General features: G+C 36.2%; 4 protein-coding genes and 1 non-coding gene across 7 annotated transcripts; 4 read left to right on the top strand and 1 right to left on the bottom strand.

Annotated features, from left to right (window-relative positions):
- Nucleotides 1-5,252: 5,252 nt before the first annotated feature.
- On the top strand, nucleotides 5,253-65,986 carry NIPA1 (NIPA magnesium transporter 1). Of its 2 annotated transcripts, XM_074213713.1 has the most exons (5): nucleotides 5,253-5,418; nucleotides 26,378-26,425; nucleotides 28,106-28,196; nucleotides 53,631-53,791; nucleotides 59,633-65,986. In XM_074213713.1, the coding sequence occupies exons 1-5, from the start codon at nucleotides 5,265-5,267 to the stop codon at nucleotides 60,142-60,144; spliced, it is 966 nt and encodes a 321-aa protein (XP_074069814.1). In that variant the 5' UTR covers nucleotides 5,253-5,264; the 3' UTR covers nucleotides 60,145-65,986. The 2 variants fall into 2 exon arrangements, with proteins under 2 accessions (XP_074069814.1, XP_074069815.1); XM_074213714.1 differs by lacking the exon at nucleotides 26,378-26,425.
- Nucleotides 65,987-88,070: 22,084 nt separating this feature from the next.
- Nucleotides 88,071-117,380, top strand: NIPA2 (NIPA magnesium transporter 2). Its single transcript, XM_074213711.1, has 6 exons — nucleotides 88,071-88,318; nucleotides 107,933-108,163; nucleotides 110,282-110,338; nucleotides 115,169-115,259; nucleotides 115,801-115,961; nucleotides 116,649-117,380. The coding sequence occupies exons 2-6, from the start codon at nucleotides 108,025-108,027 to the stop codon at nucleotides 117,281-117,283; spliced, it is 1,083 nt and encodes a 360-aa protein (XP_074069812.1). The 5' UTR covers nucleotides 88,071-88,318; nucleotides 107,933-108,024; the 3' UTR covers nucleotides 117,284-117,380.
- Nucleotides 117,381-122,265: 4,885 nt separating this feature from the next.
- On the bottom strand, nucleotides 122,266-286,541 carry CYFIP1 (cytoplasmic FMR1 interacting protein 1). Of its 2 annotated transcripts, none has more exons than XM_074213710.1 (31): nucleotides 286,441-286,541; nucleotides 229,573-229,696; nucleotides 229,204-229,293; nucleotides 227,800-227,877; nucleotides 225,996-226,097; nucleotides 224,338-224,519; nucleotides 216,176-216,272; nucleotides 215,917-216,045; nucleotides 209,486-209,590; nucleotides 209,056-209,147; nucleotides 206,577-206,694; nucleotides 203,766-203,888; nucleotides 200,056-200,181; nucleotides 196,668-196,834; nucleotides 195,347-195,494; nucleotides 194,168-194,315; nucleotides 191,951-192,107; nucleotides 190,047-190,143; nucleotides 188,102-188,178; nucleotides 187,881-187,989; nucleotides 184,133-184,252; nucleotides 180,344-180,543; nucleotides 169,903-169,990; nucleotides 144,631-144,774; nucleotides 137,539-137,629; nucleotides 128,866-128,996; nucleotides 126,395-126,467; nucleotides 126,043-126,137; nucleotides 124,735-124,973; nucleotides 123,522-123,669; nucleotides 122,266-123,049 (listed from the first exon to the last, which is right to left on the bottom strand). In XM_074213710.1, exons 2-31 carry the CDS (start codon nucleotides 229,687-229,689, stop codon nucleotides 122,885-122,887), a joined length of 3,756 nt encoding a protein of 1,251 aa, XP_074069811.1. In that variant the 5' UTR covers nucleotides 229,690-229,696; nucleotides 286,441-286,541; the 3' UTR covers nucleotides 122,266-122,884. The 2 variants fall into 2 exon arrangements, with proteins under 2 accessions (XP_074069811.1, XP_074069810.1); XM_074213709.1 differs by lacking the exon at nucleotides 194,168-194,315 and adding an exon at nucleotides 193,657-193,810.
- Nucleotides 157,419-158,183, top strand: LOC141506711 (fibronectin type III domain-containing protein 9-like). Its single transcript, XM_074213712.1, has one exon. It carries the CDS (start codon nucleotides 157,436-157,438, stop codon nucleotides 158,129-158,131), a length of 696 nt encoding a protein of 231 aa, XP_074069813.1. The 5' UTR covers nucleotides 157,419-157,435; the 3' UTR covers nucleotides 158,132-158,183.
- Nucleotides 279,546-279,647, top strand: LOC141510644 (U6 spliceosomal RNA). Its single transcript, XR_012475076.1, has one exon. It is a non-coding gene; the product is annotated as a U6 spliceosomal RNA (small nuclear RNA).
- Nucleotides 286,542-288,358: the final 1,817 nt, after the last annotated feature.

Genomic DNA, 288,358 nt, shown 5'->3' with positions numbered 1-288,358 from the left:
AAGGACTTTAAAGGGAGCAAGAGCTTTCTAATCTGGGTCTTTAGTAGTTGTAGTTGCTGATGCAGTTGCTCTTCTTTTGAGTTCAGCATTCTTGACCTCTATCAATCTAAGGGGAGCTGGTAGTCAAGATATAGGTTGTGGTTTGCTTACGGGAAACATGCTGCTTCCTGTCTCCCTGTCATGACACCTTTACAAATATGTAAATGTATATCAAACATATATATTTATGTACATAAATATGTGTGTATGTACAGACATGAATATATTTATGCATGTACATACATGACTACCAATTCCCAGAGATACCCAAGGACCTTGAACTTCAAAGTTTTAGGAGTCAAAACTCTGGACTACTATCTAGAATAGGTATCCTGAAGGGCTTTGAAGTATCTCTCTTCTAATGCCATTTGGCTCAATCCCTACTGATTTTGTTCCTATAGTTTTATGTACCAGTGATTAGCAATCCAATTCCATTTAACTGCTCAACATCATTTAGATTTTGTAAAGAAATATTTCATTCAAGATCCAGCAATTAAAATAAAAATAAATCGTACCCTAGATCCTTAGAGGACACACTTTACATTTCACACTTTGGTCTCTGGAAGAGAATAGACACAAATTTAACTCCATTTCTATTTAACATTGATTCTAAGTTTCTGTTCAAAGTGAGAACTGTTGCTTTGCTTGAAACAAAACCAAAGTGGATCTTAAAGATCACTCTTTCTTCATGGGGAATCAATGTATCTGAATTGGCTACATCACATGGATATTATGATGCTGGGATAATAAAGTCTCAATCTCATAACCATTTGAAACCTATATATAGGTTCAGTCTTTAAACTTCTTAGAATGAAAAAAAAACATTGGGCCCTATTTCACAGGGCCAATTTTTGACCTCCTTGGGGCCCAAGCATTGTCTCTCAACCTATGCCATCAGTAAAGGTATCCAAGGATCCACCAAGAGGACAGTTGAAAAGAAAATGATCAAGACCTCTATTATTGGTCCTTTTTGAATGCTTCTTTAGCTAATCAGTGTCTCCAATTAATCATATAGCTAACTGGAATCAGTTATAGATTGTTTATACTTACCTTAACATCCTTCAGAAGCAGTTAGGTGGTGCAGTGGACAGAGCACCATCCCTGGAGTCAGGAGTGCCTGAATTCAAATTCTGCCTCAGACACTTAATAATTACCTATGTGACATTGGGCAAGTCACTTGACCCCAGTGCTTTGCAAAACAAAAGAAAACAAAACAAAAAAACCAAAAACATCCTTCTAAGACACGTCTATCACAATCATCATAACTCCCCTAAAAGTTAGCTCACAGCTCTTACATGTGAGGTATGTCCTCTGAATATGTGCTAGTCCTGATCACACATACATACACAAACATATAAATAAATGTGGATAATATATATATATATATATATATATTAACCTTTTCAAAGTTATTATGCTACCTGAAATGACAAGATTAGGTTCCTAGGAGGACAATTCTTAAAAGAATAGCTCAAGAGCCCCTACTGGTGTGCTTTCTCCCATATATCTACTACCCACAATATCAGTGGGGAAAAATGACTAAACACATAAAATCCTCTAACAGAGAAGTATTTACATTGGGAATCCATGGCTTAAGTAATTCATACCTCTGGCACTGCAAAGCCTCAAAGTCCTTTCCTTTCAGTGGGACCCTCATGCTGCTTGTTCTGGGCATACCAGCTCTGCTGGTTCCTCTGGGCTTGTTCCTTTCTGAATTTCAGCTCTGGATGTTCAGAGATTATTCAGTTCTCCACAATTACAGTTCAAATTCATCAGAATTATCTCCTGCCCTAGATAATTCACAGGGATTCTTAATTTAGAGTCTGTGAATTTTTTTTTAATTTTCATGATTATATTTCACTATAATGGAATTCCTTTGTATGTATTTTATTTGATGCATTTTAAACTTTCTGAGAAGATATTTATGGAATTCACCAGACTGCCAAGGGGATATAGGAGACATTGAAAAACAAAGAAAAAAACTGAAAATCATTGCAAGAGAGTGCAAGGTGGTATCAAATTGACCAATATGAATAGAAAGGAAAATGATCAGTGTTGGAGAAGATATGGGAAAACTGGGACACCAATGCAATGTTGGTGAAGTTGTGGACCGATCCAACCTTTTTGGAATGCAATTTCGAACTGTGCCCAAAGGGCAATAAAACTGTACATTCCCTTTGATCCTGCAATGCCACCATTGAGTTTATATTCTAAAGAGATTATGAAAAAGGGTAAAAATTCCACAAATACAAAAATATTCATAACAGCTCTATTTGTAGTGGCAAAGAACTGGAAACTGAGGGGGATGTCCATCAACTGGGGAATGGTTGAACAAATTGTGGTATATGAATGTGATGGAACACTGTTGTTCTATAAGAAATCATGATGGATGGAATTTCAGAAAAGCCTAGAAAGACTTGCAAGAACTGATGCAAAGTGAAATGAGCAGAACTGGAAGAACATTATACATACTAACAACAACATGGGGTGATGATCAACCATGATGGACTTGTTCACTTAAGCAGTACAATAATCAATTTTAAAAGTCTTATAATGGAAAATACTATCCATATCCAGAGAAGTAATTGTGGAGTTTAAATGAAGATCAAAGCCTATTATCTTCAATTTCTAAAAGTTATCCTATGTATTGTGTAATTTTATTATCTCTAATTGTTTTCTTTTTCTGGTTGGATTTGATTCTTCTCTCACAACATGATCAGTACGGGTCTATTGATTAGTATGGTTATAAATGTAGAACCCATATTAGATTGCTTTCTGTTGGGGGAGGGGAGAAGTAAGGGAAGGGAGGGAGACAGAAAAATGTAGAACTCAAAATCTTGCAAGAAAAAATGATTGGTTAAAACTACCATGGCATGTAGTTAGAAAAACAAATAAAATATTTTTAAAAGAACTTTTACATATTTGAAAAAAAAGAGAAAGTAAGTGGCAAGAGCTCTGAATTTATGGCTACATTATTGGATTCTGATTCCAACTTCCTAACTGTATAATCATTGCAAAGTCACTGAGTCTCAGTTGATTCAACTGTAAAACAGTAAATATTAAAATAATAATCACTTCACAACCTATCACACAATATTTAAGGACCACCAGGACTGTGATCAATGGCTAATCTCTCTCAAATTCCACCAAAATCGTTCATTTCTTACAAAGTATAGACACAAATTGAATATGACTGAAAATTACTAATTAATAGCAACAAACAATTTTAAATCTTCTTCACCTCACAGCAGATAAAACCTCTCCAGATAGTTAAGTAGTCATTCATTTATTAACTACCATACAAAAATAAGCCCTTTTATTTACATATGTCAACTCTGAGTTTCCAATAGTTGAATTTCAGTCTAACATATCATTCCTTATTCAAAGAATTCTAATGACTCCCTGTAGGCTTCCTCAACAAATATAAAATTCTCTTAAAAACTACTTCAAAAACCTGGCCTCTTTCTGTCCTTTTAGCTCTTCCAATTTACACCTTATTCCCTTTAACTTTTTTGACTCATTGACATTGGCCTTCTTATAATTCCTCAGATAAGACACTCCATCTCTAAACTCCCAGGTATTCTCATTGACAGTCCTTGATACTTGAAATGCCCTCCCTTCTTGTTTCTGCTTCCTGGCTCCCTTGGCTTCCTTCAAGTCTCAGTTAAAATCCCATTTCTGCAACAAGCCTTTGCAAGTTCCCCTTAAAAGCAGTACATCCTGTCTGTGCTTATCCCTAGTGTATCCTGTATATATTTCTTGCTTGTACATAGTTGTTTGTATATGGTCTTTCCCCATTAGACTGTAAGCTCCTTGAAAGTAGGACTGTCTTTTACCTTATCCTCAATTCTTAGTACAAGGACTTAAAAAATGCTTATGAAATGCTTGTTGATTTGGACATCAGAATTATTGGGACCTAACCTATCCTTTCTACTGATTCAATCATTTGATTTCTGATACTTAAAAATAGAAACAGAAAGATACTTTAATTAGGAATAGCATAGCTTTGGCTAATTGGTCATTCTTCATGGTCTCCCAATCAATTGAAAATATCATCACCAAAATTATCTTTCTTAAGAAATTAAGTCCTATTACTTTTGAAAATTACCTCATGGCTTCTCATTATCTTCAACCCATTTTAAAACTCTTTATTCTAACCTTTAGAAATTGTTCCTGTCACTTTTCCACTTAATCTCTTACTTTTCTACCCCAAACTCCAAATTTCAGTGCTTCCACATCTAATCTTCTATGTCCTATCATTCATAATAATCCAGCCTCTGAAGTGTAGGTGGGAAAAGCTCTGAATTTATGGCTACACTACTAGATTTTGATTCCAACTTCAACACATCCTGACTGGATGACCATAGCAAAGTCACTGTCTGTTTTTTCATCTGTAAATTAGGCATAATAATCATTTCATTACCTATCTCACAAAATTTTTTTAACAGCAAAACATAAAAGTACTATGCTAAAAAAGTTCTTCTGTCTGGGTAAGCCAAGTGACAAGTCCCTCATTCTCCAAAAATTATCTTAATTTTCACATTTTTCTCTGAACATTTCCCTAAAGCTTGACTTCAATCTAAGTTCTATGAGAGGAAACTCTCTGTTAGTCTTATTTTTGACACTGGTCCTCGTTTATCTGTCTTTTTCCTCCCCTCTAGATTTTCAACTAGAGGTGAAGGGTGCTGGACTTGAAGTCAGGAAGATCTAAATTGTTTCTGTCACTTATTAGCTGTGTAACTAACACTGGACATCACTTAGCCTCAGTTTCCTCATCTGTAAAATGATGATAATAATAACACCTATCTGCCAGGGTTATTATGAGGTCCAAAAGAAATAATTTATGTAGAGCACTTTGCAAATCTATAAGAATTATAAAAAATGCTATCATCATCATCATTATCATTATTGTTATTGTTACACTCCATAAATAATTAGTGGACATTATTTGCATTCTGGAAAAAATACAAAACGGATGCTAGAGCGACTTTATCTCTTTGCTGCCCGCATCCTCCTCCCTTTTCTACCCTTGCTTTTGAACCCAAAGTTTCGCTTTCTTCCTGCTTAATTCCCTCCCCTCTCAGTCCCTGCTAAAACCCGGAGCAGCAGGAAAATTTCCCTAGCCAGGCTTCTTACGTGATCCCAGCGGTGTGCGCAGGCGCGGGCACCCGGGCAGCTCTGGGGAGCAAGTGGGGAGGAAGCCTGGGCTCTTCTGGGGGAGGAGGATGATGCCTGCGACCGCAGCGGCCGGGGAAGGGGCGCACAGCCCCAGCCCCGCCGCGGTGTCTCTCGGCTTGAGCGTGGCTGTGGTCTCCAGCCTGGTGAACGGATCCACCTTTGTGCTTCAAAAGAAAGGCATCGTGAGGGCAAAGAGGCGAGGTAGGACCCGGCAGCGCGGTGGTTCCCCGGCACCCCTCCTCCCCGACGGCTTTCGGGAGGGTGGGGTGGGGTGGTCAGGGATCACCGCTCCACCGTTGGTTTGGGTCGGCCTGGGGTACCCTGGGATGCTTCCCTCTCTCATCCCCTCGCCGCACCTCCCTGCCTCTCCCCCCCCACCCAGGCTCTTCTGTAGCTGATGCTTCCCGGGGTGATGCTGTCACCCTTTCCCCAGTAGCCCGAGTGGTCCACAGCGCCCACCCCTGCGGAAGATGGGCCAGGTGCAGCGTGAGCAGAGACAGGATGGAGCTGCAGCGCCCATCCGCACTTGGGAGCGCAGCCGACCCACCCCTGCTGCAGAGCAGCCGGGCTTGGGTCCCCTCCGCTCCCCTCCGCTCCCCAGCTGTGTGTCCTGCTCAAGTGAAATAGGCTTTTCTGTAATCTCTGTTTCTTGCTTTGGCTGCAGTCCCTTCCCCCTGCTCCGCCCCAACCTGCTCAACCTTATTCTAATCTAATGTTGGGGTAGGCTGTCTGTTTCGGTTGAGTTTTTATTTTTTTGAATGTTGTAGACATTGGTCTACGATGTCTGGCCATAGGTTAAAATATATTTATATATTTTCACCTAAAGCATCAGTGAAAGACTTTCGATTCCCTCTGGGTATTTAGGTATGTGATCTGTTCAGGGGAGACTCGGAAATTACACTGGCAACCGGATAATGGAGAATCAAACCAATGAAGAAACCTCCAAAGGTCATGTCCATTCTAGAGAACCTTCTATTCAAACAAACTTAAAAAGAAGTTATTCTTACATTTGCCCGAATACCTGATTTCCTCTCCTCGCTCCCACCTCCACAAATGTAAAATGAAAGTGCATTCAACAGTATTTCTATTCGTTTTCTTTTGGATAATCTATCCTCATTTGGGAGGTATTTAACCTTTATCTGAGAATTAAATTCTCTTAAGTGCTTCGACCACAGTTTATCCTGTATCAGCTTTCAAAGCATCAGAGTGGAAAATAGTAGCTTTCCATTCAAGAGCTGGAAGAGGAGTAGCATTAAGAGAGAATGATATACAGTAACCTCCATTTAAGGAAGTGATTTTGGTGATCCAGATCTATTTTTCTGCTGTCCTCTGTCTCTCTGTCCTCCTTAAAAGTTTGATCTCCTCCAAAGTAAATAACCATTTCACTTTCAAAGTTTTAGTCACATTATAGATATGTTATTGACTTTGAAACTTTGCCGTAAAGTTTAATTGTGCAAAATTACCAGAGCTGTTAGCAGACTTTTAAATTTAACAATTTTTTCCTCACATAGTCAACCTCCAAACTATTAATTAATTAGATAAAATGATTAGCAAGATCTTGGTATTACTTAGATACTAAGTAACACAAAGTTCATTGTAAAAACATCAAAGAATATGGCCATTTAACTCTAAGGCTGGTGGAATACTAAGTTTTGTCAGCTCAGTCCCCCTCTCTCCTGGTAATCAACTCTTGACATCTGGACAAATGACACTAACATTGCCACTGCTTTCCATCCTTGAGTTTGAAGTTATAGTTCAGGACATTAGGTTAACCTTGGGAGTTGCAGATCAAGCTCTCCTTTCCACTATACCTGGTCCCCATTAATTTTGTAGAACAGCAATTTGAACCTCTCCACTCAGAGCTTAGCTCTTGGTCAGTCTTCTGTTGATACCAATTCCACTCCACTATTACCAATGGAAATACTGTTTATAAATGTAGATAGATGGTGCAGTGACATAGAGTGTTGAACTTGGGAAATTTTAAGTTTGAATCTTGCCTCAGATGATTACTTCCCATTAGAGCTGGTGTTTCTTGGTTTTAATTTCTTCATGTGTAAAATGGAAATAGTAATAATAGCACCTTATTCACAGGGTTGCTATAAGGATAAAAGACAATATATGTAAAAGACTTTCTTTGCAAACTTTGAAGAACTTTATAAATGTTAACTATTAAAATTATCATAGTCTTAGATCTACTTTAAAGGAAACCTGGGCTTAGTTCAGTCCTAAGTTAATGAAATTCACCTGCTTTAATATTTTATACTTTGAGGATCAGCTGTTTCATTGGTATGCTATTTCTTACATGGATGTAGATTGTAATCTATCACTGCCTTATTAGGCTGCTTTGGCCAGTAAAATCCATCATCTGTTCAAACTTCTGATGATGAATCTCTTACCTAGTCTGGTTCTGAAACAGCAACGATATTGTCTATTGCTTGATCTGGATTCTCTGTGCTGACAATGCTTTGAGATCTCTGAAGCACCTTCAAATCCCAATATGACATTAGAAAAGTATTTTAATGTAGTTTATCAAAACTGAAGCAAGTGATTGACAAGCTGTTCAAGGGCCAGACTATTGAATAGGCCCTAGGAAAATTTCGTAAAAATAAAAATCTTTTTTCCTGACATTTTTCTATCTCTACATTAGTGGGAAGCCCAAGAAAAAACTATGGGAAAGAGATTAAAATTTGCCTGAGAGCAAATCACATAATGCACATTTCTTTTGTAAGAGTAATGGGAATGGGAAGAAAGAACAGACTGTATTTGAAGAGAAGGTATTTACTTATCTTTATATCATTAAGAATCATCACAAGACTTGAAAGTTGTGATACAGGATGGGCTTCTTGCTGCATTATTGTCATCTTTTCCAAAACCCACAAGAACATGTTTCTCTCACTCAGTATTCACCATTTTTTAGCTCTAAGTCTACTGCAATTTTTATCAGTGACTTGAATCAAGGCATAGATGGTATGCTTATTAAATTTGCTGATGATGTATAACTGAGAGAGATAGTTATTTCATTAAATGAGTCAGACTCTAAAAACGTTCTTGATAGGGTGAAACATTAGGAAAAACTGAATAATATAAAATTCAGTAGGGATAAACATAGTCTTTATCCTCCAAAAACCCCATTTTAAAAGTACCCTATGGGGCAAACTAAGCAGTTTATTTGAAAAAGATCTGAGGGTTTTAGTTGTCTGAAACTTCAATATGAATCACCATTGTGATATTAACAGTCCAAAAATGGGCAGCTAGGTGGATGAAGTGGATTGAGTAACAGACCTGAAGATAGGAAGACAGGAAGAATCATCTTCATGAGCTAAAATTAGCCTCAGACACTTCCTAGCTGTGTGACCCTGAGTAAGTCACTTAAACCTATTTGCCTAAGTTTCCTCATCTGTAAAATGAACTGGAGAAGGAAATGGCAAACCACTTCAGTATCTGCCAAGAAAACTCCAAATGGGGTCATAAAGAGTAAGACATTACTGAACAACAAACAACAACAAACCAAAAAAAAAAAAAAAGAATGCATTGAGAAGCATGTTTCTGAGAATGAAGAATTGAGGCTCTACAGTACTCTGTTCAAGCTACACATCCAGAGTATTGGATTCAGTTCTAAGCATCTGAAGGACCTTGAGGCTATGCTATATGGAGATTATTTGAAGGAACGGAAGATATATAAAAACATGTTAGTTGTCTTTAGGTATTTGAAGCACTGTCCTGAGACAGAGGGATATTAGACTTGCTCTGTTTTACCCCAGAAAGTAGAACCAGGAGGGATGAGTAGAACAGACTTGATGTCAAAAAAAACTTCCTTACTATTAGGGGAGGCCAAAAGTAGATTAGGTTGCCTCAAGAAGTATAGAATCCCCAGTGGCCAAAGAGCAATTACATTGTGCATGCCCTTCAATTCACTGCTAAGTCTGTATCCCAAAGAGATAAAGGGTAAAGACTCATAGCAGCTCTTTTTGTAGTGGCAAAGAATTAGAAATTGAGGGGATACCTATCAAGTGAGGAATGGCTAATAAACCATGGTATGTGAATGTAATGGAATGCTATTGTTCTATAAGGAATCATGAATGGTCAGAAAATTTCAGAAAATCCTGAAAAGACTTGCATGAATTGATGCATAAATAAAGTGAGCAGAACCAGAAGAACATTGTACACACTAACTGCAACACTGTGTGATGATCAACTATGGTGGACTTAACTCCTCTCAACAATTCAGTGATGAAGGATAAATCTAAAAGACTTGGGTTGGAAAATGTCATCCACATCTGGAGAAAAAACTATGGAGGCTGAATGCAGACCAAAGCATACTATTTTCACTTTTTAAAAACTTGTTTTATGTTTTATTTCTTTTTCATGGCTTCCCCCCCCCCCTTAGTGCTGATTCTTCTTTCACAATATGACTAATATGGAAATATGCTAAACATGATTGTATGTGAACACCTATTTTAGATTGTTTGCTGCCAAGGGGGTGGGGGAGGGATGGGAGGGAGGTAGAACAATGTGGAACTCAAATGCTTTTTAAAAAGATGAATGTTAAAAATTATTTTTGCATATAATTGGAAAAAATAAAATAAATTACAGTTTAAAAAAAAGTAGAGTTCCCTTGGGTTAAGAGTCTTCCAGCAGAGACTTGACAATCATTTGTTGGGATATTATTCCCTCTGCTAATTACTTCCTATTTATTTTGTGTGTAGCTTGATTTGTATATACTTGTTCTCATGTTGTCTACTCTGCTCTTTGAGGGCAGAGATTGTCTTTTCCCTCTTTTTGTATCTCTAGTGCTTAGCATAGTGCCTATCACATAGTGTTCATTAATTTATTATTATAGTGGAAAATCTTTTAGGTATAGATTGAGATCGCCTTTAATGCCTCTTCTAATTAAAATTCTGTGATTCTTATTGATTTGTTCATAATTTTTAAAAAAGCCCAGCTCCCAAATTCACTGCATTTTCTTCTGGGATAAACCAAAATAACAACACTAAAACCGTGATCAAATCCTAAAACAAAGGACTCAGAGTACTTTGCCAACATCACTCAAAAAACTAAAGAGAGACATAAATGACATCACTTATAAAAGAAATTCCTTACAGAAGTTAACCAAGAGTTGAGTTGGGTTTTTTTTTTCCTTTGTGCCTTTGGTAGTTCATGGGATTAGTAACAATATTTTTTCAGATTTTATAAAATGCCTAGGGAAGACAATTATCTTGAAGCTATGAGTTGCAAAATAATTAAATGTTTGATTAGTCAAATTACCATGATTGTCCCCTTTAAGGTCTTTTACATAAATATGTTTGACAGTAGTACAAATAACAGGTAGGAGATAGGCTATCCTTACTTCAAGTGAACAGTTTTGTATAAAGTGTAAAGGATTTCATTTTGTATGCAAAACAGGGGTAGAAAAAGCTAAATGTGGAACCTAGTAATGTAGCAGTAGCTCACAGCCATGTATCAGCAGTATGGTGCAATGGAAACAATGCTGAATTTCACAACTATCATTGTGAACCTGCACAAGTTGTTTAATACCTAAATTTCATTTTTTCACATTAGTAAAATTGGGGGGGGGGGTGGATTAGGAGACCCTAAGGTAAAGTTCTTTTAACTTCAAATCTGTGATTCTATGATTGCCTGTCTCATTATTTCATTCTTTCTCTATCCATCATGTTTTCTTTGCATGATATCTCTCTTAATTTTATTTTATTAATTTTGGTTGTTAGTGATGGCAGGGGTATTAGATATGTCTTGGAATTGATCAGTTGCATTGTTGTTGGGGTACATCTCTCAGAATTTAAAAACACAACCACATAAACATTTACTAATTTCAAGATAACATGTGTTAGACAATGAGTATACTGACTTTTATATTACTACCCTATTCAGGCACATATGCAGCACCTAAAAGTAATTAGTTTAAAGCAACTTTGACATTTGTACTAATAGAGAAAAAAGAACATAAGATTTAATGGGTGATAATTCAAATAACACCTCTTATCATGTATCAGGATATGCTCTTTCAAATTTTTTAACAGTTCTGAGAATGAGTAAAGTTGGCTGGTAATTTTATTTGTTTTCAATTTACTACCTATAAAATTATGTTTAAGCTAATGAGTAATGAGATTACTAAAAAGAAAAAAGTATGAGTAAGTAATTATCCCTGAATAATCAGATATTGACTTTTCATATATCCTCCTTTGAAGAAAAAATTACCACTTTGCAACAGAGTTAGAGGTCCTTACCTTTATGGAAAGCAAATTCTAGGGCAGCTGGGTGATGCAGTGGGTGGATAGAGCACTGACCCTGGAGTCAGGAGTACCTGAGTTCAAATCCGGCCTCAGACACTTAACGATTACCTATCTGTGTGGCCTTGGGCAAGCCACTTAACCCCATTGCCTCACAAAAAAACAGAAGAAGGTCTAGAATTGAGGCCTCTCCATTGTAAATGTTAGAATACTCCAGTTGTACATGGCCTCAACTATAATCATGATGGTTATTATGACTTTAAAACTTTTACCTGAAACATGCATGTTAAGAATTTAAGACTTTTCACTTAGCATAATATAATATTAGCACCAGGAGGTTAGGTGATGCCATAGGTCAAAGAGTCACACTCAAACTGGGCCTGGCATTCAAATCTGATCTCAGATTCTTCCTAGATATGTGACTCTGGCTGTGTCACTTAACCCTGTTTGCCTCAGTTTTCTCATCTGTAAGATGAGTAGGAAAAGAAAATGGCAAACCACTGCAGTATCTTTGTTATGAAATAGGATCATGAAGAAGGATGAAGAGTCAATGAAATTGAATAGCAATAATAGCATCAGAAACATATACATGTTCATTTAATATGGAAAGGACAATTGAATCTTTTTGGTGGCTGTTTTGAGTGATGAAGTTGAGATAAATGATAGGAATAAAGATGGCTGTAAATGTATGTGAACTTGGTATTGGGTCTATTTTTAGATCCTATAAAATAAATAAGAGGCAGCCTGGTCTAGGTAGACATCTGATTTTGGAGTTAAAAAGGTCTTGGTTCAAATAATACCTTGGAGTTTACTATTTTTTGTTGTTGTCATGTATAATATTACTTAGTTGTTTCAGTAAATTTTGACTCTTCATGACCCCATTTGGCTATATGACCCAATGCAAATAGCTTAACCTCTCAATATTACCGAGCAGTTCTCTAAGACCATATTTTACAATTGCCTTGGTAAGAAGATGCTTCCTTCACCAGTGAAATCATGAGTCTTATTTTTTAGAAAACTCATGAAGTTGGAACAGCTAGGTGGCGCAGTGGATAGAGAACGAGACCTGGAGTCAGGAGGACCTGAGTTCAAATTCTACTTCAGACACCTTACTTAGCTGTGTGACCTTTGACAAGTCACTTAACCCTATTGCCTTGCAAAAAAATAAGCAAAAAATGTTATGAAGTAAGAAGAATAATATATTTCTGGATATTATATGATAAAGCCTCATGTAATTAATACTTTTTACTTAGAGGAAAAACTGGAATCTCAGAAATGGAATTTATTTGTCCCTGTTAGAAATTTCCAACCTATTAGTAACTAATTGACTAGTAATAGTATCCAGGGCTGCTACTAGATCTAAAACCATCTGATCTTTAGTCAATACTAAGAGATCTCTGTATCAGTTTTTCTTTGTCAAGGTTTTAGAGGATGTCACAGGTTTCCAAATGCTTTGCGATGCCCTGATGGATCATCTTTCCATAAAGAGACAAAAGTATGTGGAAAAAAAGAGCTTCTGCTATAGATAGTGACACTGAAAAAACAAATAAATGGTTTAAATAAAACTGTGTATAGTAGAACATTTATTTTTTAAAATAAATTTTATTGTTTCTAATTACAGGCAAAGATAGTTTTCAACATTAATTTTTTTATAAGATTTTATGTTCCACATTTTTCTAACCATCTTCCTCCCCTTGACAGCAGGTAATCTGATATATTTTATACATATACAATCGTGTTAAATGTATTTCCATATTAGTCATGTTTATGAAAGAAGAATCAAAACAAAAGGGGGAAAGAGCCATGAAAAAGAAAAAAATATAAGTCCAGTTTTAAAAAAGGGAAAATAGTATGCTTTGGTCTGCATTTGGATTCCATGGATCTTAGAACTTATACTTTATAGACAAATAGCAGCTTATCCTTATTTCTATATGATAGAATTGAAAAAAGATTGCAAACTTCAATTTTATATACCAGCAGTTCTCAGTATGGTCCATAGACCCCTGGGGTGTCAACAATATCAAAACTATTTTCACAATAATACCAAGGTGTTATACTAATCCTTTCCCAATTATATATCCTTGTGCAGTACAGTTTTTTCATATACTTTAACCAAAACAACATCTCAACATATTGAATATAGAAGAAAATTTGAGAATCAAACTGTTTTCCAATAAACTAGAAGTTAAAAAGATTTGCAAACATGTAAAATAATGTCTCTTCAGTTTTTTTATTTAGGAAAATAAAATTATTTTTTCATAAAATTATATTTGTATTATGTAATGTTACTATTTATGTTACCATCTTATGTTACTATGTTACTATTTTAGATGAATGATAAATATTTGTAATAGATGTTACACCTATAGACAATAATTTTTAAGAATGTAAAAGAGTCTTCAGACCAAAAAATTTTGGGAATTACTATTCTAGCAGTTTTTATGAATTTAATTTAATTTTTATTTTATTAAATTCATTTTTCTATTTCATAGTATCATAGACTTTGAGCTAGAAAAGTGCTTTGGAAGTCATCTAATCCAACCACCTAATTTTATAAATAAACCACTAGGGCCTAGGGAGGGTAAATTTCTTTAAATCATGCCGGTTTAAGTCTTAGAAGAAGGAATTGAATCCAAGTCCTCTGATCCCTGTACTATCCATATTTCCTTGTCTAGTCAGTTATTACTCAAAATAAATGTTGCTCAACAATATTGTAAAGACATCAAACTTTTAAAATCTTAACCGTAATTCCAGAGGTCTCATGATGAAGCAGACTACTCCTTCTTGATAGAGAAGTGAAGGACTCAGAATAGAGATTGAAGCATAAATTTTTTGGACATAACTAATATATGATCCTGGACAGTCACTTAATCCTGTTTGCCTCAGTTTCCTCATCTGTAAATGTATTGGAGAAGGAAATAGCAAACTATTTCAGTATCTTGTCACAAAAACTAAAAAATAAAGTCACAAAGAGTTGGACATGACTGAAACAACTGAACAACCAAAAAAAGTGGTAATTTGGTTTCTTTGACTTCATGTGTTTGTAACAGAGTATTTTGTTTTTCTTTTCTTCTAAATTTGGGAGGTGTGCAAATGTGTGAGGAAGAGATGGATCTTTGTTTTTAAAAAGTTAAATGTAATTTTATTTTTGGGGTTATTTTTTTTGGGGGGGGGTTAAGTGGCTTGCCCAAGGCCACACAGCTAGGTAATTATTAAAGTGTCTGAGGTCGGATTTGAACTCAGGTACTCCTGACTCCAGGGCTGGTGCTGTATCCACTGCACCACCGAGCCGCCCCATTATATGTAATTTTTAAAAAAAAATCAAATCATACTATTGAATCTTTAATATTTCTCAATTCTTCAACTAAGACTTATAAATTGGATCTCCATTTTACATTCATTTTGAGGGTCTAGAAATTCTTCCTTTTAAATCAAAGCACTTAATTTTTTTTTACACCTCTGATAACAGATTTTGTGACTCCAGTGGTTGAGAAAATATTCCCTAAGGAGCTTTGCATACTCATGAAATGATAGGTCTGGTTAAAAGATTTTTTTTTAAATTTCAATAGTTTAAAGTAGGATTTTGTGAATTGGCCTAGGCTCCTAATTACCATTTAGGATTGATGCTGGGGATGGGGGTAGAGTTAGATGAGTTACTGAGTGCCTTCTATTGTTCAGTAGTATTTGAGTCACATTTGCTTCCTTAGGACCCCATTTGAGGTTTTCTTGGCAGATATACTGGAGTGATTTGCCTTTTCCTTCTCCAGTTCATTTTACAGATAAGGAAACTGAGGCAGAGTCCAGTGACTTGCCAAAGTTCTCACAGTTATTATTTGTCTGAGACCACATTAAAATTCAGAAAAATAAGTCTTCCTGACTCCAAGCCTAGTACTCTATCTACTGTGCCACCTAGCTTTCCCTGAATTTCATACAACTTAGTAGGAAATGGACTTTCAAAATCCATTCATTAATTGTGGAATACTTATATCTATAAATTAGTATATATTTAGCCATATTAATATCAGGGCACAAATTCTTTTTAACTTTGTATTAAGAGTTCAGCTAAGATTATGTAAATTATTTATAAAACCTTTTTTGAAGGAAAGGCATTAATTCATGAAGGACAGACTCTCTCATTCTCTACTCTTTGTTATAAGCAGACACGTCTTTTGTTACTGGTCACACCATGTTCAAGTGAGGGATCTTTTTTTTTAATTCTGTGATCTTTGGGATTAATATAAATCCCAAATATATTTGCATATATACAGAATAGAAAATGCTTATTCCAAAAAAAATTTTCACATAGGTTTACAAGTAAATATTAGATCTTTAGTCATAAAATTTATGTGTGCCAACATTACTGGCAATTGGTATCATGATATCTACAAATCTCTTTTGTGTTTTCTACAAACACTTCTTTGTCTGATAGTTCAAACTGCTATGCTCATTTTAGCTTAGTTTTCCAAGGTCTCTCCACAAAGGAGAAAAACAGAATCATGGACTAGCATTTCAGTTGGGGAACTAGGATAAGAGATAATATGGCAAAATCACAACATTGTAGCATCAATTTAACACTGCCAATGTTTACAGATGGTATTTCTATTAGAAATTAAAAAAACAAACATCTCATCCCAAATATTAATAAAATACATAGATTTGTGAATATATCCAGTTTGAGGAAAACTTCTATGAATTGATACAAAGTATCAGATTTGGGAGAACAATTTACATAATAACAACAAAGGTGCAGAGGAAAACAACACTGAAAGACATTAGAACTCTGATCAATGCAAAAATGAACCACAAGGCCATAAGACTAAAGATGAAACATGCTACTCTCCTCCTGCCAGAGAGATGATGAATTTAAAATGCAGAGACACATGTATTTTTAGGTATGACCACCATGAATATTTGTTTTACTGGACTAGGCATGTTTCTGAGGATTTTGTTTGTTTTTTGATTCCATAAAGAGTGCAACTATGGAAGGGACAGACTATAAAGGCATGAAAATAAATATTTTTTCAAAATGACAAAATACATATATGTACACATCTCCAATCAGACTGAAGCCAGAGGTACTAAATTTAATTATAACTGCATTTGATGGAAACAACTTGATACAACTATCTCTAGTCTAAAGACTGCCTGTGCTGTTTACCAGTTATGTGACATTGGGCAAGCCACTTAAACTCAATTTACCTATCAGTAAAGTAAGGGGTATCACCATCTACTAATCAAGCAATAAGCTTTTAGCATCTATTATATAACAAAGACTGGTGTATTTTTAAAAGCATCCTATTTGCTGCTATACTTGTAGTTAGTAGGATATGTGAGAAGTGAAAGTTAAAGGCAGTGGTGTTCAAGTGGCTTTGCCTTTAGAGTAAAAATCCCTTTTGAATCTATATTTGGTTAACAATTCCTAAGAATGATGAATAGTAGAACATTACCCTAGTCACAGAACTACAGTTTCAGTATCAGAATGGACCTCAAGAGATCCTATTGACTAGCCTTTCCTGAACAATAATCTCCTTTCTTGGATTGAGTTAAAATTAACCTTTTTGTACTGCCCTTCTCCCTCTCCCTCCACCACTCATTATTCCTCTCACTTGTGATGACAAGTTCCCTCTGAATGGCATGTTTTCCTATTTATGATGTTTGAGATGACATGTTCTCTGGCAGATTATGGTTCTCATGAAGATCAGCTCCATGCTTCTCATCATACATCAATGGGTATGCCATTATATAGAACTGTATGAAACTTACATTGTACATGCCATCACATGCACATTGTATGAACTCATGGGGGTTGCTTGATTCTCTCCCAAAGTGCCAGGATTCCTCATTGCAGTGAACAATATTGCATGATGGGCAAAAATCATTTGATAATAACTGATCTAGAACAGAGTTATAGATGGTATAGAAATGAAAACACTCAGAATCTTACAACTGGCAATCATCTCTAAAGTATGAGAAGAGGCAATCTGGCGTTTTGGAAAAGAGTGAAGGACTTTTCAGAGACAAATGAAAGAAGACAAAAATGTGAAATGATGTCAAAGAATTCTAAGTTAGGAAAGAGAATAGGCTCCAGCCTCTCTTTACTCAATAAATTATGAAGCTAGGTCTTCTGCTAAGGACAGTGGAATGGTACTGGAGGCATCTCTACCACCAATATTCTTTTAGTTTAGATTCTATGTTGGGACAAAATGAGGCTCTTGAAAGTCATCAAACAGTTCAGTCAGTCAATATACATTTTCTAAGCATCTACTCTGTGCCAGACACTGCATTAAGTTCTGGGGATACAAAAAATAAAAGATAAAAGACAGTCCCTGAACAATAAGAAAACAAGTATGTACAAATAAGCTTTGTATTGGATAAATCAGAAATAAGTAAGAGAGGGAAGACACTAGAATTCCCGGGGGTTGGGAAAGGTTTCTTAAAGAAGATGGGACTTGAAGAAACCAGTAAAGTCAGTAGGAGAAGATGAGGAGGCAGCACATTCCAGCCCTGGAGGACAGTCAGAGACAATGCTCATAGTCAAGAGACAGAGTATCTTATTTGTAGACTAGCCAGTAGGATGATTGAATTGAAGAGTACATGGAGTGGGGTAAGGTGTAAGAAGAGTTGTGAGGCAGAAGAGGTTATGAAAGCCTTTGAAGGCCAACCAGAAGTTTGTATTTGATTCAAGAAATGATAGTCACTGGACTTTATTTAATAAGGGAGTGGTATGATTGGACCTACCCTTTAGGAAAATCACTTTTGTGACTAAAAAGAGGATGGATAGGTGTGGGAGCCTTGAGGCAAGAGATTCACCATGCATAAAATGATAAGCACCTGTATTAAGAGGAGACACATTTGAAAGATGTGAATGTAATGAAGAGAATGTATTGGATATGGGGTATAAGAGATAGTAAGAGTCAAGGATGACACCTAGATTGTGACCTCAAGAGACTGGGAAGATGATGTTATTCAAAACAACAGGGAAAGGATTTAAAGAGAAAAATGAGCTTGGCTTTGAACATGTTTTCTTTAAGATATCTATTAGGACATGTAGTTTGAGATGTCTGAAAGGCAATTTGAGATGTGAGATTGGAGATCAGCAGAAATGTTAGGGCAGAATAGGTAGATTTGAGAAATGGTCATTAAATCTATGGAGGTTGATGTAAAGTATCACCAAGTATAGTAGTAAAGAGAGAAAAAGAGAAGAGACCCCTTGATAGAACCTTGTGGGCAACCTACAGTTAGAAGGTATGATCTGGATAAGGATTCAGTAAAGGAGAGAGAAAAGAAACAATCAGGTAAAACAATAACTAGAAGAGAGTAGTATCCTAAAAACATGTAAGAGAGTCTCCTGGAGAAGATGGTGATCCATGGTATCAAAGACTGCAGAGAAATCTAGAGAATGGTGATTGAGAAAAAGACATTGAATTTGACAACTAAATAATCATTGGTAACTTTGGAGAAAGAGGTGAAATTAGAAGGCTGGAAGTTAGTTTAAAAGGTTACAAAGAGAGTGAGAGGAGAGAATTGGAGACTTTTATAGATGACTTTTGTAAGGAATTTAGAAAAGAAAAATATAGGATGATAGCAAAGATGGAAGAATTGCATGAAAATTTTTTCAGAATGTGGGTGACATGAGCATGTTTGTAGGTGGGTGGGAAATGATCTAGTAAACAGGGAGAGATTGAAAATAAGTGATAAACAAACTGATTAATGTGAAAATATGTTTTTCATGATTGTTAATATAGAATTTATATCAAATAGTCCTGGGGGAAAAGGAGGGAGAAAGGTTGGAACTCAAAATTTTATTTAAAAATGAATGTTACCCATAGAGCAATAAAACCTATCATACCCTTTGACCTAGTAATGCATATATGTGTGTATGTCGGTGTGTATATAATAGATAACAAATATATCCCAAAGAAATCATTAAAAAATGGAAAAAAGTCATATTTTCAAAAATATTTACAGCACTCTTTTTCTAGTGGCAAAGAATTGGAAATTGAAGGAATACCTATCAATTGGGGAATGACTGAACAAGGTATGGTATGTGAATGTTATGAAGTACTATTGTTCTATAAGAAATCATGAGTGGTTGGACTTTAAAGAAGCATAGAAAGAATTTTATGAAATGATGCTGAGTAAAGTGAATAGAACTAAGAGAACATTGTATATATTAACAAGGTTGTGAGATGGTCAACTATGATGGATGCAGCTCCTCTCGGGAGTTCAAAGATCAAGGACAACTCTGAGAGATCTGACAAGGACAATGCCTTCTACATCCAGAAGGAAAAAAACATGGAGTCTGAATTTATACTATGTATTTTTAAAAACTTCTTTTATGTTTTTTATTTCTTTCCCTTAGTTTTTTCCTTTCCCTTTAGTTCTAAATTCTCTTTCACAAAATTGCTAATATGAAACTATATTAAACATGATTATACATGTACAATCATCACCATGGGAAGGGGGAAAGAATGGTAGAAAGATGTGGAGCTTATAAATTTGCAAATGGATAAATGAATGTTAAAAATTGTCTTTACATGTGATTGGAAAAAATAAAACAAATTTAAAAGGAAAAAGGGAAGCAAATAAGTGATAGAGTGAGAATTATAGAGAAGTCAGTCTATTGAAGGAGGCTAGATGGAATGGAATCTCTTGAACAGGTAAAGGAGTTAGAATCAGTAGCAAATAAAGCCACTTCATCTTGTGAGACAAGGGTCAAGGAGGAAATAGTGGCAAAAGGCAAAAGAAGGAGCTTATGTGAATAGCCTCAATTTTTTTCCTATAAAATATTAGGAAAATTCCTCAGCTGAGAGAGCGGGGGAAGGATAACCATGGTAGATTTGAGGATGGTTGATGAAAAAGTTTGAGAGAGCTTCAGTGGAGCTGAATTTACCAAATCACATGAGCCACAGCTTCATGTGGGTGAAACTTTTTAAGCCTTTGGGTGACCAGGAAGATGTATCAGTGGAGAAAAAGACACACACACCCAAGTCTCAGAGAAAGTTTTGTTGTCTTTTAGAAAACACTGATCCCTACTGCAGGCATAGTAGGATTGTCTAACACCAGAGGGTCCATATATTTGTAATGGATTCATTGAAGAGTGACATGATTTTTCTCTACTTTCATTGAGCAGCACTGGTATAGGAGCAGGAGCAATGGATAATGAATAGGATTCAAGGCTGATATTTATCAGGAAACAATTATTAAAGTGGTAAGAGGGCCAGGGACTTGAGAAAAGAGTTGAATTGATTCACAAAGGTGTTGAGATGAGGAAAAGAGGAGAATGGGGTTTTGATGATGGCCTACAAGAATTTAAAATTACTGGGATATGTAAGATATAGTTAAGTGAAAATGTTCATCGCTGAGTAAAAGGCATCTATCCTATCTCAAGGGAAAGGATCAAATCCAGTCTCAGACACTTAGTAATTACCTAGCTGTGTGACCTTGGGCAAGTCACTTAATCCCATTGCCTTTCTAAGACCAAAAAAACAGGGAAAGGAACCTACAGTCTGGTAACTTTCATCTTCCTCTTCCCTCAAAGGATGGGCATGACTGGAGATGGAAAATTTGAGTCAAAAGAAAGTTTGTTCTTCTTTGAACCATATTGCATATGGGAGATCAAGCTGGCAGCAGGTTTATTTTGCCCTAAAACAGCAAGGATAGAGTGACACTTAGCTTTTTGATACACAAACATCTTCATCTCTATATGGAAATTAGTCTGGTCATTAGGAAAGGATAGAGGCAGCTAAACGGTTCATAGAATAGAGAACCAGGCCTAGAGTCAGGAAGACTTAAGCTCAAATCTGATTTTAGACACTTAGTAATTGTGTGGATCATATCTCACTTAGCCTGTGTTTGCTTTAACCCACTGGAGAAGGAAATGGCAAACTACTCCAGCATCTTTGCTAAGAAAAACCCATGGATAGTATGGTCTTTAGGGTCTGGAAGAGTTAGATATGATTGAATGACTCAGCAACTACATGGTAAAGGACATAATGTCATGTCCCCCTTTTTGAGAAATTTACCAAATCCTAGGAACCATAGCTTCATGGGGGCAAAACTTTTTAAGCCTTTACATGACCAGGAAGCAGTATCAGTGGAGAAAAAGACCCACTCAAGTCTCAGAGAAAATTTTGTTGTCTTTTAGGGGAAACATCCCTATTGTAGGAAATAGAGGAATCCTTGTCCTACACCAAGTAAGATGTGAGGCTTCGAAAAGAGATCAAGAGTAATAGTTGAGGGGAGTATGATAAAAAAAAATCAGTTAGGTATAGAAAAAGTAACATCTTGTTTGTTTGTTTTTTGTTTGTTATTGCAAGGCAATGGGATTAAGTGACCTTAAGTGACACAGCTAGGTAATTATTAAGTGTCTGATACCAGATATGAACTCAGATACTCCTGACTCCAGGGCCAGTGCTCTATCCACTGCACCACCTAGCTGTCCCCATAATATCTTTTATAGTGCAAAACTTATTGAGATTTGATAATATAAATTTGTAGAGGTTCCATATGTAGAGCACTATTGGGTAGGTGACTTCCTGCAGTACCCTCCAACAGCATATGATAAGAAGAGGAGGCAGTTGAGTAACTCAGGGTTTGATTAGACATGAGCAACTATAGAAAGTGGTTTCATAGTTCTTGGTACTGGGAGCTGAATATTTGTAGGTAATGTCAAAATCAAAGGCATGACCCTACGTTTGTGTGCCTTATATAGAATGAAGACATATGGGAATAAAGGACTTTGAAAAAGTAAAAGATCAAAGTGTTTGATGAAAAATCAACATGTATGATAAATAGTTTGGTAACAGAGCAGAGGTTAGGGTGAAGGGGAAGACTGAGGGCCAAGAAATAAACTCTTTGAGCAAAGTAGAGATATGGTGGGTCTTTAGATAATTGCCAGGAAGAGAGGTTGCCAAGTGATGAGCAGGAACAAGTATTCTGACACTTCTTTCCAAGATCAATATATTGAAGATGGGGGAGGGGGAGAAGATGTAAACTATATGAGAGGATGGCTATCTTATGACTGAAAGTGGGTACCCATTCTCTTATAGTGTTGGAGAAAAAGAGAGCTTGAGCTTGATGTTCATCAACTCCTTTAGAAGAGATCAGGTTCCTGAGTCTTGCATTCTGGGGCGGGGGGGGGGGGGGTTGTGATTAGAGATAGTTGGTTGTTGGAGGCTCTGATTCTAGAGGTAAAGGAGCTGATGCCTGGGGTTGTGATCCTAAAGTTGAGATGCAATGTTGTGTTGTAAATGAAGACTACATTTAAGTATCTAAACTTACCTTCAGTGCAATGATCAGAAAAATATATTGCTCCCTTCCCTCAATGGTTTTATTTGTAATAAGAATGGGTTTGGACTAGGGATCAGGAAGAATATATTGGGAAAAAATGGTGGCATAATATTTTCCTACATATGTGAGACTTTCCAAAGGAGCTGGAATGAAATTCAGGGATTCTCTGTAGGACCTAAAGAGGAAGTGTCAAAAACCCTTGCCAAGGGGTTGACTCTGAGTCTCCTAGTTGCCTAGTTCATGGAAGTTCATCTTTGTGCCCCCAGTTCCTAACATAAAATAGATATTTATTAAATAATTTGTTGAATTCAATTGAGTGCTTTGCAAGAGTGGTGGTGTCCTTGGCAGAAATAGAACAATGGCAAAAAGGAGATGATTTTGTGGGGAAAGTGACTGATTTGTTCACTAGTTGCAACAGAGATACAAGGTTATGTCTAGAGCGGTTGTGTTTGGATGGAGAATCCAGTACAGCATTCACCACTTCATCTGGGTTTTGTAGTTTTGGATGGGCAATAAAGTGAGACAGTGCTGCTACTCAGTTTTAGCTCTAGGTTTTTGTGTCAGTAAATTAGGAATTAGGCAGGAAAATAGCACCTTAGGCTTCCCTGCCTGAAACTGAAAAGACTGTTCAAACAAAGAATCTTCCATTGCCTTCCAGTGATAAGTGGTTTTTGTGGTATTGTTTCAAATAACATTGTTATACTTCATTTAATTTGTGAAATTCCTGAGAGTTAGTAATGTAAAACCTTCAATTTGGGAATACAAGGAAGTTAAGATAAGCACTGTAAAATTAAATTTTCCACTTATTCTTCTGTTTCATATCTAAACCTCTCACTGAAGATGCCTGCTTAGGGACTATGGACCGGGTTCAAAATTGAACAGGAAAAAAGAAGAGAGTGAAGAAAATTACATGATTCTTTTTTTTTTTTTAGATTTTTCAAGGCAATGGGGTTAAGTGGCTTGCCCAAGGCCACACAGCTAGGTAATTACTAAGTGTCTGAGGTCAGATTTGAACCCAGGTACTCCTGACTCCAAGGCCAGTGCTCTATCCACTGCACCACCTAGCTGCCCCTGCATGATTCTTTTAATGACCCTCAAAAAGGGAAACAATTTAGGAGTGCATAGTGAATGAACAGAATAATAATATTATTATTAATGTGCAAAATAAATATATGGAAGAAGTGGGCACAGGGTTTGGACCTATGATTTCAGTGGTTCCTACCAATACAAGTAAGACACTTTCTGAGCAACTAATACTTAGAGTACTATCGAGTCACTTGGAGCACTGGGGATGATTTGTCCAAGGTCACACAACTAGTATATGTCAAAGATAGAACTTGAACCTGCGTCTTCATGCTTCAAAGTCTGCTCTTTATCTGCTACTCTCTGATAGCCATCCTTTAAGGAAAAGGGGAGCTACAGTTGTGGGAAAGAGCAGAGAGGGATCACTAGTCGGGGGAAATGGTATAGTAATAGGGATAAATAGTCCCTTTTAGGAGGACATGGTTGGACTAGGGTTGAGACAAATGAGGACCAGAGAACAAGAGAAGGGAGTTGAGCCTAATTTACTCCTAGATAGTTGGTGATTGAATAATCCAGGAATAGGGAGAGAACAGTCAGAGGGAACTGGTCATGCATAGGGGTAGTAATGAATGGTGCAGTGAATAGAACACCGACCCTGAAGTTAGGAGGATCTGAGTTTGAATATGAGATCAGACACTTACTAGCTGTGTGATCTTGGACAAAGTCACTTAACCCTGATTGTTTCACATTCAGAGTCATCTCCAGACATCCTAATTCATTTCTGACCACTGGACCCAGATGATTCTGGAGGAGAAAGTGAGGCTGGAGACTTAGCACAACTCCCCTTCACTCAAATCCAGTTCATATGCTTGTGATGGCATCACCTCCTTGATGTTATGATCTTTGAAAATGGACAAACATTATTAAAAATTGGCAGATGGATAATAATGCTTGAAGCCTCCAGGGCATGTTGTACTAGGCAAGGACAAGGGCCAGGGAGCTCAGTGAGTAGACCACCAGACTTGAGATAAGAGAATTCTGGGTTTGAATTCAACTTCAGACACTTATTGGATGTACGATCCTAGGCAAGTCATTTCACCTTCATCTGCTATCATTGTCATCATTGTCATCGTGTAACTTAATAGATACAGCGTGCTTCTTAGAATCCCTATTTGGATTGAAAGCATAAATATCTCACCAGAAGCAAGAAAATCATTTTTACACAAATCACAAATTAAAAAAATGTATAATTTTGAAACTTAAGAATTTTGATCAGTGCAGTAAACAATTGTGATTCCTAAGGCCAATGATAAAGAATACTTTCTCCCCCTCACTTCCTGTCAAAGGTGATGGGAGAGACTATAGGATTTGTTTTGTTTGACTGTAGATATATGTTGCAAGAGCTTTGTTTCTTTTTTTCTTTTTCTTTTCCCATGGGGGGGGGGGAAGCGGAAAGGGGAAAAAAATAAATGCTTGATCATTGGAAAAGAAAAACAATGATTCAGGTGCTACCTCCTATAAGAGACCTTTCCTGACATTCCCTTATCCCCAGTTAGATTTTCTCATTCTCTCTCTCTCTCTCTCTCTCTCTCTCTCTCTCTCTCTCTCTCTCTCTCTCTCTTTCTCCCTTTCCCTCTTCCTCCCTTCCTCTCTTTCTATTCCTTCATCTTTCCCTCCTCTTCCTTCCTTTCCCTCTCTGTTATAATTTGCATGGACTTTGTATTACTTTATTCTTTATATGATGAAGATAAACTTTTTGAGATCAAGAACTATTTCATTTTTGTCTTTATATCTTCAGTATCTAATCTCCAGTAACATTACACATAGTCAGTGCTTAATAAATCCAACTTTAATTGAATCGAGTGGAGATTGAAAACAAGATGAATAAGGCAATTACAATAATCCAGCCAAGATCTATCTATCTAAATAAGGGCTTAAATAAGAGTTGTATTAACATGGGGGAAGTGAATGAAGCGGATAAAAAAAAATTGCCAGAGAGAGAGAGAGAGAGAGAGAGAGAGAGAGAGAGAGAGAGAGACAGGTTATGGCAACTGATTCAATATGAGAGAGAAGGAACAATCAATGATTGCAGGGTTTCAATCCTGTTGGTCTGGGATGATATCATCAATAAATATGGGAGATGGGAGGACTGCATATATGTATTTATATATGAGTATATGTTTGAATATTTGATACAAAACTTAAAACATTTTAACGGTTAGATCAGTTTTCAGATATGCATCTGTAGTTTCATATATAGAGAAATAAGAATCAATATGTAGCTTATAGTGTGTATATAGTAAATATATGATAGTTATATCTACTATATATATATATATATATATACAGAGAGAGAGAGAGAGAGAGAGAGAGAGAGAGAGAGAGAGAGAGAGAGAGAGAGAGAGAGAGAGAGAGAGAAACTGTTACTCTAGAGGAGAGAAATACCCATTCAGGTGCAGGGCTGAACTAAATGACCTCTGAGATCCCTTCCAACACTATTTTGTGATTAAAAACTTCTTGATTTTTTTTCATTACCTGTTGTGTTAATTTTAAAGACATACACCTTTATATTTTCTTCTCCTCTTGATCCTTCACAGGTACTTCTTATTTAACAGACATAGTTTGGTGGTCTGGTACAATTGCAAGTAAGTATGTCTTAAAATGACTTTTTTTAAAAGCTAATCATTCATTACAAGCAAAGCTATGGATATGGAGGAATGACACACACTGCTTTCTGTATGGCTTTAATTTCACTTTAACTCTTTCTGGGTACCTGAATTACCTTTCAGAGTTCATGTCCTCTTCACTATTCTCTTCCTTTTTTTGGAATAAGTAAGGATAGAAATGACAGGGATGCAGAGAATGAGGACAGATGGAGAGAACTGGTGGTGGGAATGGGGAGGAAGGAATAGAGAAAAAAATTATTCTATTATCTTTTTCTTCTACCTCAAACCTTGCCTCTGAGTCAGCTTTTCCCAGTGCACAATATGTGCCTGTAGTTTTAGACCACTTATATCCTAAATATTCTATTTTTTCAAATTACCAAGGAAACATTTAGGTGCCACATGAATTAAATGGAATTACATATATTGAAATATGCACCTTTGTTCATCAAAATGATAGCTTGTAGAGGTAAATAAGAATTTTAATTCTGTACCTTAAATCCCTCAGAGAAGAGACATGTTTAAAACCAAGCAAAGTCTACGAGGTTTATTTTGTTTGTTTGTTTGTTTTGTTTTTTAGGGGTTTTTTTGCAAGGCAAATGGGGTTAAGTGGCTTGCCCAAGGCCACACAGCTATGTAATTATTAAGTGTCTGAGACCGGAATTGAACCCAGGTACTCCTGACTCCAAGGCTGGTGCTTTATCCACTACGCCACCTAGCCACCCCTATGAGGTTTATTTTTAAAATCAGTTTTTTTAAATGGTAAAAAATGTGAAATGTCTGTTTTTATTGAAATTCTTTCCTTTAAGGATGATTTTAAATTTTCAGTTAATATTGAAATGTTTATGGTATCAATACCAACTTGGGCTCCAACTAGTTTTTCTTTTTCTCTTTTTTGGTTTTTGGTTTTTGCAAGGCAATGGGGTTAAGTGACTTAACTAAGGTCACACAACTAGGTAATTATTAAGTATCTTAGGCCGGATTTGAATTCCAGGGCCAGTGCTGTATCCACTGCATCACATAGCTGCCCCAAATTTTTCTTTATGAATACTTTTTTTTAGGTTTGTTTTTTTTTTGCAAGGCAAATGGGGTTAAGTGGCTTGCCCAAGGACACACAGCTAGGCAATTGTTAAGTGTCTGAGATTAGATTTGAACCCAGGTACTCCTGATTCCAGGGCTGGTGCTTTATCCACTGTACCACCTAGCCACCCCTTTATGAATACTTCTAAGACATTTAGAAAGCATTGATTTCCAGATCTATCTCATAGACCTAAGGAATACATATATTATTATCCATCCTAATTATATTAATTCAAGAGAGAGATTCTATAAAAGTCATTTCTCACATTCTAATGTTATATGCTTTGTTTGTTTTTGGATTGCCAATACTAATAGGTGACTGAAAACTATCTATTTCAATAGTTTATTGCTCTAATATTGGTATAAAGTTAAAATATTTTTAATCATTTTAATGGCTTGAAAGTAATTCTCCAGAGTTTTGTGGTATTTTATAGCACATACATAAGTAGTTTTTTCAAACTAATAGTTAAAAATTTAGGTTCTATCACTATGCCCTCTCTCTTGGTTGAAATATTAATTCTTTTGTGATAAAGGTTAACAATGTAATGATTACAAAATATATTTTTATGATTCTCTTAACAGTGGCTCTTGGTCAGATTGGAAATTTCTTGGCTTATACAGCAGTTCCTACTGTGCTGGTCACTCCCCTTGGTGCTCTCGGTGTTCCATTTGGGTGAGCATTGGAATTTTGCACTGTAATATTTCATGGATTGGTAGGCTATAAAGGGGGTTTTGCTTTAAACTTGAGTTTTTCAAATGAAAGAATAAAAATAGTAAGTTACATATTTTTGCTTTTTTCGACCTTAAGCCAGAATTTCTCACATTTAATTCAATCCTGCTTTTTTAGATAACTTTTCTTCCAAAAATTTGGTTTAGCATATTTTAGAATGTGTTAATATGACTTAATTAGGACATCTATAATTTCTGGTTATGATATGAATATAGTCTTTTTCTAAAAACTCTAGCAATTCTTCTCTGACTTCATGACAAGTCTTCTAAAGCTAGTTATGAATCCAATTAAACTAAACAATGTACTTTTAAAAAAATCATAGTACTTATTTGTATAGAACATTTATTATAGCTTTTTTTAGAATTTTTTATTTTTAATAAATTTAATAAATTCATAAAGAAAAATTTTTAATTTTTAATTGATAATAGTATATAATATATAGAATACACATGATATATAATATAATATTTATTAAAATTTATTTTAAAAATAGTATCCTATTTGTCTTTTGCAGAAACTGGATTACAGAGAAAAATAGGAGAGAATAGAGAAAAAAATCCAAGTTTTAAAAATTCATTGATTCAATGGCTTTTAAACTAAACTTTTGAGTTAAAAATTCCAGAGACCTTTTGAAAATATAGACATAGTAAGCACTCTTAATTTTTGTGTCTTCACTGTCACTTTGCACAAAGAGTGCAGATGTTACATAATTTCAAAATGTTTGAGATTGAATTGGAATCTAGTGCTTTATGTATAGCTATATCCTATCTGCAGAAGACATAGATATAAAGGTCACAAATATATAAAGCCTCTTTGAAAGCCTTTATTTAGTAGTCAGCATTAGAATTCCTATTTCAATATTCAAGTTGATATACTTTTTAGAGTTAATATTTTTAAAGTAAGTTTATATGTATTTTCTCTCCTATCTCCCTCTACCCTGGAAAAAACCAGGGAGGGAGGATCAAAATCCTTGTGTCAAATGTATAGTTGACTGAAACAAATTCCCACCTTAACTCATTTTAAAAGTTCACATTTAAAAGTTGATATCACTTTTGCTTTCAAACTTCTCTGACAGTTTTATTAACTAAAATGTGTTTAATCGCATTTTCCCTCTAATTTCAATTTAATGGAAGATTTATTCCATTGGAAAAAAATACTTAGATCTCCATAAACAAATGTGCATAGGACAAACAGCACCCCTGAATTCTCTAGGACCTTCCTTCATCAATTATCCCCCCCTTTCTTTTTTGATTCTTCCATTTGTCCCTTTTTCACAAGTTCCTTAAATAGGGTTCAGTCCTTCACTTGGTCTGTGATATCATCAGTTTGAGTACTCCTTTTTCTAGTACAGATTACTTCATATTGTACAGTTCTTGTGTTCTTCAGTAACTCCACCTGAAATATCTATCCAATAGAAACCTTCATTTAGATTAGGAAATCTTAATTTGAGATCCATGAATTTGTTTTATTTAATAGTTTGATAAGTGCATTTCAATGTAATTGATTTCCTTTGAAATTCTACTTAATTTTATGCATTTAAAAATAAGCAATATTTAGTTGAAGTTGTTCAATTGTTCAGCTATGTCTAATTCCTCATTATCCCATACATCATACATAGCATGACAGGCCCTTCTATCCTCCACTATCTCAACTTATTTACAGTCATATATTATTACTGGAAAAAATCATAGCTTTGACTATATAGACCTTTATTAGCAAGGTAATGTCTCTAATTTTTAGTATGCTGCTGTTCAGATTTGCCACATATTTCCTTCCAAGGTGCAAATATCTTTTAATTTCATGGCTATAGCTGCCATTTGCAGTGATCTTTGAACCCAAGAATATAAAATATGACACTTCTATTTCTTCTTCCTCTATTTGCCAGGAAATGATGGGCCCAGTTGTCATGATAGTAATTTGTTACTTTTTAATGTTAAGTTTCAGGCCAACTTTTATACTCTCCTCTTTCACCCTCATCAAGAGTCTTCTTAAAGGGTGGCTAGGTGGTGTGGTGGATAGAGCACCGGCCCTGGAGTCAGGAGTACCTGAGTTGAAATCCAGCCTCAGACACTTAATAATTACCTAGCTGTGTGGCCTTGGTCAAGCCACTTAACCCCATTTGCCTTGCCTAAAAAAAAAAAAAAAAAAAAAAAAAGTCTTCTTAAATCTAGCATTTTCTGTCATCAGAGTGTTATCATCTGCATATCTGAGATTGTTGATATTTTCCCAAGAAATCTTAATTCTGACTTTTGATTCATTTGACCTGACATTTCATATGATATAATCTTCATTTAAGTTAAATAAATAAAGTGGCAATATATAATCTTGTTGTACTCCTTTTCCAATCGTGAACCAATGACTTGTTCCATGTTCATTTCTAACTTGTTTCTTGATCTGCATACAGTTCCTCAGGAGACAAATAAGATAAGGGGGTACTCCTATTTCTTTAAGGACTTGCCACATTTTGTTGTTGTCCACACTAAGACTAGTATAATCAATGACACAGAAGTAGATGGTTTTATGGAACATCCTTGCTTTCTCCATAATCCAAGGAATGTTGGCAATTTGGTCTCTAGTTTCTCTGCCTCCTTGAAAGACTTTATTTAGTATTCATCATCAGATTTCCAAAGGTATCTGTGACACACAAAAACATTAGTAACCTCTGATCTAGGCATTTTTATATTTCCTAGGAATGAGGGAAGCATTTTTCACTGTCTCACTTGTTTTCTGGTCATTTCCTTGATGATAGCCCTTATATCACCTTTTGCATGTAAGCTATCTTTAGTTAACATTCTGTATCCTATTTATACTCACTAAATCTCTCAAAAAATTTTTAAGGATTTTTTTGACCTTAAAAAAAGTTTTCCCCAGACCATGATATCTTTTGAGGTTCTATTTATTTCTTTCCCTTCTATGCCAGATTTATAATAGAACACATCTATCACATCATTTTGTTCAACATCCACTCATTCTTTAATCCACTCATGATCTTTTATTCCTATCAACTTTGTGCCAAAATTATTCTTGGATGTCATTATTGATCTCATAATCTTCAAATCCTGTGGCCTTTTTCTTTGTCTGTTTTCTACTTCTCTTTTCTGCTCTATTTAAAAATTTTAAATTGTCTTCCATGACATAACCTCCTTCTAGTTCTTCCACCTCTCTGGTTGATACTTCTTCCTAATTAACTAGTTCCTCTTCCTATCATATTCTTCTTTCTCTACTCCGTCCTCTCCAAAAGTTGATATTTATCATAGTCTTGCCTTTTGCATTCTTTTTTCTTGATGGTCTTTCCTTCAGTTATTTTACCTGTATTATTTCATATGACTTTAACCCTCTCGAACTTTCGATTCAGAGTTCTAGCTTCTGAATATCTTTATTTTAATATGCTTCCAGTTTTTTTAAATTTTCAGTTCTCCAAAGAATCAGTGATCTTGATGGTTAGTGCAGCAATGAAGCTTAAAACTCATCAGTCCTATGTGATATTTGTCTTTGCATTCCTGCAGATCCTCCATTATATTAAAGGTCTTCCTGGAATTCTCTCTCTCTCTCTCTCTCTCTCTCTCTCTCTCTCTCTCTCTCTCTCACACACACACACACACACACACAAACACGCACACGCACACGCGCATGCGCGCACACACACACACTCCTAGTCTTGCTCTCTCTCTTTTGCAAGGTAATGGGGTTAAGTGACTTGCCCAATGTCACATAGCTAGGTAATTATTAAGTGTCTGAGACCGGACTGTGTCACCTAACTGCCCCTCTGAGACTGGACTGTGTCACCTAACTGCCCCTTGGAATTCTCTTGACATGGAGCGGATACCATTGAAACATGCCAACTCTTCCTCAATTATCTCTTATTCTTCCCATGTGGTTGGCACATAATTCGTGTAGTTTTATGTGGCTACTTTTGTGTATTTTTTCTTTATAAATCATGTGCCTCTCCACTGTTCTTTGGATGACTCGACTTTAATTCTTTGAAGATTGTAGTATTCTATTAATGTCAGACATATAATATCAAAGATGACACTCCAAAAAAAGGAGCAATTACTTCTTGTTCCCTTTTCTGTCTCTTGGTCACTGCCACTGCAGAAAGAGAGGAGGACTAAATAGGAATTTTTAAAATTTTAAATTTGTTTCATTGGTTGCCATGGCCAAGTGATAATACGGAAAGAGGGTATCAAGTATGACTTCATGGAGGACTTTAAACTCAACATGTCCAAAACCAAACTTTTTATCTTTCTTATCAACCCATGCTCCTTTTTTGTGGTTGTTGCTTTTGCTAGGCAATGGGTTAAGTGATCTGTCCAAGGTCACACAGCTAGGTAATTATTAAGTGTCTGAATTCAAATTTGAACTCGGGTCCTCCTGACTCCAGGGCTGGTGCTCTATTCACTGAGCCACCTAGCTGACCCCTCAACCCATGCTTCTTTTTGACTTCCATCTCTATGTTAGCAGAACTATCATCAATCAATCAGCAAGCAATTATTAAGTGCCTACAGTGTGGTACACGGGCATACCAAGGCAAAAAAAATGAAACAGCCCTTGCCCTCAAGGAATTTAGATTATATTAGGGGAGACAGGGGCATATCATATAAATATATATATATATATATACATATATATATATATATATTATGTTTTTACACACACATACACACACAAATAGTTCAAGGTGATTTTTCTGGGGAAATACGATTAGCTTAGAGGGATGGGAAAAGACCTCTTTAGAAAATGGTACCTGAGCAGAATTTAAAAGGAAATTATTAATTTTTAAGAGGTTGAAGTGAAAAGGGAACATACTCCAAATATGGGGAACAACTTGAACAAAGGTGTAGAGAAAGGAGATGGAATGGCATGAGGAACATCAAGAAGGCCACTTTAGTAGAGTGGTCTCCAGAAAGAGTTGCTATGAATATTTTTGTATTTGTGAGTCCTTTTCCCTTTTTTAATGATCTCTTTGGGATACTAATCTAGTAGTGATATTGCTGGATCAAAAGATATGCAGAATTTGATTATTCTTTGGGTTTAGTTCCAGATTACTCTCCAGAATGGTTGGATCAGTTCAATGTGATATAGTTTCAATCCACAGATGAGCAGACTTTATATAGCTTGTGAGTTAAAAAATGCTATTTATATTTTAAAATAAAATAAAACTTTATAATTATAAAAACAATTCTTAACATAAAAAACAGGCAAGTTGTTCCCTGGACTATTGTTCTAATCTAGTTTTTTTCTCTCTAGTACTTCTGCCTTCTTAGCTTTAACCCCTTTACTTTCCTTTTGGATCGTTGTAATTATTTTTAATATGACCTCTCTGCCTTCTAATTCATTTTACATGCTGTTGCTTGATTAATTTTCCTAAAGCAGAACTCTCAGAACAGTATCAACAACAACAACTTGGATTCATATAAATCTTTAAGGATTGCAAAACTATTCTCTCTCTCTCTCTTTTTTTTTACAATAGCCCTGGCAGATAGGTGTTATTATTATTATGCCTGTTTTATAGAGAAGGAAACTGAGTCAGACAAAAAGTTAAATGATTTGCCCAGGATCACACAACCAAAGTAAGAATCTAAGTTCACATATGAACTCAGATCTTCAAGAATCCAGGGCTCTACCACATAAGCAAATATCCTGCTCAAAAACTATTACTTTTCCATTGCTTACTAATGTTCAGATTCTTTAGACTTTTACTAAAAGGTTGTTTGCTAACCTACTTTTCTAGGCTTATCTTCCTTTTCTCCCTTTTAAAAAAATTTTTACATGCCAGCCAGATTCTGCTATCTGTTTTTCTAAAGACAACTGAACTCTCCTACCTTTGCACCCTTGATCAGATTGTTCCCTTGGTCGTCACAATAACTTTGGGTTCTCAAAGGCTATGCTAATAGACTGCAAGCTTTGGCAGTTCCTACCAAAGTGAAAAGGTCTTGGCTGTAGTCCTGGTGAAGCACTGAGTGTCCTTTGTTGGAGGGTCAGCCTAGCTAAGGTTGGAAAGGCTCATCACCAGTTTGGCTGAGGTGTGATGAAATTTTGGCTGTAACAAGTTCAAATTGATCTTCTTAAAACACAGGTCTGATATCACCCCCTATTTAATAAGCTCCATTGATTCCCTATTGGTCCCAGGATCAAATATAAAATCCTTTGTTTGACTTTTAAAGCCTTTCCTAATATGGTCCCTTCCTACCCTTCCAGTTTTCCTTACCTCTATGTACTCTGCAATCCAATGATGCTGGTTCCTTGCTACTCCCTTTTCAAGATACTTAATATTCTAAGTCTAAAACATTTTTCCTTCTAATCTCTGCTTCTTTTTGGCTTCCCTGGCTTCCTTCAAGTCCCTACTAAACCGATCTTCTGCAAGAAACCTTTCTCAGTCTTTAATCTAGGAACCTTCTCTCTGAGGTTGCCCCCAATTTATCCAATATACATCTTAGATGCTCAGAGTTATTTACATGTTGTCTCCCCTACTAGTCTGTGAGAAACTTGACTGCAAGGACTGTTTTTTGCCTTTATGTTCCTAGCACTTAGTACAGTGCTTGGCACATTGGTTGTTGTTATTGTTTAGTTGTTCAGTCCTGTTTGACTCTTTGTGAGCCCTCAGGGGTTTCCTTGGCAAAGATATTGGAGTGGTTTGCCATTTCCTTCTTCAATGAATTAAAGCAAACAGAAGCTAAGTGATTTGCCCAGGCATCTCATACCTAGTGAGTTTCTGAGGCTAGATTTGAACTCAGGTCTTCCTAACTCCAGGTCCAATGCTCTATGCACTTATTCATCTTGCCTCAAGGCAAATGGAGCTTAAGTGACTTGCCCAGAATCACATAACTAGTAAGTGCATGAATGAGCCTGAATTGGAAATGAGATCTTCCTGACTGCAGGTACAGCACTCTATAAACTGAACCATCTAACTGCTTCATTTGTTGGCACATGGTAGGCAAGGTTTAATAAAGCTAGTTGACTTAATAAAGCATAAGAGATGCATGTGGAAGGAATACTTGAATCAGTGAAATCATAGCTATTGATATGTATTTACATATACTTAGCCCAGTGTATAGTACATTAGTCAGCACTTAATAAGTTTGTTTTCATTTATGCATTATGTATTTATTTCTCATTGAAGTACTCTCATTACCATTTGGTTGACCATTTAGTTTTACTCACTGGAAATGTAACTGTTCCAAGTATTTTGTAAAACTCACTTGTTTCAAGCCTTTTGGAACCATTATTTCAGACAGAAATACTACATAAGTTCACTAATTCCATTCTTCACTCATATTTTATAAAAAGACTGATAAATTTCTCTTTTGTGTGTATATTATATATATATATGAATATATGTTTACATACACACTTTTATAAAGTGAGTGATTTTCTTGTGTGGTTTATAGAAACAATATGAATATACTTTTAAAAAATATTTTATTTGCTTAAATCAACCAAAATCTCTTCTTACATTTTCCTACCCCTATTTCTCCCCTAGTTGAGAATATAAGAAAAATAAAATCAATTTCAAATATGTTTAGTTAATCAAAAAAAATTCAAAACAAATTTCTACATTGGTCATACTAAAAAAAATTGTCTTATTCTGCATTCTGAATCTTCACTCTTGTTAGGGATTTGGGTAGCATGTTTCATTATTGGTCTTCTGGAATTGTGGTTGGACATTTTGCTTATAAGAGATCAGCACAAGTATTCCATTACATCTATATTACCATAACTTGTTCATTCATCTCCCAATTTCAGGGCACTCCCTCACTTCTCATTCTTTACTGCCTCAAAGAGCTATAAATATTTTTGTACATCATCAGTTTGTTTTGCTCGGTACTAATCCTCCCTTAATCTGCCCTTCTTCAAATTCTCCTCTGCTCCTTCTCCCTTTTCCCCCCATTTCACTGTCGAGTGAAATATTTCTGTACCAAACACACATGTACATATATATACACATATGTGTACGTGTACATGCATATGCATGCACATATGTGCGTGTGTGCATGGATGGGTGCATGGGTGGGTGCATGGGTGTGTTGTAGGGGGATGCTCTTCTCTGACCAGTTCAGATGGAAATGAGGATCAAGTGTTAAGTATTACTCCACTCCTTCTTTGTATAAACATCTTCTTGTGTGACAATTTTCCCAAACTTTCCTTTTCCTTCTTCCTCAACTCCCCCCCCCCCCAGTTCCTTCATTGTATTCTTCTTCCCTTTCCAGAACTACTCCCAAATCTTGTATAATTTGGCTGCTTCTATGACCCCTGATAATAACAGGGATGAGAGGGGATATTTGTAGCATTTTCCTATATCTGAATGTAAGAAGTTTATTCATACATATTTTCATGTTGTTCTTCATAAAACAGGCATAATAATAACACCTATCTCCCAGGGCTATTATAAAACTCACCTCAAAGTTTCTTGCAACTCTGATCTTTTCATGAGGAATGGTTTTTGTTTTTGTTTTGTTTTTTAGGATTTTGCAAGGCAAATGGAGTTAAGTGGCTTGCCCAAGGCCATGCAGCTAGGTAATTATGAAGTGTCTGAGGCTGGATTTGAACTCAGGTACTCCTGACTCCAGGGCCGGTGCTCTATGCACTGCACCACCTAGTTGCCCTAATGGATGTTTTAAAAATATAAAGGAAACAAGATGACCAATGTCAAAAGTAAAAAAAGCAGAATTTACAAATGAAGATAAAAAGGAATTATTTTGCCCAAAGGGCAACAAAAATGTTTTAAAGTCCTTATATTTCTTTTCTTTTTTTTTTTTTACTTTTTGCAAGGCAATGGGGTTAAGAGATTTGCCCAAGGTCATACAGCTAGGTAATTAGTAAGTGTTTGAGGGTGGATTTGAATTCAGGTCCTCCTGACTCCAGAGCTGCTGCTTCATCCTCTGTGCCAACTGCCCCAAAATACTAATATTTCATTAAAGCTCTGTCTTACTATATCATTTTACTCATTGTTGCTGGGTAAGTTATTCTTAGCTGTAAGATCATATTCTTTGTTTGCAGAATATTGTATTACAGATTCTTAGCTCCCTTATGTGTGGCTGCTAAATCATAAGTGATTCTGACTTGTACTTGGTCATATTAAAAAAATTATTTTTGGGTGACTGACCCAAAACTGGTTATTATGAAATAGAACTTAGCATTCACACTTGTCCTTATTGTGATTTGAATTATTTCTGCCTACTTGTAGTATTTTTTCTTTGATCTAGAAATTCTAAACTTTGGTAACATGTTCCTGGGAGTTTATATTTTAGGGTTTCTTTCTGGAGATGGATTCTTTCTATTTCCAGTTAACCCTGTGCTTCCAAGAGATCTGGACAATTTTGTTTGTTTAGTTTTTCAATATTTCTTAAAAATAGGATGCCAAAATCTCTCTCTTTTTTGGTCATAGTATTCATATAGTGCAATGACTCTTAAAATTTTATCTCCTCAATTTGTTTTCCAGGTCAATTGTTTTTGCTTTGAGGTACCTTACATTTATTTCTTATTTTTTTCCCAGTCTTTTGATTTTGCTTTAATATTTCCTTGTTTCTTCATAGAGGCATTGGCTTCTTCTCAGACCATTCTAATTTTTAAGAAGTTTGTTGCTTAGGCAAGGTCTTGTATTCTTGTGACAAGCTGTTAATTCCCTTTCCAATTCTTTCTATCTTAGCTCTCAAATCTTTTCTAATTTTCTCCTAAAGCATTCTTGTTTAATTTATAAAAACATTCTGAACCCTATTTTTAACTCTTACTTCATCTCTTCCTGGAATTTAAGTTGAATTTTTGCCCAGATTCTGGTTTTCCCTTGAGGCTTTGTTTCTAAACATTTTAAAGTCATACTCTTCTAGGTTTATGTCTTGAACTTCTCTGCCACCATGTTACTTTTAGATAGATCTCTTTTTTGTTTATTCATTCTTCTAGCCTCTCCTGCCTTTAGACTTGATATTAGGGCTGGATACTGTTATTTCTGAAAGGAAGGGCTGCTCCCATTGCCACTTTCTATAAGTATTTAGTTATTCTAGGATCTCAGGGACAGTCTAGGGATCTGCAAGCATCCAGTGCTCCCAGAGTGACTTGATCTATGGAAAAGATGATTGTTTCCTGCTTGGTCTGAGCTCTACAAATTTCTAATCTGACTTTGGGTCTGGGCAAGAGTAGACTGCAGTTGAAGTCAGCCCCTGTTAGCCTAGTAAGCTACAATTGTTCTGAGTGGTGAAATTGTAGACTCTGCTTTGGTCTGGGATTCTTGTCTTGGTTCTTCTGCACACTGAGCAAGATGTTGGGAATGGGACCCTGCTCTGCTCTGGGGATCGGAGCTACCTCAGTGTTGTTGCCTATACAGCTGGATTTTAAACTTCCTTCTTTCTCATCCTACCTCTCAGGGTCTCCTTACACAAGAATGACATCTTACTGCAGAAGTCTGTCTATCTCTCTCTCTTTGCCATTGGGTGACTGACCCAAAACTGGTTAATATGAAATAAAACTTAGCATTCACACTTGTCCCTGTTGCGATGCCCTGGAGTATTCCATGGCAGACATGTTCCTGGATCAATTCCATTCTCCAGTGTCTGTAGACCTCCCTGTTTCACTTCATATGCCAAGCTAGGCTGAAAAAAAATGACTCATTGTGACTATTTCTGGATTTCCCCATCAGAATTATATCTGGCACATAGTCTAGATCTGTTTAGAGTCATTTTAGGGAAGGGATCTAGACTGTAGTTTCCTTCTATTCTTCCATCTTGGCTTTAACATTTCAACAAATATCAAACCTTTTGCCAAACATCTTAAGGTGCAGCATTTTGATTTTTTTTTTTGTCTCATTTGCTTACATGGAGCAGCATTTACCTAATCAAACACCTTGTTTTAAGAATTTCAGAGATTTCACAAAATCCAAACTTGTAACCTTATGGAGTATTTTAGGTAACTATCAAGTAGCTATTACATTTTTCACATCGTTATATTCTTTTCTTCATCAGGAGGTATTAACCTTTTTTGGGGGGTCATGGATTCCCTCGGCTGTCTGGTGAAGCCTATGGATCACCTCTTAGGAAAAAAAATGCTTAAATATTTAAATGCCAAATTTCAATTAGAGATAAAAAGAAAATAAAGATGTAATTTTTACCTAACCATTATCAAGGGCCCCCATGAAATCTGTGGGGACCCATGGATCATAAGTTAAGAACTCCAGTATCTTATTTATAAATGAATCCCAATAGAGATGGAAAATAACTATTATCATAGGTCATAAATTACTTGTCATATACTTACAGTATCTGTCTATCTCAGCTTTTGTTTTGCCATAAGCAAAGGCACAGATGAACTTCAAGTTATAGAATCATAGGATTGAAAGGAAACTTAAAGAACACTTCAATCGGTCCATTCATTTTTACAGAAGAAAAAAAAAACAGAGACCCAGGGATGTTGGAAAGAGTTATCAAGGTCATAGATAGTTGATGACAGAACTGAGGGAAGAGTATAGGCTTACTTTTTTTTTTTTAGGTTTTTGCAAGGCAAATGGGGTTAAGTGGCTTGCCCAAGGCCACACAACTAGATAATTATTAAGTGTCTGAGATTAGATTTGAACCCAGGTCCTCCTGACTCCAGGGTCACTGCGCTAGCTGCCCCCTTAGGCTTCCTTTTCTTCAGGCCAGTTCCTTTTCTTTTCTACTTCATTGACTTACAGATGAGGCTTCAAGTTATTTTTCTCCTTTAAAAAAAACCAGTTAAAAAGTGATAGGCTTGTTCACTAGGGCATTTATTTTTCCCAGATATCTCATTTTATCCTCACAATAACCCTGTGAAGTAGATGTTATTATTGTCCATATTTTTTGGATAAGGAAACTGAGAGACAAAGAGTTTAAATGATATGCTCAGGGTCACACTGCTAGTAAGTGTCCAAGACTGAATTTAAATTCACATCATCCTCACTCCAATTTCAGCACCTTACCCAGTGTACCACCCAACTTTCTAGAACACAACATTCCCCAGCTATTCCCATATCTGTTTCATTGTTTTCCTTTAAATTAAAGTGTTACTTCATTTAGATGGTATTTGTAGTTTAATAGTTGAATTAGCATTCGAGTGTTTGTTATAAATCTAACATTTTGTTTGTTTTAAGGATTTTAGTACCTTTGTTTTTGCTAGTTGATGAGGAATGGTCAGAAATTTGCCCTCTACCTTTCTTGTTCTAAACTCAGGAATCTATAATAAACATCTTATAGTAAAGCAAAACAATTTGTGCTTCTTGGTATCAGCATTTCTCTGAAATGTCTAGCACATTTAAAACACTCCTTTTAGAAAAGGAGCTGAGGGAAAGGAGGAAAAACCCGGTGGGGGGGGCAGGACTCCCAACCTCTTGAATATAATTTTTGCCATTTAAGACTTGTCCTAATAAATATAGTTTTGGGCCTTCAGTATCAGCAATTTCTTCTTTATTTAAAAAAAATTACAACGTGAAAAAAAGTATTGTTTTTTTTTTTAATACCAGAGCTGCTTTCCAATAATACTTTTCTTAGGGTGCTTCCCTTGTAGTAAATCTAAAAGTTAGAGTGACTTTCTCTTTTTTTTTCTCTTTTTCTACCTCTCCAGTAAGGGGCCCATCTGCTCTAGATCCACATACCCATCAAGATTGGAATTAGTCATGGACTGAAGCCTAACCACCTTAAAAAAAGGATCATGTTGGAGTGGTTAGGTGGCACAGTGGATAGAGCACCAGCCCTGGAATCAGGAGTACATGAGTTCAAATCCAGCCTCAGACACTTAATGATTACCTACCTGTGTGGCCTTGGGCAAGTCACTTTTAACCCCATTACCTTGCAAAAACCTAAAAAAAAAATTTTTAAAAAAAGGATCATGTTCCTTTTTTTCCTCCTCTTGGCCTCTTTACTTTTCCACTTTATTACCCCAGGGAAAAATTATTTAAAGCTTAGATTTGCCTCATGTCTAGGATCTCCCTAAAAGGGGAAAAATCATAGGCTACATGGTCTGTAATCTATAGCAAGCATGAGGCAACTATTTATTTCCTGCACCCAAAGAAAATGTTTAACACAAATACAAGTGTTCATTGACAAGACTTCAGTAATCAGTAATTTATGACTTTTAACTACTATTTAAGACTTTTAACTTTTATTACTTTTAACTACTATTAACAAATTTATTCTCATTTTGTACAAATGTTTTTTTTTACATTAATAAAATATTCTTGTCTATGAGTAAACAAAATACCCCTCCCCTCCATGAATATAGACTTGCTTGGGCAAAAAAAGTAAAGGGGAGAGAGAAAAAAAATTAAAATTAAAAAATAATAGTAATAATTGTAGGTATGGCCAGGTGGCGCAATGGACGAAGCACGAGCCCTGGAGCCACGAGCACCCGAGCCCACATCCAGCCTCGTAAACCCAACAATCACCCAGCCCTGTGACATACAAGCCACCCGATCCCCATTGCCCTGCAAAAAACAAAAAGAAGGAAAAAAAAGACCCAAAATAAAATAAAATAGTAATAATAGTAGGGGTGGCTGGGTGGCAGACAGAGCATTGGCCCTTGAGCCAGGAGCACCCAGGTCCAAATCCGGCCTCAGATACACAAAGATCACGCTGCTATGTGGCCCCAGGCAGGCCACCCAGCCCCATTTGCCCTGCACCCTCCGCCAAATAATAATAACAAAAAATGTGCTTGAGTGTTTGTTCCAACACCAACAACTCTGTCATGGGTGGATCACATTTTTTATGATAAGTCCATTGCAAAAGTTACTTCCATATTTTTCCAACGTTGCCGTTGCTGATCGCAACTCCCTCCTTTCTTATTTCTCCACTACCAGGTACTATATTTTCTCTCTCCTTTCACTCTGACTCTGCTGTAGGGTAGCTGAATGGCACAACAGAAAGATCCCTGGTCCTGGGGCCAAGAAGCCCTGAGCCCCCATACCACCCCTTAGGCCCAGAATCCACCTGGCCCTATGGTCCTGGGCAGGCCTTCCAATCCCAGCCCCTTACAAGAAGTAAAAAAGAAAATGTGTTATATCTGACCACTCTCCCCCCATGGCTCATCCTCTCCTCCTTTATTCACATCCCCACCCCTTCCCCCTGCTCTCCCCTCCTTCTTGCTCCAGATGTCTATACCCCATTGAGTATATATGCTGTTTCCTCTCCTAGCCACCTCTGATGAGAGCAAAGGTTCCCTCATTCCCCCCTTGCCTCTCCCCTTCCATATCATTGCAATAGCTCATTGTAATAAAGAAAAATCTTATTATATGAAATATCTTGACCTATTCCCCCTCTCCTTTTTCTTTCTCCCATTATATTTCCCTTTTTTCTATAGACTCCATTTTTACACCATATTTTATCTTTGAATTCAGCTTTCTCCTGTGCTTCAACTATAAAAGCTCCCTCTACCTGCTCTATTAACTGAGAAGGTTCATATGAGTAATATCAGTGTCATTTTTCTATAGAAGAATACATGCAGTTCATCATCATTAAGTCCCTCATATTTCCCCCCTCTCCTCCAATCTCCATGCTTCACCTGAGTCCCGTATCTGAAGATCAAACTTTCTGTTCAGCTCTGGCCATTCCAAAAGGAATATTTCAAATTCCCCTGGTTCATTGAAAGTCCATCTTTTTCTGTGGAAGAGGACATTCAGCCTTGCTGGGTAGTTCATTCTTGGCTGCATTCTAAGCTCTTTTGCCTTCCCATATATTGTATTCCAAGCCTTACGAGCTTCCAATGTAGCTGCTGCTAAGTCCTGCGTGATCCTGACTGCAGCTCCACGATATTTGAACTGTGTCCTTCTGGCTGCTTGTAATATTTTCTCTTTGACTTGGGAATTCTGGAACTTGGCTACAATATTCCTAGGAGTTGGTTTTTTGGGAACTCTTTCTCAGGGGGATCAGTGGATTCTCTCCATTTCTATTTTGCCCTCTGCTTCTAGAATATCAGGGCAATTTTCCTGTAGTAATTCTTTGAAAATGATGTCAAGGCCCTTTTCCTGATCATGACTTTCAGGTATTACAATAATTTTTAAATTATCTTTCCTAAGTCTGTTTTTCATATCAGTTGTTTTTTCAATGAGATATTTCACATTTTCTTCTAATTTTTCATTTTTTTTGGTTTTGAAGTATTGATTCCTGATTTCTGGTAAATTCATCAATCTCCCTGAATTCTATTCTTTGTCTGAAGGATTTGTTCTCCTCAGAGAGTTGTCTTATCTCTTTTTCCATCTGGCCAATTTTGCTTTTTAAAGCATTCTTCTCCTCAATAACTTTTTGCACTGTTTTATCCATTTGACCTAAGCTGGTTTTTAGCATGCTATTTTCTTCAGCATTTTTTTGGATTGCCTTGACTAAGCTGCTGACTTCATTTTTTTTCCTTCCAACTCCCTCATTTGATTTTCAAAGTCTTTTTTGAGCTCTGTCATAGCCTGATCCCAGTTTCTGTTTTTCTTGGAGTCTTTAGATGCAGGAGCTTGTGTTTCCTCATCTTCAGACTGAGTATATTGATCCTTCTTGGGATCATAGATAATGTATTTCTTAATGGTGTTCCTCTTTATTCTCTGCTTGCTCATTTTCCCAGCCTAAGCCTGTTTTGGGGGTGCTTCCTGAGCTTTTGGGGCACTCCCACAAGGGTCTCAGTGTGTGAGGCTCTGTCCTCCCTCCTGGTCTGTGAATAACCATATGTGCCCCCCTCTGCCAGGGGCCTGAGGTGGAGGGGGCCGCTGTTGTTCTGGGTGGGGGCCTAGACTGGGATCAAGGTCTGAATGTGGTCAGAGCCCCAGAGTCCTGTTCCAGGGGCAGAGGATAGAGCTCTGCAGTCTCTCTCTCCACTCCCCTCCCTCAGCTCAATGGGCTCATGCCCTGGGGGCTTCTGCATCTGGGCTGCTGAAAGACCAAGCTGCTTCCTGTGTGCCCTGAGGGCTGGGCTCCACATGCTCACTCTGGCAGAGGTCCCCTGCTGTTCCCCCACTTTGTGCCCGGTGCTCCCCGAGGGTGTAGCTCAGGAGACTTCCCCGCTGCTGTGAGCTGGGGCTCCCAGTGCCCTGGGGCTGCCTCTGGGAGGCTGAAGTTCTTTCACTCTGGCTGCCGCCCCTACGACCCCAGGGAGCAGAGCCTTTCTGCTCTTTTCCAGGTTACCTTGAGTAGGAGAACTGCCTCATTGGATCCCTTTGTGGGTTCTGTCTCTTGAAAGTTTAGTTAGAGACCTTAGTTTAGAAGTTTTATCAGAGAGTGCCTAAGACTGGATCCTTTCTTGTCGCCATCTTGGCTCCGCCCCCCCATGAAAGTTTTAAAATGTGAATTACTCCTTTTATTCACTTGGGTTTGGGATCTAATTATTTAAAAGATTAATTTAAAATTAATAAGCAACAGGGGTAGCTAGGTGGCACTGACTAGAGCATGAGACCTGGAGTCAGGAGGAGTACTGGCTTCACATACTAGCTGTGTGATTTTGGGCTAGTTACTTAACCCCATTACCTAACAAAAACCAAAAAGAAAAAAGAAAAGAAAACAATAGCAGATTATCATCTAATTGATGATGTAATTTTTTTTAGGTTTTTTTTTCAAGGCATTGGGGTTTAGTGGCTTGACCAAGGCCACACAGCTAGGTAATTATTAAGTATCTGAGGCTGGATTTAAACTCAGGTACTCTTGACTCCAGGGCTGGTGGTCTATCCACTGCACAACCTAGCCACCCCTGTCATTATTTTTTTAAGATTTTAGAGCCTAGCTCTATGTTAGAACATTTTAATAATAAAGAGACTTGACTTCATCTCAAAACTGCAAAGATAGCTTTCCCTTTAGAAATCAGTTAGTAAATTGGGTTTAAACTTGGAGAAAGAGTTCAAGATAAATATTTCCTGGAAGATTTTTTAATTAAAGATTTTATTTATTTTGAGTTTTACAATTTTTCCCCCAATCTTACTTCCCTCCCCCAATGCCCCACCCACAGAAAGCAATATAGTATTGTTTCCATGCTGTACATTGATCCAAATTGAGTGTGAGAAATCATATCCTTAAGGAAGAAACATAAAGTATAAGAGATAACAATATCAGACGATAAGATATCAGTTTTTTTTTCTAAATTAAAGGGAATAGTCCTTGAACTTTGTTCAAACTCCACAGTTCTTTATCTGGATACAGATGGTATTCTCCATTGCAGACAGCCCAAAATTGTACCTGATTGCTACACTGATGGAAAGACCAAGTCCATCAAGGTTGATTATCAGCCCCATGTTACTGTTAGGGTGTACAGTGATTTTCTGGTTCTGCTCATCTCATTCAGCATCAGCTCATGCAAATCCCTCCAGGCTTTTCTGAATTCCCATCCCTCCTGGTTTCTGATAGAACAATAGTGTTCCGTGACATACATATACCACAGTTTGCTAAGCCATTCCCCAATTGAAGGACATTTACTTGATTTCCAATTCTTTGCCACCACAAACAGGGCTGCTATGAATATTTTTGTACAAGTGATGTTTTTTTACCCTTTTTCATCATCTCTTCAGGGTATAGACTCAGTAGTGGTATTGCTGGATCAAAGGGTATGCACATTTTTGTTGCCCTTTGGGAGTAGTTCCAAATAGCTCTGCAGAAAGGTTGGATGAGTTCACAGCTCCACCAACAGTGTAATAGCGTCCCAGATTTCCCACAACCCTTCCAACAATGATCCTTATCCTTTCTGGTCATATTGGCCAGTCTGAGAGGTGTGAGGTGGTACCTTAGAGAAGCTTTAATTTGCATTTCTCTAATAAGTACTGATTTCGAGCAATTTTTCATATGACTATGGGTTGCTTTGATCTCCTCATCTGTAAATTGCCTTTGCATACCCTTTGACCATTTGTCAACTGGGGAATGGCTTTTTTTAAAATATGACTTAGTTCTCTGTATATTTTAGAAATGAGTCCTTTTTCAGAAACATTAGTTTTAAAGATCATTTCCCAGTTTACTACATTTCTTTTTATCTTGGTTACAGTGGTTTCATCTGTGCAAAAGCTTTTTAATTTAATGTAATTGAAATCATCTAGTTTGTTTTTAGTGATGTTCTCCATCTCTTCCTTAGTCATAAACTGCTTCCCTTTCCGTAGATCTGACAGGTAACCTAGTCCTTGATCTTCTAATTTGCTTATAGTATTATTTTTTTAATGTCTAAATCCTGTATCCATTTGGATCTTATCTTGGTATAGGGTGTGAGGTGTTAGTCTAATCTACATTTCTTCCATACTAACTTCCAATTTTCCCAGCAGTTTTTATCAAAGAGAGAGTTTTTATCCCAATAGCTGGACTCTTTGGGTTTATCAAACAGCAGATTACTATAATTGTTTCCTGCTATTGCACCTAGTCTATTCCACTGGTCCACCACTCTATTTCTTAGCCAATACCAGACAGTTTTGATGACTGATGCTTTATAATATAATTTTAGATTGGGTAGGGCTAAGCCCCCTTCTTTTGTACTTTTTTCATTAAATTCCTGGAAATTCTTGACTTTTTATTTCTCCAAATGAATTTACTTACAACTTTTTCTAACTCAAAGTAATTGTTTGGAATTTTGATTGGTAGGGCACTAAACAGGTAATTTAGTTTTGTTAGAATTGTCATTTTTATTATATTAGCTCTACCTATCCATGAGCAGTTGATATTTGCCCAGTTATTTAAATCTGATTTAATTTGTGTGAGGAGTGTTTCATAATTGTTTTCAAAAAGTTTCTGAGTCTGCCTTGGCAAATAGACTCTCAGGTATTTTATATTGTCTGAGGTTACTTTGAATGGGATTTCCCTTTCTGGCTCTTCCTGCTGTATCTCGCTAGTCACATATATCTTGGTTTTATGAAAAGCTTTGTTTTCATTGTTGTCTTTTCTTTGTACAGCCCTCTGTAGATTTCAAAATAGTTTCACATATATAAATTCTCATTTGATCCCACTTAAATTCTTTTTAATAAAAAAAAATGCTTACCCTAGCCCAGAAAATAGTAAGAAGTTCATTTAAAACCATGCATGTAATTAGCTATCATCTTTCTGAAGGGAGACATAAGCCAAGCATATTTTTGGATGAGTTAAACCTGCCATAGACTGGTCTTTTGCATATCAGAGATGTTTCTCCATGGTGAAATGAGGAAAAGGGAAGAAATCTAAACAAAAAAGGATCTGAGAAGCTGGACTGCTTCTGAGATTCTCCTAAACCAGAACTATGTGTACTTTTGGCTCCGTTATTGTGAGATCCTTCCATTAGAATGTGAGCTTCCTGAGAGCAGACACTTTTTTGACTATCTGCCTTGTTCTATGACTGATCACAGTTCCTAAAACATGGTAGATACTCAGTAAATGCTTATTGACTTGTTATCTCCTTTAAAATATTGTGAAATCTCAGAACAGTAGAGAAATATCATTCCAAAACCAAAAATATGTTATATTTTTGAATAATTAGTACTGTTATTTTTCTTCATTTCCCCCTAATTTGGAATAGAGAGAATTAATTTAGTCGCACCTATTTAGCACCTATAGTATGTCAGATAAAGCAGAACAGAGTATACCTCTCTTTTTAGAGGAACTTCATATTTCAAATCACTTTTCAAATAACATCAGTACTTCTCCAAGTCTTCATAAGACCCTTCCTATTATAAGACTCTTCCTGTTAAAAGAAGGGAAATAGTTCTGACTGTTTGGTTCAACTAAATTTGTGTCTCGGTATCATTCGATTATAAAGGTGGAAATGTTTAAAAAAAGCAAAAACCTTTAGTCTTATAAAATGGCAACTAGGTGGCACAGTGGATAGCGTTCCAGTTCAGAAGTCAGGAAGACTCATCTTCCTGAGTTCAAATCTGGCCTCAGATAGGTCCTAGCTGGATGACCCTGGGCAAGTCACTTCACTCTGTTTGCCTCATTTTCCTTATCTCTAAAATGAGGTGGAGAAAGAAATGGCAAACTACTTCAGTATCTTTACCAAGAAAACCCCAAATGGGGTCATAAGAGTCAGGCACAACTTAAACTCATAAACATAACCACCTATGTTTCCTGCCTTAATGCCTTTGTTCACATTATTCCCCACACCCAAAAGACCTTTCTGCCTATCCACCTCCATTCTACCCTTCAAATCCTATTTCTTCAAAGAAATCTCTGCTGACTATTCCAGCCCCTGTTGGTCATCCCCTTTTCTCCAACAGTTGACATTACATGATTTAATGCTCTACTGCCATGTGCTTTTTACTCAGGGTTCTATTTATGCTAAGTGCTGGAAGTCAGAGATCTGTGTCCTCTACAATGCTTAATTTACCTATTTTACAATATTGTTGTGAGTAAAGCCTTTGCAGTGTAAAAGTGCTATATAAATGTAAGGGCTGTTATTAGCAAAGTACTAAGTACATCATAGCCAGACAATATAATGAGAAACTTATTAGTGGGTTTCAAAGTATCTTTAAGAAGCATATTAGCTTCTAGTGATCTATAAAATTATTTCAGGACAAAGGTTCTACTAGGACATATTACTACAATTAACCCCTTGCTGTTAGTCTTATCATAGAGAAATTAAGAATAAAATTGACAAGAAGATTACATTCATTATATTATAGAGTCATTATAACTTTTAGGAATGTGGGTAGTATTTTTTTTATAAACCTATGATGGCTTAACACAAATATTAATTTTCCTATCCTGATAAAAATGTCTTCTATTTTTACTCTGGCAACTTTGTTTTGTGGTTGTTGTTGATTTGTTTCAGTTATGTTTTATTCTTCCTGACCCCTTTTGGAATTTTCTTGGCAAAGATATTAGAGTGGTTTGCAGTTTCCTTCTTGAACTTATTTTACAGATGGGGAAACTGAGGAAAACAGGGTAAAGTGATTTACAAGAAGTTGAATTCAGATTTGAACTCAGGAAGATGAGTCTTTCTGATGTTGGGCCCAACACTTTATCTGCTGTGCCTCTTAGCTGCCCCTCTACTAACTATGGCAACTCCTAAGCTAGCAGGAAAAAAGAGAATTAAATGGTAAAATGACAATCTATTAATTATTTAAATGTTTGCTTTATTATAATTTGGGGGAGGGAGGATTCTACTATACCCCATCCCCTTTTTCTCTTCCCTTTCCTCTATTTTTCTCTAGGGTAAGGTAGATTTCTATACCCAATTGAGTGTGTATATTAGTCTTTCTCTGAGCCACTTCCAATGAGAGTGAATGCTCACTCACTCCCCTTCCATTCCATTGCAGAAGCTTTTTCTTGCCGTTTTTTATGTAAAATATCTTAGCCCATTCAATCGTTCCTTTGCCTTTCTCCCAGTCCATTCCTTTCTTGCCCTTTAACTGTATCTTTATAATATATTATGCTGTGCTGTCACCATAATATATATTATACCTTCATATTCATCTCCCTCACATGCCTTATCTATATATGCTTCTTCTAACTGCCCTAAAAAATGAGATGGTTCATATGAGTTAACAGTATTATCTTCCAATGCAGGATTACATGCAGTTCAACATCATTAAATACGTCATAATTTTCCCTTCCCATCAACCCTCTCTATGCTTCACCTAAGTCCTGAACTTGAAGATTAAACTTTCTGTTCAGCTCTAGTCATTTCAACAGAAAAGTTTGAAAGTCCCCCTATTTCTTTTCCCTTTCAAAATTATGTTCAGTTTTCCTGAGTGGTTTATTCTCATTTGTAATCCAAACTCTTTTACTTTGCAAAATGTCATATTCCAAACTTCATGAGTTCTTAATGTAGAAGCTGAAAAATCTTGTGTTATCTTAACTGTAGCTCCACAATATTTGAATTGTTTCTTTCTGGCTGCTTATAATATTTTCCCCTTGACTTGGGAGTTCTGAAATTTGGCTATAATATTCCTGGAAGTTTTTATTTTGGAATCTCTTTTAGGAGGTGATTGATTCCTGAAATTTCTATTTTACACTCTGTTTCTGGGATATCAGGGAAATTTTGCTGCATTATTTCTTGAAAAATGAAGTCTAGGGTCTTTTCCTGGTCATGACTCTCAGCTAGCACAATAATTTTTAAATTATCTCTTCTGGAAAACATTTTTCCAATGAGCTATTTCACATTTTCTCCTAGGTTTTTCACTCTTTTGGTTTTGTTTTATTATTTCTTGATTTCTCACAAAGTTCTCAGCTTTATTTCCATATTTGAAGGAACTATTTTCTTCAGAGAGAGCTTTTTTAATCTCCTTTTCCACCTAGTCAGTTCTGCTTTTTAAGGCATTCTTCTCCTCATTGGCATTTTGGACTGTTTTTTTCCATTTGACTTAAATTGATTTTTGAGATTTTTTTTTCAGTATTTTTTGGTATCTCCTTCACCAAGCTGCTGACTTGGTTTTCATTATTTTCCTGTATTGCTGTCTTTTCTCTTCCCAATTTTTCCTCTACCTCCCTAACTTGATTTTCAAAATCTTTTTTGAACTCTTCCAAAGCCTGAGACCAATTCATATTTTTCTTGGAGGCTTTGGATACAGAAGCTTTGACTTTGTTTTCTACTGTGTATATTTTGACCCTCCATAGGGCCCAAGTAATTGTCTATGATCATTTTTTTTTCCTTCTGTTGTTTGCTCATTTGCCTAACCTAGGACTTGATTTTAAGTCTTTGTTAAGGTAGGACTCTGCTTCCAGGGTAGAGAACACACTATCCCAAGCTTTTGAGGATTTTTGCAGATGTCTTTAGGAACCCCCTCCCAGGGATGTCAATTCTTTCAAGTTCTTATGAAAGGTTGACTGCTCTCCTGACCTGTGCTCTGAACTGTTCATGATCCCAAGCACTCCCCTCTACCCTAGAACTGTGAGGAGGGTCCCTGCTCCACTAATAGCAGTAAAGCTCTTTTTCCTGAGACTGAAGCCCCAGACTACAACCTGGATCTGAGCACCCTCAAAGGCATAGAATCCTGCCTCAGAGTTGGATAGCAGAGAAATCTCTGCAGTCTTCCCTGATCCCTTTACCATCTGTGGGCTGAGCACTCTGGAAGCAGCTGCTGGATCTGGTGGCTTCCAAAGTGTATTGGTTCCCAGGTTGAGTTTGTGCTTTGGCCTGTGTGGCAGAGTTTTCCTGTTGAGCTTCCAAGTTGTCCTTGGCAATCTTTGGGCAGAGAAGTCTGGAAACAGCTTGCATGGGCCCAGGCACCCTGCAGTGACCCAAGCCTAGATGGCTGGATCCATTTCCCTCCAGTGCAGCTGGGGCTGTGTTGAAGCTCTTTCTAACCCTGATGTTTCCTGCAGATCTTTCAAGTTGTCTTGGGCTGAGAAATTATTTCACTCAGTATTTCTGTGGGTTCCACTACTCTAGAATTTGTTTACAATCATTATTTAAAGGTATTTGGAGTGGTCTGGGAGAGAGCTTGTGAGAATTCCTACCTCCACTCTGCCATATTGGCCATGCCAATTTGCTATAATTACAAGGTGGCTAACTATCCAGCTAAAGCATCAGTCATATCTTTGACACCCTTTAAAGAATCATCCTTTCTATGAGCTAAAAAAACTCATTCTGTAGACGACATGTTCTCTAAGGATTCAGTCATCCTTTGAAGAGGAGAGAAATTTACTTGTGTAAGAGAAACTCATTTCTTTCCTAGACTTTCTCTTTTGTCCTTCTTCTGGAGTTTAGTGATAGAGAAGAGATTTTCTTTTCCTTTTTTCCTTCCTCCCCTCCCTGCCTCTTACCTATCCAGCAATGGCATCATTCAGTAGGGTTATTCACCCAATAGAAGACATTGAGAGAAGACCCAAGGATTCTAAATGCAGATTCTAGTAGAACTATGGAGGAGAACAGGCCCAGGGAGCCCAGTTGAACAATTGCTCAGTAAAAATGTTAGACCAGTGTAGGATAGCATGAGGACACCAGGAGCAAAGAAAAGACATCTGGGTCTTTCAACATTAAAGACATAAGTTGACTTGGCCATGTATTCGATAAGTATATGTTTCTCTCCTAGGGTATTCTACATGTATGCTCATTCTTCACACTCATATTGGTTGTATTTGTGGGACATTGTGATCTAGCTTTGTGGGGACAATGTTTTGTTACTACTTTTCATGTTATACCTTTGCTTTGAGGTAATTGTGTTAACTAAATGACTATTGAGGATAAAATGATTAAGGGAAACTCATAAGCTTTACTTTTATGAATTTAAACCTACAAAATAGTTTGAACCTAGGATAGTCATCCCCTTGGGGATGCAACCTATATGTATTGAGGAGGGAGGAGCCAAATAAAGACCACCGGAAAATGAATGGTCTTTCATACAGACTGCATTCAATTAAATGTGTCTGACTTTTCAGGATCCCATTTGAGGTTTTCTTGGCAAAGATACTGGATTAGTTTGCTATTTCTTTCTCTAAATCATTTTACATAAGATGGGGAAACTGATGCAAAAAGAATTAAGTGATTTGTCCAGGGCCACACAACTAATAAGTGTCTGGGACTGGATTTGAATTCAGAAAGATTAGTAGTTTCTGCTGAATTACTTAGTTACCCCAAAATATATAATTTAATTTTTGTCTCCTCATTTTTAACTCTTTGTGACCTCATTTAAGGTTATCTTAGCAAAAATATTGGATTGGTTTGCCATGTCCTTCTCTGATCATTTTACAGAGGAGGAAACTGAGGAAAACAAGCTAAATGACTTGCCAGGGTCACACAGTAAGCATTGGAGACCAGATTTGAACTCAGGAAGATGAATCTTCCTTCCATCAGTTTCAGTACTCTATCCTCTGCACCATCTAACTGCCTCATACTTTCCTATAATTCCACCAAATTGATGGAGTTTCTTCATGCCCCTTAAAGTGGCATCAAAGTATAAACTTTGTACTTCCTTTAAGATCAAAAACTCTTACTAGCCTTGTCATATACTCCTTAACTTAACCTGTAGACTATCATGTAGACCAGAGAAAAATGGTGTAGAACACAAATGATCAGGTCAAGCCCCATCATCACCACTCTATACTATAAATACAAAATTTTGTTTGTGTTAGCATACCTAAATTTGTTTTGCCATTCCTCTGAAACTTGCTTTTTCTTACTTTTAATTCTTTTAAGAGGCACAATGTAGCAGAGTGAGTAAAAACTTAGCCTCAAAGCCAAGAAAACCTGGGTTCAAGTCCTACCTCTTACATATACTGGCATTGTGACCTTAGATAAGTTTTTAACTTTTCAGGACTCTTGACAACTTTTTAAGGGTTCAAGTTGCAGAGAAAGTGTTGAACCACATTAGTAGAGGAAGTTTGTCATCAACCTATTTTCTATATCAATGAAATCACATATCCAGGCCCATACCTTTATCCAGGCCCAATCCCTTAAACCTAATTAAGAAATACTACAGAAAAATTTGAGTTCTTCTGTATCATACAAAATAGGACCTGAAGTAATATTCATTACTGTTATATCAAATAGTTTAATTTTAAAATTGTCATTTTCTTTTTGTTATGGAAGGTCTATTTTAGCTTCTTACCTTCTGAAAGAAAAACTGAACATCTTGGGCAAGTTGGGATGTTTGCTAAGTTGTGCTGGTTCTGTTGTTCTTATCATTCATTCCCCGAAATCTGAGAGCGTAACAACTCAGGCTGAGCTTGAAGAGAAACTTACAAATCCAGGTAACTCATTTCCTTGTTTAAACATTGCCTAGGGGAACGTGAGGAATTTTAAACTTTACTGAAAAATTTTCCTAATGTGATATTCTCTAGAAGAAATTTCAATGTGTTTAGTCCTCTAATTCCATAATATTCACATATATAGTGTGATTTTCTTATTAATCTATATTTTGAAGACTGATCATCTGTTCTTTGGCTTGCCTAAACTTATTATAGGACCAGTGCAGGGGAAAAAAACACTTTAAGACTGAATGAAATTTGTAATACAAAACAGTAATTGGAATCAAATATGGGATAGTACTTTTGTCACTGTGCATCCCTCAAGCAGACTTTATTTTTTAATGTGATTTTCCTTCTAAGTTGATCTTTTCTAGAATTTTTTCCCCATATTTTCAAGTGAGCAGTTTCAGATATCATGCCATAATGTACCTATACTCCAAAACCATGGATGCCTTTTATGCTACCAGGCCCAATTGTGTCAAAGAGAATAAATGCTAATCAAGGCAGATATAACTGAAGTAATCACAATTACACCTGAGATTTTTAAGAATGCCTCAGAGTGAAATTAGCATATGATGTCCCAATAACTCTACTTTTTATGTTTCTTTAATTTTCATACAGCTAGTTCCTTAGTATGATTACAAACTTGCCTGCTGTTTATTTCCTTCTAATAAAGGCAAGATGGAATAAATAACTGAGGGAAAAGAAAGATTCTGACAAAAAAGATAATTCTGAAAGTCCATGAAAATAGATGAAACCAAATTCTATTGTGTTTTTTCCCATAATAGACAGGAAAACAAATAGTGGTAGAAAAGACTTTGGGAAGGCTATTTTAGCTGTCCTTTATGAACAGACCTTTAAATCCCTTCTCTGATCATTGAAAGTAGCAAAAATATCCTTACCAATGAAGCTTTTTTACTTAATTGTCATTTTAGCTTATTAAGGACTTCAAACTGTCAACTTCAGAGTTGGAAGGGACCCTAAAACAATCATTAGATTTCTTGAAAGCTATGACCAAAGAAAGGGCCTAATCATCATATTTCGAGAAATCATGAAAGAAACTACCCAAATCTCTTAGCAACAGAAGGCAAAATGAAAATAAAAAGAATCCACCAGATATCTCTTGAAACTCCCAAATGAAAACTCGTATGAATGAAAGATGTAAGGAATACTGTAAATTACCAGAAAGAGAGAATTCAAGTACCAAAAACCATAATCAAGACAACCATTAAAGGAACAGAGAGTGAGAAATGCAATATTTTATAAATCAAAAGGATAGGCCTTTGCAAAGAAAAACTATTTATCCTTTAATAAGAAACAGAATTTCTAAACTTTCCTGATGCAAAGACCAGAGCTTAGTAAAAACTGAAAGGCAAGCATAGGAGACATGAGAAACATAAAAAATTACATTCAAGCAAGTAATTGGAAGGAACTAAACAGTGAAATGCTTATGTCCTAATGAGGGAGGTGAGATATAAATATATATATATATATATATGTATATATATATATATATGTCCCTTCTGAACTTCTTCACCCATAAAAGTTATAGAGGGAAAGAAATAAAGCTGAGGACCTATGGGTGTTTTTGTTATGTTTTTTATTATCTTAAAAGTAGAGGAGGGAAAAGAAATACACTAGGGTAAAAATTATCTCACATGATGTGGGCACACAAGTAGAAGTGTTTACAAACAGGGAGCACTGAGAGAAACAGTTATTGCTTGAATCATCTGAATTGATCAAAGGAGCATAGACTACAATCACCCAGAGAATTAGGTGTAGAAATAAAATACATTTCATTCAACAGGGAAACAGGAAGGATGGGAAAGAGGAGAGGAACAGGAAAGGATTAATCATAAACAAAACAAACTCTAACAATTGATGGTAAATGAGGGGTTAAAAAAAAAGATAAGAACATGTGATTAAGACCAAGTGAAGAAAGGAGAGTGGAAGCTACTTACATAAGTGCTTGTGCTTATTACATGCCTCCTTCTCCACTATCTTCATTGTTGAAAAGAGGAGGTAGGAAGCAAGGAAAGGAAAAAAGTTTAAAAGAATAAGATAGAGTGAAATGTACAATCAATAATCATAATGTGAATGTGAATAGGAAGAACCTACTCATAAAGCAGAAGAGGAAAGCAGAATAGATTGCAAAGCATGTTTTACATGCTTTATTTACCAAAAAAAGCACATTTTAAACACAAAAGATGCACACAGAGTTAAAATAAAGAGCTGAGGCAAAAAATTTCTACTGTCATTTAGGTTATATTTGTATAAAGGGTATTTCATAATTGCCTTCATATGGTTCCTACATTTTGGCCAGTAGGCAGTCCTGCATTTTATTCATTATGTTATTCTTTTTTGAATTTTATCATATTTTATTTTTTTCCCAATTTTTTAACAGTGTTATGTTTTGAGTCTAAGTCTCAAATTCTTTTTCTCTCACTACTATTTCTTTCCCAGGTGGTAAGCAATCAGATGTAGGTTATACATGTGCAATTATGTTAGACATTTCCATATTAGTCATTTCGTAAAGAAGACTCAAACAAAATAAAAAGAAATAAAAGTAAAAAAATAGTATGCTTCAGTCTGAATTCAATCAATATCAGTTCTTTCTTTGGAGATGAAGGGTTTGCTTCATCATTATCATAGATCGTTTCATTGCTGAGAATAGTTGTTATTTACAATTCATCGAATCATATTGCCATGTACAATGTTTTCCTGGTTCTGTTCACTTCAGTTTATATCAGTTCATGTAAATCTTTTCAGATTTTTCTGAAATCATCTTACTTGTCATTTCTTAGAGTATAATTATATTCCATTACAGTCATCTACCATAGCTTATTTAACCATTCCCCAGTTAATAGATATCTCTTTGATTTTCAATTCTTAGATACCACAAAAAGAGCTGCTTTAAAATATTTTTGTACAAATAGATCCTTTTGCATTTTTTGTGTCTTTGAGATATACACCTAGTAGTTGGATCAAAAGGGTATGCACTTTTATATACCTATACATACATACATACATGCATACATACAAATACATGTATATATACATACATATATATGGAAAGAGAGAGTTTTATATATACACATATATGTACACACACACACACACACACACACACACACACACACACACACACATATAGTTCCCAAATGCATGGTTGGATCAGTTCACAAATCCACCAACAATGCCTCAACATCCTGATTTTCCCACATACTCTCCAATACTGATCATTTCCCCTTTTTGTCATAATAGCCAATCTGATTAAGTATGAGGTGGTATCTCAGAGTTGTTTTAATGTGTATTTCTCTGATCAATAAAAATTTAGAGCATTTTTTTCCTTTAGATGATTCTATAGGAGATTTTCTATGGTTTTCCCTGACTTTTTGGACATAATGCTTCTTTAAGTGCATATAAGGAATATTGCCATCAGTTTTGGTTTTTGAGTCAGCTTCTTGTAGAAATCCAAATTCTAATTCTACTTTTCATCTTTTCCTTTTTCTTCTGGTCTCTCAATATTTATCATATTGCATTGACTTTTAGTATTTAAGAATCTACTTGGCAAGACTCATTTTTAATTCACTCCTTAGCATTTGTTATCTCATCTTCATTCTAAAAAACAGTCCATTTTGTCCCAGATTTAGGAAGTGATCTTAGCTTTAGCCCTAGTAGGTTCATCTCAGCCTTAGGTAATTCCCTTGCCAGGAAATTTGAAGCTCTAAGAGATTTTTTAATAACCCCCCAAATAACTGTAGAGGTTGTAGCCACTGGAATATTTAAAGAACTCAGACTATCCTAAAATTATCTGTAACTAGAAAAGACGATAAAACTAGACAATAGATCAATATTATTTTGTAATGATCTTATTTTACAGTGCTCCATTGTCAGTGGCAAGAAATACTGTAGCAGAATGAATAGAATAGTGACCTAAGAATCAGGTAGACCCTTGGACACAATTAATCAACTGTGTAACCCTGGATAAGTCACTTCACCTCTCAGTGATTTAAGCTCTGTATCAAATTACAGAGAATGTGTCGACTTGCTTGAATAAAGAGTTTCCTCATTTGGAAATTCCCTATACCATTGAACTTACAGGTCTTCTTCCTCTCCCGGTTTTATTCTCATTGGCCACAATATGGATCATCATCTTTGGTTGCCATCGCCTCTTGTAACAGATGCAATATCATAGGGAAAATAAAAGCAGTTGAACTTGATCAAGCACTTAATAGAAGAAATTTCTGCTGGAACCTGTGCAATGTTACAGGTATTCGGAGTTAGATTTTCTTGAACTCAAAGCTAAAGCTTACAAGATGATAGAAAATATCCCAGGTAGTACTTTTTTTTTAAAGTGACTGAGTAGACATAAGCCTGTGTTTAGAGAACTTTTCCCCTATCTATAAAATAAACCGTAATTTCATCAAAGATATTTTTGATAAAAAGAAGGGGGGAATAGGAATATATTTATAGACTGCATTTATAGAATCACACCAACTGACTAAGAAGGTAAGTAAAATATCTTATTTCCCTCAGTGTGTTATTTCAGGGTTGAAACAGAATGATGTATTCAGTATAGATATTCACTGGTATCAAGAAACTTGTCTTTCATTACATGCACACAAAAGGTTAAGTTGTTAATAGAGAAATTCTCCAATTATTTCTGTTCACATATAGCATTGCATTAGCTTATATTGACCTCTATACTATACAGTTTGCTCAGTGATCCATAATAATAAATAAGAAAAAGATTTTAACTTTCTATTTTGGAATTTTTAAAACTATATTATCCTTATTGATATGTAGCTAAATGGGTGGTCTACTAAATTAGGGCATCTATCAATATATGCCATAGATAGAAATTGAAAGGGAAGGGGAATACAGCTTCTCTGTGTTAGACACAATGTTATGGGTTTTGCTTTTTTGTTTTACAAATATTTCATTTGATCCTCACACCATGCCTAGATGAGATAGATGCTGTTATCATCTCCATTTTAATAGTTGATAAAACAGAGGCAAACAGAAGTTAAGTGACTTGTCCTGGATCCCACAGCTAGTAAGTGTCTGAAGCTACATTTGAATTCAGCTCTTCCTAACTCTGGATTTATCACAACACCAGATGCCTCTGTGCAGATGACTAATGAGGGAAGCCAAGATTTAAGAAGTGTGGTCTAGAGATCATTTGGGAAATTGCACAGTGCTTTCAGTGATCTCAGATTGCCTTGCTTTGGTGTTAAAAGACTCTAATCCTAGTATATTACTGACAAATGATTATGAATTACTGAATTCCATTATATTAAAGGTTACATGACAACTCCAAGGTCAATAGACAGAAATCTAGAGGGTATCATGCTGTAGCATAGTATCAAACACAGATCATGCATGAGCAGTACAAAAGATAATTACAGAGGATATGCATAATTAAAATAAGGAATCAGTCAAATATTGAGACTAAGAGATAACAGATGGTCAGCCTAAGTGAGACATCCATATATCATAGGGAAATATATTAAGAAAGAGATGGGGGGGGGAAGAGAGTTGGCTCTAGAATTCAGGTAGTTCCTCATTGAAGGTTTTTTGAGAAAACAAGAAAAATTTATGGAAAGAGAAGGCAAGGGTATGATGGTAGAGGAAATACTGATGGTATCATAGATATGGGAACAGAATGTAAACAGAAAGAGGGAAATTTAATTTTAAAAAGTTTGGATTATGCATACTACAATCTAATAAGAATAGATTAAGAGTAGTTATGCTTGTTTTTATCGGTTTAAAATGTACCACGTGATTCATTAACATATTATTTTCCCCCCTTAAATTAACAACATGCTATTTTTTTTTCAGTGTTTGTTGGCTACCTGTGCATAGTGCTCCTCATGCTGCTGCTTCTCATCTTTTGGATAGCACCAGCCCATGGACCTACCAATATTATGGTGTACATCAGTATTTGCTCATTGTTGGGGAGTTTCACTGTACCAAGCACTAAAGGAATCGGGCTAGCTGCTCAAGATATCTTTCATAATAATCCATCAAGTCAAAGAGCCCTATATCTTTGTCTAGTCCTTTTAGCTGTACTTGGCTGCAGTATCATCATTCAATTTAGATATATTAATAAGGCACTTGAGTGCTTTGATTCATCTGTATTTGGTGCCATCTATTATGTTGTATTCACCACTTTGGTCTTGTTGGCCTCAGCAATTCTTTTTCGAGAATGGAGTAATGTAGGACTAGTAGATTTCTTGGGAATGGCATGTGGATTCACTACTGTTTCCATTGGCATTGTCCTTATACAAGTCTTCAAAGAGTTCAATTTCAACCTTGGGGAGATGAATAAACCTAACATGAAAACGGATTAAAATATATTTATGGATATTGGGTGGCTCAGGGAACCAGTAGCGGGATATGGTTACTGGTCTGAATTTGACATAGGTTTGCAGAGACCCAAATATGTAAAATATGTCAGATGTTTGAGTTTTCGTAGAATTAGTAGGTGGCCTCTGTCAAATTCCTAGTGAACAAATGTCCATATCCCTAAAATCACCACTACATATGGCATTCATCAGCATTACAGTGGCTATCCTCAGTAGAAGGGCCAAGTGTTGAAATAGCATAGAGACTGATGCACTGCCTCCCTTGAAAATTAAACCCCTCCCCAAATGTCTGAGCTTCCTCATTCAGCATTGTGAAATGGCAGTTTAGGCATCACCCTTTTTTGTTGATCAGTCTTCTGTTTCTCATTATCATTAACCAGGAAGCTTTCAAGAATGTAATTTCCTTTTAAAAAATAGTTTTAAAGCCAATTTAAAAAGAAAAAAAAGAGATGGTGCTCCCTTTTCTTCCTACGATGCTGAATGTTCTCATTTATTAGATATTTACATTGGAAAAAGATATAAAATATTAATTGAACTATACACTTGAAATTCAGCAGTTTAGTGACCACTTCCATATTGTCTTTATGGATTATGTATGTGTCTCTGATATAAAATTCAGGTATTTATTCAAATAAATGATAACCACTAAAAATTAATTTAAATTTTTATTTTAAAAACGTAGGTCTCTAAGATCAGTTAATGGCAAACATAGGGGAGAGAAGAGGCAAAGAAGAGAAATAAAGAAATGATGTACTAGTTTGTTTGCAATAGATGACAAGAATTTAAATATTTCAGTGCCTTTGCCTTTAAAAATGCCCCTTAATTTGACCAAGCTAATGAAAAAATAACTTTTTAAAAAAATAATCTATTACATAAATTAAAGTAATATAGTTTCTTTGGATGTTCTCAAATTGTAAATGCATAAATCATCCAGAAAAAAGCAAAATGTTTCTGGGAAGGTAGTTAAGGCTAAGACTACTTCAAAGCTATTTCTTTAGTATTTCTTTAGTATGTAGCTATCATCAGACTAAGAAAACTGGACATCACCTTTTGCAGTTCAGCTTTTGTAATGGATATCAGATCCAAATTCCAGCCTCAAGTCCTTTGATTCTATAAGTTAATGATTTCTTTCAGGAAAAAATGTGTGACTGAGTGGCTTTTCAGAAATAACTCCTCATTTGCTGATTTCTAATGCTTTCAGAAAAGAGAGATAACTGCAAATCTTTGCAGAGATCCTTGAAACAAAGAACTCTAGGAGAAAAGCAAAAAGTAAACAAAATCTATAAAGTGGGAAGGAAGCTGGTTTATAAAAGAGTATTTGCCACATAAATTTCCTAAAGAGTTCATAGCAAGAACTGATGACCCAGTTGAGTGGGTTTGTTGTCCAATATAGTAGAACATTCTTACTCATCTAATGTGTCATTTGTTTGACTTTGCAAATTAATATATTGATCATGATTACTAATCTGTACTTAGGAATGCTAAATGAAATAAGACCAAAACATTAAGTGATATAAACCCAGAAAAATGTCACTTTTTAACAAAACAAACAAAATATGATAAATAGAGTTAGGATAAAGAAAAGTAGTCATTAACTTCTTACTGCAGGAATTCTTACTAAGGCAAAATTAGCAGTTCCTAGAAAGAGTCACAGTTACTTGTAAATGATAAAGAATATAAAGAAACTCAAAAATTTCAACTGAAAATCTTTAATTAATAGGGTTATGAAATTGTAGAGAAGTTGATGCAGACAAAATTAGACTACTATTTAATAAAAAGAAAAAAGAAAATAGGAGCTACATTTTATGGAAGTAATTTGTGAATAAGGACAGAAATATTGTTAAGGTTCTCTTAGAAAATTATAAACCTTATTTTGTTATTGTTAATAAATCTACCATAAATGCTTAATTTCTATTAAGGGATATTTTATTTAACTTTAGGAAGGGGGTAGTGATTTAGCACAAAATATTTAGCAATGCAAGCCCCTAATCAATGATTTCATTGTTCAATTTTCAGAACAGATCATATTGGCAATATCTTCACTTCTGTGAGGCACAGAATATTTTCCTATTATATTCTTCAACCATAAGTTAGGGAGCTTTTCATGTGTGGTATAGAAATCCTTTGCTCTTTGTCTAACCTGGTATCTGAGGAATGAAGAAGCTTTTAAAATTTATTGTTCAGTATCATATTTTACTCAAGAAATATAAATATCATGGCTATTCAGAAATGACAGTTTGAATATCATTTTGTGAGATTTTCTGCAAGACTGAAGTCAAAATAAAAATAGCATATTAGAATTTTCCCCCAGTTATCTATATTTAGGTACTAGACTAATGCTAAGCAGACTCCCCACATTCCCCAGAATACCCCTGATCCAGAGAGGGTTTAAATTCTAGTTTACACTAAAAGATTCTTATCAGCACAGACCTACTCCCACTTGACTGAATTATACAAAGTTAATGTGATTAGTCCTTTAGAAATATTATCAAGTTTAAAAAAATCAGGTGAGCTTGAAATGTAGCACAAAACAAATATATTTCAAGCAGCCTTCTATATAGATTGTTAATTTTAAATTAATTCAGAAATTGAATGGGGAAATAGATAAAATTTCAGTTTAATTAAAACTTGTGGAATAGATAGAAGAAAATAGGACACTTCTCAGAATCAAAACTTTCCAGAAGCAAACAGAAATGCCATCATTCCATTTTCTTCTCTTTTATTATCATTTGGGAAAAAAATTATAATTTTTTTAAAATGTTGCTTCAAAGTCAAATAAATTCAACAAGCATTTATTAAGCTCCTACTATGTGCCAGTCACTCTCCTATGGACTGAGGGCAGAAACAACTATTTACAAATAAGATATAGACGGCATAAATTGGAGATAATATTAAAGAGAAGACACTAGCAATAAGTGGAATAAGTTGTAGCACTATATGCTTTATCTTTTGTTCTTCCTTTTATAAAAATGAAAACCACAAAATTACAAGTGTGCCCTCACAAGGACTTCTTTAACCTGAGTATCTTCAAAGGTCTTGTTTGAAATTATAATTCTATTAGAATGTTTAGATTTCATATTGACATACATTTAAAGGGACACTTGTCCTCCTGCCTGGATGGTGCCTTGTTCCCTTAATTTTTTTGATTTTGACCTTTTTTTTTAAAGCCTGATTTTCTAAGAATCCTTCTTCAGACCCCAAGCTGATAGGCCACACCAAAAACAGTATTCCCTTTTTATAGAGAAAAGGCAGCCTGCTAACTGCCAGATATTCATCTAGACAACAATGGGAATGACAAAATCTAGAGCCTTCGGGAAGGAATCCATGATTTTCTAGTGGCCTTGTTCATCACTTGCACTGTAACCACAGCCTTTTCAGAGTAGAATGATAATGAAATATATGTTTTGTTATGGGTTCAGCAATAAGCAATATTCTTGTAGATCCCATTTATTAAGCCTATCTTTTCTTCTGTGTACTTGTGACTCACTTCCCTTTTTTCATCCAAGAAGTCTTATTCTTTTCTTTAACCTGTGTTCTTTGCATTCTGTGATCCTATATCTGTTTTCTGGTATAAGATGTCACTATTAAAATGTGCTGTCATTTTTCATATTCTTTATCCTACAACAGGTAAACACTTAATAAATAATGAATAGGTCATGCCAGATGGATAAATTACTTTCTGAATATTAGTTAAGTACTTTTGAGATATACTAGTCCCAAGGCAACTTTATTATCATTTAATAAGGTCAAACTCTAGGTTATGAAAATAGTCATATTGTTTTCCAAAGAAGGGGACCTGCTCACCAAGCATAAATATGTTTTGATGACTTCCTTTCTCAGTATTTAAAATGATTTTCAGAAAAGCAGAGAAAGAAGGAAGTGTATTTCTTTAGAGATCCAGACTTTTTGATGCCTCTGTTATCCTGATTTAGGCTTAAAAGGCTTTAATTATAGTGGCTTGCTATCCTGAAAGGAAGGACTGCACTTCCCAAAGTACCTGACACTCAGAAAGTAATTTACTCACCAAGCAGATTTTGATCTACTATTCATGTCCTGCCATCTCAGGGAGTAAAAGTATATTATTGACTCCTAACATTTAGTCTCTCTCCCTTTGGAAAAGTAATCTTTGATTGTTTTAGAGTTTATTTATATTCATATTTAAGGGCAAGAGTTGTATCAGCTCTGAATCCAAAAGAAAAAAAGATTCAGTATTTGTAAATGGAACATTGTCTCATGCTAAGAGAGTTGATGGTATAATATACCTCGACCTGTTTTATATTCCTTAGATGTATATTATGTTGCTTTTACTGTGAATTAGTCTTTAATATGTATTCTTTAGTTTAGCTGAGCTTTAAAACTACAACTAGATTATGATTCTTCCATTGTGTATATGAAAAGATAAAGACTAATATGAATAGGAATAAGAATCAGAGTAATAATATTTCAGGAGTTATTTTTTTCATATAAACCCCTGGAATATTGCTAAAAGCAACACAAACCCATATTTTAAACAAATTGAATTACTTGTGAAAAACTTATATTTCCATCTAACAATAAAAATTTCTACAGCAGATAATAGATCTTCCATAGAATATGGATCCTTTAATTGTTGTTACTGGTATGAGGAGTAGTATGACTGAGGGTTTAGAACAGAGAACTGAGAGTAAGGACTTATTTGTTCATTTATTCTATTTCATGCCAATAACTTGTGCAGCCCTACAAAAGTTAACAAACCTCTGTGCCTCAGGTATCCCATAAAATGGGGATAATTTTTCACTTAATTTGTTTTGAGGCTTGATTCACATTTTGGAGTATTTTGATAACTATAGGATAAAAACACTATATTAAAAGACAAAATCAAACTGTAACTTGACAAAGTGTCTCCTAAAATAGTTGATTTGTAATAGAGTAATTTTGAGCACTGAGAAAGGAAAAAAATTACTGAATTAAGTTTATATAAAAATAGGAAGATTTAATTTTTTCTTTTTTTCAAAAAAAGGAAGGGTTTTATATTATCCTGTTAAGAATCTCAAGGTAAAGAAGAAAAAACATGTCACTGAGAAGTCTGATTTTGTTTGCATGAAGAACCACTGCTCTAAGTTAAGCAGAGATCTTTATAGGCTTTTGAAATCTACCTAGATTTATGTTCTTTAGAGAATTTATAGCCTGTTAAAAAATGTTGAAATTTCCTGTTAGAACAAATTTGTAATTAATTATGATTAATGTCCTTCAAGGAGTTCAATCTTTATAATTAACTCTTTGATAACCTGGAGCATGGTGTTCACTGCTCCCACACATTTCTGATGTATTTTGCCTTCACTATAGTGTCAGAAGTTCCTAAATTATTAGTGCCAAAATACCATAATGAAAAGCAGAGATTATTGTATTTTGTAACTCAGAAATTACAGATCTCATGTTTTTTTCAAGTAGATGGTTTGCACTTTGTGGGGGGGAAATGCTATTTGTATGGTAACTTCTGAGTATTTTTTTTAAAATTAAAATGCTGTATTCCTGAAAATTGGAATGTAAAACATGAATGGGGGGTTGTAGTCTAGAATATAAAAAAGGCATAATTGCATTTGGTTATTTAAATATTATTTTAGTGTGGTTGCATTGAGGGAGATCAAAAAGACCTATTTTATTAGCCTCCAAATACTGTATATACATTTGTTAATGACTAAGAATTCTTGCTTAACTTTTACTTTTTAAAAATAGTCTTGGCATGTTGTAGTTGCCTTATGTAAATTATAAAAGGCTATTTACTATGTTTTCCAATAACATATTTATTATCCTGTAATGTGTTTTAAAATAAAATAACTTATTTCTAGCTGACACATTCCATTGTTGGTTTTTGCTTACTCTTACTATTTTTATGGGTACAAGTTTTAAATTACCTTAATTATTTGCTTGACATTCTAATTGTAAAGATCAGTATTCTGGTTTTTCAAGTTATGTGGAAGTTTCTGATTGAAATATACAGGAGATGACTGAACCACTAAAGTTTGGTTTCAGGACTATATAATGACAACTCCAATCTAGTACCAAAGACAATACTGTTTGTTTGATATTTTAGGACAATATTTTATATTGCCTATTTTTAAAAGCTAATGGCTTAGCTTTTTAAGTGTCTATCCTATCTTACACATCATTTTTTTTGGCAAGGCAATGGAGTTAAGTGACTTGCCTAAGGTCACACAGCTAGGTAATTATTAAATGTCTGAGGCTGAATTTGAACTCAGGTCCTCCTGACTCCAGGGCCGGTGCCTATCCACTGTACCCACTGTCCCTACATATCATTTTTTAAAATGTTTTTGCAAGGCAAATGGGGTTAAGTGGCTTGCCCAAGGCCACACAGCTAGGCAATTACTAAGTGTCTGAGACCGGATTTGAGCCCAGGTACTCCTGACTCCAGGACCGCTGCTTTATCTTCTGTGCCACCTAGCCGCCCCCTACATATCATTTTTATGAAAAAACATATACCATTGATTTTAAAGAATGAGATTGGAGCAAAGAAATTCATTTGTTCTTTGGCTAAACTTTGGTGGAACCACTAAATTAAATTTTAAAAAATCTTGACACCTGGGCTGTTCATAGGGGTGGTATGGTATGGTGAGAAAATTCCTGGTTCTAGAGTCAGAGGACCTGTGTTCAAATGTTCCTCCAATGAGGAACTATCTTTGTGAATTTGAACAAGCTTCTGAAGCTCCCTGGGCCCCAGTTTCTTTGCCTATAAGTGAGGAGTTGGCCTAGATAGCCTCTGAGATTCTATATGCTGACTTGTGTTCTCAAAAGCTGAATGAATGGATTGAAATTCAAGTCATGGCAGATCTTACCAAACTGGAAAGGCTTCAAGGACAGGCTAAGTGCCAGACTGTGCATCTGTTATAGATTCAGAAATGCTTAACCCCTAATTATCTCTTCCCTCTTTCCCACTGCTACCATAGCTGGGTGACTATAACACTTCCTTCTTACTAAAACATTACTGAAAACAAATGCTTAAATATTAATTTAATTAATTAATTAAAGAGAATGGATATAGCAGAAGCTAAGATAAAGCAGAGATGAGATTTTTTTTTCTTTACATAAGGAGAAAGCAGGAAATTCATCTTGGGAGCTGCTTTGAAAAGAGCAAGAGGTTGGACACAAATTTTGAGCACCCAGCCTCTGATCTCTAGTCTGGATAGAACAACTTTTAATAAATGTCTTTCAAAAACATAAGACTTAGGGGAGGCTAGGTGGAGCAGTGGATAAAGCACCGGCCCTGGAGTCAGGAGTACCTGGGTTCAAATCTGGTCTCAGACATTTAATAATTACCTAGCTGTGTGTCCTTGGGAAAGCCACTTAACCCCATTTGCCTTGCAAAAAACCTAAAAAAAAATAAGACTTATGCATGAGTTTTCCCTTTTTTCTCTTTTTTAGTGTGTATATTTACTCTAAGATCATTCATTTGGAGAGACTTTTGCTGCCAGATAATAGGAATGTAGATTTAAAGCCAGAAGGGACATTGGAGGTCATCTAATCTAAGTCCCATTTTGTAAGATGAAGAAACTGAATATGAGTTGGGATTTGAATTCAAAATCCCTGTCTCCAAATCCCATATCCTTTTCAACATGCTACTCTAAGTGAAATGAAAATGTAGAAATTAAAAATATATATTTTTAAAATAAATTTTATTGATATCTTTTTATATTATCTATATTTTTTGATTTAATCTTTCCCCCATCCCTTATGACAAAAAAATAAATGAAGGTGCAACTGGAGACACATTGTCTCATATTCTAACTCTTAAAACTCAAACCAGAATCCTCCATTCAAATTACTACTGCCCTTAATCAGTCACATAGGAATATATATAAACTAAATCTTAAACTAATCTTATACTAAATCTTAAAATTTTAGGGTTAAAATAGGAAAATATAGGGTGGACTTGAAGTTTATTCTCTAAGTATACCATAAACCTATAGATGGAGGCCATATATCCAAGAAGACCACCCCAGTGAGAGATAGGAAGTATTTAATCCATAAACAAAGGATAGGGAAAATCATTAGCCTCCTTGGAGACTTGTCTGTTAGGTTGCACAATTTCTTATACAATGCTATCTAGTCTAAACAAGAATGAATTTTTATCTCTTCCTAGACTTAAAGTATAAGGAGGGTAGGACAAGTTTTCAGGCTTCCTAATCATTTGTCTTTCGGAGTTTGTAGTTAATATATGGGGAGATAAAATTCTATTTCTTGCAACAAAAAGAAATCAGACTTTTTTAAAATCAAAAACATAGATTTGAAATACTTATTAAATTTTCTCATTTCCTCCATTTTGATCAAAGATGATGACACCTGTGGTTAACTATAGATCAACTAAATTGGCGTAGGAAAAAATAAGAGGCATATTGGAGGGAGAAGTAGCATCTCTTGGAGACCTAGGATTGCTAGAAGAATAGGAAGGCAAAATATAGTCTCTGAAGGGCATAAGGATCGATGACATTTACAGAGTCAAAGGGTCAAGTTACAAGATAAAAAGGAGGCAGTCCCTTTGATTAAATAATCTGTACAAATAAGAAGAGGAAAAGGGTTTATTCTGGTTTATTTCTTTTTCTTCTGGTGACATCTGATGTACTTCTCTATCTTCAAGTTCTACAAAGCTCAGGCTTTTCCACATAAAATTTAGGTTTCTTGTAGATATCTTCCTTTCTGGTAAAGGAAATAATGTAACCCAAATTTTATCAGGTCAAAACATATTTTCATTGTTAAAAGATGAAATTTGTTACTTCTAAAACATGGAAATTCCCATTCGATTTACTAATTGTCACAGAGAATTAAATTACAAATAAAAAATTTGATGATAAACCAGTTTTATAAAAACCAAAGTTAAAGTTTTATATGTGGCATTATTCATTTATTTCTCCCATATGGAATATGCTATTCAACTAACAAAATAACTTCCAAAATACTAAGGATTCTACTTTTAAAAATTTCTAGGGGCAGCTAGGTGGCGCAGTGGATAAAGCACTGGCCCTGGAGTCAGGAGTACCTGGGTTCCAATCTGGTCTCAGACAACTTAATAATTACCTAGCTGTGTGGCCTTGGGCAAGCCACTTAACCCCGTTTGCCTCGCAAAAAAAAAAAAAAAAAAAAAAAAAAACCCTTAAAAAAATTTCTAAATTAACTTGAGGTTATAACATATACATTTGAAAATCATTTTAGAACAGTGTATATCCAACAAGTGATTTATTAATGAAACAGTTTTAACCTTTTGCCCATGTTTAAAGGAATCAAATAATCTTAACTGAAAAGGGATTTTTCTTTTTAAAAAATTATTTTAAAAATAGACCACAGGCAATTTTTCTTTGGATATACTTAGTTGAATAACTAAGTACATCCTTATATACTAAGTATATCCTTATATACTTATATCCTTATAACTAAGTAGAACTTAAAGTAGAACTTGAGGTAGGTAAGATAGAGAATCATATATTGATGTCACAAAATCTTTATGGTGTTTGCTTAAATAACCTCTTACCATTTTGAAAAGCTAAAGGATCTTAATTCTCACAGGAATATGTGGCTGACAACAGATTCCAAGGAGATAAACTGGCCTATTAGAATTTAATTAGTTATAAGCAAAAGTGGCATAAATTAATATTATTTTTATACTGATAACCTGACAGGATTCCAGGAATTTATCGTAAGGACTAGGAATATAAGAAAGGAAAATTTTCCTTAGATGTCAATTTCCTTGGTAAGGTTATGTGGATGGCCAAACACTGGGAACCAGATTTTAAATCTACCAGGTGAGACATTTCCAAATGTCATATTTGGGAAACTTAATTAAGAAAATCCAGCTTTAGAGGTTGTTAAAAAGCCATTTTCCCCTAGTCTTTCCCAACAAGCCTGTCACCCAAAGTGTCTGACACCAATGGGTTGCCAGCCAATATAGTCCTACATAAATTTTCTTGATACTCAGACTCAAACTCAGATTCAGACTCAGATAGAAGGCGACTTTTCTGTCTCATGCCCATAATCAAGGGTGGATTCAGCTTTAAAGGATATGTCATTTGGTGTCTATAATCTTACAGTGGCAACAATAAAAAATTAGCCCACAGCTCCTATCAGTTGTTGCACATAAAGACTGCGCTTAAGAATGAATGTGATAAATGTAAAAAAAAAAATCACAATAATCCCAAATTGCATCTAGAATTATGTTTTATTAAAACAGGATTTATAGAAAAATGTGTACAGTGATTAACTTCGCTTAAAATAGAAAAAAACACAAACTGTTGCTTTTAGAATCCTTTTAAATATTAAGAACATCTTAAGGTGACTTTAAAATCATTTTTTGGTTTTTTTTTTAGGTTTTTGCAAGGCAAACGGGGTTAAGTGGCTTGCCCAAGGCCTGTACACAGCTAGGTAATTATTAAATATCTGAGACCAGATTTGAACCCAGGTACTCTTGACTCCAGGGCTGGTGCTTTATCCACTACGCCACCTAGCAGCCCCTAAAATCATTTTAAAAGGCATTTGTAATTCCAAATGAAACAAAACACTCAGAAAAAAATCAGATTTCTAAGTAGGGTGATATAGGAATTTTATTAAATACAATGTTTACATACTCAAATCTTATTTCTTAGAATAACAGCAAAAACAATATAGAAATTTTCTTAACTTTAACCTTATAAACAAAATGGATTTTATATTTTGTTTTATAAATTTATTTACTTCTATCCAAATACACTGATATCATTCTCAAAAAAGAAAATGAGATTCTTCAGGAATTGAATTTTATACATATGATAAGTTCAACACATTAATATAATTCTTACCTATGCCATAGAATGGTAAGAAATTCAAAATAACCCAGCAAAATTCTTTTTAGTGACAGTAATTTAGATGCTTTTTTATTTATCTTTTATTTTTAGATGTTTTTATCAAATGACAAAATGTTTTAATAATGTAAATCGTAAGCTTCCACATTTACTGTCTTGAAAAGGAGAAAATTTTTCTAAGAAAGCTAACAGCAGGGACATAGTTAATCAGGTGGACAAGACCCAGGAAAATGAAACTACAATAGAAATATTCTAAGTCTCACTTCATTATATTAGCTTAGATTGGAATTTCAAGATGTTGAGTCACATTCAATTCACTGAGAGCAAAAGGACCATTATCAACAATTAACTTCAGCAGCTGAGGTCCTTTCCCTACTGACTTAGGGTGTTTATCAGTTATGGTACAAGATCTCTACTAACATGGGGGTAGGTCTTCTCATTATGGTATTTAAATATATAGCTCTAGAACAAAAATATACAACAAAACAGCAAAATCTAACAATGGGAACTTCAGATATACAGGGTCCTCAAGAACTCATTCATTAAATAGACTGGATAAAATAGTATCAGATTACTGATTAGCTTACAGGCTGAAAAAATTAAATCACATACAAACTAGATAAATTAGTTGGGAAAAATATCTTGCTCTTCTTGAAGCTTAAAACAAAAACAAATTTTTAAAATTTAAACTAATCAAATCCAAACATAACTTTTGTCAAAAGTAAACATATGAAGTACATCCCACATTTGTACAAAAATTCAGCACAGAAAATTATTGATAAGAGATTTATAACCAGATGTTTCTAAAAATCCCTTTATGTGATTACAAGATTTTCTTTGCACTGCAGTTAATAATCTTAAGAACTTTATAAATTACAATCAAAATAACCTTAAATAGAAATATAGATGATAGGATATTGGCCATTTTTGTTTGTTTTTTTTCAAACCAGGTAATAATGTTCTTTTTAACAAATAGAAGAACCTGACATGTACAAGGATATATTTTATATGCACACATCTCTGACTGACATGATGCTCAGATTGTGGGGATTTATTATAAAGCATCAAACTAGTCCTTGTTGACTTAGTACACATACAGCAAGATAAAGTTAGTTACACTCTCAAAGATTATTTTAACATGCAAATGTTAATAATCACAACTTGAGAGCCTAATACAATTATTATTTTAGTTAGAATGGAGATACAGTAAGCAATAATATATAAGTACTACATAAGAGATTTATTTCAGTTAAATTTTCTAAATCAATTCATTCTGTCTGTTGACGACAGCACAATTTTAAATTCCCAAATATTTAGTTAATGAGAGAATATGTCCTTACTAATAATTCTAGATGTTACATTTACCAATATTTCTTAATATTAGAACATTTAAAACATTCAAAATTCCACGATCACAGTTAAGCATTTTTAAAACTTAAAAATTTCTTAATTTAATTTAATACATTTTTAGATTATCTTTAGATTACCAAGATTTTGTTTGTGTGTGTGTGTGTGTACATATATTTGTATCTAATTAAAAGAGAGACTGTATAGCTTAATACATTTCTGTTCCTTTTTCCCTTCAGGACTAAATTTTTTTGCTTAAATCAAACTCTGGCCTGATGAAATAGGAAATTGCTTTACTGTTAGCAAATGTGGTTAGCTTTAAAAGCTTCCAGGATGGGGCGGCTATGTGGCCCAGTTGATAAAGCACCGGCCCTGGAGTCAGGAGTACCTGGGTTCAAATCTAATCTCAGACACTTAATAATTAGCTAGCTGTGTGGCCTTGGGCAAGCCACTTAACCCCATTTGCCTTGCAAAAAAAAAAAACCTAAAAAAAAAAGCTTCCAGGAAGAGTTAAAAAAGAGAAAGAAAATTATAGACCTATCTCCCTGATGAATACAGATGCAAAAATCTTAAATAAAATCTTAGCAAAATGATACAACAAGTTATCACTAGGATAATAAATTATGATCAATTAGGATTCATTCCAGGAATGCAGGGTTGGTTCAATATTAGGTAAACTGTTAGTATAATCAATTATATCAACAACAAACCTATCAGAAATTATATGATCATATCAATAGATGGTGAAAAAGCTTTTGACAAAATACAGCACCCCTTCCTACTAGAAACACTAGAGAGTGTAGGAATAAATGGAATGTTCCTTAGAATAATTAGCAGTATCTACCTGAAACCATCAACAAGCATTATATTTAATGGGGAGAGGCTAGAGGCATTCCCAATAAAATCAGGGGTGAAACAAGGATGCCCATTGTCACCACTACTATTCAATATTGTATTAGAAATGTTAGCTTCAGCAATTAGAGAAGAAAAAGAAATTGAAGGAATTAAAATTGGGAAGGAAGAGACAAAACTCTCACTCTTTGCAGATGACATTATGGTCTACCGAGAGAATCCCAAGAAATCATCTAAAAAACTACTGGAAACAATTAGCAATTTTAGCAAAGTTGCAGGATATAAAATAAACCCTCATAAATCCTCAACTTTTATATATATATATATATATATATATATATATGTGTATATATATATATATGTATATGTACATATATATATATATATATATACACACACACACACACAGAGAGAGAGAGAGAGAGAGACCTCAGACAACATAAAATACCTGGGAGTCCATTTGCCAAGGCAGACTCAGAAACTTTTTGAAAACAATTACAAAACACTCCTCACACAAATTAAATCAGATTTAAATAACTGGGCAAACATTAACTGCTCATGGATAGGTAGAGCTAATATAATAAAAATGACAATTCTAACAAAACTAAATTACCTGTTTAGTGCCCTACCAATCAAAATTCCAAACAATTACTTTGAGTTAGAAAAAGTTGTAAGTAAATTCATTTGGAGAAATAAAAAGTCAAGAATTTCCAGGAATTTAATGAAAAAAGTACAAAAGAAGGGGGCTTAGCCCTACCCAATCTAAAATTATATTATAAAGCATCAGTCATCAAAACTGTCTGGTATTGGCTAAGAAATAGAGTGGTGGACCAGTGGAATAGACTAGGTGCAATAGCAGGAAACAATTATAGTAATCTGCTGTTTGATAAACCCAAAGAGTCCAGCTATTGGGATAAAAACTCTCTCTTTGATAAAAACTGCTGGGAAAATTGGAAGTTAGTATGGAAGAAATGTAGATTAGACCAACACCTCACACCCTATACCAAGATAAGATCCAAATGGATACAGGATTTAGACATTAAAAAAATAATACTATAAGCAAATTAGAAGATCAAGGACTAGTTTACCTGTCAGATCTACGGAAAGGGAAGCAGTTTATGACTAAGGAAGAGATGGAGAACATCACTAAAAACAAACTAGATGATTTCAATTACATTAAATTAAAAAGCTTTTGCACAGATGAAACCACTGTAACCAAGATAAAAAGAAATGTAGTAAACTGGGAAATGATCTTTAAAACTAATGTTTCTGAAAAAGGACTCATTTCTAAAATATACAGAGAACTAAGTCATATTTTAAAAAAAGCCATTCCCCAGTTGACAAATGGTCAAAGGGTATGCAAAGGCAATTTACAGATGAGGAGATCAAAGCAACCCATAGTCATATGAAAAATTGCTCGAAATCAGTACTTATTAGAGAAATGCAAATTAAAGCTTCTCTAAGGTACCACCTCACACCTCTCAGACTGGCCAATATGACCAGAAAGGATAAGGATCATTGTTAGAAGGGTTGTGGGAAATCTGGGACGCTATTACACTGTTGGTGGAGCTGTGAACTCATCCAACCTTTCTGCAGAGCTATTTGGAACTACTCCCAAAGGGCAACAAAAATGTGCATACCCTTTGATCCAGCAATACCACTACTGAGTCTATACCCTGAAGAGATGATGAAAAAGGGTAAAAAAAACATCACTTGTACAAAAATATTCATAGCAGCCCTGTTTGTGGTGGCAAAGAATTGGAAATCAAGTAAATGTCCTTCAATTGGGGAATGGCTTAGCAAACTGTGGTATATGTATGTCACGGAACACTATTGTTCTATCAGAAACCAGGAGGGATGGGAATTCAGAAAAGCCTGGAGGGATTTGCATGAGCTGATGCTGAATGAGATGAGCAGAACCAGAAAATCACTGTACACCCTAACAGTAACATGGGGATGATAATCAACCTTGATGGACTTGGTCTTTCCATCAGTGTAGCAATCAGGTACAATTTTGGGCTGTCTGCAATGGAGAATACCATCTGTATCCAGATAAAGAACTGTGGAGTTTGAACAAAGTTCAAGGACTATTCCCTTTAATTTAGAAAAAAAAACTGATATCTTATCGTCTGATATTGTTATCTCTTATACTTTATGTTTCTTCCTTAAGGATATGATTTCTCACACTCAATTTGGATCAATGTACAGCATGGAAACAATACTATATTGCTTTCTGTGGGTGGGGCATTGGGGGAGGGAAGTAAGATTGGGGGAAAAATTGTAAAACTCAAAATAAATAAAATCTTTAATTAAAAAATCTTCCAGGAAATATTTATCTTGAACTCTTTCTCCAAGTTTAAACCCAATTTACTAACTGATTTCTAAAGGGAAAGCTATCTTTGCAGTTTTGAGATGAAGTCAAGTCTCTTTATTATTAAAATGTTCTAACATAGAGCTAGGCTCTAAAATCTTAAAAAAATAATGACAGGGGTGACTAGGTTGTGCAGTGGATAGACCACCAGCCCTGGAGTCAAGAGTACCTGAGTTTAAATCCAGCCTCAGATACTTAATAATTACCTAGCTGTGTGGCCTTGGTCAAGCCACTAAACCCCAATGCCTTGGAAAAAAAACCTAAAAAAAATTACATCATCAATTAGATGATAATCTGCTATTGTTTTCTTTTCTTTTTTCTTTTTGGTTTTTGTTAGGTAATGGGGTTAAGTAACTAGCCCAAAATCACACAGCTAGTATGTGAAGCCAGTACTCCTCCTGACTCCAGGTCTCATGCTCTAGTCAGTGCCACCTAGCTACCCCTATTGCTTATTAATTTTAAATTAATCTTTTAAATAATTAGATCCCAAACCCAAGTGAATAAAAGGAGTAATTCACATTTTAAAACTTTCATGGGGGGGCGGAGCCAAGATGGCGACAAGAAAGGATCCAGTCTTAGGCACTCTCTGATAAAACTTCTAAACTAAGGTCTCTAACTAAACTTTCAAGAGACAGAACCCACAAAGGGATCCAATGAGGCAGTTCTCCTACTCAAGGTAACCTGGAAAAGAGCAGAAAGGCTCTGCTCCCTGGGGTCGTAGGGGCGGCAGCCAGAGTGAAAGAACTTCAGCCTCCCAGAGGCAGCCCCAGGGCACTGGGAGCCCCAGCTCACAGCAGCGGGGAAGTCTCCTGAGCTACACCCTCGGGGAGCACCGGGCACAAAGTGGGGGAACAGCAGGGGACCTCTGCCAGAGTGAGCATGTGGAGCCCAGCCCTCAGGGCACACAGGAAGCAGCTTGGTCTTTCAGCAGCCCAGATCTGGAAACAGAAGCAGGAGAAGCTGGTAAGCAGGAGCCCCCAGGGCATGAGCCCATTGAGCTGAGGGAGGGGAGTGAAGAGAGAGACTGCAGAGCTCTATCCTCTGCCCCTGGAACAGGACTCTGGGGCTCTGACCACATTCAGACCTTGATCCCAGTCTAGGCCCCCACCCAGAACAACAGCGGCCCCCTCCACCTCAGGCCCCTGGCAGAGGGGGGCACATATGGTTATTCACAGACCAGGAGGGAGGACAGAGCCTCACACACTGAGACCCTTGTGGGAGTGCCCCAAAAGCTCAGGAAGCACCCCCAAAACAGGCTTAGGCTGGGAAAATGAGCAAGCAGAGAAAAAAGAGGAACATCATTGAGAAATACATTATCTATGATCCCAAGAAGGATCAATATACTCAGTCTGAAGATGAGGAAACACAAGCTCCTGCATCTAAAGACTCCAAGAAAAACAGAAACTGGGATCAGGCTATGACAGAGCTCAAAAAAGACTTTGAAAATCAAATGATGGAGCTGGAAGAAAAACTGGGAAAAGAAAGGAGAGATGAAAGAAAAACATGAAAATGAAGTCAGCAGCTTAGTCAAGGAAATCCAAAAAAATGCTGAAGAAAATAGCATGCTAAAAAATTAGGTCAAATGGATAAAACAGTTCAAAAAAGTTATTGAGGAGAAGAATGCTTTAAAAAGCAAAATTGGCCAGATGGAAAAAGAGATAAGAAAACTCTCTGAGGAGAACAAATCCTTCAGACAAAGAACAGAATTCAGGGAGATTGATGAATTTACCAGAAATCAGGAATCAATACCTCAAAAACCAAAAAAATGAAAAATTAGAAGAAAATGTGAAATATCTCATTGAAAAAACAACTGATATGGAAAACAGACTTAGGAAAGATAATTTAAAAATGATTGGAATACCTGAAATTCATGATCAGGACAAGAGCCTTGACATCATTTTCAAAGAATTACTACAGGAAAATTGCCCTGATATTCTAGAAGCAAAAGGCAAAATAGAAATGGAGAGAATCCACCGATCCCCCAGAGAAAGAGATCCCAAAAAAACCAACCCCTAGGAATATTATAGCCAAGTTCCAGAACTCCCAAGTCAAAGAGAAAATATTACAAGCAGCCAGAAGGACACAGTTCAAAGCTGTGTGGAGCTGCCGTCAGGATCACACAGGACTTAGCAGTAGCTACATTGGAAGCTCGTAGGGTTTGGAATACAATATACCGGAAGGCAAAAGAGCTTAGAATGCAGCCAAGAATGAACTACCCAGCAAGGCTGAATGTCCTCTTCCATGGAAAAAGATGGACTTTCAATGAACCAGGGGAATTTCAAATGTTCCTTTTGGAATGGCCAGAGCTGAACAAAAGGTTTGATCTTCAGATATGGGACTCAGGTGAAGCATGGAGATTGGAGGAGAGGGGGGAAAATATGAGGGACTTAATGATGATGAACTGCATGTATTCCTGTATAGAAAAGTGACACTGACAATACTCATATGAACCTTCTCAGTTAATAGAGCAGGTAGAGGGAGCTTTTATAGTTGAAGCACAGGAGAAAGCTGAATTTGAAGATAAAATATGGTGTAAAAATGGAGTCAATAGAAAAAAAGGGAAATGTAATGGGAGAAAGAAAAAGGAGAGGGGGAATAGGCCAAGATATTTCATATAATAAGATTTTTCTTTATTACAATGAGCTATTGCAATGATATGGAAGGGGAGAGGCAAGGGGGGAATGAGGGAACCTTTGCTCTCATCAGAGGGTGGCTAGGAGAGGAAACAGCATATATACTCAATGGGGTATAGACATCTGGAGCAAGAAGGAGGGGAGAGCAGGGGGAAGGGGTGGGGATGTGAATAAAGGAGGAGAGGATGAGCCATGGGGGGAGAGTGGTCAGATATAACACATTTTCTTTTTTTATTTCTTGTAAGGGTCTGTGATTGGAAGGCCTGTTCAGGACCATGGGGCCAGGTGGATTCTCGGCCTAAGGGGTGGTAATGGGGGCTCAGGGCCTCTTGGCCCCAGGACCAGGGATCTGTCTGCTGTGCCACTCAGCTACCCTACAGCAGAATCAGAGTGAAAGGAGAGAGAATATATAGGACATGTTAGTGGAGAAATAAGAAAGGAGGGAGTTGCAATAAGCAATGGCAACGTTGGAAAAATATGGAAGTAACTTTTGCGATGGACTTACCAGAAAGAATGTGATCCACCCATGACAGAGTTGTTGGTGTTGGAACAAAGACTTAAGCACATTTATTATTATTATTATTATTATTATTATTATTATTATTATTATTATTATTATTTGGGGGAGGGTGCAGGGCAAATGGAGCTGGGTGGCCTACCTGGGGCCACAAAGCAGGGTGATCTTTGGGTGTCTGAGGCCGGATTTGGATCTGGGTGCTCCTGGCTCAAGGGCCAATGCTCTGTCTGCCACCCAGCCACCCCTACTATTATTACTATTTTATTTTATTTTGGGTCTTTTTTTTCCTTCTTTTTGTTTTTTGCAGGGCAGTGGGGATCGGGTGGCTTACATGTCACACAACTGGGTGATTTTTGGGTCTACGGGGCTGGATGTGGGCTCATGATTTTTTTAATTTTAATTTTTTTTCTCTCCCCTTTACTTTTTTCGCCCAAGCAAGTCTATATTCATGGGAGGAGGGGATATTTCGTTTACTCTTAAACAAGAATATTTTATTAATGTAAAAAAAAATTTGTACAAAATGAGAATAAAAAAAGAAAATAAAGGAAAAAAATAAAAAAACCAAAAAACTTTCATTTCATTTATATTGGAATTAGAAATGAACTCAGTTGCTCGTGGATTTTATTTTTTTTTCAGAATTTTAATGATTTTATTTATTTTGGGTTTTACAGTTTTCCCCCTAATCTTACTACCTCCCCCACCCCCCACAGAAGGCGATTTGCCAGTCTTTATTGTTTCCATGGTATACATTGATCCAAATTTTTTTTTTCTGCAAGGCAGATGGGGTTAAGTGGCTTGCCCAAGGCCACACAGCTAGGTACTTATTAAGTGTCTGAGCCCGGATTTGAACCCAGGTACTTCTGACTCCAGGGTCGGTGCTCTATCCACTGCGCCACCTAGCCGTCCCCATTGATCCAAATTTAATGTGATGAGAGAGAAATCGTATCCTTAAGGAAGAAACATAAAGTATAAGAGGCAGCAACATCAGACAATATCAGGGTTTTTTTTCTAAATTATAGGTAATAGTCCTTGGTCTTTGTTCAAACTCCACAGTTCTTTTTAAACACTAATATCAGGGGTGGCTAGGTGGTGCAGTGGATAGAGCACCAGCCCTGGAGTCAAGAGTACCTGGGTTCAAATCCGGCCTCAGACACTTAATAAGTACCTAGCTGTGTGGCCTTGGGCAAGCCACTTAACTCCATTTGCCTTGCAAAAGAACCCAAAAAAACCTAAACACTAATATCAGAACAGAATTTTCCAGTTTCCATTTTTTATTCTTAAATCAAAGGTTTGATTTCTCCTTGAGAATTCCTCAAATTATTGCTCTGTTTATTTTTATGATATTAAGATTTTAATTTACCCCAAATATGAGCATATCTTTAGCTATTTCAAGTCTTGGTTCACACTCCCAGAAAGATTTCATGACATCATTTGATTTACAGTTCAAATATATGTATACACACACACACACACACACACACACACACACACATATACGTATATATTAATTTACCTTAAAAGTCAAATTACAAAAAACCCATAATCTTTTCAAATTATTGTCAAATCAGATAAATTACTCACAGTAACAATACAACATTTTCAAGTTCTTTCCTGCTTTGTATGGTGAAGACAAAGATATGTTCCAAGATTCAAAATACTATTTTTAAAATGGATAGAAATCTCAAATATAATTCTCAGCAAAATTCCAATATAGCTTTCAATTTAAGAGTAATTTTACATTTATTTAACTTGTATAAACTTGAAAATACCCAATCAAAAATCCAAATAGCTATTATTTGTGGAATCATTTTCTTAAAAACAAACTGCATTTCAAAACAGCAGCTATCCTGTGTTAACTTCTTTTAGATTTATAGAGTTAGAAGTGAAGGACAGGGAGAATAGACTCCACAACGTGAAAAAGATAAAAGTTGTGTAGCAAAAGTTACCAGAGCAAAGGTTTTAGAAACCATTGAGCTATTGAGGTAATGCCCAAACTGGAGCTAGGAATAGGAAAAACAGACTTTCCTCCTTCAAAATTGCAAGTTCCGGATTAAAATGATCCATGGTGCCTGGATTTCAAATTTTGAAGGGAAGCTTCAAATTTCCCCACATTTTCTAGCTGAAAAATCATGAGAGAAATGTTTGGCCACCTCCTTGGCAGAGGAGGAGGAAAAAAAAGTAGAACAGATTTGGTTAAATGAGGATAGAGAAAATACAATGGACAACTAACACAATCAATCAAATCACTGAGAAAACAACCAAACAAAAAACAACCCAGGTAGAGACAGATTTTTTTTATGAGAACAAAGAATTTTTTAAATCATACCATTCATCAGTCAACAATATCTCCAAGGAAGAAAGGGCAGAGATTCTGTGAGCCTTCCTAGGAGTGCCCTGCTCCTTCAATTGGTACAAGTTAAAGATATTGTTTGCCTTATACAAAAGGAGGAGGGGAAGTAAGTGGCTGGAGTCCTTGTGAAGTGATTCTATCTCTACACTCTTATTCTAAACTCTAATACTAGTTAATGACAGAACCTGAACAAAATCTCACATATCAGGTGTCAGAAGCACAACCTCCAAAATAACAAAATATATATAGAGTGTACCAGAATGTGGTGCCCAGAGGCTAAAGAGAGAAAATTCCTACCCAGAAGAAACAAGAATTTCCATTAAAAACTCAGAAGTAAATTCCAAAGAATATTTAAACTTCAAGTAAAACTAAAGTTTGAAAATAAAACAAGTGAGTTGAAAAGTGGTAGACTCACTTTATTCCAAGACCATGCTACAATGGCTAGGCTCAAAATCTATCACAGCTTTTTACAGGGATCCCATTACAAGGGAGTCTATCCCTTTTCCAAGTCAAAATTGTCTAACCCCATATCTGTCACAGGTTCAAAAAGAGCAGGTATTTAAAAAGTTACAGACCTCTTTCCTTTCAAGGTTACAATTTTCTTCAGGCAACAATTTATCTGATTTGGACCCTTCCAGTGGTATGTTTGTCCCTCTTCAAATTCCCCTCCATATCCATATGTCATGGCACAAAAAATTGTTGTAAACCTTAATATTTTAGGGTTAAAATTAAATGACAGAAAATATAGAAATGAAATTGTATTCTCTAAGATTTACTGTAAACCTATAGGTAGAAGTCATCTATCTCAAAGGATAAGGGAAATCATTAATCCCTTTAGAGACTATTTATTAATCCCTTTAGAGACTATCCAATTCCTTATACAAAATTATCTGGTCTACAGGAGAATTATTTGTTATCTGTTTCTGGACTTAAAGTATATAAGGGCAGAACAAATTTTCAGGCTTCCTAATCATTTGTCTTCTTGAGTTTGTAATATTAATTAATATATGGGAACAGAAAGAAGTCAGACATTTTTAAACCAGGAATAGAGGTTTGAAATACTTATTAAATTTTCTCATTTCACACACACACACACACACACACACACACACACACACGCACACGCACACACACACAAATATAATAGGTGGGTATACACACAAAGTATTCGTAAATGTAAGCATAAATATAATTTTTTTCCATTTCAGGGGTTACCATGGCCTAAAAAAATGTTAATCACATCTGGTGATGAGCTTCTTAATGCTTTAGAGTTAGGTTAGTTCCAGTCAGCCTAATGCCAAGTCTATGATCTGGTACCTTTCTAAACAAAGAGACTATTAGAATTTATGTTAAGAAACCCTGGTCTGTAAGACTGGATCTCCAAATTTTTGAATTTAGGGTTATTCAAAGAAATCTCCAAGGCATTCACTGTCCAAGAAAAACTTCCTTTCTCTAGACAGCTACACTCTAAGATTATGTTACCTAAGGAATCATCCTCCCAACCCTCTACTAAATTAAAAAGGGCTCTTAAAAAGCAGACCTTTCCTTCCATAGCAGAAACATTTTTGAAATACCCAAGGTTATTTAGATATAGTCACAGATACAGTCTGTACAATGGTCTCTCTAATGACCTGTATTACTAGCAACTCCCTTAATCTGCTCTATATAATCTGCCAACCTGTGCTTTTCTTGAAGAAATATATTTATATCTCAGGCAGAAATTAACAACCTGGAAGCATTCTTAAACTGACCTCTTCATTAAATCCCAATTCAATTTCTAAGTTTGGAGAACCCCCCAAAACTCCCTTCTGTCAAGTAGCTTTATGTGCTAATTAATCTCACTTGGGTTTAGCATTTTTATAATAATAAGCATTTTTACTTCAAAGTAGTACTTAGAGAAAAATCCCTCCTCTGATTCCACCTCCAAATCTGATACATTCAACAATAATTGGGAAATGTTTGACCTTACCAGAGAAATTACTTTGCCCTATGATTCCATCAGGGGCAGCTAGGTGGCACAGTGGATAACATATTGACATGAAGTCAGGAAGATCTGTCTTCCTGGTTTGAAATCTTATCTTAAATGTGACCCTGGGCAAAACACTTAACCTTGTTTGCCTCAGTTACTCATTTGCAAAATGAAGTGGAAAATGAAATGGCAAACTACTCTAGTATATTTTCCAATAAAATCCCAAATAGGGGTCATAGAGTTAGGACTAAAAGACTGAACAGTATGATTCTATCATTAGAAAATTATATAAGGCATTTAATGATAAGAGATTTACTATAAAAAAGGAAATGGGGCATTTGCTTTGGAGGGAATAAACTTGTCAGGCAAGTATGGGTCTGAAAACTGCAGAGTAACCCCCTCACATTAGCAAGTTAAAACAAAATTTTCTTAACCTCATTTTGATGCTAGGTAAAGGTACAAAAAATAATTTGGAATAGTCAATTTATAACTCATAACTTCAAATTAGTCAAAAGATCTAAGCTTAGATCCTTACAAGTAGTAAGTTTTGTGTTTTAAAAAGAATCAGAACAATAGGGAAACAGTTTCAAGGATCTTGCCATTTGCTTCATGAAACCATTCTTTCAGACTTCTCAGAAATCTACATCACTTCTTGAAAGCAGTTTTCGAAATAATCCTTTACACATTGGATTATGGAGACACATACTTAGATTAAACTGAGATCAAGTGAAAATTAGAATCCCTAGAGACTTTATTTCATGTAGTAAATGTTACTGCTTATAATTTGGAGTGAGGTATAGTTATTTCTATTCATTAATCGATATCAATAATACAATACATTGGAACTCTTGGCTTCTTTCATAGTCGTAACACAATTCACAGTATTACAACAATGAAAACATCTTCAATATCTACTAAGTTCACATAAGGTGTTTTACTGTGGTGCTGTAACATTAGAAAATAATTTTAAGGCAAAATAGCTATTCAAATATTATCCAATGATTCAACAATAATCAAAACTCAATGGTCACAAATTCAAAAAGGTACATTTAAAGTTGATAACCCATACTAATAATTGACAACCATTAAAAATTCAATCAATAGTCAATAATTAACAAGATCAGACAATAAGATATCAGTTTTCTTTTTCTAAATTAAAGGTAATAGTCCTTGGTCTTTGCTGAAACTCCACAGTTCTTTCTCTGGATACAGATGGTATTCTTCATCACAGACAGGCCCAAATTTTCCCTGATCGTTGCACTGATGGAATGAGCAATTACATCAAGGTTGATCATCACCCCCATGTTGCTGTTAGGATGTACAGTGTTTCTCTGGTTCTGCTCATTTAGCTCAGCATCAGTTCATGCAATTGCCTCCAGGCTTCCCTGAATTCCCATCCTTCTTGGTTTCTAATAGAACAATAGTGTTCCATGACATACATATATCACAGTTTGTTAAGCCATTCTCCAGTTGAAGGACATTTACTTAATTTCCAATTCTTTGCCACCACAAACAGGGCTGCTATGAATATTTTTGATCAACCTTGATGTCTGATCTTGTTATCTCTTATACTTTATATTTCTTCCTTAAGGATATGATTTCTCTCTCATCACATTCAATTTAGATCAATGTATACCATGGAAACAATGTAAAGACTGACAAAATGCCTTCTGTGGGCGTGGGGGGAGGGAAGTAAGATTAGGGGGGGAAATTGTAAAACTCCAAAATAAATAAAATCTTTAAAAAAATGTATTTGTCTTTCCACAAATCCATTACCCTTTTCCATTTTTATTTTCTACTGACTTTGACAATTTGATGGATGTGAGAATTGCTTTAATTTGTATTGTATTGCTTTAATTTGTATCAGTGATTTGAGTTATATAATATTTCAAAGATCTCTAAATTCTTTCATTGGTAAATATAAAGATTACACTTTCAAATATTAGTACAGGTTCAAGTCAACTTAACATTAAGGCTTGTGTTTTCAAATACATTTAAAACAATACATTTCGGGCGGCTAGGTGGCACAGTGGATAAAGCACCGGCCTTGGAGTCAGGAATACCTGGGTTCAAATCCAGTCTCAGACACTTAATAATTACCTAGCTGTGTGGCCTTGGGCAAGCCACTTAACACTATTTGCCTTGCAAAAACCTAAAAAAACCAAAAACCTAAAAATACATTTTACAAAATTCACTGCAGTCTCTAGGGAAAGTTTAGTTTGAAGGAAAATATTCAAATCATTGCTTCAGTAAAATGGGGGGGGTGGAATGAGGGATATTAACTAGCTTCTCCAACTGAAGATTATTTTTCCTTTTTAAAAAAAATTTACACAATTAAAAAACACTAGTATTCTATTCTGAACAACAACAAAAATTATTCTCAGGAGAAATGCAAGAAATAAATAAATATATGAATCATCTGTGAGGTAAACAGAATGACTACTTTTTACATGGGTGTAAATATGTCAGAAAAGAATGTCAAGTTAAGTTCAGCTTCAACCTCCTCTTTATATTTATCAATCCATGGTAAAAATCATCATTAATACAAAACAAATAAAAATCTTTAAACATTGTACAATTTTTTCCAGCACTTTGGTACAGTGCCTAGCACAAAGTAGGCATTTCATAAATGTTTATTGGCTCCAACTACTTTAATTTTCTTAGGGTTATTTCCTGCTCATGGTAGAGATTTCATCTATGCAATAATTCCTACTTCTTTTTATTTTTCAAGGAAATAATATCACAGAAAAGGAAAGGAAGACACAATTCCCTCACTCTCCATTCTTTGTTTTATATACTTTCACCTTGTGGGAGAACAAGTTCAGAATGAAAAAGATTAAAATTTACTCAAATTGATTTTTTAAAAATCTTGATATTACTCTAAATTATCCCTAAAGTTAACTATAACTAAGCCAATTCTTTACATGGGGATAGAAAATTTATTCAAGGATTTGGTAGGTATTGTTGCCAATCATACTTATGAATATGCAGAAATGTAAATAAGTTAATTATATGCTCAGAATATAAACTCCTATAATACAAAAACCAGTGAGAACTAAGCATCTATTTCAGCAACCTTAAATAGTTTTTAGGTACATAGGCAGGACCAGTACAATGAAATTTTACAGAAGGCAGAAAGAGAAGGCAAATATTTACATATCAAAGCACAATGGTAGAATGGGAGGATCCTTAAATAAAAAAGTAGTCTCTAAACTGGGGTAATATAGCTAGAATTTGTAAATTGTTAACTACAGTCACAATTGGTTATATGAAATCATTTTTCTTAAGTAATTTATCTGTTTTTTATATCTTTATATATTTATTATATCTCTATATCTTTTATGTTTTATATCTATATTTTATATCTTTCTATATAAAACCCAGGCAGAATGTCTCTTTTTACTAATCAGTTCATCATTGGAGCTACAGTTTGATATTTCAGCTTGATTTTTTTTCAGATACTAGCTAGCAGACTTCCTGTCTTAAGCAAATAGCAGTAAAAAAGCTAAGTCAGAAAAGTCTCTTTTGATAATGAGGGACACATATAAAGAACTCGAGGTCATAATGCTGGACATTACAAGACAAAGTTTTGTTCTCCCTACTCCAAGGGGAAAGGCTCAGCTGAGAACAAAGCCCCAGGATGTGAGGAGGAAGAGGAATACACCAATTCCTTCAAAAAAGTCTGCAACAACTTCCAACAGCTCTCCAGCTCAGTTCATTCAAAAGATCAATCTCCCGCAAAAAAAAAAAAAAACTCTCGCTGATACAAAAAAAAGGATTATTAAAGACAACTGGACTTGGAATAGAAACAAGATAACAGCAATGGAAGGTAATGTCAAGTCTTTGAAGTCTACGGACTAGCCCTATGAAGATAGATCAAACGAGATATTTGCAAAAGTCCTTAACACAGTACCACCTAGTAGAGACTACTTAGTTCCTTCTCTTCTTTCTCCATTTAAAAGCAATCTCTCAGCTCAAATGTGATAGCAGGAAGGGGGGGAGCAAGGAAAAGAAGAAAATTCTCATTTTTTAGAATTTATGAAGTTCTGAAGCCAAACCATCAGAGCAAGAAAACTTAGAATACTTATGAGTAACACTGATCCTTTATATTATTACGAGGATAGGCGGGAGACTCCAAAAGGTACAGAATTACTCTTTTCCTAGATTTGCATTATAGTTGTCTAAGAGTGGGTTTTCTTGTCATTTCATTTATGGGAAACATCAACTAGGCTCGTTTTGCTGGAATCTAAGTGTCAAATTTGGTCTCAAACACACACACTAGCTGATCATTGAACCACCTTTGCCTCAATTTTCTCATCTATAAAACGGAAGAAACGACGAATCAGTCCAATTTTTTTTAACAAGAAAAGCTCAAATATAATCACGAAGTTTGGACACGACTGAAGAAAAAAGGTACAGAAGGAAGAGTAACGCGAAAGGCAGGTTCGGAAGGGTTTTAAAAGGCGGAGGAATCTGTGTTGCATTGTTAAGACAACGGGGGGGAGGGGCTTTTAAAAGCGCCTCCAACTTTTGTTGTTCGAGATTTAAATACTTCTTTTAACTTGCTGCTAGGCGCAGCTCATGGAGTCCGCATTTGAGATTTAGCTTTTTGTCCTTTTTGAGATAACAATAGTCGAAAGCTGCAAAAAAACGTTCGTCTGGTTTTAGCAAAAATCCTAAAAAACTTGCAGGAGGAGCCACACCTCCCACGAGCTCGGAGGTCACGTAGCTTCTCCCCGGAAGCGCGGTGGTCCTACGGAACCGGGAATCTCCGCTTCAGGCTTCCGGCCCCAAACCGGAAGTGGCGAAGGCTGGGCTGAAGCTGACAAGACCTGTAAAGGCTCTTCTTACCCTATTTTGACCTATCTTATCCTTCCCGCCTACCAGCCGGCGCGAATCCTGGTGTGAAAAGGAGGTGAAAAAAGGGTCGCAAGAAGTCCCAGGGACAGCTAGACGTGGACGGGACAGTCGCGCATGCGCGACCCACTACGCACGGCGTGTGGCCTGCGCGACGTGCTGCGTGCGCCGGAGGGGGGCCGGGCTGTGCTTACGTCACTCGGCCGGCGCCCGCCCGGAAGCCTTCTCTGTTTCCTCTCCCGCTTTCCACTTGCCCGGGGCGGTGGCGGCCTCGGTGGTTTGTCCTTCCCCGGGCTCTAATTGAGATTGGCGCACCCTAATGGAGGAGGCTGTGCGTGCGGCCGCTGCCCCGGACCCCAGCAGCTCCGGCTCTACGGTGAAGGGAGAGGGGGCAGCTGCGACGGCCCCGGCGGCCTCTATGGGAATGTGAGAAGTCTCAGGTGATTGGGGCCGGGGTCGGGGTGGGGGGCGGGATGGGGGTGGGCAGGGGTCGGTGGTGGTTTCTGCTTTTCTTGTCTCGGAACGGGCTGGCATTCGACCTGTAGCTCGTCCTGGGATTCCAGGGATGAATGCTGGGTCCTCTTGGGGCATCACCCTGCCTTCCTCAAAGCCCAGTGCGGGAAAAGAGAGGTTCTGCTTCATTATGGGAAAGAAAAGGGTTTGGGATATATCTACATATATACATGTATGTGTCTTTATATGTGATTTACGCACATGCGTGTAAGGCTTGGCTACAAACATACCTACATGTGTGTAAGCAAAGTTTTATAGCTAACGTATGTAAGCTTACATGTCCTACATGCTTGTATTATTTATCAAATTCTTTCCTAACATTAGTACGTTAGTTATCCATCTAAATATGTCTCATAGGACTATTATGTGTCTTACTTAAAACCATATACACTAAATATATATATATGTATATATATATATATATATATATATATAAAACTAACATTTGCAAAGCGATTTACTTAGTTCCTTGGATCTTCAACAACTTTGTGAGATAGCTGTAGTCATTAATTACCAAATTTCAAGTGAAATCAATTGATTTACAATGTTATTAAATATAACTATTAAATATTAAACTTAACTATGTCATGACATTGAGCAACGGGGATACAAATACAGAGATTAAAACCATTTGTACACACTAGGTGCTTACATTCTAATTTATGAGACAAGAATATGTGCATAGAGAATATAAAAATAACAAGTACAAACATATCTAAAGAAATGGACTTAAGGTAATTTGGGAGTGTGGTCATATAGTTAAGGGGATCAGAAAAGGTTTCTGGAGGAAATGTTTGACTGGATTTTTTTTTCTTTTAAACTTAAATACAAAATTAAAAAAAACATGGTACATGCCTGGCAAAATAGGAGAAGAGTAATAATATAATGCAATAAATTTCCATTTCAAGAAAACATATAAATACTTCACATTGTGTTCAAAATTGGCAGTTTTTGCTTACTTGTAGGCTTCTGTGCCCTTATTTATCAGATACATGTATACAAACTCTTATACACACACATTTATAAATACACATGCACAGATATAGTCATAGATAGCTATATATTTGGTTTGTGTGTATCTTTCATTTTTATAACATTTCCTGAACGCAACAATCCCTTCTCAATCTTCTACTTTACTTCTCCCTACTTCCTATCCCTTTAACCTACTGCCCTTCCAAGAAACCCTCCCATACCTAGATTTTTAATACCCCCCTCCACATTGATCTACACACCTTTCTCCATACTCCCCTTTAAATTATTCACTCACCCTCTTGAAACCCTTCGTATTCCCTCCTCTTATTTTTTTTTCTGAATTTAAAAGGCTTTTATATAGGTACACACACACACACACACTCTCTCTCTCTCTCTCTCTCTCTCTCTCTCTCTCTCTCTCTCTCCCTCTTTAATCCATTCCTGATGAGAGAATGTTTCCAGAATTACTAGTCTTCCTTTCCCATCTAATTCTTCTGTTCCAGTTCTTCCTCTCACATCTCATTTATATAACTACCTGAATCTTTTCTTCAAACTACCCCATTACTAATAGCAACCTTGGTTCTATGGTTTACATTTCCACATATAGCTAGTAAACAATTTGTCATTACTTAGTTCCTTGTAATTTATCTTTGGTTTTTAACCTTATATTTCTCTTGAATCTTATTGTCAAATTTTCTATTAAGTTTAGTTTTTCTTGAAGCAAAATTTTGGAAGTTGAAAATTCATTGAATGTTTATTCTTTTACAGGATTATGCTTAACTTTGTTGGGTATGATATTTTTTGCCCTCAATCCCAGCTCTTTTGCTCTTCAATATGTAGTGTTCCAAGACTTTTAAGGTCTTTTCCAAGGTCTTTTACTATAGCCACTGCTAGGTCTAGTTATGACTGCCATATTTGAATTTTTTTTTTTTTGTTGCTCTTAATATAGTCTTCTTAATCACTGGGTTTTTTGGAATATGGCTATGATGTTCCTGTCAGTTTTCCTCCTAGGATCCCTTTAGGTCATCAGTGAATTTTTTCTGTTTCTCCTTTCCTCTCTTCTAATACTTCAGGACAATTTTCTTTAATTATTTCTTATATCAAGATTCTTTTTTTTGATTGTAACTTTCAGGTAGTCTGATTATTATTATTTTCTTTTTTCGATCTATTCTCCAGATCAGTTATTTTTCTTATGAGGTGCTTTGCATTATCTCCTTATTTTTTCATTTTTTATATTTTATTTCATTATTTCTTGGGCTTCCTAAGTGGATCTTAAAGTGAAGAGAAGAACTCTGAGATGGAAGTAAAGAGGAAGTGTTTTCTATGGGACTGAAGTCTCCATAAGAGACTTTCTTAGGTCTTATACAGGTCTTCTTAACTCCAAGTCAACCACTGCATTCAGAAACATGGAGGGGAAAAGCTCCACCAGAGCTTCTGCAATTCATTTCAGTTTCTCATCCATGAAACACCGATCAAGTACAGAGCACTGGACTAGACTTAAAAAAAGCACAACCTTTGCTTTACATTCCCTACAGTCTCTTGTCTTTTCCCCTTTTTATGGGGAAAGGGAATTGGAAGTAGGAGTTGGGGATCTGCTCCTGTGATTTCATAAAACAAACTTAATGATTCCTTTGTGGTAGGAAAATACTATGCTTCTTGGGCAGAAAGAAGAAAGGATACAAGGCTAGGACAGGGAGCAGTTTGGAATGGAAAGATCATAGATTTGGAGCTGGAACTGATTTGAGTCTTTTGTGTTCAACACCATTATTTTGGGAATGTGAAAATTGAAATCTAGGGAAATTAAATGACTTGTGGAAGCATCTGAACTCATCTTTTGACTGCAGTCAGTGTTCTTTCCCATGTATCACTCAGCCTCCCTATGCAAAGAATGTAGAGGGGAATAATATGAAATAAGACTGGAGATAGGATGGTGCCACTTAAAGACTTTTGTGGGTAGCTTTGAAGGCCTGGAAATTTGAATTTTATTTAATAGACAGCAGGAAGCCATTAAAGATGTTTGAGCTGAAAGGACCTATGCAAAAAGAAAATTAAGTCTGGCATTGCTGAGAAGGACTGAGATTGGAAGAAAGGAGATAGAAATGGAGAGATAGATAAAATAACCAGTGGTGTCAAAACTCAAAAGCAGGGGTCACTGCAATAAACATAGGGATCTTTGTGTTTCGATTTGACTTAGAAAATCATGTATTGGCAATGTTCTGTTGTATATTGATTTATATTCTTTTTTTTTTTTTTTTTTTTTTTTTTTTAGGTTTTTGCTAGGCAATGGGGTTAAGTGGCTTGCCCAAAGCCACACAGTTAGGTAATTATTAAGTGTCTGAGACCAGATTTGAACCCAGGTACTCCTGACTCCAGGGCCGGTGCTTTATCGTGGCCCCCTGATTTATATTCTTAAATATTTGCATTTTAATTTGATTCTGACTAGGGAAAATTGCTGCCTATGCTTGACAGTTGTGTTGTAGACCAAGCAGGTGTCAATCAAGATGGAATTAATGGAAAGGGGAGGAGGCCAAGTGATGCCAATAAACTGAGGACTATGAAAGATGAGTTTGAGCCAAGATACCCTATCTAGTTCCCATCTTCATAACCATTGAGGAACTATAAACAAAATAGAAAAAAAAAGTTGGTTTTTAAAAGTAGGAGTGGCATCCTAGTAACATTTTACTAATCATGACACTTACTGTGTTCCAGACACTGTACTAAGCATTTATTTGAGAGAGTTTGAGGATTCAACTTTTGAGAAGCATAGGTTAGTGAGTAGAAACTTGGCCAACCTGAGTTCAAGGTCTGCCTCTGACCCATACTTGGCTGTATGACATTCCTACTTTTAAAAACTCTTGGAGCTCAGTATTTTCTAAAAAGTAATCCTTAAGGTTCCTTTTCCTGGCATTTTGGGCACTCCACTATTGTCAGTTAAACTACTTTGAAGGTAGGATTCATTTCATTCTTTTAATTTTATCCCATTGCTTTGCATGGTGCTTAGTACTCTTAGTACCTGGTACATAATAGTCATTGATTGGTACCTCTTCATCGCTTCACCTTTATTTCATCTTTCTTTCTAAATTCTGTAGGTTTTGGCCAAATAGTGTCTCACTCTTTATGTACGTTATTCTGTATGTATGTATATATAATATATATATTATATAATCATTACATATATTATCATGAATTTATAAGTGCAGTCTGGTTTATATGCTGCTTTTCTCACCATTGACTATCTTTTCAAATAGTATAGATTTTACAATTGAAATTGAACATCTGAGGGACAGTTAGGTGGCACAGTGGATAGAGCACCAGCCCTGAACTCAGGAGGACCTGAATTCAAATGTGACCTCAGACTCTTAATAATTGCCTAGCTTTCTGACCTTGGGCAAGTCACTTAATCCCATTGCCTTCAATAAATTAAAAAAGGAAAATAAAAAGAAATTGAACATTGAGAAATTCAGTGACATCCCTAAGGTCACACACTTATAGATAAATGAAAGGAACTGGTTTTTTTTGATTATAAGTCCCAGTGTTATTTTATTTAGTCATAGGTCATGTGATTGGGGAGATATAGAGCTAGTCTCAAGTCAGAAGGAAGTGAGAAGTTTATGAGATACTGGGCAAATCACTTTGTATTTGTTCAAATTCGGCCTCAGGCACTTAATAATTACCTAGCTGTGTGGCCTTGGGCAAGCCACTTAACCATTTCCCTTGAAAAAAAAACCTAAAAAAAAAAACCCAGCAAATTTTAAGAAAACCTCTAAAATTGAAACAATTCCCTTTCCTTTTTCCTGACTTTATTATTGTATGGATTAGTCTGCTAATAAATTGAGTTTTCTTATATAATCCAGCAACTTGTTTGTACAGAAATTTGAGAGAACAGTAAAAATATTTTAAAGCCAATTTTTTTAATTTACTGTTTGAACATTTTTTATTTAGGATACAGTACTGACAAATCATTGGTGGTAGGTAATCTATCCAAGGTACATTTTATGATCTTCCAAAGCAGTCCAGTGCCCATCCCCCCACCCCTTCTCATTTCCCCTCTGAGAAAGGAAATTGACAAAGCTCCTGATAAAAGATCTTAACCTGTAACTTGGACTTGCTTAAAGTGATACTTGACTATTTGGTTACCTGTCAGCTTGACCTGGTCTCTATTGAATCCCTTAAAATAAAAAGTAAATCTAATCTCTGTCATGTGCTTTGCCTTTTGAAGACAGGAAATGAGAGCAGAGCTGTTCTTAGGGGCATCAGAGAAATACATCACTTAGATAGCATTTGAGTTGAAATTCTATTTTCAAGCTGAATTATAATTAAAGTGTACATTAACTTTGTGCCCATAGACTTTATCACAATTGGAAACATGAAATTTCATTGTTGCTCTCCTCCTGTATCCCATTAACACAGTTTTACCAAATCTGCTTATGTTTTGTGCCGTATTTATCTGTAATAAAAAATATTTTTTGAGTATCAACTCTGTCAGGTGCTGAGAGGGACTTGAAGTATATGATGGAGACTCTGAGAGGCTTACAGTCAGACAAGACATTTACTCATCTAATATGAATCAAAATAACTAATTTCTACATTGTGAGGAATTAAATGCAGTAAGTTTCCCTTAAAGATCTGTGAGGGGGTGGAATTGTGGGAGGAGGTAGAACTTAGGTTGAGCCTTGAAGGATGAGGTGAATTTTTAAATCACTATTGATAGCTTTGGTTTTCATGTTATCTTTATTTCCAGCTATATCTTTCCCCTTACCCAGAGAGCCATCTCTTTGAATAAAGAGAGAAGCTTTATTAACAAATGGGAGGAGGGAGAGATGAGCCAGTAATTCTGTTGTCTTCCCTCTGATGATTGTTTCATACAATTTATCCTCCAGATCAGGGCTGACCAGCCTTACTTTTAAGTTTTATTGAAACAGTAGACAATATATTTGGATTTGTCATTTTAGTGAGAACTCTGTAGTAACTCAGCTTTGTTCACTAAAGCATTTAGTAAACTCACAGGGAGCTGTATAAAATTGCACTGAGGGCTGCATGCTGCTAATTTTGGACAACCCTGCTCTAGATCGATTGTTTTGCATGTTGTCTCTCCCATTAGATTATGAGCATCTTGACCCCATTTGTATTTCTTTGTATCTCTTGTGCTTAGCTTGGTACTTGGCACATACACTGTAGGCACTTAATAAATAGTTTTTGACTTACTAGCATGGAAAAGGCTAAGAGAACAAGCATTCATTTAACACCTACTGTGCACTAGACACTGTGCTCTGTGCTTTGCAAAAATTTCATTTTATCCTCACAACAGTCTTGTGAGATAGGTACTGTTATTATCATCCCTGTTTTATAAATGAGGAAACTGAGTCAGGTAGAGACCCATGTCCAGGGTCACACAGCTAGGAAGTGGCTAAGGCTGAATTTGGGCTTCGATTTTCCTGACTCCCAGCCAACTGCTCAATCTTTGTTATTGTCTAGTAAGAATAAAGGTGCTGAGTTAGAATGAATACAGTTTTAGGGTGCGTGTTAGAATGCCTCCTGACCCAAATAAAAATTAGATAGGAAAGCTGAACCTAGTTTTGGGAGGCATTGAAGAAAAAGAAGAGTTTGGGAAATTGAGATTTGAGAAGAGATGTAACATAACAAAAAGGATGTTTAGGAATATTATTGTTCTGGCAGCAGTATAAAAGATTATTTAGAGGTGAGAGACACTACAGGTAATAAAAAAAAATTCCTGATAGAATTTAGGCATCAGGAGTTAAAGGCCCAGATTAAGGTGGAGACATTGGAAAGGAAAAAAGTTAACCCAAAAGACATTTTGAAGGAAAAAAATAGGACTTTGGACAAATTATTTTAGAAGGAAGAATGAAAAGTGACAGCAGGTTTTCTAATCTGTAGGTGATAATGTTTTGTCCTTTATTCTCAAAGAAGACCATGACATCAGGGAGGGGATGCTATGACAAACACATAAACTGGATTTGAGTGAGGGAAGGCTGTGCTAAGTCAGTACCAGCCTCACTTTCTCCTCTGGAACCACCCGGGGCTAGTGGCCAGATATGAATCAGGACAGAGGAAATTGAGACTATAGAGGTTAAGTGACTTGCCCAAGGTCACATGACTAGTTAAGTGCCCTTTGAATTCAGGTTCTCCTGACTCCAGGGCTGGTGCTCTATCCACTGCACTACCCAGCTGCCATATACATAACATATACATATATATATATATATATGTATATATATATATATATATACATATATATATATTCATATACCCCCATTCCATTTAATATTTTTAGAGTTTAAACTTAATAATTTTTATTTGAATCTTACTCTTCTTTTTTTATTTAAGGCAATGGGGTTAATGACTTGCCCAAGGTCACACAGCTAGGCAATTATTTTGTGTCTAAGGCAGCATTTGAACTCAGGTTCTCCTGATTCCAGGCCCTGTGCTGTATCCACTGCAACACCTAGCTGCCCCCCCTAAACTTCATGATTTTTTTAAATTTTTTTTTAATTTTACACTTTTCCCCCAATCTCACTTCTCTTCCCTCACCCCCCACAGAAGGCAGTGTGATAGTCTTTACATTGTTTTCATGCTATATAGTGATCAAAATTGAATGTGTTGAGAGAGAAATCATATTTTTAAGGAAAAATATATATATATATGAGATAGCAAAATTACATAAGATTACTTTTTTTTAAAATTAAAGGTAATAGTCTTAGGTCTTAACTCCACAATTCTTTCTCTGGGTACAGATGGTATTCTCCATCGCAGATATCCCAAAATTGTGCCTGATTGTTTCACTGATGAAATGAGCAAATCCATTAAGATTGATTATCAACCCCATGTTGCTGTTAGGGTGTACAATGCTTCTGGCTCTGCTCATCTCACTCAGCATCATTTCATGCAAATCTTTCCAGGCTTCTCTGAATTCCCATCCTTCCTGGTTTCTAATAGAACAATAGTGTCCGTAACATACATATACCACAGTTTGCTAAGCCATTCCCCAATTGATGGACATTCACTCAATTTCCAATTCTTTGTCACTACAAACAGGGTGAAATTTTTGTACAGGCAATGTTTTTACCCGTTTTTTCATGATCTCAGGAAACAGACCCAGTAGTGGTATTGCTAGATCAACGGGCATGCACATTTTCATGATTCCAGATTGCACTCCAGAAAGATTGAATGAGTTCACAGCTTCACCAACAATGTATTAGTGTCCCAGATTTCCCACTATCTCTCCTGACGTTGATCATTGTCTTTTCTGGGCATATTGGTCAGTCTGAGAGGTGTGAGGTGGTACCTCAGAGATGCTTTAATTTGCATTTCTCTAATCAGTAAGGATTTAGAGCAATTGTTCACAGGACTATGGATCTATTTGATTTCCTCATCTGTAAATTGCCTCTGCATATCCTTTGACCATTTGTCAATTGAGGAATGGCCTTAAACTTCCTCATTTTTAAGAGAAATGTTATTTTATTTTGGGGTGGTTTTTTTTTGCAAGACAATGGGGTTAAGTGGCTTGCCCAAGGTCACACAGCTAGGTAATAATTATCCAGTCTGAGGCTGGATTTAAACTCTGGTCTTTCTGGCTCCAGGGCCCGTGTTCTGTAAGAAATAATTATGCAGTTTAAGTTTCTTTTTAAAAAAATCTCTTTACTGACTTCAGCTTCCAAATTGTTAGTCTATTTTTCCTTCCTCATATTTAGAGGTCTTTTAACAGAGAAATGGATCCAGTACCTTTAAAAGAGTACTAGTTGGGTTACTTAAATAATATCTGCTGGTAATATAGCTCATTCCACTTGAGAAGAAGCTTTTTTTTACTTCTTAGAAAATTGAGAGAAAGATTAGCACTTCCCCCGTAAATAAATTTATGGGAGTGGGAATTAAATAAAAAATAATCTGCATTTAATGAACACAAAAAAATAAAAATGACTAAATGGATTAACTAGGAAATTAATGAATTTCAGTAGACTAGGTTATATTTTGCCAGTCTCAGAAAAATAATGAATATTCTTAATCTCTAGAAAGAATTCAAACTAGTTAGAATAGCAGACTAAGAATCAACAAACTTAAATGAATCCTTAAGAATTTTATTTCACCCTTACACTAGAAATAGAAAGAAAAAAAATGTTTTAAACCTGGGTGCCTACTGAATTAATTCTAAGAATGTGTCAAAAGGAAACTACCAAGAAGCAGGAGGCAAGTAAGCATGTGACCTATCAAAGGAGATGAGCAAACACTTAACAGGAGTTAGTCATGGCTTCTTGCTGTTATCCAAAGCATATATCAGAGATTATAAAAATCCTATATAGAAAAGAAACACTTCTTTTTCTCCTACTCTACTTTTCTCCCATTTGTTCCCACTCTGGGGGGAAAAAAAGGATAAGGATACATAAAATTGTCAAAGGTGATAGAGAAGGAAAAATAGCAATAATTGAAACAGTTGGCACACAACAGGTACACCGTATTGTTGGTGACTGAGAATTGGTCCAGTTATTGTAGAAAGCAATTGATAAACTTTGTATATCCTTTGACCCAGCATGCCACTACTAGGTTAAGACCCCAATGAGAACAAAATAGAGGAAAAAGGACTATGTAACAACATAGTAAAATGAAACGACATTTCTTTATTATAATAAAAAACTGGAAGCAAAGCAGGTAGTTACCCATCAACTGGAGAATGACTAAAAAAAAATTCATGGCATATAGATGTAATAGGATATTATCGTATGTAAGAAATAGCTATTATGATAGATTTATAGAGCGCTAGGAAAACTTGTATAAATAAATATGGAATTAAAAAAACAGTGATATATACTTCTGTCCAAAGTAGAGGAAATGGGAGAAGTAACAAATTAGATTAACTTTTCTACTTACTCAGCATGTATTACTTGCTTTTATTTAGTTGCTGTTTGAAAATATACATAAAACACCTTCATACAAAAAGATAGTTAAATTTTATTTTTAGTTAATTTTCTAATCCATAATTACTGAAGAATCAATTAGCAAGCATTTATTAATCCTGAATGTCAGATGCAAAACCTATGAGGTAGGTACTGTGCTAGGCACTGGAGATACAAATAGAAAAAAAAAACCAGGCAGTCCCTGCTCTCGAGTTTTCATTCTATCCTGGGAGGCACAATTTGGACATAGAAATATATACAGACTAAATATAGGTTATTCCAAAAGTCTTAGTGCACTTTTAAGCTTGGGGCACCCTGCTCAGAGTAGTTGAGGCAGAAAGGGCATTAGCAGTCTGGGGGTGGATGGGAGGTGGGCAGGGATTAAATGGAAGGGCTTCAGTCTTAATGAAAGGGATTTTATAAGTCAGAGGTAAAAAGGGATTCAATTCCAAGAATAGAGAATGAAGGTATGGAGATAGAGTGCCCTCTTGTGTTACGGACAAGAAGATAAATCTAGCTAGATTTAGAGTGCAGGGAAGTAGTTGTGAAGCATTTCTCCTGGAGCTGAAGTTCCTAACCTGGAGTCTCTGCCTGTTTCATATATATTTTGATAATAGTATTTCAATATAATTTTTTGTTATAATGTATTTTATGTATTTACAGTCATAATAAGATCCATAGACTTCATCATAATACTAAAAATATTCATGAAATAAAAAAAAAGATTAAGAGCCCCTGCCTTGGAGGCATTTGAGAGCCATTGGAGTTTATTGAGTTGAGGAGACATTTGTACTTAAAGAACAACCCTCTTACAGTTGTGTGAAGCAAGGAGAATAATTAGGAGTTATTGTGGTGATTTAGGTGAAAGGGTACGAGGTGGCTCCTGAATGGGGATGGATGGATCTCAAAGAAGTTGTAGAGGAAGAAAGAGTAAAATTTGACAATAGATTAGAAATGTAGGACAAAGAGAGTGAGGAAGAATTGGGTTAAAGCCAGAGTTTTAAATCTGGCAGACAAGGAGATGACAATCTTGTCAACAGAAATATGTAGATTTAGAAGATATTTAGGGAGACCAAGAATGATTTCTGCTTTGAATATTTTAACTTGACATGACCATAAGAAACCTACTTCTATATACAGTTGGTGATGTAATTCTGAATCTCTGAAGAGTAACTGGAGTTGGATATCTCTAGATTTGGGAGTCATCTCTATGGAAGTGATTATACAGAGGCAACTGGGTGGCCTGGTAGATAGTGGACTATCTTAGAATCAGGAAGACCTGGGTTCAAATTCAACCTCTGACATTTATTTGCTGTGAGACCTTGAGCAAGTCTCTTAACCAGTTCGCCTCACTTTCTTCATCTGTAAAATAGGGATTTTATACCTACTCACAGGGTTGTTGTGAAAATCAAATGAGATAATTCTTATAAAGTACTATAGCATGTGCTGTGTAGTTACATATTGTATATATGGCTATTATTGTTATTAATGAAATCATGAGTGAATGAAAGGGGGGGGGGAAGCATTTAAATGCTATTTGCCAAGTACTTTGCAAAATGTTAGGTATAAGACTTCACCACCATGGAGAGAGGGGAGAGAAGAGAGAGTGGTAGAAAAATATGAAACTCAATAAATTGGCAAATGGATGAAGGTTGAAAAACTACCATACAAAGGGGGGCACCTAGATGGTGCAGTAGATAGAGCACTGGCCCTGGAGTCAGGAGAACCTGAGTTCAAATCCGGACTGGAACACTTACCTGTGTGACCTTGGGCAGGTCACTTAACCTCATTGCCTTACAAAACAAACAAAAACAAGAACAAAAAACTACCATTGCATATAACCAGAAAAATAAAAATAAAATTTTAATAGGAAAAAAATGTTAGGAATACAGATAAAGAAATTTGAGAAAGTCTGCCCTCAAAGCACTTTCAGTTACAGGTAAGATGGAAAGACCCAGAAATCCTAAGGGTACATCAATAGATGAAATTGTGCCAAGTGGTATGGAAGACAAGACATGACTGCAAAGCATTTGGAAAAGCCCTAAGACTTTAGGGTAGTGTGGTGGAGCATATGGTAAGGGTGATTCTCCATCCAAGTAGGAGACTTGAAGTCAGTCTCCATATCTCTTTATCACATGTGGCTGGTCACCTGGCATTCCTCTGAGGAAGGGTGCTTTGGACAGACTTAGAGATAAAAGACACTGTGCTCCAGAGGTAGAGAATAACAAAGATAAGAAATTAGGCCCCTAACAGCTTTAGGGTATACTCACGGTTAGATCTGATGCAGGTGAAAAACTGTAAAGGAGACTAATAGCTTAGATAGACAGGAGAGCCAGGTCACCAGTAATCAGAAGAGTTTATTTAGGAGGAAAGTGTCAAATGCTACAGAAAAACTAAGAAGTTCTCGGGAAAAGTTGACCATCTTAAAATGTGCAGTGTTACTATATTATGACATTCTTTTCTCAGTAGAACTCTTTTTCAGAATCCTGATTATAACTGATAGGTTATTATGTGAATTTAGTCATAATAAAGGAGATCATATTTTCTCAAGTAAGAATTCTTACCATTTTAGGGGTTTCGTGGTCCCCTTCGGTGTGCTAAAGTATGGAATAAAATTCATAAGATTACAAAAGAAACCAGTTATATTTACATAAAATGAACAGTTCCCATGTCAAAAACTCCAGATCTTGTCTTTGAAAGAATTTTGTAGGATAACATTTCCATAATGTTACTGTTTTAGTATATTGCCCCTTAAGGACTTAGTGTGGCATAAAAGCAAGGAAAGGAAAAAACCTGGGTTCAAATCCTAGCCTAGACAACTCTTAGCTATGTGACTATGAAAAGTCATCTTAACCTCACAAAATCTTTATTTTTCTCAGATGTGAAAGGGAGATAATACTTTAATTGCTTAACTGGCAGGGCTTTTTTAAGAGGATCAAATTAAATAAGACCAGTTCACACAGAATTGCATAAAATGTCAACTGTATATATATACTAAGCAGCTCGTTACCATCAACTAGTAAAAAAGTAAAAACTTTTTATTCTTACAGAATTATTAATATGTAAATTCATGTCTTGAATGATATTTTGAATATATGTTAATCTGATTGATAAATCATACCTGGTTTATAATTGAGTGATTCTAGATGATATAATGAACCTGTTAACCAAAAAAAAACCACAAGCTTAATCTAGCTTTTTTCCCCCTTGGTGTTTTATGGTTGTAAAATGATTAAAAGTTAGATACAAATGAAAGAAATATTTTATTTTTTAGATAGATTTGGTAGAATTCTGTAAGCAAAAAGAACCTAACTTCTCCATTTATACTCTTTTATCAGTACAATAATTCTCAAATCCTGGGTAACTCCTTCCTCCAAGACCTTGGTTAGAAATTCCTTTATCCCTGGCTTTATGGGGTACTCTGATCTCTTTTTTGGGGGGAAGGGGGTAGGAGGAAGTAAAATATTATGAAGTGCCATACTCTTCCATTGCTTCTTTTCAGGAACAACTTTCATGCATCTTTCATTTGGGCAAAGAGAACTCCAAATTCCCATTCAGTATTCATATTCTGGTCCAGGTAGATCTAGATTTACTGTTGTTTTCCCCATTTCTCTTTTTTCCATATATGAAAATGTATAAGGGGAAATGTAGGACAGTATTTGAGAAAGTTGTAAATATAGAATGCTATTATTCTCTCTCTGACTCTTAATTTAGTGTAAATGAATAATTCTTGAAGTTAGTGATTGGTGGTTATTCTGTTTTTAAAAGCTTGACATCAGACTGACTTGAATTAATTTCTTGTTTAGTTTTAAAAAGCAATGTTATCTGTGCTTTCTTGAAAATGCCTATCGCAAATGTGTCCAGAGGACACAATTTTTTATTCACTCATTTCTGATATACTTTATATATATATAAACTAAATTTTTTTTTTTTAGGGTGAGTGTTTTGTAAAATTAGTTATTTTAAGATGGGCAGGGCTAGCTCAGGATAAGCTAAAAAAAGCATCTTTGATAGGAAATAAGATAAATTCTAAAACATTTTGTTGTCAAGAACAACTGTTCTGCTCTAGTAAAACTAAGAAAATTTGTTTTATTTCTTAGGTTGGTTATGGTATAGAATATATAAAGGTTGGTTATGGTATAGAAATCATTTAGTATTAGGTAAGTAATGTTTAATATTCCAAAAAAGAGGAAGAATGTATCTGGAAGGCTAGAGACAGAGGGAATAACGTGTTAAGTATTTTTATCAAGGTGTCATCAGGCTGCCAACAAGTATCAATTATTTATATCAAGTCTGCTCCTGAGGGAAAGAAAATAAAATGCAAAGGCATTGTTTGCCAGAGAAGTTGGAGGTAAGAAAGGATACAGAAATTAAAGGCAGAGGATTCAGAAGAAAAATTTGAAGTTTTGCCAAGTATAGGCCTTGTTTGGGTAGTAGCAGACTTGAGGTGAGAGTGATTACTATTGACTATTGAATTGGAAGATTTAGGGAAAGCTTGGACAATTATCATTTGAACTGACTCTTTAAGCATGAGTAGCATTTCAAAGTGGGGAAAGGGGCATAGGTGTGTGGTTGTAGTCTGCAAATCATGATGGAATGGAAAGCCTGTGGAGTATTTCAAATACTTCCGTAACCTTGTTTGGCTTTACCACATTGGAGTTGCTAGGAAGAAAGTGAAAAAATAGATTAGTGGGACATAGGGATGCAAGGATTAAATCCAAATACATATAAAAGTTTATTTCATGCTTAAACTTGGTGAGATTAAATAATGGGAAAAGAACTGTCATATACTAAAAAATGCTTTCAGGAAAATTGAATTTTAGCCTAGAGAAAAATATATGTTGACCTTGTAAAATTTGTTGTACTGTAAATAACAGTAAACTGCTTACAAGTTAATTAGTTTCAAATTCTTTTGAAATGAGCTGTGAGGAAAGATCCAGACCTATGATTTCATTAATTTAGGGCAGTGGTTGTCAAACTCAGAAATGGGGGGGGGGTCATAAGGTGGGGGGAGAGAGAGAGAGAGAGACAGAGAGAGAGAGAATATAATGTTCTATATATTTTAATCAAGGTGTGCTCACAGCAAGTGTCATATAAGGATCCCTGCTAACTGCATATTCATTTTAAGAAGCAATTTTGCTGTGTTTTTTTTTTATAATATTTTTCAAATTGATCAGGCTGTTGTAGTGAATTGCATTTTTTGACACCTATGGTGTTGGGAACTAGTAAGGAAAGTCCCTTCACCAATGCAGTTCAGTAATTGGTGACTTTTAGTGTTAGGAAGTTGCCTAGGGAATGAGAGGTTTTAAATAGTTTTTAAAATCCATAAAACATAGGATAAAGTGTAATAGCATATTTTATCATAGATATACAAGGGACATCTTGATTATGAAAGTACAAATAATAATAATATTAACTAGTCTCAAAGAAACATGACATTAGGTGAGAGGAATATGGGGGCAGACAGTTCGACTGAGTAAAAGTGAAAATGAAGGGTATGATGTTAGGTTAGGAGAGTTAGTTCTCTTAAGAGATTTTTTATTATAATATCAACATTGAAAAATTGGTTTTTGTTTGGTCTCCATCCATGTAATAAAACAAATTATCTGAAACACAGTTTATCATTTTGATATTAAACATTTTAAATTGCACAGTGAATAACAATAAAATTAAAAGAAAGAAATGGGAAAAATATTGATATTTATTATAAAAGATTTCAAGATTTATAAGAGACAAATATCAAGTTTATATAGATAGTATTAGCTGGCTAGACAAATGGAATATATCAGAAAATTTTCAAATACTAAAATACTTTGGAAAAGGTTCAATTTCCCTACTATTTAAATAAACTTTAGGTAGCACAGTGGCTAGGGCACTGGCCTTGGAGTCAGGAGGACTTGATTCTTAACTAGCTGTGACCTTGGGCAAATCATTTAACTCTGCCTTGCATTCAGGGCCATCTCCAGTGGTTCTGACTTATATCTGGCCACTGGACCCAGGTGACTCTGGAGGAGATACTGAGGCTGGTAGCTTAGCACACAGTACTCCCTCATCAAATGTGCTTGTGATATCATGGTCTTGTTTGATGCTCTTTTTGGGGGGGGCAAGGCAGTGGGGTTAAGTGGCTTGCCCAAGGCCATACAGCTAGGTAATTATTAAGTGTCTGAGGCTGGATTTGAACTCAGGTACTCCTGACTCCAGGGTCAGTGCTCTATCCACTGCACCACCTAGCTGTCCCTGTAGTCTTCTTTGAGAATGAAAGACAAACATCATCTTCATCATCACATCCATTAAATTATCAAGTATAAATAAAAATAAGAAAACTTTGCAACTCTGGGGAAAGCAGGCACAGTTATACCTTGCTTGATGGCAGTACATTTTGGTGCCATTTTTCAATACATTAATTTGATAGTTCACCCATGAATTGGTCAGTAATCCCCCCTATGCCAAGTATTACGTATTAAAATAATTAGAGAGAGGGGGGAAAGGGCTTCTTTATTCAAAGAACTTTAAGACTGCCATATTTAAAAATTAGCAGCAATTCAGTAGCTAGGGAATAAGAAGCATGTGGTATGCTGATAGAAGTGTGCTTACTTTTATTTTAAAGATCTACAGAGGGGCAACTAAGTGGCACAGTAGATAAGAAAGAGCACTGGCCCTGGAGTCAGGAGAACCTGAGTTCAAATGCAGGTTCAGACAGTAATTGCCTAGCAATTGTGTTATCTCGGGCAAGTCACTTAACCATATTGCCTTAAATAAATAAAAAAAAAAAGATTGACAGATATGATGACTACTCAAAAATATGGAAAAGCTTATGTGGAGAATATTGCAGAGTAGAAAAATAGGATTTGGAGTACCATGTGATATGTAAAAATTATAAATTGTATTTATCGGTTTTTTTCATTGTAGTAGTACTATGAAGAAAAAAATGATAGAGTTCAAGAAGGTGAATAGGTTTATTAATTGTCACAGCCTGAAGGAAATAGTGGAAGAAATGGTCAATAAAGACTAGAGGAGATGTGTAATTAATGGAACAGGGACAGAAATATAAATTAGAACTAAAAAGGCTCAAGAATTATCAGAAAACTGGATGACAATTACAGTAAACTCCTATTTGCTCCATAAAGCAATTACAATTAAAATGAAGCTTTCCATATACAATTTTGTCTTCCTCTTGTATTTCTAGAGTAACTATAAATAACATGTAAACATGTTGAAGTCTTATCTTCTTACCTTCTACACCTTTCTTCCTTTTGGTACTCATTACTAGTACCCTCTGTTTTGCTGGAAGGGGACTTCAGAGGCCGTTTAGGTTAGTCTTCTCATATTATAGATGAGAAAGACTGAGGCCCAAAGAGGTTATGGGATTTGCTATGATCATTTGGCAGCAGATCTGGATTTTGAATAGCTCTTTCTAAAACCAGTGCTTTTCCCATTCTACCAAGCTATCTTGTCTTCCTTTTTGAGAATTAATTCAGTAGCAAAGCAGTTTCAATAAAGTAATTTATCCTGAAGTATGACTATAGATTTATTATTTCCATTTGGAAGAAGTTTGTTATTGCAATGCATCTTTAATTTTAGAATATTCCTGGGCCTTTTTGAATGCTTTCTCTTAGAATTGCCCACATGCTGGAACATGAGGAACTGCAGTTTGGCACCATTTCTGAAAAATCTTCCAGATCTGATGGTATCTTTGTCCCAGACTCAGAGATTCTATCAGATTTCTGTGACCTTGGACAAGTCACTTTTCCCCTTGGGCTTTCCTTTCCTCTTCTTTGTCCTTTATTGTCTTTGTACTTTGATTATGCTTCTCTGAGACCACTCTGCCACTTCACATTTCATTGGTATTTAGTCTCAATATTAATTAGTTGGCTTTTTACGAATTCTAGTTCCAGTAGTAATACTTTTATTTCCACTTCATTTTCCTTTTTAAAAAAATTTTTTTTCTAATTTTTATTTATTTAAGGCAATGGGGTTAAGTGACTTGCCTGAGGTCACACAGCTAGGTAATTATTATGTGTCTGAGTTCAGATTTGAACTCAGGTCCATCCTGACTTCAGAGCCAGTGCTCTATCCACTGTGCCACCTAGCTGCCCCTCTACTTTCATTTTCAATCATCACCCCTTCCCCAAGTTTGAAGAGCATTTATAATCAATATTTAACATAGTATTCATATATTACTGTATTCAACTTATATTCAACATATATTCAACAACTTACATTCAATATATATCACTGTATTTAACTATACCTGAAAAAGAATTTCCACTCCCCTATTTGTTTAAACCTATAAAATAGCTCACTTTACAGCACTTGAATTAATATTTATTCTTCATGTAATTTATTTCTTTATTCCACTTTATTGAATCAAGAATACTGTTATGTAACTATTCAGATCCATTACAATTTTCTCTTGCCATGAAGGCTTTTTTTTTAAACATTATCTACAAAAATTTAATTTGACTAATGCTGAAGATATTCATTAAATTCCTCTTTTGTAGGTGAAGTTTCCATTCCTCATTTTTCACAGTAAAAGCAGACATTTTAATATTATAAAAATGAAGAAAAGTGAGGCATGGTGGCTTTTAAAACTCAGGGGTTCTTAACTGCAATAGAGTAAAACTGATTGGTGTCCGTTGTAACTTTGGCACCAATATGGGTGAGCCCTTGGGAAAAGGGGACCATTAGACTGCCTTAGAAAAATGAGCATGAATACCACTGTATCCTGAAGAGATCATGAAAAAGGGTAAAAATCTCACATGGACAAAAGTATTCATAGGAGCTCTGTGTGTGGTGGCAAAGAATTGGAAATTGAGGGGATTTCCATCAACTGCTAACCCCTTCCTAGAATGGCTGGACAAATTGTGGTATATGTTTGTGATGGAACACATTATTCTGTAAGAAATCATGAGGGATGGGGATTTCAGAATACCTGGAAAGACTTACATGAACTGACGCAGAGGGAAGTGAGCAGAACCAGAAGAACACTGTATACACTAACAACAACTTGGGGTGATGATCAACCATGATGGACTTAGTCATTCCATCAGTGCAATAAGGGACAATTTTAGGGGATTTGTGATGGAGAATAATACCCTTTGTGCCCAGAGAAGGAACTGTGGAGTTTAAACAAAGACCAAAGCTTGTTATCTTCAATTTTTAAAAGTTTTTTTATGTATTATGTAATTTTGTTATCTCTAATGTTTTCTTTCTTTTGGATCTGATTCTTTTCTCACAATGTGTTTAATTTTGATCTATGCTTATCATTGATGCAAATTTAAAACCTCTATAAGATTGCCTTCTATTGGGTGGAGGAGGGGAGGGAAGGGAGGAACAGAAGAAATTGTAAAACTCAAAACCTTGCAAAAAAATGATTGGTAGAAACTCCCATTGTATATAATTGGAAAACAAATAAAATATTTATGTAATTAAAAAAGAAAGAAGAAACTGATCGTGGTCAACTGGGATAAGCCTGTCAGTGGCAATTTCAATTCCAAACTGGAAGATAGAGGAAGCTGTAGTCTCCAGAAAAAAGAAGAGGTCTTTTCTTAAGTGCAAAAGAGAGGGAGTAGAATTTCTATTGTTGAATACTTTTTAAATATCCTATTTGTGGTTTGACTTTGTAATTGTTTTAAATTTTTCCCCCCTTGTTTTTGCATTTAGAATTGAAGATTGTGTCACCTGGCCTCTAATACCAGTAGCTTCTCTGTTCTTTGATCAATGTGATTCACCTGAACACTTTAGTAGTTAACGAGATGAGCCAGGATCGTGGAAAATATGACTTTTATATTGGTCTGGGATTGGCTATGAGCTCCAGCATATTCATTGGAGGAAGCTTCATTTTAAAAAAGAAGGGTCTCTTAAGGCTAGCCAGAAAAGGCTCCATGAGAGCAGGTAGGTTTTATATATATATATATACATATATATCTTTTTTTTTTTTAAGGCTTTTGCAAGGCAAACAGGGTTAAGTGGCTTGCCCAAGGCCACACAGCTAGGTAATTATTAAGTGTCTGAGACCGAATTTGAACCCAGGTACTCCTGACTCCAAGGCCAGTGCTTTATCCACTTTGCCACCTAGCTGCCCATATATATATCTTTCAAACTTTCTCAGTAAAATTATCTTGTAGGTTCATAGGCTATTTACATTTAGTTTTCTATATTCCCCCCCCCAAGTTGGAATAAACTTCTATATTACTAACAACGAGAAGAATCAGCTTTGTAATGAAACAAATGCCTACAATTCCACCCCCAAAAGAAGTACACTGTCCTCAAGTACAAAATTGTTATCCATTCTTCCAGTTACTTGCTTTATTTCTTTCCCTTCTCTCTAAATTGTGATGTACCTAAATACATGAAACCAAGTGAAAAATACAAGAAAGGAATTGATGTCTTTATCGAAATTGTTATGCTAACCCCTTCCTAGTAGCATGATAGGCAGACACAAAATTTTCTTTGAATTTACAAAAGTATTGCATAGCTGGGATATATCAGGGAACTAAATCAGAAACTTTTATTTTAAAAAAAAATTATTTTTTTATTTTTAAGGCAATGGGGTTAAGTGACTTCAAGGTCACACAGCTAAGCAATTATTAACCATCTGAGGTAGGATTTGAACTCAGGTTCTCCTGATTCCAGGGCCAGTGCTCTATCCCCTGTGCCACCTAACTGCCTGAGAAACTTTCATTTTTAAGATACTTGATGACATACCATTCATTTGTATGCTTTGGGGAGGGTAGATAGATATAGCCAAATAACATGGAGTTTGTCTAAACTACTCCAAAAATTTGTTTGACTCTGCTAGTTAACGTTTTAATTTCAGTGACTTGAATAAAAACATAAATGATTTGTTTATCAAATTTCCAGATTATCTGGGAGGGTTAAGACACTGAATGACAGAATCCAATAAAAATTATTGAATTGGTTGAGTCTAATAAGATAAATGCAGTAGGAAAAATGTAGACTCTTATGTAAACATTAAATTTAATTTTATCAATACAATGTAAAGGAAGTAAAGTTAAGAAGTAGTTATTCAGGAAGGGCAGGGTGGGGAAAAAAGATGGGATTTTGCAAGATCAGTGAGTCAGCAATATAATGTAGTAGCCAAAAGAATGAATGCAAACTTGATTTGATTAAAAGAGGCATAGTTCCAAGAATAAAGAATTGATAACCCTCCTGATTTCTGCCCTCTGGAATGTTATATTTTGTTTTGGACTTGACTGTGGGAATGACATTGATAAATTGGAGAGCATGCAGTAGAACCCCTCTGGGATGTTGATGAGTTTTGAGAGTTGGTAGAAGTTGTAGAGGTTTTGATTTCAGAAAAATTTTCAAACAGGAGAACTGTTTGGAAATAGAATTGGTTGCCTCAAGAGTTACTGGGTTTTACTTTGTTCAGATAGACACTGGTATGTTATTATGGGGAATCCTTTTGGGTAAGTGTTGGTTGGATTAGATGACCAGTGATGTCCCTTCTCATTTAAATTGCTTTACAGACTTGCGTTGTACACAATTTGATCTATAATCATACTCTCTAAGTGGTAGCCAAAATGAGATCTTGTGGAACAATAGGAGAAGAGAATAAAAATTTCAAAGATGAAGAGAATTGTGATGATAAAAGTGAATAAATTGATTTTTGTTTTAGTTGAAATAAAAATTTTAGAAAGCTTTTTTGATGAATAAATTTAATACAGAGGTTTTTTTCAGTATATGTTTATTTTTCCCTTTTCTGGAAAATCTCATTTTAGAGATATATATTTGACATAATGTGATAAACATTATTATACACCCTCATTCTTTTTGAATATTTCATACTTATACATGTTTGCATTATAAATTTGACAATTTTTTGCATGTTTATGAAAGAATATTTTGAAGATATGATTCTCCTTAGTTATTGAACACCTTTTCCCATATTCCCCTTATATTTTTACATAACCTTATTGATTGTGGTCAGAATGTTTAGAGTCTGATGATCTTTCAAAGATCTGAAAAATACTTTTTCTTCATTTCCAGGTCAAGGTGGCCATGCATATCTTAAAGAGTGGTTATGGTGGGCTGGACTTCTATCAAGTATGTATTAAAATAAATGTCCGGGAAATTCTACAAGTTTGTATTCAAACTTTTTTTTGTTTTAAAGAAAGATTTTATTTATTTTGAGTTTTAACAATTTCCCCCTATTCTTGCTTCCTTCCCCCCCCACCTCTCACAGAAGGCAGTCTCAAACTTTTTTAATACAGCCTTAGACACAAATGTGAAGGCAGTTTTATGTAAAAAAATATTAATTTCTGTTATTTTAAAATTAAAAGTTTTAAGATAATTTAGATTGTTAATTATAAATTTTAAAACATTTTCTTTTAGCCATATGGACCTAGAAAATGATTGTTAACATTCTTCTCCATTTACATAACAACAGGTCTTCTTAGAGAATGATTTCTTTGCTTGATAGCACTGTTTGATAGATATTTATTGTTAAAATATTTGCTGCAGCAGCACTGGTTGATTCTGATAAGTATACTGCCATTTATTTTAAGTGGTAGTTTCCTGAAATACCAAATTATTATGTTCTGAAAATCAAAAATAATCTGAATTTCATTGGGATATTTTTACAGAGAAATTAAAAAGATAATTCTTTTCTCCAGTGACCTTTTATCCAAAATTGAAATTGGAAATTAGTAAAGTTTAAAGGAATAATTTAATATTTTTTTGGTTTATTTTATATTATTACAATAATCTTATTGTGAGAGTAAACATAAATCCCCCCCCCCCGAAAGATGAGAGAGAAACCTCAAAAATAGTGAGAGGGGAAAAAAAAGTTCACTTCAGTCTGTGTTCAGATCCCAATGGCTCTGTCTCTGGGATGAGTTGCCTTCTTTAGCATAGGTCCTCCAGAGAAGTTGCTTCAATATTTTTCCCACAGTTGCTATCACTAGCTATATTTCCATCCACTCTATTCTTTCCCACACTCATTTATTCCATTCTCTCTCACTCCTTGCATTTTCCATTTTACAGTTTTTCCCCTAATCTCACTTCCCTCCCCCCCACCCCCCACAGAAGACAGTCTGACATTCTTTACATTGTTTCCATGCTGTGCATTGATTTAAAATGAATGTGTTGAGAGAAATCATATCCTTAAGGGAAAAAAATAAAATATAAGAGATAGCAAAATTACCTAATAAGATAATGATTGTTTTTTAAATTAAAGGTAATGGTCTTTGTTCAAACTCCACAATTCTTTCTCTGGATACAGATCACATTCTCTATCGCAGATATCCCCAAAGTGTCGCACTGATGGAATGAGCAAGTCCATTAAGATTGATCATCAACCCCATGTTGCTATTATGTTGTACAGTGTTCTTCTGGTTCAGCTCATCTCGCTCAGCATCAGTTCATGCAAATCCTCCAGGCTTCCCTGAAATCCTGTCCCTCCTGGTTTCTAATAGAACAATAGTGTTTCATAACATACATACATATACCACAGTTTGTTCAGTCATTCCCCAATTGATGGACATTCACCCAATTTCCAATTCTTTGCCTCCACAAACAGGGTTGCTATGAATATTTTTGTACAAGTGATGTTTTTACCCTTTTTCATGATCTCTTCAGGATATAGACCCAATAAGTGGTATTGCTGGAACAAAGGATATGCACATTTTTATTGCCCTTTGGGTGTAATTACAAATTGCTCTTCCTAAAGGTTGGACTTGTTCTGAGCCATTCCTGATGAGAATGAAGGCTCACTCATTCCCCCTCACCTTCCCCCGCTCCACTCCATTGTAAAGGCTTTTTCTTGACTCTTGTGTGAAATATCTTAGCCCCTTCTTCCTTTTTTTTCTCTTCCTCCCAGTACTTTCCTTTATCACCCATTGACTCCATCTTTACTAGATTACACCATTATATTTGACTCCTTCCTGTGCCTTGTCTATTATATGCTCCTTCTAACTGCTCTTAAAAATGAGAAAATTCATATGAGTTATTATTATCTTCTTCCTATGGAGAAATTCAAACAGTTCAACATCATTAAGTTCCTCATAAGTAGTCTGTCTCGTTCACCTCCTCTGTGGTTCACCCGAGTCCTGTACACGGAGATCAAACTTTATTTTCAACTCTGGTTGTTTCAGTAGGAAAGTTTGAAAGTCCCTTGTTTCATCGAAAATCCATCTTTTCCCCTGAAAGAGGATATTCAGTTTTGCTGGCTAGTTGATTCTCAGTTGTAAACCAAGATCTTTTGCCTTCTGGAATATCATATTCTAAGCCCTATGAGCCCTTAATGTAGATGCTGCCAGATCCTGTGTAATCCTGACTAGAGAGCCACAGTAGTTGAATTGTTTGTTTCTGGCAAATTTTAGCATTTTCTCTTTGACTTTAGAGTTTGGGAATTTGGCTTTAATGTTCTGGACATTTTTCTTTTGGGATCTCTTTCAAGAGGTGATTGGTGAATTCCCTCAATTTCTCTTTTACCCTCTGCTTCTAGGATCTCAGGGCAATTGAAAAATGAAGTCTAGGTTCTTTTCCTGGTCGTGACTTTCAGATATCCCAATAATTTTAAAATTATCTCTCTTGGATTTGTTTTTGAGATCAGTTATTTTTCTAATGAGATATTTCACATTTTCTTCTAATTTTTGCATTTGGGGTACAGTTTTTTCTCACAAACTCATTGACTTCCTTTAGTTCCATTCTGCATTTGAAGGAGTTATTTTCTTCAGAGAGCTTTTTTTATCTCCTTTTATCTCCTTTTCCAACTGTCCAATTCTGCTTCTTAAGGCATTCTCCTTATTTGCCTTTTGGGGCTTTTTTTCCATTTGGCCTAAACTGGTTTTTAAAATATTTTCTTCAGTATTTTTTTTTTTATTTCTTTCATCAAACTGCTGACTTGGTTTTCATGATTTATCTGCATTGCTCTCATTTCTCCTCCCAATTTTTCATCTACCTCCTTAATTGCTTTTCAAAGTCTTTTTTTAACTCATCCATAGCCTGAGGCCATTTTCCATTTCTCTTGGAGGTTTTGGATACAGGAGCTTTAAACTTTGTCATCTTCTGAATATGAATTTGGGTCTTCCCTGGGACCAAAGTAATTTTCTGTGGTCAGATTCTTTTCTGTTGTTTGCTCATTTCCTCAGCCTATGACTAATTTGCTGCACTTCCAAGGCTTTGGGGGATTTGGAGGCCAATCTACAGGGATCTTAATTACTCCAAGGTCTTATGAGAGACTCTGACTGCTCTCTTGCCTGTCTGTGCTCTGGGATGTGGATGACCATAGGCCCTCCCCTCTGCCCTGGAGCTGTGAGGAGAGTCCCTGCTCAGCTATGGTGGCATGGGAGCCCAAACTGCAACCTGTATCTGAGTGTGGACTTAGAGCAGAGTCCTGCCTCAGGGAGAGCAGAGAAACCTCTGCAGTCTCCCCTGTCTCCCTTACCTCAGCCTCCTGGGTTGAGAGCTCTGGAAGTGCTGGGTGGCTCCCCTGATTCCCTCTGCAGGTTCTCACTGTAGGGCCACTCTCAGGCTGACACTCTGCTCTGGTGCAGCAGAGTTCTCTCACCCCTTCCAGCTGTCCCTGGTGATCCCTGGGCCAAGAGGTCTGGAAACCACCTCCTCTGCCTTGGACCCAGGCACTTGGCTTGGCTGTCCTGTGGCTACAGCTCTTTCCAACTGCCTGGTCCCAGTGAAACAGACCTTTCCTGTGGAACTTTCTAAGTTTCTTGGACTGGGAAATTATATCACTCAATCTTTCTGTGGGTTCTGCCCTTCTAAATTTTGGCTAGAGTCATAATTTGACAGATTTTGGAGTTTTTTGAGGAACAAGTTTCCGGGAATTCCTGCCTTCACATCGGCCATCTTGGTTCTGCCCCCAATTTAATAGTTTTTAAGGGACATTCAAAGAATGATGGTACTGAAGACATTGGCACCTATAATTGTTTGCATTCTGTTTTGTATTGCCCCAAGTTGGAACCAAAAGAAGCCTTGAAATATATCTTATTGGGGTGGCTAGATGGCACAGAGGATAGAGCAATGGCCCTGGAGTCAGGAGTACCAGAGTTCAAATCCAGCCTCAGATACTTTTATCTAGCTGTGTGGCCTTGGGCAAGCCACTTAACCCCATTTGCCTTGCAAAAAAAGTCAAATGAAATATATCTTATTAATGCCTTTTTATTTTTGCATCTATCATTTATGTGGTGGTAAGAGCTTTCAAAACAAAACGCCAAGATTATACCTTTTCTTTCAAATTCCCCCCATCCTCAAATATGTAATAAAAACACTTATTTCAGAGCATAGATGAATATATAAAATTTTGAAATTTAGTAGCTTTAAGCTTCTTGTTTTTAAAGAAAATTCCATTTGAGTATATTATACTATGTCACAAAGGTGACAAACTTACTGGCCTGAAACTTCTTGGGAAATATTTAACAAATAAAAATACAATAGAAATAATGTTAATTTGTATTTTTTTTCAAGTCAATATGTGGTCTATTTTATCCAGTTAAATTAGTTTGATACCAGTACTGTATACTATATTCTATCTGGTTATGACTACTAAGCTTTTCTTTCATTTCATTTTTTGTGCTTAAGAAAAAGTTGATTTTGTGCCTTAACTGATTTGCACTCACAAATATTTTTTGACCCTGAATTTAGGTGTCAACTTTACATGTTCTCTGTAATATTTTGATTAAACCTTTTGGTTTTATGTCATTTTCTCTGGTGACTTCATATATCCCTAAAAATTAAATCTGGAAAATATTCACAATACTTAAGCAGAAAAAGTAATCCATACATAATATTACATAAAACTTAAGAGATAACTTGTATTAGTATCACATATGAATATAGGATTTTTTAAAACTCACAATTTTTAACCATAATACTGAGATTGATGCTTAACTCTTTTTTTTTTAATTCAACCCACAGTGGGAGCTGGTGAGGTGGCCAACTTTGCTGCTTATGCATTTGCACCTGCCACATTAGTGACTCCGTTAGGAGCGCTTAGTGTTCTTGTAAGGTAAGGAAGATATGGAATTTCTGTTCTTGCCAAGAAAAAACATATAAAATTTGTTACTAGTAATTTCAGACTCATTTAATGTTATCTGATTTTGTTCATGAACCTTCTGTTTATTAAATAATAATTCGGCTTTGTTGCCATTGTTTGATCACTAATGTTGAAAGTTAGTCTTTGTGTAAGCAGAAACCATTGAAAGGTCCCAGGGGCAAGTAATCATTAGTGATTTTTAGTTTTACCCAGAACATTTATAGATGCTAGAATTGCAGAATTTTAAGACTTGCATCATATTATTCATTTAATTCAATTCAGCAAACATTTTAACCTTTCATAAAGTTAAATAATTTTCTGGCAATATTCTTGACAAGTAACATTTTCTTTGGAATAAGATTTAAAATTATGTGTTCATTTGTTATTTTTGTTATTAGTGCTCAGAATCCCCCCCCCCCTCATTTGGACGGGTTATTATTTCACATATACCATAAGGCTAGGAGTGGGAAAGATAAACTAATAATAATATCTGGAATGATTTTTTTCTTTTTAGTGCCATCCTTTCGTCATACTTTCTAAATGAAAGACTTAATCTTCATGGGAAAATTGGATGTTTATTAAGTATTTTAGGGTCTACTGTTATGGTAATTCATGCTCCAAAAGAGGAAGAGATAGAGACCTTAAATGAAATGCTTCATAAGCTAGGTGATCCAGGTAAGAAAAAGATCATCTCAGTCTTCTTTTTGCATTATTTTTCCAAATTATTCATTTCAAATTTTGACTTTTAACTTGTGAGCAAATTTCACACGATTTCTACCTTGTGCTATTCACTACAGCCTTTTGTGCTCCTAGTTAACTCAGGTATAGTATCTTTGAGCATAAAATTATTTATATTTTTGATGTCATTTTAAAGAAGCAGGTTATATTTAATCTTTGTGTATTAATTGCTCTCTTTACTCTTTTCTGTTTTCATTATTGTATTGGTATATATTTTATTAATATGGTGAATGTGTCAGAATAGATAAAAGAGGGCTCTGCCAGACTCAAAAGTAGATCATATTAGGAGATTTGAATATGCAAAGAACTTAAGCTTTGTAATGATTTCTTGTTTTAAAAATTAAGCCTTTTGAACAAATTGCTCTTAAAAAGACTGCATTGGCAGCACAACTAAAACATAAATTGAGTTATACCTTTTATTTGCTTTTTAACAAAAATGTAATAAATTTCCCCAAAAGTTCTGCAGTGTGATAACTTTGTGACCTAAGGCAGTCACTTTACCTTGGAGACCTTTAGTTTCCTCCTCTCTAAAATAAATCGAATTGCATTTCTGTGGTCTGAAATGCCAAAGGTTTCTCTTAGCATTTAACATTTTTAACTAAGTATTACTCTTTTCTCTTCTAGGTTTTATGGTCTTTGCAACATTGGTTCTCATTGTGTCCTTGATATTAATTTTTGTGGTAGGACCACGCCATGGACAGACAAACATACTTGTTTACATAACAATCTGCTCCGTGATTGGAGCATTTTCTGTCTCTTGTGTTAAAGGCCTGGGAATTGCTATTAAAGAACTTTTTGCTGGGAAGCCTGTGCTGAGGCACCCACTATCCTGGATTCTGCTGCTAAGCCTTATACTCTGTGTAAGTACACAGATCAATTATTTAAACAGGGCCCTGGATATATTTAATACATCCATTGTGACTCCAATATATTATGTATTCTTCACTACATCTGTTTTAACTTGTTCAGCTATTCTTTTTAAAGAATGGCAAAACATGCCTGTTGATGACATCATTGGCACTTTGAGTGGCTTCCTTACAATCATTGTGGGAATCTTTTTATTGCATGCCTTTAAAGATGTCAGTTTTGGTCTAGCAAGTCTTCCTGTATCTTTTAGAAAGGATGAAAAAGTAGTGAATGGCAATCTGTCTAACTTGTATGAAGTCTTAAATAATAATGAAGGAAGCTTAGCTTGTGGAAATGAGCAACAAACTGGTGAAAACATCTCTAGAAGAAATGGAAATCTGATGACTTTTTGAAAATAGATACAATTTTTAAAGACTTAAATCTGTAATTGTGGGGGTTTTTTTTGGCTGTAAAATGAGCTTGTCTGAAAATAGAAATTGTCATTTTAAATGCTGTCTAAAGACAATCTTTTTTTTTTTAATGGTTTCACTAATCTGGACAAGAACAATAACGACTTTACTTTTCTTATATATTAAGTATAAGACAATTCACAAAGATAGCCTAAATATGATTGGTTTGGTTTCCATTAACACCATATGATTCAGATTTTAAATTTCAAATCTTTCATCAAAATAACAGAACTTATTGCACTGACAGTTTTAATTATAAAAACAAAATGCTTTATTTCTTCATTGTCGATAACAACTGAAACGATCACTTGTCATTTACCAAATTTCCTTAATCTTTTTCCAGTATGTGGAAGAGCAAAATATTCCAATATAGTATCCTGTGAATTGCACAGTTGTGACTCAGGTTGAATGAGTCACAAATTAATTCATAATTGACATTAATAGATTATGGGAAATGAGAAAATGCATTTACTTTAATTTTGAAGTACTTTGAATGAATCTTAAGTTAGGCAGAATGGATAAGAAATAGAGTAATTTTGGGCTCAACTGTAAAGGGTGATTTTCTGTTATATAGTTTGCCTTGTCAATTGAATACAGTGCCCCTGTAAAATTTTAGGTATTTCTGAATGGTTCAGTTACCACATTGAAAATACTTAATATACAAATTTGAGGAATTTCTTTAAAATGCAGTTTAACAAATTTTCACAAAGTGTTTTCATTCCCTTGTGCCTTGCTGACCTCAAAGCATTATATGAATGTGAGTTATTATCAATAATTTTGCATTTTGTACTATTATTAATGTTCTATTTTAGTACAGTTATTTTACACTGGAAGGATTGCTGAAATTCCTAACCTATTAAGATTTTTCTGGCATTTTGAATTTCATAGTCAGTTAGAAACTTGAATGTTATTAAGGGTGATAGTTTGAGAGATGAGACTTCAGTTTATAGAAGGTGAAGAAAAATACATTTGTAAAGTTGCCTTTCCATGTAGCAGTTTGTATTCACTCATTTTATATTCACCACAATAGGGTGAGGGAGGCCAGATAGTATTATACCATAGGAGAGAAAAGAGTTAATGATTAAGTGAGGGGGCCCAAGATGTGTCCAATCTTCTTTTCACTAAGCTGTAAAATGTATTTTTGAAGTATTTTTTGAGAAATAAATTGAGAGAAATTACTTTTCCAAAAGCCAAAGGCCAGCAGGACTGATTTAACTACCATCTTTGTCCTAAGATTGTGGAATTTAGAGAGAACTTCTCAGTCTAGTTTTCCTGATAACCAAATATACGATCCTGGGATTTAATTCCCTATTTTCTAATGTAAAATGTAAAATTATCATCTATAACAGGTTTTTTAAAAAAAATAATTTGTTAGATAATTCTAAAAGTAGACAAAGGAAAAAAATTGATTTGAATCTTTTTTCCCCCAAAATAATAACTTCAGAAAATAAGTTCTAGAGCATCAAATGAATTATTGTTTGTCATTTAAATTTTGCAGGATTTCAATTCATAATTGTTTAATCAGAAGTATCTAGGAATAAATATTGCTATCACTTGAAAAGCCTTAATGAACACTCTTCACAAATGTTACCTATGACAATGTATCTTTTTTCGTTCCAGGTTAACAGCATAGTAAAAATAACTACTACATGATTTAATGAATGGATACCCATGTGAAATATTAAGTGACCCCCCCCAAATTTACACATTTGTTTAAAAATTGGGTTGATATCCTTTATTCTCAGACCAAAATAATATCACTGTGTTAGTGACAAGTTACAGTGTGTTTGGCTATGGCTGATCAGACCAATATCAGCTCAAAATGCTTTACCAAAGGTCAGACAAAAATAGTCCATATGAAAACTTAGGGTGGATTCTCTAAATTTGCACATCTCTTGATCAATTTCACAGTTCTTAAACAGAGACCTTTAGAGTGTCCTTGTATCACTTTTTTTTCATCTCCATGTAAGTGCTTATCCTGTGCGAGTTCTCCATAAAATAATTTTTTGGCAAGTGTACATTTGAACAATGTGACCAACCCATTGGTACTCTGCTCTCTGCGGTAGAATTTAAATATCTGATAATTTAGTTCAAGGGAAGATCTCAGTGTCTGATATCTTATCCTATGAGGTGATCTATAGAATCTTTCTAAAAAGTAAGAAAAATTAAAATTACAACCTGACAGAATTGCAGCATTAGAAGGGACCCCAGATACCATCCAATATAATCCGTGGTAAAGCTCAAAGAAATCTTAATTCCTTTTTTTAACATGGCAACATTTTAATTTAATCAGATTTAACTATGTTCTCCTGAGTCTCCTCCAGATTCAATATCCCTGATTCCTTCCACCACTTATCATTTGGCAGGAACAAGAGACTTCACCATTTTGGTCAACCTTCTCTAGACATTCCACCATTTACCAATGTCCTTCCTGAACTAAGGTGTCCACAGTGGAAAACAGTATTTCACAACAGGTTTCCCCAAGGGCAGAATATAGTGGGTTTTCCTTATGCTTGCAAATTATGCATCTCTTAATGGAGTCCTAGCATTTTCTGTATCATACTGTTGATTTGTGTTGTGCTTATTGTGGTCCAGTTAAATCCACAAACCTTTCTCAAACTGCTACCTAGCTATACCTCCTTGACCTTCTAATTATGAGGTGGATATTTTTTTGTACTCTAGTATGAGACTTTGCATTTATCTCTATTAAGTTTCAGTTGAGCTAAGTGTTCCTAGCCAGAATCTACTTATTTGTGCTATCAGCCCATAACTCCCCATATTTTCTGCAATAGCATGAGAATTTATTACACTTTTTTTAGAATCTAGGCAAATATGTAGCATTTTCCTGATACGATAATTTACAAATAGGAAATAAAGTTACTTATTCTTGAAGAAGTCATATGGGCTCTTTGATTTTAGAATTCTCAAGGATTCTAATAAAACTTGGTGACCTGTTGTTTTCAGCTATCTCTTTTCTTTTTGAAAATCAGGATGACATTGACCCTTCTGCAGCCCTGTCATATCCCTGTTTTCCACAGCCTTCTCAATATCAGTCAGTGATTCAGCAGTCATCTGCCAATTTTTTCATAGTACCTGAGGATGTAGTTCTTCTGAGCCAGGTGACATCAACTCATGAAGGACAGCTAGGTACTGCTTTCTTGCTATCTCCTTCCTTGAGCATTAACTCCCATTTATGTATATTAATTTATTCCCATTTAAGTGTATTAACTCCCTAAAGATCATGCTCTGTGCCAGAGAAAATAAGCATAATAAAAATCGATTATTTCTTGCCTTTTCTATACTGTCAATTCTTGAGTTCCTGTCACATTGGAGAGTTCGTTGTCCTAGCTCTCCTTTGATCCCTCTTTCTTTTCCATATAGCTAGTGATGCATTATCTTGACCTTTTTTCTTAATAGCTTCAGCTCATTCTGAGATTTAGCATTCCCAGTACTCTCAAAGGGTTGTGCTATGCTTATTTTATTAAATCCCTTTGCTTCTGTTCCCATCTTATCCCAACCACCCCCCCAAATAGAAGTTGGTAGTGAATGCTCAAACATTCTCCTTCAGCAAACGTTTCCTCATCAGAAATTTTTAATGTCTTCAGGATTACATTCTTTAGACCTCTCATCCCTCCATGATTATCTTATGACATTCAGCCTTTAGGCTACTTTAAACATGGGCCAAATGTCAGGTCATGTTTCTCACTTTTTTACAAACTTGTAATTGATTAAAATAAGAATCTTCTTGAGCAGTGGTGTCAAACTCAGAAACTGGGTTCCCTAATCTGTACATAAAGATTGCTGTGGGCTACATAGTAGTTATTTGTGTTTTATTTTTATTTTATTGACTATTTTCCAATTACTTTTAATTTTGACACCCATAGATGTGGCCATATGTTTTGACAATTCTGTTCTAGATAAGAGACTACTCTCCCAGGTAGTGTTCTTCCCTCTTTATGAGAATCAGATACAGAATAAATTTCATCCTGAAGGAAATTATCATTAAGGAATTATTAGTTTCTTTTCAATTCAGAGGGAGCTGTAGCTATGGCTAATCAAAAGTACTTTTGTATTGATCATAGCTTTTGTTATCTGTTTATTAAGTCCCAATCTACCTGCCTAGAGTATTTAGGAAATAGAAATTGCCTTTTTTTTTTTTTTGGTGCTATCATTTTTAACCCCAGTTATTCAACATTTTCCCTCTGATAGCTAATTTCTTCACTAGATTTCTTCACCTGAGAATATATATTTTAACCATAGAGTGAACAGTTATAGTCACCCTACTCCCATTCCAGGCATCATCTAACTCTGCCAAGTTTCAAAGATGACTATGAGGTCCAATTTCTTCATTGCAATTTAACTTAATCTGTTGTGAATCTCCATAGAAGGGGAAAAAAAGCAAACTTCAGAAATCATATAGTAGTCACTCCCAGTCTCTTCATAGCACAAATCAGTCCTTTGTAATGACCACATCAGCATGTGGCTTAAGTATCTTCTTACATAAAAAACAGATCTAGATTTCAGTTAATAATAGTTGGTACCAAAAGGATAAAGCATGGTGTTCATTAACATGGTAGTAGTGACATTTTTTCAATTTGTAAGATGCTTAAAAATGGATGAATTTGATCCTTCAAGTTTTTGAAGATTTAATTGTGTTTTCCAATTTCCAAAGGCATGAGAGAACTGCCTAGAAAGAATTGTGCTATTGACATTCTGTATTTTAACGTTTTATGCTCAAATTTGTTGTGAAGTTGCCTTGTAAGAAAACCAACTCTGCAGCCCTAAAATCCACATCTTTTCCATTAAACAGGCCTAAAAGTGAAAGTAAATGAGTCTTCCGCTTGTTCAGGCCTCAAAAAGGACTGAAATGCACCTCAGGCTTTGTTCAACTGGATGGTTTAGTAAATGGACTGTGAAACAAAATCATGATTCACTAGTTTTATTTCCATAACTTTAACTCATATCTCTCACATACTACATTTTGACAGTTCTACTGGGGAGGGGGAAATGAGGAATTAACACCCTTGGCAAGAAAAAGCAACAACTAAAGAAAGCATTCATGAACATCACCAGAAAACCTTAACACTAAAAATAATAGAGCATGTAGCTTTATTCTAATACATAAACAATTTTATTACAATTAGCTGGTATATAAAGTGTTTACCATCCAAGTCCACAATTCTTTCCACGTTCCTTGAACAGTGCCAACTGATAAATAAATTAACTCAGCAGCCTTCTCTGTATTAACTGCTGGTACTATCAGCTGAAGGACTTCCCAAGAATTATGGCAATAACAATAAGCAGCCACTTTTTCTCAGCCATCTTAATTTTTCAAAAGCATATAAAATTTTAGTCTAGAAAAATAAGTATAGATTGTATAAAATTAAGCTTTTAGATTGAAATCAAAAGAGCACCACCTTTTTTAACAAGCACAAAAAAATACTGAAAAATATTTCCTAAACTAGCTATTTTAAGGAGGGAAAAGAAAGCATGCTACTGTGATTTACTAGAATCACACTAAAGATTTGACAAGTTGTACATTCCTCAGGTGCTGGCCAGAGATTGGTGGATGGGGGGTTGGAAGCAGCGCACGTGTTCCACAGGAGTGCTTTCTCCATCACCAGATTTCAAGTACTTATCCAAGATAGTAATTATTTCATCATTTAAGATCTGGAACTTTCGGATTCTCTCGACCATCTTCTTCAAAGGCTGAAAAAAAGTGTTACAATTTAAAAGTTAAATTTAAACATTTATGCCTTTCATGGTGTCTCATGGCACAAGTGTGTAATGCATGTGTAAGTATGCTATTAGAATGAAAATCATTTGAAAAGATTATTTGCACAAGCAGTGATTGCATGGTGTGGGAGAGACTGATACATCATTTCTAACAGTTGATAACTAACAACGATGAGTCCAAACTTGTGTTCTCTTTTTGGATTGGAAGTAGATGATTCCTGTAGTTTAAAATTTACCATCTCCCTATTGTGTCTCCTTTCCTCTCATACCGAGTTTTGCTTGACCTTTCTTACCCACAGCTTTCACTTCTAATAAAAATGCAGTAAGAAAAATGTATGCCTTAAAAAATATCATCGATGGAGATATTAAGATTCCTGCTATACCAAAAACTATGCTTTCTGTGTAACTTCTGTAATAAGTGGGGGGGGAATCCTCTTCAACTTACCACATTCTTTATCACTTCATCTTTGCCATCATGTTTTTGTACTTTAAGCAAATGGTAGCAGAAGTCCAACACATCAAAACGGCGCTGCTGTCCTAGAAGCACAATAATCATGCATCCAGCCCAGTGGAGCCCATCTCCAAAGCACTGTCTGAAAAATACAAAATGGCAAAGTATAATTGAGCTTTTTTGAATGAAATTAGTACAATTACATGATGGGGGGGGTGGGGGTTGCAAGGCAGTGGGGTTAAAGTGATTTGTCCAAGGTTATACAGCTAGTATTAAATGCCTGAGGCCAGATTTTAAGTAAACTACCAGGGTTGGTATTCTTTCCACTGCCCCAATAATATGATTCTTTAAAAGAAAAAAAGGCAAACAATTAAACTACATAAAATGGAACAGAATTTAAAAATTACCTGTATAAAACCTTTTATCTTAAACATGTCAACTTCTCAGTTTCCTTTTTACATTATATATTATGCACTGAAAGGCATTGGCTCAGATGATTTCTAAAATCCCTGTCCACTAATTGTTCCCTTTAGAATGGAGGGCTTATGAAAACTTATGATATTATACCCCAAGAAAAATTGCAAGTCTCAAATACATCAATTCTCAGTTAAAAAGTAAACAAAACCAGTAAAGGAAACTTGCAAGAAAGGTAGGACAGGCAATTTTGCTAGCATTCTTCCAAACTCTTTAAACTTTAAAGATATGAAGATAGTTTTTAATCTTCATCTCCTTAAAATAGCTTTGAGTTGGGGAAATTGTACACGTCTTATTTGATTAGGGCTCTCTCCATTTCATTAGGGGGCTTTGATCTTAGTTGAAGTCCTGTGGACCTTAAAGGCTTGTTGGAGAGTAAATGTTAATTTTTTTTTTTTAGGTTTTTGCAAGGCAATGGGGTTAAATGGCTTGCCCAAGGCCACACAGCTAGTTAATTGTTAAGTGCCTGAGGCTGGATTTGAACTCAGGTATTCCTGACTCTAGGGCCAGCGCTCTCTATACACTGCATCACCTAACTACCCCTAGTAAGTGTTAAATTAAGTGAACCTAAATGAATATTCTAATCCTCGACTATGTAAACTTCTCAACCTTTATAGTTTCAGGTCATCCTGAAGTGGGAATGATAATCATCCCTTCGGACCTATCATCATGCTAGGTATCCTTACATCTGGCTTTTCAAAAATAGGGGCAGGCTAAAATTTACAACACTTACTCTACAGTAAATTCATGTGTTCCTACAGGAATACAGTACACAAATTGCATGGCGCTCCAAAGCCTGTGAAACTCCACACATTCATCCACATGCATGACCCCATTGCTTGGAAGAGGTCCACGCCAGATGGGATCATCTAGGAATGTCCGGATCCGGGTCAGGATCACTTCAAACATAGATAAACCACAGCAGAGACGTTCCTTGGTCAACAAATCTCCTTCTCTTGCAATTGCAATTTGCTAGTATTCAAAAGAAAAAATTACTTTTAGTCGAAAATCAATAGACTTTTTTAACTAAGCTTCTCCCTGCCCCCACTTAAACAGAGCGATGGAGAAAAAGTGGAACTTTAAAGGCATCCCAAGAAATGCAAGTTTAAAGGAGTTATCTATCTAGGTAGTCAACAAATCAGCTACTAAGAGAGAATTTTACTATGTGGTCTGCAACTAACTTCTCCCCTCAAAATTTTACAAGTAACATACATTAGATCTGTGTATTTGAAGATGCTACTATTGCTAGTGATTATTATTTTTATACATGCTTATAGATGAAAAGCCTTTTGTGTCAGTACCCCTACTCACTTTGGGTTTGAGTTAATCAATACAATTGTAATGTATAACTTTGAGACTGACTCAAAACCCTCTATCAGGTCAGAGCCTGTAAAAGTTACCCTATTTCCTATTGTTGCAGCCCAGGCATATGTGTGCATGCATGTGTGTATACATGCATGCCTTCTGCTGCTTCATGGTAGGCCATGGTTCTGTTCTAGACAAACATTAGTCCATCTTTAAAATGCTATCCTTTGAGCATTTTGTCTAATATATTTTTTTTCTGACACCATGTAAGAAGATAGTCTGCATACTGTTATCTTTGTATTTCTTTGCCTTTTCTAATTCTTGTATCGGTCAACTGGCAGCATGCTCAAAGGATAAATTCATTGTCCTGAAAAAGCATATTTTCCTGATTCTATTTTTTCTTTTTCTTTCTGTAATCTTGACAACAATAACATTTCAATAGACACCATAAAATACATCATGATCCTTTTAGAGATTGCACCAGTATTTCAGACTGACTATATACTTTTTGTTTTTAATATTTTTTTTTAAGGTTTTTGCAAGGCAAATGAGATTAAGTGGCTTGCCCAAGGCCACACAAGCTAGGTAATTATCAAGTGTCTGAGGCAGGATTTGAACTCAGGTACTACTGACTCCAGGGCCGGTGCTCTATCCATTGTGCCACCTAGCCATCCCACCCCATTCTTTTTAAATAGTTCATTTTCACATATAGCTATACCCCCCCAAAACTACATACCTGAGGTGTCCCCAGTCTCTCAATTAAAGGAACAAGATGCAATGGAGCATATTTTGACTCTAATCTTTTCATTTTTGCATCAAGTCTTTCACCTTCTGTAACAAATACACAATATATATTTATTTCACCCTATTTGTAAACAAAAAGTAATACCTCTAAGATAAACATCCCATTCAAGAACAAAGTTACTTTCATTCACAAACTACCTCATTGCCCCATATATTGAAAACCATCTAACCCAAAGGCCAACTTGTGGGTTTGAGCCTTCTACTTATACATAGAACTGACCTCATTTGGAAAAGAAAAAAATAAATACCAGGCAAAAAAGAACAAAGAAATGGTTCATTCTTACCTTTGACATGAACCCTTGGCAAGATATTCTGGAATGGAGCAGCATGCAATAAATCACACACCTCTTCTAAAGACTAAAACCAATGAGAACAAAAGAAGTTAGGAAGAAAATAGCTTCTTAGCAAGACAAAGATGGTTTTGAACAATCAGGGCCAGTAGCTGCTATTTACAGAAGTCACACCAGAGGGCACTGATCCCACTGTTAAACAAGATTGTCATGGCCTGAACTTTTCAAGCCTACCCTAGCCCAGGAACTTACTTTCCCAAGTTCAAAACAGCTAATCTAGGTCGAGTTCTGTTCACCTACAGTAGCAAAATAAGGTGACAAGTTTTAAAAATCTATGGAATGCCTACCTCCCAGGCTTTTTCCCAGAAGAAAACTAGGGTTTCTTAAAGTCTTACTCATATTTTAGTGAAAAAAGAAATGTACATCATGACCTGGAAGAGGCTGACGGATTAACAGCAATAACATTTCAATTTACTTTAGGGGTTATATAAAGCAATTTCTTCCAGACTACCTAAAGTGCAAATATCCTCAAAGGGGTTGAGGCTAAGAGGTTAAGTGACTTGCCCACAATTATACAACTTTTATGGGGGAGGTCTGAGTCAAATTCAGGGTTCCTGACTCCCAAGGTCTACATTTTAATACCCCACACCAAAAAGAAATAGTAAACATATCAAAATATTTATTATAGAAATTGTCAGTAAAATCATAAAGTAGCACCTCTGGAAGTTTTTTTTAGCATGGTGCTTGGCCTATTTGGATTTGCTCTGCATCTGTAACTTCAGTAGGGGTAAGGGGCTCCCTTCTAAGGAAATTCCTACATCAGTTTAGATCAGTCTGTAGTCTTGCAGAAGTTGTTGGGGACCTTGAAAGGTTAAAGGACTAGTCCAGGGTCACAGAGTCAATATGTGTTAGAGGCTGGACTTGAACCAAGTTCCACTATACCACATTGCCTAAAGTGAAAGGCAAAGAAATATTCACTGAATCATATTTAGTTTTGATCAGGTATGATCCATATCTGGACAGCAGATAACAGAGCAGGCTAAAATCTCAATTGGCAATCTAAGTGACATTTGAACAACAATCAGCTTTTCCACTAACTCCTCTGAGTTAGGCAAAAGCAGCAGTAAACTAAGCTATTTAAAATAACAAAAATTAACTTGCAAATAACGCTTTGAAGTTAGATGTGGGGGAGTGTTAATGTGTTTTATTTGTATGTTTTTGAAATAAATACATTCAGAAAGATGGAGATTCTTATCAAAAGGAATCTGTTTTGTAGAAAACAAAATCACAATTCTTGAAATAAAGTCTTAGCTAGCTGCTTTCCCTGCCACCTTGAACAGGGAAACCAGGATGGTATTGAAACTGCTTATAGTATTATGGAAAAACCTTGACTATAATACTGAATGCTCTTCTGAAAAAGTTATATTGCATACTTTTTTGAAAAAAACTCGTTAATGGAATATTCCTTTAGTGAAAAGGGGGCTCATATATGATCAGGTGACATTCTGATTTTGCCCCTCAAGACATCCAGTTATTAAAGAAATTCTGGCCTTTTCAGTTTTTAAGTGGTATGAATGAGGCATAAGAATAAGCTTTTTGCCAATGGAAACAGCAGATATAGTCTAAAGGCAAGGTTCCAATTCTGAGTACACATGATGAAAGTGCTCCATATTCCCACATAACAAAGGAATGTCACAGGCAAAAATCTGTCCTTTGGATGAAGTACAAGTTAGTAGGATAAGGAGGTCTATAAGTAATGATATGTATGGGAGACAGAGAAAAAATAGATAGTTAGAATAGTGTCAAATTGTAGATGGCTTTGACAATTCACATTGAATTCTGACAGATGTGCCTGAGCTGAGTCCTTCCTTCACTTAGCACTGAGGAAGTAGGAAGAATGAAGCCCTAATCTTAAGAACTGGAAAAGTCAATCAAATTCTTGATGTATCAGTTCCCCCCATGTCATTTATTTTCCATTGTTTGCTTAGAGAAAAATTTCACTATGGGCTTAAAAAAATAAATGAATGAAAAAACATTTATCAGATACTTTTTATATGCCAACAACTGCCGTTGTTGCAGATAAAAATAGAAAAAAAAAACCAATCTCTTCTCAAGGGGCTAATTCCTTAGAATACATAACATCCACATGAGATCAGCAGTAAGGCAGATGGCAAGACCTTGGTTGGGATGCACCAACAGAACAAGTGGTAAAGCTTCCTGGTTCTTAGGCTCTGGCAGCATTATGGTTGGTGATTCCCAGCTCATCCAAGTGCTATGGAGAATCATATGTCACTTCTCAAAGGGCAAAGAATCTTTAAGTTTTCAATTTTTTTAGGAGGGGAGGAGTTTGGAAGGATTTTTAAAAATTATTCCCTTAAAAATATGATTTCTAGTACTCTAAAACTATAATGAACATAATCAAAATTTTGTTAAGTCTAACTTGGATGACAATCCTGAGCACTTACCAAACTCTGCTCTATGAGGAGACAAAAGAGGACAGCATTTCCCACTTCCCTTAGGTTCTGGAAACAGACTGTCTTCAGTTCTGCATATTCAACAATGTCCTTCAGCTGATGGTGGAAAAACTCCAGGATTCCTGGGGTTTGCAAAAAGAGCCAGTCAACGCTGGGAGGAAGAAAATTAAAACCCCCAAAACACTGTCCCATGTATCCCATAGAATTGAAACATAAGCGCAGACACATGCACATTAGTCATTAGGATCCCATGCTTCTAGGGACAAATTTTTATTGGGGTGCAATAGGAATAACCCACAATTCAGTTTTCTAAATTTCTCTCCATAAATGATATTCCTGGATTAGCCCCCATTCTTATTCCCAGATAGGTTCGTTTTCATAAGTTCTGTAGAGTCACTGAATACCAAATCTTGAAAGTTCATGTTTATTTCAGAATTACATAACTGAGTCGTTACAATCACTTCCTTTCAGCAGAAGACCCCAAGTGCATGCAACCCAATAAAGGAAACAAAATCTTACCTCTTTCCTTTCTACTCTAATTTCAAAAAGTATATCTGCCTCTTTGTCAAGGCTAACCCTGCCCCCCACAACATTTCCCTCCTCCTTTGCCTTGCCTTTATACATCTTTAATTTTCCTCTTTGACTGCCTCTTCCCCTTATAGACATGCCCAAAGTTTTAATTATCCTAAAATTTTGTTTTTTGATTCTATTTAAAATTTTTTTTTTTTTTTAGTTTTTAGGTTTTGTTTTTTTTGCAAGGCAATGGAGTTAAGTGGCTTGCCCAAGGCCACACAGCTAGGTAATTATTAAGTGTCTGAGACCAGATTTGAACCCAGGTACTCCTGACTCCAGGGCCTGTGCTTTATCCATTGCACCACCTAGCTGCCCTGTAATTTTCATTTTTTAAAAATTTTACAATTCCCCCCCAAACTCACTTCCCTCTCCCCCGCCCCCCACAGAAGGCAGTCTGATAGTCTTTACATTGTTTCCATGCTATACATTCATCAAAATTTAATGTACTGAGAAAAATCATATCCTTAAGGAAAAATAAAATAGAAGAGATAGCAAAATTACATAATACATAAGATAACTTTTTTTTTTAAATTGAAGGTGATAGCCTTTGGGCTTTGTTTAAATGCCATAATTCTTTCTTTGGATACAGATGGCATTTTCCATCACAGATACCCTAAAATTGCCCGATTGCTGCACTGTTGAAATAAGCAAGTCCATCGAGGTTGATCATCACCCCATGTTGCTGTTAGGATGTACAATGTTCTTCTGGTTCTGCTCATCACTCAGTATCAGTTCATGCATGAGTCTGACAATTTCAATCCTATCCCCTTTCCAATTAATCTCAAACCACTGCCCATGTGGAACTCTGAAAGTATCATTCTTCTTAAATTACACTCTACTCAAAAACCTTAATCTGGTTCCCCATTCGTTGCTTTCTGAAACTAGTAAAAGTCCTGACCTGATATTTATACTTTCCATAAGCTGTCTTCAGCCTACATTTATAGCCTCATTTTATATCCTTTCCTTTCATAAATGTCATTGTACTATCCTCCCCCAGGCTCACCATGGACTACCTTCTTCAGGTCAATTCTTCTCTGTATCTTTCACTGAATTTTTATGTAATTCAACTCTCTACTTAAATTTCTCACAGTCTTGTTGATCTTAATGTTTTCATCAGATGTTTCCTTCTATCACATATGGTTTTATATTCTTCCCCTTTTTCCTCCATTTGAATATAGATCCTTCAGATAAAATTCTGCTTTGAAGCTATTTATTCTCCAGTCCTAGCATCATGTCATGTACATAACAGGTACGAACTAATTTAATTCTGGGCACCCACAACAATAGATGGGCACCACAAATAAATATGATATGTAGCCCTGGCTTAAGTTATTTCTCTCAGACTAGCTACTTTATAAGTACTTTCTCTTCAATGACTTTTTTAATAGTTATCTGCTTTAATAGTCATTTTTAAATCTGTAGATTTTTAAAATTCAATTCAAATCACCTCCAGGAGGCTGGGATAGGATTTTGCCCAAATTATTTCTCCTGATCAGGTTAAAACTAGAGTCCCCTAGGAAATGCCTGATAATTAATTTAATGTGGTTTTGTTTAACTTGAATTTAATCCATTCCCTGAAATGAAAGCTGAAAGATTAGGAACAGTGACCCTGTCTACTCCCTTTTACCCTTAAGGGGGGGGGGGGGCTTCTAGTTATAGAACAATCCATAACTAGAAGAATCATTGAATCAAGGTAAATTTAGTTGTAATGAAGACCATCTCTACTAAAGGATCCAACTTCTAAAATTCAAAGATAAAATAAACATTGGGGAATTGCCTTATTTCATATGAGGCTGAATAGATAAGGCACCTCATTCTTTTGGTATGAAAATCTTGGCATGTGTTCGAACTATTCTCAACTGAAAATAGCAAAAGGAATAGGCAACAGACACATTATTTTACAGTGTATTGTGTTTATGTAACAAAGTGGCACTTGTATTTTACAGAGCACACAAAAAATAAATCGTTACTTTGTTTTACATTACTTTCCCTTGTAAAACAGAAAAGTACTGAAGCAACACCAAAGCACAGTGATTATGTATATCAGAGAGAGTATAAAACATTTCACATCTCTAGCCCTCCAGACTCCCTATAAGAGAAGGGAGTGTTATTATTCAAGATGTTTACTGAAAGACTTGCATGAACTGATGCTGAGCGAGATGAGCAGAACCAGAAGAACACTGAACACCCTAACAGCAACATGGGGGGCGATGATCAGCCTTGATGAACTTGCTCATTCCATCAGTGCAACAATCAGGGTCAATTTTAGAGCGCCTACAATGAAAAATACTATCTGTACCCAGAGAAAGGCCTATGGAGTTTAAACAGACCAAATTCTATTACCTTTAATTTTTTTAAAGTATCTTATGTACTTCATAATTTTGCTATCTCTAATATTTTATTTTCTCCTCAAGGATATGATTTCTTTCCCAACACATTCAATTTCGAACAATGTACAGCATGGAAACAATGTAAAGATTATCTGCGCCTTCTGTGGGGGGATGGGGGAGGGAAGGGAGGGTGGAGGAAAGATTTTAAAATTCAAAACCTTACAGAAAATGATAGGTAGAAACTACTATTGTATATAACTGGAAAGCAAATAAAATATTAAAAATATGTTCATTCTGCTTCTCAGGGTCCATATTCATACATTAAGCATACATTAAACACCTACTCTAAGGAAGAAGCTGTGGGGAATACTAAGACAAAAACCAAACAGCCTTTGACCCCAGGAAATTTACATCCGAGTAGATATTTTTTTAAAAAGTTGGGGTTTATTTTTCAAATATTTATGAGGGGAAAATGTATTCCTCTATCTAGATATATGCATATATTATATATATGTATGTATGTATGTATGTATGTATGTATGTATGTAAAAATTTGTGAGCACTTGATTTCTTACCCCTTTTCTTGGCTTTTTGCTTTCCTATACCTGACAATCGGAATTTGTAGCATTCCACATGAATGAACACCTTTGGATTGCAAGGGTATGAGATAGAATTTGTCCAGTCCCTTTCCTCTCTCTGACCTTTGCACTTTCACTTTCAAGTATGATCAAGACTTGGAGGCCTCTTCCTTAACCCAATAAACATTTATACAGATTAAAAACTCCTTAAAGTGAATGCCAAGGCCCTCTACCCACTGTAGTTCTCCTTTTAGCCAAATTAATGGCTCTTCATGGTCCAACTGAGCATTGTTGAGCATCAGCTGTGTAATTACAGTATTATACTTCTTATGAGATAGTGTGTTTGGTGAATAGAGAGTGTCAGCCTGAGATTAAAGAAAATGTACTTTTCAAGAGCATATCTGAGATATATATAATACACACACACACACATATATAGGCTTACACATACATATATACATATAGATATATACAGATATACATACAGGCTTACACACATACATATATGTATATATGTATACACACACACAGGCTTACACACACACATATATACTGGCTCCTCTTTCCAATAGACCACTGTGCCCAACACAGTTAAGATGCAGAATTGCCCATCTGCCACTAATAGTGGTGTTGACTTACCAAGAGTTCTCTATGCTACAAAAATCATAGATCATTATTTTTGTAAAAGTGTAACTAAAAACAGTTCTTGCATTCGTATGTAAGTAAACACACACATGTGTACACATACACAAAACTGGGCTATTTGACTCTTCTTCACAAACTCTATGGTACAGCTAAATTTACCTTGTGTGGCACTGTCTCCTGCCTCTAACTTTGCCTTGGTTATCTTCCATGCCTCTGTCTGTCTCTGCCTCACCAAATTCCTTTCTTCCTTTGAAATGCAGCTCAAGAATACTTTATATATGAAGGCCTTCCTGAGACCCCTCAAATGCTCTGTCCTCCCTCCCAAATGACCCTATGATTAATACGTCTCATATTCTGATTATACTTTTCATGTATTTATTGTTTTGGTCTTTGTTAATTAATTAATATTGATGCTTCTTCATTCTTAAAGAAGATGAGGACATTAGGGAGGTGATGCCATGACAAGCACATGAATTGGATTTGGGCGGGTGCTGTACTAAGTCACCATCTCATTTTTTTCTCCTGAGCCATCTGAGTCCAGAGGCCAGATATGAATCAGGATGACTGGAGATGGCCCTGGATGTGAGATAATCATGGATAAGTGCCTTACCCAAGGTCACAAAGTTAGTAAGTGGCAAGTGTCTGAGGCTGGATTCAAACTCCCATCTTCCTGACTCCAAGGGAGTACTCCATCCACTTTGCCACCTAGCTGCCCCTCAGCACCTGGCATGGTGCCTGGCCCACAACAGCCCCTTAATAAATGCTTACTGATTTATATAAACACAGGTATGTGAACCAACACATTCAGCTCAATGGTCATGGTCAGTGATTATCAATTATACAATGACCCACTAGATAAATGACTTTTCTGGTAAAACTTCTGGGATTTAAATGAAATATTTTCTCTCTGCTTTTTCAGCAGGAGAAATTGTCAAATGAAAGCAAGCTAAAGAGTTCAAAACTATCATTGGTGGTCCTGGTTTCTGTTTCTGTTAAACTCCCTGTGAAATACCCCTGTTTAAGAGAATACCTAAAAAGGGTGAAGGTTCTCAGAAGAACAACCACAGAAATTATCACCAGTCATGCCTATCTGGGGCAAGAGTTCTTAACCTGTGGTCTGCAAATTAGTTTTTAAATTATTTTGAGAATTATAGTTCAATATAATTGGTTTCCTTCATAATCCTATGTATTTTATTTTTTTTTCCACTTAAAATCTTATTGTGAGAAGGCTTCCACAGCCTTCACCAAACTGCTAAAGGGGTTCATTACATGAAAGGGGTTAAGAATACTTATTCTAGGGCCAGAGGCACAGTAAATTCTTTTTTTTTAATTTATTTTTATTAAAGATATTATCTGAGTTTTACAATTTTCTCCCCAATCTTGCTTCCCCCCCACCCCCCCCACGGAAAGCACTCTGTCAGTCTTTACTTTGTTTAGCACAGTAATTCTTGCTAACTCTGGCAGGCCAAAATAGTCTAAAGGAGTGGTAGGCAGTTCTTTATAACTGGCTTTTTTAATTTTTAAGTTTTTTTTAAATTCAAGGTAATTGGAGTTAAGTGACTTGCCCAAGGTCACACAGTCAAGCAATTATTAAGTGTCTAAGGCTGGATTTGAACTCAGGTCCTAATTGCAGGGCTAATGCTCTATCCATGTACTACCTAGTTGCCCCCTAAAACAAAATTTTTGAATAATCTGCTTGACATCAATTTATGACCCTTACCTCCAATCTATTCTTCAATTCTCTATTCTCAAGAAGCAGCATAACAGTGTTGAATACTTCAAGGACCTGGATTCAAAAGGTGCCTCTTCCTCTTAAGTCATATGTGACCTTCATCCTTACTCTAGTTTCCCTATCTAAATAAGGGAGTTAGAACAGATGACCTCTTAAGTTTTCTTTTAAATCTAAAATCTTGTAGTGAGCAAAGTCATCAAACTCCTGGGAACAGCGGAAGGAGAAGGCAGGCACCAAATTGCAAGGTATCCCTACTCTCCTGCTATTATAGAGTATCAGCAGTGATTTTCCCAAGGCAGAGCTCAGAAATTAATTAAGTCAGTCACTTATTTTATACACAAAAAAGTCTAAGGTACCATTAACCTTACTAACAGTGGTCAAAGATCCCCACCAGCATGTAGCTCTGAAATGGCCCATTCCTTCCTTCAAACATTCAATGATAGCCTCCAATGGGTATGGGAGCATCATAGCTTCCTTTCTGCTTGGGGTCCCGTGGAAGAGAGTTCCATAAAATGATTAAGCAACAGAAAAGTTTCTGTCATCAAAATCGTGAAAAGGTAAAAAGTTTTCCAAGATGTTTAAAAAGACAAGAATGTTTCATTAAACGTAAGACTCTAATTCTGATGTCAGCAAGAAGGGAGACAGTACAGTGTTCAGAGCAGCACTTCCTAACTCTTGTGTTGAAATTAAATGAACTGAGGAAAGCAGAGAGGATCCACCATTTATGTATCCCAAAGAATACTCAGATGGTGTGACAGATACTACAGCTCCAAAGCCAAAGTGCTGCAGGGCTATTGGAAGGCTTTAAAAAACAGCTCTAAGGGTAGCTAGGTAGCACAGTGGATAGAGCACTGGCCCTGGAGTCAGGAGGACCTGAGTTCAAATCCGGTCTCAGGCACTTAATAAATTACCTAGCTGTGTGGCCTTGGGCAAGTCACTTAACCCCACTGCCTTGTCAAAAAAAAAAACACCACAAAACAGCTCTATAAAAAATTTATGCTACATTTTTAACCTATCACAGATGATATCAACTGTCAAATTCAGTTACCATTCTAAACAAAGAAAATACTTTCATTTTATATCTTTTAAAGAAAAGAAAACTTTTTAAAGAAAAAACTTGTTTTCTTTTTAAAGATAAGTATTGGGGTGGCTAGGTGGCGCAGTGGATAGAGTACCAGCCTTGGAGTCAGGAGGACCTGGGTTCAAATCCAGCCTCAGATACTTAATAATTATCTAGCTGTGTGGCCTTGGGCAAGCCACTTAACCCCAATGCCTCGAAAAAGAAAAAAAAAAGAAAGATAAGTATTCCTGCAAGGTTCAATTTTTGCTATGAGAAGATGTTGAAATCATTAAAACTGTCTACTTGACTCCAAAATAAGTATGTTCCAAGCCTCCTTAAGACTGTTACTATGGGAACAGAATCTTTGGTTAAGCCTCCTAAAGACCTAATATGCCCATTTGTAGCTTATGTTCCCTTAAGAAGGTATGGACTTTCATTAGAAGAAAAATCTATAAAAACAGTCTGAAATGGTTGGAGTCTTATTTAATTAATCATATCCAATATAAGTCCTCCTAATGAAGATCTGATTTGGGAACTAAAACTCAGGGACTGCTAAATTAATTAAGGGTGAAATCTGATGTGTAGCCAGAAGCAAAAAGAAAAGAGACTAATACTGAAATAAGCACAAATTCAATGTATTTCAAGGACTAGAAACAGGGGTCAAGACATTTCATTCTAGGATAGAGAGAATGAAGCTCTCCCTCAGGCAAGAGAAGTAGGAGGGGTAATCAGAGACAGATAAATGGATGAATATACAGAGGTAGGTATCCAGAATGGAATAATACAGAATGGAAAGGGTTTGTGTATTTAACTAAGAGTCTCTCACCAAGGGTAAGGTGGCTAAAATGGATCTGTAATTTGTTATTACTATTGATTTGTGTATATGTAGGAATGAAGCAGTCTCTTCGTAACTATCCTTGTTTTTACTGGGGTTACCTTTCAAATGTACCTGCAGAAGTCTTAATGAATCAGATCTAAATGCAAAGATGAGAAGATATATTTGCATATGGCTGCAGACAACTTTTTTGGCATCACACCCTTCCACCAAACCTGAACATACCAATAAACAGTGAGTTCCTTGGAAATGGAGATAGTTTCAAATTAGCATTAATTTTCTTTGAACACAAGTCAGATTATTATTTCTTCCACACTTCCATTTCCAGCCCACACTTTCTCCTTTCTCCATCAAAATTTAATAAAGAATTTCAACTCTCATTTGACGGGTCATAATGATGCAGGTCTTTCCACTTACTTTGTCATTCTCATTGGACATTATTTCCCTCCTTCCTACTCTCCAATCCAGCCAAACTGGCTTTCTCCATCTTCCTCAAGAAACCACTTAGTCTTTTTTTGTACTAGACAATCCAAAAGCCTAAATGGATGCCTTCTGTACCTCTGCCCTACAGCTTCCCTCCCTCCTTCAAAAACCAGGTCAAGCACCATCTTCTGAATGAAGTCTTTCCTGAGCCCAACTCTTCTTCCTCCCAAACTACCACCAGCTACTTTGTATCTATTTTATATTTGGGCAGTTCATGGAGTAAAGTTTATGTCCCATCCATTAGAATAGAAGCAGCACTTGGAAAGTAGGGACTGTGCCTTCTCTGTACTTAAATATAATCCCAGGGTCAAGGGCAGAGTAGGTAATTAATTAAAAACTTGCTCAACTGATGGATACAGTCCGGTTAATTGTCAATAGCTTATTTAAACTGCATTTCCATATGGAAAGGGGCATGCACACACACTCACCGGGAGAGCCATATTCATGCCTGGGCAATCGACAGATCTTTGGCATCACTTCCATCAACGTCTTCACATACTGAAGAATGGTACCTTGTAACTAGAGAGAGAAACATTGATAAACTTGATGATAAACATTGATAATACTTGAGCAATTCATAGGGTCTGATTTTACCAGTGTGGGTGCTCCAACCCCCAGACCTTAGCAGACAGTTTCCACTGGCTGTGGTGGCCCCAAATATTCACCACCAGTCATTTCCCAATGATGGTGATGATGTGATGACAAGCGTGTGAACTGGATTTGAATGAGGGGGCTGTGCTAAGTCACCAACCTCACTTTTTCCTCCAGAGCCAGTGGACCAGGATTAATCGATGTGAGGCAATCAGGGTAAAATACCTTGTCAAGGGCACATGGCTAGTTAAGTGTCTAGTATCTGAGGCTGGATTTGAACTCAGCTCCTTCTGACTCCAGGGCTGGTGCTCTACCCACTGTACCACCTAGCCACCCCAACCTACCTTCCATTGAATGCCTTCCTCGTAAATGAAGAAAAACAGTTAAGCAATCCTGAGCTTAATCTCTCTACTAAAGCAGAAGAACATGTTTTCTCATCTATTCTTTACCACCAAGACTGGTCATTGTCATTAAGCTGAGCTTGGCTGCCTCTGATGCCGTTTTATTTATACTACTGTATATACTGCATTTATATTATTCTCCTACTTTTTCTTCCTTTGCATTGTGTCAGTTCATACCAGTCTTTCCATTTTCTGGAATTCTTTAGAGCGATCATTTCTGATGGTGCAAGTATGTTCCTTTCCATTTATACCATCCAGCTCCCTTAGAAGCTGATAATTTCTGTTGCCAGTTATGATATGTCTGCCAAAGTTTTTCCATACAGAGATGGCAGCTGAGCTAAGAGTTGGATCTCCCCCTGTTAAAGGTTCACTACTGAAATGGTTCATTACAAACCATCATCATATGCTTCATTTTTTATTTTATTTTATTTATTTGTTTGTTTGTTTATTTATTTTTCTAGATTTTTCAAGGCAATGGGGTTAAGTGACTTGCCTAAGGCCACACAGCTAGGTAATTATTAAGTGTCTGAGGTCGGATTTGAATCCAGGTACTCCTGACTCCAAGGCTGGTGCTCCATTCACTGCGCCACCTAGCCATCCCCATCATATACTTCATAAAAAATCTAGAGGGGCTGAGCTTCACTCCCCTCCAGTGTACAGGCACTAAAGATGAAAACAATGACAAAGAGATGCTACCTTCAAGGGTGTTATGTTTAATTAGAGACAGTACCACTAAACTGCACACAAGGTTCTCCTGACAGAAAATCCTAAATTAGCATCATCTATGTTCTCTGTATTTTTATTTGTTTTATTAAACATTTCCAATATTTTAATTCGGTTCCAGCAGCACTCTGTAGTGTTGGGTCTTTTGTGTTTGCCATTTCTGTTCTCCATGGCACATCTTCACATTCACTGGTAATTTTGTCTTCAGAACTAAAGATAAAGACTTCAGTGATAAGGAGGCAGAAAGAACCCTGGCTCTGGACTCAAAAGATTGGAATTCAAATTCAACCTTGGATATTTATTGTTAAGTAGACTGTATGCTGTACAAGATATGAAATGAAATCATTAAATGATTTGACTTGGGAGTTAGGAATTCCCGAGTTCAAATCCTCTCTCAGAAACTCATTAGCTGGGCTCCCCAGCTAAATGAGAGGGCTAGACTCAGCAGTTACTTTCACCTCAACCTCCGCAAGCTATGATTATATTATGATTATACTATGATTATGAATTCTTTTTCTTATAAAACTCATTTAGCATAGCAAATGTTAAATGTTATTAAATATCTCCTATAGTTACAGACTTAGGAGGCCTAATATCAATACCTACATTGTTACTGACTTGCTAATAAATTAATCTGCTCCTCTCTGCTTAAATTTCAATACTATTATTTTTTTTATTTTTTATTTTTTGCAAGGCAAACAGGGCTAAGTGGCTTGCCCAAAGCCACATGGCTAGGTAATTATTAAGTGTCTGAGACTGGATTTGAATCCAGGTACTCCTGACTCCAGGGCCGGTGCTTTATCCACTACGCCACCTAGCCGCCCCTCAATACTATTATTAAGATGGAAATAATACCAATAAGCCTTTAACTACTTCAAAAGATTCATCAGCGAATCTGTAAAATACTTTTGGTCCTGCCAAAGGAAAAGTATTTACACTTAATATCCTGTTATAAAGCACTTTATAAACATCAACTGAATCTTCATCAGTCTTTTCAACGTCAATCCCTACTTTTAGGTATCAGTTGATTATATTGTTGCATTGATAGAAGTCCTTGGTTTCAATGATTTCATTAGTTTTGACTAATCATACCTGAAGGTTGGTCCACCTGTCAAAGGCTCCAGTTGCTCCAGTGACTCACAGAACCAGAGATTGACAAAAGTGGAAGCTTTTGCTCAAAATAAACCTAGTAACTGGTATTACCACAATGGTTCTCAAATTTTTCCATACTCAAGACCCATTATCAGTCAGTCCATTCAGAGTACTTCTGAGCCAGTCTATGGCTCTTGTTCTTTGCAAAAAAAAAAAAAAAAAGCATTTTATTTTGAGATGTCACCACCCCTAAAGAGCTAGATAGAACTCTGTGATGCCAGTAATATTTGTGGTATTGCAGGACAGAGGAAAAAACCTTGAAAGATATAAATACTGTGAATAATACAATCACCAATCATAATTCCAGAAGATTGTGGAAAGAAGGCTAACCATTTCCTGATAGGGAAGGGATAAATAGACTCAGAGTAGAGAGTAGTAACTTTTTGTGACCAAAGTAAGAAGTTGTTTTGCCTGACTATACATAATTGTCACAAGGATTTTCTCCCCCCACCCCCAACAGATCAGGGGTAAAGATAAATTTTTGCTAATTGAAAAATTTTTTGAAGGAATGTTTTAAAAGAAGGCCCAGAAAGAGTAAATTGCCAAGTATACTTTCTTTGCACAATTCCTGGGGCACCATTGTTACTACCAAAAAGACTAAGAGCTCTTTGTCTCCCATATATTATGTTCAACCTCTTTGAAAGCCCCTTGGTGAGGTCCCTGAATGTTGTAAATCTCCCAGTCTTTAAAGTTATACAGTATGAGAAATTACTCCTAAATATCCAACATTCTGCAAAAATCCATCATTGTAGTAGAGTAGAAATGGCACTGGATTTGTAATTTCAGAATTCAGAACTCTGTCACTTTGAGGAAGTCATCCAATCTCTCTGATCCTCAGTTTTTTCATTTGTAAAATGAAGAGTCTGGGCTAGATAGCCTCATGTCCCTCCCAGCTCTAGATTTATGAATCTATTACCTCACACTAAAACTCACAGTGATGGTATATTACTGTGAATCACAAAAGCAACATGCATCTGGTAGACATAAATAGGTTATATGTAGGATTTTATCAATGATGACCTTATTTGAAGAAATCATGTTAAAGATAGCTTTAAAAGCATGAATGACTAAAAAGGGAGATGAGTGAGTTGTGAAGAAAGAATGGAAAAAAAAGAGGCTGAGGGATATTTTATACTCAGTTCATACGCCTGAGGTTATAAAACAATCAGTGTATTTGGTGGATCTTCATGGAAGAAAGACAAGGATGAGAATTTCATATTAAGAAAAAGTATAGAAGAATTGCAATCTGCATTGGTGAAGGAATTCCATTGCCCATCCATATCAGTGAAATCAGTAAGATCAAGACCCAAGTATCCATTAAACTATATTAAAATCAAATGGTCAGGGTTGGAAGGGCTGTGGAAAGATGGCTATACTAATACATTACTGGTAGAACTGTGAATCAGTACAACTGTTTTGGAAAATAATTTGGAATTATACAAATAAAATTAATATTAATTATTAATATTAATAAATATTAATAAAATTAAAATTAATCAAAATGCTGATATTCTTTGACTGGGATATATATTATATATATTACATATATTATATATGAAATATATATAATACACACACACACACACACACACCTCAAGGAGATCACTGACTAGAATATATTATAACACTTTTTTATGTTAGAAAAGCAAAGCAAGGCAAATTCCCCCTGATTGGGGAAAGGCTAACTAAGTGGTACTACATGAATTTAATGGAATATTAATATCAGATGAACACGATGAACAGAGATTAGTATGGAACTGACTCATTGACTAATTCCATTACTATGGAATTATATGAATTGACTCAAAGTGAAATAAAAAAACATAAACACTACAATAACGTAAATGGAAAGAACACAAACCACAAAACAAATGAAACTGAATCTTGTGATATTTAACAAGCTTAGATTCAAAGAAATGATATGAAAAGATACTTCCCCTTCACTCTTGTGCCAAAGCAGATGTTCATGGATGTGAAATACTATTTGTAACAGTAGAGTGGGTTTTTTTAAGTACTGATTAGTTTTATTGAGGTTCCCTGCCACTATTCCTATTTTTAAAAATTATTCTTTGTTAGAAGGGATGGTTTGATAAGTGGGGAAGAATACAGAGGGAAATGTGGGTAATGTAAAAGCACAAAATGTCAATAAAAATTTATTTAAAAAAGAATCAAGGGGCAGCCAGGTGGTGCAGTGGATAGAGCACCAGCCCTGGAGTCAGGAGTACCTGAATTCAAATCCAGCTTCAGACACTTAATAATTACCTAGCTGTGTGACCTTGGGTAAGTCACTTAACCCCATTGCCTTGCAAAAACAAAGACACAAAGAATTTCAGCCTTAAAGAGTGATCCCTTAAGCTAAAGGAATGATAAAAGGATTGGACCAAGAGACAGAGACACAAATCTAAGACTTTATACTAACTTACTACTATGAAATATTCAGACCATGTAGTTTTAGTATGAATGGGGCTTTCCTCTCCTAGCAAGCTCAGGGTGGTTTCCTTTTGGAGGGGAGAAGAAAGGGAAAAGGGTTGTAAGACTTGATGCCTTGTATAGGTTGTCCCTGGGATAGAAAGGACTCAAGGGAATGAAAAAGATTAATATCAAGTCTGTACAAGTCTGCTTCTAATCTAGGGTCTATCTCAATTCTTAAGGTAACATTATAAGGTTTAGAAACTTGTACAGATCATAAACTAGAGGGCAAGGAGACTAAATTGATTATCTGAGTTCCTATAAACCTGCATTCTTTCTCTAGCACAAAATAAAGGCTGTCCTGTATCTAGTATGCACTATTTATCCTCAGTGCTTCTATGACTGCTAGAAACCTTTTACATACATTGACATAGTTAAATTTTGAAGTTCCCAAGGTCTGTGTAGAGACAAAATGAGCAAAGAGATATATGCTTGAGAGGCCTCCCAAGACTTAATTTAGTTGGTGTTATCACAAACTTAAGACCCTCAACTGCGGGCTATATTTGCTAATTGGAGTTTATATATGTGTTCTGTCTTATTAATCCATATTAGTTGGAAATTCTAGTTACAGGAAGAAAGAAGATGGGAAGACAATAAGGGGAAAAGATTTTCTAAAAGTAATCTCTTTAAAATTGTAGTCAACTAAGTTGTACAGTGGATAGAGCGCTGGCCCTGGAATAGGAGGACAGAAGTTTGAATTCAGCTTCAGACACCTGACTGATAGTAGCTGTGTGGCCTTGGGTAAGTCACTTAATCCTGATTGTTTGTATTCAGGGCCATCTGCAGTCATCCTGATTCATCTACGGTCACTGGACTCAGATGGCTCTAGAGAAGAAAGTGAGGCTGGTGACTTAGCACAGCACTCCCCTCACTCAAATCCAATTCATGTGCTTCTCATGGCATCACCTGCCTGATGTCTTCTTTGAAAATGATGGGCAAGGGCGGCTAGGTGGCGTAGTGGATAAAGCACAGGCCTTGGAGTCAGGAGTACCTGGGTTCAAGTCTGGTCTCAGACACATAATAATTACCTAGCTGTGTGGCCTTGGGCAAGCCACTTAACCCCATTTGCCTTGCAAAAACCTAAAAAAAAAAAAAAAAAAGATGGGCAAACATTTAAAATTGTATTTCAATTTTCTTAGCAATATTTTTTGTACAATGCTTTGGTAACAGGGAGGTTTTTTAAGGCACCATATGTGTGTGTGTGTGTGTGTGTCTGTGTGTGTGTGTCTGTGTGTGTGTGTCTGTGTATACGTTTTGTTTTTTTTCTGAAATTTTTGCAAGGCAAACAGGGTTAAGTGCCTTGCCCAAGGCCACACAGCTAGGTAATTATTAAGTGTCTGGGGCTGGATTTGAACCCAGGTACTCCTGACCCCAGGGCCTGTGCTCTATCTACTGTGCCACCTAGCCGCCTCTGTCTGTATATATGTTTTTAAGCCAGACAAATCAATAAAAATAGCCTGAAACTATTCCTTCTTGAATTCCACATAAAGTGATGGGTGGCAGTCACCCCAACAAGAGTTAAGACATCTATAAGGCTAAATTTAAATTTAATACATTCCTTAAAAAAAAAAAGCAGAACAATTTTGGGATTTCTGTGATAGAGAATACCATCTGTATCCAGAGAAATAATTGTGGAGTTTGAACAAAGACCAAAGACTATTATCATTAAGTAAAAAAAAAAAAAAAGTTATCTTATTATGTAATTTTGCTACCTCTTATACTTTATTTTTCTTCCTTATGGATATGATTTCTCTCTCATTAAATTCAACTTAGATGAATGTATAGCATGGAAACAATGTAAAGACTAAAAGAATGCCTTCTGTGGGGATGGGGGGAGGGAAGCAAGATTAGGGGAAAAATTGTAAAATTCAAAATAAATAAAATCCTTCTTAAAAAAAATATAGCAGGGGGTGGCTAGGTGGCATAGTGGATAAAAGCATCGGCCCTGGAATCAGGAGCACCTGGGTTCAAATCATGTCTCAGACACTTAATAATTACCTAGCTGTGTGGCCTTGGGCAAGCCACAAAAACAAAAACAAACAAACAAAAAAAAATAGCAGAATCACAGTGGACAGAAAGCAAAACAGGATTATCTGGTCTACATTGTCTTTCCACTCACATGAATTAAAATATCCAGATAAAGGAAAAAGAATAGATGGGAGAAATATAAACTTGTAAACTTACCAGGCTCTTCACAACCTTCAGTAACTCTTCCATTACCACAGCAATGCCCTGATAGCCAAGAAGTCTGCAGATGACTTTAAAATGTGGAGGACCTACAAAATTTCTATAATTGCTATAAATGCTGGAGTAGGCTAAGTTCAAAGCCTAGAGAATAGGAGAAAAAGAAGAGGAGAAAAAAATTCATTATGAATAATATCATGGCTTAACACTCAGTGGTGCAAGAGTCAAATATACAGCTCTTTATTTACAAACCAAGAATAAATATGTATAATACATAGCAAAATATGAAATTCTATTATAAGAGATTGCTTTAAAAAGTATATGTTGAGGCAGCTAGGTGGCATAATGAATACAGCACCAGCCCTGGAGTCAGGAGGACCTGAGTTCAAATCTGATCTCAGAAAATTAATTACCTAGGTGTGTGACCCTGGGCAAGTCACTTAACCCCATTGTTTTTCAAAGCAAACAAACAAAAAAGGAATAATGTTTTCAGCATAGATTCCCCAAGTAGAATGCTAAATTGAATTAAAGATTAATGTCCTCAAATCTTTTTAAAAGGATTTATTTAAAATAAATTAAAATGGCCTTTGTTTAAAGTGAAAAATTGGAATACAGTTAATAGCTTGGGGATGGGATGAGGATTTGGAGGCCAGGACATGTATATTTTCACCTCCTATATTTCCATTGAGTTTTCAACTTACTTCTTTACTAAATAGTTATCCTTGACACCCCTTGACTTTCTCTTCTCTATGTTTGAATTTTTGGTTCCAATTAAAAGTTTATTTCATTATTAGGTGTTAATTTGATGATTAGAATGTTTGAATAAATAAAGGGGAGGGGGAGAACTACTGTTTGCCAGGAGCAGCAAATGAATAAAGACTCAAAGGACACACAATCTGCCCCAAATCCTATGTTCTAGGAAACTTAGGTCAGCATTATTAATTGTAATTCTCACACTATGAACTTGTTATCATCATTATATTTTCCTAAAAACACTGGTTACTTATTGTTGATTCCCCTTCTGGACTCCCTCAATCTTCCCCAAGTGAATGTTGGAGGGATGGGAGACAAGGAAGACAAGTTTCTCCCTACACAACAAGGTGCTTAAATACTTTTCCAGTCTCTAATCCATTCCCACTCCCATGGCACTTAGTAAGATAGGACTCTGGTGCTCAAGGACACCAGGTGAAGATAGTTTACAGTGCTCCCATATACAAGGGTTCCTAGTAACTTATGAATTAAAATATTCTTTGGGCCAAAAATAAATTAAGCAGGGAAGAAAAAGGCAAGTATTATTTAGTTTAAAACCAGTCTAGGGGTCAAATCTAAAGTCATAAGGCTTTCTGATTAATCAGCTCAAAAAAATAGTAACTAATCATACAGATATAAACAATCCAACTGATTACAATGCCAAGAAACTTTACTATATAATCCAGATTCAGATAAGTGCAAATAATGAACCACTTGAAATGGTCACATGTATTTGAATTTGTACTATTTGAAATTGTATGTAAAAATATAGTCATTGGGTTCATTCCATTGGGAAATACGCAGTACAAAGTCAAATAATATTATTTATACCAATTCCATCAATTCTAGTGTTATTAATATTAGTGGCTCATATTTGTATAGTATCATTAGCCTTATTTTGCAAATGTGGAAACTGTTTGAAGGGATAAGTGACCTATCTACAGTCTGAGAGCTAGTGAGATTTATAAACTTGGATTGGAGCTTAGGAAAGAATCCTGATACCATTTCTGGGGCTCTTTTCTCCAGATCAGAATATTTTTTCAAATTGAAAAATTTGAAACTACACACAATAGTAATTTTTTGACATTCATCCCTTTGCAAATTTATGGGTTCTACATTTTTCTTCCACCCTCCCCCATCTCCATGGCAGCAAATAGTCTGATAAAAGTTGTATATGTACATTCATGTTTAACATATTTCCATATCAGTCATTTTTTTGAAAGAGGAATTAGAATTAAAAGGAAAGAAAAAAAACATGAGAAAGAAAGGGGAAAAACATAAAAGAAGTAAGTGAACAAAGTATGCCTTGCTCTGCATTCTGAATGTGGATAGCATTCAGATCAGAATTATTATTCTGGACCCTTGTAAAAGAAATCTATGAACTAGAATGGGGAAAACTCAACTTTATTTTCATTAAACTCTTAATAAAATTTAGCATTTTCTTCAATTATTAAAAAACATTATTGTAGGAAGGGTTTCATAAGTTAAGAAGTCCATGGTGAAGGTTACAGGTGAGAAAACTGGGGCAAATAAGATGAAGAGCTCAGCTGAAAGAGTTCAGTAACACCCCCAGCAGAACAAGAGCTTGGAGGTAGTGGAGGTAGTGGAGGACCCAGGGAACCTAGTGCATTGCCTTTCCAGTCATATAGCTGCAACAAGAGCAACTTCTCCACTGTCCATTCCATCATGAGTTTTGTGAGGAATCCCCAGAAAAAAGACTTTACAGCACTATGGATCTCTACTTAAGCACCATATCTCGTTACTATAATGACTTTAATTCTGTGCCACTCTCCTATTCCAATCATCTATTTCAAGTTTATTTGTAAAAGTAGTGAGCCTGAAGTTTTGGGGTGGGAAATACATTGTAACTATTCTAGCTATGTCTAGCAAATAAATGACTTTTTCTAATTGCTGAGAAAAAAAAAATGAGTGACCAGAGTGAATAGGAGCATCTATATTCTTGATGCCTGCCAATTTGTGATTTCCAGATGACTTCCAAGAAACCAGGAATACCTGAAGGGAAATTGTCAGGTTCCCACCAAGACAGGTAACATCCTGTTTTTAGACAAACAGTTAAAGACATTTCTAACAGGCCCAAGTTTTCTCTTACCACCATGACCATCAGTGAGACAAACAAAATGAATCAGAAAATACGATAATGCTTTTTCCTTCCAAATTCATGAATCTCAAGGAATAATTTATATAAAATAGAGGAATCCCAGGTGGTTGTTTGGTTCAGACACAGAGGTAAAAAGGTTAAGGGCTCCTCTGATTTTAATTATGTTTTAAAAAATATCTCAGGGCACATACCAAAGCTTTTCATCTAAAATAACAAGTCTTTTAGTTTAGTTTTTTTTTTAATGGTTAGTGCTGGTTAATTCCTACACTTACAAAAACATCCAGAAGGGTCAAAATTTTCATTTTGGACACAATAATATCTAAAAGAAGGCACAGACTGCTAGGTGTGGGTGTTCACTCTTGCCTGATATCAGGGCAAAAGAGAGCATCTGATGCTGGCACAATCTTTGCAGAGTTTTTTTATCTAAAGGGGAGAATAACCATAGAAACAGAGCCAAATCACTACTAGTTTGCAAGTTGGAGAATTTGGTCTTGTTTTAGAAGTTCAGCAAAGAGCACAAGGGGGATCTGGTTTGGAGAAGCTTTGAAAACAGACACTAAAATATGCCCACAGAATTTACCAGTCTGCCCTTTTAATTTAACTCACATAATTAAATTGGCTTTCTATTTGTCTGACACAAATCATACATAAATGGTTCTGTTAGGATGGCTACGGGAATACCCTCAGGAAAAAAAACCTGAGCTCTTCTCCCATGAGAGGCCCAAAAATGCTGGGGTCTATTCATGCCAGACTTCCATTTGGGAGCTGAGAAAGTCCCCAAATGTGGAAGTACAGGATCTCAAGGGATGGAAATGAACCTAAAAGACCTGCAAAAGTCCAACCCATACTTCCCCCATATACACACAAAAGAAAGATCCCCTCCAAAATATAACTACAAAAAAAATCAGCCTTTGCTGGAAGTTTTCCAGGGATGAGGAACTCATAAACATATTAGGAAGTTTTTCTCCTGGTAATCAAGACTAAACTTGATTTTCCAACTCCCACCCACTTTCCCTAGTTATTTCCTCTTGGGTCAAACCTAATTCCTTTTTTGGGAAAAGGCCTTTAATTACATAAAGATAATAATCATGTCTCCACTATGTCTTCTCTTCATGGAGCTAACCATCCCCAGTTCCTTAAAACTGATTCTCATATGGCATGAGCTCAAGGTGTTTCCCCATCTTGATTCCGCATCCTACCCCCTTCCTCCCATGCCTCAACAATCTCCAGTTCTCAATGTCTATTATAAAGGACAAAATGGTATACAGTATTTCAGATGTGGTCTGATCATGGCAGAAGAGCACTGATCTAGCACAGCCTTCATATGGACACTAGACTTCCTTTAAGAAATAAAGTAAAAGGGGCAGCTAGGTGCTACAGTGGATAGAGAACTGGCCCTGGAGTCAGGAAGACTTGAGTTCAAATCCAACCTCAGACTTAATACTTAACTTGGCTGTGTGACCTTGGGTAAGTCACTCAACCCCACTCCCTTGCTAAAACAAAAAAAAGGTAAAAAAACCTGATATCTCAATGCAATCTAAATATTGCCTTTGCTTTCTTGGCTGATATATCACATTCCTGACTCAACATAAGCTTCCCATTAAAATATTTAGATTTGGGGCAGCTAGGTGGTGCAGTGGATACTCCCTTGAGTCAGGAGTACCTGGGTTCAAATCTGGTCTCAGACACCTAATAATTACCTAGCTGTGTGGCCTTGGGCAAGCCACTTAACCCCATCTGCCTTGCAAACCCCCCCCAAAAAAAAACCTGGCTGTTCATAAGGATCTGAATCAGAATAGAATTTCCTTTTGTTATTTCCACTATCTTTTGAAAGAATAAAAATATCATTATGTCAAGGCTACAACTTAGCTGATCTACTTCTAGTGAAGGAAGATACCTAGCAAATGTCTGAATAACAAAAGTTCCCTAATACTATCGTATCATATCATACCGTTGTGTCATGCTTATATAATCTGTTTTTAAAACTCTTCTATTTTATCTTTCAGTCCAAGTGATCTGTAGTTTACTCTGATGACAATACTGCTTCTGGTTTTTACTGTTTTTCTCCATCTCAGTGCTCTCTAACATGCTAATCTCCTCTAATTCTTAAAAATTTCCTCATTAATATAGCTTATTCCCCTTTATCCTGTTTCTTTTGAATTAGGTATACTTCTGGATTCACATTCTTAATCATTATCATTATCTATCAGACTGAATTTTCCTTCCTTTAAAATGTTCTCTAATTTTGCATGCTAAACATACTTGTAATTTATTACTGGCTCCTTTCTTATATTTCATTCAACTGCCCTGAACTTCTGGATGTTTCTTCTACTCTTCCTCTTCCTCCACTATACACTGTTATTCTCGACTTGGACAGCAACTTCCTTAACTAATGTATCTGTTGGTAAAACATAATACTTCACAGTCACAAGAAGCCTCAAGTTCTAGAACTAGTAACTAGAGATAAATGTAAAAATGATCTCTATACTATAAAGCACTATGAAATATATTAATTTCATTTTCAAACTTGCAGATGATACGAAGTTGAGATGGATAATTAACACATTGGATGATAAGATCAGTATTCAAAAAGACCTTGTTAGACTAAAATTTAACAAAAAGACTGTGTTCATTTTAAAATTTAATTTACTCTCTATGGCACTCAACTATAAAAAAGAAGTCCTTTTGTTGGGATTTACAAGACAAAAGGCAAAGAGACTTTACCAGAACTCCATTTCTGACTAGGAAATTGTCATTCCTATATCTTAAACTATGGTCCAGAAATCCAAATCTTATTCTCTGATACCAGTTAAGTACTGTTTGTCTAGAAATGCCTTTTCTTCTTGACTCTATTGCCTATGATGAGGACTAGTGATGAAAATAATACTTATTTAGTGTCAGTACTATGGATGCAAGCAGATCCCATTTCTATAAAGTAGATACATTTCCACTACTCACAATTATTGAGTGCTTTAAGATTTATAAAGTTCTTTTTCACAACAATCTTGGAAGGTATTTAAAACATCCCCTTTATATAGGGAGACTTGACAGCTATTAGGTGCTGAAGCTGGGAGTCCATGATCCCCCAAATTCAAGTCATTCTACTCTACCTACTGCTGGGGGCAGAGTTGCTATTCTTGTTTTCTGGTTTGGGGTTTTTTTTTTTAGCTTTTTGCAAGGCAAACGGGTTAAGTGGTTTGCCCAAGGCCACACAGCTAGGTAATTATTAAGTGTCTGAGACCGGATTTGAACCCAGGTACTCCTGACTCCAGGGCCGGTGCTTTATCCACTGCGCCACCTAGCCACCCCTAGAGTTGCTATTCTTGGATGGTTAAGTACAATGACAAATATTATCTGCTGCAGAATATCATGCTTCATAGACACAAGGAGACAAACTCCAGGACTGGTATGTAAAAATATTTTATACTTTAAAAATAAAAGTTTAAGTTTTATTTTCAAATTTGCAAATAACTGACCCTAGAAGACATGATCAGCATCTCCAGAAGACCTTGTTCGACTAAAACATTTAGCTAAATCTAATAAGATGGAATTCAATAGGCATAAAGGCTATCTTATACTTCAATACAAAGAAACCATAAATTTGAAATGTGTGAGGAATTTATACACACACACACACACACACACACACACACACACACATATATTTATAAATCAGTCTGTCTGAAAAATTACTTGTGGGGCAGCTAGGTGGCGCAGTGGATAAAGCACCGGCCCTGGAGTCAGGAGTACTTGGGTTCAAATCGGTCTCAGACACTTAATAATTACCTAGCTGTGTGGCCTTGGGCAAGCCACTTAACCCTGTTTGCCTTACAAAAACCTAAAAAAAAAAATTACTGGTGATTTCAGGGGAGTACAGTAAGACCTTTAGCTTTCAGGAATAAAGAGATCATAATTCTCCTGTAATCCGTCCTGATCAGTCCAGATCTAGGGTACCGGATTCAGTTCTGGAAGCTACAGTTTCATAAAACCTTGAGAAGAGCAACCAGGAGTGAGAGGCTTTAAATTCATGGTGCATGGGGCTCAGCTAAAGAAACTAGAGATATTTAGCCTGGAGAAGAGAAGACCAGAGGATTTTGCTTCTAGAACATATATATCCAACCTGAATGCCACAGAATGTTTTACTGACCACAGAGATATCATTTAATCTACATTGAGGACTTTGTCATGTACTTGGCTACACTTTGTGGAAACTAAGATGTTCATGTAAAACCATGTGCTATTATTTTCACAAATTCCAGCCAAAAGTTTCAAAATTATGAGAAGTTATGTATAACAAGACCTTGGAAAAAGTTAAAGGCTGATTAGAACATAAAAGATGACTGGAATCCTATCTTTTATACACTACTGTTTAGAAGGGGCCACAGACTACAAATATTTTAGTATTCTAATGGAATTGGAAGGTAGAAATATAAGAAATGAGACACTCAAAAAAGGCAATAGTAAAATTATGTGAATGAATAAATTATGAGAACATAATTCAAATTCATCATTAGTGCCATTCTTTAAAATTTTTTTTTAATTTAAGGCAATAGGGTTAAGAGACTTGCCCAAGATCACACTGCTAAGCAATTATTAAATGTCCGGGGCTGTATTTGAACTCTGGTCCTCCTGACTCCAGGGCCAGTGCTCTATCCATTATGCCACTGAGTTGTCCCTAGCACCATTCTTAAAATTAAGTTTTAAGTTTTCAGTGAATATTAAAGATCCGGACCAGATCACTAAAACTGTACTAACCTGTGGACACTAAAGCAAACATTAATATTAATTTTTAAATTAAAAAAGCACTGAATCACAAACTTTAGTGGATTTTTTTATAGTCTCCAGAATATATTTTGAGCAAAATGATTTAACATGAACTAAAGCACTCAACTGAATTAATATTTTACTCAGTTCAATGTGGTCAGCAGTAGTGGCAGTAGGATAAAGATGGAAGAAAAGTCTATAAAGGATGCAAGATTTGCTGGTAGGGTTTGATTGAATGAGTCACCAAGAACTGAATGTGGTTCTTTAAAAGATGATAGGTTTATTTTTTTTCCTTAGAAAGATTTCAGTTACCACACCAGAGTGTAGTATTTTGTACACAATAGGGACTTAAATAATTATTGATTGATTTCAAAATACAAGGGACTGGAGAATATGATTTTTAGGGAAGTATTTCTTATCAACCCTAAAACTATAAAAAGGTTTCATTTTTCTCCCTAATGGATATAAAACTACAGGTTTAAAAATACTCTAATATGATGCAGAGTGATCTTTCTATGTTTCATGTGCTTTTTAGTTTTTTAATTTTTCTTTTAGATACGAGTCCTATTTTTTTCAATCCATTAAAAATCTCAAATTTCTCTTTTCTTTTCTTTTTTTACATAAACCATTTATACTAATGTGCCATGGTGTTACTTAATGTTATAGAACTCCATTAAAAACAATTTAAATACAGTATATAGTTAATTGTGCTTTTAAAAGGCAAAGCTTTAGGGAGCAGCTAGGTGGTGCAGTGGATAAGAACACGGGCCTGGAGTCAGGAGTAACTGAATTCAGATCTGTCCTCAGACACTTAATAATTACCTATCTGTGTGGCCTTGGGCAAGCCACTCAACCCCATTTGCCTTGCAAAAAAAAAAAAACCTAAGAAAAAAAGGCAAAGCTTTAAACTCTGAACACAATTTCCCTCTATAATATTACTATTTATCTGGCATGATGCTCTTGGTTAAAAAAAAAACAAATTACACAATAAATATGTATATTCATATTCACTATGAATGCTTAAATGCCACATGCACAAACAGTTGAAGATCAGCCTAACCAAAAATATTGGCTCAAACTGTGAGTAGAAATGATCAAATCAGAAATGCTGCAAATTCATAGTTAAGAGACTGAAACCTGTTACATTGAAAGCTCAGGTTGGCTTCATCAAGAAGTCGGTTTCTTTAAAAAAATAAAAGTCCATCTTAACCAAAACCCTCTTGCCACTCCTCTCCCCCTACACTCACTCACTCACTCTCTCTCTCTCTCTCTCTCTCTCTCTCTCTCTCTCTCTCTCTCTCTCTCCCCCACCTCCCTTCTCTCACCACACACCCCACCCAACAAAAAAAAAAGACTTTTACACTGCTGATGTCACTGAAGTGCTAATATTCCTCATTCAGAGCATCACTGAACTAAGCTTCACAATGTAATGGGAATACTCAAGGAAGAAGGGAGCTGTCCAAGAGGTACCAAAAGGATGCCATCATTTTTTAGTGCTGAGGGGAGGAGGATGTATGTATCTCATGATAACACAGTAACTAGACTACTTAATTCTGAATGAACACAGATGAAAACAAGTAGAGGACAAAAAAACACTGTTACCTGGCATCCCTGAAAAATAAAAATGAGTCAGCCAATAAGAACTCAGTCTCCAGAGACTGCAAAGATGATGATGGGCATATAGGACTGCAAGAAGGAATCCTTCCTGACAGCAGGGACCCAGAAAAACTAATCTTTGCTTCCCTTTCAAAAAATCAAACGCTGAAAAAAATCTTTTCCAAAAGGACTGGATCCTTTTAAGGTGAGTACTGCTATTATATTCAAACCTCTAGATGGCTTTTTGAGCATACTTATTTAAAGAACTAACAATTAACTTTCCACAAATCACTTTCCCAAATGACAGAACTTTTAATTATTTAAAAGCTTTAATTAAGTTCTATGATTCTACAAACCCAAAGTTTTAGAAATACAGGTAAGAAGAGATCATCTTGGATTTTATAAGAGGTCTATATATAAATAACTTATTTCATTGCTTTTCAAAACCAAAACAAACATACAAACCTAAATTCAAAGATATATTAAATCCCAAATCAAACTGAGTTTTGGAAAAAAATTTTAAACTGAGTGTGGCTTGAAGGGCTAGATCATATATTCTGAACCTGGGGTCCTGTCCTTGGACAGTTTTTGAGGCTCTGTGAATTTGGATGGGGAAAAAAGGTATCTTTATTTTCATTAACCATTGGTTTCTTTTGTTATTCAATGCATATTATTTTATGGATTTAAAAACACTCCACTGAGAAGGGATCTATAGACTTCTCTAGCCTTTTCAAAAGGATTTCTGATGCAAAAATAAGTTTACAAATCCTTGGGTAGAAACCTTTTTGCTAAATAGAACAGGTTCGCAAAAAAAAAATTAATAAAAAACCTTTCAAGAACCTGGATCCTACCCTCTTAAAAAAAAAAACCTAGTTATTTTGTTTTTTTCTCCTCCATCCCTATCCCCAATCCTTGTCCTCTTTTATATTTTAGGACCAAGATTGAGTGAAGATGATCTTAATTGTTCAATAATGCTCAAAGTGGTATACTACAATGCAAGAAAAGTTTAAAATCTTTTCTAAAAAAGAATTATAAAATATATTTGTGTGTATGTGCATACACACACACACACACACACACACACACACACACACACAACCAAATAAACAGTGCAGTAAAAATATTTAAACTTTTACAAGGTTTTTAGGTTTGAAAAAATAATCTCCAGGTGAACTATTATATGTCAAGAAATATATTTTACTCACAATGTTTGCATCACCAGAGGCATATATTAAAAAGAACAGATGGTTTTGTGACCCTCTGAAGAGAAACCCAAAGTATTAACCAAATATCAGTACTGAAGTCTTTAATATTAGATTTCTGATCCTTGGGGCACTGTGCTACCACATCCAAAAATTCATATAAAAACATTTCTTATCCTTTGGCATTTAAAAATTCTATCATTTACATTAGCTACCTTTCACTGAATTCTTTGGAAGCAATAACATTTCTCATTCATTACATACCACACAGAAGATCTATCTACATAATATTTATTTTTCTTATTTTCTAAATTTATGGATTTAAATTTGAAAAGAATTAGATACATCTTAAGTAAAAGTCAAGAAAGTTAGATTTAAAGGTAATAATTACTTAATTATGAAGATGCTGAGATGATCTTATATTGCTATTCTGGGATGAAAACATTAGCAAGGAATTACTTTTTAATGTAGAAAAATAGAAAGCTAAATAATATGCTTTCCCTTTAAGGGAAGAAGAAATGGGAACACTACCTTGGGAAGATTTTTAAGAGATGTTTCTTTAATGGTCACTCATTTTATTTTATTTTAGTTTTTTTTTGCAAGGCAAATGGGGTTAAGTGACTTGCCCAAGGCCACACAGCTAGGTAATTATTAAGTGTTTGAGACCAGATTTGAACCCAGGTACTCCTGACTCCAGGGCTGGTGCTTTATCCACTACACCACCTAGCCGCCCCCCTGGTCACTCATTTTAATAGCATGCCAAGATTTAAAAATTTTTTATTTACTAGTCCCACTTTCTCTCAATTAAAAAATCCCTCAAAACAACAACACTTACTGAATTATTACTTCTCAATATGCAAAGAAAGGCAAAAGGCTACAAATATTAGAAAAATTATTAGATACATCTGAAGTAAAGGTCAAGGAATTATGTATAAAGATACAAATTATCTAATTATGTAGATGCAGGGATGATCTTATATTGCCATTCTGGGATTAAAATATTACTCAAATTGAACGACTCAAATGTATACTATGTCTACTACTAATTAATCTCTCTAAATCAAATGTCATTAGCGTATCTGGGTGTTTGTGTCCAAAATCTATATTCACACAGATACAGAGAATTTCCAGTATATATTACTATGTCCCAACATATATTAGCAAATATAAAATATGCCTGTGTTCAGCAACTCCGAAAATGAATTAGAATAAGCTTTATGTGGAATTAAATGAACTCTGAATGCTCTCTAAAAAGAATCATAGTACAGTCCTAATTATGTTCAAGAAGTACAGATGATACATAATAATATTTTTAATCAAAATTTGGTTCCAGCATTGCTCTTAAAACATTCCTCATTCATCAGCTTCTCTGTAGCCTTTATTTCACTTTGTATTCAGGTCTACTGAAAGAGACAAGGATGGTTTGGAAACCATGAATAAGTCATAATTTGAATAATTAATTTATTAAAAAACGTAGTTTTCCCCTTGCCTTTACCTGAGGAAGTACCCATAAAATAAACTTAATCAGGACTTTTATAACTTCTACAATCTAAACTTCTAGGAGCAGGTACCATCTAGCAATTTCATATTTTAACCAAGAGGCCATAGGAGTGACAACATATAACAGTAATCTGCCTTTATTATGATTAGGAAATATACCTCTAGCAAGAGTATTGAAAGATCAGATCTATACCCAAATAAGGAAGAATTACCAAATTCTACTATTATAAGATTTAGGAATAGAATTTTTCTAAGGTTCATAAGGTTCCCTTAGAGCTGGAAAGGACTTCAGAAGTCTATCCAATTAAGGAAAACTGATGCCCTAGGAAGTTATGCAACTTGTGCAAAGTAAGTAAGGTAACCAGTTCCTTTCCAGAGTGGGCCTTGAGAGGGCAGCTAGGTGGCGCAGTGGATAGAGCACCGACCCTGGAGTCAGGAGTACTTGAGTTCAAATCCAACTTTAGACACTTAATAATTACCTAGCTGTGTGGACTTGGGCAAGCCACTTATCCCCATTGCCTTGTATAAACTAAAAAAAAAAAACAAAAAAAACAAAAAACAAACAGTGGGTTTTGATCTTAAGACCTTCAACTCCAGAGCTAATACTCTGTCTAAGCAACAAATATTTATTATAAGATTAAAAAAAAATCCTCCTTGCAATGAATTCAGTCTTTATCTCACTCTTTCACAAAATAAATGGTTGATAAATGGCTGCACAATTATATGGAGTTATTAGCTAGCACACTCTTTTTAAATTCTACATTCCTCTCTCCTGGGATTCCCTTAGCACTTTCCTAAGGCTGACTTCTGCACCACACTGAAAAAAGTTCTGTTTGTTTTTTAAGGCAGAACTTTTTCCTCAAGCAGCATCAAAATGGGAATCATCATACAAAATGTGACTGGGAGTACTGCAGTGGTGATATGGCCGACTGTGGCCAGCTGTGCCGACAGCTTCTACAGTATTATGTATCACCCCAATTGGAATAGCATGCTGTCTGGATCCTCAAGGAAGAGTTTTCAAAGGGAAGAGAGAGTACCTGCTAGCCAATCCTCACATGTAATTGAAAATCTAATTCCACTGACCAAGTATATTCTTTGTGTAACCTGTCAATCAGCAAACCCAACCAGTGACCAGTGCAGAATCTTTCAGACAAAGGAACAAGATCCATCATCTGTGGGCAACAAAAAGAAAGACCTGGCCTTGGGGATCTGGCTAACCAGTAGTGTTCTGCTCCTCATCATCGCTGGCATTCTCTTCTATGGGTGCCTGAACATATGGTACCGCAAAAGACAAGAACATAATGGAGGTCTAAATGGAATGCCGCCACCAAGTAAGAGAAAGAGCCATAGAAATAATAGCAGCAGGGGTGCAGGTGAATTGGAGAAGTCAAGCCAATCCCTGGTTCCAAACCTTGAATACCAACAAGCTGATATGGTTCAGCTTGCAACAATAAAAGAAAATCTCTCAGATCATAGAGAACCTCCTCTGCTAAAATGTAATCACCAAGCATTGACAGTGACGGGGCAACCAGCCCATATTCCTCAACTAGGAGGAAGTATAGTTTTGTAGACAGAGGAGCTGAGGAGTCACAATCAACCATCATATCATCAATTGTTTATTAAGTGCCAACTACATATAAGGCACTGGAAAGACAAAGACAGAATGAAATCATCCCAACTTGCAATGAGCTTACATTTTTGGTGGGAAGACAAGAGTATATATTAGCATAAAAGTAGTTAACAATTATGACTCTATGTGTATGTTTTTGGGCTTTCGTCTGTGCCCCCAATTTGTTTTTTTGCTAAAATGTGGGACTATTATCTGACCTTGACTACATTAAAAGTATGAGAATAAATGACATAAAAGTAAAACTACTTTAAATCTCCAGTAGAAAAGTATAATATCATGCAAGAGATGATTATACACTACTATAGAAATGAACCATTAAGAAATAAGAGGGAGTCTAAATTTTGTGCCATGCATGGTTTATACATCCATATACATCCTTCCAGGTATTATTTTTCTTCACAGTCTACACTTTCATGTCCTGTAAATGGTTTTTAAAAATTTGCTTAATCTAACTGATGTGTGGGATGAAAAACAAAGCAAAACCATTTTAATAAATAAAATTTTAAAATGAATGGCAATATGGTTGAGGAGAAGAGAAGAATCAGAGGTATTTTCCTCAGGAAAAATACAACCTACTGTGTTGACAGAATTATGTGTACATGTTTGAGATATCAGGGTGTCAGCATTTCTTGCTTCTGCCAACAACCTGGTGATTCCACCATAACAATAGGTCCACCAGTGGCCCATACTCAAAGCTAGTCTTTATTCTCTGCAGGATAATTTCTGTAAACTCAGGGTCACATTTTCATGACAAAAAGAGGCACAAGATAGGACTCTAATGAGAATACTATTTTAATTGTCATCACAAATGCTTCCAAGCTATCTGGACCTAAACAAATCAGTTATCCTCTCTGAGGTTGCAGAATTTCTCATCTGTAAAAGAGATATAATAATGGCACCTCTTCAACAGGGTTGTTGTGAAGGTCAAATGAAACTCCAAAGGATGAGTTGTCATGATCACTTCAAGGTGTCAAATCCTAGCCCTTAAGTCCTGATGCTTCAGTATTAAATAACAATTTCCAATTATGGATGGGTTACTTGGTTTCTCTGCAGATTTCCCTCTTCGAAGATTTTAATTTTACAATGACATGATCATAGATCACAATTAAAAACTGATTTAGATGCTTCTCCTTTAACTTTAATCACTGAAAGTACCCATTTAGAATTCAGAGAAACTCTTAGAAACAACAGACCCTCACTAAGAAAATCACAACTTGTATAAAACAAGGGACAAACAGCTAAATCACAAGTGCCCCATGGACATCTGGGAACTCGAGAAGGACCATACTGAACCAAGTAAGTTTCTCATTCATTTGATGCCTACAATAATGTCCAACACAAAAGAGGAACCTTTGAGAAATAGGTGTGATGAAAGTACAGAATGACAAGGAAGTATGATATTGAGGCATTCATGCAACTTTCAGATTGGTTAGTAATTGGGAAATTAGGACTTCAGGGCAAATCTCATTTCATCATCCAGTCTGGTGTTATGTACTTCAGTAAAATTGGAAGGGATTTTGGTTGGATCTATATTAACAATTCACAATAAAAGTAAACACCACATTAAAAGTTATACATTATAGGAAGGAAGGAAACAAGTACTATGCCAGATGCTTTAAAATATTAACTCATCCTTACAATAATCCTGTTAAGTGGTCTTATCTCCATCCTACAGTTGAGAAAACAAAGGTGGACAGAGGCTTAGCGACTAGCCCAGAGTCACACAGCTAAGTGTCTGAGGTTTCATTTGAACTTGGCTCTTCCTGACTTTAGATTTTACATTTTAACCTTTGAACTACTAGTTGCCTATGAGAAAAAAAGGACAATAACAATGGATTCATGTATTATTACCCATCTTTCCAAAAATCCAATACATAAGATCATCTAACCTCAAGTTCTGGTTCAATTTCTCTTTTAACCCAGACTGACTCCTATTTCATAAAAAAAAAAAAAAATTCTTTTTTCTTCTGCTTAAAATTACAAATGTAGAAGGAGGTGTTGAGAAATTCTTCTATGGATTTTACCTTTGAGAATAAAAGTGCCAGATGAATTTTCAGGGGAAAAATTATAAAGTAATGCAAAAGTAATCCTAACATCTTAAAACAATCCATTTCCTAACTAGAAGCAGAGGAAGACACAGCTATGATTAATGAATACAAAAATGATTTGGAGATTTTCATAGACTAAAAAAATTTAGTGAGTCAAATGTTATCTCTTGATCTTAGCCTCCAGAGCAGAGCTGGGTAATTTTTTTCTTCCAAGGGCCAGATATTTTTTTCTTCCAAAGGAAGCTATATTTGGTCAAACATTTAATTCACCCCTAAAAAGCTAGATTTATTGAATTTTTGAGTTCTGCCTGTTGCTTGGGGCAGCATCAGACCAAATGATTTCATGGCCCTTATATATATATGTTCCATGTCCCTGCTCTACAGGCAGAGAATCCAACACTTAAGGAGGCCACATCCCAGTACAACTTGACCCAATCTGACTATTTCTAAAGCATTCAGTTCTGGGTGACAGAACATTCAGTTCTGTCTTCATTCTGGGTGACAAACAGGCAGGGGCACTTAATAAAGTTGTACTTAGCGACATGTTAAGCTTTGTGGATGCCCCCAGTGATGTCCTAATGATGCCCTCTCATGTAGGCAGAACAAGTCTAAGTTCTCTTAAATGTCCTTCAAAAAGACTGAAGACAGCTATTGTGACCCCCTCAGTCATCTCCATACTAACCGTTTCAAGATCCTTCAATGAATACATATAATACAATTAATTGAATTAAAATGTGCACAAGATTTCATTTATTTTGGTGATTATGGCATTGGTGTAGTGCCAGTAGGCTGGCAAAAAGAATTTTGACTTTTGTGTAAGCCAACAACATTTTGTGTGATTGCAAGTGTTAAATCTACAAACTGACCTACACTTTCAGATGCTTCATGGACTAAACAAATGAATTCATACTCTAGCCTCAAACTGGGAATTTCTTTTAGAAGAAAAAATCATATCCCCATATAAAACCCTCCTCTGATTTCTCCTAATGACATGGAGGTGACTTTGGGGTCTCCAATGTCATACCAGTGAAGCATAAACTCCTGCTTCTACTAAATTCAAAAGGGCTTCAAGTATAGACCCAATTAATGTCAAAAAGTGACAAGAAATGAAAGGTTAACAACAACTGAACTCAGAGGAAGGGAAATACACAACAATGAAATACAAATCTCTTGAAATAAGAAATCATGTAGAACAACAATGTGCAACAAATGAAAAGGACTCCCCTTGGAAATAGGAGATGATCCCTTAAGACTGCCACACTCCATTTAGGAAGAAATGGCCTCTTTTCAATGAGCCAAGAAATCAATTTAAATGTTATGCTTGTTTTCTGCTAATGAATTTGGTTCACAGCTGAGTGTTTCTGCAGCTATTCTAGCTATCCTTAAGGGTCTGATTTAACCCGACTGTAGCTCAATATTCTATGCATCAGCGAAAGCAAAAAAAAAAAAAAATAGTTAACACAAAATAGAAAATTCTGTTATCCAGTTGTTGTTGTTCAAAATGTGCTAGACTGTCCTGTTCTTGCCTGGCAGGGAGATACAGGAATGAAGCACAAGCTTAAAATAAAACAAAGGTATGAAAACCCTAACAACAACAAAAATCAGGAAAACATTAATTGTACAAGTCCTGATTGTTTTAGAGATGCCACTTTTGGTCCTGGTGGAGTAGAAAGAGTACGGTGGAATCGGATACATTGGGAAGAGGGTAGAAGAGTTCTAAGTTATAGAGTAAATGGATGGTAGGATAGGTCTTAAGGCCTTAAGTTAGAAGGATGTGAATTCAAATTTGACTTCAAACACTTACTGTCTATGGGATCCTGGGCAAGTCACTTAAGCTCTGTTTATCTCAGATTCCTTGACTATAAAAGGAAGCACTTCCCAGAGCTAATATGAGGTTCAAATGATAAAGTGCTTAGCACAGTGCATAGTAGTAGTATACACATACATACACACACACACACACACACACACACACACACACACACAGACACACACACACAAATTATAATGATGATGGTGATGATATAACCAAGGTGATGGTACTTCAAAAAAATCTCTGAATCTCAGTTTCCTCATCTATAAAATGAGGAGACTGATCTACAAGAAGCTATCACATTTCTTCTAGCTCTCATATTCTATGCTTCTATGATATTAGTTAGGAAAGGAGAATGGAGAAGCAGAAAGTATGAATGACTTATTTTAGAGAAGAGAAAAACATCGACTATGCACACCCTAGAATACAAGGAACATGCAAATCATCCTTCCTATTCCATTTAAAAACAAATCAAGATGATCCAAATCCCAAAAAAGCCTTCCAATTGCACTAAGCAACCTGACTCATCCAATTTTAAAATCACCAGCCTCTATTTCCCTGTACTTCCTCTCACCATTAATCATGATGAGGTAAATGGAGGGAGTACGAGGTGGTGGTGGTGGTAGTGGGGGATGTTGTTTTAGTACTAACAACATGTCAAACAAAGATGCATCTTCCTCTGTAACTATAAAATGGGACACAATACGTATTTATCTTCATCTAATCCCAAGTCTGAAAAGTTCTCCAATGAGCAAGGTAACTCACAATGAAACCATCACCTGGCAGACATACTGACAAGAGAGATGCCAAGCACAGTTTACAGGGCTGTCACTAAAATGTGAACTAAACTTCTATAACTATCAACTCAGTCTCTGAAAAGATGAAGTAGAATTTTGCCCAATCATCTAAGAGCCCATTAGTTAGGAACCCTGGAGTATCTACCTCTGAAGTAAATTCAGAAGCAAACAACCAACCAAAAATGCGATGCCTGTCATAGAGCACCTCAGCTTAGCTTGCTTTGATGGCAATATCACCAGATGCACTTCTGCAAAGAGGGCTGGGATTTGAAATCAAAGGACCTTCCATTTTAATAACAATAGCCAACATTTGTATAGAACATTAGGTTTGCAAATTTACAAATATTATCTCATTTTATTGTCCCAACAACCTCAGGAAGTAGACATACTTATTATCAAAGTGATTCACCCAGGATTACCCAAGCTATGAATTGTCTGAGATCAAATCTGAGCTTAGGTCTTCCAGACTCCAGGTCCAACCCTCTATCCACTGCATCACCTAGCTGCATGTAAACTTTATCAATAAGTCTGGGCATGTAAACTTTATAAGTTTCCCTTGTCTGTGCCTCAGTTTCCTCATCTATAAAAAAGGGGGTTGGACAATACAATCTATAAATTCTCTTCCATTTCTAACTCATGATCTGAAAGAAAGCAACATTTTCTCGTGAAAATGAACCAAGTTTGGGGCAGCTAAGTAGCACAGTGGATAGAGCACCAGCCCTTAAGTCAGGAGGACTTAAATTCAAATCCAACCTCAGATGCTTAATAATTACCTAGCTGTGTGACCTTGGGCAAGTCACTTAGCCCCATTGCCTTCCAAAAACCAAAATAAATAAATCAATAAATAAAAGTTTGTTAAAAGAGAAATAAAAGTTTGTTGAAAACGAAACAAGTGAGACCAGAAAGCCAAACAAGAATAGAACACTGCAATGGTTACTGATGGGGAAAGAGGATTATTTAATTGTTGCTAAGAAAAGTCAGCAGATGGGGAAGCTAGGTGGCGCAGTGAATAGAGCACTGGCCCTGGAGTCAGGAGCACCTGAGTTCAAATCTGGCCTCAGACACTTAATAATTACCTGGCTGTGTGGCCTTGGGCAAGCCACTTAACCCCATTTGCCTTGCTAAAAAAAAAGTCAGCAGACATTAAAGGCAATAAATGTGGTTATTAGTCTTGGCCTCAACTCTGCATTCTAGTTCATCCTCCACTGGGTCATCAAACTGATCTTCCTAAAATTCCCCCACCCATCCAATTGATAAACTCCCCTGACCTGCAGGATCAAATAGAAAATCCTTTATTATCTGTAATTAATACTCTGTTTCCAGACTCTCCTTACTATGCACTCTGTGATGGAGAGACACAGATCTTGCTGCTCCTCACACAAGTTCTTCCATGTTCTGAGGCCTCAACTTGACTTCCACAACTGGAACACCCCCCCCACTGTCATTTCACATTACCTTTGACATTCAGATCTAGCAAACCACCTTTTTCAATAACCTTTCACTATGAGCTAAACTACTGTATATTATATTTGGAAGACTGACTATATTTTCTACATTGTTTTCATCCTCAATGAATGTCTGAGGACAAGAACTGTTTCTTGGGGTTCTTTGAATCCACTGTTCTTAGTACATAAGAGGTGCTTAATTAATAAATGTTTGCTGACTGACCCATTACCCATTTCCCTTCATGAGCACACTCAACTCTGTGACAAATAAAAACAAATCAAGCAAAAGCATCCATCACAGAAATCTTGACAATATGTATGATATTGTGCCATGAATTCCTCAGCTTGTGGAGACAAGGAAGGAAATAAAAAGCATTTTGAAAATTTGTCTACATGTGGCTTGGTCTAATACATGCGTGCATGTAAGTATGTAGGAATATATTCACACCATCACCACTTCAAAATAACAACAGGATGCATTTCAGAAGGAAGCAGCACCCAATGAATTCATACCCCAAATGGCAATTTTTAAGTTTTAAGTTGAACTGATAATGTGACTTTGATTTTTGAACATACCTCCATGTATGCAACTGTCTCTACTTTATTAAGTGGGTTATTATTTTTATAGTTCTGTACCCCTGAAAATATGTGTAGAACTAATTCAAGGAAGAAAAACAGGAGATGCTGAAAGAGCTCTTCTTCCCACATCCCTCTTAAACTCTTGGGTTCCATGCTGTTGCTATATAGGAAACTAGACCTATACCATGACTCTCAAAATGTATAGTTACCACTGAAGTCTAGTAATAGGATAAAAGACTAGGAGGGTATCCCTACTCCAAGGAAGGGGAGGCAGGGTATCCTACACAGATGCAAAGCTCTTAAGGAAACATGTTTAATGTGTCCATTGCAGCATATGGAATTTTAAGATAGCTGAATATAACCTTACAATCCTGGGATTGGGGGAAGCATACTGCCTATGTTATAAGCCCTAGGCTATAACACTTTATCTGAGAGATGCACTACCCAGCATGGAGCTACACCACTCTAATTATTTAAAACTATTCATTCCTGAGCCATGACAGTATCATTCAAGGTGCTTGGAGGCTTAATATTCAGTCAAGAAAAAGAGCACAAAAAGTTTCCAGGCAACTATTGGAGTTATGGTGTTAACCATACATATGGTCTTTTTCTTTCTAAATGTATACAAAATTTATTTGCATAGATATGGATAGAAAAATTCAAACTGATTTAAAAAAATTCCTTCCATCATGACCATAAGGAATGGAATAATATTAAGAAGGAAAGCAAGAAAAGAGATAGCTAAAAAAAAAAAAAGACGATGCAATAGCTGAAGAAATGACCTTTCTGCACAGAAAGAGGTATTAGAACCAAAGAGCAGATCTAAAGAGATCTCTAAGAAATTAAGTGCATTTGGCATCAGCTTGGGTGTGAGAGAACAGAGAGTCTGACATAGCATTAAGATTGCCCTTTTGGAAGATGAAGTGTTTAACTGAGTTTAACCCACAATGAAAGGGAAGGAAAAGAGCATGAGGTCTGGAGAAAAAAAAGAAAGGGCACTGGTCTCCATTATGCAAAATTTAAATTGAGAGTGGTAGGGGAAAATAGGCTATGCCCCAGAGGGAAATTCAGGAAATATTTCAATATTCTGACCCTGACATTTGGTTTTGTGCATTTAAGACATAAGAAACTAAACCTGCTTGGCAAGCTATAACCCAAGATTCATTAAGAGTAGATGATGGGGGTGGCTAGGTGGCATACTGGATAAAGCATTGGCCTTGGAGTCAGCAGTACCTGGGTTCAAATCCGGTCTCAGACACTTAATAATTACTTAGCTGTGTGGCCTTGGGCAAGCCACTTAACCCCATTGCCTTGCAAAAACTAAAAAAATAAAATAAAAAAAGAGTAGATGATGGCACAGTGGATAGAGAGTTAGGCTTGGAATCTTGAAAGCCCTGAGTTCAAATCCAGTATCAGATATGTACTAGATATATGATACTGGAACAGTCACAGTGGGTCTCCCAAAGAAAGACTGCTAAGGCTCATGCTGAGCCTTTTCCATCTGTTCCAAAGCAACCAATCCAATCTGTGCCACCATAAGGTATCTGCCACCAACCAACATCAGCCCAATCTCCCAGTAGAGATATGCTACAAAGAAAAGTAATACTCCACCTCTGATTTCAGGATTCCAACCGTCTCTTGGTCCTGTCCTTTGAATGTAGAAGAGTGGTATGCTCTGCTCAATAATACATATCCTCATACCTGGTCATACCTTTCATATCCTAGGGACTCAGGAATTCCTCTAGATAATCATCCAAACTCCATCCCACCTTCTCCAACAATATATTCCTCATCCCTATCCCCCTCAATCTTTCCATCCCAAAGTTTCAATGTAACTTCACCCAGTCCTTTCATTGTGACCTCTAGAATGCCTATTCCACAGGCAACAAACTTCTTCCATTAGCATCTTTTCCTCTTCTCTTCCTTGCACCTACTTGCTCTTATAGAAACCTGGCATCCTCTTGATGATATAATATCCTTGGCCATCCTTTTCAGCACTGGCTGAACTCACTGGTAAGTTGGAATTCTCCTTGCTCCCCCAATGACATTTCTGGGTTCTCACCCTTCTCTATTATTTACAACTTCTCTTGCTTTGGGGTCCATGCTTTTAATATCCACAGCCCAATCAAACTCCTCATAGCTGTTAGAACTTTAGAACTCTCCAAGTCAAACCCTAAACATTCAGTTCTTCAACCTACTCACTTAGCAAAAGCTACTACTCTACCCACCTTAGCCACACACAAAGAGAGTCAATACCCTTTATCTTTGCCATCCCCCAGAAATGAACTAGCACTGTTTTTAAGAATTCTGAATTCTGGCCTTAATGTATTGGCTTTTCACCTTTCCTTCTGTCTTCCTCAGGGCCATCTTCAGTCATCCTAATCTATACATGCTACTGGACCAGATGGCTCCAGGAGAAAGTGAGGCTAGTGACTGCATGTCACCACCTCCCCCTGATATCACGATCCTCTTCGAGAATGAAGGAAAAACAACAACAGCCTTCCCTTACAAAATCCTACTCTTCATCTGAATCATAATATCCAATCACTCAACCCCTCAATTCTCACCCTGGACATCTCCCCATGAATTCTCTTTTCTTTTCCCCATTTTGACCAATTCAACTCTACATTCCTCTCCTCTTGAATCCCCATGCCCTTTATCATATTACTAATTATATCCAGACCACTTTGGATCACTTCCACCATTTGTTATCTTTACTCCTACACACAAACTGCTGCAAAAGGTAGAGAAAAATGACACAATCATTCTGAGTCCACTAACAATTTAAGTTACATAATTGAATTAGGCCCTCGCTGTTGCTAAGTAATCCTATTAGACCTCCCTATCAATTTACTATCCCAATCTCCAGTGGCTCTCCTAAACCTTTCCATTTCTCCTCAAACCTCTGATGGCTTCCTCCCTCCCCATTCTCTCAGTTAAGAACTCTGTCTTATATTTTACTGGACAAAACTGAGGTCCTTTTCTATGAGCTCTCTTCTCTTCCTCACCTCCTTTCATTCAGGTGACTTCTACCACTCTCTCTTCTTTCATTCCTGCCTCACATGATGAAATAACCTTACTGCTTAGCAAGGAGAACCATCTCTACTTGTTTTTTGTTCTATTATTTATTTAGTATTTTATTTTCCCCCAGTAATATATAAAAATAATTTTAAACATTCAATTTCAAAACCTTTGAGTTCCAAACTCTCTCCCTTCTTCCTTTCCCATGTTCCTCATTAAGAAATCAAGCGATTTGATATGCCAATAGGATGTAGTAATGCAAAACATTTCCATAATAGTCATGGTGAGAGAAAATACAGACCCCTCCCTCCAAAAAAAGAAACCTCAAGAAAAACTAAGTTAAAAAAAGTATGCTTCAATCTGTATTTTGAAAACTATCATCTCTTTCTCTGAAGAAGGATAGCAGTCTTCATCATAAGTCCTTCAGTTGTACTGAGTTAAAGCACTGCTGAGAAAAGCTATGTCATTACAGTTTATCATCCAACATTGCTGTTACTTTGAACACAGTACACTTTACTTTGTATCTGTTCATATAAGTCTTTCCAAATTTTTCTGGGAGCATCCTGCTCATCATTTCTTATAGCAGGATAGCACTCTACCATAATCATAAATCACAATTTCTTCAGTCATCCCCCAATTGATGGAATTCCTTCAATTTCCAATTCCTTGTCATCAGAAAAGAGCTACTACAAATATCCTTTTCCTTTTTGTTTTACATCTTCTTTCCTTCCAGTCGGCATCCTAGATTCCAGTCATCCTAGATTCCTCAATGTCTTCACCACTCTTTCCCTCAGTATCTAATCTGTTCCCAAGGGCTGTCCATTGCACCTTTTCATCTTCTTTCCATTATGTTCCCTTCTCTCCTCTGACACTTCCACCATTCTAGCATAGTCCCTCATCATCACACACCTAGACTTTAGCAATTACCTGCTGGTGGATCTATGTGCATCAGGTCTCTTTTCACTCTTATCCTGTTTCCATTTAAGTCACTAAAGTAATTTTCATACACTTCACCCTCCCACTCACTGAATAAATTCCAGTGGCTCCCCACTGTCTCTAGAATTGAATATAGAATGGTCTATTTGACATCCAAAGCCCTCCATAACCTAGTTTCTCTTCTACCTTTCTACTTTACACTTTACCATGTATTTTTCAATCTAGTAATACTGACCACCTAGCTGTTCCATAAAGAAGAAATTCTATCTCTCAGCTATGGGCATTATCTATGACCATTCAACGTCCCCCTTGCCTAAAAGGTCCTATCAACTCCTTTCAACTACCTACTTTCTTGACTTCCTTAAATTCCAATTAATATTCCACCTTCTAGGAAGCCTTTTTACAAACTTTATTTATTATTCTTGGGTTTTTGGATTTCTACTTTCTTTTGCAGCATGGTTAATTTGAAAATGTTTTGCATAATCAAACATGTATAATCTATTTTAAATTGCTTGCCTTCTCAAGAAGGAGGAAGAAGGAGGGATGGAGGGAAAGAATAGGGAATTCCAAATTTTTAAAGTAATAATTATTAAAAATTGTTGTTTACATATAATTGAGAAAGAATGGAAAACATAACAGTACAGCCCTAATATGAATGATCAAGGGAAAAGAATATTGTCCACATTATAAGTGTCTCATAAGACCCAAGGGAAATGAACTAATAGCCCTTAGTACATGGGGAAATGTGTTTTTCATAAGAGGCTTAATAATTTTATGGTTTTATTGAATTTCAAGCTAACTCTACTATTCATTTTGACCTCTGATTTGAAACTGCAAAAACCTAATAATTTTTGAAGGATTATCTGAAAGCAAGCCCTTCCCAGGCTAATGGAATGGAAGAAAACTCTATTTTCAAACTTGTACTTTCAAATACAAAAAGCTACAACCACACAAATATAAAAAATTCCTGGGCAAGATGTAGAAAAGATTAAAATTAGAAAGTTATTTTACTGTTAACCTACAGATTTCTTTCCAAAGGTATAACAATAACAACAATAATATGATGGTCTACCTTGGATCCATGAAGATACTGGGGCTGTGCATTGGGTTGTTTATCCCTCTGAAATTCCTGAGAAAATGGTAACACTGTCCGAACAAATCTAAAAAGAAAAAGAAATCATATAATATCATTAAAGAAAATTCTTTGAGCTGAGCAGCTTCAAAATTCAGAACCCATTTCACTAATTAATCCTTATATTCCTACGAAGAACAAATACATTTACAAAAACAGTTACACAGCATCATGTTTTCAGTTTTGCAAAATGCTTTGCACAAAATGCCTCTTTACTGTCTGTTATTTAATTTGGGTTCAGAAAGGGATATTTAGATAGGTGGAATTATCTAAGTAACTCTAGCTATATACAAAGGAAGGATCTGAACCAATGGCAGTTAGATGGAGAAGAGGATGGAGTCAAGAAGATTAATGTTCCTAAATTCAAATCTGACCTCAGACAATTTACTACTTGTGTGACTCTGGGTAAATCACTAAACCCTGTCTGCCAGTTTCCTCATCTGTAAAATGAGCTGGAGAAGGAAATGGCAAACCACTCCAGCATCTTTGCCAAGAAAGCCCCATATGGAGACCTAAATAGTAAACAACAACAAAATATCCATCTACTAAGACACTACTACTAGGGTCAAATCTTCCCTCTATTGTTTTATGTCTCTAAGCAAGACAGTTAACCTAGTAGGCTTCCCAGTTTCCTTACCTATAAAATAAATTTAAATGGCTTAAATTATCTTTAAATTGCCTTCTAAAGCTAAAGCTACAATCCCTGCAAATATTCAATTGTCAAAGACTTACAAAAAGGGACTGAAGATAAAGAACAACATAATTTTTGTCTTTGATGATTCACAAAATCATTTATTTTACCAAAGGAAAAATCATTATTATGGATAAAATTTACTGTTACACTTCAGATAATAAAAATATATTTAGAGTTACATCTTGGAAAGGACCAGCCAGGCAGGCATTATATCCCCATGGTACTCCCAGAAGCCTAGGTTGCTGGGACAAAGAATCAGAACATGACTTCAAGAGACCAATGTAAGGTCAGCATAATATTTCTCAGCTTGTCTATTTAGAACCCTGAAATATTCCAAGTTTTAAAGTTTAAATATACAGAAGTATCTGTATTAAAAGGCCTTCTGGCTTTGGGAAATTTAAGGAATAAGTCTCATTATACTCTGTTTTCCTAGGTTAAGCATCCTTTTGGGCATTTTTATTTGGAGGACAACTGGCACCTGATAGATGGCGTAGTGACGTGGGGTGGGACAGGGAATGAAAGGAAGCTCTGAATTCTATAGATCATTCTTAAAGTCTAAGATATCTGTTTTTTTTCCCATTTTGATTTGATTCTTCTTTCACAACAAGATTAATATGGATATATGTTTAGTAAAAATATATACAGGGGCAACTAGGTGGTACAGTGGATAAAGCATGGGCCCTGGAGTCAGGAAGACCTGAGTTCAAATCTGGCCTCAGATGCTTAATAATTACCTAGCTGTATGGACTTGGGCAAGTCACTTAATCCCACTGCCTTGTAAAAATACAAAAAAAAAGAAAAAGAAAAAAAAATCTAAGATATCTAGGAATGCTTGCATCAAACAAAGCTTCTTCATTTTTTTCTTTCCAAACAAATAACAAATATTTCAAGGGTAGAAGTCATCTCATATATACTGAGTAGGCACTCAATAAATATTTATTGGTTGATTAATCAGTAAATAATTCTTCAAACAAAATAGATTTTGCCTGAACTAAAAATCAAAGAAGGAAACATAAGCACTTATTGAATCATTTCAATCTGCCCCAGCACTAAGCTAAGTTACTTTGGAGATTAAAAAAAAAGATAAAAATTCAACAGGTTTTGATTTCAAGGAGCTTACAACGTAACAAATAGAGTAATGTATAATAAATGTTATAGCAAGAAAAGAGATGTAGGGGCGGCTAAGTGGCGCAGTGAATAGAGCACCGGCCTTGGAGTCAGGAGTACCTGGGTTCAAATCTGACCTCAGATACTTAATAATTACCTAGCCACGTGGCCTTGGGCAAGCCACTTAACCCAACTGCCTTGAAAAATCTTAAAAAAAAAAAAGAAAGAAAGAAAAGAGATGTAATAGATCTGTCATTGCTTTAATTGTTGTTCAGTCATTTAGTCCTGTTTAACTCTTCAAGACGCCATGGATCAGGTGTCTTCGACCCACAGACACATGTGGCTCTCAAAGCCCATTTATGCAATATCATTACATTTTATTATTATACTCACTGTTAATTTGAGTTACACAATCATCATAAATACATATTAAATTCTATATGTGGCCTTTGACAAGTTTTTGTTGGGTTCAGAAGAGCTAAAAGTTTGGACACCCACACCACAGGCTATTCTCTCCATAGGGTTTTTCTGAAAAGATCCTGGAGTAGTTTGCCATTTCCAACTCCAGATTAAAAAAACTAACTTGGTCCATAACAGCTAGTGTCTAAGGCCAGATTTGACTTCAGATCCTTCTGATTCCAGGCCCTGAGCTCCAGTCACTAAGTTTCCTCATAATAGATATAAAAATATGGCAAGAATAGAGTAGAACATATTCAAAAGGGCTCAGAAATGGTGAATTAAAGGCATTGTCTTCTTTAAAAAAATTATTTCAACTATTCTGAGGTTTACATCAATATTTCCTCTGATTTTCTCAGGATAGATACCTTCTGGATCCATGGAGCTCACAACTCCGTGGGTGTGTGAATTGTTATTAGTCCCCAATAAGCTATCAAATTTTATTTTTTTAAATAAGCTTTATGTTTCATTAATGGGTCTTTGAAACAATAATTTCAGAGGATTTTACTACTACTACTACTGCTGCTGCTGCTACTACTACTACTATTACTAGCTAATATTTATATAATACTTACTATGTGTTAGACATTGCACTAATAAGCACATTACAAATATCATCTCATTTGATCCCTCACAACAATCCTGAAAAGTGGGTGCTATTATTATCTCCATTTTTACAGTTGAGGAAAATGAGGCAAACAGAGGTTAAATGACTTCCTTAAGGTCACACAACTAGTAAGTATCTGGGGCTACATTTGATCTCAGGTCTTCCTGACTCCAGGCCCCCTCTGCTCTATCCACTGCCCATCCCAAATGAGTACTGACAAAGTTTGATTTAAACTGAAAGGTTCTTCTACCCACTGGACTAGCAAATAAATATAAAACATGACTAAATCAAAATCACATTTATATAATTAATTTAAAAAAATAGCTTAAACGAGGCAGTGAGGTGGTACAGTAGATAGAGCCCTGGCCCTAGAGTCAGGAGGACTTAGGTTCAAATCTGTCTTCAGACACTTAATACTTAGCTGGATGACTTTAGACAAGTCACTTAACCCCACTGCCTTGCCAACAAAAAAGCTTACATTCAAACTTAAAATTGGAATGTTCTTTTGGTACTCAGAAAAATTTCTGTCTTTACGCTCTTCCAACAAAGTATCTCAGAACTAGCCATAGAATACCATAGATGATGTTTGTCATAAATATTGGAAACACTGAAACATTAAGTATTTTTGTTAATTTCCGATAATAATTGAAATTCCCTTAACAAACACAAGTCACATAAAAGAATAAAGCACCACAGAGTTCCTTTTGATCGTCTGGATAGCTGAGATCTGGAGGACAGAAGTGAGAAGGAGCAAGTACCTCTTGAGAAAAGAAAAAAAACATGTCTTTAGCCACTTAAACCTGATGGGGCTCATCTACAAAAGCAAGAATATGAGGCAAAATGGGGAGTTCTTATTCTTTTTCTGGAAAATGGAAACCTTTTAGCAGACTGGTAAAGTTTAATGGGTTCCTTTCTCAGAGTAATGCTTTAAAATAATTGAACAAGACACTATATTTCAGTTAAATGGTAATGGAAATAAAGATCCTTTCCTGAGTTCATACCAGGTGAAATCTATCCATGGACCCCAGGGTTAAGATCCTCCCAGCCTAATGATCTCTGGTTCTTAACACTGGATGATTCAACTATTCTAACTCAACAAATTCCACAGGCTTACAGAATGGCTATTTGCCTTTAAACAATTTCAATTATGTGCAGCTCTGTAAGGGGATATGCCTGCTATCTCTATGCTTCACTTAAGAGCTAAAAGTAAACAAAATTCAGGAATTAGTGTCTCAGAGAGAGAGGTTGGTTAATATGGCAAATACAATGAAAACACTCATGGAAAAATCCATTTGTTTCAGAGATTATGTCTAAATCCCTAAAAATAACACTGATCCCAGGTTATTTCACCTGTGATTACACATCAGGCTTTTCAACATTTTCAACTTCTACATAGCATCATGAAGATAACCCTTACATTAATTTGAATCCTAGCAATAAGTGATGGCCTTTCACTATTTCTTCACAAATTCTATCAATCCCCTATAACCACCTCTCTGAAATATCATTGCCCTTTTTTCCCCCTGACATGAGAAAGTCACATCAAATAAAATGACCCATTTAAAACCGATTACTGTAACATGTATCAAATCTGGTCAGATTAGTGAGGAGGACATGCAAACCCATAACAATTTTCCATTTAGTTTCAGCATTAGGTGAAATGGGTCATAAAATATAATGTCTGTCTGGAAAGTCCATTAAGAGGAAAAATAATAATGATAAAAAAACAATAACTGACAGTTATTTAGCTATGGCACCATGTGCTCCCAAGTGCTTACAGAATATTATCTCATTTGATTGTCACAATAACCCTCCACAAGTTATTATCCCCATTTTACAGATGAGGAAACTGAGCCAAGCAGAGGGGAAATGATCTGCTTAGGATCACACAAATATTTATGAGGTCAGATCTGAACACAGTTCCTTCCTAACTCCAGGCCAGGTCCTCTATCTACTGGGCTGCCCAATTGCAATAAAAAATCAATTGGTTAGGAAAGTGTGCTAAGCTTAAAAACAGGGTGTTGGACAGACAGTCAGGAAGGACTCGGGTTAGAACCTTGCCTCTAAATCAAGATTGAGAGCCTTAAACTCCGGTGATGCTATTTCTCCAGCCTTATTATACACAACCATCAACTCCTTGGTTCTACTAAGCCACCATCTTGGTACTTACAAGCCTTAAATCTCTGTTGCCTTTGTTGCCTTTACACAAATTCAGTCCAGGCCTGAGGGGTTTCCCTCCTCCCCTCTGCCTTCTGGGACTCCTTATTTCCATCAAAACTCCTTTTGAGAGTCACATTCTGAAAACCTTTTCCCAATCCCTGCATTTCACAGACATCTTGCAAATACTTACATAATGTGCATGATTTTCCCCAAAGACTATAAGTTTCTTGAGGGCAAGGACTATTTCATTTTTTGTCTCTGCATCTACTGGGCTAAACACAGTGCTTTGCACAAAGTAGGCACTTCATAAATGCTTCCTGATTGATTGATCTAATCTATTTGGCCCAGAGGAAGGAAGATTTGAATTTAAATATGGACTTATGAGACCATTGAAGCTCTGGTGGCCTCAAGTTTCCTCTTAAGTAAAACAAGGATAATCACAGCACTTATTTCCCAGAATTGTTGTGAAAATCAAATGAAATAATTGGAAAGAACAATGTCTCAGAACTAGCCATAGGGATTGCTATAAAAATGATAGCTATCATGATGAGCAAAATCAATCCCATAGAGAAGAGAATTACCCAAAGTTATCAGATCATAGGAGACAAAGAAATAGAAGGAATTATTTGTATAATATGTATATAAATAGAAAAGAAGAAAGAAAAAAGAAAAAAGTTTTTTGGATTTTTTTCGGCAACTTACTGTCTTGGAAATTGCCCAAGGCACTGACAACTTAGGCTTGTTCACTACCTCACATCAATATTAATTCTCAAAATTTTGACTTTTATAGGCTCTGAAGAACTAATATGGTACATTCAACAAAAATTTCAAAAAACTAATATGGTACGTTCAACAGAAATTTCAAAAACCATTTGAAATAATGGTGAGGAGTGGATGAAGGAGGAGGAAAAAAGGAAAGAAGAGAAAGAAGAAACACCTGTTGGACTTTATCAGTTTTTTTTATATAGATCATGCTTGAGGATCAATTTCTTTGTCAAAAGGGGTATTAAAATGATAGTCAAGATTTCATTTTAAAGCTCTAAAAACTTCCATGAGATTTATAGAGATTCTTAGCTTAAGTCAACATCCAAGATGTTAATTGGCCTGGGTATTTACCACAACTATCTGGATTACAAATAGATCATCTTCCAGGGTTGTTTGTGATGTGACAATTTGTTTTTCTGTGACTAACACAGAAATGAATCTCTCTGAACTGGTCCCCTTTGAAAATGTTAGACAGGACTATTCACAGTCCTTACAACTTGGAAGGACCTTCCAGAGCTCCCTTTGCCTCCAGGGTTGAGTTCCATACTACAAGGAGGATTTTAGCAGAAAACCCAACCTTTAAGGTCTAGAAAGCTAATAGGAGGAACATCGTGGAGTGCAATATCAATTCTGGGCTTTCAGAAATTTAACTATAAATATAAGACTACTTACCTTAGCAGTTAATCTTCTTTATTCTACCTTTAAAATCTGATGATCCATACTTTCCCTTGGTTTTAGGGCTCACTGTTTTTTAAAAAATGAGTTCAAACCTGGCCTCGGACAAATCATTTCATCTCTATCTGCTTAAGCTTTCTCATTTGCAAAATGGGGATTAAAAAAACCTACCTTCCAGGACATAATGAGATAACAAGCATAAAATATTCTGCAAACAAGGTGAGATATAAATGCTAGTTATTAATATCATTATTATTTTAGGAAAAAGTGAAATGATGTCAATACCAAGCTATTCTATATGAGACTTGCTTTCCAAGTCTCCCCTCCACAAAGCTCTTTAATATGCATCTTTATTTGTCAACCATCTTGCTTCTGACAGATATTATGGATTATTTTTAGGAAGCCACATTTGGTACAGAATTTCACTTTCCTCCTCAAAAGAGAATGTGCTTATTGAATTGTTTCAATTTCTCTGAATTCAAAGGCAATGGATAGTTTAGCACTTTTCCTAACTCAGCTTTCAAAAATGACAGTTCTGTCAAGTATCTGAAACACTCAGACATCTGAAGATGGGTGGTTTTAGAGAGAACCCACACATGTCAAATAAACGAAGAAAAATCCTTTTTAATTCTAGGGGTGAAATGACAATTGGATATAAAACCTTGATAGTGCTGGAGTAGGGCCATGGGAACTTCAGATCAGATGACCATCATCAAATAAAAGGGTTTAAAGTCCTGAATCTATTATTTTAGTGACTTCTGAACTGAAACAGATTTGATATGTCAGGAATACACAAGACTAAATAAGCCACACAGATAGAAAGATGGTGCAGGGAATACTGTGGAAGATGAAGTCGGGAAGACCAGAGATCAAATCCTAGCCCAGATACTTAATGTATGACCCTGGATAAGTTGCTCGTGCCTCAATTTCCTCATCTGTAAAATGCAGATGACAGTAAACAGTACCTACCTCATAGGGTCATTGTAAGAATCAAAATGAGGTAACAAATAAAAAGACTCCATCTATTATTTTTATTATTGGAAAAAACAGATAGAATGATAGTTTCAATGCCTATTTGGAAAGGAAAAAACATTTTCCCAAACTATTAGAAAATCACCATTAGGCCCTAAGCCTAACATAACTATCCAAACCAGATAACTTTTTTTTAGCACACTGACTTAAAAACTAATAAGGGTTATGTTTTTTCCCCTTTTGTACTGATTCTTCTTTTACAACATGACTAATATGTCAATATATTTAATATATATATATATATATAAATATATATATATATATATATATATATGTATATATCAGAATACTGGCTATCAAGGGGGGGGGGAAGAGAAAGGGAAAAAAATGTGGAACTCAAAATCCTACAAAAAAAATGAATGTTGGGGGCAGCTAGATGGTGCAGTTGATAGAGCACTGGCCCTGGAGTCAGGAGTACCTGAGTCCAAATCCGGCCTCAGACACTTAATAATTACCTAGCTGTGTGGCCTTGGGCAAGCCACTTAACCCCATTTGCCTTGCAAAAAACCTTAAAAAAAAAATGAATGCTGAAAACTCTCTTGTAAGTGGAAAAAAATAAAAAATAATAAAATAAAATCAAGATTAATGTCCTGAAAAGACTATATGACACATACACTATGTAATCAGGAGACCATCTCTTTCCTTAACTCTGTCAGCTCAAGGAGGTCATTCAATTTTCTTATCTGTAAAATAAGGGGATTCCATCTTTAAATCTAAAAAAAAAGAGACTCACTTCAAAGTCAAGACTATATTAGTGAATTCTTGGCTACTTCTGACCTCAAAATTTTTGAATACCAAATGAAATAATATAGGTAATAAATAAAGGCCCCAATGTAAATGTCATTTTATTATTACTGTTGTTTTTGCATAACACAATAATGACAATGGTGAAAGGAAAGACAAACATCTCTTAAAAATATTTTCTGGGGAAGTGGCGCAGTGAATAGAGTACTGGCCCTGGAGTCAGAAAGACCTGAGTTCAAATGCAGCCTCAGATACTTAATAATTACCTAGTTGTATGACCTTGGACAAGTCACTTAACTTCACTGCCTTGCAAAAACAAAAAATAAAAAAAGTTTTCCATGGAACTTAAGTTCTCTGAGATGTTACTAGTCAAAGATAAAGAATGGGATGATCTTTTGATAAAGGTAATAATTATAACTTATGCCTCTCCTAGTCTTTTAAGATCCATGAGGTTAAGGGTTTTTGTGTTATGAGAACACGAGTATTTTTACCAGTGCCTAGACACAGGGCTTTCCATATAGCAGGAATTTAATAAATTTTTCTTGAAAATTTGAATGAATATTCTGTAATTTTGGCATTAGGCATCTTGAATAAAAGTGCACTGTCTTCCCAATAAGAATGTAAGCTCTTTGGAGTAGAGGCTGTGTGACTTTGGATACGGTAAGGTAAATAACTAATAAATGCTTTAATCATTCATTCACTCATTCCTTGAGGGAGGTGGGGTCCTTCCAACTTTGAGATCTTATAATAACATAAATTTTCATAGTTCAATTTCATGATAATCTTTTTAGGCCAGAAGTTAATAGAAGCCAATAATGCGGGAAAGTAAACGGTGATGTGGAAAACAGGGAACCAAGGGACAACCCCATCTCTCTCATGCCTTTCTGCAAAAGAGGAATGTGTACCTAAGCCCAACTTTAGCATCCTATCCCATGACCAAGATTTATTTAGATCAATTAATTTCGTTTTTATTGTTAAAATCAGATACAGCTATCTATAAACCAGAATTTGCTATAATGCCTAATTGCACTAGGGAACTGAACTATTTCCATTAGAAAATCTAACAGTGACATCTAGAGGTACCTGAAAAAGGAGTCTCATGATGGAATCAATTGCTAATATAAATCAAGTCTCATATATTCAAAATCACCAGTTCAAGATCACAGACAGACATATCTAGGCATCAAGGTACTCCAGAGTTTGGAAAATCCAGCAATTAATCAATCAAGTATTTATTAATCATCTATGTGCTAACTGACATGCTAAGTCCTGAAGATATAAATGCTTAAGAAACCTAGAGAACTCAAAGAGCTTGTTGAATATTCATTTCAATTTTATAAAGAGAAATAGAAAGATTTCTAAAATTTAACTAAACTAAATTACCATGTCTTCCCAAGCATGCCCAAAGATAGTTCTACTTAAAAGAGGGGGAGATTGGGGGGTACAGATAATAAATTAAATAGCTTTCTCCCTAGCACCTCCTATTCTCTATCCATATCAAAAATTTTAAAAGCTACTGTCATTCACCTTAGGATAGACAGTATGTGCTGTCAATTTACAGGACTGGCATTAGACTGTCAAAAAAGTCAATATTTACTTCTGACAAAGCCATAAACAAATGGCAACCCCAAAGGAGCAATCAGTGCCTTCATAAAGACAGAGTACTACTTTAAGTTCAAATTATACTGCAAAAGGATTCTGAGTATTTCAGTGGTAAGGTAGAAAAGAAAAAAGAAATAAGTGAATTATCTAGATATGATTAATTGAGGAAGGAAGGTGTGGAGAAAACCAAGGAAGAGAAGGGTCACTCCTGGAGAACTCTGACTTTTGAGTTAATTTTTGCTAATGATTGGAGAAGACAACATGATATGGGAAGAGAGAACTGGTACTGGAGTCAGAGGCCTTGTTCCAAATCCTGCCTCAACTTCTTTCTTGGGCAAATCACTTAATGTCCTTGGACCTCAGTTTTCTTAACTGTCAAATAAGGAAGTCAAACTAGATGGTCTTTGAAGTTGCTTCCAGTTCCATAATTATGACCTTATAAATGAGGAGCCTTAAACAAGTGGATTCCCCTACCTGTGTTTCATTTAGAAATCTGCCATGATCAACATATTAGGACAAATAAAACAGATAATATTAACCTGTTGGTAGATCCATTGTAGCAGTAGTTTGGGAGAAAGTCATAGTTGAGTTCCCAAAACACATGAAGAGTGATTCTTCCATATGGTGCTGACACATTATGATTGGCCTCTCGGAACATTGCATCAAAGCTGTCCAAGGTCATATATTTGCTCAGTAGTTTGTGGGTCATTCGGTTTATTTCTACAAGACCATCCAGTTCCTGATCATAAAGATAAAAAAGAAATGAGTTAAAGACAATATATGCCTAGAATATGAATTGAAATTAATGCAGAAAATGTTTTGCATAAAGGGTATCATATTTCTTGCCTCTATAGGTTGCAAAGGAGATAGAGGGAGAAAGAGAAAAAAATTTTAAATTTTTTAAGATATCATATGGACTGGTGTTAACGATAAAAAATGAAAAACAGTAACAACAATAAACACCTTATACTTGTATAGGGATTTATCGAACAGTTCAACTACCATTTATTAAGAAGCTACTAGAAAGACAGCTAGGTGGCACAGTGGATAGAGCACTGGCCCTGGAGTCAGGAATACCTGAGTTCAAATCCAGCCCCAGACACTTAATAATTACCTAGCTGTGTGGCCTTGGGCAAGCCACTTAATCCCACTGCCTTGCAAAAAAAAGAAAAATCTTTAAAAAAAAGTAACTACTAGATACAAAGTTCTAAGGATATATAAGCAAAGGCAAAAAACAGTTTTTACCCTCAAGGAGTTTACTTTATACAATAGTTTCTAAAGTGCTGAAAGTTCATACTTTAGGTAGAATAAAGAGAGACTTCTTGAGGTACACAATATGGCCCTAAGATAATTTGGAAAGAGGAGTTTTGAGTCAAATACATACAGTGGGCATATGATGACAAGTGTGAACCATGTACTTAAATATCTGGCTTCAATTTTTAATCATCAGGCTGAGTTTTGACTTCTCAAAGCTGAAAAATTTAGTATGACACCTAACCTGCCATGACTGGGATTTTACATGCACTGCCAATAATGTACCTTTTAAATTCTTCAACATCCTGGTTGTACAGTCTCTTAAACCAGGTATTTTAAATCTTTTTTCTCTAGGTTAGGCTCTGACAACCTACCTGAGGACCTATCTTATGTGATCCCACATAAGAGGGGTCAGCAAACTTTAGCTCCTAGGCTAAATATGGCTCTTTTATGGGATTACCTACAATCTAAGAATGGTTTTTATAAATTTCTCTAAATCATTACTTATTAGAGAAATGCAAATTAAAGCTTCTCTGAGGTACCACTTCACACCTCTCAGACTGGCCAATATGACCAGAAAGGATAATGATCACTGTTGGAAGGGTTGTGGGAAATCTAGGACACTAATACATTGTTGGTGGAACTGTGAACTCATACAACCATTTTGGAGAGAAATTTGGAACTATGCCCAGCAACAAAAATATGCATACCCTTTGATCCAGCAATACCACTACTGGGTCTACACCCTGAAGAGATGATGAAAAAGGGTAAAAACATCACTTGTACAAAAGTATTCATAGCAGCCCTGTTTGTGTGGCAAAGAATTGGAAATCAAGTAAATGTCCTTCAATTGGGGAATGGTTTAGCAAACTGTGGTATATGTATGTCATGGAACACTATTGTTCTATTAGAAACCAGGAGGGACGGGAATTCAGGGAAGTCTGGAGGGATTTGCATGAACTGATGCTGAGTGAGATAAGCAGAACCAGAAAAACACTGTACACCCCAACAGTAACATGGGGGTGATGTTCAACTTTGATGGACTCGCTCATTCCAATCAGGGACAATTTGGGGCTGTCTGCAATGTAGAATATCATCTGTATCCAGAGAAAGAACTGTGGAGTTTGAACAAAGACCAAGGACTATTAACTTTAATTTAGGAAAAAAAACTGATATCTTATTGTTTGATTTTGCTATCTCTTATACTTATATGTTTCTTTCTTAAGGATATGATTTCTCTCTCATCACATTTAATTTGGATCAATGTATACCATGGAAACAATGTAAAGACTGGCAAATTGCTTTCTGTGGAGGATGGGGGAAGGGAAGTAAGACTAGGGGAAAAATTGTAAAACTCAAAATAAATAAAATCTTTAAAAAAAAGAGAATGTTTTTTATATTGCAAATGCACAAATCTGTAAATATACAGATATAACAATTTTTAATTTACAAGCTCTACAAAGAGGTGGGAGTACACATTTGACTAGTGAACTAGTTACTAACCCCTATTTTATAAGTTATATACTATGTTTTAACACTTGCATAAACTTATTCATATCATATGAAGCTAGAAAAATCACTACTTCATCAAGATTACAAGGAAGCTGTCTCTCTTTTTTTTTTAAGGTTTTTGCAGGGCAAATGGGGTTAAGTGGCTTGCCCAAGGCCACACAGCTAGGGAATTATTAAGTGTCTGAGACCGGATTTTAACCCAGGTACTCCTGACTCCAAGGCCGGTGCTTTATCCACTACGCCACCTAGCCGCCCCTAACTGTCTCTTAATCATTTATTATTAAGCAAAATTTTATCCAGGAATTACATTTAATCTGACAACAAAAATCATTTATAACTCTAAATATCAAGGAAGCCTTTAAAATATTTGATTCACCACTGGCTTAAGACAACTTGCTTATTTCGTTACTTTATCTTAGAGAAATTATGTCTAGATAGTGTTAGATCCTTGAGAGAAAGGACTTGTCATTTACAGTTCCTTACATAGGAAATCTTATTTCTGACTAAAATATGTGCAGATATTAAGGAGGCACTTGAAATGTACAACTCAGTTATTAACAATTCAGTTATATGCTCCCCTAGATCTGACAGTGCCTCACCCTCAAAATCTCCCTTACTAAATTAATATTGCCCTCAGTTGTAGTAGCTTTCAATTATCTCCAGTTTTAAATGTAAATTCTTCTCCCACATTTAAAGCTCTTTTACAATCTAGCTCCTTCTTATCTTCCCAATAATATATTATTCTCTTCAACATACACTATGCCACTTACTATTCTTCATATAGGACATTATATTTACTAAAATATGTTCAGATTTAAGGAAGTGCTTGAAATGTCTAACTCTACAATGAACCCTTTTCTATTTGTATACGAAAACCATTCTCCTCTCAAGAATAAGGATATCAAAACTTTAACATAGCAAACAATAGTGACTTCAAAAGAATGAGTATAAAATACATGTTCTTGACCAAGATATAATGAACCAGAGAAGGAGAACGAGAGATGAATTCTCAGGAAGAGCTAATATACGGATTCTTTTTGCTAGACAATACATATCTATAACAAGGGCCAAGTTATACTTGGTAAAAGTTAGGGCAGAGAGGAATAAGTGGACCATTATTTATCAAGTGGAGATAACTATGCAAAAAAAGGAATACAACAAAATATTTTTAAATGTACAGATCATAAAAAAGTTCAGAGAAGGATACAAATAAACAAAGAAGTTGCATTATTAACTTTCTGGATTTTATATAAACATGTGTGTGTGTATACACACACACACACACACACACACACACAGGATATAGACACTTCTTAAAAAACAAATGATATATAATAGAAACTTATTTATTTAAGCTTCTTTCTTCTTTTTCTTTTAAAATGAAATATTAGTCAACTGATTGTTGATAATTTTTAAGTTTGCAATTGAAAAGAGAAAAAAATTTAAATTACATTTAAAAAAAGAGAAGAGCATCTACCTGCATTACTACTAAAAGAAGCTGGGTTAGTCATGGGAATGAACAATGTAACCCCAAATAAATGCCATGGTACAATGGTACTTACAACTATTGAGGTCAAGTCTTCACTTTCAAATCTCCCAATTGCCAGCTCCATTGACTTATACACAGCTGCTGAAATACGCTGAGTAATCAGACGATTGAGGTCTATTGACCTACCAAGAAGCTGAAAGAAAAGTGACCGATTTAAACCAACTAAAAATAAATGTGATTTTCTAAACATCTTTCAAAAAACCAGTTGAGGGGCAGCTGGGTGGTGCAGGGGATACAGCACTGGCCCTGTCAGGAGGATCGAAGTTCAAATCTGGCCTTGGACACTTAATAATTGCCTAGTTGTGTGACCTTGGGGCAAGTCACTTAACCCACTGCCTTGCAAAAAAAAAATCAATTTAATAGTTTAAATTTGGTTACTCTGCAAGAAAGAAAATAGGTATTTATAAATAATGTTAAAAGTTCACTGAAATCAATAATGAACACTTGTCCTAATAAATTTAGGTGTCATCAACACCTTTGTAAGAAAGGCTTCTCTGATAGAGTTTCCCATAGTGTGGACTTTAATATCTGCAAAAACTGGGGCAGCTAGGTGGGGCGGTGGATAAGAGCACCGGCCCTGGAGTCAGGAGGACCTGAGTTCAAATCCAGCCTCAGACACTTACTAACTACCTAGCTGTGTGGCCTTGGGCAAGCCACTTAACCCCATTGCCTCGCAAAAAAAAAAAAATACCTGCAAAAAGTTTCCACCAGGGAGAAGAACCCATGGACAGGTTTGAGGACTGCAGGTTACCCTCAATCTAGTTTAGTTCATCTGCCAAGATGGTTTACCAGGATATGGTCATTGTACATGAGATGAGAGTTGGGTGAAACATGAGAGTCTTGGAATACCACCACACCCTAAACACATATTTCATATAAATATATATAGATCTCTATATAGAGAGAGATCTATATAGACCTATATATAGAGAGACCCATATATATAGATCTATACACACATATATTTACATATATACATACACATCTACATATATACGTATATACGCATATGTATATACATATATGCACATACTAGGAACTTAATACAAGCTTTTTGACTTCATTATACAATATTCATTTGATTTTCAATTTTCTGGTGTTCTCAACCTCTCTATTAACCTTATATTACTAAGGCTTAAGGTACAGATCTAAGAGTTCTTTTCAATGAATTTTTAATAATTTTTTCTCTTTAGCCAATTCTGTTTTTTAAAGAGTTCTTCTCTTCAGTGAATTTTATGCATCTTTTTCCATTTAGTCTATTATATTTATATAAAGGTGTTATTTTTTCATTTTTGTGTGTGTGTGTTTTCTTTATCAAGCTACTGACTCTCTTTCTAGGACTAAGGCCAATTTACATTTTTCTTTAAGCTTTGGATATAGTAGTTTTGACTTTGTTGTTTTCTTTTGAGTTTGTGTTTTGATCTTCCTCACCACAAACAGCAACTTTCTATAGCCAGGTTCTTTTTTTTTTTTGCTGTTTGTTCATTTTTTTCAAGCAATTTCCTCGACTTTTTTTTTTTTGCAAGGCAATGGGGTTAAGTGGCTTGCCCAAGGCCACACAGCTAGGTAATTATTAAGTGTCTGAGGCTGGATTTGAACTCAGGGACTCCTGACTCCAGGGCCGGTGCTCTATCCACCGCCCCACCTAGCTGCCCCAATGCCACCTAGCCGCCCCAATTTCTTGACTTTTAACTTTATGTTAAAGTTGGGTTCTGCTTCTGGGGTAAAAGAAGTACATTCCCAAGTTGCATAATTTTTGTATAGCTGTCTTCTGACCTGGTTCTGAGGGGTCTGTAAGTTTTCAGTTCTTTCCAAGTGGTATAATCTAAGGAGAGGTGTATTTCCATTATCCTGGCCTATACTCTGGTCTATGAATGACCACAAGCACTCCTTTACACCCTGGAACTGTGATCAGGGTCCCTGCAGGGTGGATGCAAACTTTAGTAGGCTACTGTTCCACCCTGGGAACAGAGTCCTGCTTCCAGATCCAGTGAGGGGACCCCTGTAATCCCCTTCTGACCAGCTATCAGTCCTTAGTCACTACTGAGTCCATCACTCCCAAGGCCTAGTGCTGATTTACTGGGGTATGACCTGCATTGGACTGGGCTCTGCTCTCACCTGGAGGGATTAGACCATTTCTGCTAATATTCTAAGCTGTCTTGGCTGGAAAATTCTTTTATCTCATTCTTTCATGGGTTCTGCCACTCCAGAATTCATTAAGTTGTTATTTAAAGTTTGAAGGGGAATCAGTCAAGTCCTTAAGGCTACAAAACTAGTTAGAGTTCAAGTCTCTTCAGCAGTATTTCACAGTAAGCCCCTGTTGAGTTTGACCCAAGGATATAATTAGATCTCTGTTATAGACATCTGTATCAGTTGTATTATTAAAATCATTATTGTGATGATGATGATGATGACAATGTTTATCCTTCGTTCTGAAAGAAGACCATACAATAAGGGAGGTGATGCTATGACAAGCATGTGAATGGGATTGGGGGTGGGGCTGTTCTAAGTCACCAGCCTTACTTTCCTCCAGAACCATCTGAAGGGGAAGCAATCAGGGTTAAGTGGTTTTTCCAAGGTCACACAGCTATTAAACAATAAGAGTCCCCATGTCCTCCTGACTCTAGGGCTGGTCTTCTATCCATTGTACCACCTACCTCCTCCACAAAAATAAGTATTATATTATATTATAATATAATGAAATTATCAATTGTATAACAATTTTGAATAATTGATGGTAGGGGAAGAAGAAAACAATAGTAATATATGTTAGTAACCAAGATATTATTTTTTTATTATTATAATAACTAGAAGGTTGTCAGTGTCTTTTCTTTTCCTGTCCTTCTGCCTGTCTTCCTTCCTTCCCAGACAGTTAAGTCAAATTTCAGACAAGTGATTTGTCCACTGTGCCACAGCTTCCAAGTGACAAATCTAGGATTCAAACCAGTGCTACAAACTTCAAATTCAACACTCATCCCATTATGCCACACTAACCCTTTTTAATGTTTTCTCTGACTCTCTCGAAGTTATTTAGTTTTTTTGATAAGTAATGGAAAATTAAGTAAGTGATAGAGAAGTTCATCAAATAGATGTGTGTGTGTGGGGGGGTAAAATCAGAATGTCAGCTTCATAAACTTAGAAGTTAAGAAGAGACCAAGGAAAAAATCAAACCTTAGAGTCATTCACAAATGTCAACATATTAATTATGAATTTTCCCTCAAGGAAATCCCCCTAGCAAGGATTCTCTTTTTCTCCTCCCCACAGTCATTCATGCATGAAGGACTTTTAATCACTTCCTCCAGGTGACTCACAAGGGAACTCAACACCCTAAGCACCTGCTTCTCATGAAAACCTGCCAAACTCTGGCCATGAGACCACTGATGCTGACCACTAACAGAGACATGTCAATGGCAAGTTTCCACAGGGCAACAAGGTCTTTTTTTTCTGATTCTTGGGAAGAAGTCTTCTTGCTTAAAATTCATGTTCTCTCCCATTAATCTCTTCCCCTAACCCTTATAAATTGGTTTGAAATATGAATGTTCATATACTTCACTGTATGTTCACAATTGAACAGATCATTTTTTGCAACTTAAATACTATCCATGCAGGCAGAGTGACACCACCCACCAATCTCTGTCAATATCCATTTTTATATCTATTGACATCTATTACATTAATTGATATCTATTACATCTATTGACAGGTACTAAAAACCAACTGATGCTTTTATATTGTAGCAGAAAAAAAACAAGTTCACTTACTTGCACATGTCTCTGCTTTAGTAGTGTCTCATAGCGGTTTGATGGTGGCAAATGAATCGTTGCTCCTTGATTCTTGCATTCTGACCGTAACCGTTTATCGAGAAGTAAACTAGGATGAAAAGGAAAAAAGCAGAAATCTTGTTACCAAATGAACAGCAAATTCTAATGAAAAATGTAAAATAGTTTCTTGGGCCAATAAGATAAACTTAACAATTACTTACCTCCCTGCCATAACCTTGTAATATGCAAATATCTGGTCTGCTAATTTGTAGACAAATTGGTCAAAACATAAATTCACCTGTAAAAAAAAAGTATTGCTAAATCAATAACAGTCACATTTTCAAGAAAAGTACAAATTCACTCTTCTGTCAGTAAAGAGGTACTTAGAGGCATCTTGACAAATAATAACGTTTGACATCCAAGTAGCCCTTTCAACTCGGGAAACTATAACATATTATCTCAGTTGGTCAACCCTGGAAGGTGCGTACTTTAATATATTATTTGCTCCATTATACAGACATAGAAAATGAGATGCACAAAGATTAAGTCACATACTGGGGCAACAGATAGTTAATAAATATCAGAGGTGAAATGAGAAACAGTCTTCTTGATTAGTAATAAGACTGGACAAATCATTCAATATTCCTGGGTCTCAGATTCCTTATCTGTAAAATGAAGATAATAACATTCATTCTACTTATCTCACAAGTCAAATCAGATCACATATGTCAAATTCTTTGCCACCTTAAAGGACTATCTATATAAGGGTTAGTAGTTATTTTTGCATGTTAAATTAATTATACTTGTTTTCAACAAAGAAAAGTACCTTTAAGAAATCACTCTAAAACTGGTTCAGACAATGTACAACTCTTGGGAAGAAGCACTATTAATTAATTTTCTTTCCTTTTTTTGTTTTTTGCAAGGCTATGGGGTTAAGTGACTTGGCCAAAGCAATACAGTTAGGTGTCTGAAACCAGATTTGAACTCAGATCCTCCTGACTCCAGGGCCAGTGCTGTATCTACTGTGCCATCTAGCTGCCCCACATTAATTAATTTTTGTGCATTAATGTAAAAAAAGTAGATATTAGCATTATTCTTATGGTCATGCATAGAGGAAAGTATAGAAACAGGATCATTAAATGGTTCAAATATAATCTGTAAAAGTTAAATATATTTAAGGGTTTTTTTTGAATCTATGATTTTATCCTATAAGCAAACTCCCTTAATCAATGTAGATTAATAATGAGAGAATTGCCTAGAATTGTGTCAAATGAGTGCTGTGTGTGAAATGATTTTTAGAGTCCTATTTTATTCCAATCAGTATTATTCAATAGTGATTATCTTAGGCTATCAACATATATTTATCTATTAACATACACTGACCAAGTTTAATCACCTAATATTTATATATATACACTTAGGATTATTTAGATAAGATTAGACTGATTCTTTCTTATATTAGGCCCCAAGACTTTAACTACAAGATTATAATTTCACTTGCTTGTTTTGAAGTTTACTTGCTTAATCACAGGAAGCTACCCTAGAGGACCTCTACCTTTTCCTTCTGCTAGGAAGCAAGGTGAAGATAACATTATGGAAAGTCCCTCAGCTATTTTTAATTGTCCCTCCACCCTTATTGTCCCTTTGTTGGGGAAATGGGCCTTTTGGCACTTGGTCAACAGACCTATGAGCCCTTGACCAATGGGTGACCATACAGCTCTCTAATGCCTAATAGAAGTTCAGTGAATGGCAGTAGCTCTGCCCATATATGTACATTTTCCATCAGGTATTGCTGTAAGCATGAATTGAAAGTTGTTCCAGAAGATACAAGTCTAATCGATCAATGAAATTCTGTATTTTACTTTTCATCTTCTATATCATCAAGCACTATAAAACTAAAGCCCTAGAGGAAAGAGTTTCTCAGATTTGAGGAAGATATGAGGTTCTATTCATTAAAGTAGGTGGTCATCACCCTTTAAAAGGTTCTTGTTAGTTGGGAGCTCTGCCTCAGTGAGTTTCTTGTAGCTTGGTTATTTTTGCATCTCACAGTTGCCTGAACCAGGTTAAAATACAACAAGGAAATATTTAAGCCATTGACGTCGTTGCAATACAATATAAACTTTAATCAATTGTTGTTGAATTAAAATCTATTTGAATAAAACTTACCTCTGCTTCAATTTCATCATAGAGAAACTGCTTCTTGAATTTTGTCAAGGCATAATGGGCACTATCATTATACAGGTCCAAGGAATAAAGAACATATCTAGAATAAGGAAAAATAAGCTTTTTAAAGTATGCTTCCCAATTTTGTCTCATTTTTCAACCTAGACAACTTGGAGTTGTGACACAAAGACCTCACATGAAATAATTCTTAATTTATACAATGTAATAATTCTTATGAATTCATCACTACTAAGACAGTGAATGTTTTATTCTTAACCTATTTCTAATTAAGAAGGAAAAGAAACAAATCTTTCAAATATAGAAAACCCCAATGTCTTTACATCTCCATATCCTAGCATTCCATAGAAAGACAGGGATAGGTTCATTATATCTTACTAGGCCCAGGGCTTGAGGATTGATCAAAAGGAATTAGACTCCCACATGGTTTATTTACCATTTATGATAGGCAATGGACTCCTGGACCCATTAACAGCTAAAAGCTTTGAAAATGGAATGGACACCAGAATGGTGTAAAAGGTGACTCAGTAGAGCATTGGACTTGGAATCAGAAAGACTTGTGTTCAAAGTTGGCCTCATGGGGCAGCTAGGTGGCGTAGTGGATAAAGCACCAGCCTTGAAGTCAGGAGTATCTGGGTTCAAATCCAGTCTCAGACACTTAATAATTACCTAGCCATGTGGCCTTGGGCAAGCCACTTAACCCCATTGCCTTGCAAAAACCTAAAAAATCAAAACTGATCAAAAAAACCCAAAACTGATCAAAGTTGGCCTCAGATATTTACTAGTTGTGCAACCTTGGGTAAGTCACTTAACCTTGATTGGTCTCAGTTCCCTCATTTCTAAAATGGAGATGATAATAATAATAGTACCTACCTCCTGATCATTGTGAAGATCAAAGGAGACAATATTTGTAAAATACGTTAAAAATGTTAATAAAGCACTACATAAATGCTAGCTATGATGATGATGTTCATATATTCCTTTCTTGTCCCATTTGGGAAAAATATCAGACATCCCAGAAGAGTATACTGACAAGAAAGGAAGAATATGGCTGATATATGAAGTAGATGGAAATCAAAGAATACATGTCATTTTAATAAGTCAAAAAAAATGAGTTAAGATTGTGACAATCACTAAAGGGCATGTATTCTCAAACATATTTTCCCAATCTTTCTCCTACCTTTATAAAAAAAAAATGACAAAGGGATATTTAGTTTAAAACTATAGCAAGAATAGAATTATCAATATTCCCCCCCAAAAAAACCATTTGGGGAGAGTGGAAACAAGAGAAAACATGAGGGGATACAGATTCATGCTACACAAAGAAGCTTCCCCTTATATTCTTTTTTGTTTACACACCAGAGGTTAGTAAATCTCAAATACCTTTTAATAATTTCAACTCCTGGGAAATAATGTCTTCAGATGATTTGGTGATTTTAAAGAAAATAGGTTTATGGGTGAATTCCATTGTCAAGAAAGATAAATAATAGGTTAAGATGGAGACATCAAACATGTTACCCACAATACCTTTGAGTGTGGCCTGAACTAGATTAAAATGCAATTGATAAATACTGAGTTAAAAAAAATATGTTAATATATGTTGTTGTAAGTCAAAATGCAGCCTACAGGGTTCACTACAGATGTTTGAGTGGTTCTGAATCATTTGAGTTTGTCACCTGTGGGTAAGACTGTAACCTTATTGCAAGTAGAGATTATTTCATTCTTTGTAATATATTCTTGATATCCAGGATATCAATGCCAAGAGAATGGTAGGTGTTTAATAAAAGTTTGCTGATTGACTGATTAATATGTCGTATTTCTTTGTGCTCTTTCCTTACAAGTCACTTTTAAATACAAGTCAGCTTGTCCACATATCAGTCTATACTTACTCCATCATGGAAGCCTCCTTGGTCTCAAGGATGTGATCTGTCAGGATCCATGGCATGGACATCTCAATAGGGAACTGGATCCTCCTTCCCATGGTCAATTCCAAGAAAAACTCTCTGAACCATAACTGGGAGAGGTCGCAGCACTGCTGAAGGGTTTCTTCAGGGATTTAAAATCATATTGCATTAGTCTCTTAAATGACCAGGAGCAACCAGAAAAAGCAAGATAGAATAGTGGTTGTCATTTGTATAAAATGACAATGCAAGAGACATTAAAAATTTCCCAGAGCTAGGTAGGAAATTATATACATATCCATATCCATATAAACACACATTTATAAAAGCACCCCAATAAACTGCTCAAAGATTACCAAAAAAATCAACACATGGAAAAATACAATCTAGTCCAAAGCTAAGAGGGAGGGTAAAGGGCTTTAGTCCATCCTGATATAAAGCTGTTGGAAATTACATTGGGTGAGCAATACTATTGAACTGCCCACCAGTGCAGATCACCAGCCTTTTGCCAATTCAGATGACCAAAGGTTTAGGGTTGGAAGAGACCACAGAGGTCATCCAATTCTCATTTTAGAAAGGAAGAAAATGAAGTCCAGAGAAGTTAAATGATTTGTACATGGTCACATAACTCATAAAAGCCAAGACTGATTTAGAAGTTGGGTTCTCTGACTCCATACACATTGCTCTTTACACTGAATAATTCCCACCCCAAATATGACATGTCTCTTGGCTAGAAGGGAATTACAGAGAAACATGACATTTTTTTAAAATGAGAGATGAAACAACAATTTGGGAAGAGATATGAAAAATCTTCTCATTAGGAGAAAAATTCTTTAAGGACTACCAGTAGGAAATGGAAGCACAGTTATCACACAATACAGGTGGGCAATAATGAAAATAATTAAAAGCATTATGAAAGAATATTTATGATTAAAAAAAATTTTAATGCCTTCATAATTCTGCCTTTTAATACATGTATTATTGAAGACAGACATGAGAGCTAGGACAAATACAGCACTTTAAAAGTCAAGTGCTAGGCAACAAAATCAACATGAGAGACAGCACAATATGGTGGTGACAAAGACTAGATACATCTGATGGCAGTGGGCGAAATCTATTGGGTAGCATGTTTCCGATTACAAATCAATCAAGAACTAAGGGGGTATTCCTAAGGAAGAAAAAACAAAATAAATCCAAAACTTGGTTTGTTCAGACTTGGAAGTGAGTTACCATCTTCCAAACATCAAGTCTAAACAGTTCACCTTATATAAAAAACTTGTCAAGGCTATAATGGGTAGGAAGTTAAGACATGCTGCAACCCATATTATGTGGTGTTTCTTGTAATCACACTCCGGTCTTCAAATTATACATATTTAACAGACCATTACAAGTTCTGGCACTCCCTTCTGTTAAAATGACAAAACAATAAAAGTTAATATATAGTTGTTGCCAAGAATGCCATAGCCAGGGAAGAACTATCTTTAAAAAACAACAACCACAAAACAATAACAAAACAGCACAAACATTGAAGTATCTAAGGGGACCATGGTGCAAACGTTACAACACTTCACTGTCCTGGGTAAGTAGAAAACAGACTAGAGCAAAGTTAACTCTTAAGCAATCGGAAACATTCTGGATGGTGTTAGCGGTGTTAGGACATGCTTGGCTGAACACTGATCATCTGGATCTCTTACCACTGAAATTTATCAAATGTGTGTAGAAGAATGATTCTCGATGAAATTTTTCTATGTCCAATATGGTGGGCCCCTCAAGGCTACTTCTCAAAGTTTTCTTGGAACCACTTTTGTCTGCAATGAGGGACTCTAGCATGGTTCTCACCATGTAAAGCTGTATCATTCAAGGAAACATTTGTAAAGGGAAGGGGGAAAAATACACATGGAACATTAGTTGAGCAAAACTTAGAAAATCAAAGAAAGCGACTGCTCGGCTACAAATTGATAATCCCTGGGGTTGTCAAGAAATGAAACGGTTTACCCTTCTAGGAATGGGAAAAATAAGCACTGGTGTGGCTATCCCATGTTGGTATTCCCATGATCGCAATCAATAAACCATTGAGCCAAATATCAAGCAGAGAAGGGTTGGCTTTCCCATTTGGACCGTATGCCTACTTCTTCATCTAGAGACAACTTGTAGCAGAACAGTTCACCTTATTGCCATAAACTTTTTAAAAAAGTAATGTCTTACCACCAAAGGTTAAAAGAGGTGGATAGTTGTAGGACTGCCTCAGAAACTTGTTTACCACATGCAAAAGCTTTTCCATTCCCAAAGACTTGAGCTGCTTCAACAGCTCAGCAGAGTTCAAGGACTCTGCCATAGTGCGCACCATGTAGAGCTATAAAAACCAACAGACAGGGAAAGGCGGGGGAGAGAATCCGTTAATACAACACACGCGGGTCAATTAGGAAATGGAAACAGACAAGAGGAGAAAAGAGGTTAGTCTGTTAGGTGTGGAGAGCAATGAAGCCAACATGCAGGTGTCAACTTAGCCACTCAAAAGGAGGCATTCTTCCTTTTGGGCAAGCCAAATAAATCTAGGCTACCAATTCCCTTTATAAAAAAAAAATTCATGAAGAATTTAACATTTCAGATGGTCAGCCATGGGTTCTGCTGACATCTTTCAAAAAGATTTTTCAATATCACTGAAAATATTACAAACGACACCTAACAGAAGAGATCAGTAGGAAGTGTTTAGCCCCAGAAAAGAAAAAAATAAGACAAGAACAATTAAATAGATCAGTTTGTGAAAAGCAATGATCACAGAGAGCTGCTGTAGTTTAAGGCTCAAACATACCAAAGAGAGGAGAACATTGGTGGTGGTTTAATAATAATGAAACATTAAAGCCACAAAAACTTACAATTTCAACTTTTGTTCTTTAACATATTGCAGATTTCCAGACATAAACCATGACCACATATTTTCAACAACAACAACAAAACTACATTAAAAGCACAATATAAGGACTATTTATAATCACACAAATACATAGCTCTTCACCCAAGTTTTCAGGAAGGAAGGAGATAAGTAGGTAAAGGAGCTTCTGTATGCAAATAAAGAAATTTGGAAAATTTAAGTATTTTTTAAAAAATAATCTGTTTTGTTGTGTGACTTCCAAATTTGGTTGGAATAGGAAATATGACTGGAAAAAGTCATTGTAGGTAGGTAGGTAACATAACCAAAATGATATACTTTCAATCATCATTCAGCTAATAAAAGGGAAAGGAACAGAGAAGAGGAATTTTAACATTTTGATTTTACTTCCAATGCCCTATTCATAACACTATTTCATCTTTAGAATTATCAGCATAAAAAAAGACCCCACTATATACTATATGCAATGGCATGGGGTGAAGAAAAAGCAATACCTGAGTACTGGATGGTCCCACTGCTCGTCTTGGAACTTTAATGTCAAAGCCAGTCTTTGGGTCTTTTTCTCCTCTTAAAGCAGGATCATTGAAAGGCTCATGTCCTGCTTCCCAGTCACACACCGTCTTCCTGATGGCCTGTAGAACACTAAGCATACCCCAAAAATATCATTCACCAAAATATGATAGTCAAAACTTTACACATAATCATTAAATGCTTTATATTTATTTAAAGAATATTAGTTCATTATTAAACATTATAAGGTTCATGTTTGATTAATTCTAATTTTAAAGGATGAAGAAATTTGAGAGATGAACATAGTACGAAGGCCTCATTCTAACACTAAAGCTCTTTAGTATATGGTTTTTAAATCAACAAATAAATTAATAAATGTGTGTGTGTGAATATATATATATATATATATATATACATACATACATATTTAAGAAAAAATTACATCCCCAGGTTTTAAAATACTGCTGAGACGTCAAAGTCATTTATAAATATAGCATTATTAGGACTATCCAGTTAGGGAATGGTTCTTCCTCACTGGAGGTCTTCAAGCAGGGGTTGTTATAGTGAAGAGTTCTTTGGATTACAATATTCTGTAATTCTATCAACTGAATGGAAGTGATGACAGCATCACTGGGACAAAGTCAGGGACTCTCAACATTACTACTTTAGGAAGAATGCCTTTCAAAGGGCAGGTGACACCCAAAGTTCCTCAGTTAGTTTTGGGGATTTTTCCATGTAATCATTTCCATCTGAGGATCTCCATTATGAAAATTCTCTTTATTCATACAGGTGAGCAACTCTCCTATGAGGTTTTTTTTTTTTAGGTTTTTACAAGGCAATGGGGTTAAATGGCTTGCCCAAGGCTACACAGCTAGATAATTATTAAGTGTTTAAGACCGGATTTGAACCCAAGTACTCCTGACTCCAGGGCCGGTGCTTTATCCACTGTGCCACCTAGCCGCCGCCCCTCTCTCCTATGAGTTTCAACCTGAAACAATGCTCTGGGATACTAAATGGTTAAGTGATTTGCCTAAGATCACAGTTTACACACACACACACACACACACACACACACACATTCACACACACGTGTGAATACATACATACATGGTAAGACAAAAAAAACCAGGTCTTTCTGCCTCAAGATAGGCCCTTTATCCCATACCCCACATTGAATTTTTAGTGCATGTGCTGAAAAACAAAAATCAACAACAGCAAAAAAACCCCACTCATAATCTGTACAAATAAAATAATTATAGATGTGTTTGGGAGAGTGACAGATAAGAAAGCTCAACAAATATTAACCTCTGAATGACATTCTTTTTCTTTTTGATGGCCTGTCTCAAAGGCTCCCTGAGTGTAACTTGGGAAAAGTCCTGTAGTGCTGCATAAATGGTGTGACGAATGGCGTGATTGAACACACTTTCCATCCTCCCCATCAGTACCTGCAAGCCTTTAATCATAGCAATCACCTGCAAAGAAAAACATTATTTTAAACATGCATCCAGATCAAGTCCAAGGATAAAGAAAAATAAATACACATCTACAAAAGCACAAGGTCCTCAGTACTCCACAAAACAAGAGAAAACAGGGTTGGAAGCAAATAAGAGATGGGGGACAAGGCCGGGTAATCACTTTCATAAACTGAAAACATTTCTCCGACTACTCTACTAAATAAATTTAAATATCTGTTAATTCTACTATGATACGTCCTGGCAGTAAACATAGCAAAGTAAACCATATGTCCGAGCAGTAAACACAGCAAAGTAAACTATGAAAAGAAAACAGGACTGTCCAAAACTGTTAGAAGTTTCACCTCTAACTTGAACTGTACAAATAAAAGAGGAGCAGAACCCTAGAACAAAGCTCTCTGGAAAACAGCAATCAATCAATTAATCAATCAATAAATATTAATCACCTACTCAGAGCCAGACACTGTGTTCATTAAACACAGGAAATACTTGCCTTCAAGGAGCTGACCATCTAATGAGGAAGACAATATATGAAAAATATATGAAATAATATGAATATATGAAAAAATATACAAAGTAAGCTTACAGTAAAGATAAAGAGGAAATAATTTAGTGGAGCTAGGCAAGGTCAAAGGGGGTTTTAGCTGGGTCTTACCAAGGAAGAGCAAGCCTAAGGGGCAGGGAAAGAAAATGCTCAGAACTGAGAGATCACAGATCAGCCAAGAGGCCATTGTCACTGGATGAGAGTAGGTCATGGGGAGTAAGGTGTAAGAAGATTGCAAAGGTAAGAAATGCCTATCAAAGCATTTTGTATTTGATCCTGGAAGCAAAAGGGAATCACTGAAATTTATTGAGTAAGTGGATAACATGATTTGTTCTTACCTTATGAGTTTAGAAATACTTTTTTTTAAATGTTCCTTTTTACTTCAAGCTTTCAAAAAGAAGATAGCAACTAAAAATGCTAACTTTGGAAGAATATTTAAAAAAAGAACAAAAAAAAGCAGGCTTATTTTTTTTTCATTTTGGCTTTGATATACCACTAGGAAGTGATTGACACAAGGTTTATTTATCAGTGAAGAATATCAAAGCCATCCTGACAAGGGTCAGAGACCTACCATTAGAACTCCTTTTCTTGTTTTAAAAGGGGGGAAAAAGTTGTGGGAAGGTGGGCACACATAATTCAAGACCAACAGCATAGTGTCATTATCTCCCCTACAAAAAGATGACCAGAGTCTAGAAAGCAAGGGTGAACTCAAAGGGAAAATCAGCACTAAGGGTTGGATTTGTCTCAGTCCAGTGGCTTGGCAAAGAAATAAAATGAGTGGGAAAAAAATTTTTTTTTAGTTTTTACAAGGTAATGGAGTTAAGTGACTTGTCCAAGGTCACACAGCTAGGTAATTATTATGTGTCTGAGACTAGAATTGAACTCATGTCCTCCTGACTCCAGGGTCAGTGCTCTATCCACTGCGCCACCTAGCTGCCCCAGAATTTTCTTTCTAGGGCCATCTTTCTATGGAAAGAAAAGATAATCCAGTCTTAAAAAACATTCCAAAGATTTTTTTTTTGCTAAGTGACTTGCCCAAGGTCACTCAACTAAGTATGAAGTGTCTGAGACTGGATTTGAATTCAGGTTCTCCTGATTTCAGGGCTTTATCCACGACGCCACCTAGCTAATCTCCAAAGATTTTTTAAAGGAAATATTGTCATGGAACATCTGCCATCAAACAACAGTCTGTAGCAAAAATATGGTTTAGCAAACCTAGGTCGTGTATTTCTTTGGAAAGTATCTTATTCTTTCAATTAGTATTTATAAAACACCAACTGTTTACAAAGTCCTAGGTTGGTGCTGGCTAAGATACAAAATCTGAATGTATTTCAAGCTCATCATCTTCATGAAGGTTACAAATTGGTTTTAAGATTCAAACATATAATTATAATGCATAATATTACATAATAGATACATTAGAGCAATGCAAAATGAGAATTAAATGGGAAGGTGATGGGGCATCAGAATAATGCTTCTAAAGGAGATGATAACTGAATTGAACTGGAAAGGACCAATAGGAACTCACTTAGAGAAAAATTTATCTATGGAATACGAAATGGTGTGAGCACAGTCATACAAAGGGGGGGGTAAAGGATTTGTTAGAGGCTCAGCTCATCATCTAAGCATGACAACAGGAGGAAAAAAATTCCAAAAACAGGTCTAAAGAAATTGAAATTCAATCCTAACATCACTTTTTCTCATAATCAGTACTCTTAATAATTTTGAGATCCTAGGAACACAGAAAGCAATGCATATACACAAGGTTTAAGCCCCCTTAAATTATCTTACCCTTGGAATATTCTTTGCCTGCTTCCCATTCACTATGGAGTGAAAGCTGATGATGAATCTGAATTCAGCAAGATAAGTCTTCCTGACTTCAGATTTGGTACTCTATCCACTGTTCTACCTAGCTGTCCTGGGGTTGGTTTAGATGTCTTCGAAGGTCCCTTCCAGTTATATGCCTATGACCTCCTGGAAGTCTATGCTAACCCTCATCTAGACCAATAGCTCTCAAACTTTTTGGTATCCACACTCCTTCACAACTCTGAAAAAACTACCAAGGATTCTGAATGCTTTTTGTTAATGTAGGTTTTATATATATATATATATATATATCTGTATATATATATATATATATATACACACATATGTATGTTACCATGTCAGAAATTAAAATGTTTACTATTATAACAAAAATAGTTTTTATTTACTGGACCCTCTGAAAGGGTTTCATAGACCACACTATGAGAACTAATACAACTTAGGTGTTCCACAGGTATGTGACTCTATAGTTGAATACTCTTCATATTAAAGGAAAACCCTGTGGGAATGCCTTTTTTTACCTTTCTGGAAATTGCTGCTATTACCAATGCAAAGCTAGTCAAGACCTTCAAGAAAATCTAGTCCAACCCTTTCATTTAAAGATGGAGGAAAGTGACCTAGAGTTGGAAGGGACTTAAAGATGTCTCATCCCCCTTTTCATTCTCTTGATAAGGAAGCTAGTGGCAGAGCAGGGATGTGAAAAATCTGGCAGTCTTTCCATAGTCTTATACTAAAGATGGAGGAAGAAGGAAAGAAGACAATCTAATGCTCTCCCTTTTATAAAACTTTTTTTTAAATAAAAAAAGATTGAGGAAAGAGAATAAAATCCAAACCAGAAGAAAGAAACCCTCACCTCCACCAGAGCAAACTTCTCCTCACTGGTGTAATTATACCGCGTTGCTCGCTCATATTCCTCCGCATTGTCAGGGCAGTCCTTATTGGAGTACTTGTCAGTAGGGTGCACAAGTTTCCATGAATACTGGTATTGATGAGAAATATGGAGAGACGAAAGAAAGAACAATGCATGAGAGATAAGTCCCTATTGTATGAAATGTTTTTTTATCCACTGCCAAATGTCTGTTTTTAGTTACTAAGTCATTTCCAAAAGTTTTATAGGGTTAATCTCATCATGAGATTTTCAAATGCTATGACTCAATATATCTGCTACAACCTAGTTTCACATGTACTTTCTATTTTGTTGTTGTTCAGTTGTTTGAGTTAGTCCAACTCTTCTCTGACTCCATTTGGGCCTTTTTTTGGCAAAGATCCCAGAGCAGTTTGTCATTTTTTTCAGCAGCTTATTTTTACAGATGAAAAAACACAGTCAAACAAAGTTAAGTGACTTGCCTAGGGTCACACAGCTAGTAGGTGTCTAAAGCCACGTTTGAACTTGGAACTTCCAGACTATGAACTCTATCTACATTCCACCAAGCTGCCCTGAGAGAAAGGTGAAATATGTTCTTTATGTTCTGAAAAGCAAGCCTATTCATGGACAAGGAACCTACTTACGCCTGCATGTCTATGGTACAAAGACTCCATTTCTATGAAAAGGCTAAAGATTTACTCAGTAGGTGATAGTTAAGTTCAAGATGTTTTCATCTATTTATATGGACATTGTACCTATTTACATATAAATGTGTACATATACTTTAAAAAGAATTAATAAAAAATCTTTTATTATATGCTTACTTAAATGAGCCATGACCCATGATCAGATGTGAGGATACAAATACCAACAAGATATTCCCTCCCCCTTCAAGGAGCTTACAGTCTAAAGAAGAAAGGCAACAGGTCTAAGGGTGATTAATGAAGCTTCCTCATAGCCTTTCCAAATAGGCATCCATCTTTAAAGAGCTGATGGAACAAAGTGCTCTGTAGATAACTATCTGCCTTAAAAGCTCTAAAAGGGTGGTAGCTTTTGTGACTTACAAATCTTGAGATCTTTGTTACAATTAAAAATTCACTAGTGAAGTTAAACTGCAATCCACTCAAATAACTATTATTCAACATGGAACTAAAAGCATGTGAGTAAATTCATAAAGGAAAAATTACTGAAAAAAATTTCCATGAAATGTTCATATATATCAATAGCGGATCATGTCAAGGACAATTACAGAGATATTTTGCATTTCTTATATAATTTAAGAGAACTCTATTAAAATTACCTTGACCTTTAAAAACACCTTATCTGGGTTTTTTTGCTTATTGCTTTGCAACATGATAATCTCTGTTACCACCCTATTTTTCTTTTCTATAAAATAATTTTGTAGAGTACTATAGTGTTTTTGACCTTATTCTGTCTAATCATACCAATGATTTGAATGATAGTCTGAATTCAAAAAAACTGTATATAAAAAAAGAGCTGGACAAATGAGAATAGACTGAATGTGAGATAATCATATTAACTGCTATTAAATTTAAAATCCTGTACTTGGTTTTAAAAATCACAAGACAGAAAGGGAAGGGAGGTTTGATTAGACAACAGTTTGTGTGAAATAAATTTGCAATGAACTGCAAATTCAACATGTTTAATATGGCAGTCAAAAAGCCAATGCATTTTTATGCTTCAGTGATAGAAATATAATGTCCATAGTCTTACTTCTCAGTAGAGGGAAAGGATTAAAGGGGGAAAAAACTGCCACAAGTCCTGTTATTTTATTGTCCTGTATTCTTAACCATTTTCCCATTACAAAGGAGGTAGAGAGGCATTTTAGGAAATGATCAATGAGACTTCTTATGGGGGCAGCTAGGTGGTACAGTAGGTGGTATAGAGCATGGGCCTTAGAGTCAGCAGGACCTGAGTTCAAATCCAGCCTCAGACACTTAATAATTACTTAATTGTGTGACCTTGCACAAATCACTTAACCTCACTGCCTTGCAAAAACAACAAAAAAATACTTCTTATGAATAAAAATATAGTGTGCATAATATGGAGGCAATAAGCTGTTATACCCAGATCCCGAGTATCATGTTCAATTCTGGGTTGTGAAGTTTAGGAAAAATAATCATTAAGGAATTTAAAACCATGATATATATATAAAGGATGGGGGAGAGAAATACATTTCAAAATGAAGGTAAAATAAAAGTTATAAACATTTAGAGACAGATACAAAGAAAATCTAGTTTCCATCTCTGTCATTTATTCAAAACCCTCTTTAAAAAAATCACCAACATCCTCATAATTACCAAAGGTCTTTTTCAGGCTAAATCTTGTTCTACTTAACTGCTCATAAGAGAAAGGGAGGTTTCTCCATTGACATTTTTTCTTTTCTCTATTTTCCTTGACAATCTCATCCACTCCAGGCTTCATTTAGTGTCACTATACAGATGATACCCTTTATCTCTTTTTTCTAGTCTCTCCTAAGTTCCACATCAACATCCATGAATTCCAATAGACACATTGATCTAAGGAACTCAAAGTCCACAGGTCCAAAGTCAAGTTTATTATCTTTGCTCTAAATTTTCTGCTCCTGATAAAACCATCCCCCATATTGATGTTAGTGTCTACCTTTTTACTTGCATAGATCTGGTCGTGTCATAATTCTGCTCAAAAAACCTTCAGTGGCTTCCTGCTGCCTAACAAGTAAGATCTGATATATAGAGGTCTTCACAATCAGGTACTAATGTATCTCTTCATCTTTATCTCACATTACTTATTACTAGGTTCAGGATAATCCAGTCTGGATCACATGACCCCATATGAACTACAGACTTTCTATGTCAATTCTCTTGCCATATCAGGAAACCTTTCTAGAATTTGGTCCATTCCTCCAACTTGGTCATGATTTTTCATGTCTTGGGCCTGGAATTAACACTTTGTTTATATGTCTCTTCTATGTGTAGAGATTATTTGGTATTATATCATATCCTTCCACCTGGATGGTTGCTTCTACATAAGGGAAGGACCTTCCTTAAAATTTTCATTTCTTCTAGCAATTTGTTCAGTGCTCTAAATATGGTAAGAACTTAAGGAAAGTTCACAATGCTGAGTGCAATAATGACCTCCAAGGTTCCTTTCAAACCAAACATCTATGATGCTGTATGAGAAATTAGGGCAAAAATTTCTCTCTAACTGATAAAAATAGATTACAAATTTCTTTTAACATAGCTAAGATAAAGATAAGCATGAGGAGAAATATGTTCTAATTTGTAAAATAGTTTAGTTTACGTCATTTATAAATAACATGGTATATTTTCCAACAAGTAAGAAATAAGATTACAGTAGACAGACATTTAGTCCAACTGCCTAATTCACTGAATGGATGCTTGCCAGTTAAAATTTTGTGAGAGACAAATAAAAGACATTAAAGACATTTTTAAAAAATTAAAATTACTTCTCACTAATATGGTCAAATTTTAAAAGAAATAAAAACAAGAGGTTTTCTGGGGTTTTTTCCTTCTTCCTCCTCTTCCCTACCTTGTTTATCATATATTCATTTTATCCAAATGTCAGAAATTAAGCACTTCCCAGATTCAACTGAATTCATTTCCAATGACTGAATTCTTTTGCTCTTAACCTTCTCCAAGTTCAAAAGTCCCATTTTTGGAGTAGAAAGGACATACCACTTCCATGACATGTGCACTCCACTGAGACAGCAGCTGCAATCCTTGAAGAGAGAGATCAAAGAGTTTGCGATACTCGCCATCTGTTTTCTGAGCTTCCTGTCGTCCAGATCCAGTCACTACCTGGAATACAGCAAATAAAAACCCAAGTGTGAAGAAGGTCTATAGTGGGTAGTGCTAATTAATTTCTAAAAATAAGGAGATTTTTAGAAACTTCTCTGTTTGAGGCATTACCACTTCTCTGAAGGCCTTGGATGTACTGTCAAAATTCTGTGAAATTAAACTCTATAGTCCCTTATGACTAACAAGGAAAGATTCAAGGGAAATCATAGTAGTAATCAATTCAATGAGTCTTGCCCAGGAAGGTAATGTAGAGGTTTCCTACTGGCCAAAGTGGTGGGCACTTCATCCTGAGCTATTCCCACCCCGTCTACCCTCCAATTCAGGTACTCCCCAAATGAGTCTAATCTCCCCCATTGTCCCAGGTGCTAAAATCATTGGTTCTGTATAAAATATCTGTCTTCTCAATGAAATATTTATGAAATTAAATGAAACACAAAATGAAGAGAACAGAACAAAGTTCAGAAATGGACAATGACAAAAGGGTAGTTTTGATTAGCTATCATGTTAAATGTAATAGATACTTTAAAAACTGAACAAAACTAAAGATAAGTAAGTTTCTTAGAAATTTTTATGCATTATTTTATCAGAATGTTCATGTTTGCAGATATCTGGCCAGTTCATAATGAAAAAAGAAAAATTTTTAAATAAAATAAGCATGACATTTTGGATTCTTTATTTCTTTGTCTTTACATTTAATTAATTTATTTATTTTCACATTACTACAATAGTCTTACTATAAAAATAAACATAATCTTCCCTCCCTCCACAAAGATAGAGAAACCTCAAGAAAAATAAAGAGAGAGAAAAAAAAGTATATTTTGGTTTGTATTCAGACACCATCAGTTCTGTTTCTGGGATGGGTTGCATTCTTTATCATAAATCTATCAGAGAAGTTGCTTCAATTTCTTTTCTCACAGTTGCTATTGCTGGTTGTATTTTCCTCCATTCTATTCCTCCCCACTTCTATTTGTTCTTTTCTCTCTCTCTCCTTTCACTCTGTCCCTCCTTAAAACTGTATTATATTTGACTACCCTCTCCCAGATATTCCCTTGCCTGTATATCACCTTTTTTTCCTCTAGGAGAAGATAGATTTCTATACCCTATTGAGTGTGTATGTTATTTGTTCTCTAAGTCATTTCAAATGAGAATGAAGGTTCACTCATTCCCCTCTCACCTTCCCCCTTCAACTCCATTCTTTTATTTCTCTTTCTTGCTTTTTATGTGCAATATCTTAGTTCATTCTATTTCTTCTTTCCCTTGCTCCCAGTATATATAAAATCAACTCCCTCCTAATGACTTGCCTATATCTATATATCTATATCTATATCTACATACTCCTCCTAACTGCCCTAATAAATGAGAAGGTTCATATGAGTTACCAGTATCATCTTCCCATGCAGAAATATAAGTAGTTCAACATCATTAAATCCCTCATAAATCCCTTCCCACTAGCCTCTCTATGCTTCACCTAAGTCCTTTCCTTGGAGATCAAACTTTCAGTCTGGTCATTTCAACAGAAAAGTTTGAAAGTTCATTATTTCATTGAATGTAATTATGGGGTCTTCAGTTAGAAAATGTAGCACAAACAGATGGGGATTCTGGTGGAGAAGTCTGAAAATATCAGACAAGAAATCACTTTTTATGTGATTGTTTTTTCTTTTAACAAGGGAGAGTTCAGGGTCTATGTATAAGTATTGGTGTAAGAGCATACTATTAAAAAAGAAACCTATAAATTTTACAAATAAACTAATTAAACATACCACAAATTCATAAAGAATCTATTCCACTCATTCAAACTCAATCAAACATCTAGGTGAAGTTGGAGCTAGACCAGAATGGTCACATTGTTCAGTATGAACAATGAACTAAGTAATGAATGAAGTGTATAGGATGTGTAAAACACTAGGGATGCAAATAAGACAACCTTTGTTTGAAGATTTTGCATACTAATGAGGGAAAAAACAGTCAGATGGAATAGTCCTGTGACTCTAAGTATAAAACAGCAAAGCCCAGATCCCCTAAGACACAACCTACACAGCTCAGGGAAGGATGCATCCCACCATGTAAACTAATAAACTGCATTTTTGACAAACACAGAACTGTTTTTGAGGGAGAAGAGTAGGATGATAAGAAATGTGCTCTATGTACCAATTTGTCCTCTACAGAAGTTTTCATTCAAGTAATACCTACCACCTTCATTAGTGAGAACTACTCAGAAACTTGTTCCTTGCAAAAGAGTTATTGAAAAAAAAGCCATATACCAGACTTGAGTATCAAGGAAAAAAATTAGACAGCAACTTTATAACCAAGGATTCAACTGAGGGAAGCAAAAATGTAATGAATGTTAGGACTGATGTGTTTTATTTCATTTTTTCCATTAGAGATTTTTCTTCTGGATGAGAGTGATATCAATTTTCTTTAAAGTTATGTGTCTTAAATTACTTTTCCCTTTTCCCAATTACCTCCTCCAAAGAAGTATAATTTTTGTATGTGTTATTCTCACCCCACTTAGCAACACACTATAAATTACTTTGAGGTTCCTGAAACTTTTGTCTTGAATGCAAGGTTAAAAACAGTATTCTAGACTCTAATTTGTAGTTTCAGTCTTGCTATTTTTCCTGCTGATCAATCTATCAATTTTGCAGAAGGTGTGAAGAAAGGCAATAGTACATTTATCAAGTCACTAACCTCATTATTGCTGTAGCGAGCCAGCTCTGAGATAAAGCGCATGTGGTCTTCCCTTATCTGGATCATTTGCTCACAGATGTTGTACTGGGGACTACTACTGGAAGATGTGCACGTCCATCTATTTGAAGAGGGGGCAGAATTTTAGTAACCTTGAAGTAAATAACATGACTGAATTTAAACTCTTTCTCCAGATATTGCTGTCATATCTTTTCACATGAAACAAGTCTATGAAAATCCCACCTTCTAAACAAAGCCTTTCCCAGCTCCTTCTTATATCTTCCCTCTATTAATTATTTTCTATTTATCCTGTATACACAACTTGCTTTGTGTATATAATTGTTTGCATCATGTCTCCCCAGATTAGACTATCAGTTCCTTGAGCTCAGGAAATGTCTTTTGCCTCTTTTTTGGTTACCACCTGTTGTGTGAAGAAAATATGTAAAAACCAGTTTTTTCAAAGAAAGAATGGCAATTTATCTTATTTTGTAATTGAAAAAGACCACAGATCAGGGAAATGCTCCAGTCAATTATATATATATATATATATATATATATATATATATATATATATATATATATATATATATATATATATATATATATGAAAAAATGGAAGAAAAGGTATCCTGCAGACCAATCTGGCTGCCTACTTGAATGCCTCACTCATCTAAAGTAATACGGATAAGATGTCCTATGTCTGCAAAATCATCTGGTGTGGTCTGCCATGGCATGCAGACAAAACTTGAAATTCAAAAGAACAAGGAGCTTTTTAGGGGTGAATTAATTAAATGTTTGGTCAAATATAGTAGACTAATATTTAAGATGATAATTTTGTATGACCTTTGAATGATGTTGGAAATATCCAAATGGTCTTTGGCAGAAGGGCCTGTCCTATATAGAAGGATATTCCAGATGGTCCAGGTCTAAGCATTAATTATAAAAACAACTTCTTTTTTTGGTTACTAGGTCTTCTCTATCTTGCCCAGACTGGAAATGCAGCAGTCACTCAAGGACCAGATCTTCTATTTCCAAATTGTTCCTGTTTGTCCCAACTAAAGCAGCCGATGGCAACTACTTCAAGAACAGGGCTCACTTCCCTGCCACCACACTTAGCACACATTGGTTTAGTTCACCATTACTCAGAACTCCAGACAAAGATTAACATCCTAGACAAAGTCACTGTTGATGTGTACCTCCATGCCTGTCCTAGAGTTTTTTTAAAAAAATAACTTCTTTGATAAAAATCTTTCTTAAATGCATTACTAAATAACATGAAATGAATTACATATACTTTACTAACATTTTAAGGAAAATTTTTTGGGGGGGAGAGAATATATAGAGGAAAAACTAGACTTTTGCATGCAGATATTCACCTTCTCTGCAACCTAGATGATGATTGCCTTGGGACAACTTGCTTTGAGAGTTTAATTGATTTTCCCTAGAGTCACACTTGTTCAGGAGGGGGGCTTGAAAAAAATGGGGTGGTATGGTGGAAAAGAGCACTCAATGGCTTTGATACAACAGACTTGAATCCAAATTCTGCCCCTCACTTCTTCTGAGATCTTAAGGCACTTATTCTTTCTGTGTCTCAAAGTTGTTATCCATAAAATCTGTAAAAAAATTGATAGCCTCTAAAGTTCTATTCAAGGTCGAACCTAGGAGCCTATGAAACCTTTCATTCATTCAATTAAAATTTATTGAAATAAATATCTAGGGGCAGCTAGGTGGTGCAGTGGATAGAACACAGGCTGAAGTCAGGAGGACCCGAGTTCAAATCGAACCTCAGACGCTTAATAATTACCTAGCTGTGTGACCTTGGCTAAGTCACTTAACCCTACTGCCTTGCAAAAAGAAAAAGAAAAAGAAAAAGAAAAGAAAAATATCTATCATGCTGAGGATATGAAAAGATAGTCCTCAGAAGAGAGGTCAGCTCTCTATTCACTATGCCACAGATGTCTTATGCAAAGTATACCAATTTAAGACTACTTTTTCTCAATGACTCAGGTTTATTAAAAATAACAATTATTATACTGAAGTTCAGTAGAGCATGGTAGGCTCTTAGTAGCTACTGAGCTCTATAAGACTCCTTCTCCCACACTAAATGGTCTTGAATTTCTGCATTTTTAAACCTAAAATATGTTTGCCCTTGATATTAGGCTACCGGTTCTTACCGTTATTATTACCTTCCTCCACCTACCTCTATTTCTAATGTGTTACTTTTAAAATCTATTGTGTCTAAGAAATCAGGTAACCAAACACACAGAATAGTATATAAAATAAGGTTTACTGTTTAAATCAACAAATTCTACAAAGTTAAGTACTTTTACTACAAAATAAAGTGGGCTCTGAGTCCAGCTTCACAGAAATCTGATTTTTCTTACTTCCTTGCTTTCAGTTGGGTTCTGGAGGGCTGAAGGGGATACTAGGAATAAGCAGGGCAACACAAATCTGGCAAATTAACAGTGCAATGTACTCCTACCGAGACTTGTTTTCCTCATAATGGGCACTGGTCTTGATGTATCGTGCCAGTTCAATCTGCATGTCACCGAACAGTGGAACCACCTGAAGTTGCTGTATTCAGAAGGAAAGAAAAAAGAGGAGCATAACATAAATGCCATTTACCAATTATATACAGTCTCAAAAACATCGCACTCCCTCATCTGTAAAAATTACCAATTCTTTATGGCCAGATATTGGTAACTGGTCAATCACATAATGCTAAATTAGTTAGGTAATAACTAGAAAAGGAAACATGCACATTTAACATCAAGAAATCAATCAGCAAGTATTTATTAAATGTTTGTCCTCTTTGCCAGGCACTCTGTTAAAGGATGGAGATACAAATAGAGCTGAAAGAACATTCTTCAATGTCACTTATTCATATCATATAGATATTGAAATTAACTCACCTTAAAGAATTTGTCTATTTTAGTTAAATTTATTCTTTTCTTGGCATCTAATTTGTAGATATTACTGACACTTCCATCCATCAGGTACAGCCCAAATCCCATCACCTGTACAATAACAAAATGTTTCCATAAGACTTTGATCTGCAAATTTAATCATCCCCAACACCATATTTTAATTTTAAATCAAAATTTATTCTTCATACATAAAACGTTTTTAATTAAGAATTATCATTCCCCATTGAGCTGAGGGAGGGGAGTGAAGAGAGACTGCAGAGCTCTGTCCTCTGCCTCTGGAACAGGACTCTGGGGCTCTGACCACATTCAGATCCTGAAAGCAGTCTAGGCCCCCCCCACAGAACAGCAGGGCCCCCCAACCTCAGCCCCGTGGCAGAGGGGGGCGCTTATGGTCATTCACAGACCAGGAGGGAGGACAGAGCCTCACACACTGAGACCCTTGTGGGAGTGTCCCAAAAGCTCAGGAAGCACCCCTAAACCAGGCCCAGGCCAGGAAAATGAGCAAGCAAAGAAACAAAAGGAAGACTATTGAGAAATATTTTGCAAATGAGCCCAAGAAAGTCTGAAGATGAGGAAGCACAAGCTCCTGCATCTAAAGACTCCAAGAAAAACAGAAATGGGGCTCAGGCTATGACAGAGCTCAAAAAAAGACTTTGAAAATCAAATGAGGGGAAGATGGCGACAAGAAGGGACCAAGTCTTAGGAGCTCTCTGATAAAATTCATCAGCTAAGGACTCTAACTAAACTTTCGAGAGACAGAACCAAAGGGTCCCAGTGAGGCAGTTCTCCTACTCAAGGTAACCTGGAAAAGAGCAGAAAGGCTCTGCTCCCCAGGATCGGAGGGGCAGCCCGCCAGAGCAAAAGAACTTCAGCCTCCCAGAGGCAGCCCCAGGGTGTTGGGAGACTCAGATCACAGCAGCGGGGGAGTTTCCTGAGCTGCACCCCGGGGAGCACCGGGCACAAAGTGGGGGAACAGCAGGGGACCTCTGCCAGAGCGAGCACAGGGAACACAGCCCTCAGGGCACACAGAAAGCAGCATGGTCTTTCGCCAGCCCTGATCCAGGAAACAGAAGCAGGTGGAGCTGGTAAGCAGGAGCCCCCAGGGCATGAGCCCATTGAGCTGAGGGAGCCCAGTGAAGAGAGACTGTGCGCTTGGTCCTCTGCCTCTGGAACAGGACTCTGGGGCTCTGACCACATTCAGATCCTGATCGCAGTCTAGGCCCCCCCCCACAGAACAGCAGGGCCCCCCCTACCTCAGCCCCTTGGCAGAAGGGGGATGTTTATGCTCATTCACAGACCAGGAGGGAGGACAGAGCCTCACACACTGAGACCCTTGTGGGAATGCCCCAAAAGCTCAAGAAACACCCCAAACCAGGCCCAGGCTTGGAAAATGAGCAAGCAGAGAAACAAAAAAGAAGACTATTGAGAAATATTTTGCAAATGAGCCCAAGAAGGAACAAAATAGTCTGAAGATGAGGAAGCACAAGCTCCTGCATCTAAAGACTCAAAGAAAAACAGAAATTGGGCTCAGGCTATGATAGAGCTCAAAAAAGACTTTGAAAATCAAATGAGGGAGTTGGAAGAAAAACTGGGAAAAGAAAGGTGAGAGATGCAGGAAAAACATGAAAATGAAGTCAGCAGCTTAGTCAAGGAAATCCAAAAAAATGCTGAAGAAAATAGCATGCTAAAAAACAGCTTAGGTCAAATGGATAAAACAGTTCAAAAAGTTATTGAGGAGAAGAATGCTTTAAAAAGCAAAATTGGCCAGATGGAAAAAGAGATAAGAAAACTCTCTGAGGAGAACAAATACTTCAGAGAAAGAATAGAATTCAGGGAGACTGATGAATTTACCAGAAATCAGGAATCAATACTTCAAAACAAAAAAAAATGAAAAATTAGAAGAAAATGTGAAATATCTCATTGAAAAAACAACTTATATGGAAAACAGACTTAGGAAAGATAATTTAAAAATTACTGGAATACCTGAAAGTCATGATGAGGAAAAGAGCCTTGACATCATTTTCAAAGAATTACTACAGGAAAATTGCCCTGATGTTCTAGAAGCAGAGGGCAAAATAGAAATGGAGAGAATCCACTGATCCCCCAGAGAAAGAGATCCCAAAAAACCAACCCCTAGGAATATTATAGCCAAGTTCCAGAACTCCCAAGTCAAAGAGAAAATATTACAAGCAGCCAGAAGGACACAGTTCAAATATCATGGAGCTGCAGTCAGGATCACACAGGACTTAGCAGCAGCTACACTGGAAGCTCGTAGGGCTTGGAATACAATATACCGGAAGGCAAGAGAGCTTAGAATGCAGCCAAGAATGAACTACCCAGCAAGGCTGAATGTCCTCTTCCAGGGAAAAAGATGGACTTTCAATGAACCAGGAGAATTTCAAATGTTCCTTTTGGAATGGCCAGAGCTGAACAGAAGGTTTGATCTTCAGATACAGGACTCAGGTGAAGCATGGAGATTGGAGGAGAGGGGGGAAATATGAGGGACTTAATGAGGATGAACTGCATGTATTCCTGCATAGAAAAATGACACTGATAATACTCATATGAACCTTCTCAGTTAATAGAGCAGGTAGAGAGAGCTTTTGTAGTTGAAGCACAGGAGAAAGCTGAATTCGAAGATAAAATATGGTGTAAAAATGGAGTCAATAGAAAAAAAGGGAAATGGAATGGGAGAAAGAAAAAGGAGAGGGGGAATAGTCCAAGATATTTCACATAAGATTTTTTTTTAGTACAATGAGCTATTGCAGTGATATGGAAGGGGGGAGGCAAGGGGGAATGAGGGAAACTTTGCTCTCATCAGAGATGGCTAGGAGAGGAAACAGCAAATATACTCAATGGAGTATAGACATCTGGAGTAAGAAGGAGGGGGGAGCAGGGGAAGGGGGGGATGTGGAATAAAGGAGGAGAGGATGGACCATGGGGGGAGAGTGGTCAGATATAACACATTTTCTTTCTTACTTCTTGCAAGGGGCTGGGAATGGAAGGCCTGCCCAAGACCACAGGGCCAGGTAGATTCTGGGCCTAAGGGGTGGTATGGGGGCTCAGGGCTTCTTGGCCCCAGGACCAGGGATCTGTCTGCTGCACCACTCAGCGACCCTACAGCAGAGTCAGAGTGAAAGGAGAGAGAAAATAGAGTACATGGTAGTGGAGAAATAAGAAAGGAGGGAGTTGTGATCAGCAATGGCAAAGGTGGAAAAATAATGGAACTTTTGTGATGGACTTATCATAAAGAATGAGATCCACCCATGACAGAGTTGTTGGGGTTGGAACAAAGACTCAAGCACACTTTTTGTTATTATTTGGGGGAGGGTGCAGGGCAAGTGGGGCTGGATGGCCTGCCTGGGGCCACATAGCAGGGTGATCTTTGGGTGTCTGGGGCTGGATTTGGACCCAGGTGCTCCTGGCTCAAGGGCCAATGCTCTGTCTGCCACCCAGCCACCCCTACTATTATTACTATTTTATTTTATTTTGGGTCTTTTTTTTCTTTCTTTTTTTTGGTTTTTGCAGGGCAGTGGGGATCAGGTGGCTTGCATGTCACAGGATTGGGTGATTGTTGGGTTTACGAGGCTGGATATGGACTTGAGTGCTCATGGCTCCAGGGTTGGTGCTTCGTCCATTGCACCACCTGGCCATACCTACAATTATTACTATTATTTTTTTTATTTTAATTTTTTTCTCTCCCCTTTACTTTTTTCGCCCAAGCAAGTCTATCTATAGTCATGGGGGAGGAGGGGTATTTTGTTTACTTGTAAACAAGAATATTTTATTAATGTAAAAAAACATTTGTACAAAATGAGAATAAAAAATAAATTAAAAAAAAAGAAAAAAAATTATCATTCCTCTTTACCCAGAGATTTTCTGAAGTGTACACTATTCTGTCTGTTTTTTTATTTCCTAAGTCTACATCAAACACAAATTTTATTTAAGGAGATTTATTTATTTATTTATTTTGAATTTTCCCTAATCTCACTTCCCTCCCCTCACCCCCCACAGAAGGCAGTCTGTTAGTCTTTACATTGTTTCCATTCAAACACAATTGTTAAATGATTGAGACATGGCTGGAACAATACAGATGTTACAAATAGTGCCTGAATTATCAAACTATGATTCTCCAATTGCTCTGTGTCAAAGTAGGAATTACAGAATCAGCATTCCCAGCACATTTTAAATCTAATGCTTTAAATGAGATGTTATCTCAAGAGTACAAGTAACAGGGCCCAGTCCAGGTGAGTATTTCTTCAAGGATGCTTTGTAAGGAACAAGTCACACTATCCATCTTTACCAAAACTACACAAAACTACAGCTCAAGTTCAAAATTATGAGGGAGGGGCGGCTAGGTGGCATAGTGGATAAAGCACCGGCCTTGGAGTCAGGAGTACCTGGGTTCAAATCCAGTCTCAGACACTTAATAATTACCTAGCTGTGTGGCCTTAGGCAAGCCACTTAACCCCATTTGCCTTGCAAAAACCTAAAAATAAAAATAAAACAAAATAAAACAAAATTATGGGGGGAAATGAAATAAAACATATTCCTGTGTTTGTTTCAGAATACTGCAAACCACAGGCAGTCCTCCATTTATAAATGGGTTGTGCTCCAAAATTTCATTTGCATGTCACTTGTTAGAAATTTGGAATTCATTTCCAATGGAAACAACTGTGGTAGGGTGCCCAAGTTAACCAACAAAATTCTATGTTATCCAAAAGGTAACCAAACCACAGCAGAATAATCTCATCAGCCTTCGACACTGTTTTTATGGGAGGAAAAAAAAAGGCATTTCAAGGTCCAAAAGGAAGTAACAGGAACACATACCCACCCCATAGAGAGATAGTATAACTTCTCCAATTGGTCCAAGCCCAAAAACGGGAAGAAGTGAAAGGAGGAGGATTATCAATAAAACATGAATTCAGTGCAATGGTTAAGGCTGTGTGAGCAGAAGCTGGGAATAAACAACCTCCATTTTGTTGTTGTTTGTCCTTTATTCTCGAAGAAGACCGTGACAACTACATGAATTGGATTTGAATGAGAAGGTAATATGCTAAGCCTTACTTTTTCCTCCAGAGCCATCTGGGTCCATGGCCAGATATAAATCAGGACAACTGAAGATGGCCCTGGATACAAAGCAATTGGGATTAAATGACTTGTCCAAGGTCACAAGTAAAGGCAAGTGCCTGAGGCTGGATCGAACTCCCGTCCTTCTGACTCTAAGATCAGTGCTATATCCCCTGCACTACCTAACTGCCCCAACTTTTAGTTTAATAAGGGGACAGAAGAAGGAGTTACAGAATATGCAAAGACTGAGAGGGATGGAAGTTGGATATGTCTTCTGAAAGTTAAGTGTCCTCATGTTAAAAGAGTGTTATTCCTACTACTCTATTAAATGGAGACTAAAAATAGCTAAATTAAAATATATCGATCATACAAGTGCTAATTAAGTAGCTACCATCAGTCATTGCGCTAAGTAGGCTCTAGAGATACAAAGACAAATGAGAAACTTCCCCTGTCCTCAAGGAGCTTATATTCAAATGGGGAAAACAAGTTCATGCAACAATAAGCATGCAGAATTAATACAAAACAGATCCAAGCTCACCACAAGCTAAAATATATACAATTACTACATTTCTTCAAATTAAGGTAAATAAAAGGGTCCAGTCCACACAGTTCAATTTAAGCAAAATGATAATTTCAATTTAGGTCCCAGCTTCTGCTTCCACAGCCCTAACCATTTCACTGAAGCCATATCCTATTAATAATATTCCTCCTTTCGTTTCCATTCATTTTAGGGCTGGACCGATTAGAGAAGATATAATATATATCTCTCCATGGGGTGGGGATATGTTCCTGTTATTACCCTCTGGACCTAAGAGACCCATCCTAAGATATGTGGAAACACTGAACTTGCAGTCAATAATAACGCTCGTCTGATACTTTTTGGTTGTATGACTGAGAATGTCATTTATCATTGATGTGCTCCCACTTGAGGCATTACCCCTGAGAAGGACCCTAAAAGATTATTAACAAATAAAGTCTCAGTACCAAAGCACTTTGGTACTTTTTTTTTACAAAAATAGAAATCTTTTTTTTTTTACAGAAATAAGTCATATTTTAGCATCTGATCCATTCATCTCATCACTCAAAAGCACATTCTCTTCTAAAATAGAGCTATAATTATACCCCACTGCTTCCAATTTGCGCAATACACAGATCAGAAATTTGTCACGAACCTGTACTGTGCCTGCTAGGTGAAGGGAGGAAAATGCCTTTATAAGCTCATAAATGAGCACAAGAAGAAATAAGAGCATTTGTCAAAATGACTCCTGCTCTGTGATTTGGGGAGAACACACGCCGTTCCCTTGCTGCTGTCGCAGGCAAGCAACAATCACTCCCACACAACTTACTTTGAGAAGCATGTGTTTCTCACTGGGTGTCAAGTACATTTTATTCTCATAGTAGTCCACGCACAAATTTACAATGTCTGCAAGGAGCTCTTCATAACCAGCAATCACCTCGAGCTGTTGCTGTAGAGACTGGAATACAAAAAAAGAGTACATTTTTCGCCCACTGATTCCACCCACCAGCCAACCCATCAACCAGGGACTGCCGTGGCATCTGTGCTGGCAAATGAAACTAGGCTTGACTCAAAGGATAGAAGCTTACTTGTGTAATCTTGTTGTGGTTTGCCAAGAACATGGACAGGTTCTGGGACTCCTGGATGGACTGGGGGTCTGCCATCTTACGCAAAAATTGAGCAGCTCTTTAAAAGAAAAAAAGAAGGTTGGGGGGATTAGTTCCAAGAAAACAATACAATTTTCATTTAAATATTGCAAAATTATATGTGTATAAGTAAAAGGGAGATGATAATCAAATCACAACACAGTCATCTATGGAGAACTAGATTTACAGACACATACCTTAGACTTCTCTCCTAAATAAATTCTTCTCCTCAATTAAAGGTTCTTAAACAAGAGTCCATTAACTAATTTTTCAAAGAATTAGCTCAGATAATTGCATTTCAATGGAATTTTATATTACATTATGCATTTTATTATTTTTTACAACTTAATATTATTTTACATTACTCAGTTAAACAAGTAATATTCTTAGAAAAGGTCAATAGATTTCATTAGATTGCCAAAGGGATTCATACAAGGACAAAAAGGGTTATGAACCCCTTTCCAAAGCTAAGTATGAATCCCTCCCAGGCTTATTCAGAGAAGTTTTATTTCCTTTGTCAGTAATTCACAGAATTTAGGGTAGGAAGGAAACAGGTGGATTCAAGATCTACCACTTTCCTCTTTACATAGGAGAATTTAAGGTTATCTACCCAGAACTACACAGGTAGCAAGTTGGCAAGCTGAGATTCCAACCAAGCTCTCTGACTACAAATTCAGTGCCCTTCCCATTATACTAAACTGCCAACTGTTAGCCCTCTAAATGGATTTTACTTTAATGTTCTAATAAAAATTCACCCATTGGTAAAAAGATAGCTGTTCTTGGAATCAGAAAGACTATATGATCAAACTCCATTTCTACCATTTACTAGCTATATGACCCTGAACGAGTCACTTAATTTCTTGATGTTTTTGTGAGAATCAAATGAGATAATGTATGTAAAGTAATCTATAATCATCAGCTGTTATTATTCCAATGAACTGAAGTAACATTCCCTTAACAGATTTATTTTACGATTCAATTATATTTGTCTATCCTTTGTGGTTTTCACATATCAGGGAGCCTACCCAAAATGCAGGGGATCTTATTTGCATTCCTTTGCCATCACACAACACCTGTTCTTCACTTGTTAGCCCTCATCATATTCTGAGAATAATGAGACCATCTTTTTTGACATATATATTTCTTTGATGACAACCTTTAAACTTCTTCTACTGAGAATGCACTAGTTCATGATATGTTAAAAATAATTTTATGGCCACTGTAATACTTCATCACCCTTCTGGGTCATCCTCAATCTCAATTCCTCAGATTTTATAGGTTCTTCAACTATTAGCTATATAACAATCACCATAAGAACATCTATGTTTTACATCTATGTGTGAATATGGGGGGAAAAAGGAAAATGAGTAATGTTGGAGGGATCTGGGAATGCACTGAAGGTGGATTTTTGATCTGATCTAACCATTCTGGAGAACAACTTGGAATTATGTCTAATGGGCAATAAAACTGTATCCCCTTTGATCCAGCAATACCACTAAAAGGTCTGTATCCCAAAGAAATCACAAAAAATGGGCAAAACCTCCACATATACAAAAATATTTATAGCAGCTCTTTCCATAGTGGCAAAGAATTAGAAATTGAGGGGATGCCCATCAACTGGGGAATGGTTGAACAAACTGAAGTATAAGAATGTGATGGAACTCTGCTGTTTTACAAGAAATCATGAGGAATGGGACTTCAGAATAACCTGGAAAGACTTATATGAACTGATACTAAGTGAAGTGAGCAGAACCAAAAGAACATTATACATTAACAGCAACAATGGATGATGATCAACTATGATGGACTTTTTTATTTCAGCAGTACAATAATCAAAGATAATTCTAAAAGACTTGTGATGAAAAATACTATTCATATTAAAAGAAGGAACTGTGGAATTTAAATGAAGACCAAAGTTTACTAGCTTCAACTTTTCATAGTTATCCTATATATTATTTTTTTCTATTTTAATTTGGTTCTTTCACAATGTGATTACTATGTATCTTAAGTTTATATGTTATAACAAAGTTATATATGTATAACCTATATTAGATTGCTTTTGGGAGGGGAGAGGAGGGAGAGAAGACAAGAGAGGGATTAAAAATGTGAAACTCAAAAAATACTTGTTGAAAACTATCATTGCATGTAGCTGGAAAAATAAATAAATTTTTAAGAGGAATATCTATGTTGGGGGGGGCACTAGTCTCAGAGAAATTTAAACTCATTTTAAAAACAAATTTCCCAGAGAAAATTCCAGTTCACTGCCCATTTACAGTCTTTCTAAGCTATATGTTGACTGACAGATGAGCTAAAGGATTATCCATCCATCAATACCATTTCCTGAACAAAAAGCATTTAGAAATCCAAATTTGCCCTAAGTGGGTCAAACTCTACTAAACTATTAGGGATCTTATTTTGGAGACTTTGCAATGTTTCACAGCTTGAGACAATCCAGCACAATGTCAACTATTACAGATATTAGGAAGCTTGGGAAGATCTTACCTTCTATAAACAATTCCTCTCACTGAAATCTGCTAATTAACAATAGTGAATGTCCTGGGCCAGACTATGTCTGCCTGTCTTATGTCCTGTATGATATTAATAATCAGAGAGTTGTTCAGTGAACAAGGCTTTCACTGTTGTCATAGCATTCAAGGACTCTTGGATATTTCTGACACATAAAGAGGAGTCACCTGGTTAGAGGACAGCCTGCAGGATTTTGTATTCACCAAACAATATTTATTAAGAAGTCAACCAATAATAATAAGCAAAAGAGAGCTTGTGTTCTTTATATCTTTCAGTCAACTGACACAATTAACAGTTAACTACGATGGTAAAGATGTGGTCTACTGTATGGGAAAGTCCAATAACTTTGAAAGAATTAGGAAATTCTTATCATCTGTCATCAACTGAGATTCCAGAGGACTAATGATGAAATATGCTATCCCCCTCCAGATAGAGAGACAAAGGACTGAAGAGCGCAGAATTAGGCATATTTTTGTTAGACATGGATGACGAAGAAATTTGTTTTGCTTGACTACAGAGATTATTAACATTGGTTTTGTTTTTCTTTTTTTCCCAATGGTGGTGATGGTGGTGGAAGATGGATGGGTGAGGGGGTGGAGTGAGGAGAAAAAAATAACTTAAAAATAACAAAAAATAATTTATAAAAAAATATTGTTGGACAATTATACACCCTATCATTTGTGAAAGCTTGCCTAATTCCTTCTAAGACATCAAGGATATGAGAGTATAGATGACTTTCATCAATATTTTCTATAAACAGGAAACTTAAAAAGCAAATGAAGAAAAAAAGCAAGCAGGTAGGTACTTACTGATATCACTAAATTGCCCTGAAGAAATAAAAATAAAATTCAAGATCTTTTTTAAGACCTCCCCCTTCAGTTAGTCTTGCAATCATTCCCTTAATAAGTTAAAAATTAGGTTGTCTCCTATTTTTACATAAGGTCCAGCCCAGATGCCTTTTTCATCTTTGTCCCCTTCAAAGCCATTTCTATTTCCTTAAAAAAGCCATCCAGGACTTTGCTCCACCACTATCCTTAATGATAAAAAAAATTGTTATAAAATTAATTCATTTGAGATCTTTTCCTTTTTTTTGTTTGTTTGCTATTCAGCTTTAAATGACTTTAGAATGATGTTCCCTAACTGGATCTCTTGGTAAGCTTTACTTTCTTTGTTTTTCTTTCTACTTTGCTATGTTCTTTCTTATAGGGCAATACAGCTCATAATCTTCCAACATACTTATCCATGAACTGAGTTCTCATACTGTCTAAACTAGCGTTGCCTTTAGCAACCACATCTCATTGCTTTGCAAATAAACCAAGTGTTTGCTGACTGAAGCAGTTTTGAGTTTCTGCAAGTCTCCTCATTATGATAATTGACTGACATCAATTAAATTTTTATGTAAAATTGTACTTTTCACTATATAACTCTCATTTTTCAGTGTTAGTGCTGTAAGCTTGTTTTGATGAGACAGGAGTTGTTTTAATTAGACACCTTTTCTCATTTTTACTGGTTCTTTTAATTTTATGTTCAGCAGATAATTGGTTTAAAAATATCCCCAAAATCAGTAATAAATCATTTCCTATCTGTTAAAACATAATAGGGGATGCAGTTAGGAGGCACAGTGGATAGAGCACCAGCCCTTGGACTCAGGAGGACCTGAGTTCATATCTAGCCTCAGACACAATAATTACCTAGCTGTGTGACCTTGGACAAGTCACTTAACCCCACTGCCTTGCAAAAACAAAAACAAAAAAACTGCCCTCCCAAAAAAAAACATAATAGTGAGCAGCTAGATGATATAATAGATAGAGCACTGGCCCTGGAATCAGGAGGACCTGAGTTCAAATCTGACCTTAGACAACTGATACTCCCTAGCTGTTTGACCCTGAGCATGTCACTTAACTCCATTTCCCCATAAAAACAAAAACAAAAGAAACCCATGTTATATCTCAATTTTCCATAATGTTGCTTAGTTCTCGACTTATCTAGTGCCTTATGATTATTTTACTGAAAAGTGGTACAGTGGCTAGAGCACTGGCCCTAGAGTCAGGAGGGCCTGAGTTCAAATGTGGCCTCAATCACTTAAAAAGTTACCTAGCTGTGTGACCTTGGGCAAGTCACTTAACCACATTGCCTTAAATAATTTTTTTAAAAGATAAAGAAAATAATACATATCTTCATACTTGAGATGATTATAAATTCTTGAGTCTCCAATTGAGTCTCTTTGAGTTCTCAATCCTTACTATTAAACTTTTCCAATATTTTTCCATTTTTCCCTATATCTACATTTGAATTAAAGGCAGTGAGTTATCAAAGTAGAGAAGCTGATGTAATATAGAACATCTTATGAGTCTTTAGCATAAGTTAGCACATAAGCTACAATTATTTTCATAGAATTCTTTTTGTAAATTATGATTATAAGTACATCATATAAGATAACTAAATATCCCATGAAATGAGGGTTCTTGATGCATTTGGGCACATGATAAAACCAACAATCCTTTATTTGATTTTTCCAAAGGTGAGCTTTGGGGAGCCACCATTTCATTTCTATCTAATTTCCTTCTTCTTTTTAGTTTTATTTATACTGATGTCAAGATTGAAATGACTCAATTTCGAGTATATCTACTCAGTTACTAGACAAGGTTCCCACACATATATAGTCCCACCAAAAACAAAGTTAACATTTATATAATGTCCACATACCACATAAATCTAAGCATTCCCAGTAAGAGAAGTTAAGACTAGAGATCATTTTATATTTTACATGGCTTCATGGGCTGCTGTGAGAATAATGATCATGATTATGATGATCATGATTATATCTGAGGTGACAACTATGACAAAGGTTTCCAGTCACAATCCTTTTCCTACAAAAATATTCACAGCTCTTAGGAATAGTAGTATTGCAATATCTGACAACACTAGGATAGACTGGATCCCATTTCAGAGTCAACTGGTTGGGGAGCTATAGATTCTAAAACTGTGAGGAACCTCTAAAAGATCACCTTTTCCACCTCAACTCTCTATTTTACAGATAAAATACTGAAGCCGAGAGGAAAAGAGGAAGGAAATGAAATAGATGTCGATATAGTGCCTATCATGTACCAAGGGCTTTTACAAATATTATCTCATTCAATCCTCACAAGAACCCTGGAAGGTGAGTGCTTTTAGAGACAAGGAAACTGAGGCAAACTGAGGCTACATGACTGATTCAGAGTCATCTCATAAGTATCCTGAAGTTAAATTTGAACTCAGGTCTTCCTCTTATCCACTTTACCATAAGCTGCCGCTATGAAGAGAAATAAAGTAACTTCACAAAAGTCAAGAAAGAAGAAGCCAAGAAGAAAAGTAACTTAACAAAAGCCAAGATTAAAAACTCCAATCTCCTAATTCATTCCAATGCTTTTTATACAAAACAATGAGGCATTTCACAAAAGCTTACCAAAAAATATTAACTTTAGATAATATACTATCATGCAAGTTTCACTGCTTGGAAGACTATAGGAATAGATTTTAAAATCTTCATTATTTTTCCAAACCCCAAAGACTAAGAATTTTGTAGACTCTTTAAAAGCATAAGTTTATACTCCTATCACATAATCTAAAATCTAAAGGTATAACAAGGACATCTCTAACATCACGGTCCATGACTCCTGAGTATATAAAACGCCTCTTTTATACTTTATACTTCCAATTACTTTAAAAGTATGTGAGACAAAATGACAAACATGTAAACATGTTGTATACAAATATACATGCACAACTTTTATCTGACTGTTCACACTGAGGGGAGAGTGGTAGAAAAATATGTAACTTGTAAATATGCAAGTGGATGAATATTGAAAAACTTTCATAACATGTAATTGGAAAAATAAAATAAAAACACATCAAAAAAGCATATAAAAAAAAAAGTGTGTGATAGGGAAGACAGATGTTTACAAAGGTTCTGAAAGACAACTGCAGATATTACAGTATAAGTAATTTAAAATCTAACACTCCTGTTTCATCTTTATAACCAATGTTATGCCTTAACATCATGGCTTAGCAGGGAATATAAATGGATTACCAAACTTATTTTCAAAAAAAAAAAGAAAAAAGCCTAATCAGATAAAAACAACAACATTCTTCAAAGCTACACATTTACATTTTCCAAGTTTATTTCCCTACCACACCCTTTACCTTCCTTACTAGTTCTTAACCTGTTGCCCCTTTCCAAAGGCATGGTATATGCCAAATGCTGCTATCTTTATGTATCTACCATGTTCTTCTTTTTCAAAAGACTTCTGGGGGTGGCTAGGTGGCACAGTGGATAGAGCACCAGCCCTGGAGTCAGGAGTACCTGAGTTCAAATATGGCCTCAGACACTTAATAATTACCTAGCTGCCTTGGGCAAGCCACTTAACCCCATATGCCTTGCAAAAACCTTTTAAAAAAAAAACTTCTGAATTCTTAATACATCACATTCATAGAAAATAACATCCAGAAAAGGAATTGTGGAGTTAAAATGCAGACCAAAGCTTACTGTCTTACATTTTTTTTAAATTATCTTATATATTGTTATTTTTTTCTCTCTAACTTTCCATTTATTTGATTCTTCTTTCACAGTATGATCAATATAGATCTATGTTTAGCATGGTTATACATGTAAAACCTATTTTACATTGCTTTCTATCATGGGAAGAGGGCACAGAAGGAAGGAAAAAAATGCAAAACTCAAAACTTTAGAAAAAAATGAGTGTTGAAAATTATCGTTGGAAGGAGTTGGAAAAAAATAAATGAAATGTTTAAAAATTTTAAAACTATATATATCATATCCTCCTTTTAGGTGAGTTCTCCAAAATAACACAATATTGAGAACAGACCTATATTCATGTCTATAAGGCCTTAAGAGTTTATGGGTATCCCAAGCAATGTACATGGGATACATTTATTTTTTATTTTTTAAATTCAATTTTGTTTTCAGTTCAGAACTCTCTCTCTCTCTCTCCCTCTTTCCCCACACGATACACTTCCATAATATCTTGGCTATCACATCATGGCATGTATTCAAAGGATGTATGATTCCTACTATTTGTAGCCTGTAAATGGTGGTCAACTATCAAAAATGGGGGAAAAAACCTGTTTCCATGGACAAAGATGTCTATTGTTAGTACTGTCAAAAAAAGCAGCCTTTGAACATTCAATCCATCCTGCTGCAAGGTACAGCATTACCTACTTTTCTTAAAATTATATATTGCCTATAATTTCTTAATTAGACAGTTCCTCTTGGGCAGGATATATCTTTTATTTCCCTATGAATTTCATGCCTCATGTGAGCATATGATCAATAAATATTTGTTGAGGATGACAAAATACAAAGCTTGAGTTGGAAAGAAAAGTAAATCTAATGTACAGAGAGAGAGAATGTGCAATGCCCATGTGTCTTGGAAGTAGTATTTATCAAGACATAGGAACCTCAGCCCAAGTGATCACCATGACTTAACAATGGCTCCTACCACACTGTAAAAAAATCTGTATCATGATGTAGTCCTGTGGCCAAGGAACACTTCACACTGGTTTCTCTCATTGGAGCTCACCGTTTGTATGCTGAATGATCATTCTTCACACTGCATTTCATATTTTTCAATTCATCCAGTACAGCAAACATGTTGATGAACTTGCCCAGGGTGATCAAATAGGCTTCAGATACAAAGTCCTTCCTCCTCTCTGCATGGCACAACCGTCGGACCTCCCCACAGAAACGTTCAATAGCATTTCTCTGAAGAGATACAGTAGAGAGGAGGAAAACTGTCAAGTCAATGGCTTTCTGCAAAATCAATTTGATAAACAATTTATTTAGGGACAATCAATCAATTAACAAGAATTAATTTAGGGCTAGATATACAAAGAAAAAAATCAACCAATCCCTGTCCTCAAGTAGCTTACCTTTCATTGAGGAAGAAAAATGCACATGCACAAATATACAATGCTTAATAAATATAAAGATAATGAAATAAATGGCACCAAAAACTGGGTTATCAGCAAAGACAGATGTAAAAGTTGGTGTTAAGACTTTTGAAGGAAAACTAAGGCTTCCAAGAGATAGAGGGGAGGATAATTACTGAAGAATAGCTAATGCCAAGATTACAAATTTTGGACCATGGAAGAATGGTGGATTTTAACAAAAATAGTAAAAATTAGATTTGAAGTGAGAGATAAGTTCTATTTGGGACACGTTGGCTTTGATGTGTCTTCTGGTCATTCCTTTTGAAATGTCCGATAAGCAGCTGATGGCATGAAATTGAAGTTCAGGAGAAAGATTAGGGCTACCTAATACATACACACACGAAGTCATTGGCACATAACCTGAAAGACTGACATTTTATATTAGTAAGCCATTAAAAAAATCATAACTTTGTAGTCATTTTAAAAATTTCCACCTATCACAGATAAATCCCAGTGGTAAAAAAAATCTTGAGATAATGCATCACATCTGAAACAAACAACCAAGAGAGTTCCCTTCTAACAATGTAAAGACTAGCAGACTGCCTTCTGTGGGGGTTGGGAGGAGGGAAGTGAGACTAGGGAAAAAATTGTAAAATTCAAAAATAAATAAATGAAAAGGTTTAAAAAAATTTTAAAAAGAGCATTCCCTTCTAAGTGAAAGGTTTCCACTTAAAAAATAGAAAAGGGTCTTAAAGTACTCTATCTAAAAGAATGGCAAGATACTTGCATTTTGCCAATTAGGAAGTGTACTGAAGGCAATGAATTATACTGGAAGAAATGAGAAGTTTCCAAATGATGAAGCAAGCAGTAGGACTTTGCATGTACAAAGTTCTGAACAGGAAAGCAAAAAAGGACAGGTGTCTACTATATAATTAATTTCTCATTTTCCTGGAGTCCTACTTAGAAGTAAATTCCCCACAATAATATATATATATTGTTTTGTTTTGATTTGTTTTTTTTTGTTTTTGCAAGGTAATGGGGTTAAGTTACTTGCCCAAGGTCACACGGCTAGGTAATTATTAAGTGTCTGAGGCTGAATTTGAACTCAGGTCCTCCTGACTCCAAGGATGAACCTCTATCCACTTGCACCACCTAGCTGCCCCCTAATAATATATACCTTTAATAGTCAAATATCTCATCCTTGTATATACATATTAATTTGGATCTAACAATGTTCAACAGGAATTGTAGGTTTGTCAATGTTTCTGTCTACACTTAATTACACTGGCTTATTTTTGTCTCTATTTACCTGAAAGTACATAAAATTCATCAATTTGGTGACTTCTGGTTCTAGCACCTCCACAGTCTTTTCATAAATCTCCACTCTATTTGGTTGTTCATTGCATTTGACCTGAAGAAAAACAAAAGCATTGAGAAATCTTCATCTTAGAAAATTATGTTATTCTTTTAACAAGCACTTTTCTCTGCCAGAACTCTAGTCAGTCCTTATAACACTTAAAAAAAAAATCTTAATGCTTCCTCTATTACATATGAAAACAATTTAAAATTAAAAAACAAAATTTTTGTCCAAATTCTCTTCCTTTCTCCTAATCTTATACAGATTCTACATGTACACTCATGTAAAACATATTTCGATATTAGTCATTTTGGGGAATAAAACTCAAATAAAATAAGAAAATGAAAATAGTATGCTTTGGTCTGCATTCAAATTCCATCAGTTCTTTCAGCGGAAATAGATAACATTTTTCACCATGAGTCCTTTGGGATTGTCTTAGATTATGGAAAAATAACTAAATTATTGACAGTTGTCCACTGTACAATATTGCTGTTACTGTGTACAATGTTCTCCTGGTTCTTTTCATTCTGCATCAGTTCATGTAAATCTTTCCAGGTTTTTCTGAAATCATTTGTTCAAATGATAGAATAGGATCAATACAGTACAACAGTATCCAATCACAGATATTACAACTTGTTTAGCCATTCCCTAATTATAGGGCATCCCCCAGAATACTTTAATATTTGGAGGGTATGTTCATTCCTCTGCTCTTTCTGGTCTTCTTAGATATTACTCCCCTCCATACTCTCTAGGGTCCAACCACACTAGCCTATGTGCTATTCCTCACACAAGACAGTACATCTCCCATCTATCTGGTTCCCCTTTTTCTTCACTACCATTTCTTAAAATTTGGCTCAAGTACCAGCTTCTGGTTCCCCTCACCATTAGTGTCTTCCTTTGAGGTTGCCTTTCATCTATTCTGTATGTATCTTCTATTGTCTATTTATACACATGTTTTCCCTCTATTTAGAATTTAATTTTCTTTGATTTCAGAGAAACCTGGAAAGATCTATTTGAACTGATAGGAAGTGAAGTGAGAAGAACAACAGTCATAATGCAAATACAGCTTTGAAAAATTTAATAACTCTGAACAAAGAAGTCACTCAACAATTATTGATGAAGTTCCCGCTTTGTGGCAGGTTCTATGATTAAGGAATGAGCATAAAGAAAGGAAAAATTAATCCATATAAGCTAAACGAGCTCAGAGTCTAACCAGGATTCTGCATGGAACTTGCTATCTCCTTACAGAGGTGACAGAATATGAAAAACATTTTTGAACATGACCAAAGAAGGACTTTGCTTTGCTTAACAATGCATATTTTAATGAGTTTTGATTTGCTTTATTTCCCCCTGGGACTGGAGGAGGGTGGAGTGGAAGAAAGAGAAAAGTAAGATTTTGAAAATACAAAATTTTAATTTAAAAAATGCTAACCTTCTTGAAGGAGAGTCTTCCCTCCCCCAGTGGGGCTCCATCCTTCTCTCTGTCATGGTAGACAGCTTCATGAGTACTGATCAACAATCAGAGTCCAACTCTGTCTACTAACTTTTTGACACATAACTACAATGATCCTCAGACAAAAGTCATCCAATTCATCCCTGATATACATCTTTGAAACCCTCTGGCTCCACAGAATCAACCAGAGAAGAGATAGGAGAAGGAAAGGGGAGTACTGCTTCAGTCGACCCCTTGGTTTGAGCCTGAGAGAGATATGAATGAAGTCTATAGTAACCATGACAACATTTTAAATCTCTTTACCTGAGGAATGGCCCTGGAACAGCTTCTCCACGTGTAAAGCATGATGGCATATTCCTGACCTTCCTCCAACATCTCATTCTACAATTAAGACACAAGAATACAAAGGAATGCTTTGGCAAGAAATTGCAAAATGAAGGATAGGTAATTAAAAAAAACTAAAGTGGACATATGAGTCTATCCTTTTATTTAACTGAATTGAAACAAACTGCTCTGAAGTGGTTTCAATGACTGGAGAAGTTCAAATGAATTATCATTTCTGTATGTCATAATCTGACACACTGGTCAAAATGGCCTGGTAGGTTAAAAATACATACAGACATGTGTACAGCAAATACTGTAACAGTGCGGTTACAATGATATTGTAAAACAAATTAAATTGAACTGATTTATTTTCTTTGATCTCAAATTCTATAGAGAAACTACACATTCAGTCTCCCCCTTTCAATCTTTGATTTCAGCTAAGACCAACTATGAACAATGTTATCAGCATCCAGAGGAAGAAAAAAAACAAAAAAAACCCCTTCAGAATCTAATAAACTAATAAATCTAATGAACAGTTTATGAAAATTATCTCTTATGTATCTCTTTCCCTTAATCCTAAATCCTCATACTGAAAATGTCTAATCTGTAAACACGCTCATCAAAAATATGTATATATACAGGGGCGGCTAGGTGGCACAGTGAATAGAGCACCAGCCTTGGAGTCAGGAGTACCTGGGTTCAAATCTGACCTCAGACACTTAATAATTAACTAGCCGTGGCCTTGGGCAAGCCACTTTAACCCCATTGCCTTGAAAAATCTTAAAAAAAAAAAAAAAGAATATGTATATACAATGCTAACCTGACTGTTTGCCACTGAGGGAAAGACGGGTGGGAAGGGAGGGTGGAAGGAAATTTTCTAGCTTAAACAAACATGTGCATATGGATGAAAAATAAATTAATTAAAATTTTAAAAAGTCTTTGAATTCTTGGCTTGAGCACTCTGATTCAGTGAGATGAAAATGAAGACACTACTAGATTATTAAATGGTATGACATAGCCTCCAGGTGACATACTTTCTGCTGTAGCTTTTCAATAATACAGGAGATGAATTTCCAAAAGAATCACAAATGTTTTACTCGATATATTTTTTGTTGTTGCTTTTCAAAAATGCAGATGTGAAAAGGAGTTAGGAATAAAATAAATGATAGAATTAATTATATAAGCTTATTTTTTCCAACTATTAATATTTTTCTTCTTGGTGAAAATAATACCACTTATCTTTAAATCCCTTTTCTCTATCACCTATCAACAGGATACCTGAAAAAGAAGGGAAGTTCCTTAGAGGGCAATTTTCAAAAATCTACTATTCATCATTTAGATTTTCTATTGCAAACAGTAAATAAACAAAGACAAATAAATTACCATGCTAGAATGGACTGTTGCTTGTTCGATGTATCTTGCAATGCCTGTGACAAATGCATTTCTGTCTTCAAAGTTAGTGTTGAAATTTGGCTAAGAAGAAAAAAAGTCGGGCTTTAAAAGGAGGGAAATGGTAGATTTATTTAAAAGTAAATTACTGCTATCATTAATTGCCATTACTATATATAAAGCATCATAATAATATTTCAGGTAGGACAAGATTATCCTCATTTTACAGATGAGAAATCTGAGGCTCAGAGATGGTAAGTAGTAAAGCTACTACAGAACCAGAATTTTGTTTCCAAATTCAGTGCATGGAGCCCCTTATATATTAAAAGTTCAAGTGCAATAGCATTTCTAAAAGTTACTTACCTGATAAAGCAAAGAGGATGGTGGGGGTTCAATACAAGGCTGCTGGTCTGGAAGTGGCAATTCCTCCAGGAGGTCCACATTGGACAGAGCATCTTCCAGAGTCACCTGGGCAGTCATCTTGACCCTATCAAGCAGCCAAGAAAATGAAATAGGATTCTTAAGCACAGGGAATGTTTTTCAAACTGTCTCATAGGCCATTAATAAGATCTACCCTTTCTTTTTCCTCTTTTCTTCTATGCCAGGCTCCCTCCCTTCCTGAGGTAAAATGTGGAGGAAGTGGGAACATTAGAGATACCAAGCCAGAACAAAAGTAGAGGGAGATCTATCTTTAAGCAACAAGTTGCAAATTTCCTGATAATCAATGAGTATGTCATCTTCCTTCCTCTAACTCCCACTGAAGTCTGTACTGCTCTTCCTGTAGCATTTGGACAATCTACCAAGACATTACAGATGCCTCAAATTCCCTACTAAACATAGTCTTACACAAAGTGACACATTTACTATCTATTTAAATAAATTCCACTAATGTCCATTGTCATTGTCTTGTTCTGTCAGACATTTCAACACCCCTCTAGCACTGAACACCCCCCCCCACTGTGACAACTATGAAACCCAACATAGCAACCACTTCTTACAATGCATTCAACATTCTGTAATAGTAGGTCTACTCTTTACCTCTCTACCTTGTGAGGTGAAAACTGACTTACTGTTTGTTCTCTACAACCTTCATTGATTTTTTAATTTAAATTTTTGAGTTAATTTATAAGGATTTATTTTCTCTCCTTCCTCCAGGAAAAAAGAAAAAAACAAAATCTCGCAACAAATATATATGTATATGTATCATAAAACAAACTAAACTCCTCCATCAACCATTTTCAAAGATGTATGTTTCCTTCTAGATTTCTAGGTCTGTGATTTCACTGGTATAGGAAAATCTTTGGATAAGGGAATTCCTTCTACCAAAATGAGTCAGAACCTTCTCTGAAGCCCTTAGCCTTAAAGAGCTCTTCAATGCATGCCAAGGTGACTTGGACAGGGTCACACTGTAAGACTACATCAGAGACTGAACTCATGTCTTCTCAGTTCTAGGCTGCCCAGGAGGGACAACATAATTGGAATTCCAGGCAACTGCATCACGTTTAAGTGTTTATTAATGAGCATTTATGGAACTCTTACAGCTGGAAAGTTCTACCTCCTCTCTTCCATCCCCTGGTCTACCTAGTTTCCTCCAAGACTTGGCTCAGAAGACCTGTGCTTGTCCCACACATCTCTGAGATGACCTCTTATCTATTCTGTATGTAGCTTACATTTTTATTTTAATTACAAATTCCAAAACAGGGCAGAATCTATTTTTGCCCTTTTTTTCTCTCTCCAGAGCTTAGCAGATTGACTGGTAAACAACAAAAATTTAATATGGTCCCTTTTTGCAGTACTCTAGCCATGAGCCAAAATTAAGCTCTGTTTAAGTGACTGTCCCAAAATTCCTGCTATAAACAGCCCAATTTAGATGGTCCATCTGGAGTAGACAGGAGCAGTTCTATTCTAGGGTTAGGACACAGTGATTAAGAGACACCAGGAACAACCTGGAGCTATCTTTAGAGAAGCCAGAATTGAATGCAAAATTTAATATAAACTCAGAGCTGCAGTTCTTTAATGAGAGAAGATAACCTAGCTTTCAGGGCCAGTAGCTCTGATAAATATAAAAATGTATATTATGCATATGTATACATGGTTATATACATATATCAATCACTACAAATAATGCATGAAATAAGTATACATATATTTATAGGTATACACACAAACATAAATTATGAAATATAAGTATACTATAAAATATATGTATACAGATATCATCCAGTTAATAAAATTCTAATGACATAGTGGGGCAGCTAGGTGGTGCAGTGGATAGAGCACCAGCCCTGGAGTCAGAAGGACCTGAGTTAAAATCTGACCTCAGAGGCTTAATAAATTACCCAGCTATGTGACCTTCGGTAAGTCACCTAACCCCATTGCCTTCAATAAATTTAAAAAAAATTTTTTTTAAAGAAAAAAGAAACTAATGATATGGAAATCTATATCAATTGAGTTCAAATACTACTCAATGAAGATGGAAGTATTTTAGACTAGATTCAGAAATCATTTCAAGCTTATACAGTGCTTTCCATCTTTTCACTAAGCAAAGTAGAAGACATCAGAGTCAAGAGATAAGGAGTGTAGAATTCCAATCCAAATCCATGTATGTGCATATTAAACTTCTTGATGTTTCTTGCTTCTTCAATAGTAAAAACATTTGTCCAAAAAGTTATTGAGAATCAAGATAAAATTGTATATGAGAAAATGCTTTGAAAAATTACTATAAAAATATGTTAATGTGACTATCTTTTCCCCTAGGAGATACTCTTGTGGGCTCTCACAAATTCTGACATCCCATATTCATAGGCACAAATACAGAGCCCAAGGGAGATGGCTCATCTGGAATGAAGAGAATAAGGATCTAACAAATGTAAGGCATTCTCAGTAGGCAAAAGGACTGGGAAAGACAAGGAGGGCTGGTGCAGATCAGGACTTAGACATGAATGGCTCCGTGGGGTAGGGCTCCAGGAAAAGAACAAGTCCAGAGAAACCAAGGGGAGTTTAAGAAAGTGACAACCCCCAAGAAGGTAGATAAACTTCATAATCCCTCAAAATTTGCTCCATTGGCTCTGGCTAAGCATCTCCTAAATTCATTTAGCCATCAAACACCTTAGAATTTGAAATATATCTCTAGGCATAAGTGCCCTTAAAAAGAAAACTGGTGCAATTATGTTTAATAACCCTAGAATAAAGGGATAATGAAGGAAAAAATAGAACAAAATGGTAAAAATTAAGCCTAATGTGCTTCATATAAAGATAGATAGAAACAAACAAACAAACAAACACACATCTCAAATTCCTATTTAATATCTTGGGAGGAACGAATATCACTATTCCTTTGTCATGAACTCCTAATCCCAAAGTGAACAATTTGAGAACTGAGGTTAGGAAATAGTTTGCCATTTTCTTCTCCATTTTACAGGTGAGAAACTCAGTCAAATAATTGACTTGCCAGGGACAAACAGCTAGTAAAATATCTCAGGACACATTTGAACTCAGATCTTCCTGACTTCTGGACCAGCCTGAACTCAGGTTATCGATCATTTACTACCAATCAGATGACTCCAACTGGATGACTCAAGGGTACAAACTTTTTAACCTTCTTCTGGATTCATATCTGGCCCCTGGACCCAGAGGGCTCTAGAGGAGAAACTGAGAATGGTGGCTTTGTACAGCCCTCCCTTACTTGCAAATCATAGCATCACACCTCTGATGTCATGGTCCTCTTTCAGTATGAAGGACAAACAATAACAATCTCCTCATCCTAACTTCCATATTTGACTTATAGATGACCAAAACACCATGCCATTATATTTTTTGTTATGGCACCCATAAGCACAATATCTATTAACTCCAGTCATGTGACTCATCGGAGATTGTAAACTCTACGGACAGGTATCCACAAAGTCATCTTTCTTCAATGTCTGTAAGAAAATTTTTTGATCTTGATAAAGATGATAGCCTCAAAAAATCCTATGTATAATGGCAACTTTCTCATTCTGTCTGTGCATTAATAAAAATGACTGTGGGACATTTTATACACTCAACATTCCTTACATATGCCTTTAGAACAGTTAGCAATAATAGTAATAATAACAATGTCATACCTAGCATATTGGCAGCTAATGAATACCAAGGCTGAAATCAGGAAGATTTCAAGATAAGATCCAGCCTCAGGCATTTCCAAGCTGTGACCCTGGACAATTCACTTAACCTCTATATGACTCAGTTTCCTCAAGTGTAATATGGAAATAATAACAGCATCTACCCTCATAGGGGTGTTTTAAGGAGCAAATGAAATAGTATTTCTTTTTTTCCTCCTATTTTATACTACTTTATTAAAACTTGAGCACCTCAATGTAAAGCTAAATACTGGTAAAATCTCATTGTCCTGATTAAGCCCCAATTACTTGCAAACTTACAAGTAAATTTCCACTAGCAGTTCAACATTTAAATCGATTAAATTATGAAATAATATTTCTAACTCACTTAGCACACAGTGATTGGCATGTGGTATGCTATTGTTGTTCATTTGTTTCAGTGATGTCTGACTTTTCATGACTTCACTTGGGGTTGTTTGCCATTTCCTTCTCTATCTCCTTTTTCAGATGAAGAAACTAAAGCAAATAGGTGAAGTGACTTGCCCAGGGCCGCCCAGTTAGTAAGTATCTGAGGTCTTGTTTGAACTCAGGAAGATGTATCAACCTGACTTCAGGTCTACTCCATGGGCACCACCTAAATCCCCAAGTTCATTTAATTATCACAAAAGAATCCCGTGAAGATGGGTGAAATAATACAATGATTATTTTCCAACACAAGAAAATGAGGTTCAGAGAGGTAAATTAACCTGCCCAGAGTCCCATAGGAATACCAGGAGGTCCTCTGGTAAATGGAAAGAGCCCTGGATTTACAGTCAGAGGACCTGAGGCTGAATGCCACTATTGTATAATTCTGGGCAAATCACTGAACCTCTCTAGTCCTGTTTCCTCATCTGTAAAATGAGGATGGTTAGATAAGATGAGCTCTAAGATTCCTTTCGAGGTCTTGATCTGGGATCTTACAATCAGAGCTGGGATTTGAACAGTGGCCTCCCAGCTTCAAATATTGCACTCTTTGTATACTAAAGGAGTAGAGTAGAGGTGCAAGGTGACAATTTATAAATGTTTATTAACAAGAAGGACAAAAGTGGGAGGACATAGGAAAAAAAATAACTGCATGGACTCCCTTACCCCCAGATCTGCTGACTCCAAGATATTTTAAAAGGAGAAACTACAGCTATAAATGGAAAATGATTTTGTCAAAAAAAACAAAATACCTCCTTGGAACATCAGAATAGTCAAGAAATCAAATCTCCCCTCCCAGGAACCACCTAACACTTCATGAACATGGTATAAACCTCCAGTGATAACTCAGCATATTCTGATGCTGCATGTAAATCACATATTGCATGTAAAAAAAATTCGGACCAAAATTAACTTGTGGGGGGCCAGGTGGGCAGAGTGTTCTTAAAACCACAAAGCTTACAAGATGAAACCACAGCCCAACAACCTAAGGCTTGAAAAACCTTGGGGTGAATTAAAAACTGGTTAGTGGTAAAAGCCACAAACTTTCTATTTTTACATCCTCCACATCTATGCAATCTCATAGGGGTAATTTTCCCTTAAGTATTTTAACCTCACCAAGTGGATGCTCTTCTGAAGTACGGACAATTTCCTTAACCATCTTGCTAGGGCAACAAATGACAAAGGTAGCCAATTTCGTGTTTCAGCAAATACTGTCAATGGAAGCTTTCCTTATTTTAGCCATCAGATGTATTTCTTCTAAACAGGTAGCATGCAACTGGATAACATGCAGTAAGTCATATTTTAAGTTCACTAATGAAGCTTGTCAGTTACTCAACGAATAACAAGCATACTCCCCCAACTCCCAAAGTTTAAAACGGAGTGTGCCCATCCATACATCAGCTCTAGTTTTTCACAAAAAGCCCACATAAACCAGTTTCCTTCAGTTAGAGAAGTTTTGAGACAAAACCAAAAGTAAGTCACTAGGGCAACTAGGTTGGAGTCAGGGGTACCTGAGTTCAAATCCGGCCTCAGACACTCAATAATTACCTAGCTGTATGACCTTGGGCAAATCACTTTAACCCCATTGCCTTGCAAAAAAAAAAAAAAAAAAAAAGTAAGTCACTAGATAACATATCCTCTCATTTTATCCCACACTCTATACTATACCATTTAAAAAAATGTTTTCTACTATGCTTTCAAAAAGCACAATTACTGGGTCACTAATTCACTGTCAGTGGAGTTATGACCTGATCCAATCATTATGGGGAGCAAAGCCCAAATCGTCCAATGGGCAATAAAACCCTTTGATCCTGCAATACCACTACTGAATCTAGATTCCCAAAGGGCTGGGGGAAAAAAAAGGATAGAACCTATATGTATAAAAACAAAAATAAGAGCAGCTCTTTTTGTGATGGCAAAGAATTGGAAATTGAAGGAATGACCATCGATTGGGAATGGCTGAACAAGTGTTGATATATGAATGTAATAGAATACTATTGTGCTATAAGACATGATGAGACTTCTCAGATTTCAGAAAAACCTGGAAAGACTTACATGAATTATACAGTGAAGTGAGCAGAACCAGGGGAACACTGTACACAGTAACAGCAACACTGTTGAACTGAGACTCAGTTCTTCCTAGCAATGGAATGATCTAAGACAATCTCAAAGGACTTGTAATAGAAACTGCTAACCACATTCAGAGAAAGAACTAATGAATCTGAATGCAATACAAAGCATACTATAGTTTCACTTTTTTTCACCTTGGTTTTTCATGGTGTTTTCCTTCTGTTCTATTTCTTCTTTCACAACATGACTAATGTGGAAATATGCTTAACATGATTGCAAAAGTACAAACTATATTAGACTGTCAGTCATCCTGGGGAAGAGGAGGGAGAAAATTTGAAACTAAAAATCTTATAAAAAAAATACTGAAAACTATCTTTACCTGTAATTGAAAAAAAAATCACTATTTAAAGTTCAAAATGAATTTTTTTTTAAAAAAGCACACAATTTCTCTAGGAACTCATTATACTAATACATGAAAGTAATCCAGTCCCCAGATCCTTCAGATTTAATTATCCTTTAACACTATTTAAAATAGTTCCCAACGTAAGATAGACTTTAAAAAAAAAAAAGATGCAATGGATAGAGCACCAGCCCTGGAGTCAGGACCTGAGTTCAAATGCAACCTCAGACACTTAATAATTGCTTAGCTTATAACTTTGGGCAAGTCATTTAATCCCATTGCTTTAAATAAATAGAATTTAATTGATTTAAAATTTTTTATTTATTTATTTAAGGCAATGGAGTTAAATTGCCTGCCCAAGGTCACACAGCAAGGCAATTATTAAGTTTTTGAGGCCAGATAATAAATAACATTTTAAAAAAAAGATGGTTATGGTATAAAGGGCACTGGATTTAGATAAACTCATAATTTAGCATTGCTATAGGACCCAGAGCAAGTCTCTTATCTTTTCTGAGCCTCAGTATCTGATTGTTAAAATGAGGGAAGGGCATTGGACTGGAGAAATATCCCTTACAGCACTAAATGGAAACTTCTGTAAGTAACTGCAGTTAATATTGAGAGAAATATACAAAATAAGCTTTTGTAAGCACTAGTCATCAATGGAAAAAAGTAGAAAGATGAAGGAAAAAAATTACCAAATGTCCATTTTTATATTAAATGTAATCAACATGTGGAAGCTCAACAAACATTATGAATATAATTGCCATTTCCTTCTCCAGCTCCTTTTTCAGATGAGGAAACTGAAGCAAATAGTGTGAAATATTATTAATATAATTATTATTATATAAAAATATAAATAAAATATTATTAATATAATTTTATTGCAAAAACATTTGCTTCTCCCTATCCAAGCACTGGTTCTAAAATGAAAATTCATCTGCCAATAATTATATCCATAACTTTCATATATTTTCCTACTGCAACATGCAGATCACATCTACTAGAAATGCAAAACCGGATACAAATATATTTAAAAATTAGCACTCTGAGCAGGGGGAAGGTGGTACTGCAAAGAAGGAATTGGGTTTTTTAGTTAGGGTGTGGTATATCTTTTAAGAAAATATCCACTTTATGACTGTAGCTCAGCAGCTTTTCCTCCTGAGTTCACCACAAAATCAAGTCCTGAATGAGGAAGAAGAGTCATCCTGCTACATGAACATGTTTGTGTTGATTCTGTGATAAAGTCATCCACTTCCTTTCTATCAGATAGTCACAAGTTAAGGAAGTACAGAAACTAGACTTCAATGAGATCAACAGAATCAGTCCTCAATTTTGTTTTTGGATCCCCTTTTGGCAGTCTGATAAAGTCTTGTATCATATACCACTGTGGCAATGATGAAGCCTATGGACTCTTCCTTAGAATATTTTCAAATAATTGAAGGAAATGCTCAATTTTATTTAGAGGTTTGTGAAAAGGAATCTGTTAATTTTCCCCAACTCATTTCACGTATCACCTAAGGGTCTGAAAACACAGATTACGAAAAGTTTTGGTTAATCTGGGAGAAAGAAATAATTAATTAGAAACCTAGTCAGAAATCATGATTTTCACAAATGAAAAATACCAAATTGTCCCTAATAAAAGATGATTTAAAAAAAAGAAACTAACTGGGGTCACTGGGTTATAGAAATGGCAAGTAGTACATGATCAGTCTATTGACTCATTAACTCATTTTTCCCACATAAAAAATGAGGATATTGGCCTCTATGGCCCTATCCAAGGTTTGGAATAAGTATTTATTAAATATCTATCATAAGTTAAATACTTTGCAAATATTATCTCATTGGATCCCATCCAGTTTTACTATTATAGGGTTCAATGAAATATGGTTAAAGTTAGAGAAGTCTGGGTAGATAAAGGAAAGAAATATTGACAGAGTTTGGGGTGATGAGCTAGAGTTCGAATGGTGAAAGAATTTCACAGATGCAAGGTTATTATAGGTGGGCTCTATCCCAAGCAAATAAGCAACTAGTAGGGTAAAAAGCTAGGATTATAGGGGATGGCCTCTGTGCTGAGAAAGGAGCAGGATTTGGCACAAGCATATTATAAAGTATTCTGTTAGAATGTTCAGGGGTAACAAAGGCTCATTTTGGATAACAAAATTCTAACAGTTTATTATCATGTTGGGTTTCTGCCTCTACCCTCAGTCTTTGTAGGTTCCTCCCAGAAGATTCCTAACTAGCTGGAAGAACACAGGATATACAAATGGCTGTTATCAATTCAAGGTTTAGTAGAGGGAGGCACTTTCTCAGAGACTTTTCCCATGGAGGTAACATAATTTTTCTATAATCTACTTTTCACAAGGTCAGCATAGATCACAATGCAGTTTACTACAGAAAAGGACAGAATTTAACTATTTGCTTTCTTCCTGGCATTTCCACAGCAACTCTATCAATTATCTAAAAAATTCAAATGTAAATAAAATTCATTCACTGGTTGTTTTTCAGTCATTTTAGACATGTCCAACTCTTCATGACCTCAAATGAGGTTTTCTTGGCAAAGACATAGATAGGAATGGCTTGCCATTTCCTTCTCCAGTTCTTTTGTAGATGAAGAAACTGAGGCAAATATAGTGAAGAAACTTACCCAGAGCCTCACAGCTAATAAATGCCTGAGGTTGATTTGAACTCAGAAAGATGAGTCTTCCTAACTTCTGGTAGAATGTTCTATGCAAATTACCAAGCTGCCACTGGAATACTGGGCAAATGTCATTTTGTGGACAAGGAAAAGAGAACAGTTATACAGAAAATCCCTGCCACCTTTCTACCTTTCCAACAGATGATGTCACCTTGCATGCTTTCCATGATAAGGCAATCACGGCAAATGCTCTGTTGGGTTTTCTCATGAACTGTTATGAATATCAAAGACAAGATAAAATGTGTTCACTTAAAATGTCTCTAAGACTTAAAAAATTATTTTTCAAATAAAATAAGCTTTCAAAATTGCAAAAATATGTTGTGAACAAGTCCAAAAAAGAATGAAAATTTCAACAATGATTCAGGGAAACTAAGTTTTTTCACTCATCTTACATGGGAATAAAGGCCATGGGGGCAACTAGGTGGCGCAGTGGATAGAGCACCAGCCCTGAGTTCAAAGCCTGCATCAGACACTTAATAATTACCTTGGGCAAGCCACTTAACCCCACTGCCTTCAAAAACTCGAAAAAAAGAAAAAAAGAATAAAAGCCATGTCATTACTGGTCTAGTAAACCCCTGATAGCGACTTCTAATTTGAAAATCTTTATTTCCATGGTGACACAGTACTATCTCAACTTATTAACTTATCATCTTTTCCAAACTTTCTTGTTTCCATTGAGGAAATCAAGACCCTCCCTTAACCTCACAAATATAGGAGTGGTCTTTACCTCTTTTTTCTACCTCACACTGTTGAAACTCATTCCACCAGTTGCCAAATCCTTCATGTAACACCCCAGTATCTCCCTCAACCCACATGGAGTGCTCCTTGCCATTCTCAGTACCACCACCCTAATTCAAGCTCAGAACTCATCACTGAATAAAAATAACTAGCTAACTGATAGCCCTGTTGCTAGTTTCTCTTCTCTAATGATAATATTTGTCAATCATTCTTGAAGACTACGATGGCATCAGAGAAGTGATGCAAGACAAGCATGTGAATTGGATTTGAGTGAGGGGGTGCTGGGCTAAGTCATCAACCTCACTTTCTCCTCTGGGGCCATCTAGGTCCAGTGGTCAGAAATTAAAGTTTTCTCTAATCCATCCTACACAAAGTCGCCAAAACCAGTTTCCTAATGCAAAGATCTGACCATATCAGAGGTAGGGAACCTCTGGCAAGCAATTACAGACAGGACTTGAAATTCAATAAATTTAGGAGCTTTTTAGGGTGAAGTAATTGTTTGAACAAATATAGCCCCAGAATGGTACCAATAAACAAATGGCCCTTGGCAGAAAAAAGGTTACTCATCCCGGGACTGTATCATTCACCTATTCAAAAACCTTCCATAAATGCTATTCACATCCAGAAAAAGAACTGATGGAGTTTGAATGCAGATTGAAGCATACTATTTTCACTTTTTAAATTTATTTTGTGATTTTTTCCCTTTTGTTCTGTTTCTTCTTTCACAGCATGACTAAATATGGAAATATGTTTTAAGTGACTACACAATATAATCTATATCAGATTGTCATCTTAGAGGAAAAAAATTTGGAACTCAAAATCTCAAAAAATGAACATTGAAAATTATCTTTACTTATAATAGGAAACAACAAAATACAATTTTTTAAAAAATTTCATGGTTTCTGACCACTGATAAGACAAAAAGTACATTGACAACAGGAATGCAGACCAGTGAAGATATTTTGGAAAGCAGTAAGACCACAGGCAACAAAACATTGGGGTACCATAAGGAGAGGAAAGTCTAATGGTGCTAGGTCAGAAACTTAATTGTCTTCATTCATTAAATGAGGAGGTTGGGAAATGGTCTTTAAGGTCTTTTCCAATTCTAAATCTATGATCCTAAAAATAAAAAAAAAAATCTTACCTTCTAACCCAAGGAATTCAAATGCTAGGACTCTATCCCCCAAACAGTATAACTTGGAGTAAAGAGTACATATGTGTGTGCATGTATGTGTATCTAGCTAAAGTTATTGCACTTTTAATAATAAAAAAATAAAATTACCTTTATAGCCAACAACTGGAAAACTGAATAAGTTTGATTAATAATTAATATTATGGTGCCATAAAAAGGATAAATATGAAGCAGAAAAAATAGGAAGATCTATTTAAGGAGACAAGGAGAAAAAAATCACCTGAATTTGAGCTATATATGCTGACTACAGCAAAACTTAAGAACTTATTCATTTTTAAAGAAAGATAAAAATGCAAAGTGTTCAGTTTAACATTTAAATATCTTCATAGAGGCTCTAACATATCATTTCTACCTTATTTCTACATTCCAAGCCAACTGGCCTCTATTCTTGTTTCTAATCTTGTACTGCTTACCCTTATCTCTATGTATTCATAGAGATTGTCCCAAATGCCTAGAAACACAAACTCCAAAAGTGTATTTTTGGAAAACTCTCCTTGCCCAGTTTGATGTCACTCCCTTAGGAAAACTTTGCCTGTCCCCATTTGGAAAATGATCTCCCTCATTAAACAAATTTGCTTAAAGTAGTTTGCTGGAATTTCTTTTACCCTTATACTCTGAAAGGTAAAAGAATGCAGAATTTAGAGTCAGAGAAGACAGGGGTAAACTGAAAGCTGGTCCAGCAACACTTTTTCCTTAAATGCCTATTACTATCAGCTAAAGATACAAAAAAAGACAAAAGACAGAGTCCCAGCTCTTAAGGAATTATTGGGGGGGGGGGGGGTAAAGAGGAAGAAGGAGATTCAAAGAGGCAGACAGTCAGAGAGACAGAGAAATAGACACAGAGAGACAGAGTCACACAGAAACAGAGAGAAACAGACTTAGAGAGAGAAACAGACAGAAATGGAAAGCATAGTAGTAGAAAGATTTTTGAATTTAAATTACAAAGGACTAGATTTCAAATTCTGACACTATCTCTTATTATCTACTAGACAAAGTCACAAGATACTCAGTTTTCAATGAAAGCAAAGGACTAGATAATCTCTACTTGTACTTTCTAGCTCTAAATGGATGATCTCAAGTAACTTAGCCCCTTCAGTTTCAGTTTCCCCTCATGAAGAAAAAAATAGAGATGGCACACCCTGTATTGAGAGGTGGCTTGGCATAATATTTTCATTTATGTAGCTAAAAGCTAACCTCTAAATCAGGTTCAAATTCCACCTTGGACACAGACCATTTATATACAGGATTGTGAACAAGTCTCGTAACCATGGAGTGTCTCAGGCAAATCTCTAAGATTATATATTGCAGAGCAATTATGCATTGGTAAAGCCAACTTCCTTATGAACTTCCTATACCAGTGAAAAATAAGAAAATACCTGCCTTATCCCTTTCAAAGAACTGTTGTGAGGAAAATGTTGTTAAAGCATTTAAGATTTACACAGAATTGAGTTATCATCATTACATTTCTACATCTGCATTAGTTCCGAATTTCCATGTCCTTTGGTTGTTATAATAAATAATATAATATGATATGTTATTATAATCAGCATATTATATGTTGTTTATGAATGTACTTAGATTGTACATTCACCAAAAAAAATGTACTCTGCATATGGGATAGTTCTCAGGGAAAGTGGTGGTGGAGAATACTTGACACAATTATGGGCTGATGTAAAAACCATTGAACATCACTAAAGAGATTGTTTTTAAAATTAATTTCTATAACAGCATTAAACCATACATACAAATGATAGTATGTCTGAACACATCCTTCTTTGTTTTTGTTTTAAAAGAAAATAGTATGACTAGCAGTGTGTCCAGTGATTGAAAAGTAAAAACTGCATCTATTTAGCTGACTAAATATGCAGCCTTGCCTTTAGTTTGGCTTGCCCCAGACACTAGAGAAGTGGAGCCAAGGCCAGTTTATCTCCATGACAACTGAACAGGGTAAACTCTTGCTGTTCTGAATACACTGAGAAGAGCTTCCAACAAAGGTTGTTTTAGGACCTGCAGGGAGGCTCCACAATTGTCCAAAAGTGCAGTCAGACACTGAAAGCATGGTTACCTCCAGAGACAATCACTGACAATAAACCTAAATCACAAATATCAAAGCTGAAAAGATATTAAAAGGTTTAATTCATCTTTATGAGAATATAGCTCACTAAAATTAAAAACAAATACAATCATTTAAACAAATTTGTTCATTCGATAGTCATTTAGGAATTTATAATCTAATAGAACAAAATCATTATTACACAAATTATACTGATTTTAAGGGTATTTTGCACATTTCATCTCTTTAAAAAAAATTAGCATTCTGAAGGTGGTTTGTCTCTTTAATTCTTGTATAACCATTAGAAGGTGAGTTCCTTGAAGGCAAGGGCTATTTTTACTTTTTTTTTTTTGGTATTTCCATGCCTGGCACATAATAAACTATATTTAATGCATAAAGGAGCTTAATAATTATTGCCTTGTTGCCCAGAAATGAACATAATGCTACAGAGAGAGCCAAAGAAAGTTTTATAAATGAATCAAGGGATTAAAAAAAACCCCAAAACAATCAAAAAGATTCTTTCAAATATTTACCAACTGATAAATGCTATAGATAAGGAAATAAGAGTGTGGCAACCCCAGTCCCTATTTTCAAGTTAAGGACCTCTTGACTGGGGAGTCTTAAGGATGGCTATCAGCAAGCCCTATCCAAATACCATGATACTACTGATTTCTCACCAACAATATGAAACTTCTGGCAATTTCATTTATTTCCTCAGCACTATACTAATCAAAATTCCTAAAGAATATTTTACAGAACTTGAAAAACAAAAACAAAATTCATACGAAAGGATAAAAAGTCAAAAATCTCAAGGTAACAGTGAAAAAAATTGAGAAGGGAGGGAATTTCATTGATACCAATTTCTCAAATGAATACCAAAAAGTAATCATTAAATAATTTGAGACTGGTTTTAAGAGAGGAGTGAGAGGTGAATTAGCTGAACTGATTAGGCATAATATAATGAAGAAACAAATACGCAGAATATATAATATGCTTTTTGTACATGAAGATTCTTTTCTTTTTTCTTCGATTTTTTTATGTTGGGGGGGCAACAATATGGACATAACTGGTTTAACTGAGTCAAAGGGGTATGTATAGTTTAGTATCTTTCTGGGTACACTTCCAAATTATTTTCCAGAATGACTAGATCAAACCAAAGACTGGCTTGGTTAGGAAATCGTCCATTTGACAAAAAATCTTCCACACAAGTGAGAGCAGTCTGGCAGAAGTGAGGTTTAGAACAATACTTCACACCTTGTATCATAATAAGCTCCAAACACATTTAGGAGCAAGGAAAAATCCCTTCTTAGATTTATGGGTAAGAGAAAAGTTCATGACTAATGAATAGTCAATTTTGATTATATAAATTTTTTAAAATTTTCTCAGAAACAAATTTAATGTGCAAAGTCATAAAAATTCAACAGGAAAGGTTACTACAGGAGAAAAAATCTATGAAACAACTTTCTCCTTTATCAAGGAGTTACTGTCAAGATATATAAAGGAATTGATTCAAATTTGTAAGAAATTCAAAGACTAAGAAACCATTCTCCTAATTGATAATGGTCAAAAGAGACAAATAGTATTTTTATGAAGAAACCCAAGATATCAACAATCTTATGAAAACTCTAAAGCACTAATAATTATAGAAATGCAAATTGGAGGTTCTTTACCTATCAGAATAACAGATGACAAAAAAAAAAGAAAATGACAATTGCTGGAGGAGTTGTGAGAAACCAAGCACACTAGTCCACTGTTGCAAGAACTGCAAATCGGTCTAAGTTACTCTGGAAAACAATTTGGAACTATGCCCAGAAAGTTACTAAACTATACATACCCTTTGACTCAATTAAACCACTGTTAGGTCTTTGTTTTTTCTCTCGCCACCAAAAAAAAAAAATCAAAGAAAAAGGAAAAAGATCTTCATGTACAAAAATACTTATAGCAGTTCTTTTTGTGGCAGTTAAAAACTGGAAATCAAAGGGGTATCTTCCTACTGGGGAAGAACTGAACCAATTGTGGTATATGAATACAATGTAGTATTATGATACCAGAAATGATGAAACAGTTAATTTCAAAGGAAACTGGGAAGATTTCATGAACTAATAAAAAACAAATTTATGCAAAGATAATAGAGAAATAACCTTATTGAGGGATTTAAAGAAATTTTTTTTCCTAATGTGCTTAATTGAGATGGAAACATATTCTTTTCAACTGCTTATTACTTATTACTTTTTAATAAAATTTTATTACTTATTACTTTTTAAAACTTACTTTTAAAAATCAGTTTCCTCATGTATGGAAATGCTATTGAAAGGAACTTACTTGAGTTGTTAAGATCAAATAATGTTAAGTCTTTGAAAGTGCTTCAAACAGTATAATACACTACCATACATGTTCCCAGTAATCTGACTTCTTCCTTCTTCCAAAACAACTGGAACCCTGGGCTCTGACTGATTTCACTTTATCTTTTTTGGTCCCAGCCCTATCATAGATGCACACCCTGCCCCATACTCTATAACTCTATAGAAACTCTAGCTCCCTTTAGATATTTTCTTTACCCATTAGAATGTAAGGGCAGAGTTCAAATCTGGCCTCAGACACTCTCTGTTTGATCCTGGGAAAATCTCTTAATCCTGCCTGCCTCAGTCTCCTCAACTATAAAATGAGCTGCAGAAGGAAAATGGCAAACCGCTCCAGTATCTTTGCTAAGAAAATACCAAAATGGGATCACAAAGAGCCGAACTCAACTGAAAAGACTCAACAGCAACAACAAAATTAAAAAATAAGCCCCTAATGGTCATTACTATCTTACCTTTTTTTTGGTCAGCATAGTTCTAGAGACCACAGTAAGCATTTATTTAAAAAAATGCCCTTTTCCATTAATTCATTCATTAATAGTATAACTCAACAACCCTTTGCACCTCATATACTTGAACCTTCCTCCAACCTTCTTGAATCTTTGTTTTTGCCTTTCTTTGTATCCTTATCATTTAACTCATTGCTGGAATACCATCTTTGTTTAATAAATGCATGCTTTAAAAATAAAAGAAAATTTTTAAAAAAATTAAAAGGGATGGCTGAGGGCTAGAGCACCCAGCCCTGGAGTCAGGGGTACCTGAGTTCAAATCCGGCCTCAGACACTTAATAATTGCCTAGCTGTGTGACCTCGGGCAAGTCACTCAACCCCATTGCCTAAAAATTAAAAAAAATTAAAACAATAAATGCCTGCTTACTGAATCAATGATGGACTGAACACCATCGAATGAAATGAACTTGAAGACTCCCTCCACCAACAGGCATCATAGGATCTTAGATTTAGGGCTTAAGGGAATCTTGAGAGAACCTTCCCACTTCAGAGATGAGGAACAGAGCAGAAGTGACTTGTGTCTAAGGTCATACAGGTGGTCAGTCAGTATTACAGAGGGAATTCCAATCTAGGTCCTTGAACTCCAAGCCCTTTTATCATGCTGTGTTCTGGCCCCAATTTGGAGCCCTCAGGTAAAAATCCAGATTCCCATCACAAAACACAGCAACTGATCCAACTTCTCACTAGGCTTCTGATCCCTCACATTTAAAGAGCCCCAGCTCAAACAGCAGTGTGTTAGCTAAGGGCTGGGAGAGGACTGCCATTAAATAAAACCACAATTGTTACATGTTTCAAGCACAAAAAGATGAATTGCAGCACCTAATTTCCTGAAATAAAAGAAAGTTCCAATGAGCTCTTTCATGATCTGACCTTTTTTTCCCTCCCTCAACAAGTTCCATAAGCCAGAGGGGCAGTTCACACTGGGTGGAGATGAGTGGAATCTGTTTCCATTCATTTGTCAGTGCTGTTAAGTAACAATGGACAAAGAACTTTTATATCTAGCTATCTATCCATCTATCTATCCATCTATCTAAAATGCATTTTTAAAGCATTTTTAGTCATTGCCCTGGGGACAAGCAAAAAAAAATTTAATTTAAAACAACAACACTACCACAATCCTAACCTTCAATCTGCTAGTATGGAAGCTGCCAAAAGCCTGGAAGAGAGTGCCAAAAGGGATGGGCTAAAAAGAAAATCAAGCTACCTAGCAAAAACTAAGCAGGACCACTACAGAGAGGCATAAGCCCAGTTTAGCTCAAACAAACTGAATGACTAAACCAACAAAAAAGGAAGGGATGGGAAAGGTGATCAGGAATGATTCTCCATAAGACAGAAGCATTTGCTAAAGCAGATAGAAAGTGGTTTCAGGAATTAGAATAAAATATATCAAAATAGGAATCAACCTCAAGAGTAGTCTTGTATTATTATTATTTTTTAATTTACCCCCCTACTACACATTCCAGTTCATCAACCCTATTTGGCCCTCCCAAAAATTTTCTATTTTTCCTATCTCCAAGATACGGCAGATCATTTCCTGGATTGTTTGTCCCCACTTCTGTGCCTACTACATCTCTCAGGAAGCCCTTCCTAGCCCTCCTTTTGGCTAATTACAAAACACTCTGGACTCCTCTTTTGCACCTTTCCTAGTTTCAGAGGGCTTATTTACAGTATGACATAAATACTAGTTATCATTTTTCTTCATACAAAGCTTGAAGTCTACATAAATTATCATTTTTCTTCTGGGATTTGTCTCATGGCCAATCATTACAGGCATCTTTTCCTAGTGCCCCATATCACTATACGATACAGAGTTCAGTATTTCAAAGAATCCATGATTTCAACAGTATGGGTCAGACCCTTCTATCTTTAGTAGGTAAAGTAGTGTGGTAAAAAATCTAAATTATCTAGTGGCCAACAGCCAAAGTAATATATAGATCAACAGACAGACAGACAACTAGACAAAATGCTTATTATGTGAAAGACAGTACTAGAAATATAAATAAAAGCAAACAAGACATATCATGGAAGATAAAAAAACAGAAGCTGAAATAGAAACAAAGTAACTAGAAGTACAGCACCATGTTGAAGAGAGAATTCTCAAGGACTCATGATGGAAAATACCATCCACATCCAGAGAAGGAACTATGGAGTCTGAAAGCAGATCAAAGCATACTATTTTCAAATTTTAAAATTTGTCTTATGTTATATATTTTCCCCTCTTATGAATTTTTCCCTTTTTTTGTTCTGATGCTTCACATCATGATCAATATGGCAATTTTAACATAGTTACACAGGTATAATCTGTATCAGACTGCTCTACAGGGAGAAAGAAGAAGGGAGGGAAGGGAGAATAAAAAGGGAAACTCAAAACTTTACCCCCCCCCAAAAAAAAATTATTGAAAATTATCTTTGCATGTAGCTGGAAAAATAAATAATAAAAGTGGGTAAATAAATAAGATTTAACTTTAAAAAATGTTTAAATTTATCCCATATGTTAAGCCCTGGTAACAATCTTAAGTACTTGAAAATATTTTTAGATGATTACGTACATAATCATACAAACAAATCTCCCCCTTATTATATGTTTCCTTAGGCTCAGGACTATTTCACTCTTGTCTTTGTATTCACTTGGGCTTAGGACAATTCATGGCACATATTATAAGTATTTAATAAATTCTTTTTTGATTGATCAATGGATGAGTCCAATTTCAGGTGAGGTAGAAACTAGCAGTTGATGACCTTTTCAAAATGGTGAACAAAGTCTCCAAGTTCTTTCCTTACTTGTAAAATAAGGATGTTGGATGAGATAGTGTCCAACATCCATTTCAGCTCTGAAATTCTCTATTATAGATTGTTTCTAGAAGTATCTAAATTTGACCAATTTTCCATTTCATATTAACAAGGTATGCTCCAGTAATTCACAGTAGTATCATTGCTAATCCAGGCTAGGGTTGAACAAAATGTATTAGCTTTGAGTCTATAAGAATTAATTAATGTAAAACATTTTCTTCCAATAATCAAAATTTGGCAGCAGGATTCACTTCACTTGGTTGAAGGGCATAAGCAAAAACAGTGTCTGCCCTGAAGTACCCTCTTCTCCAGATAAAGGGAAGCAAGTGAGGAAGGACAAATTTGGCTAGTAAGTATAAAAACAATTAGATGACAGACTAGGGAAGTAAAAGCTATGAGGAATAGAAAATAACAGACAGACTGAGCTCAAAAAATCAACTGAGATGGAAGTACTGGAAAGTAGATGACAAGAATGCACAGGCAGGTCAATAAGAATCTATCTTCCCCCCAGTTAAACTTTATATAAAAATAGTATATCAGAAAAAAAAAGAAATAGATCATCAGGCTTAAGAGATGAGAAGATTGTCAATATAATAAATATTTATTAAATGCTGACTTTGTGAACAACAAAGCCCTCAAGAAATTTACAAATTGATGAGGGAAGCTGTTGTTATTCAGTCATGCCTAAATCTTCATGAACCTATTTGGGGTTTTCTTGGCAGAAATATTGGAGTAGTTTGCCATTCTTTTCTCCTACTCATTTTACAAATAAAGAAATTGAGGAAAATGGGTTAAGTTATTTACCCAGGGTCACAGGGCTAGTAAGTCTGAGGCAGGATTTGAACCCAGGTTTTCCTGACTCCAGACTCTGCACTCTATCTGCTGGGCTACTAAATTGTCCACAACCCACGAAAGAGGTGGCATAGCGATTCAGGGACCACCAGAAAGTATCTAGCTGAAGAGAGTAACAATATTGGTGGAGTTGAAACTACTGGTTTTGGAAATTCTGAATCCTCTATAAAGGAAGGTTTTAGAAAAGAGTTCTTTTGTTTCACCCTTCAATCAGAAGGTAAATTATTACATATAACAGAAGTCTAGGAAAGGTTTACTAAAAGTCCAGAATGGAAGTATTATCTCATAAATGACTTTCCCAGGGTCACAAGTCAATCAAGAGGCATTTATAAAGGCATTGCTATATGTAAGGGATTCAAAGAATAAAGCATTTTCTATCCTTAGGAAGCTTACATTCTAGCAAGGGAGTTAACATGGACATATACAAAGCATCCCAGGTTTCTTGGTGCAGTTTAAAACTATTAAAGCTATTAAAATTCCAATTTTCTAAATAATATAAGGTTTATCAGTCCAGGAGATCACTTAACAATCCTTAGTAAGATTTATATTATTTATATTATCAAAGCTGTAACAAAAGTTTCAATAAAAGCCCGAGACTTTTGGGACATTCAATGTAACATATACAGAAAATGAAAAGATAATAATATACAAGACAGGGAAAGAGGATACTAAAGGAGGACATTTGTAGTACACCTCTGCACCATATTATCTACACTAGTCTGGAATACCATGAATTTGAAGAGCCAGTAAAAGCTGAAAGTATTTAATGTAGATGACTGGAGAAAGACACTGATGTGATATTATCTTGGGTGTGTTCTCCAGTCTTCTCAGAAATAAGGAAACATGGATACTGAAGAGTTGTGTCAGAGGGAGGGCTTGAAACTAGGACTTCTGACCCCAAGGATACCTCTATCCACAATCCCATGCTGGCTCTCCAAGTATTACTAAAAAGTACCAGAAGTGTGAGTTATATGCTCCCATTAGACTATAAGCTTCCTGAGGACAAGGGACCTTATTACCCCCAAAGTCTTGGAAATTCAAATCTAAAAAAAGTGATTGGTCCATTAAACCTAGAGAACAGTCCAGAGAAAGTTGTCTGATAATCAGGAAATGGGGGGAGGGGGGCATGAAAGGAGAGCACACGGAAAGCATAGCAATTGATTCAGATGGAACCCTAGAGAGCTGTAACTTTAACATTTTATAATACAAGGGGGAAAAGTAGCTAAGAATTTGCCAAGCTGTCAGGCACAACTATGTATATTAAGGGCCTTGTTCCACCCAAGGGTGGGTGAATTTCAGAGGGCTTGAAAGTAGTAATTTTTATATCTTTTTAAAATAGAAACTGCCACTGTAGCTCAACATTAAGGTTGCAAAACATGGTAAATAACCACCAGTCAGAAAATGCAGAAGTTAAGGTTTTAAAAGCCAAGTTAATTCAACCGTGTTAAATTTACAATTACTAAGCTATATGTGGTGTAAAACCAACTAGCAATCTAAACCCGCACTTTATGTGAGGGGTTTACATTACAAAAACATGGTTTTCAGAGCTGTTCTAGACTTATGAATTTTTCAGAAAAATATGTACAAATGTTGAGTCCTAGAAATTCTGCCTAATAAGACTAATTTTACTGTTCAATCATGTCTTACTCTTTGTGAAACCATTTGAGGTTCTTGGAATGGTTTGCCATTTCCTCCTTTAGCCTATTTTACAGATGAGGAAACCGAGGCAAACAGAATAAAGTGACTTGACCTGGGTTTCAGAGCTAATAAGTGTCTGAGACCAGATTTGAACTCAGATGTGTCTTTCTGAATTCAGACACAGCACTATATCCACTGTGCCCATAAAAGATTAATATAAGCATGATTGAAAACCCAAAAATGAGAAGTATTTTTGCTTACACAGGCACAAATATATTAATGTACTATGCTAGAACTGTGGACAAAAATAGATTAGGGAAGTTAGAATTATATTCTAGTTGTAGTTATAACCATGATCTTCATCTCTTTTCTTCACCCATTTCAACAGTCAAATCAATGGATCATTAAGTATTTATTAAGCTCTAAGTTTTAGGCACAGAGAATTTAAAGGATAAAAACAAAGCCTCAAGAAATTTTCATTCTAGTTGGAAAGAAAGTAAATTGGGGTACATGAGTGATTGAGACACAGTAGCTGAGAATGAGCATTAGAAGGAAAAGCTCTCAGGGATTCTTAACCTTGAATCAGTGCATATTTAAAAAAATTATTTTGAGAAATATATATCAATGTAATTGTTTTCCTTTGTAACCTTATGTGCACATTTAAAAAAATTATTTTGTTAAGTGTATGTCAATGTAATTGTATTCCTTTGTAATCTTATATATTTTATTTTGTGTAGTTTTAAAAAACAGACTGAGGGCAGCTAGGTGGCACAGTAGATAGAGCACTGGCCCTGGAGTCAGGAGTATCTGAGTTCAAATTTGACCTCAGACACTTAATAATTACCTAGCTGTGTGGCCTTGGGCAAGTCACTTAACCCCATTTGCCTTGCAAAAACAAAAACAAAAAACAGACTGAGAAGGGGGTCTACAAATAGAAACAATCAAATATATATGATTAGTTTCTGTAGAAACAAAGCCAGTACAGTTAAAATTATAAAGAAAACAAGTAAATTGGGGGAGGGGAATTTTTACAGCCAATTTTGCTGACAAGAGACTCTTTTTCCAACTGATTCAAATGTATAAAAATCATTCCTCAATAGATAAATGGTTAAAGGATATGAAAAGGCAGTTTTCAAAGGAAGAAATTAAGTTATTAAAAATGTTCCAAATCACTAATAATTAGAGAAATGCAAATTAAAGCAACTCTGAGATTCTACCTGACACTCATTAGATTGGAAAATTGACACAAAAAGGGGAAATTATAAGTGTTGGAGGAGCTACAGGAAAACACGCATACTGAGAAATAAGTCACTAACTGTTCTAAAGATGATGGTATTTGTCCTTCATTCCGAAGGCTATGACATTAGGAAGGTGATGCCATGACAAGCACATAACTGAATTTTGAGGGGGAGAGTGATGCTGTGCTAAGTAACCACCTCACTTTCTCCTCCAGGACCATCTGGGTCTAGTGACCAGATATGAAACAGGGCAAATGGAGATAGCCCTAGATGTGAGATAACCAGAGTAAAGTGACTTGCCCAAGATCACACAGCTAGCAAGTATCAAGAGTCTGAAGTCAAATTTGAACTCAGGACCTCCTGACTCCAAGGCCAGTGTTCTATCCTCTGCAACACCTAGCTGTCCCTCATATACTGTTTTAGACACCAAAGCAAGCAACTTGGAACTATGCCCCAAGTCACCAAACTGTGCATACTCTTTGGCCCAACACTACCACCCCTTTGACATATCATTACTATTACTAGGTAATGATCAGAAAAAGAAAAAAACACCCCATATGTACAAAAATATTCAGAGCTAGTCCTCTTCATAGTAAGTCACAAAGGATTAGAAATAACAAGGGTGTCCCTTAAATTGGAGAATGACTGACTGAACAAATTATGGTATGTGAATATAATGGAATACAAACTATGTCATAAGAAATCACAAAGAGGACAGTTTCAAAGAAATCTAAGGAAACTTATATAAGCTGATGTAGAGTGGTATGAGCAGAACAACAATTCAAAAAATAATACTATAAAAACAAAAACCTTTGAAAGCCATAAAAGCTCTGATCAAAGTAATGACAATCATTAGAAAACCAAGGATGAACATTACCCACCTCTTGACAAAGAGAGGTGAGAGACTCAGAGTATGAGACATGTATTTTGGACAGAAGAAATGCAAAGAATTATTTGACTTAACTATTAATGCAACAAGGGCATTCCCCCTCCATTTTTTTAATCCAATAAGAGAGGAAGAAGAGAAGGAAAAATGAATTTTTGTTCATTTAAAAAATAAGTATGATTTTTAAAAAAAGAAACAAAAAAAAGATAAACTTCACCAAACTGCCAGAGGGACCCATGACATACAAAAGAGCTAAGAACCCCTCCTTTAGAATCTGTAGGGACCACATAAAGCTTCCTACATAAGACAGTGCTTTAATGAGGTCTTGAAAAATGAAACTGGATTAGATGATTTCTAAGATTTAATGTTCTATGATTTTTTGGTTAGCTTTCTTCCTTAAACTTATGCAAATGCTAGTTTCTCTGAACAGTTACTATAAAAAGGCTAGAAAATTTTAATATTTTTTGTGCAACAAGTTCCATATGCAAATTAAATCATCTGCAAAAGAAAACAGTATATTATGTAAAAACTTACCTTTTTTTTCTTTAAGGAAAAAAGAGAAAGAGTAAAAAATATGCCTCTCTAACAACCATAGAATTTCAGAAAATCAAAGGTTGTTTTCCTTAAATCAAATAGGGGTCTCAGGAGACCCAAGTGTCCACACAAGGAACTCACTAATCAATTTAGATTTTTAAAACACACACAAAGAAGATGGAATCAAGGGCAGGTAACACAGAATAGATATAAAAGCAAAGCCAGGAGTCAACTAAACTAAAAGTTAGAAAAATCTGAGACTGGCTAGCTAAAGAACAAAAAGGAGTAGATAAAGCTGTATGGCTGAAAAAAAGAGATTCAGAATGGGTAGGACCCCAGCTTCAGTATGTATAGAACATGATAACAAAGACAGATGCTTAACTCTTTGCTTTTTATTTTTGCCAGTGAGGATGATATTTGGAATGGAAAGAACAAAACAAACCTAACTGATAGAAAACTGATATCCAAGATAAATAAGGAGATAGTAAAAGAGCACCTAGCTGGGGCCCTTGTTGAGGGCAGTTCAAGTCACCTGGTCCAGGTGAGCTACATTCCTGGGTAGGAAAATAACTGAGAGATAGAACTGTTAAGTCACTATCAATAATCTTTGAAAGACCTCAGAGAACAGGAAGGTTACTTAGAACTTGAGGAAGACTAGTATTGACTTAATTTAAAAAAAAAAAAAAGGAATAAAATAGAATCTGCAAACCATAAGTCAGAATGCTGATCTTTTATTCCTGGCTAAATCTTAGAACTTGTTTTTAAGGAGACAGTTAATGAATATCTAAGAATAAGTAGTAACCATAGAAGCATCAAGGCTGAATCAAATACCATGGCCTCTATTAATTAGAGGAATGGGTTGATAGAGTTTACCTAATTTAAGCAAAATATTTAATAAGATCTCTCAAGGCAAATCATATCAACAAGCAAAATATTAGACATTACCATGTGCAGGCACCAGTATTAAATGGCCCTCAAGGAGTTTCACTTTATATAGACTAGAGAAAGACAATATATAGGAGATAAAGGAGATAAAAAGAGAATGGATGCAATTAACCACCTAGGGGCATAATGACAAGGTCCAGAGACTGAAGGTCTAGAGATTGAGGGATGGCTGATCTGGAACCTTCTTCAAAATAAAGGTTCTGAAACGGTGTTATTGTTGTGTTCTTGAAGAAGACCATCAGGAAGTGATGCCATGACATGCACATGAACTGGATTTGAGTAAAGAAAATCATCAATGAGAGAAGGAAGCCACGGGGTGGATGGAGAAGGCACCTGAAGTATGGTAGCATGCTACATATGTTAAGGACAAAGTGTAAAGATATAAGCTAAATATTCATTCAAGTAAAAGAATTCAGAAATAGTTTTTGGCTAATCCAATGAATAGTCCTTACTGGATTAATGTCAACCCTACAATGGAGTATCCCAGGGACATGTACTTGGCCTTCAGTTAATGTACTTTTAAATCAATAATTAATAACAATAATCAACAACAGCATGATATGGTCTGATGATCCAACATGTAATAAATAGACACAAATCTGGGAGTGACAGAAAACATCCTAGATGACAGAGTCAGGAATCAACATTTTCTTAGACTAAAAAAGTAGGGTGAATCTAGCAAGATGAAAAATAAAAGGAACAAATATAAAGTCTTGTATTTGGGTTTGTTTTTTTTTTAATTTTATTTATGGCAATGGGTTTTGACTTGCCCAAAATCACAAGCTAGGCAATTATTAATGTCTGAGGCTGGACTTGAATTCTGACACTCCTGACTCCAGGGCCGGTGCTTGATCCACTATGCCACCCAGCTGCCCCTAAAGTCTTGTATTTGAATTCTAAATATCAATTTCACAAATATTACATAAAACTTATAAGATTAAATCTAAAATACAAGGCTGTGGGAGGCTAGGTGGCACAGTGTATAGAGCACTGGCCTTGGAGTCAGGAGTACCTGAGTTCAAATCCAGCCTCAGATACTTAATAACTACCTAGCCATGTGGCCTTGGGCAGGCCACTTAACCCCATTGCCTTGAAAAATCTAAAAAACAAACAAACAAAATAAAATACAAGGCTGACAGTTGCCCCCAACTGTGTCATAGTTGCCAAAAAACGCTGGATTGTATTAGAAGTCATCACTCAATGTTTGTCCCTCATTTCTGAAGAAGACCACAATATCAGGGAGGTAATGCCATGACAAACACATGAATTGAATCTGAGTGAGGGGGATGCTGTGCTAAGTCACCAGCCTCACTTTCTCCTCCAGTCATCTGGGTCCAGTGGCCAGATAGGTATCAGGATGACTGGAGATAGCCCGGGACGTAGGGCAATCAGGGTTAAGTGACTTGCCCAAGGTAACACAGCTAGTAAATGGCAAGTGTCTGAGGTTGGATTCTGAATCCAAGGCCAATGCTCTATCCACTGAGCTGCCCTTTAGTAAAGATCAAATTAAATAATATATGTACTAGCATTTTGAAAACCTTAAAGCACCATTTAAATGTTACTGATTAAATTGCAAAGAAACAAATTTAGGCTTTTGGCAAGAAAAAACTTCTAACCAAGCTAGTCAAAAATAGAAGACCTCTCTGAGGTCTTCAAAAAAAGTAAATGATCATTTCTCAGGTATGTTTGTCAGGAAAAAGAAAGAATGCCTTTTCCCATATGAGTAAAGTTGCAAAGGACTTCAGTGACTATGCAAATATGAAATGTAATTTTAATACTAACAGTCAGAATTTCATTACCTAACCTAAAAATAATACAATTAAAAACTAAAATACATTCCATCATTTTAGTCTCATTCCAAAATACCATTGCTAAAAGTGAAATCTTTCAACAAACAATTCCCTATTCTTCATTTAAAAGCAATACTATGGGGCAGCTAGGTGGCACGGTGGATAGAGCACTGGCCCTGGAGTCAGGAGTTCCTGAGTTCAAATCCAGTCTCAGACACTGAATAATTACCTGGCTGTGTGGTCTTGGGCAAGCCACTTTAACCCCACTGCTTTGCAAAAAAAAAAAAAAAAAAAAAAAAAAAAGAATTTAAAGAGTTTAAAAGCAATACTATTCCCTTTTGCAATAAAGAAAATAAAAATAATTCTATTTCATTAACAAAAGAAGAAAAAAATCAAGCTATGTTTTAAATGTCAAAGTTTGAAATCAAAAGTTCCAAGTGCAATTGCTTAATAGCAACTATAAATGAAGCTGCCTCTAGCTCTAGTGAGGTTCTAAAACATACGGGGAATTAAATCTCAGATATGTTAATTTCTTCTTTTTTTTAAAGGTTTTTTTTTAGGCTTTTGCAAGGCAAATGCGGTTAAGTGGCTTGCCCAAGGCCACACAGCCAGGTAATTATTCAGTGTCTGAGACTGGATTTGAACCCAGGTACTACTGACTCCAGGGCCAGTGTTTATCCTAGCCACCCTCAGATATGTTAATTTCAAAGTTGAAATTCAAGTCAGAAAATTCTCAACACAGTTCCCATGGCAACATTTCTTCAGTTCTCTTGCATATAATGCCACAAATATGAATAAATTTCACATGAATTTGGACCTAAAATGTTTTCCTGACTCTCTATATTTGTCAATTTATCAGTGATGAGAAATTATGACGTGTTTTCCTATATTCTGCTTTACAATTTGAGAATCAACAAAATGATAATTATATAAGATTTAAAACTTGTGACCTTCCCATATCCAAATACTCACAGGCTACCAATCCCTTCAAAGATTAACTCTAATGTTATTTCTTCCTTGAAGTCTTCCTTGATTTCTGCAGCTATAAACAATTTCCCCCCCAATCTGATTTCAACTTTATGTGTCCCTTGTATACTTATATTCTAATCTGTATTTTTATTTTTTGGAGTACATTCATTAATTAAGTTCCAACTATGTGTGCACAGCTGTTTATCAGCCACTGGAGAAAATATTTCATTTAAATAAAATGTGGCTCTGGTTTTCAAAAAGGTTCTTGTCTAGAAGAAAGAAAACATGCTGATACACTAAAGATTCGCAACATTATATTACAAGTGTATAAGAGTGCTTAAAAACAAAATGTTACATGAAGTCTCAGGAGGAAAATTGGTTATACATTGTCTCTCTCCTCTCCACAAACTCTAGCTAGCTCCAAATCTCGACACTTCTGAGATGGGTTATCCCAATAACCTTTCTCATTGGTCTCTCTGGATCCAGGCTCTTTCCCAGTACAATCTATACTCAAAACAGATGCCAAGGGGTGGCTAGGTGGCACAGTGGATAGAGCATGGGCCCTGGAGTCAGGAGTACCCGAATTCAAGTTTGACCTCAGACACTTAATAATTACCTAGCTGCGTGACCCTGGGAAAACCACTTAAACCCATTGCCTTGCAAAAAAAAAAAAAAATTGCTGCCAAAATTGATATTACTAAAGCACAAGTCTGACCACGTCACTCCCAGTCTTAGGAATCATGAGATAATACATAAAGTCTTCATTGTGCTATTCAAAGCCCTTCACAATCTGCCCTCAGCCTATGTTCTCAGAGGAATTCTCCCCCCCCACACACACACACACAATGTTCTAGCCAAACATCCTAACTGCTGTTGCTCCTACACAACAATACATCTCTTGCCTCCATACTCTTGAAATGATTTCCATCCTTATGTCTGCTCTTTGAAGTCATAGCCTTCCTCAAAAGATCTCGCCAATTTGAGGGGTCTTTGGCACTACTATATCTATTTTGAAGTCATGCACTAATAAAGTCATTCAGATTCATATGGGGCTACCTGACTATACCTAATTTCCAAATCACTTTGACTAGCACAGACCTTCCAGTAGTAGGCCTGAGTTCATCAACATTTGGGCTTTGTTGGCTCAGAGTGAGTGTAAACAGCAGTTGTTTCTGTTCTAGTCAAAAACCTTGAGGGTCTTCCCCACCCAGACTGGTGTCTTGGGGTTTTTTTGAGTAGGTAAGAAGCCATTCTTTGCCTCCTTTCTTACCTAGCTTTAATCACTGAATGGGTGTTACCTCAGACAAACAGACATGGAAAAAACCTTAGCATCCTGGGTAATCTCCAATATTTCTGGTCTATGTCTTGTCATTGGATTCCCATGACTATGAAAGAGAGAATAAGGTTGATGATTTTACACAGCCTAGTCTCACTTAAATCGAATTTACTTTAAAGTCAACACATCACTTTCCTGATGACATTGGTCTCAGAGAGAACAAAGGTCAAACAACAATATCAACAAAAACCTGGATTTATGTGTTGTGAACAGGTTTTATCACCTCAGAAGACTTTAAGCAAGTTTCCTGTGGACCAAGACTCACTTTTGTATTTGTATCTACAAGTGCCTGGCAGATAGTAGACAAGTAATAAATGTTTACTGATTACTGACTCTTGAGAGGACTAGATCTTACTTCTCTTCACATTTCTACCTTTGACTAGCAAAGAATATAACATATTATAATAGGCAGTGAATAGATAGAATGTCAGTTGAAGGAATAAAAGCATATGTAATACTGTACAATGATAGCTTCCAATAGTCTTTTGGGTTTTCAGGTGAAAAGGTATTTTATTCTGGGTAGAATATTTTAATTGCATTAATAGCCAGCTATTTGGAAAAGGCTCAATTATTCCATGGTAGAGTCATGAACTGGTTCAATTATTTTAAAAAGAAGTTTGGAACTCTGTCCCCAGTGTAACACTTTTAAATCCAATGATCATACTACTTGTCCTCTCTGCCTAAGACACTATTAAGGGGCCCATATATGCAAGAATGTTAGTAATATTTTTTAATATATATATATATATATATATATATATATATAGCAAAGAACTGGAAATGTAGAGGGAACTTATCAATTGGTACTAAACTTACTGTTATGTCAATCTTTCACAAAGATCTCAATATTTAAGAGACAAACATAACCAAATGAAAATGGCATCATTTTGCCCAATTCTTTGATTATATTCCTAATAACATTAATTAAATGGTTTCTGTAACCAAGGAAGAATAAACATTGTAGAGAAATTATCTCATTTCCTGATAAATTCATTATGATGAGGAATAGGGAATGGGGTTATCTCTCCTTTAAAATGAGCATTTCCATATTCAGAGTAGGACAGAAAAGAGTACTTCCAAGTTCAACATTTACAAAACTATCCTGCTTGCTTTTGTTTCCTTCTGACTAATGCCAGTTGTCTTCTATGAATTAAAAAAAAAAAAGGCTTCAATGACCTTCTTTTGTTTCTTTTCTTTTTGCAATCCTATCCCTATCTCTAACTCCTCTCCCATACCCTGACATAGTGATAGGGAGTTGGGGGTAGAGATAAACCAAACCCTTGTAATATACCTAGAGTCAAGTAAAACAAATTCCCACATTTGGCCATTTCTTTGGAAATTTTTTGATCAATTTTTGAATTGATGTCACATTCTTCATCTTTAGTTCATCCCCTCTCTCTTATGTTCTGAGTAGCCTGCTTCACCATAAGTTCTCTGGAACCATGACTGATCATTGCATTGAACATAGTATTATAGTCCTTTCATGTTGCTTTTCTATAATTTGTTATAAATTTGTCTACAGATTCTACTCACTTCAATATGCTTCAGTTTGTTCAAATGTTCTCAAGTTTCTCTGAAGCTATTCCTTTTGTCATTTCTTCCAGTGCAATTGTATTCATTACATTCCTACATATCACATGTTTAACCATTCCCCAATTAACGGGCTATCCTCTTCATTTCCAGTTCTTTGCTAAAACAAAAAAAAAGCTGCAGTGAATTTGGGCCTAGAGGACTAGTAGTGCTATCACCATGTCAGAGAGTGTGACTCTGGGAGCACAATTGCAAAGGTTTTTCCATGATTGGACCAGTTCAAGGCGACATCAAGAGAGCAATGACGTTTATTCATAACCCATCCAAGCACTGTAATTTTCCTTTTTGGTCATCTTTGCGAATTTTGCAAGGTATGAGGCACAATCTCAGAGTGGTTTTATTTTGTACTTCTGTAATGATTAGAAATTTGGAGCATTTTTTAAAATATGGCTATGGATAGCATTTTTTTTTCATTTGATAACTGCCTGTATGTAGCCTTTGATCATTTGTGAAGAAATGTTCTTTTCATATATTTTAAACAATCTTTTCTATAACTCAGCCCTCAGACTTCTGAGCAATTTGGCAAAGAGGATAAATGTCAGACCCCTGAGCTAAGAAAACTTAATTTGGCAAAGAGTATAAATGTCAGACCCCAGAGCTAAGAAAACTTGAGTTCAAATCTCATCTGGCTAGGCAACCCTTCCTCCTTTCCTCAAGCCACTAAAACTCTCAGGGCTCTAAGGAACACTCTAAAACAATGAATTGCAGAAGTACAATTTGAGTTTCCTCACCAGGGAAGTTCCCCTCATCAATGAAATCACAAATCCCATCTCTATCCCAATTAAGATTTTAATCAGATAAATTTGCTGCAAAAATTTTTTTTCTTTCCATACTCTTAATAATTTTCCTCTATGAATTTATGAAAACCTGATCCCTAGCAACTAGACTGTCATCATAATTTAGTGACATGTTAAGTTCCTTGGGGACAAAATCTACTTTCCCCAACTTTTGTGTCCCCACTGTATAGGACAGTGCATGGAAATAGGTGTGATGATTCCTGTTTACAGAACTAATAATTAGTCTCTGAATTTTGACAAAAATTACTTGATTTAATTTAATAAATATGCTCAGGTGATAAGAATGCTGGACTTGGAGACCTGAAGATCTGAATTTAGAACTTGCCTCATACACTTACTTGATGTGGTGACTCTGGGCAAGTCACTGTGCCTCAGTTTCCTCAACCTTAAAATGGGCGTAATAGCTGCCATCCCCTAGAGTTGTGGTGAGGATCAAAATAATATCTGTAAAGCTCTTAACATGGTGTCAGACCCTTCTTCTCTCCACCCATACTCCTAAAAAACAGCTATGTATGGCAGGGGTCCTACAAAGTTTAAATAAGATCTGCCCAAGGACTTCAGAAAGTCAACTTTTGGGCAAGGGTACAATGCAATTTATTTGGGGCATTTAAAAAAAATTCATCATATAAACACTCAGCTGTGCTCTCCGTTTTGCAGCTGTCTAATCGTTGCTGTTACCTAGGTAGCCACCCATGAAAACTATTAACTAATTTAGGGGACCACCCTGAACATCTGTCTTGGGGCTAATTGGGAACTCCCACTGAAAATGACAATCCCCTCCAGAAAGAAAACACAAACAGTCCTTTAAAAAAAAAACCCAAAACCTAAACGACCAGATGTCTCTTTTAAGCTTTAAATTATTTTAAAAGAGCTCAGGTCCTATCAGGTAAAAGTTACCAGCTTATGCATGAAGTCTCTCAGTTAACTGAAGCTTCTCAGAACTGGAGGCTTCAAGGGTGTGTCCTTTTCCTTCTTACAGATGGTTTATTCTAATCATAACTTCTTAGGACTTCAGGAGGTGCAAGAAGCCAGATTTAGCACAACAGAAACATTTTACTTAGTTACAATATATCTTTTAGAGTGACACATATGGTAAATCTGATCATTTAAACAAAACCACCACTTCAATAGTTAAACTTAAAAGATGGAGATAGCAAATATCAAGATGAGCAAGTCATTATCTCATTAATCTTGTAAATCAACTATGATAACATGCAGACTGAACACTCATAGTAAACATCAATGTGAGCATTTCTGGTTTATCTGGGACTATTCTAGAGTCCTAGAAATGAAGGAACTGGACTGACTGAGAAATGATGACTAGTAATAGCAACAACAAATATTTATATGGTTCTTATTTTGTGCTGGGCTTATGCCAACTAAACGCTTTACAATTAGTTTCTCATTTGATCCTCCCAGCAATCCAGGGAGGTAGGTACTACTTATCCTCATTTTATAGAGGAGGAAATTGAGGCAAACAGAGGTTAAGTAACTTGCCCAGTATCACAAAGCTAGAGATAGAAATTGAACCTTTAGATCTCCTTTTCTCCAGGAAAATCAACCCTTTGGTTGATCTGACCTCTTCAATCATTCCCATGCTCATTCTCATCTTTATTCTTTGCCCATTCTACTGGCTCCTTCTTGCTGCCTGCAAAACCAATGTGATCTCCTTATGCTTAAAACACACACACACACACAAACCATCCTTCAGTCACAAATCTATGATATCTCTCTTCCCATTCCTAACTCTCCACTATTCTACCTCTTCACCAACAACTTACCTCTGAATACCCTACAATCTGGTTTCAGACTCCACCAAGACCATGTTTCTCAAAAGTTATCAATGCTTTTTTTTTTTTAGGTTTTTGCAAGGCAAATGGGATTAAGTGGCTTGCCTAAGGCCACATACACAGCTACGTAATTATTAAGTGTCTGAGGCTGGATTTGAACTCAGGTACTCCTGACTCCAGGGCTGGTGCTCTATCCACAATGATTTCTTAATTGCTAAATCCAATGGTCTTTTATTAGGACTTCACGTCCTCAACCTATCTGCCACTTTTGGCAATTGGGACTATTCACCTTTCTATTTTTCTCCCTTCTTGGCTTCAGCACCACTGCTTTTATTTCAAATTTGAAATGCTCATAAAACATTAATTTCCTTCCCTCTGTTTATTATCTAAAGGTAGTCTTCTGCATCCAACTTACGTTTCCTGCCTTGTAAGAATGCTCCCCTTCATATTTTCTATAACCCATCCAAACTACCATCTTCCATATCTTTGTGCCTTAGCACCACACACCCCTGAACTGCTCTACTGTTTGAGTCAATCAACAAATATCAAGTGCCTACCATGTTCAGAAATGCAATAGAAGATTGAAGGAATGAAAAATTGAAGTCACCAGACTGCAAATCTGATTGGAATAGACTAACAATAACAAACACAGATTTTTGCAAAGTAATTTTATTCATTATCCTATGAGCCTCACAACATCCCAGACTCTACTCCACTCTTTTCAGGATAGAAATGATCCAGAATAATTAACAGGAAATTGAAAACCATTATAAGTTAGGGAACTATTTAAGAGCAAAAGCAAATTTACTGCCTTCAGTAAACTCAGTTAAGTGGACAATTATGAACTAGTATTCTAATCATCAGTTCGAAACACTTTGGTCTCTGGACTCCTTTACACTCTAAAATAGTACTGAGAAACTTCCCCAAGAAGTTTTTTCTGTGGGTTTTTGATATATTTATCATATTAGAAATAAAAAAACCTTAATATTATGATAAAAATAGTTTTGATCTCAAGACTTCTCTCTATCCCCTTCATCCCCAGGATCTTCAGACCACATTTTTATTGGGACCACTCAGTTGCTAGCACTGCTCCTCTGAAATTATGATCTTCAGTCATTCTCAGTCTCTCTTTCCCTCCTGCCAGATAGACAGATAGATACATATCTTCTTGCAAGTATGTAATTAGTTATTTATATATTATCTTTCAATCAGAATATGAGCTCCTTAAGAGCTTGCCTGTTTTTTGCAACCTGTATGCCTGCAGCTCTTAATAAAAGTGCCTGGCAAATAATAAGGATTTAAAAAATGTGTGGATTAACCTGCTGAACTTTGAAAAATCATGCAGAAAAGGAGAAGAGATATAGGATCAGAGACAAGCAAATGCCCTTTAAAAAAAAATGGGGGTGGGGGAGAGACAGATTATTTAAATTAAAATCTTCAAATTCTATCAAAATTCACTAATAAAGCACAAAAATAATTTGGGAGCAACTTAAAGTGATTACATTAGCAATCAGAAGGATTCATCAAGAACAAGTCATACTAGTTTCATAGCTTTTACATTTTCTTTTTAAAAATATGTTTAACAGTCTGGTAAATAGGGAGAATACTATAGACTAAAATGTATTTGGGTCTTTTTTTTTTTAGATTTTTGCAAGGCAAACGGGGTTAAATGGCTTGCCCAAGGCCACACAGCTAGGTAATTATTAAATGTCTGAGACCAGATTTGAATCCAGGTACTCCTGACTCCAGGGCTAGTGCTTTATCCACTGTGCCACCTAGCCGCCCCTATTTGGGTCTTTTGTCATGCAGTGGGTGTACTATACGTAGTAGTTTAGTATATGTCTGTAATATAGTGTCAGGGCTGGAGTCAGAAGACCCTGAAGTTCACATTTAACCTCAGACACTTAATAGCTCTGTGACCTAAAAAATAACCTAATCTTGTTTTCCTCAGTTTCCTGATCTGTAAAATGAAATGAAAAAGGAAATAGCAAACCATTCTAGTATCTTTACTAAATAAAATCCAAATGGAGTCATGAAGAGTCGGACAAGACTGAAACAACTGAATAACAGCAATAATTTATATTAATTGAACCAAAGAGGGGCGTCAAAAATTTATATTGATGTGAATGTCAATCTTCAGGGAGGTCTCCCATCAAGTAGCTCAACACAAAAATGTAACTCAAAAACTAGCTAAAAATTAGTAACTTTCTCTGATAAAAGTCTCATTTCTCAGTTACATAGAAGTTGAACTAAATTGATAAAAATAAGAGCCTTTGCCAGCTGATAGTCAAAATATATGAATACACAGTTTTCAAGAGAAGAAATCAAAACTAACAATAGTCACATGAAAAAATACTCAAAATCATTACTAATTAGAGAAATACAAATTAAAACAACTCTGTCACCTCACTACACCTATCAGATTGGCTAACACAGCAGAAAGGGAAAACGACAGCTGTTGGCTACAATATGAACTGTGGACACTAAAGAACAGCTGGTGGAGTTGTGAACAGGTTCAACAATTTAGAAAACAATTTGGAACTATGCCCAAAGGGTGAATACATACTCCCTGATCCAGCAAAATTTCACTATTAAGTCCCAGAGAGAGCAAAGAAAAGAGAAAAGGATTTATTTGTACAAAAATATTTATAGCAGCTCTTTTTGAGGTGTCAAAGAATTGGAAATCAAAGGGATGGCCATCACTTGGGGAATGGCTGAATAAGTTTGTGGTATATGGCTGTGAAGGAATATGATTGTGCTGTAAGAAATGATGACCTAGGGGCAGGCAGCTAGGTGGAAGAGTGAATAGAGCACTGGCCCTGAAGTCAAAGTTCAAATGCAGCCTCAGACACCTGTGAGACTCTGGGCAAGTCATTTAACCCTATTGCCTTGCAAAAAGAAAAAAAGAGGAAAGAAAGAAAGAAAGAAAGAGAGAGAGAGAGAGAGAGAGAGAGAGAGAGAGAGAGAGAGAGAGAGAGAGAAAGAAAGAAAGAAAGAAAGAAAGAAAGAAATGATGACCTGGCAAATTTCAGGAAAAACCTGATTAGACTGAACTGATTCTAAGTGAAGAGAGCAGATCCAGAACATTATCTACAGTTAGAATACAAGATTGTACAGATGATCAACTGTGAAAGGCTTAGACTTTTCTTTTTTTTTACATGGTTAAATAGGGAAATGTGTTTTGTATGTCCTCACATTATAATCAAAATCAAAGTGTTTGCTTCTCTCAAGGAGGGAAAAGGGGCAAGGATGGAGAACTCAAAAGTTAAAAGGTTAATTTTTTAAAATTTAGAATCTGGAAATATTTAGTGAAATATATAAAATTAAGAAATAATAAAGCGTGTCAAGGGGTTGGGGGGGGCTCACAAAGGCAATAGTGGGGTTGGAGGCATAATTAACTGGTTGGATAACAGAGAATGGCTTTTGGACCAAATCCATAATTTTCACTGATATAGGAAACTATTTCTCAACAAAAATAAACTAAGAATAAAAAATAAGGACTGTGTGTACAGGTTGAACAAAGTATAGGAAGAAAAGGATCAATTTCTTGTTGCCTCCTGGTGTTATTTGCACTTGTTTTTCCACAGAAATGCTGCTTTGAAGAGCTTTATACCCATCATTTATTGCAGGTACCATCTAAATGTTTACTGTCTTTCAAAAATGAAATGCTTTGGAAATACAGGTACATAAATGAAATGCTTATAAGGCACTGTGACTTGGTTCAACACTTTTGGAAAGCAATTTGGAATTATGTTAAAAGAGTGACTACAGTGTAAGCAATCTTTATCATTCGATCAGAATGTGAGCTCCTTAACAGCATGCCTGTTTTTGCATTCTTTATGTCTTCAACTCTCAGCAAAGTGCCTAGCTAATAATAAGGATTTAAAAAATATTTGTAGATTAATTTGCTGAGCTTTGAAAAATCATGTAGATCAGAAGAGATATAGATCTCTTGCTACTCATGTACCCCAAAGAGGATGATAACAAAAAGGTCTCATTTATACCAAAATATATATAGCAGCATTTTTTCTGTGGTAGCAAAGGAATAGAAATATTGAATAGAGAATGGCTAATATACAAGACGTGGTTTGAGAATGTAATAAAGTATGATCTAAGAAACAATATAGAGACGGCTAGGTGGCACAGTGGATAAAGCACTGGCCCTGGAGTCAGGAGTACCTGGGTTCAAATCTGGTCTCAGACACTTAATAATTACCTAGCTGTGTGGCCTTGGGCAAGCCACTTAACCCCGTTTGCCTTGCAAAAAACTAAAAAAAAAAAAAAAAAAGAAAAGAAAAGAAACAATATAAATGGAATTCAGAGCACAGAAAGACTTTTACTACATACTGAAATGATATGAAGTCAAGTATGAAGAACCAGAAAAATAAAAAAAAACAAGAAAAAAAATATAATTTTGATGAAAAGAACAGTAGGTTCAGAGTTGTAATACAGATTCAAATCCTGCTTTAGTCAGTTGCTAATAATATTTGGACAAGCAAACTAACCTCTTTTGGCCTATTTTTCATAAATGGATTGGACTAGATGGCCTCTAAGAAACATTCCATTTTAAAACCAATGATTCTATGAACTTAACAAGAGAAAACTTCTGCCAGTGCAAATTTTCATCTGCTCCACACCTTATAGGAGCAGCAAAGTGGTGCAGTGGATAGAGCACTGGTCCTGGGGTCAGACAAATGTGATCTCAAGATACTTAATAGCTGTGTGACACTGAGTAAGTCACTTCACTTTACCTCAGTTTCCTTATCTGTAAAATGAGCTGGACAAGAAATGGCAAAAGACCTTTTTCAAGAAAACCCCAAATGAGGTCATGGAGAATTAGACAAGACTGAAACTTTATGAGGTTTTTAAAAAATACCTATCACTATATTTTTATATTACCTTTATCTACTTCTACCTCCCTGACAGGCCTTATAATGAATATAAAAAGGAAAAAAAAGATAAACTGATCAACCCATAAACCAATACCAACATTATGTACAGTGTTCAACATTTCCCTCACCTCTACAAGAAAGGAGGGAGATCTCTATGTCTAAAATTGAGACATAGAGGAAGGTCAAGGGACTTGCCTAAAGTTTCCCTCATACAGTCTGTGTCAAAGGCAGGCTTTGAATGGAAGTGGGATTCTGGACTTTAAAAGACGGTTCTCTATCCATTAGATCAGGGGTGTCAAACTCAAATAGAAACAAATTCCTGCTGTCATATCTTTACTTAGAAAGTCACAAATGAATATTTTCTATATTTTGCTGCATTTTTATTTTGATAAACATTTCCCCATTGCATTTTCATCTCTTTGAGTTTGGCCCCTCTGCACTCAGGAGAGTGTCTCATAATAATATCTATGTACTCCATTAGTATTTTGGGATGACAAAATCTGGATCCAAACAAGATTTTGACTGGACAGAATGGAAAGTTGTCTAATTAAGAAGATACTTATTAAAAATGAAAAGTCCTATAATTTTAGGTTTTTTAAAAATTAGGTAAATTAAAAAGGCTAGTGGTTTTAATACATAGTCCTCCTTCACTTAAATTCAATTTACTTGTCTATAATGGCATCACCTCCTATATGTCATGGTTCTCTCTTGAAGAATGAAATGTTGGGGGCAGCTAGGTGGCTCAGTGGGTACTGGCCCTAGCATCAGGAGTACCTGAGTTCAAATCCAGCCTCACACACTTAATAATTTCCCAGCCATGTGACCTGGGGCAAGTCACTCAACCCCACTGCCTTAAATAAAAATTAAAAAAAAAGAGTGAAGAGCTGGCACAGTCACTGCCACCACCACCTCCATCATCACAACCCACCACAACAACTAAATTCTAAGTCAGCATGTGGCATTTAAGCTCAGCTTCTATTTGATAAATCATGGTATTTCTGTTTTCCCTTTATTTTTTTTGGCAATATAATACTTTAATAATTCAGTGATCTATGTCTCCCCATAAGGGTGGATACAATTTTCCTAACAGACTGCGGTGAAGCACAATCCCACCAAGTACCACGATTTGATAGACAGTTCTTTACAGTTCTTACAATCTTACATTTGGAGATAATCAACAGAGGGAAGGCACTAGCATGAAGGTGAATTGAGAAAAGCTTCTTGAAGAAGGTAACAATTTAGCTGGGACTTGAAGAAAGTCAAAGAGGCCAGGAAGTGGAGATGAAGAGAGTGAGCAGGCCAAGTAAGTGGGATAGTGAGAGAAAATGTCACTGTTCTCTCAGGGTCAAAACCTTTAAATCCTATGAGAATTCTTCTTTGCATTCCTTCTCAGTCTCTAACTTCCCACATGCCCTTTTCTATATATCTTCCATTCCCACTGGTCTTTCCTATTTCAGATCTTTGGCATCTGAACTTTCTCAAAAGTATCCTAACTGGTCTCCCTACAATCTTCTCACTCCAATTCATCAGAATAGTCTTACATAAACATCATTAACTTAGATTCTGTCAGCAAGCAGAAGCCAAGAAATAATTTTTCAACAGGAAAATTCAAACTCAGCTTTGAATTTAAGGCTCTATACAATCTAAATTCAACCTATCCTCCAAGTCTTAACCCCCCTCCCATTACCTTGTGCCTGAATTATTATAATAATCTACTAATGGGTCTCCCTACTTCAAGTCTTTCCTATTTTAGCCTTTCATTCTGCAGCCAAAGTCATTTTCTTTATACATAGATTAGACCATGTCCAATAAGCTTAAAGATCAAATATAAAATCCCCTAATTTCTAGCTCTAATCTGCTTTTCCATTCCATTGGACATTATATTTTTCTGATTCTTTCCATTTCTGGTGCTTTCTCTATCAAACTATCTTATATTTAACAATTGTATTTATTCTGTACATCTACATATGTATCTTTATTGCTGCCCTTCCCCAAGCATGTAAACTCCTTAGAAATAGGGATTATTTCATTCATTTTTTTCACTATCACCAAGCAGTGTCTGACATATAGTAGGCCCTTTACAAATACCTGATGATCAATTGATTTTAAATATATTTCAAGTATACTCTATAGGAAAATAGCTCTAAACCAACCCTAAAACACCATGTACATTCTTCTCTCTTCTTTAACTATACTGTTCCTTGAAATGTGGGTTACCTACCCTCAATATTCACTTATGAATATCCAACCTATCCTTGAAGGCTCAGGTCAAATATCTTTGCAATTAAAGCTTCTTTTATCTCCATAACCCAATGTGATCTTTTTTAAAATCTAAATTCTTAATACTTCTCTGCCATCTATCATTGCATATGTCTTGCCACCACACTACTAGATTGTAATCATCTTCAGGGGAAAGATCATGTTATTGATTTTTCTGTTCTCCTCCACCCCAATCAAGGCAAAGGGCCTGGACTACTCAAATACTTGCTGAATGAATGAATAAACTCAAGAGACCATTAGAGAAAGGGTGTGTGTAATGTAGTCATTCTTGAAATTCCAGATGATATCACTAATTATAACAACCGGGAGGATACGCCCTAATCCTATGTGTTAAGTAACAAGTGAGTGGGCTATTCTTTGGGAAACTTTAGTTACTTGGAGCTCCAAGGTTCTGTAGATAGAGGGCTGGGTCTGGAGTCAGAAAGACCTGAATGTCAGAAGGGGGTGAAGATGAGAGATGACAATAGAAAAACAGGCCCTGACCACTAGCTGTATAGTGGAGGAAGCATGACAGAATGAGAAACTGAGAACAAACAGCATCTCCGCAATGTGAAGAGATGAGCAGAGGTCCTGAGGATTATGGTTGTTTTGTCATTTTTATTTTAGCTGTTTCCTTGTTATAAATGAGGTTCCATTAGGGGTGGGAAAATGCATGAGTTAATAACTATGATGTAAAAACAAAACCAAAAGGCATCAATTTTTAAATGATTCTAGGAAAGTCATTAAACCTCCTCTGTCTTCAGTTTCCTGATCTGCAAAATGAAAAGGATGGACTAGATGATATCTGAGGTTACTTTCAGCTCTCTATATATTGTTCAATTTTTGTCCTAAAATTTGAGGGTTTTTTCGACAAAGGTACTGGAGTAGTTTGTCATTTCCCTCTTCAGTTCACTTCATAGGTGAGGAAACTGAGGCAAACATAATTAGGTGACTTGCCCAGAATCACAGAGCTAGTAAGTGGCTAAGACCAGATTTGAACTCATAAAGAAGAATCTCATTCCAGGCCCAAAGCTCTATCCAATGTACCACCTAGTTAGCTGCCCATTATAATACCAAGACAAACAAAATAGACCAGTGAGCTGACTGACAATAATCTTAGCTAAGTACACTTCACTGGTATATAAATTTTGTGCACACTAAAACATTGTATGACAAGTACATGGAGATTAAGCTAGGCCACTCTAAACCTTCCTTTTCAAAAACAGAACCCCATTCAAGAATAAATCTTTTTTTAAAAAAAACAAGCTTCCTTTATTTTGAATTTTTGGGGGTAATGGACAAATCAGACCTAAGTCAATGAAATTTGGATTTTTTTGGTATTTTTCGTATTTGTCATCAAGGGCCATCTCTCTCTCCATTGTGTGGGACCCTAAGGGATGAAATACAACTTTAACTGATTTTCTTCCCCTGTGTTTCATGAGAGTGGGGTAATGTTGTTAGTTCTCAAAGGCTATGGGAAGCCAAGCACAAGCTCTGGTCAGACCTACCAAGCTGAGAAAGCTTCAAGTCCTCCAGCCTAGGGACTTGCATATCTCTGGTCTAAGGACCAGTCTTGCTGAATTCAGAGTGGTTTATCCCCAAAAAGACTGATCACCAAGTCATTTTTGATCACAGCAATTCAAACAACCATTAAGCATTCATTAAATGTCTACTGTGCACCAGAACTGAGCTGAGTCCTGAAGACACAAGTCCAATTAATGAAATTATCTCTATTAGCAAGGTGTTTATATTCTAAAGGACAGTCTCTCTCTCACACACACACAAACACACACACACACACACTTTGTTTTTAACTAGCTACAAAATTAATAATTTAATATAATTTAAAGGTAAATACATTAAATTAAGAATAATAAATACAAAGTAACTGAATAGAAATATAATTTGGGAGGGAAGGCATCAGCAGTTGAGGGTGGAGAGTGGGAAATCAGGGCAGACTTCAAGTAGAAGGTGGTATTTGAGTCACATCTTGGAGGAAAAAAGGTTTCTTCTAACAAGTGAAAGGGAGGAGTACATTCCAAGCACGTGGGACAGTCAGGACCAAGGCAAGGTGATGGAATGGAATTTTTTGTCTGAGAAATAAGAGAGGTGGTCAGTTTGGCCAGACTGTAGATCCAGGAGAAAGTGAAATGTACCATAAATCTAGAAAGATGGGATGGGGGGGTCAAGTTGTGAAGAGCTTTAATAGCTAAAAAGAATTTATATTTGATTCAAGGGCAGCTAGCACAATGGATAGAGTTCTGCACCTGGAGTCTCTTACTGAGTTCAAATCTGGCCTCAGACACAGATCATTTATGTGATTCTGGGCAAGTCACTTAACCCTGTTTACCTCAGTTTCTCATCTGTAAAATGAGCTGGAGGAGAATATGGCAAAGCACTCCAATACCATTGTCAAGAAAAGCCCAAATGGGATCGCAGATAGTTGAACACACCTGAAAACAATTGAATAACAAACAACATATTTAATTTTATAAGTCGTAATAGGAGTAGTAACCAGTATTTATATAGCACTTTAAGGTTTGCAAAGCACTTTACCTATTTTTATTTCATTCAATCCTCACAACAATACCGGGAGAGAGGAATTATTATCATGCCCATTCCATTGTGGAAATTGAAGGAGACAAGTTTCAAGAAACTAACCCAGGGTCACTGAGTGAGTGTCTAACTGAATTCAGATAAGCCTAACCATAAGACCAACACTCTATTCACTGTGACACTGAGCCACCTCATAGGGGCCACTGAAGTTCAAAAGGTCAGATGTTTTTCAGTAAAATCACTTTGACTACAGTATAGAGATTAATTTGGAATAAGGAGAGGACTGAGGGAAGGAGACCAATAAAGAGGTTATTGCAATAATGTAAGTCAGAAGTTGAAGAGGTATAAAAATGAGAGAGATGCTGTGGACATAGAAATGGCGAGACTAGTAAGCTGTGGGGTGAGGGAAGAGCAAGTTATGGGTAATATTAAAATGATGAAATCAGGACACTGGCCAAATAGTGTCATCTTCAATAGAGACAGGGAATTTTGGAAGAGAAGTGGGTTAGAGGGAAAGATAATAAATTCTGATTTGTCCATGATCAGTTTAAAATAATACCATGAAGTAATCCAGTTTGAAAAAAAAAGGAGATAATTGGTGATAGGGGATTGAAACTCAGAAGAGAGAGACATATAGATCTGACAATCATATGCAAAGAGATGACTATGTGAACAGATGAAGTTATCAAGTTAGACAAGGGTAAGAGGTCTAGGACTGTGTCGTTAGGGAGCAAACAGAGAGTTAGAATGTATGATCTGGATGGTGATCCAGGAAAAGAGACAAAAGACTGTTCAAACAAATAGGGGAAACAGAGAATGTCACAAAAACCCAACAAGAGAGAGGGAGGTCAGGGGCGGCTAGGTGGCGTAGTGGATAAAGTACCAGCCCTGGAGTCAGGAGTACCTGGGTTCAAATCCGGACTCAGACACTTAATAATTACCTAGCTGTGTGGCCTTGGGCAAGCCACTTAACCCCGTTTGCCTTGCAAAAAAAAAGAGAGAGGGAGGTCAAAGAGGGATGAGGTCTATTACTGGTCTATCTTTGGTAACTCTAGATAGGATAATTTTAATTGAATGATGAGATCAGAATCAGATTGTAAAGGCTAAAGCAATGAAGAGAGGAAAGAAAGTGAAGGGAGCAAATTTATACTCAAGGAGAATGTCTGAAAAAGGGAAGAAAGATACAGTACAATAGTTTGAAAGGATGGCAGTGTCCAATGAAAGTTAAATGGAGGAGATCTGGCATGTTTCAAGGCAGTAAAGAAGGAACTACTTGCTAGAGAGGTTTGAAAGGAGAGAGGACCAAGGTTTCAAGTTGCTAGAGAAGATGGAAGGGGAAAGTGAGGATCAAGGGCACATGCAAAAGGTTAGACCTTGGCAAGGAGAAGAGTCATCTCACTGATAAGAGACTGGCAGAAAGAGAGGAGGGAAAAAAATGGGAGATGATTTCAAGGGCTTTTAATATCAAGAGAATGGGAAAGGGAAATTCAAATTGAAGAGTCTCAGTTTTCTCAATAAAGAGGGCAGTTCTTCATCTTAGTTGGGAAAGGAGGTATAGGAGACTTAAGAGGAGAAAGTTTGGAAAAAACTTATGGGAGAGTCAGGGAATCAACTGGGGAAGAATAAAAGGATACCGGGAGGCTAGGTGACACAGTGGGCAACTGCCCTGGAGTCAGGAATACCTGAATTCAAATCCAGCCTCAGACACTTAATAATAACCAAGCTGTGTGGCCTTGGGCAACCTCAATACCTTGAAAGAAACCTAAAAACAAACAAAAAAACAAGAATAAAAAGATACAAAGATGGCCAGGTGGACATTTATTTATAATATATCCAATCAACACATGTGTATGACTTCCTCTTTCAGCAACCTTGAGTAAGAATTGTAGAAGCAGATTGGGAATGAGGATTAGCACCAAAATAACAAGGGTCCAAGGCATTTCAGAGTAGTAGACAGTGGAGGACTGAACCAGCTAACTATAATGTCAATGTCAAGAATACCCTGAGGGAAGTAAAGTCAGGGTAGAGATAATAATGACCTGAGAAATAAGTGAGAGGCAGAGGGATTAGAAATCTTGATGATTTTAAAGAATGAGTTTAATGCTAATAACTCCTAATTATCTCCAGTTTATTCTGTCTATATCTTGTTTGTACATAATTCTTTATATGTTGTCTCCATACATTACAGTTTCTTAAGAGGGATTGTTTTCTTTGAATATTTGGTGCTTAGCACAATGCCTTGTTTCATAACTCCTGGTTGAGTTGAATTGACTTGATTTAGGAGAGATGGTGTTGGTAAGCTGTGGTCAGACAGAGTTAAATCAAGAGTTTTTAATTAAGGAGTGCTTTTTAATTACTTTTGGAGAGTGCACAGAAGGATTTACCTCTGGATTTGTGGAAGATAGAAATTAAAGAGATTAAATCACAAAGATGAAATGAACATTCTTATGAAGAACTAAATTATACAAATTATACAAAGAAAAAACTGATAGGAAGGAAAGGAATTATGAGAGAAATGGAATGCCATTGGCAATGGTTTATGAGAAAGAGAAAAAGAGCAGTGGTCTGGGAATGTTAAACAAGTTTTTAACAAAACTTGTACACCAAAATCTTAAATTGAAAAGTTTAAAGATGCACACACATCTTTACAAACATCTAGACAAAATCACCAATGCAAAATTATTAAAAACTTTCCTATAATTCTGAACAATCAAGTGTATTAACACAGAGACCAACTCCTTCAGTAATGCAGGATTATAGTCAAGATCTTTCTGTCCCAAATATTTTTGTAGTCATGTGAAGAGAGAGCTTTACAGGCACATCATCCCTACAATGGGAGTTCTGTTTGTGAAAGCCAAAATGTCCTGGAAAAGCCTTTTCCTGGTTTTTTCATCTGCTCTAATATGATTTTTCTGGGCCAAATCGGTCTCTTTGAGTTGACAGTTTTAAGATATTCTAACTCAGTATTTTATTTTTCAGATATTCTAACACAGTATTTTTCAGATTGTACTGAAAAAATACTGTCTTATATTTATAAAAAGATTCCAAACTTCCTCCTTTACATACAATTTGGGCACATAGTTGATTTCTACAATCTTAAAAAAAAAGCAATTACAGAACATGCATAAGTATAGTGAATAAACTATCACTTCAGATTGCTAGAAACATTCAAGAAAACTCTGATAAAATGGGAAGATGGTCGAATTCCATGATGAATTTCAACAGTCATAAACTAAGGAAATAAATTTAATTCAATTCATCAGTTATTTGCAAATGCCTACTTTATGCCCACCACAGAGTAGGTTCAGGAGATAAAACGGAAAAAAAAAATTTCCATCTTGGTAAACATGTATCTTCTCACCCTTCTCCTCTCGAACTGCCACAACTCTGGTTCAAACCATCATCTCAAACCAAAATTACCTAAACCTATACAGCTTTCTGGTTGGTCTTCTTGTCTTAAGTTTCTCCCCCATTTCAGTCCATTCTCCATTCAAAGTAGTTAAATGGATCTTCTTAAAGCCTAAGTCCAAGAAGGTCATACCAACCCTCCAGTCCTATTCAGTAAACTCTAATGATTCCAGGATCAAATATAAACTCCTCAGCTTTTAAAGTCCTTTCTGATTGGTTCCCTCCTACCTTTCCCATGTTCTTAACCTTTCTCCACTCCACATAGTCTGTGATCAGGTGATATTTGCCTAGATATTCCATCTCCTACCTCCTAGTGCTTTCAATGGCTGACCCCAAACCTAAATCTTGCCTCTCCTCCTATCTTCCTCCAGGCTTCCTCCAGTCCTCCCCTATCTTCTACAAAGAAGGCTGTCCCAGTCCTCCTCAATCTTAGTGTGGGATTATTTCCCCGAATTTGTCCTGTCTATATCTTGTTTGTATCTAGTTGTCTGCAGAACTATCTGTTCAATAGACTGTAAGTTCATTGAGAACAGAAACTGATTTTTTTTACTTTCTTTATATCCTTCCCTCAGTGCTTAGCCAGTGTCTATTACAAAGGAGTCCTTAGTAAATGCTTAACTTGATGAAAAAAAAATTCTTTTTCTTATCTGACAAAATAAAATCATAAACACATTTTCATTTTACAAAATAATCTCTCTCTCTCTCACAGTCTCTCTAACAGATTTTCATTTTACAAAATAATCACACACACACACACACAGTTTCTTTCTCTCTTCAAAGCATTCATAGAACCCTGAGAGCTGAATATTATGGTAGAACAATATCTGTTCTGCAGTGTCAGTATTTTCTTAAAAAGTAATGAAACCAAAAAAAAAAGTAATGAAACTGTCCTTGGTGACTGATTGAATTTTATCTTACATATAAATTAGAAGATATTTTGAAAATCAGTTGCAAACTTATTTTTTTATAAGTCAGATCATACCTTAAATGACTAGTGAACACCCTTTTTCAGTCTGAGCATGTACCAGGGATTTCTGCATTAGGTCTCAGGTAGTAAACAGGTCTTTGGGTTTGGAATTGAAGAATGGGACATTTGAAGACCATCGTGATCTATCTCTGGCCAATGGAACTAGACAGCTCTGGAGGAAACAGTGAAGCTGGTAACTTTGCATAGCACCCCCTCACCCAAATCCAATTCATATGCATGTCAAAGCATCATCTCCCTGATGTCATGGTCCCATTTGAGGACAAAGGACAAACAACACAGAAAGGATACGGAGCAAGGATACACTATCTGTTCACTTGGTGCAGCTACCCTTACCCTGCACATATCAATCCTGAGGAAGAGGGACCACTATATCCTCCTAGTTGGCTTTTGTACTTGGGCCACACGAAGCTATATCATCCCAGCCTAAGATCTCTACCATGTATGTGACATTATGCTAGGAGTTGGGGGTAAAAGCATATGTAATTAAACAATTCTGCCTACCATTACCACTTTGTTTTATGCATGACTTAAGTCTTAAAACCAATTCTCAAGGCCAGTGGTATAATAATACTAAGACATTTTAATTTCTAATGGAGTGAATATTGATAATAGATAATCTTTCTAAACAAAAGTTCTTTGGGGCAGGGAAGTGGGGGCAGCTAGGTGGCGCAGTGGATAGAGCACCAGCCTTGGAGTCAGGAGTACCTGAGTTCAAATTGGACCTCAGACACTTAATAATTACCTAGCTGTGTGGCCTTGGGCAAGTCACTTAACCCCATGCCTTGAAAAAACAAAAAAGAGGCAGGGAAGTGGCAGGATCTGAGTTGTAAAGGGCTCTTGGGTCCAAAATAAATTTGATTACTGCTGTTCAAGGTCATCCATTTGATCTCTACAGTTATGGACACAATCATGAGGTTAGGTGAGGGTTCAAACTAGCAAAAGAACTTTCAATCAGTATCTCTTAAGAGTTCTGTCCCAACAAACCTCTAATAAATTTTTCAGCACTAGCCTCAAAGCCCTTCTGGTCCTTTCCAACTCTAAATTCTAACAGTCTACAAAAGTGAATTTAAATTTTTTGAAGAGAAATCAGACTCTAAGGAGCATAATTAGAAAATAAAGATCAAAACAATAGCCTTATTCTTCAGCTTCTCTTGGTTTAGCAATAATTCAATAGGGTTGAAGTGCGGCACATTACAAGAGAGAGTTTTTTAGACATTCATTGTTCTGAGAAAATGTATAAGCAAGTGACTCATATGAAGTTATTTGTTACAAATGTAAGGTAATGTTTTTCTAATAATCTGATACCTTCCTCTAGGGAATTTTAAGATCACAAATCATTGCAGCTTATTTAGTAGGGATTGTCTTCTGCCTTTTTTGTATCCTGAATCCTTTTTCAAAAGAATTTTATTTTGTTAATGTATAATATTATCATTTTTCTTTCAAAAGCTAAGACAAAATATTTTTTGTGCAGTGCAGTTTTCACTTATGATTTCTTGAAATACAGCTCTGAAAAAAACAGGCTTTAAAAAAAGCACATTGTGTTCATTCAAATGAGGTTTATCTGACAAACCTTTAAACCCAAATCACCCTGACTCTCACTGAAAGGCCAATAACAGCCCCCAACCCAAGCCTCTGTGCCTCATAGGTTAGGTTTTGATGGCTTTAAAATGAGTGAAAAAAATCCATTATTTTTCTGCTCTGACCAGACAACCCCAAGTTGATATTTTTGTGATGAAAAATCTTTTGCTTTGCTTTACCTGACCATTACTCATTGAATGAGCCTTGCCTCAGATAAACTGAGACCAAGGAAAGATCTTAATTTAGAAAGGCCAAGGCCTAGGCAATTGCCAGTCACCTTGAGTTTTATATTGCCATTGGATTTCAATAACTGAAGGAGAGAATGAGACTGATGACTTTGAACAGCTCTGCCTCCCTTAAAACCAATTCACAAGTGAGTTAGGACATCATCCTCATGATGTCATTGAACAACTATCTCAAACAGTTACACAATCACTAGCATGTTAGGCACTTAATCACTGCTTATTGACTTGACTTGCCAGAATTCATGGAGTTTATGAAATACATGGTATTGATACCCTGGCATCCCTAGCTGCTCATTCTTCAAGTCACATGAAATTTTGGTCTCATACAACTTAATTGTCCTCACCTGACTAAATAAATTCCATAGAGACTCCACAGTAGAAATTGTGTTAATAATTTATTTCTCTGTTATACACAACAGCATTTAGGCAAAAGATTAGTCCAAAAAGAGTGGGGAAACCACAAACTGATTTCCACAACTGGTCAATAAGCTAACTATTATATTTAAGAAACTAATTTAATAATAATAATAATAATAATAATAATAATAATAATAATGGAGGCAACATGAGACAGCTCAAAGGCATTGGGGTAGATGGCAACAGTCCTCATTCTATGACCCCAGGTAAATCATGAAATCTCTTAAGACCCTTGCATTCTTCATCTGAAAATGGGGATAAAAGTCCTAGCTTTGGCAGCACACTAAAACTGGAACTAGATAAAGATTAGCATGGCCCCTGTGAAAGGATGAAAAGTTATTTGTGATCTGTTTCAAATGATTTTTCAGATGAGATATTGGTAAAGCAGTGTCTGGCACACAGTATAAAAATGTTTAATAAAAATAAATAAAAGGAGGATGTAAATAATGCATGCCCATCCTACCTTACATTGTTATAAATGGCAAAAATGTTAAAATTATTTATAAGCCCCTAAAGGATATTAAAACTATGCATATCCTTTGATCCATCAATATCACTAATGGATCCCAAAGAGATCACAAAAAAGGGCAAAAAACCCATATGTACAATAATATTTATAGCAGCTCTTTTCATAGTGGCAAAGAATTAGAAATTGAGGGGATACCCATCAATTGGGGAATGACTGAATAAATTGTATATGAATGTGATGGAACACTATTGTTCTATAAGAAATCATAAAAGACATGACTCTTCAGAATAACCTGGAAGACTTGCATCAATCGATGTTGAATGAAGTGAGCAGAACCAGAAAAACATTATACACACTAACAGCAACATGAGGTGATGATCGACTACGATGGATCTGTTCATTTCAGCAGTACAATAATCAAAGACAATTCTAAAAGAATTGTGAAGGAAAAAACCCATCTATTTCTCTAAAAGGAACTGAGAGGTTTAAATGCAGATCAAAGCTTACTACTTCAATTTTTAAAACTATCTTAAGTATTATATTTTTTCTTGGGTTTTTTTTCCTGTTTTGATTTGATTCTTTACAAAATGATTAAAATGGGTGGGTCCATGTTTAGCAAAATTACATATGCATAGCCTATTTTAGATTGTTTTCTCTCAGGGGGAAGGGGGAGGGAAAAAATGTAAAACTCAAAAATTTACAAATAAATGATTGCTGAAGACTTGTGGCATGTAGTTGGAAAATTAAATAAATATTTAAAAATCATTTGTAAGCTGTAGAACATTATTCAGCTATGTGGTGGTATAGGAAGAATGATCTACATTTGCCTGGGGATATTCTCCTCAACTGCCAAACTGAAACCGATTTTACCATTTAACTGAAGGAAGATTTTATTAATTTAGGATTCAAAGATGTCCTCTTGCACCCTAAGTTTTGTTCCCAAATCAGATAATCCCCCACACCAGATAAGTCCAATATCAGGAAAGTAAAAAGTACTTGACATAGAATCAAAGAATTTAGGACTGAGATCCTGGAAAGAAAGGAACTCATTTCCCTGAAGTGACTAACCTAAGGTCACATAATCAATAACATTGAGTTTCAATCACTCCCTCTTCTAGATACAGAGATACAAAGGCAGAAATGAAATTGTCCCTGCCCTCAAGGGATTGCATTCTATTAAGGGAGAAAAGTACATATTAATAGATGCAAATAAATACTACATTATTTTGGGTGGGGAAAGTACTAGCAACTGAGGGTATCAGGTGGTGGTTGAGTTGGATTTTGAAGAAAAAATCAGGATTCTAAAAGGCTGAAAGAATATTGGGGGGGGGGGAGCCCAATAATGGACTGTTGTGTGTGAAGGCAATGTGAGGACTGCCTTGGAGTCAAACAGTTTTGGTTCTCTGACCTCAAGTAAAGCACTAATATTTGAAGGAAAGTATTTTAAAAGAAGGTTGCAAAATAAGCTGAAGGCACACAGTAAAGAGCTTGTGGTCAAATAGAGGCATTTATATTTGGAAGAGTGGGCAAGGACATTCTTGACATTTACTCACACTTCAAGAATTATATTCTGGATGATGAGCCCACAAAGGATACAAAAAAGGAACCATCAAACAACTAAGAGTAAAACCAAGATGTCACAAACCTTCCCAAAAAGAGTATACAGGAGAGGTTGGTCAAAAGTACTCAAAACTGGGGTGGCTAGGTGGCGCTGTGGAGAAAGCACCTAAACCCTGGAGTCAGGAGTACCTGGGTTCAAATCCGATCTCAGACACTTAATAATTACCTAGCTGTGTGGCCTTGGGCAAGCCACTTAACCCCATTTGCCTTGCAAAAACCTTTTAAAAAAAGTACTCAAAACTTACTGAAATGACAAGAAGGACTAGGAATAATAAGAAAAAGTCATTAAATTTGAAAATTAGGGGAGAACTTTGGAAAGAGCAATCTCAGATGAGGAGGGCAGGATCCAGACCACGGGGGCTTAAAAAATGAATAAGAAGAGTCTGTGGAGGCAGACAAGAGATTTTTTCTTTCTTTCTAGGAGTCTGGTTGTGAAAAGGAAAGTATTTTATAAGAAAAAAGCTTCAAGGAATGGAATAATGTAGTATTTTTTTTTTAAGGAGAGACTTTGGGGAGGGGGAAGAGTGTAAAATTACTTTTTATCAATATTTCATTCACTTCATTCTTGCTGTCCCAGCTCCTTCATTCCAATAGTTTTCTCCAGCAGTTAATTCTAATTGTTTCTGGTTTGTTTGTTTTATTTTGCAAGGCAATGGGATTAAGTGACTTGTGAAAAGTCACACAGCTAGGTAATTATTAAGTGTCTTAGTGTCTTGGGTCACATTTGAACCCAGGTCCTCTCTATCCTCAGGTGTTCTATCCACTGCCACCTAGCTGCCCCTGGTTGTTTTTAGACAAAGGAAATTGGTGTAATTTTTTTCTACCTTTGAAATATCAAGTACAGATAGTACAGTAATGCAATCAATAAATACTTAACTAGATTTTAACCTTAAAGACAGTAAACATTTCTTAATTTCTTTTGTATCCCCTTAAGAGTCTAGGTTTCCTAAGCATATAATAGAACATTGATATAATTTCTTAAGATGAATGACAGAAAGATCTCAAAGAATAGAATGTCTCTAAGGAGTTCACTCTTATAGGGAAGTCCAGATCCCTTAATGACTAACGTAAGCCTTACAAATGAGTGTGTGTTTAAAGTTCTGCTAATAATAGCCAATGAGACTGCCCAGTGTCTCAAGTCTACCACAGCCTGGTAAAAGTACTGCTGCTACTTCTCCATCGAATAAGCAAAATCAAGTTCTACTCATAGAGTCAGGGAACTGGTGTGGGTAGCTCCACTTATCTTCATGTGAAACAGCCTCTAGAGGAATTATGTTACCATGATTTCATCATCATGATTATATCTCCACTTCACAGTTTATGGGGTCATGTACATTTTTTTTTTAATTTCCACTCCACCAATGCAGAACAACTGTTCTACAATTTAAACGAGTCTTCAAGAGTTGCCAAGGGCACTGCCAGGTTACATAAATTGGCCTGGAAGGGTTACATAGCCAGTGGTATTTCACAAACAGAATTTAAATTCAGATTTTCTTTTTCTTTTTGCAAGACAATGGGGTTGAGTGACCAAGCTGAGTGACCAAGGTCACACAGCTAGGTGATTATTAAGTGCCTGAGGCTGAATTTGAACTCAGATCCTCCTGACTCCAGGGCCAGTGCCCTATCCATTTCTCCACCTAGCTGCTCCCTAAATCCAGATTTTCTAGACTTTGAGGTCAACCCTCTATCTAATATGCTACACTCTCAATTTTTTGTTCAGTCATGCCTGGCTCTTTGGGGCCCTGAGGACCACAATATGCTAACTAATACTGGCCATGAAGTTGTCTTAGAAAAGATACTGAAATGGTCTGCCATTTCCTTCTCCAATGGACTACGGAAAACAGGTTAAATGACTTACCTAGTCACCCAATTTATAAATGTTTGTAGCCAGATTTGAACTCTTGCTAACTTGTAGTGCTCAATCCATTGAGCCATCAGAGTTCCTCTCTCCCAATACATTCTCATTTGAGTTTCACATTACTTTAAGTCAAACTTTTGAATCAAAAATATTACTTAGAGTCCTGGATCCACTAATCAGCACATAGCTGTATCACCTTGGGTAGGTCATATTCTATGCCTCGGGTCCATCACTTATATTATCTACATATTGATTTATAAATCCTAGAGAACAACTTGGAACTATGCAAAAAGGGATAAAAAGTTGTTCCTAGCAATACCACTAAGTCTGTATCCTTTGGGAAAAGGACCCATTCATAGTTTATTTACAAAACTGTTAACTGTAAATGATTATATTTTGTAATATCTGAATCCTTTGCTTAGTAGTGTGTGTGTGTGTGTGTGTGTGTGTGTGTGTGTGTGTGTGTATTCAAATGGATTAGTACAGAGTGAGAGTGTGTCTATTTTCAAATGGATCCACCTCAACATGTCACAAAGGGGGTTGGGTTGAGGGAGAATGGATGGTTGGATCAGTGGAAATACACTGCTATTACAGAGAAAAAAATCAAAATCAATGCCACAGGTTCTCTTGATGGTGACTAGTCCCATCACCATAAATTAAGAATCAGAATAAGCACAGTAACTGATTTCAGAATTTGGATCAAATGATAACATTTCTAATAAAAATTAAATAACCTTAAGAAATTCACTTCATTGCTCAACTGCTTCATTAAAAAAAAAAGAGGGGAATGGACTTAAGATCAGAACTCTTCATTTTAATGTGTTATATGTTCCCTTCTGCTATCTGGTGAAACCAATAGTCTTTTTCTTTAAAAAAAAAGTTATTTAATGCATAAAGTACATAGATTACAATGGAAACCAATTATGTTAAAATACAATTATCAAATTATTCAGGATGATTACATGGACTAGATGATTACTAAAGGCTCACATACAGCCTACAAACTTTTTTTTTGTTCAGGAAATCTTCAACACCATATCATTTTAATCATAATGGTGCAAAAATTACAGGGGTGAACACCAGTAGACTTTTCAAAAGCAATATAATATTAATATTAACAATTTTTTATTTTTGTCTAAGATAACATTTTAAAAATTGTTTCTTTAGAAACAAAAAATTGTTAAAAAAAATTGATTTAATTTCTTTCAGGCCCCAAGAAAATGTCAAGTTAAAGGTGCTCCAGGAATAACAAAATAGCAAGTTCCAATGTAACATCTTACATGTATATGCATCAGAATGTATAGTTTTAAGAATGACAGCCTTTTTTTTAGTTGTCAGACTCTTGACAAGACTGGTAAAATATTCCAACACACTCACCAACATGCACTGGAGTCTTTTTTGGTTGAAACACTGATTTAAGTCCCTGAAGACAATTCATGATCAGCGATTACCATTTTACACCATCAACCAAAATGAAGATAAATCATGGTAAATGACATGCTGAGGCATACAGTACTGAAATTATCTATTAGTGTCAAATACTGAGATACAAAAACTTCAGCTGCCCAAAGACAACAAAATAATACAATTCGGGCTTTAATAAGCAATTACAGTCTATCATTGTAAAGACAAGCCCCAGATTGGCATCAGATCCCTGCTCTTGGCTTTAAAAATGAGGCTTAAACTTAACTCTCCCATTAATCTTTCATTCCTTTTCCTTCACTCACACAATGGGTGACATTTTCAGCTACATGTATTTCACATTTAAAATAAAAGTTATAGATTCTTTTGGTGTATCATTTTACAATCTCAACATCAGGAGAAGAAACGTAATTGCTGCTTCCATAATACTGGCCACTGAGCACAAAACATATCAACAGAAAGACCCAGTAAACCTTCCTTTACACTCTGTTCGGCAAATTCTATTTACTTTAGAATGATCCTTTTCTCCCCAGGGAAAGACACTGCATTTAAAAAGTTGTTTCAAGTCTTGATCTATCATCTTCATGCAAGATTAACTGGCTTACATAAGTGACCTACACTTTTCATTCCTTAACCTCTCAGACCTCAGTTTACTAAAAGGATATTAAGTCTTGCTTCCCCGGGCAATAGTTTCAAATGTGATGAAGCATTGTGCAAGCCTTAAAAAGCACTACATAAAAGTCAATTATTACTATTCTTATTATTATCTAAAATGTTCTTTTGCACACACCGGCGTTCAATAGTTGACTTCTATCGCAAATTTTGTAATTTTGAAAGTGATTTCTTGTCCTTTATGAGGAAAACCATGCGAAGGGGATTCCTCCGTTAAAGAACTGAAGTTCCCAACTTTAAAGGTGAACCCTACACTACAGTGCCATACTATACCGGCTGCCTGGGCACCCACTACCTGTCTCTGTTATAAACATCTGGGTTATCTCTATTTCACGACCTGGAAACAAATAGAAGGCAGAGTGGGTTCTAGGCGGTTCATAAAGAAAGAGTTCAAAGATCTTGGAGTTGCTGAGCATTCTGTTCTGACCCAAGAACCTGGCCACTCCTGACCTGAGCGCCGCGGCCCGCCAGCAGCCCCAAATCTGTGCTGTCGTCTTTCAAGGGGTGCTCGGGGGTCTCCGGGGCGGCGCTGGGAGCCCCGAATGCGGGGCCTCCGTCTCCAAAGGGCCAAGCCGGGCTGGCGGGGGGAAGAGGAAAGCGCGCGTGGGCCCGGGTGAGTCCGAGTCGCTGTTTCTTAGAGGTGATTTCGGGAAGTGGCATTCCAGGGAAGCAGGAAGGTGCAAGGAGTGAGTCACAGACACACACACACACAGACACACACACACACACACACACACACACACACACACACACAAACACACACTTTCCTGAAATGGAATTTCATGCGTGGGCCGCCCCCCACCCACTTAAAAGAGTTGGTCTCCGGGCTCCCCCTCCTCCTCCCCACGGGGCCTTGGGGGGGGCGGCGGCGGCCACCCCTTCCCAGGACGCCCCCGGTCCCCGCGCACGAGCTCCGAGGTAGGCACGGGCCCGGGGTGGGCGCCGCCGGTGGCTCTGCATCGGACGAGACGGGCAGCCCCCCGCCCTGTGCCCGGCTGCCAGGGGCCCCCCGCGTGGCGGCCCGGGGGGCGCCGGCCGGGACTCCCCGCTCCTCCTGCCCAGGCTCCCGCGCCCCGCGGCGGTGGGGGCCCGGGGGCGCGGAGCAAAGTTTCTTACCGGGCGGTGCGGGCGGCTGGCTCCCGGCTCCCGGGCCCGCGCTGCCTGGCTGGGCCGCTCTGGGGGAATTTCCTGCTTGGAGTCACTCGGGCTGGGACCGGCCCTGGGAAACACCCTTCCTCCTCCCCCTGCTCCTCTCCTCCTCCCCCCCGGCTCCTCTCCTCCTCCCCCCCGGCTCCTCTCCTCCTCCTCCCCCCCGGCTCCTCTCCTCCCCCTCTCCTCCTCCCCCCCCTGCTCCTCTCCTCCTCCCCCTGCTCCTCTCCTCCTCCCCCCCTGCTCCTCTCCTCCTCCCCCCCCTGCTCCTCTCCTCCTCCCCCCCGGCTCCTCTCCTCCTCCCCCCCGGCTCCTCTCCTCCTCCTCCCCCCGGCTCCTCTCCTCCCCCTCTCCTCCTCCCCCCCTGCTCCTCTCCTCCTCCTCCCCCCGGCTCCTCTCCTCCCCCTCTCCTCCTCCCCCCCCTGCTCCTCTCCTCCTCCCCCCCGGCTCCTCTCCTCCTCCTCCCCCCGGCTCCTCTCCTCCCCCTCTCCTCCTCCCCCCCCGGCTCCTCTCCTCCTCCTCCCCCCGGCTCCTCTCCTCCCCCTCTCTCCTCCTCCCCCCCCTGCTCCTCTCCTCCTCCCCCCTGCTCCTCTCCTCCTCCCCCTGCTCCTCTCCTCCCCCTCTCCTCCCCCTCTCCTCTCCCCCTCCTCCCCGGCCCCGGCGCCGGCTCCTCCTCCGGCTGCTGCTGCAGCGGTGCCGCTGGCGGGGCGGGGCGGGGCGGCTATCCCGTCCCTTCCCCTTCCTCCCCGGGGCGGCTCCCCCCGCTCCTCCGCGTCTCCTTCCCCTTCCTCCCCGCAGCCCCTCCCCCCGCTCCTCCGCCTCTCCCTCCCCTTCCTCCCCGCAGCCCGAGCCCCGCCTTCGCCAGGCCGGTCCCGAGGACTGTGGCGCCGCCGGCCCGGAGCCCGGGACGCGCGCCCACGCCCACGCCCACGCCCACGCCCGGGAGCCCCGCCCACTCCCGGGAGCCCCGCCCCCCGCGGCCCGGGGCACGCCGCCGGGCAGGAGCGGGCCATTGTTCCCGCGGCCGGGCGCTTCCTGCCTCCACAAAATGGAGCCTGGGCCGTGCGGCGAGGGGCCCCCGGAAGGGAAGCCGCGCCGGGAAAGGGGCGCCGCGCCGGGAAAGGGGCGCGCTGCCCGGGCAGCCGCGGGCCCGGCCGGACGGCCGGCCGACTTTGGGGAAAAAGAAAAGCTTCCCAGGCGCCTGTTGGCGAGGCGCGGCTGGCCCGGCCGGGCCGCGGGAGGGGGTGCGCCGGCCGCCAGGGGCCTCGCCCGCGGGGGCGCGGGGGCGAGCGGGGCATGCCTGGCAACCCTGGCAGGCCGGGGGCGCCCAGGAGCGGCCGCCGCCCTGCGGGTTCGCTTAGATGATCCGCTCGTCCAGTCTCCCCCGGAAAACAAAAACAGACACAAACGCCGGACTCTGACCGAAGGGACAGTTCGGAGAGTTGGTCCCGGGGGAATCACAGCTTACTTCCCCTCGGCCGTCGGGTGCCCGGGTGCCCGGGTGCCCGGGTGCCCGGGTGCCGCTGTGGGAAGCGCAGAGGGACCCGCTGAAAGCCAGATCGCTGTCAGTCTGCTTTGTGCCAGCCTCAGCAGGCTCACCTGGCCACCAGCTTAGCTCCAAAGGAATCTAGGGCCATGTGCAGAGAGAGAGAGGCTATGTGTGTATTTATACTATATAGACATATAGTGTGTGTATAGACATATAGTGTATATATTACATATAGTTTATATACATATATATCACATAATGTGCATAGATTATATATATATTGTGCATGTATTATATGTAGTGTGTATATGTAGATTTATATAGTGTGTGTATATAGATATTTATATCTGCTAAAAATTACAGTAGCTAAACTTACTAAAATAGGAAAAAGTGTTC

Source organism: Macrotis lagotis, chromosome 1 (genome assembly GCF_037893015.1).
Source record: "Macrotis lagotis isolate mMagLag1 chromosome 1, bilby.v1.9.chrom.fasta, whole genome shotgun sequence".
Classification (NCBI taxonomy): domain Eukaryota; kingdom Metazoa; phylum Chordata; class Mammalia; order Peramelemorphia; family Peramelidae; genus Macrotis; species Macrotis lagotis.
The sequence above is the reverse complement of the archived record's forward strand: the minus strand, read 5'-3'. Positions and strand labels throughout refer to the sequence as shown.

What these genes read in the sequence shown, in the direction of transcription:
- NIPA1 (XM_074213713.1), top strand. Translation starts at nt 5,265, where the DNA reads ATGATGCCTGCGACCGCAGCGGCCGGGGAAGGGGCGCACAGCCCCAGC. An exon ending in CGTGAGGGCAAAGAGGCGAG is followed by an intron (nt 5,419 to 26,377) that starts GTAGGACCCGGC and finishes GATCCTTCACAG; the next exon opens with GTACTTCTTATTTAACAGAC. An exon ending in GTGGTCTGGTACAATTGCAA is followed by an intron (nt 26,426 to 28,105) that starts GTAAGTATGTCT and finishes TTCTCTTAACAG; the next exon opens with TGGCTCTTGGTCAGATTGGA.
- NIPA2 (XM_074213711.1), top strand. Translation starts at nt 108,025, where the DNA reads ATGAGCCAGGATCGTGGAAAATATGACTTTTATATTGGTCTGGGATTG. An exon ending in GCGCTTAGTGTTCTTGTAAG is followed by an intron (nt 115,260 to 115,800) that starts GTAAGGAAGATA and finishes TTTTCTTTTTAG; the next exon opens with TGCCATCCTTTCGTCATACT. An exon ending in TCATAAGCTAGGTGATCCAG is followed by an intron (nt 115,962 to 116,648) that starts GTAAGAAAAAGA and finishes TTTCTCTTCTAG; the next exon opens with GTTTTATGGTCTTTGCAACA.
- LOC141506711 (XM_074213712.1), top strand. Translation starts at nt 157,436, where the DNA reads ATGGGAATCATCATACAAAATGTGACTGGGAGTACTGCAGTGGTGATA.
- CYFIP1 (XM_074213709.1), bottom strand. Translation starts at nt 229,689, where the DNA reads ATGACTGCCCAGGTGACTCTGGAAGATGCTCTGTCCAATGTGGACCTC. An exon ending in AGAAACACATGCTTCTCAAA is followed by an intron (nt 209,591 to 215,916) that starts GTAAGTTGTGTG and finishes GTTATTGTACAG; the next exon opens with GTGATGGGATTTGGGCTGTA. An exon ending in AAATAGACAAATTCTTTAAG is followed by an intron (nt 209,148 to 209,485) that starts GTGAGTTAATTT and finishes TTCTGAATACAG; the next exon opens with CAACTTCAGGTGGTTCCACT.